General features: G+C 33.0%; 5 protein-coding genes, 1 long non-coding RNA gene and 1 pseudogene across 12 annotated transcripts; 1 reads left to right on the top strand and 6 right to left on the bottom strand.

The window, feature by feature from the left end:
- Window positions 1-13,544: 13,544 nt before the first annotated feature.
- Window positions 13,545-17,918, bottom strand: LOC148596928 (neuronal acetylcholine receptor subunit alpha-2-like). The gene is made up of 4 exons (XM_088563934.1): window positions 17,760-17,918; window positions 16,832-16,968; window positions 14,752-14,894; window positions 13,545-14,100 (listed from the first exon to the last, which is right to left on the bottom strand). Exons 1-4 carry the CDS (start codon window positions 17,821-17,823, stop codon window positions 13,740-13,742), a joined length of 705 nt encoding a protein of 234 aa, XP_088420060.1. The 5' UTR covers window positions 17,824-17,918; the 3' UTR covers window positions 13,545-13,739.
- Window positions 17,919-34,469: 16,551 nt separating this feature from the next.
- LOC148596927 (uncharacterized) lies at window positions 34,470-47,829 on the bottom strand. 2 transcript variants are annotated; one of them, XM_088563555.1, is made up of 8 exons: window positions 47,702-47,829; window positions 43,522-44,058; window positions 43,145-43,251; window positions 41,143-42,348; window positions 40,914-40,944; window positions 37,151-37,422; window positions 36,840-36,861; window positions 34,470-36,455 (listed from the first exon to the last, which is right to left on the bottom strand). In XM_088563555.1, exons 2-8 carry the CDS (start codon window positions 44,045-44,047, stop codon window positions 36,166-36,168), a joined length of 2,454 nt encoding a protein of 817 aa, XP_088419681.1. In that variant the 5' UTR covers window positions 44,048-44,058; window positions 47,702-47,829; the 3' UTR covers window positions 34,470-36,165. The 2 variants fall into 2 exon arrangements, with proteins under 2 accessions (XP_088419681.1, XP_088419682.1); XM_088563556.1 differs by lacking the exon at window positions 47,702-47,829 and adding an exon at window positions 45,456-45,747.
- Window positions 47,830-69,746: 21,917 nt separating this feature from the next.
- LOC148596926 (uncharacterized) lies at window positions 69,747-189,215 on the bottom strand (annotated as a pseudogene). Its single transcript, XR_015919036.1, has 17 exons — window positions 189,076-189,215; window positions 188,059-188,078; window positions 181,360-181,476; window positions 180,721-181,044; window positions 169,947-170,267; window positions 169,758-169,800; window positions 164,228-164,328; window positions 136,122-136,139; window positions 130,405-130,503; window positions 98,942-98,959; window positions 77,589-78,125; window positions 76,538-76,644; window positions 74,338-75,538; window positions 74,010-74,040; window positions 72,847-73,118; window positions 72,520-72,541; window positions 69,747-71,889 (listed from the first exon to the last, which is right to left on the bottom strand). The product of XR_015919036.1 is annotated as an uncharacterized LOC148596926 (transcript).
- A 349-nt stretch (window positions 189,216-189,564) lies between these two features.
- LOC148596925 (uncharacterized) lies at window positions 189,565-214,862 on the top strand. Of its 4 annotated transcripts, none has more exons than XR_015919038.1 (9): window positions 189,565-191,421; window positions 192,639-193,198; window positions 194,569-194,699; window positions 195,597-195,666; window positions 196,416-196,634; window positions 197,093-197,223; window positions 200,934-201,139; window positions 213,237-213,349; window positions 214,333-214,862. It is a non-coding gene; the product is annotated as an uncharacterized LOC148596925 (long non-coding RNA). The 4 variants fall into 4 exon arrangements; XR_015919039.1 differs by lacking the exon at window positions 214,333-214,862 and adding an exon at window positions 213,987-214,234; XR_015919037.1 differs by lacking the exons at window positions 213,237-213,349; window positions 214,333-214,862 and adding an exon at window positions 204,130-205,494.
- Window positions 211,801-228,959, bottom strand: LOC148596924 (uncharacterized). Its single transcript, XM_088563374.1, has 6 exons — window positions 228,601-228,959; window positions 223,084-223,171; window positions 217,706-217,876; window positions 215,635-215,748; window positions 214,828-215,028; window positions 211,801-212,563 (listed from the first exon to the last, which is right to left on the bottom strand). The coding sequence occupies exons 1-6, from the start codon at window positions 228,934-228,936 to the stop codon at window positions 212,352-212,354; spliced, it is 1,122 nt and encodes a 373-aa protein (XP_088419500.1). The 5' UTR covers window positions 228,937-228,959; the 3' UTR covers window positions 211,801-212,351.
- Window positions 228,960-232,446: 3,487 nt separating this feature from the next.
- On the bottom strand, window positions 232,447-253,092 carry LOC148596923 (uncharacterized). The gene is made up of 6 exons (XM_088563646.1): window positions 252,748-253,092; window positions 246,291-246,383; window positions 245,163-245,261; window positions 243,878-243,935; window positions 242,711-242,811; window positions 232,447-242,395 (listed from the first exon to the last, which is right to left on the bottom strand). Exons 1-6 carry the CDS (start codon window positions 252,806-252,808, stop codon window positions 242,367-242,369), a joined length of 441 nt encoding a protein of 146 aa, XP_088419772.1. The 5' UTR covers window positions 252,809-253,092; the 3' UTR covers window positions 232,447-242,366.
- Window positions 253,093-264,165: 11,073 nt separating this feature from the next.
- LOC148596922 (uncharacterized) lies at window positions 264,166-287,993 on the bottom strand. Of its 2 annotated transcripts, XM_088563157.1 has the most exons (5): window positions 287,520-287,993; window positions 284,700-284,900; window positions 279,574-280,240; window positions 275,118-275,164; window positions 264,166-264,692 (listed from the first exon to the last, which is right to left on the bottom strand). In XM_088563157.1, the coding sequence occupies exons 1-5, from the start codon at window positions 287,950-287,952 to the stop codon at window positions 264,667-264,669; spliced, it is 1,374 nt and encodes a 457-aa protein (XP_088419283.1). In that variant the 5' UTR covers window positions 287,953-287,993; the 3' UTR covers window positions 264,166-264,666. The 2 variants fall into 2 exon arrangements, with proteins under 2 accessions (XP_088419283.1, XP_088419282.1); XM_088563156.1 differs by lacking the exon at window positions 275,118-275,164.
- Window positions 287,994-288,358: the final 365 nt, after the last annotated feature.

The following is a 288,358-nucleotide window of genomic DNA, read 5'->3' as shown; positions in this document are numbered from 1 at the left end:
TTCAGCTATATTCAGATGATAAACATGAAATGGATGACAAAATGAACATGAAATGATGAAATTATGAAATGATGATGAAAAGAAAAAAAAAGGATGGGACATAGGATAATAGGGTCGACAAATTTTGATTACCACTAGAAAAAAGGGGAATGGGTAAGGTGGGGCAATTTAGTTTTCTGTATTAAAGCCTGACAATCCCAACATGTAACATGCCAGGGGTACCCCATTCCAGGCACACATCCCAGTTGCTCTGTGGGCAGAGCGCCTAGCCCCCGACTAGGTAAAACTAGTTAGAATAAACGGTTTTTACATTTAATTAGTTTGCTTTTGTCCTGAGCATACATTATTTCACAGGATTGCACATTCACTGTTTACAGATTTATCTAATTAACACAATTTTCACCTATAAGTTTTTCAAATTACCAGATAAAGATCAGCACCCGCTATTTTTGATCGGTATTTAATTTGTGAACACCGCAAAAATTACCAGTAATTTTCATAACACTTTATTTTCCCCCAACATGTACAATTTTAGAGTAAATAAAAATATGTATTGCAAGGTTGATTTACCGGTTTTTTTTAAATAAGCACGCAAATACTTTTTTTATACTTCTATTATATCACAAATACTGAATGAGTCTTTTTCATATTGGAATGTATGAATTTTTTTCTATCATCTCCTTTCTTAAAATGTTTACCTTAAGTCACCCACTAATTTGGAGCTGTTTAAACTGTATACATACTGTCAGACATTATTACAACATTTATAAAAAGTCTAAAGTAACGCCTTGCCTCAAAATGACATCGACTGCTGAATATTTTGTGACTCCAACTATAGTGAGAAATGTGTATACTAATAAAAGACATCAGTATGTTTTGCCGATACATTTAGAGATAAACTTGTAACGTGATAATAGAGGAATAATTACAATCGAATTAGGTATAAAGACAGCATATATTATATGATATAATGCTTCTCAAAATCGACATAAACAAATTTACTTCAAACCGATTGATTCTCATTTTGTTAATTCTCAACACCAGAAACAGGGAAAGACGTAAAATCAACGACCAATGCCATCCTTTGTTAATCAGAAAGTTTCACTTTCGCTTTTAAAATCAAAAGTATTTTGATTGTTTTGTCCATATAATGCAATATTGTTAACATGTAATATCATTATCAAGTATGGAGGTTGTCTGTTGGTTTAGAGTACCGGTCTTTGGACAACTCATCCGCTTATGCAATAGTTTTGATGGTTTTGACAAATGTTTTATTAGTGTATTAGTGTACTTGATTGGAAGATGTTGGGTGTTGACACGTGTGATGAAATTATTCGCTTATACTTCCTCATGCTCTAAAATTTCGATAGAAGTTTTTTTTTTTTCTAAATCGTCTTTTAATCACACAGCAAAAAAAAATAGAACCATTTTCGAAATAAGAATTATATAGTTTGTACTTGTACTTTGCACTTTACAGATTTATCGTTTTTGATTTTTGAACGCTTGGCGTTCACAAAATTATGCAAAAAAAGAGAAAAACAAACAGATGTATATGCAGAGGGGACTACCTTTAATAAGAATGAAGAAACAATATCGTTTGTTTGGTTGTATATCTCCATCACAAATCACCTCGTTCATAGAGGGGGGGGGTGTCTGAAATTTACATGGTTGGTACGTATAGGATATATTAGTGTTTGTCATCAGTCATTATTTATTCGAAATACTTTAATGTAACTCCGTCTGACCTGTTAGATTGCACAAGTAAATTGAAAGTGTAAAATTATGTATCATTTAGGAAATTACTTTAACATCATAAACACATAAAAGCTTTCAATGATGTTGGTTTGAAAGATAAGGTAAATGAAACAAAATACCAAAGTTCTCTCAAGTGGATAAATTTTCTCACAAAAATAATACACAAACAACTCAAAATGCACAAACAACAATCTTAAATAATATTTTCAATTTCAGTATTTTGAACATGTATTTCTATGCTTAATGAGAGAAGTGGACAAAACACCAAATCAAACGGCTCTGAACACGGACCATGTACATCGGTAGGGTAAAACGTTTAATGTAATCGACATGTATGCACTACAGCTAATACATGTTAATTGACCTGATATATATATGATATATTCGACGTTGAAAGGTAAATAAAAAAAAATACTCAAGTGTCAGTCTCTGTAACAATCAGGCAGTTAGTGAAACATTGTATGAAAAAAACCCACCATGTTGAAAGTTAAATTTGACTGTTTGTACCATCAGAATCCAGGAAAATAAGATGTATTTCATCTACGTCTCTGCAAATCCATAAAACGATTTCTTAGAGCTGCAAGGTCGAATATATTTGTGATATGAGGTATAAATGTAGTATTCTGTACTTCCTAAATTTGTCTTTGAAACAATCTTTTTTCTATGGAAAACGCGAATTTTTGTAGACCGTCATTGGTCCGTGTGTTATAATACGCTTTCCGTACTGTCCCGATTATGTGTACAGCTAGAACGGTACTATTTATTTCCTATAGGCAACAATAATAAAACTTTTGAAAATTTCACCCTTTTAAAACTAACTTTTTTCCAGTCATATATTCATTTTCCTAACTAAGTTCCTTTCTCTATCAAACATGTTCTTCTAGATTGTGTGGATTTTGCCAACACCAGGCAAAATTATTTTGACTGCGCCAATATGTTTGATTTGCTCAAGACCGTTTCATCTAAAAACATCATCGATTTCTTGCGGGACATCGGTTTATTTAATAAAATCTAAATTGGATACCTTCCTTGATTTTTCAATATTTTAAATGTTTTATCGAAGTTATGTTTCTATATGTATTTTATGTCTTAGGTTCACCTTTTATGTACCTTTTATATGTAAATAGCTGTTTGTTTTAATATCATTATTTTATGAAGAGACTTTGATCTTGCTTTTAATATTTCCATTTCATTCAATGTCCTTGTCGTGATATGGCCCTAGTCGCCGAAACGACATTACAAGATAACAATCAATCAATCAATCATTCAGGCAATGGATCGTATTCTTCTATTGATATAAGCATTTGTGATCCTCTCGTACTTTCCGAGATTACATGGCGAGTTTATGATGACTTGTGCGGGAGTGATCATTTTCCAATTATTTTGGAGCATTTATCCACCAAAACGGAGGAACGTCAACCTCGTTTTTAACTTGAGAAAGCAGATTGGGCTTCATTTGAAGCCCACTGTCTTGAAGAATTACGATTAGAAACGATGAAGGATGTTGAAGATCCCATTTTATTATTTAATGAAAGGCCCCGTGCAGGTCCGGGTGTTAAAAGAATAGGCCTGCAGCAGCGCTAAGCTTGTCGTATAAGGCGACTAAATAGTGCTCAGAAACCTAGCCGGGGGCTAGGCGCTCTGCCCACAGAGCAACTGGGATGTGTGCCCCAGGTGGTGGAATGGGGTACCCCTGGCGTGTTACATGCTGGGGTTGTCAGGCTATAATACGGAAAACCTGACCGCAAACCATAGTGGTGCGCCGTGTTGGGAAAGATGCCACGTTCCTCGCACGTTAAAGAACCCTGATGTGGTATTCGATAGGAGTAGGAACCTTTGCGCTCCGCCACAGGATGCTAAATTGCCCGACCTTACCCATCCCCCTTTTTCCAGTGGCAATCAAAATTTGTCGACCCTATTATCCTTGTGACCCATCCTTTTTTTCATTTCATGTTCATTTTATCATCCATTTCATGTTCATTGTCTGAATATAGCTGAAATATTGCTGCTCGGACGTTAAACCCCAAGAAACAAACAAACAAACATTTAATGAAAGACTGACATCAATTGCTAATAAAACAATACCTAAAACCTCGACAAATCCAAAAAGGCCTAGTAAACCATGGCTTACTGATGAGTGCGACAAAGCGATCGAAGAACGCAACAAGGCCCATCGCCGGTTTGACAAAAATCCTACACCAACAAATCTGTCAAACTTCCGAATATTTCGAGCAAAAGCTCGACGTACATGTAAACAAGCCAGACGAACCTCTTGGAAAAATTTTGTTTCTAGTATTAAATCTCACACTCCTTTCAATAAACTATTGAATTTTATTAGAAAAGTAAAAGGAAAAAATTCGAATTCTTCAATGAAACACCTTAAAGTTGGTAATACCACTCTAACCAACGAAAAAGATATCGCCAATAAGCTAGCTGAAACGTTCGCTAAACATTCATCTTCAACTAACTACAAACCGGATTTTCAAAAAATTAAATCATCTGCAGAAAAGACAAAATTAAACTTCAAGTCAAATAATGCTGAATCCTACAACTCTCAATTTTCTATAGAGGAACTAAAATCGTCACTGGCTAAAGCCCACGATACAGCTAGTGGGCTAGATAATATTCACTATCAACTTTTGAAACATCTTCCTGATCCATCTCTACATACACTTCTTGCGTTAATGAACGAGATATGGACTTCTGGTAACGTTCCGTCCATCTGGAAAACGGCTTCAGTAGTCCCTATTCCGAAACCAGGAAAAGATCATACGGATCCTTCAAATTATCGCTCGACCGCATTGACAAGCTGCGTCTGCAAGACAATGGAACGAATGGTCAATGATCGCCTTGTGTGGTTCCTTGAGAAGCACAACTTGCTAATATTCAGTGTGGTTTTAGGCAAGGCAGAAGTAGTCTTGACCATTTAGTCCGGTTTGAAACGCTCATCAGAAATGCATTTGCTAAAAATGAACATGTTGTGTCGGTCTTTTTCGATTTAGAAAAAGCCTATGACACGACGTGGAAATATGGTATTTTAAAAGATATATTTGATATGGGGTTGAAAGGAAGACTTCCTCTGTTCTTGTCTAATTTTTTGTCAGATCGTCATTTTAATGTGAGAGTAAAGTCGACATTTTCTGAGGAGAAGGAACAGGAAATGGGAGTTCCTCAGGAAAGTACTCTTTCAGTCACTCTCTTCAGTATTAAAATTAATAGTTTAGCCCAAGTTTTGAAGGACAATATTGACGGTTCCTTGTATGTAGACGACTTTTTGATCTGCTACAGGGGACAAAATATGAGTAATATTGAAAGGCAGTTACAACTTTGCCTCAAAGGAATTGAGAAATGGGCTTTGGAGAATGGGTTTAAGTTTTCTACATCTAAAACTGTTGGTATGCACTTTTGTCGAAAAGCCCCGTGCAGGTGCGGGTGTTAAAAGAATAGGCCTGCAGCTTGCTGCTCGGACGTTAAACCCCAACAAACAAACAAACAAACTTTTGTCGAAAGCGAAAGCTGCATCCGGACCCAGATCTCTTTATGCCGAGGCAAAACCCCTCCTTTTGGAATTCGAATAAAACCTCATTTGGAAGCAATTCATCTGGAGACCAATGCAGTGACACATGTTGTTACTTCGAAATGCCCTCCATGGGAGCTTCCACACCCTTCTTTCATTTTTGATCTGCGTAAATATAAAAAGTCCGATACCAAACCTTTATTTTTACAACAAAAATTTTCTGAAATTAAAGCAAATTATCCAGATTTTTCGACGGTGTATACAGATGGCTCAAAAGATGGCGATAGCGTTGCATGTGAGCTGTCCATGGTGACCGAACTGTAACTGAACGGTTGCCATCAAGCGCTTCCATATTCACAGCCCCCCTGTGAATTGCTATCCTTGTCGTGGTAGGGGGGCTTGCGTGCCTTATTGATCCTAAGAGCTTTGCCAGCTGGAGTTTTTTCTCCTGGTAGAGTTACCCATGCTGGAAAGGTCAAAGGTTAGAGGCCAGACTAAAGCGATCCGAACATCGACCGTGGGCCCGGTGTTTAAAATAAAAAGTGGGTTCACCTACTTGTTTGCCGTGAGTTGCAACCCGTGAGTTATTGGTGGGCGAGGAGGTCCTAGTGGATGAAGGTCTTATCTACACTCCAGTCGTGACGTAACCCCCATGTCATCGATGGCTGGATGATCGAGGATACGGCTGTATATGCCACTCGGCTCTTAGGTCATCTAAACGGGAGATCGGATGGACCCGGTTCGATCAAATCAATCGGCTGGTCACGCCATGCCCTTCATTTGTCCATTGGACATTCTAGATTTACACATGGCCATTTGCTTGTTGGTGATCCTCCACCTGCGTGTATCCAATGTGATTGCCCTTTCTCTATCAAACATGTTCTTCTAGATTGTGTGGATTTTGCCAACATCAGGCAAAATTATTTTGACTGCGCCGATATGTTTGATTTGTTCAAGACCGTTTCATCTAAAAACATTATCAATTTCTTACGGGACATCGGTTTATTTAATAAAATCTAAATTGGATACCTTCCTTGATTTATCAATATTTTAAATGTTTTATCGAAGTTATGTTTCTATATGTATTTTATGTCTTAGGTTCACCTTTTATGTACCTTCTTATATGTAAATAGCTGCTTGTTTTAATTTCATTATTTTATGAAGAGACTTTGATCTTGCTTTTAATGTTTTCCTTGCATTAAATGTTCTTGCCGTGATATTGCCCTGGTTGCCGAAACGGCAATAAATAACAACAACAATCAATCAATCAATCCATATTCACAGCTGAAGCTCGAGCCATATTCTTAGCCTTTAAATTGATTACTCAATCTAATCTGTCACAGGTTATTATTTGTTCTGACTCTTTGAGCTGTCTTTTGGCAATTAAGAATCACAAACTGAAAAACACTCTTATCTTACAAATTTTATATTTTATTCATCGACTTCGGGAATTCGATATAGAGATTGTTTTTCTCTGGGTACCCAGTTATGTTGGTATTCAGGGGAATTCAGTTGTAGACAGGGTTGCCAGGAAGGCATTAAATGAAATAATAAAGGACGTTAGTTCAATATTTTAAATGTTTTATCGAAGTTATGTTTCTATATGTATTTTATGTCTTAGTTTCACCTTTTATGTACCTTTTTATATGTAAATAGCTGCTTGTTTTAATTTCATTATTTTATGAAGAGACTTTGATCTTGCTTTTAATATTTCCATTTCATTCAATGTTCTTGCCGTGATATAGCCCTAGTCGCCGAAACGGCATTAAAAGATAACAATCAATCAATCAACCAATCATCAATCCGGGTCGGGCAATCGCCTATTCTTTTAAACACCCGGACCTGCACGGGGAGAATGACATAGTGTCAAGCCGGGCAAATATCATGCTTGAAACAAAATATGGTACGAACTACTTATCAACTATAAATATACTTTGAAAGATGTTTCCATAATCAATAAAATATGATCCGCCATTACATAAAAACACCAAGGTAAGAGGAAACCTGTAATTAAATCGAAACTGACATGGAGACAAAAAAGTGTATAGTTTCGTGTCAAATATATAAACACTTACTTGGAAGAGTAATCAAGAGAACCAAGGTTATAGCGGTAATCAAAAGAATGTAATCCAGGGACAAAGACCAGACATGGAAAACAGACATACACAACAATGAACATAAAGTAACTAAAATCATACATACAAGTAACAAAAGTAAATGAGCAACTTGGACTCCACTAAAAACTTCCCCGTGGAGGTCCGGGTGTTTAAAAGAAGAGGCCTGCAGCAGCGCTAAGCTTGTCGTAAAAGGCGACTAAATAGTGCTCAGAAACCTAGCCGGGGGTTAGGCGCTCTGCCCACAGAGCAACTGGGATGTGTGCCCCAGGCGGTTGAATGGGGTACCCCTGGCATGTTACATTCTGGGGTTGTCAGGCTATAATACGGAACACCTGACCGCAAACCATAGTGGTGCACCGTGTTGGGAAAGATGTCACGTTCCTCGCACGTTAAAGAACCCTACTGTGGTGTTCTCCTGGAGTAGGAACCATAGGGCTCCGCCACAGGAGGCTAAATTGCCCGACCCTACCCACCTCTCCCTATTAACGGTGGCAATCAAAATTTGTCGACCCCATTGTCCTTGTGTCCCATCCACCTTTTTTCATTTCATCATCATTTCATGTTCATTTTGTCATCCATTTGTTCATCGTCTGAACATGTAACACGCCTGGCGTACCCCATTCCACCACCTGGGGAACACATTTTGTGGACAGAGCGCCCTAGCTCCCGGCTAGGGTTCTGAGCACTATTTAGTCGCCTTTTACGGCAAGCTTAGCGCTGCTGCAGGTCTATTCTTCTGCAGTAGGAACCATAGGGCTCCGCCATAGGATGCTAAATTGTACCCACCTCTCCCTATTTCCAGTGGCAATCAAAAGTTGTCGACCTTATTATCCTTGTGTCCATTCCTCTTTCATTTCATCATCATTTCATGTTCATTTTATCATCAATTTCATGTTCATCGTCTGAATATAGCTGAAATATTCCTGCTCGGACGTTAAGCCCCAACAAACGAAACAAACTTTAAATGCATCATATATGATCAAAAATAAAGTCCAATACCTATTGCATTTATTAAAATAGGAAACATGTTTTGTTGCAAACTAGATTACAAAATAATAAAGGAATGTGTGAACATCAAACCACGCATACTTGATTTTGTTAATTTCATCATTTACATTATATGACATCTGGTTTGTTTAAGTAAGAAAGATAATACACATATACTAGAACGATTAATCTCTCTAGTGTAAAAAATCAAACTTTTTATATGATGATTTATAGCTGTACTTCCTTCCTCTCTCTTTATTTTGAAAACCTGACCGCAAACCATAGTGGCGCACAGTGTTGGGAAAGATGCCACGTTCCTCGTACGTTAAAGAACCTACTGTGGTTTTCAATAGGAGTAGGAATTTTTGCGCTCCGCAACAGGAGACTGAATTGCCCGACCCTACCCATTACTCCCTTTTGTTGTGGTATTCAAAGTTTTTCGATCCTATTGTCCTTGTATCCCATCCCCTTTTTCATTTCATCATCATCATTGTATGTTCATTTCCTCATTCCATTTCATGTTCATCTCCTGAATATAGCTGAAATATTGCTGCTCTGGTGTTGAACCCCAACAATTAATCAATCAATCTTTTTTCCATATGATCAAGATCAAAATCCCGACCAGATACATGTACAGTATGGATCCTTAATGGTGACTGAAAGTCTTTTTATTATTACAGGTAATATATTTGGGTGATTTGAAGAACAATAACTCAAAATTTCAATAAATTTGCTATCTACAATAACATGTTGAATTTTGTTTGCCTTAGTCTGACGCCCCGTAGAGGTCCGGTAGTCAAAAGAATAGGCCTGCAGCAGCGCTAAGCTTGTCGTAAAAGGCGACTGAATAGTGCTCAGAACCCTAGCCGGGGGCTAGGACGCTTTGCACACAGAGGAACTGGGGTGTGTGCCGCAGGTGGTGGAATGGGGTACCCGTTAGTCTGACCGTTGTTCTGCTTGGTTTATTAAACTGAGACATCAATCCAAAGTATATCGGAAGCTATAACCAGTATTTTCACACACATTGCGACAAGTGTACATTCACCACTTGGGTTTTTAGCACGATTACCATGACTATAGTGCGGTTCGTTGTTTTAATACTTTTTATGCAAGATGCTCTTTCGCAATCATTACATTTCTCTTTCATTGTATATTCTTTCTTACCTCGTTTTCCCACTTCATTTGGACAATGGATATTTTTACAATGGTGGTATATTAAATAACTACATGTACTGTATGTCACTGTATATTTTTTGTGTTCGTATGTTTACAAAAAGTCATGCTATGACTACATATTGGGATGTTGTGCATTATAGTTGATAAAGTTATGAAAAAAATATCATGATAAATGCAGTAATATTGATTAATTCATAAGACACGATTTTTTCTTTTACGTTTTAATGGTTTATTTTATTGTGTAAACCGAACACCTTACCTGAAATAGAAATAAAAGTATTATTAATTCATATTTAAAATGGAAATGATGCCTTATTCCGATTTTTCATTTAAGATTGCAGACGTGGAGTACATGTACCCTCAAAATTTTCCAAAGATTTAATTTTCTTATGATTTGTGTACAGTATTGTACTCACTATAGTACATCTATTGACAAATACTGTGAACAACTTATATTTGTGGGTATCAATGTTTAAAGGGAATAGGATAAGTTCATGGATTCTTGAATTCCTATGATCCTTTAATACATGTACCATTTAAAGAAAATAATGATTTATATTATAATCAGATAACGCATAGTTGAAAGTAGTTGACGTGACGCATCAAATATTACAACTCTATCACATTAACAGATCGAGATGACTGATGGTAAGAGTTTCGCTTATTTTTAATACATTTTTTTCTTCTATTTACACGGTTAAATTTATCTGGAATATACAATCTGGTCATTTGATTAAAAAAATGTCTCCATATAAAAACAAAATAACTATTTATGTAACCTGTATTCAGTCCAAATGAATAGATAGTGAGAGGTTTCTTTGTTTAAAAATATAGGCATCTTTCATCTGTCCAAGTCTACTAAACGTTTCGTTGATGTATGTTTTCATTCCGCGGGTATATTAAGGTGTTTTATTTTACACCTGATTGACGTCTGATCATTCACACAATGCTTGGCATTTTCAGTTGGAAGATTTTTTTCTGGAGTTAACCAAAATTCTTGTAAATAATAAAATGTATTCCTTAGTTATTTTAATCTTTAAAATATACCATTGAATAAACCTTCATCTTTATGAAGAAATTCAAAACAGGAAAACAAGTGGCATTTTTTGTATCGATTTTGACGTCACAGAGAAGCTTGAAAAGTCAGTTCATCTGTAGTAAACACATAAGACAACATGTTTGCATTTTCCGAGACATTACATTTTAATCACCCACGAATTTTGAAGTCATACATGTTATCAGTAAAACAATTCTCCAAGTTTGGGTAAGTTGTATTTTACATTTCCTTTTTATTTTTGAATCAATATTCCCTGGAACTTATATGCTTGATTCAATTTTGATTTCAAGAGCTATTTGCAAAGTTAATAAAAGGAAGCATTTACTTTCCATTATTCATTTGTACAATATATGTACATTGAAATTGGATGTAAATGTATTAGTAAAATACAGGTAGTTATGTGTTCAATGGAAAGTGCATTTGAAAAAAAAAAACAACTTTTGTATCAAATTGTGTTTTAATGCATTCCAATGACTGGATGGAGGTTTCAATGGAATTATATCCTATAGGACAAGTACAGTGTGATTAAAATGACTTTCTATAATTGCGCTAACACTTTATATTGTTGTGTATTTATACTTATTTTGAAAATAAAATGCAAAAATGAAACATAATTTATATCATAGATATTTTGCAAGGAATTCTGTTTTCAGTTCATGTTAAAAAAAGTCATAAACATAGATAATGCCTTTCCTTTAGCAAACTTAATCTAAATAAAAGTTGAAAACTCGGAAAATTTGAAGAAGCATGATCATTTCTGTTGATCATACATGTGTTAATTATAAACTATTTTTATTTTTTAATTTGTTTGTTTTGTTTGTTTGTTGGGGTTTAACGTCCGAGCAGCAATATTTCAACTATATTCAGACAATGAACATGAAATGGATCATAGAATGAACATGAAACAAAAAAAAGGATGGGTCACAAGGATAATAGGGTTGACAAATTTTGATTGCCACTGGAAAAAGGGGGGATGTGTAAGGTAGGACAATTTAGCCTCCTGTGGCGGAGCGCAAAGGTTCCTACTCCTATCGAATACCACAGCAGGGTATTTAACGTGTGAGGAACGTGGCATCTTTCCCAACACGGTGCACCACTATGGTTAGCGGTCAGGTTTTCCGTATTATAGCCTGACAACCCCAGCATGTAACACGCCAGAGGTACCCCATTCAACCACCTGGGGCACGCATCCCAGTTACTCTTTGGGCAGAGCTCCCTAGCCCCCGGCTAGGGTTCTGAGCACTGTTTAGTCGCCTTTTACGACAAGCTTAGCGCTGCTGCAGGCCTATTCTTTTAACACCCGGACATGCACGGGTCGCCTTTCCTTCAGCAATCTTAATCTAAATAAAATTTGAAAACTCGGAAAATTTGAAGGAGGATGATCATTTCTGTTGATCATACATGTGTTAATTATAAACTATAAAACAGACCTTGAAGAATGTTCAAAGTCATATATAAGAGACAATCACTGAATAATTGCATAAATATACATGTTTATGTATAAACACTTAGCCCTAGCATTCATGTAGTGATATACACTACCGACATATATAAAGCTAAATAAAGCTAACTATGTACCCCATTAAAGAAACTGTTATATATACATGTATTCCTTGAATGATGATACTTTGGTACTATGGAGAAATGTATTTTTGCATTTTTAGGCGCCCCGTGCAGGTCCGGGTGTCAAAAGAATAGTCCTGCAGCAGCCCTAAGATTGTCATGAAATAGTGCTAAGAAATCTATCCGGGAGCTAGGCGCTCTGCCCACAAAGCAACTGGGTTGTGTGTCTTAGGTGATGGAATGGGGTACCCCTGGCGTGTTACATGCTGGGTTGTCAAACTATAATACGGAAAACCTGACCACAAACTATAGTGATGCACCGTGTTGGGAAAGATGTCAGGTTCCTCGCACGTTATAGAACCTTGCTGTGGTATTCGATAGGATTAATAAAATTTGCTTCGCCACAGGAGGCTAAATTGCCCGACCCTACTCATCCCTCCCTTTCATCTTGTGGCATTCACAATTCGTCGACCCTATTGTCCTTATGTCCCATCCCTTTTTTTCATTTCATGATCATCATTTCATGTTCATTTTATCATCCCATTTCATGTTCATCGCCTGAATATAGCTGAAATATTGTTGCAATGGCGTTAAACCTCAATAATAAATCTTTTTAGACAACACTTGATGTACTATTATACGTTTTGATGAATTCATACATAATATAATATTTATAATAGAACATTTGTGATCAATACAGTGTAGGTGTATTTTCCACTATTTTAATTACTTTTGGTTATGCACATTGGATAATTATCCATTTAAAACTAGAAAAAGAGATACTGTTGAAAGTACTTTAATTCGTGGATCTGGGAAGAAACACAATCTCTTGGATTCTTGAATTCGTGGTTTTGAAGTGAATTAGCAATAAGAATCTACTATTCTTTAAGGATCAAATTTCGTGGTTTGACCTACCCACAAAAAACACCAAAATCGGTACCCCACGAACAATACTACTTTCACAGTATGGGAGATGGTGAACTTGATGGAAATGGATAGAAAAAGAAAAAAGAAAACCAAACAAAACAAAACAAAGCTAATAATAATAAGAAGAAAAACAGCAGAGCAACAACTCAGAAAAATGCAAACAACATGATTTGTTGTTTTTGCTATTTAAAGGAAACATTCCTAAAACGACCGAAATGTTGACATTTTACCAACAATATTATGAACACTTTATGTAAATATATAACAGAAAGGAATGACTACTGTATTTTCTGCACTAATATATGCTCTGAAATGATCAAATTTTCAGCCATTTGCTCATTTCTAGATTTTTAATGTATGTGACATGATTTGATTTGTGTTCATTTGTGACAGATTAGTTATAAACTACACACGGTTTTTCGTGGGAGAACCAAGAACTCGTCTCTGATAATTGCATGTGTTTATTATGAGAAAATAGACATAAAAATTATAATTCATGCTAATATTAGTATTACACGTATTCAAGAAAAATAGTCATGACACGCAGAAGACTTATCTTGTTAAATGTATTAAAACGTTTATTGCTCTCCTTTGTTTTGATACAACGACAATTGTTTACATAGCCTATTTTGTCTGTGTGTTAGATTCCAAACCATGATCCTAGTTGACCACGTTTCTTCGTAAGATGAACAGTATAGGTAATGTCTACAAAAGGTTCAAAACAACAAGTATAATACATTTCGTTTCTCGTTTGTGTAGCGTTTTCAAACAGAAAATCGTCACTTTCTTCGAAATCATTCAGATCGACAAATGCATGATTCTTTGTCAAATTGAGCTGCAGACCATTGTAGACCCATGAACCAAACTTGAACGAGCAGATGATTGAGTTATCTCCCTTTGATTCACAACTCCTTGTTTCTAAAATGGTTGGAGTAATGAACATGATTGAGCCATCTCTTACTATGTTTGCTTTTTGTTGAGGCATGAAGTCTTCCATTTTGCTTAAATAAATAAAAGCAGGTTTTCAATCATCAGCAATATGCGTTCTGTTTACATTTAAATTTGTCTGACCTAACTTCTATAGCATTACAAAAAAAATACGTGGTAATGTTGTTAAAATATTATTATGAAATCTACAAAAAATAACAAACAAACAAAGAAAACAAAACAAAACAAAAAAAAGACAAAAACAAAAACAATACAAAAAAAAAAAAAAAAAAAACAATACAATACAAGTCCCCACAATGAAAAAAATATTGATTATTCAAACTCTTGTTTGATTCTACTATTGATGAATAATAAACAGCATTGACATGGAAGCAAAATTATATATGTTTTAAATGTATGATGAGCGAATTTAATTCACAATTGTGATTATATATATATATCTATATATTTGTTTTTATCTTTCTGTATTTGAATGTGTATTTACTACTTCCAGTGTGGGGGTAAAATGCGACGTTTCGACGAGAATTCCTCACATCTTGCACCAAGTACTATTACATTTATTTTTTTTTACGACAATGCCCTTATCTTGTCTTTATCCTTCATTAAAAAAAAAACTATTAAATTGATTAAAAACATACATTGAATATTTTTTTAATAATTCAATTTGATTTGAAACAAGCTTTCTGGTTTCTTTGTCATCTTACCCATTATACAAGGTAATATCCGGCGTCCATATATCTGTTATAGGAACATTCACGTGGTCTGGTTTGTCTGTCCAGTTCAGACGAGGGTCTGTCCAGTAATTGTGAAGCCAAACGTTCAGAACAAGTTTGTTTTGGTCTGCATTCTGCAATTTCTTAAGTTGCTATAGTTTTTATGATTGAACATCAAATTAAGTTTTAATGTAATGTGGTAAGTAATTTAATTTGATACATTTCAAGTTTTCTGATTGGTTGGTTTTCATCGAGCAATCAGGTTATTATGCATAACATGGCTTGGTAATATGACGTCATTAACGTCGATTGGTCCTCACGTCAATAACGTATTGTTTATGAATCAATTAGTACTACTTGGTCTGTTACTCTTTGCAAATTAGATTATAATGAATGTTTCTAATTTATGAACAGGTTCTCTTCAATTACATGGTTTTTGCCAATTTATAAAGCGCTGTTTTTTATTAACGCAAACCAGGTTACTTCATATGACCAGTTCAAAAATTAGAAGCATTCCTTAAAAAATATTAAAAAGATTTGACCAACATTTATTATACTGACAGATTTATCAATAAGTATAATGGCCCCTTGTGGGTCCGGAAGTATAACAAAATAGGACCGCAGCAGCGCTAAATTTGATGTAGAAGGCGAATAAATAGTGTTCATAACCCTGGCCAGGACGCTCTGCCCAGAGAGCAACCGGATTGTTTGCCAAGGTGGTTGAATGCTACTTGCTGGGCTCGTCATGCCGTAATATGGAAACCATACTGGAAACAATAGTGGTGCAACGTGCTGTAAAATGTGCCACTTTCCTAGCAAGCTAAGGAACCCTGCATTAATATTCGAAAGGAGTAAAAATTTTGACGCTCCGCAACAGATGATATACTGTAAAATTACTTTTATTCGTGGATACCAATTTTCACAGTTTTCAGAGGGAAAATTTTTACTCGGTGTTATAATATGCAATACATGTATAAGACTATGTACTATATATTGATATAAGCAATATTGCAATATGACTTATCGTTTGTAAGGGTTTATTTTCAATATGTATGTTGACAATTTGTTTAACATAAACATGGTCAATTGACTTCCTTTTTAACCTAGTCGTGTAAACTATCACATGATTCGACTTTTTTGTCAATGCTTTGGCTTGGACATTTATAGAAAATTAAAATTATAATTGTCCGAGTTTTTAATGTTCCATGTCAGCCTCCTTGCACATTATGCTTAAAGTGTTTACCGTTGATTACTCTTAGTGCTGATCTACAAAACCTTTACCGTTTGCCCTTGTCAGCTGTTTAGTTTAGTTCTTTTTCTCTTTTCCAATGGTTCGACTAATTTTCCTCTGCTCAAAAGAAAGGCGATGTACCTTTCTGCCATTTTATTATGTTAAAATGACGTCGGGTGTGCAATATGAAAATCGACATTTGTGATGACCGGAATTTATAATCAGAGGAAGACACGGAGTAAAAAAAGAATATTTCTGCATGATGCGTCGAAATGAGTTAAACAGGAGAAATGACATTATTATATACATTAGTCATATTAAAAACTCAACCATAAACAAAAAAAAAACCAAGCTCCGATCTTAGTGTACGAATAATCCCATCTCGGCGTTTGTCGTTTTGTATACTCATCCATGCATTGTATATATATATACATGTATACATATCAATATTTATTAACGTTATCTTCTATACCTGAAATGGAGAGTGCGCTTATTCCAGCGGTGCACCTGGCTTAAGCTCTCAGTTTTAGTAGAGTGTGGATTGCTTCTTTACCGGTGTTTACTATGCGTGTTATATAAGCTTTATATGTTATGTATGTTTATATATATTGATTAATCAATGTACCTGGATTATTGTTTTTCTACTATCGTCCAAATCCTGCTTCCATTGATTTGCAATACCGTACCTTACTCTTTTATTTAACATTCAACACCACATATATAATGTACTCAATGCACGACATTTAGTATATTAACACACTCACCAAAATGTATAACATATAACATGAATCATAAATGACTGACACAAATATATATCAGTCGGACCCTAAATCTACTTACATAGTCATCTATACGTATAATAGATAATCCATGCCGGACATTTACAGTTGGGTTTGTCTCAGTCCCAGGATAGGCTCTCTTCTCATATGAGTTGAAAATTGTATTAAACACATCATCTTCAATGACCTTTACTGCTCCTGTTTAAGTTTATAAAAAAATAATTCTGTAGGCATTTTAGATTTATATTAAACTATTTAAAATAAAGATTATACCCAAAAAAAAAAGAAAATTTAAAAAAATGGAAAAGGGAAGTATTTCAAACTCAAAATCTATGCAGACTGTAACTATAAGAGTATCAATTCAAAGAAAACTTTTGTGACGACTAGTTATGAATTAACTCCCTACAATACTGCCATGTAAACGCTCTTTAAACCAAACGTTAATTCAATATCATATTTGCATTTGATTTTGAATTAAAAATCTTTTTCTTTAATATTGTTTTTGTAAATGCTCCATAAAATACACACAATAGATGTGAAAGATTAATTGAGGCATGCCCAGGCATTTTATATCATATTTTACAAACGATACAACTTTGGACATCCATTGCGCTGGCAGTTAGATGATGTAATGTTACTCACGACTTTGCGTTAAGATTTATTTTCATCACCTTACTAGAAAGATGATATGTTTTGGAAACGCTTCTTTAAATCTGTTATTGCTTATTTCTATGTAACCAGCATATATGACATTATTTTAAAATAAAAAAAAAACAAAACAAAACAAAACAAAAACAAAAAAAACAAAAACAAAAAAACAAAAACAAAAACAAAACAAAAACAAACATTTCTATTAAAATTGGACGATTGAACATATAGGTAAGCAGTAGTAATGAAAACATGCTGATATTTTCATTCCGGCTGGGGAGTTGTCCATAAGACATATTCACCATACCTATTCCTGATATAACAGTAGAATCAATTCTTACCTCCTCTGTAAATCCATAAAACGAACAACATCTTTCCCAGGAAAAGTTTCATAACAAGACACATATTTCAAGCTGACTTTAAGCAAACGTAAACTCATTTGACAGCTTAGTTCGTGTTTTACATAATATACAGTATTCATGTTATAACACAATTAGGTAAAAGTACTAGTCCACCTAATAATGATGCAAGGGATGTTCGGAGATATTAAGATCTAATCATGTTTAACATAAATGTACATGTATAAAGGAAGAAATTTGCCTTAAACTAGGAGATTGACACAATTGTATACTCTTAATCAAGTAGAATGTTGACAGCTGTTTTTAGCAGCGGTATAAGTGGATGTATGTTGGTTTAGAATGCCGATCTTCAGACTTAACATCAAATATAATGTTGACATTATCAGAATGAGTGATGGCCTGAAATATGTTTTATTAGTGTATTTGAATGAAAGATATTAGTTATTGACACTTATTTTGAAATTATACGGTTATACTTCTCATGGGTCCTCTTTTTCGATAGAAGTTTTTCTTTTAAATTGTCTTCAAGTCACAAAACGATGGATTAGCTTTAATTAAAAATGAAGAAATAAAATAATTTGTTTAGTTGACGTTCTGCATCACTCCTTTAAAAGATTTTATCTGAATGTATATGGACTGATACATATAGGACATACATAAGTTTGTTTCATCAGTCATAATTTGTTCTGGATATTACACGGTTTAACCTGCTAGGTTGCATCAGTAAAATGAAATTATAATATTATGTATAATTAAGGAAAATTATCTTCCATCATAAATATATAAAAGTTTTAAATGATGTTAATTTGAAAGGTCGAGTAAGTAAAACGAAATTACAATGGTTTCACAAGTGGATAGATTTCTCACGAATAAAATATACACAAACAACCCAAAATCTACAAATCGTTAAAATTTACAAAATACAGTTTAAATAATTTTGTCAATTTCGGTATATTGAACACCTGATTCAAGAAATTAATGTCATCATCAGCATAAGAACTATGTACTAAGAAAAAAATGAAATTTAAGAAACGTATACAGAGGCAATAACAATTAAATAATAATAATGATGATGATGGTGACAGTAATGATTTCATCATACATAAAACCCGAAAAATAAACCTGGAATTTAAATGTACAGAGTCATACCTTTGTTATTGATAGCATGAGAGACATACATTGCAACTCAGGATTTTTTTTTCAATAAGACGGCTCATTTATCATACTAACCTTGGATTTGACATTTACTTTTGAGGGTTCTTCACATGGACGAACTTGGACATTAGAAGATGTTGGGACAATAAGTAAAATACAATACAATTCTGTTATGTAAGCCTCAAGTTAACAATCAGAAAAATTTAAGTAATGATGGTCTAATTAACAGTTGTATTATACGATAAATGCACTTTATACTAAAAAAAAATAGCCTATTCTATTAAAACTAGTTAGATTGTTTGTTTGTTTGTTGGGGTTTAGCGTCCGAGCAGCAATATTTCAGCTATATTCAGATGATAAACATGAAATGGATGACAAAATGAACATGAAATGATGAAATTATGAAATGATGATGAAAAGAAAAAAAAAAGGATGGGACATAGGATAATAGGGTCGACAAATTTTGATTACCACTAGAAAAAAGGGGAATGGGTAAGGTGGGGCAATTTAGTTTTCTGTATTAAAGCCTGACAATCCCAACATGTAACATGCCAGGGGTACCCCATTCCAGGCACACATCCCAGTTGCTCTGTGGGCAGAGCGCCTAGCCCCCGACTAGGTAAAACTAGTTAGAATAAACGGTTTTTACATTTAATTAGTTTGCTTTTGTCCTGAGCATACATTATTTCACAGGATTGCACATTCACTGTTTACAGATTTATCTAATTAACACAATTTTCACCTATAAGTTTTTCAAATTACCAGATAAAGATCAGCACCCGCTATTTTTGATCGGTATTTAATTTGTGAACACCGCAAAAATTACCAGTAATTTTCATAACACTTTATTTTCCCCCAACATGTACAATTTTAGAGTAAATAAAAATATGTATTGCAAGGTTGATTTACCGGTTTTTTTCTAATTAAATTTTTAATAAAAAATTAAAACTTTTTTTATACTTCTATTATATCACAAATACTGAATGAGTCTTTTTCATATTGGAATGTATGAATTTTTTTCTATCATCTCCTTTCTTAAAATGTTTACCTTAAGTCACCCACTAATTTGGAGCTGTTTAAACTGTATACATACTGTCAGACATTATTACAACATTTATAAAAAGTCTAAAGTAACGCCTTGCCTCAAAATGACATCGACTGCTGAATATTTTGTGACTCCAACTATAGTGAGAAATGTGTATACTAATAAAAGACATCAGTATGTTTTGCCGATACATTTAGAGATAAACTTGTAACGTGATAATAGAGGAATAATTACAATCGAATTAGGTATAAAGACAGCATATATTATATGATATAATGCTTCTCAAAATCGACATAAACAAATTTACTTCAAACCGACTGATTCTCATTTTGTTAATTCTCAACACCAGAAACAGGGAAAGACGTAAAATCAACGACCAATGCCATCCTTTGTTAATCAGAAAGTTTCACTTTCGCTTTTAAAATCAAAAGTATTTTGATTGTTTTGTCCATATAATGCAATATTGTTAACATGTAATATCATTATCAAGTATGGAGGTTGTCTGTTGGTTTAGAGTACCGGTCTTTGGACAACTCATCCGCTTATGCAATAGTTTTGATGGTTTTGACAAATGTTTTATTAGTGTATTAGTGTACTTGATTGGAAGATGTTGGGTGTTGACACGTGTGATGAAATTATTCGCTTATACTTCCTCATGCTCTAAAATTTCGATAGAAGTTTTTTTTTTTCTAAATCGTCTTTTAATCACACAGCAAAAAAAATAGAACCATTTTCGAAATAAGAATTATATAGTTTGTACTTGTACTTTGCACTTTACAGATTTATCGTTTTTGATTTTTGAACGCTTGGCGTTCACAAAATTATGCAAAAAAAGAGAAAAACAAACAGATGTATATGCAGAGGGGACTACCTTTAATAAGAATGAAGAAACAATACCGTTTGTTTGGTTGTATATCTCCATCACAAATCACCTCGTTCATAGAGGGGGGGGGGGGTGTCTGAAATTTACATGGTTGGTACGTATAGGATATATTAGTGTTTGTCATCAGTCATTATTTATTCGAAATACTTTAATGTAACTCCGTCTGACCTGTTAGATTGCACAAGTAAATTGAAAGTGTAAAATTATGTATCATTTAGGAAATTACTTTAACATCATAAACACATAAAAGCTTTCAATGATGTTGGTTTGAAAGATAAGGTAAATGAAACAAAATACCAAAGTTCTCTCAAGTGGATAAATTTTCTCACAAAAATAATACACAAACAACTCAAAATGCACAAACAACAATCTTAAATAATATTTTCAATTTCAGTATTTTGAACATGTATTTCTATGCTTAATGAGAGAAGTGGACAAAACACCAAATCAAACGGCTCTGAACACGGACCATGTACATCGGTAGGGTAAAACGTTTAATGTAATCGACATGTATGCACTACAGCTAATACATGTTAATTGACCTGATATATATATGATATATTCGACGTTGAAAGGTAAATAAAAAAAAATACTCAAGTGTCAGTCTCTGTAACAATCAGGCAGTTGGTGAAACATTGTATGAAAAAAACCCACCATGTTGAAAGTTAAATTTGACTGTTTGTACCATCAGAATCCAGGAAAATAAGATGTATTTCATCTACGTCTCTGCAAATCCATAAAACGATTTCTTAGAGCTGCAAGGTCGAATATATTTGTGATATGAGGTATAAATGTAGTATTCTGTACTTCCTAAATTTGTCTTTGAAACAATCTTTTTTCTATGGAAAACGCGAATTTTTGTAGACCGTCATTGGTCCGTGTGTTATAATACGCTTTCCGTACTGTCCCGATTATGTGTACAGCTAGAACGGTACTATTTATTTCCTATAGGCAACAATAATAAAACTTTTGAAAATTTCACCCTTTTAAAACTAACTTTTTTCCAGTCATATATTCATTTTCCTAACTAAAATTGTGATCAAACTCATATCATAACCGTCTCGAATCTTTGGTATTTTAAGCAGATGAAGTTTGGGGTCTTATTCCCCTTTTGTCCTGAGCAAATTGCACATCAATTTAAAAAAATCATCATTATTTATATAGAATGGTTTTCAAAAGATATAATGCAATCCTTTTAAAGTATAATAATGTTAGAGCCTGGAAATAATGAAACATCTTGGGTATCAGCACAATTTGTCCAATCACTTCGTCAGGAAGTATTAACTTAAGTAGGGTACACACAAAGCCCAACTAATGAGAAATTGTACCGTTCTACCTACTGGGTCATTGATAACAAATAATCAAATTAATGATGCATGTCACAACAAATCAATATTATACAACGTCTCAGAATGTGACGACTCTATCCGCTACACTGCTCCATCGGATCAAATTTGATCCTCTTTCCTACATATTAGGATACTACACTTTTTGTATCGCGCTAGAACTCTAACAAATAGGCTTCTGGAACAGAGTTATGTTGCTACAAGATTAAAGTCATCACTACAGAAGTTTTATGGTCGTCATCATGAACTCGTGGATCGTTATGGTGTATCCATCAGCACCATGAAAACTGATTTATTCAATGGGTCATAGTTTTCCTTTCCACGTTTGTCTAACCCGGACTTGACTTTTTATGAGCAACTCGGCGGGTGTTTCTAGAAAAGCAGAGGACGCTTACCCTACCGGTGCACCTGGTCCATGCTCCCAGTTTTTAGTGGAGTCTGAGTTGCTCATTTACTTTTGTTACTTTGTATGTATGATTTTAGTTACTTTATGTTCTTTGTTGTGTATGTCTGTTTTCCATGTCTGGTCTTTGTCCCTGGATTACATATTTTTGATTACCGCTATAACCTTGGTTCCCTTGATTACTCATTAACATCTAAATGAACTGTCTCGTACCACCATACATCGTGTTCTAAGTTACAGCCATAGATTTATCCTACGAGGAGGAATGACCCGGCCAGCGAAAGCTATATTTTTATATAGCCTAGCTGGCTGAGTGGTCTAGGACGCTGGACTTTGTGCAAGATCAAACCAATGTTGAGCAAGGCTGAGCTTCTTTTTTTTTTTAGAAATTTAATTGTTCAATATTTGGCTTTTGGTGGAGAACTGTCTCATTGGCTAAAACATATCTTCCATTTTTATTTTTTATTTCTTCTTATAAATTTTTTAAATTAAATTAAAATTAATATAAAAAGACCCGCCATATGACATATTGACATATTATTTATAAACTTGTTTACGTACATGTACCTCGAACTGAAAAAAGAACAAACTTCTCCTGTAAAAAGTAAATCAGAACTATTATTGCATTTACATGAAATACGATTGATTTGTGCCATTGCCATCTAAAACAAATCGAATATTATCAAATTATATATATATGATGTTTTACAGTTCTCAATGTAAAGATAACATTATTGTCTCGAACATGTTGACAAGTGGATACTATCACGGGCGGGGTAATCAAAAGCCATCAAGTAAATACATGTACAAGTTTATCTACTCTTTGTGTTTTTCTTTCATCTCCATGAACATGAAAATATTGAATACGAAACTGTGGCTTAGGATAGTATGTCTGATCGTCCGCTTTGAATTAAGAAAATGGTGGATCTTATCACCAAAGATTTTAATTGGTAGTCACTTACAAAAAATATTTAGGGGTAGAGTGACGACTGGTTGATTCAGAATAATATCGATGTTTCCGAGTGTTGTAGCATGCATATATGTGGACTATTGTTACCATGAGCTAGCACATGTTGTAGCATGCCTATCTGTGGGCTATTGTTACCATGAGTTAGCTCATGTTGTAGCATGCCTATCTGTGGGCTATTATTACCATGAGCTAGCACATCAAAGATTCTGCATAACGTGCCGAACTAGTAAAAAACCAAGGTCTATTTGATTGGTCCAGCCCTCTCTATCCGAAATGTGGGAAATATATGTTATAGGAAGAGAAAACCACATTTAATCACTCATATAATATTTTGTGAAACACTTCCATAGTACGTTTCGTAACATAATGTTAATTCCATTTGCATCCTATATATACAGAATGCTCTGCAATCTTATCTTAATCTTCTTCAAAATACAAGTAAAATACCGCAGGCCTAATCGGAAAAAGCGAAAGAAACAAATACAAATTCCGAAAAAAAAATTGATAATACATGAAAAACAAAGTGAAATATATACTGTTTAAAAAAGAAAAAAATATTTAACTTCATTTATACCTAAAGTTCTTCAGTCGTGCGTCAATGTGAAGTTTGTTTGTTTGTTTGTTTGTTTGTTGGGGTTTAACGTCCGAGCAGCAATATTTCAGCTATATTCAGACAATGAACATGAAATGGATGATAAAATGAACATGAAATGAAAAAAAAAAAGAAAAAAAAGGATGGGTCACAAGGATAATAGGGTCGACAAATTTTGATTGCCACTGGAAAAAGGGGGATGGGTAAGTTCGGGCAATTTAGCCTCCTGTGGCGGAGCGCAAAGGTTCCTACTCCTATCAAATACCACAGCAGGGTTCCTTAACGTACGAGGAACGTGGCATCTTTCCCAACACGGCGCACCACTATGGTTTGCGGTCAGGTTTTCCGTATTATAGCCTGACAACCCCAGCATGTAACACGCCAGGGGTACCCCATTCCACCACCTGGGGCACACATCCCAGTTGCTCTGTGGGCAGAGCGCCTAGCCCCCGGCTAGGTTTCTGAGCACTATGTAGTCGCCTTTTACGACAAGCTTAGCGCTGCTGTAGGCCTATTCTTTTAACACCCGGACCTGCACGGGGCCAATGTGAAGTAAAAAATAAAATTACACGTACATGTGTATCAAATATTTTTTCCCTTTGATTTAAATAGGTTTTTTGCGATATGAAAAATATTCAAATAAAATGACCCAGACAAAAGAAAAATGTAAAATTGAATACGTATTTTGTTACCAGTCAATAATAATTATTGTGTTTCCGCTAATATGCTTTTAAATTAGGGTCAACTGTTTTCCTCAAATGTTTTTAACTAGTTTGTTGGGACACATTCCGTCTTTAATTATGCTAATCAAACAATGGCAAAAAACCTTAAAAATTGGCAAAAAAAGTAAAGATCGGTAGGATTATCGACCCTATTTTGTATGCCTAAGAATTCTCTTGACTATTTCTAATTTTACTTTAAACTTAAATTAAACTTTGCTAAAACCTTACACACTTTATGATTTTTATGTTATAGCCTTTGGTTCGAACGTGCTCATATCGATCATGTGTGCGTGCGTGTAATAATCTCTCATTACCAAACATATGTTACAGGGACCTGTTTAGTCGAACTACTATGTAACTAAAGTTTTTGAGTCACTTTTTCACATCAAACGGAGGACACCAAAGAGTCTCGCCATTGCAATAGATTATACAAGTTCTATCAGCGATGATATAGATGCTGTAAAGGAGAGAGTAATTAAACTACTTACGTCGACAGTTGGTTCAGACAATGAACCTGCCGATTATATACTGTCCATGTTTCACGATCCAAGTATAACTTTTTAATAGTAAATTATACGGTTCGAGTTAAATGGCCATCGCACACATTTATACTACATTAACTTTTCCCCTGTATTAAGCATGTTTGTATGGACCAAAATACAAATACAGTCGTGCCAAAAACGACAGCCTATTTACCGTTGTTATTCCATTAACTCAAGTATAATACACTATACATGTATTGGATACTTAGTTCGATATTTAAAGCTCGAACCTAATCCATGACGAAAATTAAAGCAATCAATAGTTTTGATGAAACTGTCTTAATTTTCATGACATGATGCCTTTGTGCAGTCCCTTTTCTGTTTCTATCTAATTGACCTTTTGCGATATTCTATATAATTTCTAGAGAAAGACCTGTGGGTATCACCCAGTGAGTTTTCCTTAGTTTTTTTTCTACGTTTAATTAAAACATACATTAAAAGATTAACGTGTAATCTTATAAACTGAATGTAAAATAAGAAAGAAAATTGTATTTTAGAAACCTTCAACTATGCTAAACAATTATATTGATGGCTACAATATGACTGCAAAGGTAAAAACATTAAAATTGGAAACTGGTGAAAATCCCGATTGTCCCGAACTATCAGCTTCCGGTATGCTCAACGGAATGTAGAGATAAATTAATGGCTTTACTACGGATTATTTTGTTGCCTTACTTTCTTTGGTACTTCTCCAATCTATCAGTGCACCATGCAAATTCCCTTTTAGTAAAACCTGAAGCTCCTAAAGCTTACGTCAATGATATTTTACCTATGACAGACGGTGTAAGACCGAACAATTTTGTCTCCTTTTTTTCGTTTTATCACATTTGTTTTATATTTATTGGTATTTTGTTCCTTAAATAACTTTCAAATTTGATTTCCTTTCACGTATTTGTTATAGAGAAACTTCTACACTTACTCAAAACAATATAGTATTGCAAAATACTCTTTATTCAAACTAGTTTTCATTCTCAATTTGTTTTAGCAATAGCACTGCAGAAATAATTCTCCTCTTTTGGTGTTTACGGATGCACCAGCAAAAGACGAAGCCAGAATAAATTAAGTTATAACTGCAGCTTATGCTAAAAATATAACAGTGTCGTCATTATTAACAGATCAGTGTAGTAGGACGCGTAGCGTATCAAGGGGTATGTATAGTAAAAATGACTATTATATATAACAAGCTGAATACTTATATTCGTTCTTTTTGCCCAAACGTATGCATCTGAAATTACTATATTTTTATTTAGACATGTAGATAACTTTTTTGGGATGGGCTGGTACTTTCATGTATCGACCTTAACCAAAAGAATACAAGATTTACCTTTCCCTTTTAACACAACAAATATTTTTGTGTTTTATATATTCTTACTGAATTATTGTTTTTCAGATCACAGCATACTAAATATTGTAGTTTTATATGATGTTACATGTACATGTACTAAAGTATGATATACTGACTAGTAAACGAGTTAACATGTAAACCGGTATATTCATTCAGCAATTAAGTAGCTGTCTTTGTAAGAATCATGGGAAAATGTGATACATGTACACCCCCCCCCAAAAAAAAAAGCTACATTTTTTTATTTTAGTAATTAAGTTGTTTTATGGTTTGTACTATTAAATATGTTATTACTTATTTAAATCTGTCTGCCCTTAGGAGATAATTTACATTGAAAATTCTATTGTATTTGAGTGTCATTTACAGTGTCATGTCCCTTAATTTTGAAATATACAATGCACTCTATAATATGTATCTCCTAAAAACACGGGTTATTGGGCTTTATGAAAAACTGAATGCTTATTTCTGATTACTAGATGGTAATTCAAACAAAATATCAAAATTAAAAATAAATCCAAGAATCACATTTTGCATGATTCTTAGCTGGAGTGCTATTTGCTTGTAAAGTTGTCACTAGCAATTAAAGTTAAAGATTCTTGATCTCAGACCGCATTTTTTTTAACATTATTGTGTTATGATTCCTTTTCTGCTATGAACATCTGAATTCATGTAGGTATTTATCACAAACAAGAAAGATTCTCATGAGTTTTCTTGAAACTACAATAATGATGTGTTTTTTTTTACTTATTAAACTAATTTCCACTGAGTTCATTAAAGATGTATATTACTACATGTATATGTAAAATGTAATACATATGCGAATTGACATATATAAAATTTCTTTGTAACAAGTTCCTGTTTGAATTTGGAATTTAGAAAATGATAAAAATAATAATTTGTAAAAAAAAACCTTTACTGAGGCGGTTAGTCATATCGGCATGGCTTACGTGTAAGGTTAGTTGGATAACAAAAATCAAGGACAACTTACTAACTACCAATGAATTGTGTTCACTAGCTTGCAAGTATGATAATTGATAGGGTCAGAAATATATATGCGTGTATTCAAAAACTAAACTGGTCTTCAAGTAAATTTTTATACGGGTCAATCAATCTAGAGATTAGTCATGGAATGAATCAACCAGGGGACAGACTGAAAATGAGGCGGGTCATGTAGGATAATACTGGATAATCCATAAAAACCTGTTACTGAACCTAAAATCTGTATTTGCTATTAAAAATGTCAGCCCTATATTCGATAAGATGAAATCAACTAATATTAATGGTGAAAGAGAATTCTACTTCAAACACGTGTACAACATAGTGAAATTTACCGTATTATATAATTGGTATTTTTTATATTAAATGAATAATTGAAGTAAAGTCTATATTAATAACCTATTTATGGATTTTATTTATTTAACTCACTCTCCGACAATTTGACAAATGGCAACCTGTTTTTTGTTTTGTTTTTTTCTTTGTTTTTTTTTGTTTTTTGACGGAACTTTTTACCAGCATTCTTAAGGTATAAAACAAAGTAATTGAAGTTTATTTTCTGTTTCCTGGAACTAGCAAAAAGGGACCGTTATCATCTGACTAAAGACACAATTTAGATAAACAGTTATTGGCTTCTACTATTTTCCTTTAAGGCTTAAACTGTTAGTCGGATCTTCAAATGTAACTCTTTCTTAAGCGACTATGAAATCATTACATTATTTGCATTTATTTTCTTTAACTTCGTGAATAAAAGATAATTTATATAATTAAATATTTAAATTCAGCGCTTAACGAAGAGTAATCAAAAGTAATGATATTTACCATTATTTATGGAACTACATTCCATTCTTTCTGGACTCTTTTCTGTAAGCATCTCTATTTGTATGTATTTCTTTTTTTATTTGGGTTATGATTTATGTCATTCTTTTTTCTACTATGTAGTGCAAAATATTGTACTACTGTAAAATTCAATCGGACTTGCTCTTAGCGAACAACACAGATGCTGTCTTATATGAGTGGTAATCAAAAGAACCAAAATCTTTACACTGAGATCAAAGGTGCTGGCTTAACAATGTTCCTTCTTCTGTATCAGATCAGCTAAAAAGACAGCCTTGTATGATAAAGGAATTTTTTTCAGCAATCAGAAGACCACAGTTTGATCCCAAAGGCAACACACTCTAACCGAAAGAAAATTACTGCGTTTTCGGTATATCTAAGGTTGAGTTTGAATAAATTGTACACGGTAGGTTGATGATCTTTTTAAAAACTACGCACATTGAACTTGTATCTAGATGTTTTGTGTTTTATTTTTCGGAAAACAACAACGTATAATATTTATGAATCGTAATTTGAACTGAGTATGGGAATGGAAATAATTTAGAGTAAATAGAATAATATGAATGGAATACTGATATATAGAAAATTTACCGATACTTACAGAACTGGAATCAAACTTTACTTCAGAGTCTATACTACATTTCATACTTGCTTGACCATTTAATTTTGCATCTCCATTTACAAAACTCATCTCCTCCTCGGTGCTCTCCCTTTCTTCGTCTTTCTCTTTGTCATTTTCCAATAGATAAAATATGCTTGTGTATTTACCTAGATCCAACGTGACAATAATTTCGAATTTACCTACAAAGTTTAGAGGCACTGAGGTAAGCCACAAAGGCATACATAGCCTATTTATTGCAAAACATCTGCCTTTCTGATTTATGAAGATTAACGGCGTTAATACCAAAAAGAGATTCTTTGTCATATTAGACAAAACAATTCGCAATACCCAATAAGCGCGGTCTAGTTTAAAAATGATGTAGGTTGGGTGCATGTTTTTGTTTTCCTAATTTGAAATAAATCTTCAAACTGTCTATTAAGACAGCGTCACATAAACTATTACATGTAGGTAATATAGGTACTGTTAATGTTAATTTAAGTGTTTTATCTCCTTCATAATTTGGAATTTAATCTATTTAAAGCAAACTTTGCACAAAATGGACATTTGGTAGCAAAGAATCATCTTTAAAAAAGACAAGATGCTACAACGAATATTTTTTTATGGACTGGACTTCTATACAATGTAATGAACACCAATTACAGGTATATTAGTTATTAGAGCAAGCCTTCGGGAAACCTGATCAAAAAACTGTCCATATGCCAAAATATGACTTGTCCTACTGCAAGTAGCAGCTACATGTAAGCTGCTGTTTTGACTTTCAGGCTCATTTTCGTACAAATGTACACCATGCGAGTCTGCGAACATTTTCACACGCTACAATAACACGAATAAGTCAACCGAAGAGTGAAACAAATCTGGATTGGACTCCTATTTAATGTTATATGACCATCCTCCTGATTTTACAATGCTTTAAATAAATAAGGTCATTTACATATGACTGCATTATCAGGTGTACATTTACAACACTTAGAGAACGATCGATCAATATATATAAACAAAACATTCTTTATTATAGTTATGTGATGTTTTTATTGTTTTAATGGTTTAAATGTACCACGTTTTTTTTTTGTTCCAACACTTTTAAATTTAGATTATAGTACGTGAAACATATGAGTGTTTAGAATAAACAAAGCCGATGATATTAAAAACACGATTGATAAATTAATTTGATAACTGAGAGTTTAATAAACATCTCGTCGTGATAGGGCTTGATTGGTGTGGTAGCAAGTGCGGCTTAATTCTTTTATCTTTGCACGGTGTAGGCTAGCGATTTCCACAATCTGCAAAAGTGTTTTTCAGATTGCAATCTTTTAAGTCATGACTTAAAAAAACTACAAAAAAGCAAAACAAAACAAGTATACGACATTATAGAATACGGTCATTGTTAATTGGTGTTTATGGGGCTTTTAATTCTATGGAAAATTTCTTTTGGAATAGATAAAAACTTTTATGGATACATTTCAATCAGATATTTAAAATGCAAGTTAAATAAAAAACAGAACTTTTAGGTAATTCAGCACATAGTTGCGCCAGCAATTTTTTTTTTCTACAATCACCCGATAAATTGACCATATGTTTTCAAAATCATCTGTATAAGAATTGTTTTTATAAGAAGTCGGAGGAATATTGAATACAAGATAACATTTTAACAACAAAGTTCTGACTTTAATATTCCTTTTAAGAAAATCTAAATCATATTAAGTATCAAAACGACACAAGTTATTATTATTATTATTATTATCTTTTTTTTTAAATCCATATAATATTCAGAATCAAAATGAACTATTAAAGACATTTATAAAATAAACTCTAAAAACAGCATATAATTAAAGAATATTGTCAAAGGTGGGACAATTCAAAACAGCTGGTCAAGACTGAACACGTCTTTCATGAGTCGAACTGAAAACAATCTTGTAGTCTTAAACACTCTTAACATTTCGAACTGAAAATGATCTTACTCTCTTACATAGTCGTGACATTGTTTAATTAATTTTTTTCAGTATATTTTAAGACGGTATTAGGTTGTGTTGAGATCGAAATGGCCATTTAAGACTCAAAACTCAGCACTAGTGGGGCTATTATTGAAAGCCAAAAACCAACAACTCGTTTTTAATTTTCCTGTTTTGTAGGACATTATCATTTTTCCCATATAAAATTATGAGTGGGTGTTTAACTAGCATGACAATTTGTAAATGATTCTTCGATGTTTGATTCACACCTACATCATTAGTTGGTGAGAAATATGCATGAATGTCTTAGATATTGAACATTATTATTAACCTGTACATTAATATTCATCTTTATTATGTATAATTGTTTTTTTTTTCTCAATCTTTATGTTTAAGACAATAATTTTACCGAAATTAAACTGCTTTCAGGCCATGTATTAAAGACCTCCGAAAGTATACACCACCTATCAGAATCAATATTAGTTTATAAAAGAATGGTATCTTCCAAACACCAGTATTCAGATAGTAGACATTTCATTTGTGATAAGCTATCACCATATGAAATTAAGTTGTATGGTTTGACTGATGCGATTTCGGTAGAATGTTACTATTCTTTGTTTTCTTAGGCAAGAAAAGGACAATTGTATGCATTAACAAAACTTTGCATGCAATGTCACTCTGCAAAAAATATGTTTCATCATATTCATATGTTGCATCATATCAACTGATTGGAATTATGAAAAGAGCTAGCAGTATTATGTACAATATAACCCATTCACAGTAATGACTCCTATTCACCGTGGCTCTAATGTCAGTAATTGCTACAGAAATGTTAACAACTACACGGGGTTTCAAAATAGAAAATATTCTGTTTAGTACTATCAAAATGTATACTTTTAACATTCTTTTGATGACTTGTGGAAATGTTCAGTCAGAATTTTTTTTTTATTTTCTTAGAAATGTCCAATGTACAACGAAAATGTCTCGAATTTGATATCATTCGATAAATTTATATAATTTCTCTACATATTTTTTTCGTGTATTTTCCTACAGAATTTGAAGTAATATCCCAACCTTTAGAGTAAGGGTCTCAGTATGAAAAAAAAAACCAATGTTTATTTAGAGCATGCCAACACTATAAATCTCATATTTTGGCATTCTTAATTAAACTGTTTCCAACATTTATGCCCAATTCAGGCGCACCAGAACACAAATGCAATGTTTTTTATTTTAAAAATATCTATACGCCCGCAAACGTCTTTTGTGTAAAAGAGTAATCAAGTGAACCAAGATGTTTGTTTGTTTAAAAGATTCTTATACCTCAATACACAAATCTGGAGGGATATAAGAATTCCCCCGTCTTAAATTTTACAAGAAGGTTGAGTATCATATGTAAATGTGCATAGAAGAAACATTTTTGTCGAAATTTCCAACTAAAGAGTTTTACATTTTATAAACTCCTAAGCACAACTCATCCTAAACATCGATGTGTTGTAATATCACCATATATCAGAGTTCTATTAAGCATGAAATAAACAAACCAACTGTGATAATCAGTTTTAGTTTAAATGAAAGTTCCTATAGTCCTGGCAACAATAATGATACTTGTATGGATAAACAACTATTTCTATGGAATACAATGGAGTAAATACATGAACACTAATTACATGCGCTTTGTTTTGTCAATATTTCAACCTACTTTAATTAATCATCCATGTAGACAGAAAGGTGATGAACCAATAAAATACAGTACGCTACAACCAAATAAAATAAAGTTGAATCAGAGTATTTCTAATGTAGTCAGACTGAGTTGATGGGATGATGTCGAAATATACGAAAGTTATATATAGCAAAATCATTCCGACGAAAAGGAATATGATGCTAGACCAAAACATTCAGCTAACAATTTTATACGTACGATTATTTTTTTTTTCAGACATAAACGAATGCTTACCTTTTTTTGCAGTCCCAAATTCATTTTAATCGATCTTACTAAGTACTTCAAATAGTTCATTTGCATTGTATGTAAAATCATTATATAATGTGATTAACTTTTTATAATTTTAAAATATTAAAGTGAAATTTTCTTTTATTATACGGAGCAATACTCATGGTTTTCGAATTCAAAAAAAGACTGACATCTGAAAAATAATTTGGTAAGAGACTTTTTGACACGCATTTCCTCATATCCCTATGAAGAAGTCAATAAGTACGAGGTTTGCTAAAATGTTTTTCATAGAATTTAGTTTAAAAATAATATCAAATTCTCCGATCAATAATATCAAACTTGCCCAACTTAGTTTTACACATTTTGCACGTTATTCACACACGCTACAAACATCATGAAAGGCAACTCATGCATCACTTATGATCGTATCGACTGAAAATAATCTTCACCTTGTTTTGTTCTATTGCGAAATTGACAGTATGAATTACATTTGTTTTAATGTTAAAGGTACATGTACATCAATGGTTTTACATCCATTCCTTTACCCAAACTTTTTACTGTTGCAAAGTCATAAGCATTTTTTGCAATAAATAAAATTTTGGAATATTTTTTTATGAATTTACAAAATTGTGTATGTATTTAATAATGTGTGATAATATGTGTTTTGTTTTATGATTTGAATAAGCAATAGTGCAATTATATGTTTTGTTGTAAATTTTATTTTTCGTTTTTTTTTTTAATTGTATTTGTGAGAATGCGATACAGGGAGTGTCATGACATTATATAATACATGCACTTTATGTTGACCAACAAAACATTTTTAAATGTTTTATGAAAACGGCTTTCACGTCTTTTATAAATGCCTGTAAATCTGAGCTTTTGAAAGATACCATTGCCCTGTATGTTTTGGTGATATAATTCGGCTGCTTTATATTTATATCTTAAAATATAGTTGGCTTAAATTTTATGATTTATCTCAACATTTGTAAAGGTAACATTTATGTCAGTTGCCGTATAAGAACAAATACTAAGCGTTCGTGCTGAAGTGGATATAACATGTACAATGTCAACTCACGCTTACGTTTAAACTGTTTCCTGTTCGTCATGTTTGTCAAGTGTTTAAAATCTGTCGTCGAAATTTCCTTTTGCTTTATATTGTTTTGTGTATCTGATTGAATGGAATTTTACATATTGAGTGCACCTTCTGAATGGTTTCCTTCCAAACCATCGTGTATCGTTCATCGTACAGGTGGTACGATCCGAGTACTGTATATCTGAGTACAAATGTTAAGTATAACCAAATGATCAATTTATTGTATTTGAATATTGTACAGTTTACAAAACACTATACTAAATTTATTTATATGTAAACAATGTGATACAAACAATACAAAATAAATACACATGTTCTGGTATGCAAGAATAATGTTTCATTTGTTCTTTCTTCTCTAAAGAAATGTGTTACAACTATAAAATAATCAATTAAGTGTGAGTCACCAAAAAAGTCAGGCAGTTGGTAATACATGGTATGGAAATACCAACATTTTGAAATATTATTCTGATTTCTTGTACATTCAATAAAAAGTTTTTTTAAATATAATTTTCGTTATAATACTTGTAAGTAATAAGTTCATTGAAATGCACTGATGATGAATATTTCATGGGCAGCTGATTCTGTCAAAAACTCCTTTGTCTAAATGCTACTGAAACATTTTCGAGAAAATTCGTTTATTGAGTGATTAAAGAATAGTCTTTTTAAATTAAGAAAGCATCCATGAGTGAACTAATATTATCAGATCGGAGAATTTTCGCAATTTGCAAAAACGTACATTTAAGTTTCTTGCACCATTCAATATATATAGCATTAAAATAGAAATATTAAAAGAAATGTGAACTCACATGTATGACAATAATAAATAAAAAAAAAGAATGGATAATCCAACTATTGAGCTAAAAGCCATACAAGTTTATGTTTGTTAAGATTGATAAGACAATTGCCTTGGAGTTTTCATTTGACAAGACTTATTTTTTTATCTAAGCTTGTTAAAAATTATTATTTTTGATATACCCATGTAAATTCTAATTATATTTCTGTTAATTTATCGATTAAAATTATGTGAGTGTAATGCAATATCGGCAAGAGAGCAGAATGTACTGAATTTTGATTTTTTCATAATTGTATACGAAGAATACAGATTATTGTTTTTCAAGTTCTTTGTTGGTTTTTTATGGGTAAATGACATTATTTGGAAAAGTAAAAACCAACTTTCGTTTGTTTGATATATATTTCCACTCACAGAAACATAAATATATCATGAACATATGGGCAAACCACTGTATAAAGTAGGGTCAGAAAGGTATATAAACAATTATTGTGTTTGAGCAAATTCAACTTCAAAATCAAACTGGTAAAATTGAACCTATTGTTAGTACCTTGCTAACGACTAGGGGCTTTAGGTTTGCATCATTTCCATGAAATTTCAGATAAAATTAGTACATTGTTTATTTTCTTTATGCTTGGAAATTTTAGGAACACATTATGTGTGTTACTGTTACAGGTCATGGAAACAAGTTCGGATTTTTCACCGGTATTATAAGCTGTCCAACAAACATGCTTTTTAGACTAAACAACACTTACTTTCCTCATTTTTAACACCATACTACAAGATATTCAACATTTTGTTCACATTTTAATCATGTTTAATTTCAGATCATTTCGTTTTATTCAGTATAATTATTGTTTGCTGAGAAATGGATAATTTTAAAACACTAATATATATTTTGTTTTGCATTCTGCATTTGAGGAATTTAAAATATCATTTTTTACCAATGCTTAAACAGTGAAAGACATTCGGTAAAAAACGATTGTGGCCATCGACTGCTCTTTTAATACCAATAAGTTTAGAAAATAGTATGTCTTGAAAAAGGACGTATTTGTTAACACATAAAACAAAATGACAAAAATACTAATACTGGAAAAATGAAATATTTGCAAACACATCTAAAAATAATATGACTAAAGTACGCTAACTTTGCCTCTTAGGCATCTCGCAAAATCTGGGAGATGTTCTTTCCAACATTACACAGAGCCTGGGCTAGGTCTATCATTTTGTCTTTCCCTGTTTTCCCAGGATGTTCTGATCTCCAGGTAGTTAACACTTCTCTATTGATTTTAATTATTTTATCTCCTTCATATTTCTTCCTAAGCCAAAATGCCAGTTTATGACCGAGTTGTACAGACAACAGCAGACTTTCCATAATAACTTCAGCTGATATTGCATCCAATATCTTGTCAGTAGGCTCTTCCATCCACAATTCGTCTGGAACGGCTAAAACATCATCATTATATTCGTATAATTTCGATTTGTTTATTGGGAAAAGTTTTATTTTGGGATCTATTTACATGTTTGATTTCTAAACTCGACTCTAAAATAAGTTAACAGTTAAGTTTGCTACATAAAGTTTATATATACATATATTCATTAGTAAGAATGGTCATTCATTTGCCACTTTCGATGTCTGAGAAATAATAAAAGTAGATGTAATACAGATCAATTTATGTCATTTTCAACATCATTCCGACTGATTATCTTTTTATATGAAAATACACGAAAGGATGGAATTTAGATTGTATTTGCATATAGTTCTACGCAATGGAAAACGTTGAAAATGCTATTTTATATCTAATAATATGCATCGCTAAGTTTACTCACACATTGGCTCATCTCTAATAATCTAAAATGGTATACGTAAAAAAAAAAAAAAAAAAAAAAAAATATCAGAATTTTCGTTATAATTATCATTAACAAAGTCAGCATGAAAATCATTAAGAAACGAAGAGAAAATAAAGTTTTATATAAGAATACGTTCAGACCGTTTACTTATCATTTTATAATAATAACAATGGTAAAATTGATATAGTAATACGTGCATTCGTTTTAATTTAAAACGTAAATGAATAATTACTTTTATTTTGAGATGACAAAATATAAAATAAACAAGAACAAATTAAAACAAAGCTCACTTTGCAAGTTGCGTGAACATCCAGTTTTACGTCCCGAATAGCTTTGACAATGTTGCCGACAGTTCCGTCCTTCTTTGCGTTCCACGTTATTAGACACATGAATATTACATTATTTATATTTGCACCATAGTCATGTTTAATATTTTCTATTTCCTCTTGTTTTAATCCCATTTTCAGAACCAATCTTTCTATATCATTCCAGGAAAACTGGAGGGCTAATTTCGCGAGATGAAGTTCTGTTAGCTTTTCCGTCAAATATGACCCACTTAAACCTAGAGTGGAACATTAAGTAAATAATAATGCAATAACATTTAGTAGAATAATCATCTCTTAAACACGCAGGGTAGTTAAGGTACTTTCGTTTAGGTTTCTACAAGGGGAGATTACTCTGTCATATCGAAACGTCGACGCCATTGCCTTCGCTTAGATCATATCGAGGTGTTTTTTAATATTTCCCGGGGCTTTATTATTCAGATTATACATGTATAAGGAAGAAATAAAATGTTTCACTCAAAATGTTATTGCAAGACTATAGAACACAATATTTAAAAGAGGAAATATACCATTTTGTGAATGTGCATATCATTATTCGTGGGCAGAGCTTTTTTCCTTTATGAGGCATGTACCCTTCTAACAAATATACAAGCACAATCACAATCATCTTGTCTGTCTAGTAATAGTGTTGCTTGCAATTTTCTTAGCTTGACATATTGTTACATATTTGGTCCATAGTTATAATATAATGTGTTTGACATTTTTTTCCTGGTTCTTATTATGATGGACATGGTTTTATGAAGTGAAAATTGTCAATATCTTGATATAAAGATTGAAATGACCTTTAAAGAACCCTGATATTAGGTGTCTTATAAGCTGTATATAAGATGACAATCCAATCATAGCATGTAATCGATTATAGTGAAAGTCTAAGTATAGATGTATAACTATATTATGAATATTTATATATTTCAGGATGCACCAAATTAAATTATTGAGTTAAAGCTGATACCTCCAACCATTTATTATGTCATGCCTTGATGTTGGATAGGTCAATAAAATAATAACTTTCTTATACTGACTCTTGAGAGGTGTCTTGGCCACATGCAATAACATGGTATTAGGAATATGTATGCATATATGTACATATATAAAAGTCAATGTAACAAATGATGCAAGATATTTTTTCAAACTGTTGTTTGTTGATGAACAGGAATTGACATTTTCATGTTCTGAAAAAAGAACAAAATAACGAAGACACTTGCACTTATTTATAGACCACACATGTAGCTCTAATTTACTGTATGTATTTACAAAAAAAAAAAAAAAAAAAAAAAATGAGAAAGTGTTTCTTAAAATTTCTTAAAAATTCTTTAAAAATTAAGTACTTCACTTTGCACTTGTGAAAACAACAGAAATTCCCTATAATAGTACTTTGTACTTCTCCAATAAGTGCAGATGTATATGTATGATTCCTTTATATACATGTATAGCAAAGCTATAATGATGAACTAATTTATTTTAATTTTCTATGTATGACCTTTAATATTTATATACTTGTTCAATCACTATTACCACTACAAAATATAAATCAGTTTTCTTCAAAAATTACATATTTTTCTATCCATATAATTGTTAAATCATCAGTGAAAACATCTAATGGTTACTGGTTTGTTTGATTGTTACATACATGCATGTAAATGTAAAAGGGAACAGTAGTTACAGTAAGTATTCAAACTATAAATGTTACTGGTTAAGCATGTTATCAGTACTAGTGTTCTGCAGAAATGGAATACACAAGTCCATGATACTAAATGAATGTTTCTAATTAATAAAGTATATGGTTCATACAGACTCTGGAGAAATCAAACTTAGTCTTTTCATGTTCATCTTAGATTAAATAAAAAGTTTGTTCTACATGTATGTATTGCATGAGCATGTACTAGCAAATTAATTTGCTGTTTAAAGTATATGATTATATAAAGTATATATGTAGCTCTTAATAGAAATATTTTAACAAATATGTACATATGAATATGAATACATTTGCAATTTTTGTAGATTGAAACTCAAATATTAAAAAAAAACAAACATCCAACCCATGAAACATATCTCTTGGAGTTGCTTTTTATGAATGCAGGTAGTGGTGAGTAGCGGTCAGATCTAGTATCAAACCGTTATCATAATGTTTGATCATAAAAAATATATGCCGTTTTACGACAAAGCTTATCTATAACCATATAGACTGTCGAAGTTTTTTGAGAGAGAAAAAAATCATCAATACACCAGCTTAATGATTATCATTTATTCACAGTTAGATTTTCCTACATGTGTCATATAATTCGGAGCATGTTTAGGCGACACAACCCATATCGTTTTATTAATTCAGATTAAAAATCAGAAATGATTAAGCAGTCGCCAGAACCTGAATATATAAAAAGCATACTAGCACATGAAATTATCTCTTACACCGCTGCAAGAAAATAGATCCATATATCAAAAGACATCAAATTAGATTCCGCATTTTTTACCCAAATAAACAAAAAAAATAACCCAGTAAACCTGTTAAGCCGAATAGCACAGGGGCGGATTCAGGCGGGGGCGTGCCGGGCGTGCGCCCTCTCCTGTAAAATTTGCAAAGCATGGGTTGTCAAGGGTAAATTTTGGCGATTTTAGATTGAAACTTAATATCTCGCTAATGTTACCACAAAATATACTTACATTGGACCCACGCTAAAGAAATATTTCTAAAATTTAACCTGAAGAAATTATAACTGCGCACCTCAATATAAAAACCTGGATCTGCCCTTGGAATACCATATTATTTTGTTTAATTTAATAAAATTTCAATAAAAACACTTGATGTCTAACCTCATATCAATACCACTTATTCATTTCTATTTACATGTATTTACATGACTACACCAGTTGTTTCCTTTCGATATTCAAGTTGTCTACAAATGTTGGACGCATACAAAGCCATTTGGTGTTTAGATAGGCAAACAAGCGACATCAATTGATTTATTACATAAGTACTTTGATTTCAATTAGAAGTTATTTCCCATTTCTGCGTTCGTGTTTTAATGAGCTTGTATTAAAATTTAGTCATTTTAAAAAAGTGAACATTTACTTCAACATATTGAAGAAATACGCCGGATATGCTACTATGTCATATATCGTAGCTATTCCAAATCGAGATCCGATATTAAAAACTGATCACCTGTATAAAGTTTGCAGAGCAAATCGGACAGCGGGAAAGTCAAAATTCTGATGTTTTCAATGGATTTTATCAATTTTGCTAATCGTAGGCATTACACTTTTCTATAACTACTTTTAACGCTGCATTTGTTTAAGGTATTGGCTATATGGATCTGTTAGGACTTTTTTGGTTTTCTGTGAAGTTCGTCCATATGTCTTTAAGTGTCATTTTACATGCTTACTTTCGATTCTAAATGTAGACACAATAAATAAAGTAATTTTTATCTCTTGCTTTCTTATATCATAGCTTTTACAGTAACATATTTATCATCTGGCAGAAATAAGTGCGTTTTAAAGTGGTCCGTAAATTCCATCATATTTTTCCCCGGAAAGTATCTTAACTGCCCTGCGAAGGTCTACCTAAAGGACATCATTTTTGGGAGTTTGAAACACTATACTTCTCCTACTTATTATTTTAATGAAGTGGATATCTTTTTTTTTATCGTATAAGCTATAGTTCAGGAAACCTCTCCCTCCATCAAACTATATCAATTGGTTAACTTATATATACCTTCACATCCTTCTGTACATGGTTCTGAATTCTGCAAATATAATGTGAATCATTTGAAATTAATGAAATATTTATATGATAAAATGTTATGTAGCTTTTTAATCAAAATATGCAGATAAATTCAGTTATTGATTGTTCTTCACAATTATAGAATATACTAACAGTTTTATTTTTATCCTTCATCTTCTATGATTATTGTGATAAAAAAATTTTTTTTTCCTTAAATTACCTTGCATGTTGTCCACACGGCCTTGATTTCCTTTGTAATTGTATGACCATGGTCTTGACATTTCCAGTCGTCCATGCCTTGACCGTAGCAGGGAAATGTAGCATTATAGCAAGGGAACTCTGTTTTAAATTTAAAGCTCTCTTTGATCCCACCTTCCGAAGATGTCACGGTATAGCTTTCTAGAATACTCGCCACGATATTTTTGAGGCATTCATATATACCGGCAGCGGTGTCACTGACAATGTTAAAGCAAGAATTCTCGTGAACCAGAAAGATATCAATTCTATTTGACCTCAGTATGGCAACAAGGTCTAGATTTTTCTTGACTCTAACAACAACCATCCCTGAATATAACATCACCGCGTCATTGTATCTTTTTATTTCATACATATTGATACATGATGCTATGAACCTGTAACCAATAGCTGGTGGCAAAATCTTACCGGGAAATTTAAACGACAAACCTATTGCCCTTCTATTTAAACTTTTGGTAAAGATTTGAGGATTGACCTCACTTTTTACAAGGCAAGGGACGTAAAAGATATCAGACTTCTTTAACCGTCCGGAGTCGTCGTATTGACGCGGAGTTGCAAGGATATCAAGATGATTCATAAGCGAAATCAGGAAATCCTTGTGTTTGAACAAATATTGTTCTTCATTCCAAATGATTTCAATATCTTTTCGCCTCAAAACTCCATTTTCGTTCATAGATTGTACAGTTCTTTGACGATGATCTCTACAAAAACTCGTATCAGTGATTAATGACTGTAAAGCTTTGATCAAGAACTGTGGTGAGATGACAATGCTATCATTGAGTCCTGGTACAGGGAAGTATATAATATCTCCCTGTGCGTGGTGTATCTTTAAGAACAACTGCAAATCTTTTTCTAGCAGAACTTCAACTGGGTTATTTTGATTGATATATCTCAGGGTATCCAATTCCATAATAGCATCGCCACTTTCTACCGATTTGTGTATCATCATTTTGAGACAGATCCATGATTTTGGTAGTTTTTCACCCCACGAAGGCTGGTTACAGAGCAGATCAACTAAAACATCTTTAAGTTTTTCATAACCAGGATCGTTAGGATCCAATGCGTTAAGAAACAATCTGTGTTCTAGCACTAAGTGGTTTAGTGCCGTTGTGCCTTCAAACATCTTCTCTATTTCAGTGAAAATAGTACTGATCTTCTCATCTACTTTGGACTATAGTATATATCAATTAATGAAAGTTTACAGTAGAGATTTAATTAAGAATATTAAATCAAATTGACTGATCCTCAAAAATATTAACTAAGTTCATGTAGAAATGAACACAGAGTGATTCATTTATGTGATATTTTATTTGACTAGCTTAGATATATTTAAAAGACACTTTAAAATTCTTGCAATTAAACTTTTTTTATACGCTGTATAAATATGTTTTTTTTTACTTAGACTGTGAAGTCTTGTACAAATACAGGCGGGAACTTATACCGCATTATCATACCTATTTAAATTCCCTTTATACACAAAACCCTGATAAAAACAATGTTTAATAAATCTATAGCAAAATTTGTTAAAATCACAGTAAATTAAATTCACAAAAATTGAAAATCACCTCCCCTGAACAAAAAAAGGAAAAGAAGAAAAATGCAAAAAAAATGTCAATACAAAATATAATACTTTATACAATGAATATATATATATATATATATATATATATATATATATATATATATATGTATATTGTTTTTTCATGGCTGCACTCCTTCAACATTTGTTTGAAAATATAAATATAGTATTGAAAAAAAAAATCTTTTAAATAGATATGATATTCAATCTATTATGATGGATATCTCAAATTATAATCACTTGCGACAAGATTACTTGTAGACTTAACATATGGACTGGTTGAAACTTCAACACCTGTTATCATATTATGGCAATCTACTTTTTTGAATAACTACACAGTTAGTCAAGTTCAACCCTAAGTCTCATCAGCTCTCTGAATTACTCTCACCTCTGGAACTTTGTCCTTGTGTGTACATACTATCAATATTTTTGGGAACCTTTCTGAACCTCCCCTTGAGTAAGACTCGATCGAGTTCACCCAGAATAACGTGAATTCTGTTAAAAGATTAAAAATGTTAAAAACTAAAATATGTCTAAGAAATATCATTGAACATGAAAATATATATATACATATTCAAAACACCTCTTTATAAAGTCTTGAAATTTCCTCTTAATCGCTATTTTTTTTCTCGCAAAAACAAATCAAAATGTTTCTTCGGACGACCACATCGTCTTACCATTTTACCATCTCCAAAACTATGAACACTAACGAATGCATATGCCGTCCAGAAATGTACAAAAATTAAATTATTTAAAAATACCCACCCCGTGTCGTTGGTTTACCGTAACGCCCTGGAATTAATGGCTCGGTCTCTAAAGCTTCATCAAAACCTTTACTGCCATCTATCACCAGAATATAAATTCCTCTGTATGTCAGGAATGATTGATGCGTTGAATAGAATGGAGTTTGTCCTCCAAAATCCATCATGTTTATCGGTGCCAATGCACGGTCTAAGAGTCCCTTTCTTTCTCTTCTCAAACCTTCTTTTTTTATCTCATTGATATCAAAATGTTTGCACTTTGCGAATGGTACTTTCAGTTTTTGTATTTGTAATTCTTGCTCTTTATTTTCTTTCATTTCAGTAGTCGACTTAGTATTTAGTTTTACGTTTTTTGAATGTTGTGAGTGTTCGCTACTGGTTCCACTCTTCTCTGGCTCCTTACTGATACAGTCGGTTTCCTCTTTCGAATCGTTCGATACATCTTCTTTATTTTTCTCATCTTTCCCGGTGATAACTCTGGAGTGTTCTCCCCGCTGTTTGTTTAAAAGATCTCGATAGGCAACATCCATTATATCTAATTCTTGAAGAAAAAATCATTTTTAATTTATACAGTAATAATTATTAAATACATTTCATCAAAGAAAACTATATCTGTCTATGTACAAAAATCTTAATGAAATTGATTTACATCAGCGTGATTATATATAGCAATGTCATAAATGAGAGAAATATTAATTTCAATTTGAAGAAAAATTAAAAAAAAATGTTTTGCCTGTGGCCAGAAAAAAAAATAAATGAATTTGAACAATGGGGAAAAAATAATGTTGTATTCTATTTTTCATAAAAAAAAGATTAGGTAAAACAAAATTAAAAAAAGAAAAGGAAGAGAGAGGAATCTAATGTACATATTGCAAATGTACAATAAACTGCCATTCAACATTTTGAATTATGTATGAAGAAGTATGTAACAGATGCCTTCAATATTAACGAAAAATTCATGTTATTATGAGCAACTAAATGGATATCAAGATGCAAACTATGTACACAGCTCTGAACTTTTACAGTTTCTAAAACAACTTCTTAAGTGCATTATTCAAGAATGAACTAATTCAGGCGGCTTGAGGATGGCGACCATCAACAATCTCACTGAATCATCATTCATGGAACTCGCTTCATAAGCAGAAAAAGTACATATATTTAAACTGCGTACAACATCTCACGTCAACTGGCAGGTCGAAAGACCAACACATCCAAACCAGACAGAGATGGTTACAAACCTAGATAGACCACTTTTAAATAGAGAAGATATATCAAATGCTCTTGATCTGACTCCTGGAGAAGACCTTGATGTTGATACTGGCCCAATCACAAAGGATGAAATCATAAAAGCCCTACCAATAAGGACTGGGAAAGGCCAGGACCGAACCAATTTTTTACCTAAAGCCTTGAAGATCAACCCGGAAAAAATCTACGATTGATTGATTGTTGCCCGCGCAGCAATATTTCGGCTATATTCAGGGGATGGACACGAAACAGATGATAAAATAAACATGTGATGATAAATTGAATAAGACACACACAAGGATAATGAGGTCAACAAATTTTGATTGCCACTTGAAATTGGGAGAGGTGTGCAGGGTCGGGCAATTTAGCCTTTTCTGGCGGGGCCTTACGGTTCCATCTCCGGTAGAAGGGTAATTTCACAAGCGAGGAACGTGGTATACTTCCCAACATGTTGCTCCACTATGGTTTGCGGTAAGGTTTTCCGTATTAAGGCCTAACAACCCTAGAATGTCAGAGCTACCCTTTACCACCATCTGGGACAGTCCGACACACAACCCAATTGCTCTACAGGTAGAGCGTCCTAGTCCCATTCCTACCAGGGTTCTGAGCACTATTTAGTTGCCTTTTATGACAAGCCTAGCCCTTCTGCGGGCCTATCATTTTGACACCCGGACCTGCCTTACAGCACCTTACGTGAACGCTTTGAAAACAGCAATAAGCTTCCACAGAAGAGCAACCTGGACCATTGCCGAAATCTGGAGAGGAATTCAGCTACTGCGGACGATCATGTATTCGCCAAATTGCCCGGTTACGGGTCATGATCGAGAAGTCCATATATAGAATGTCAATGATCACCCATCTACATTAACTTCGTGGACTCCAAGAAGGCCTCAGCCTAGTTGACAGAAACACACTTTGGAAGGTACTATGAAACTGTGGAATCCCTGTCAAAATAAAGATTATCCAAGGACTCTACAAAAATACAAAATGCCAAGTCTTCCACAATTCAACACTCTCACCCTCCTTCAATGAACTTACAAGGAATACACCAAAGTTGTCTACTGACACCCCTTTTTTCTATATAAATGTGCAAGAATTTTAATTGGATATAATATACAATCATCAATTTACTGAGATTGCTACTTGCCCATTTGATATATTTTGGGGTACTAAAAGACGATGTAAACATCACTCTAGATTGGTCATGCAAATTGATTGTAAGGACTGGATATTTCCATCCCCCTCCTCAGAATAAAAATGGTCGGTATTTCAACACACAAACAAACACAGACAAATAACAATGGAAACTTCAAAATAAAACAATAAATGTATATCACTCGATTTCCTCGTTTACAATACGTCGAACTCAAAAGTAAATCTCTTTAAGGAGTAATCGGAAAAAAATATTATAATTGGTTTCGACGTATTTATATTTTATAATTTCATTCATGAAGATCATTCTTGTGCAAACATCAATATCAATTTGCGAAGGAAACGGCAGTGTAAATTTTTTAAGACTCTGTCAATTTAAGTATTACAAATATAAGGTTAAACATCACAGTTCAAATTCTGTCTAACACTAACCCATTTCATTTTATAATAATTGAATTTGACAAGCCAGGAACGCAGTGACAAAATTAATATTTCCGGTCAATCATATATTTTGATTTTGCATATACAATACTTATCTAGATACAATAAAAAAAAAAAAACAAACAAACAAAACAAAAAAAAAAAAAAAAAACAAAACAAAAACACAAAAACAAAACAAAACAAAACAAAAACGTTGAAATAACACCATTTATTTTTCTGATAATTACTTGCACAATCGCAAAACTGTTGAAGGTCTGATAGTGTTACGCCAATTCTTTAGCCAAATGAAAAGGAATGAACAAAATGTAGTCTTTTAGTTTTTATTTAAATAAAGAGTCATTCATTTTTGTAAAATTATTCCCTCCAAATAGGACATGCATGAGGTAAAGTAGGCAAGTTTAGGTTAACGGAGAACAATAGACAAAGTCATTTGCACACGATTGCTGCATTCTCGAAATACAATATTGTGACACAAAATTGCTGTCAAATCTGAGTATACCACAAATATATATTTAAGAAAATAGAAAAATAGAGAAATAAACTTCACGATATAAGCACTATATGATATCAGAACTTATTTCTCACATAACACAAGGGGAAAGATACACATAACAAATAACACGAATTAACGAAAATGACATGCACAAAGAAAAAAGATATATTGAAAGCCTTGGACTACACTAAAATTTGGAAGCATTGGTAAAGTTAGCGTAATCTTCTTTTCTAGTTATTATATATGACCTTACAAATTATGTTTTATATCATAAGTGATAACGAGTGGTGTTGTTTCTTTTATATTGAAGTATTTAGGGGTAATAATGATCGGACAATGTACAATTCAAAAATATAATGTCAAAAAGGGAATGTTCTGTAATTTCACCCGAGGATACACATTTAAGGACAAACATTGGTGAATAAACAGTTAAGTAGCAATCGTTCTAAAAGTCAGACAGAAAGTGAGCCATGCATGTTAAAAACCTACAAAATGCAATCTTATTTCTTGTAAAGCATATGTAGACTGAAAAAGCTTCGTTTGTCAGGTGGATTTTATTCCACCATGAATCACTTTACCACTAGCATTGTGTGAAATTTATGTGGACCAGACATTTATTGACATATAACATTCGTGTTACTCTAAACGTATCAATTTTTGCGGATTCTGTGAAGTTAACATCTTGGCGGGTATCAATTTTCGCGATTTCCAAACAACAAAAAATGATTTGTGTTGTATAGTGTTGAATTCAATTTCGGGTGTACTATTTTTCGCGTTTTTTTGTCCACCGCTAAAATAGCAAAAATTAGTACACCGCGATAATTAGTACGTTTACAGTATGTTATGTTCCTACCCCTTAAAACCCACTTTTTACTTTCAATATTAACAGCTGCTTTATAGATATGAAGATCAATCCCTTCTGTTGATTGTCTAACTTGCTCGGGTATTTCACCTTTTAGCACAGTTGTTATGGCTGTTTTACCAACAGCTTCGTTCCCCACACTCAATATCTTCCCAATGTATGACAAATAAAATCCTGATCTCAGGTTAGAAGCAAACGTTTGAACATCTTGTGTTGAAAGGTACGATAGTTCTAAAAAAAATATGTAAATAAATTGTTCCCAGTATCGTGCTCTCAAGCTGATTGAAATGAAACAATACTGAACAGTTGTAGCAGCGCTGCAAACATAACCTAACTATTTATTTTTGATTTTCAATGAAAATGTACGAAATTCATGACACAGAAACATCTGCATCCCACGAAAAGTGGGAGTTATATGTCTGGATGTAGTTTTGCTAAACAATTGCTTATTTTTTTCCCGAAAAAAGATGATTTCAAATGTCTTCAAACTTCAGATGCACGTATTTCACACATTCGGCCAGATAACTATTTGTCTACATTTGAAGATCAGAGTAGATCACATTGATTGTATTGGTGATCCCAGCGCACTCATGATAAGCGAATCTGTTGAAAATTGAAATAAAAGACCCAAGTTGTGGGAAACTCTCAAGTTTACATTAGGAGAATAATTTATACTTTTGGAAGACAAATCTATCCAACTAGTAGGGCTACATGATGATACATATATCTGTCAGTTTACTTCGTTTTGAAGAAATAAGAAGTTCGAAGGAGTAATCATGGGAACCAAGGTCATAGAATCTTCAAATGTTAAAAATGGATTTTTGCCTAAACGAGGTTTTAAAAAGTAGCAACAAATACAAAAACAAATACTTTATTTTTTTTTGGTCGACAATTAGATTCGTAAATGGAAGGTATCAGTGTACCTGAAAATCTTATTCTGGATGATGAGTGGGGGGATGTACAGGGGTTATTTCACCCTATGTACTAATCAAGTTCCATCCTTTCTCCAAAAAATATGAGAAAATCAAAATTATATATTTTTCTAGCAAAACATAGTGTAATGTAAAAGTCGGAATTATAGCAACTATTACAAAAATCTGCATAGGAAAAAAACACAAAACATTCAGCCTTATTTAGGCCACAAGTCTTGTTTTGTTCAATTATTCAAACATGTAATTTAAGTGTTCATCAATTTAAATGAAGATATTGATATGTTACAACAACGATTTGTCACTATGTTAATACAAAGTACTATACTATAGACAGAAATCTACATATTTATTAACTGACTTAAGATTGAAAAAGTCGAGAAAATGCCCTTTATTCTGTTTTTGTTTTAATTATCGTATTGTACTTTTTCACTATCTATTGTTCTCCTTCTAATTTGCAATTTGCATGAATAATGTGAATGATGATCCTATGTCCTCCAAGGAGAGGATGATCAAATACTACTGTCGTTTGTTTCAGTCCCCTGTCTTCATTACCCCAAATATTTACAGATCTAAAGCTGAAGAATAATTCATATGTAAATATGAAGTGTCTTTTGAAAGGTAAAGGTAAACTGTACTACGTTTTGTCAAGCTCCGGATCATGGTGCTCGGAATAATTCGACAGACTTCACTGGCAACAGCTTTAGTATATAAACTAATTGCATTTATAGGATTTATCTTTGACATTTGAATAACAAAGGAAAATCTGGGAAGACTTTGTTCTGCCAATTTCATCAGTGCTCGACCTCAAATTTACCACAGCGGTGCTTTGGAGTGGTCTGTAGACAAACGCCCTTAAATGCGCTAAAATAGCGTGCGAGTAAAATATACAACTAACAATGATTAATCATTACATTTCTATCAAACATTCTTTTTTCTTTTTGTTTATTTTCCATTGAAAAAGTGACAAATAAATAACTTAATACCTTAATTCAACATACCGATGTATATTTTTGGTACATTATAAATTCATCTAATGGTCAATCACAAACTTATTTACTGATGGTACTCATTGGAGGTACAAGATCCTGAGACCTCACTTCTTTCTCGTATTGTTTATTTCCGTTAAACGTTACCAAATATGATTGAAAGATATCCGTTTACATTTCTATTTCGAAAATTCAACGTCAATTATATAAACATATAAGATTGAACACGATTTCAAACAAAAATACATGTGAATAAAATGTCTTAACAGCATGTATTTTGATTGAACAAATGTAAAAGAATTTTTTGGAAGAAAGACGATAAACGTTCTCCTCTATACTTGACGTCATTCCCCTTAACCCATACTATCTATTACAGTGTCATTGTATGCATTGAATTAAAATAATAAGTAACAAATTTATTTACATATCATGGTAATTAAACATTGTATTACAAATTTATGTATTAAAGTTTACTATGATTTTTCAATACAATCATTCAGTTTCCCGGTGCTTTTGTGGTTAAATAATAATAGATAAGTAATTATTAAAAACGAGAAATATCATATATTTTGAACATCAACATGTATATAGATCTTTGTCAAAGTGTTTGGCTAATTAGTTATTCAAATTGTATATCAAATCGTATTAGTTTTTTTTTTAAATCTCATAAAATATAATATGTCCAAAAAACTAGTTATATGCAATTATACAGAATAAATTGTTATTGATTTTAAGTTTTTTTCTGTGTTTTTATCATACAGTACTTACCTCATTAAATGTTTAAAAATACATTTTGCCATTTTAACACGATTACTGAAATAGCACATAGCAAAATTCGAATGACCTAGTAATTGTAATAATTCCCTTTTAGTGCTCAATTTTCTATTTTTTTTTAAGTAATAGGTTCTTCTCTCTAGTGTATCTATAGAAAGTTGTACCTCCATCAAATTTGAATAAAAAATAATTCCTAAATACTCTATAACATTAACATTAACTGGTCCCACTGTTTTGGGTTTAGCCATTGGAATATGAAATCGATCAAAAAATGTATACAGTAACTCCATGTTCTGATCCCCACAATGATATGGATAATCGAAAGTAATAAAATCACCCAATAAATGTAAAATATACTTAATTCCATATTTATATTGTGCTATCCAACAAACAGTTTGGGATAAATTGTCGAAATTCCAAGGGCTTGATCGACACCCAAAAACAAGTTTTGTATAATAAAAGTGATTGTCTTTCCATTTTATACAATACATATACCATTGGGAAGGCAAAATGAGTATCAACTTTAACGCATCTGATACATCAGTCTTGCATATATGTATTCCAACACCCAATTTCTGGATAATTTTAATGGCATCATCAATTCGTACGTAAGAAGGTGAACAACTATCTTTATCAATCATTTTATTTACACTTTGATGTTCAGATTTATTATGCGGTGATGATAAGTCCACAATGAGACTAGGTTTTCCGGAATATTTACCGATGGCAACCCCAATTGGATTTACACGTTAGAAGAAAAGGTAATTCTTTAAATGGACCTTCAATTAATTTATCGACATTATTAGGTTGTAATATTGCTGAACGACGATTCTTACATTCAATAGTTGGAACATAAGTGTCAGAAATCAAAGTGACAAAGCCATGGGTCAGACCATGGCACAAATAAACCACAAAATTAGAATCTGGGTGATTTTTCAAATCATGTCGAAGATTATCAACATTTACGGAAATTAAGCCAGCTACTGGGTTCTGTAGTGTACAATTCCCTATCATTATGAATAATCTCTTGCGGCCATATCTATATACCTCTTTATTTGAAGTGACGTCATTTCGCATATTAAGGAACTTATACGGTACCTTATTAATTCCCAGGGCAAAATGAAGATGTGTGCATTGTTGGTGTGCAAAGGGCACATGAATTGACCTTGGCATTTTCTATTACAATGTTTAGCAAAGCAGTGTGCTTGACTGACCATTTAAACTTAATGTTACTGTCTCTAAAGGCTGAAGCTGCCCTTGCTGAGAATTGGCAATGATAATCGTAAATTTAGGCCCGAAAACATTGTAAATATCAACAATACTTGCTTCATTTCTATCAAATTCTACTCGTCTTTCAGGGAATTTCATAAACATAACTCTCTTATATTTCCCAAAAGCTATTATGAATTCTCTAGTTGTCAAGCCTTTAGCTAATCTAGAGTCTTCTTGGTTCGTAAAATTAACAGTACTTCCCCTGGGACTTGGTTCGTGGTGGTTCTTGTCATCAAATTTTGGGATTAATATTGCGGAAAAGTTTGTCTTTCCCTTCCCATATTTTTTTCTTTAACACATCTGACACAATGTTAATATGGGGAATTCATTCTGAAGGAACCCCAAATTCTGAAATGGGAATACGATAACCACTAGTTACTGAAGCCGCCTTTGCCGATGCTGTCGGAGTATGTCCAGCGCTTTCCCGTCTCAATGCGTCATATACTGTTGAAAGCGAATGCCTTTCATTGTTTTCATTATTCCCATCAAAGTTTGCTGCATAGACTGCATCGATTTCACAATACAGGTTATAACGTTCGAGTCAATGGGCGCTGCCATATTGGAACTATTTGTATGTCGTGTATCCATGCCCGGTACTCCATGTATGACCGTATCATGCCTATTACTTCCTTCCGCGATATCACTTGTCTACGTTATTGGTTGAGCCACTGCGATGGTTCCATTGTCTATTGCAGCGCTATATGAACTGCATGCATCTGAATTTTCTTGTTGCCCAGGTAGCAGGATCACCCGAGTCCCTCGGCAATTGTCCTTGCCTTGCACATTCGGCCATGTCACACAAAGAAACACAAAACTTTGTTAATAACAGTTAATTATAGTTCCATATAATATTCAGAGATATGTAAAACAATCCATACTCCAAAATTACACATTATTAAATTGATTTTAAATCCTAAATTATGACAAGTTGGCGATTAATGGAATTTTTTTGCACCTGACTTATCGTTAATCAACTGATGCTGATGCCCGATGATCTTAAAATAGCGTAGATTTCTGATGCTACTGATAAGAAGTTCATTAGATAAGTAAATATTACAGGGAACATATAGTGTGTGATTAATATGTGTAGAGTTTGTTTTATCAACATAAACTTGGCTTATTAATTATAAGCCTCATCAAAACCGTTTTTGCGATACTACATAAACGTTCGGGCACCGGTAGTTCACAGTTATTGTAAATTATGTTAAATTTTTGAAATTTTCTACCTTTTAAGTTTGAATATTTCTTGAAGATATACATTTACGTTCAGAAAATACTGAAGACGCATGGAGTGATATCATTGAGGTTTTTTTTTCAGAAGGCAGTTAGCTGAACTTAGTCTCATTGCAGGCATTTCCCAAACATCTGCAAAAACGCATTCTGTGGCAGATATTTGTTATAATTAGGTCCCATTAAAAAAAAAAAAACAAAAAACAAAAAAACAAAATCATAAGAATAAATTAGTCTGCATGCGGTGTAAAAGAAGAAACACTTCAAACCATTAAAACGAATGGCCATTATAGAGTCATGTAATTCAATGTACATAACAAAATCATGATGACAAAAACAAGAATCAGAAAAAATTTCGGTACATTGCTACGTAGAAAAAGGAAATTTTCATCACACATCCTCTATCTTTTATGTGTAGATAAAAGTCTACTTAAAACATGTGTTTCAGATTTCGCAAAAATTATGTTGTGCTGACATTGTGTTGCCCCCAGTGCTGGCCAACATTTCGCCGCTTTCTGCAAAAAAAAAAAAAAAAAAAAAAACACAAACAAAACTATATATATATATATAATAAAATCCACGGTATTATATCAGAACGATGGCAGCTCATAAAAATAAACTAAAAAATGTTCAAAAGACTTTAACTTTGATGTAATGCATAAACATGAACTGAAACAATAACTTTTAAAATTGTTTGTCGTCTTTTTGTAATGGTTATATGCGCTACTGATCATTAATTTTCCGTGACAGGATACAATTGTAAAATACGGAAATATTCCCTTTTATCAAATTATATGCCTTTTGTCAAACTTAAATTTTCGAAACATTTTAATTAGATGTTGGTTAATACTTTTTAACCTTTCTTATTCATTGGGTTTATGATAAGTTTTCCAGTCATTCTTTAAATCAAAAGGAATCATTCTTACACTGTCAAAACTCTCACAAAATATAGGCGAGTACCTGTTTTTTCCAAAAAAAAAAAAAGAAGCCAAGTCGTTTGTTTTAATACACCAATCATACATTCAGCTGACTTTTTGAAATTGTTATTTGTTGTGAGTTTAGTTTTCCAAACGTTACCGTTCCATTCATGACGTTCTTATGTTACTAGGAGTTATATTGAGTATAACGTAAACTCAAGCCTAAGGAATAATAGAAGCGAAACGGGCGTCCACCTAAAGGTGGACACTTTGTAATCTTTGTGAATAATTTATTTTTATATCTGAATAAGTGGTCTCCTTAGACGACCCTAACATTGATATTCACTGGTACCTGTTGTTTAAGTAAATTATCTTTATATATAGCAACCTGTACTCTTTTCACAACATAACTGACCTTCAATATTTGTTTGGTCGTTATCAGTATCGTTCGGTAACGTTTTTCATTTTTTTTAGCATCAGGAATGTTTTGCATTTCTATTTCATATGTTCTTTAAACTTTAAAGACTCGTCTAGAAAAGCACCTAGATACCTTATACAAGAGTTTAGTTTAATAATATTATCACAAAAATTTTTGTGGTGGAACATTTTGCAAGCTGGGCACGGCTACCAAAAGTTTAAATATTATTCATCCACTTGTTGGTGGTAAAGGTACAGTTTTCGAGTTCATCAATAGCATTGATTTCTTCACTCGGTGATGGTTTGAATCGTCTGTTTGCTAAGTGGTCATCTGCGAAATCGTAAACTGTGATGGTAGGTTCCACAACATCAAAAAAAGTACCAGTATACGTATATGTCAGATATAGCCACGGACCACGACAACTTCCCTGGGGAACACTACAGTTGAGGTCACAAACTGATGAAGCGCTAGAGTTTACTTGGCAACTACACGGTATTAAGTACGAATCTACCCATTTCGAAGCTGAGTCAGACACACCATACTGTGATGCAATGACGTTTAGTAAAATGCTGTGGTCAACAGTGTCAAACGCAGCATTTAAATCTACGACTATCAATGCAGTGATCTCCTGCTTTTCCATGTCGTCAAGAATGTCATTTACGAGCCGAAGAAATGCTGACTCATATGAATGATATTGACGATATGCCGGCTGCTTTTTGTTCATGTTCATCTACTTGCTTGTTTGATCTATATAGAGCGGCCTTTTCTATTAATTTAGATAGGAACGACAGATTGCTAACTGACCTGTAAGTTGGATAATGTTAAGTTCAAGCCCAGATTTTTTAAGCAAAGGTCTTACTATTATTGTTTCCTTTTGGAACGAAAAACTCCTTTTAAAAGCTAGATTCACTCGTGGCGTGATTGTTGGCAAAAGTTCTTTCATGTATGTTTTTTTTTAATTTTAGTTGGTAAGATATCTAATTCACATGATTTGGTTTGTAACTGGTTAATAGTGTTTTTTTTATTTTTTTTCGGAGAGGTTGTCAAATGTTTCCAAAGAATAAACCTCTTTTACAGAAGATTTAAAGTTGTCGTAGTCCTTCAGTGAGTAACATATTTTCTGGATCGTTTCCATCAAATAATCGGCGAATTTGTCAGCAAGGGTGCTTCCATTTTCCACGGTTGGGATTGGATTTACAAAAGTGCACCCGGTTAATTCTATTACGAGCTTGTAAAGTGGTTTAGAGTCACCTTTTTTGTTGAGTGTCAACTGTTGTTCATTGCGGAGACGTAATTATATTTATTGAAAGCTGACTTGTAGTTTTCCTAATCATGTGGCTTTTGGTATTTACGCCAAAGTGTTTCTAAGCGGCACATTATTCGTTTTAGAGGCAAGATAGCATCGCTACATCACGGTTTTGGTGTTCTACATACTTCAGCTTTCTCTATTATAGGTGGGTGTTTATCTAGCACATTCGTAATCGTTGTTTCAAACTCGTCAACAACATTGTCAATGGAACTAGAAGCTATTTATATTTCATTTAGATCGTTAGTGAAGGCATCGTGTTCATTTGTTTGATGTTTCGGAACGAAATTGACTTACTTTCAATGTGCTCTTTTTCTGCTATCATGACCACTTTCACTGCACAATTATCTGACAGGAATGGACCTAGTTCACAAGCGAGTAAATTAACGCCAGCTGTAAGCTCAGTGATAACTAGGTCAGGGTTGTTGCCATGAATGAGTGTTGGAAAGTCAACGTGCTGAAGTTGTCCGACAGCGCAAAAGGAATTATTGAATTCGGAAATAGCATTTCATTCGTCATTAATGTGGAAGTTGAAATATCCCATGATGATTATATTCGAATATTTTAGAACGATTTCCTCTAAAAAACAACTGAGAGAAGTCCAGAATGAATTGATTTGGAGTAGACAAAGATGGAGGTCTATTTATACCAACACAATGAATAGTTATGTTTTTGACACATGAAAGCAGTCTGCGCATGATAACCTCGCTGCGACAGCAAAGGGCAACACCGCCACCAATTCTGCTTTACGTTAGCAAAACTAATTTTAAACCCGTTTTCATTTAGATCTGATGTTTCGAATTGGTGTTCTTTTTCATCAGAGTACCACGTTTTGGTCAAAATCGCAAAGTCTATTTTCTGTTCTTGGAGTAACTGGCCAACAGGTAAATCTTTTCTAACTAATGATCCACAATTTACTGTTAGGCAGGTGACATTTCCTTTAAAATTACAAACTGTGTTCCAACGTTTTGGATATGTTAGGTTTGATTAATTTACACCAGTCTGTTTCCTATGCTTTAAATGAGATTTATATTTGGTAGCCCCCGATCGTTTTCGTAATATACTCAAACCTTTCAATGTTGATAAAGTTTTATGATCAGGTTTAATCAACTGTGGTGGCACAGAGCGATAACTTATCACTTCACTTGCACTGCATATCCGTTTATCAAGGCCTAGTATACTTCTTGCGTTAATGAATAAGGTATGGACTTCTGGTAACGTTCCTTGCAAACGTCTTCAAAACGGCTTCAGTTGTCCCTATCCCAAAACCAGGAAAGGATCATACGGATTCTTCAAATTATCGCCCGATTGACAAGCTGCGTCTGCAAGACAATGGAACGAATGGTCAATGATCGCCTTGTATGGTTCCTTGAGAAGCACAACTTATTCACTAATATTCAGTGTGGTTTTAGGCAAGGCAGAAGTACTCTTGACCATTTAGTACGGTTTGAAACGCTCATCAGAAATGCATTTGATAAAAATGAACACGTTGTATCGGTCTTTTTCGATTTAAAAAAAAAACCTATGACACGACGTGGAAATATGGTATTTTAAACGATATATTTGATATGGGGTTGAAAGAAAGACTTCCTCTGTTCTAGTCTAATTCTTTATCAGATCGTCATTTTAAGGTAAAGTTAAATTCGACTTTTTCTGAGGAGAAGGAACAGAAAATGGGAGTTCTTCCGGGAAGTATTCTTTCTGTCACTCTCTTCAGTATTGAAATTAATAGTTTAGCCAAAGTTTTGAAGGACAATATTGACGGATCCTTGTATGTAGACGACTTTTTGATCTGCTACAGGGGACAAAATTTGAGTAATATTGAAAAACAGTACAACTTTGCCTCAAAAGAATTGAGAAATGGGCTTTAGAGAATGGGTTTAAGTTTTCGACATCTAAAACTGTGTTAGTATGCACTTTTGTCGAAAGCGAAAGCCGCATCCAGACCCAGATTTCTTTCTTTATGGTGATAAAATCAAAATAGTAGAAGAAACAAAATTTCTTGGTTTACTTTTTGAAACTAAACATTCTTCTCTTTTGCAATATCAAATTACTTAAATCTAGGTGCTTAAGGCACTAGATATTTTCAAAATGGTGTCCAGTACCGATTGGGGTGCTGATACCTCAATTTTATTAAATTTATATAGATCTTTGATTAGGTCTAAACTTGACTATGGATCTATTGTTTATGGTTCCGCCAAAAAAAATCTTACCTTAAAATTTTAGACGCTGTTCACCACCAGGGGTTGCGACTTTGCCTTCGTGCCTTCAGAACCTCTCCTATTGAGAGCCTTCATGCCGAGGCAAATGAACCATCCCTTGGAGACAGACGTTTGAAATTATGTCTTCAATATGTAAGTAAACTTATGGCCTACCCAGATAGCCCTGCCTACGACTGTGCCATTAATCATATTTATATTTATCGAAAACAGGAAAGCAAAACCCCTCATTTTGGAATTCGAAAAAAAACCACTTGGAAGCAATTCGTCTGGAGACCAATGCAGTGACAGCTGTTGTTTCGTCGAAATGCCCTCCATTGGAGCTTCCACATCCTTCTTTCATTTATATATTGTGAGTATAAAAAAGTCTGAGACCATAAATTATTTTTACAATAAAAAAATTCTGATATTAAAGCAAATTAAATTACCCGTTGAATGTGCTGCTGTTCAGGTTTGAACGGTTGCCATATAACGCTTCCATATTCACAGCTGAAGCTCGAGCCATCTTGTTAGCACTAAAATTGATCTTATATTTCACAGTTTATCATTTGTTCTGAGTCTTTGAGCTGTCTTTGGAAATTAAGAGTCACAAACTGAAAAGCACTCAATGTTAAAAATTTTATATTTTATTTATCGACTTCGGGAATTCGATGATGATATTGTTTTTATCTGGGTACCCAGTCATGTTGGTATTCAGGGGAATTCAGTTGTAGACAGGGTTGCCAAGAAGGCATTAAATGAAATAATAAAGGACGTCAGTTTGCCTTACACCGATTTTAAACTTTTGATAAGGAAATATATTTTTTAAATGTGGGAGAACCGATGGGACAGTCCTGAACACAACACATTCTTTTATTCCGTAAAACCCGATCTAGGCGTCCTTTAATCCGGATCGGGCACTCACAAAGAGCAAGTGGTCATAACTAGGTGTCGCATTGGACAATGTAGATCTACACATGTGCATTTGCTTGCTGGTGATCCTTGACCTGAGGGTATCCCATGTGATTGCCCTTTCTCTATCAAACATGTTCCTTTAGATTGTGTGGATTTTGCAAACACAAGGCAAAATTATTTTGACTGCGACAATATGCTTGATCTGTTCAAGACCGTTTCATAAAAAAAATAAAATATTATCGATTTATTCCTAACGGGACATCGGTTTATTTAATAAAATCTATAGTGGATATCTCCTTGATTTTTCAAAATTTTAAATGTTTTATCTTAGTAATGTTTCTTAGTGTATTTCATGTCTTAGATTATTTACCTTGTACGTACCTTTTTATATGTAAATAGCATTTTGTTTTAATTTCAACGCAAATTTATTTAAAGACAAATCACACTAACCAGTTCTGACGTTAGAAATTTCGTGAAATGTTGATGGAATGGTTTCAAGTATAAATGCATTGAAATAAGCTTCTAATAAATATAGGTCAACCTGAATTTAACAAAGATATAGCATTTCATAAATTCGTAGGTTTTTCATTTTCCGAATTCAATTAAGACGTCTCTGATCTTGCCAATATTTTTACGAATTGTCTGTAATTCATTCATAAAACATTAAATACAAAAACAAAAACAAAAAACAATGAGTTTTATCCGCTTAAAGAACCTTTTATTGTTTCCCGCCAAAAGAAAAACTAACTTTTAAACCATATTCACAGTAATCTTAAATACTTTTCACGTTAACATTTTTTTTAAACCTGCAGTAAGAAAAAGGTATCCATTAGCCGATGTTTTGAACCCTTCATTTTGTTCACCGATGAAATAAGAAAGTTAATCACATTTGTGTACTATTTCTGCAGAATTTTGTTTGGTTAATGGACGTTTCCTACTCCAAATGCTATGTCCGATGACGTTACGTCAGCGACAGAAAGTCTTTAGGAGAAATAAGATATTACAACGGCAATACAAAACTTGACTGAGAAGAAATAAGCCGAAGACAAAAAGAGTTACGACTGGAGAGAACAGAAAATTTGGCAAAAGGCGATACTTACATAAAACCTTTCTGGTTGAATGACTGTGTCTCTTCGCGTGAACAGCCCCGTGCATGTCCGGGTGTCAAAAGAATAGGCCTGCAGCAGCGCTAAGCTTTTCGGACAAGGCGACTAAATAATGCTCAGAAATCAAGCCCAGGGCCAGGCGCTCTGTCCACAGAGCAACTGGGATGTGTATCCTATGTGGTGAAAAAGGGTACCCCTGGCGTGTTACATGTTGGGGTTGTCAGACTATAATACGGAAAACCTGACTGCAAACCATAGTGGAGCACCGTGTTGGGAAAGTTGCCACGTTCCTTGCACATTAAAGAACCCTGCTGTGGCAGTCGATATGATTATGAACTCTTGCGCTACGCCACAGATAGCTAAATTGCCCGACCCTACCCATTCCTCCCTTTTATTTTGTGGCAGTCATAATATTTCGACCCTATTATTCTTGTGTCCCATCCTTTTTTTATTTCATTATCATCATTTCAGGCTCATTTTATCATGCATTTAATGTTCATCGCCTGAATATAGCTGAAATATTGCTGCTCGGGCATTAAACCCCAAAAATCAATCAATCAATCAATCGCGTGAACATGTTATAATTCGTATTCATATTTTAAGTAACACGTACCACAATGTTTATTTATAATACTTCAATAGCGAATAACTTATCGGGATCTAATGTTCAACATATACAAATGTAGTGTAACATTTCAACAGTTAGTAGTAATATTTGTCCTAAACAATAGGAAGAAAATATCGAAAAAAAAAACGCAGTTGAAGTATTTTTACATGTAAGAGAGTGCATCTCCCATATGTACTTGTACAAGTTCGTGTCTTCTTGTGCCGTACTTTGTGTCAAATTGTAATGAAAAAAAAATCTGGATTGAAATTTTCAAGAAATAAAAAGGCATTATCTATTATTGTCCTAATGTTTTTCGTTTACATTAAATAATATTTCGGCGCTCTATGCTGAAAAAAAAAGCTTTATTAAAAAGAGAGGCAGAACAAAAAAAAAATGATCCTAGAACCAAAGAAAATAAATTAGCAGGCCATACTTGTCGGTACACATACATCCTGATTGTAAGGCTATATCATTTTTCCAGTGTTCCTACTCTAATACAACATGGTTTTTGTTTTGCAAATGAACGACAATCAATCATGATTTCATACAAAAAAATATCCTCAAATTTCAAGGATTAAGTATTCGCCGGATCCGCTCCTCTGAGTCCACGCCCTAATGGGATACTCACTTGAATTTTTGTTCTACATTTTTACCTCAGTAAATGTACTAGCACAAATTATATTTTATTTGCAATAATACGGGTCTATCTTCGACATTCCTCATTTAAACGTCGTGTCGGGATTAGGAAAATTAGCTCACATTCTCCAAGAAAAGAAGTGTTCCACATTCTTTATCCGATCCATGCTAAAATGTTTGATATTCAGATTGGCATAACTCCTTTATAACTATCGGACAATGTTAATTATCCTGTTTTCAAAGTCTAAGATCTTATAATTAGTAACATTTGGTATAAGTTTCCTCGCAATCCGTTGTGAAATTGTAGTCGTGAGTTTGTATAGGGCAGACGGACATACGGACGGCCGCCTGCCATTTACGGAAGCGGCCCTTGAATATCGACGTCATATTGCTTCTACGAACAAAGGGAGATAAATCGCGAATTTCGCACAAAAAGCGACGTCACAAATTGACGACGATATAATAGTTTGCGCCATACAATGCGCATAAACAGTAGTGTGATTTGTCTTTAAGAAATACTTTGGTTAAGACCCTGTCTTCTGAAACTATATAGAATACTTAATAAGTGATTTAAGTACTTCTCCATTTAAGAATCAGGCAAAATGTATATAAGGTGTGGCACATGAAGGATTTCATTGCATTATCCAATGAATTATAAATAGTAACCACCAGAAATAACCATCAAAGTGTTTGCACAATTTGCATTTTTACGATATTGATAAAACAAATTTAGTTGAAATGCGCTACGAAAAAATGGGTGGAAAATAATATTTAAGCATTCAAATAAAAAAAATAGAAGGTGCACAATGGTATCGTGTAATAATGAATGTTCGGAAGTTTTATCAAATTCTATTTAGAATTTCAAAGGAGTTTGGTATTAAAACTGCAGCGAATGAAAGGATGAATGGGGTGGTGAACAGACAGACATCATGATCACTACATACCTCCCGTGTTTCAAGCGGTTGGTATAAATAGGACAACCAACAAATTGGCAACGGTCGAAATAAGATATGAAATTGTGATATTAGTGACTCTCTTATGAGTCCGTAAACTGTTTTAATAATTGTTCGTTGCTACTTTTTTGTATAATTTACTTATAAATTGGTTTTTCATAATACATAACCGGCAATATGAAAGTATAAACAATACGAATGACCGAGGCATTTAAAGATTGATAGCAGTATTTTGTGTAACCTATACTCATTAAATTGTCAATTTTAATAACAAGAACAGCAAATAATTCTAAACCTGAATGGAGAAGACTAATAAACAAGACAACCGTTGAAACTCTTAGATATATTGTTAAAAGAAGAGCTAAAATGGCGAGGAATTCAACACAATATCCGTTCAATCATTTTGACCTTTGACCCCGAATATAACAATATCTTTCCAATTTGTTTACCACCGACATATTTGTCAGCTTTTGATTGATATATGATCCAATGTTATGTTAAATGGGTGCAAAGAAAGTGATCATTTACCTTGAAAGTCATTCGTCTTAGATCGTTGAAAACTATAAATATTTTCTTTCCTCTGTTGGTTTATCCACTTTACATGAAAAGAGGATTTTTCTTCGATGAATACATTCTTAAACAACCCTTCTTAACTGCATCTGAAAAATGTTCACCAAACCTCCTCTAATACTATTAACGTCCATACTAAAAAAATTCAAAGAGGGTCTTCACTCTTAACAGAACACATGTTACTCCATTAGTGGTATCATATCCTGATGTTTTCTAGGCGTATACTTTTTCAACACTTTAAACTTATATTACCCATACTCAGTTAAAGTCCAGACTAAAATGCATCATGCATCATTGTAGTCTAAATGAACACCTAGGTATAGCACGTAGTACTTGAATGAGATTCTCCATACTTTGTAAAAAAATATTCTTATTCATCTTCTAAATTTACCGACGAAGAAATTATCAGAATGCTTTCTAAGCAGATAGCTAATAGTTTGACATATTTTTTTTCTGTATTCAAAATTGAGCAGTCAACAGTGTTCGTTTTGGGGAAATTAAAACGAAGAACAGGATATCCAGTGTCAAGACAAAGCACCAAAAATACAAAATTAATCACAAAAATAACACAAATAAATTTAAATAATTAATTAGCAAGCCAGGCTTGATTTTAAAAAAAAATGAGAGATTAGAACCAGGCTCATTGGAGGAATATTATTTTAAATGCCTTTTCTCTGTTTTTTTTTCTTAAGCGCCTATCCATCTGTTCTTATATAAATGATGTCATTCCGGATTTGAACTAAGCTAAAGAGGGAAACTCTGGCATTGCTTAAATGTCATCTAGTTTGTGACGATGAACAAGAGAACGTTACAAAGATTTTTTTTAATAAACGGATTATTTTAAATAAACTCGGCCTTTACTATCATATAGACTGATGTAAAGTTTCCAAGTTGTGAGTAGCTTATTTCCTATTCCTTTTTTTACAGCATCTTCGCTAGGCAATAGTTACTGTCCTGCCCCTCCCATTGCCTGAAGGAAGGGGACAAGACCGCAACCTTGGCTTGCGAAGATGCTTTTACAGTAATAAATTTCAGATTCAGTTTAATTTTTATTGGTATTTAGATAATAATCAGAATTCGAGAACTGAATCATACATTGGCTCATTTATTCATTCTCTATGTGAAGCAGACTAGCGTGATTGGCTGCCCGACATTCAATTTATGACTTTGTAAATGTTCGAAATAACCTTTCAACCGTGTCAAGATATGACAGAAGTTACGCACATTTCAATGCACGATTAAACATCATGAGACATAAATATTGTGCCAATATGCATATAAATGTATGCACATGCTTCCATGGTAAGTTCACAGTAATCTCTTCACAACACGCGTGTAAGGTTTGTTTTCATTTACAGGCTTTCATTTACATAAAATTATTTGAATTAAAAGTGTCCAGTGATATAATTCCGTGTTTTTGTTCTAACGTAAATAAATAAAAGCAATAAAAATAAATAAGTTTTTTTTTCTTTATCCTTTTATCTTTACTTGCATCTATCGTTCTATGTTTTTCTAGCAACATGTGTAGCATAAGGAAAACCAGTAAAACAGTCTTTAACTCTTGAAAATCGTTCTGTCTCGCGTGTTATTGATGGTAGTGCTATAACTTGGGCCAAAGACGGACAACAATATTTGTGTTCTCAAACAGACAACACTGACGAAACTTGATGGACAGTTGATCTTGGAGGCACATATCAAATAATCAATGTTGTAGTGTACGGTCGTGCAGACGGTAGGAAACAATTTCGTATATTTGAATTGAATTATTCGAAGAAATCAATCCGTCATAACGTTTATTTTTAAAATGTTTTCAGCAGGTATCGCAATACCTAACACAAGTAAGACCACTTAATAAAAAAACGTATAAACAAAAACAAACGTCTCTTGTTTGACATTTTATTTGTTTGTATGTTTGCACTGTTTTCATAAATGTTCTATACGGAACTGGTAATTTCTGGCGTTTGTCCTCTGGACTGCAAGTCCATGTATGTTATCATAAAATGTATTAATAAAATTAATATAATGGATCTCTTTGCTCCATTTGAATGTATAATGATATGGTTTTGGCGATTTAAGTCAATTCCATATCTATGCGTTTTATATTACACATGTATAGCTTATATTTCGATATACTTTTGTAAGTTAAGTTTCTGAATAATGGTATTTTGTTTGTTTATTGTAAAGTGTGTATTCAAATAGTCTAAGGTAAACCATTTCCCCATTAACAGGAAGATGGGAATCAATCATTTTATCAATACATTCATATTTAACCAGATTTTTAACCACTTTATATTTTTAATTTAATTCAAATACATTAATATATTTTAATTGAACAGACATTGTGAAGTCAGCCTCGTATTTTGATCAACACTTAGGGATCGATGGGGAAGGAAATCTATTGACCACACTATACGACAAACGCGATGACCTTTCATTCCGTATTCTCAACTTTCTTTTAATCTCTGGCAATACTCCCTCAGCATCTACGTATGGAGTTTTCATATCACAATGTACACGTTATGCCAGGGCTTGCCATAACTACGCAGACTTAATACAATAAGGCTTCTGAAACAGGGTTATGTTGCTACAAGATTGAAATCATCACTACAGAAGATGTATGGTCGTTATCATGAACATGTGGATTATTACGGTTAACCCATCTGCACCATTACAACTGATTTGTTTAACGTGTCATAAATTTCCCCTTCCTGTTTCGTCTACCCCGGATTTGTCTCTTATTAGCAACCCGGCCGGTGTTTCTAGAAAAAACAGAGGACGTTTACCTTACCGGTACACCTAGTCTATGCTCCCATTTAAGTGGAGTTCGAGTTCCTGATTTGGGTTATTTATTTTCTGTGTTGTGTTTGTCTGTTTTCCACGTCTGGTTTTTGTCCTGGATTATATTATTTTGATTTCCGCTAGAACCTTGACTCTCTTCATTACTCTTTGATTCGGTACACTTAAGTATTTTTGAATGGATAACCGATTACCTATCTTTCCCCTTTCAGTTATTGCACCTTTTTCAATGACTTAACAAATGTATGAAAATGACGTGTGTAGGATGTGCCTTACTCATATATAAATCCCAACATAAATAATCGATCAAATGCTTATTGTTTGTTCATATGTTTTTTGGGGAAGTTCATAAGTACACTGTTTTCCCCAATTGTCAGGTTCCCTTTTCAATTTGTCCATTTCTTTTTTGTCCTGTTTCCTTTACCCATTGCATATGCAAGGGATGTGTTGTTACCTTAGAACAGGATCTGTTAATTTCATTTCCTTTGTACCATGAACTGGCTAAATCACTTGGCCATTTTCTTCCGATTAGCCCTATTTCATCACTTTTTGCACATGCGCGTCGTCCGTTATCATAAATAACATAAAGTGCCCCAAAAGGAGTACAAAAAACCCAACATTGTCTGCTTTTAAAACACAGTTGAAGACTAAGGACATGGGCTTGTTATAATTACTACGTTATTTGTCAGTAATAAATAGTATACTGAGTTGAATGACAAATGTTTTTTTTAATATAAAATGGGTATGTTATGTCATGATACTTGGAACCAGAGCTTTACCGTTGAACTACTCTAGATGTTTTTTGCCACGCTACCAATGCAGTTATAGTATAACGAAAATATTCTATAAAGGTAAGACCACAACCGTAACATAATGACACAGTCTTCAATAACAAGCCCCAAACAGTATAATAGCGTCCCTTTTAAACACCATTCTGTGTGAGAAGCAGGCCATTGATGGCACATTACTTGTTTGTATAGTCTTAGCTTTATGTCTCAACTGCATTCAATACATCCATCTAGAAAGCTATTTAAACGTATCCTGAATCATATACATGTATGACATTGATTCTTTTTACTACTTATATAGTGAAAGAGTACCGAAACAAAAGTTTCTGTCATTTTTTTCATAATATATTTCAATTCAATTTTGACCTATCAATATCTGAGAAAGACACCTTCATGGTTTTTCCGGAGATCACGAGGTAAAAATACTCGAACAATACCATAAAATCTACCTGTTTTTAGTCCGTCATGTGCTACACCTGATACATATTTTACCTGCTCCCTATCCAGAGATTAGCAACTACGACGTGGAAAGATTGAGCATAGCGAGAAATCTTTCACCAATTAGTCTTGAAATATGCGTGGTATACTTATAATTGGTTTCATCGTGCACTTATGTTAAATTAACTAAATGTCCTGTATAGTCCCTCCGTCTAAGTGAATAAAACCGATTGAAATTCTTTGATAAACATGAAAATACGTTAAACTTTAGAGAAATAAACTAGTATTCATATCTCGACTATGCTACTGTAGCTCAAAGAGACATTTTAAAAACAGACCAATGAAACACAGGGATGTGTCTCTAAATTCAATCTTAATAAGTACACGGTACATTAAAATAATAAATCATAGAAACTCCAATTTATCATTGCTTTACCTCGGGTTGACAATTTACGTCGTATAAGTCTACTCCGATATAGTGCGTAGGGTTAAATAACGACATTTATTTAAGCAGCTTAGTTGTGCTTATTGTTTTGTTTGTACTTGGTGAAGACATCAAGTGCATTGCGCTGTTCCAGGATCAGTTTTCCTATAAAAAAAAAAAAAGTACACCGTAGTTTACACATTTGTTGATTAATTGGTTTGTGACTTTTGTACTAACATATTTACACCCAGAACTATCCGGTTCTATAAGAAATATCACTGAGCCTTTATAGCTTCTCAGTTACTAGACTTTAAGACTAATCAAGGGAAACCATTATTCTAGCTGAAATAAATAAAAAAAAACAAAAAAGCAATAAAGGAACAAAATTCAGAAAGGCAAAGCAGAAACAAAGAACAAAGAACATAACATAACAAAAATAATACGTACAAAGAAACAAAAGTAAATGAGCAACTGGGACTCCACTAAAAACTTGCACCGGTAGGATGAGCGTCCTCTGCTTTTTCTAGAAACACGAACCAAGTCGATGATCAAAAGTCACATCCGGGGTAGTCGAAATGATAAGGAAAAATTATGACTTGTTGAACACATAGAAGTTCATGGTGCAAATGGATACACCGTAATGATCTACGATTATCACAAACATATTTCTGTAGCAAGATAATCATGTTCTAGAAGCTTATTTGTAAGAAATTGCGGTACAAAAAGTATGCGTAATTACGGTCAGCTCTGGCATAACGTATAAAATATGATATGAAAACACCGTACGCAGCTGCTAAAGGAATGATACCTTCTGATGTAGGAAAATTGACTATAAGAATAAAAATCAGTGCGTTTGTCGTAAAGTTTGGTTTTCCTTTTCCATCGATCTCTTAGTGTAGGTCGACATATGAAACTGACTTTACAGTGTCTTTAACATCTTTATCTCAAATTCTTTTGTGGTATTTTTTTTCACTTTATTTGAAGTTTGAAGTAAGCAACCCTATATAATATCATAATTTTCATAGTTTTGTAACAACCGAGAACAAGCATGTTAACAGGCAGTTCATGTCATTCATTATCTTGTTTCAAAACAGCATTATAGCCTTCTGATAATGTTTTGTTATACCACAGTACAGATCATAGAGTCCATAAAATTGGTCCAAAACCCATTTACCACTTAAAAAGGTGGAAAGATTGAGCATAGCGAGAAATCTTTCACCAATTAGTCTTGAAATATGCGTGGTATACTTATAATTGGTTTCATCGTGCACTTATGTTAAATTAACTAAATGTCCTGTATAGTCCCTCCGTCTAAGTGAATAAAACCGATTGAAATTCTTTGATAAACATGAAAATACGTTAAACTTTAGAGAAATAAACTAGTATTCATATCTCGACTATGCTACTGTAGCTCAAAGAGACATTTTAAAAACAGACCAATGAAACACAGGGATGTGTCTCTAAATTCAATCTTAATACGTACACGGTACATTAAAATAATAAATCATAGAAACTCCAATTTATCATTGCTTTACCTCGGGTTGACAATTTACGTCGTATTAGTCTACTCCGATAAAGTGCGTAAGGTTAAATAACGACATTTATTTAAGCAGCTTAGTTGTGCTTATTGTTTTGTTTGTACTTGGTGAAGACATCAAGTGCATTGCGCTGTTCCAGGATCAGTTTTCCTATCAAAAAAAAAGTACACCGTAGTTTACACATTTGTTGATTAATTGGTTTGTGACTTTTGTACTAACATATTTACACCCAGAACTATCCGGTTCTATAAGAAGTATCATTGAGCCTTTATAGCTTCTCAGTTACTAGACTTTAAGACTAATCAAGGGAAACCAATATTCTAGCTGAAATAAATAAAAAAAACCAAAAACGCAATAAAGGAACAAAATTCAGAAAGGCAAAGCAGAAACAAAGAACAAAGAACATAACATAACAAAAATAATACGTACAAAGAAACAAAAGTAAATGAGCAACTTGGACTCCACTAAAAACTTGCACCGGTAGGGTGAGCGTCCTCTGCTTTTTCTAGAAACACGAACCAAGTCGATGATCAAAAGTCACATCCGGGGTAGTCGAAATGGTAAGGAAAAATTATGACTTGTTGAACACATAGAAGTTCATGGTGCAAATGGATACACCGTAATGATCTCCGATTATCACAAACATATTTCTGTAGCAAGATAATCATGTTCTAGAAGCCTATTTGTAAGAAATTGCGGTACAAAAAGTATACGTAATTACGGTCAGCTCTGGCATAACGTATAACATATGATATGAAAACACCGTACGCAGCTGCTAAAGGAATGATACCTTCTGATGTAGGAAAATTGACTATAAGAATAAAAATCAGTGCGTTTGTCGTAAAGTTTGGTTTTCCTTTTCCATCGATCTCTAAGTGTAGGTCGACATATGAAACTGACTTTACAGTGTCTTTAACATCTTTATCTCAAATTCTTTTGTGGTATTTTTTCACTTTATTTGAAGTTTGAAGTAAGCAACCCTATATAATATCATAATTTTCATAGTTTTGTAACAACCGAGAACAAGCATGTTAACAGGCAGTTCCTGTCATTCATTATCTTGTTTCAAAACAGCATTATAGCCTTCTGATAATGTTTTGTTATACCACAGTACAGATCATAGAGTCCATAAAATTGGTCCACAACCCATTTACCACTTAAAAAGGTCGTCCTGTCAAAATTTTGGATTTATCTCTAAACAGTTTAAAATGCCAAAAACAAACAACAAAACATTTTTACTCTTCTTTAGAAATCATTACAAAATTTTAATGCAATTAAATAAAACAAAAGTCATAGCAAAAAATGTACCGGAAAATGTCCGTCCTGTGTTTATACCAACCCCTCGATCTTTCGGTGAAAAATCACCAATGCGTAACATGTTTATTCTTCATTTGTCAAATGTTAGTGCGTTCTGTGTAATCGTGTCGATTTTTAAAGAAACGTGTTTTAATTTATATACATGTATAACCTGTATAAATCACTGATAAAGATATTGGAAAACTACGTCTTCCGGGGTTAGAAGAAGTATTTTACAAATTGATAATCGTAGAAACGTAAAAGAAATATGTTACAGAAAAAAAGACATTAGAAAGATACTACAAACTGCAAGTTACAGTGCTAAAAAATGTATTTCACGAATTAACTTTAACAATCTTCGATTAACCAAGAAGGAGAATACAGAGAAAAAAAATGAGCAAGTGACAAAATAAAAAAAAACGCGTTAACATATTTATGGCGGATATCCCTTTCCATAGCAATATTGTTAGGTTAGATATATTTCTTTATGTCCGTTGTTGTATAAAAACAAATACCATGCATGTTGTTTAGCGAATATGATATGTACAATGTCAACTCCTACTTTACATTTCAATTGTTTCCAGTTTGTCATGTGTTCAAAATCTGGAGAAAGACATTTCTTTTGTTTGATAATGTGTTGTGTGTCTTATTGAATAGAGTTTTACTTTTACATTATGAATGCACATTCTTTATGTCGAAAGGTCAAGGCTTTCCATGTTAAAACTATCGTGTATCATACATCGTACAGGTGGCAAGTTTAAACGATTGGAGTACTGTATATTTGAGTATTTGTTATACACATGACAAAACTCTGTACTATATTAATTTACATGATACAGACAGCATACATATAAAAAATACATGTCTATGTTTGGTATGATTCTTTTATATTTGTTTTCCATTGAGTGATGTGTTACATGTACAGCTTACAAATAAGTGTAAATCTTTTTAAGAATCAGACCGTTGGTGAAACATGGTAAGAAAAAAAAAACACCTTTTGGAAATTTAATTTGACCATAATTGTTTTTTCTTTTTTTCATACTATTTTTCGTAAATTTATTTATTATTTCATTTAATCGCACTGCAAATGAACATTTCATTGGCAAATAACTCTATAAAAAAAAACCCCTTTTCTGAACATTCTATTGAGAAATTTCTTAGGAAGTCCAATAATGTGATGATAAAATATTTGTCTTTCTAAATATGGAAAGCATCATTGAGGGAAATTTTATTGTCAGATTGCTTGATTTTTGACATGTATGTTTCTCAATTTTCTCGTTTAGCCCAATTCTTACAAAAATGTACACATAAATAATATATATACCTCAATATAAGTATGCAATTGCATATATATTACATGTACATATAAAAAATAAAACAAGATTGAATAATCCCACTCCTAAGTAAAATGTCAAACAAGTCAAAGTTTGTAAAGTTTGATTAGACCAATTACATGAAGTTTGTTTACCTGAATTATTGAAAGTCTTTCTTGTTTAAGGTGATTTTTAGCAGATTAGTAGATATGGTATTCATACCACAAATACATCCTGCATTGTGTATTCAAAGATGATAATGAATTACAAAAAAATATAGAAAATAAAAAAAGTTAAAAATTACAACTATAAAATAGTGATATAATTCATTTTTGTCAGACGATTCACTTAAAAAAAAGAATTGTAGTGATTGATCTTTCAAATAGTAAATATTTTCAGAAAAAAAAACTATTTGAAATCGTTAATTATTTTTCAAAACAAACTCATTTTACATTTTCACTTTTCATAGTTGCTTCTCAAGCATCTCGTAAAATCTTAGAAATGTTCTTTCCAATATTACACAGAGCCTGTGCAAGGTCTGTCATTTTATCTTTCCCGGTTTTTCCAGGATGTTCTGATCTCCAAGTAGTTAGCATTACTCTGTTGATATTGACCATTCTCTCGTTCTCACAAATCTTCTCACGCCAAAATGACACTTTATGACCGAGGTGAACAGATAACAAAAGACTTTCTGTTATAACCTCAGCTGATATTGCATCCAGTATTTTGTCTGTAGGTTCTGTCATTAGTAATTCACCTTTAACGTCTAAAATAATCATTTTAATATTTTATAAAGAACGAAATATGCTGATTTGTATTCACTTTCTGGGCGAAACAACATATTTTTATTTCAAGACGTAACCATAGGAAATGTAGATTACATTACACAATTAGAATTACCCCCCCTTTTTAACAAAAAAAACCCAAAAAAACAAAAAAAACAAAAAAAAACAAAAAAAAATCACACAAGTTTGTGATCATCACTGTGCACGCACCATTTAATTGCTATACTCCATTATTCACATCTATAAATAATGCAAAATCTTTCTTCACAGTTTAGGACGACTTGCTCTTACGATGTTTTAACGTATAAATCCTTACTTTTAGATTATGTACCGTTGCAGCTATCGAGACATAACCATACATTATCATGCAAAGCTGTATATTATGCTAAACCCTTCATTGATGCACGGAAAGAAAGACAAAATTGTCTTTTATTTTTTTGTTTGTTTGGGAAGAATATCATCATGATTATGTTAGTTTTCTTCTGAGATGTCTCAAAAATAAATTAATGGATTAACACCATTTGCACAGGTACAAGATTAATTTAGATATATGAAATAACTGTATACCTATACTATACAACTGTGACATATAAAAAATACATTCAACTTACCCAACGGTTTGTTCCTGACCATCTGAAAATTGAGTCATTTGCTTATCAAGCATTTTTTTATCAAGTCAAATAGCCACTTAAATGAAAGTGTCATATAAGAATGTGTGTCATTGCGAAAGAACGTATGTCTTTACGAACCATATCCCAAACACATATGATAAAGACAGACCGTCGGGGTCATTACTGTAAGCTATCTTTTTATTCAACCTTGGTGAAACGCATCTTATTTTTGTTGTCGAATGAGATATTCACCATTTAACGATATTAGTTCTAATATAGGAGCTCTGGCTTAAAGGTGCTCTCGATGTAAGAAATACAAATACATACTTTGCAAGCCGCATGTTCATCGAGATTTAATTCTTGTATGGCATCAATCAAGTTCCCTACAGTCCCGTCCTCCTTCTCGTTCCATTTTATCAGACTCATAAACTTCACGTTGATGTTGTATTTCCCATAATCATGTTGGATTTCATCAATTTCAGTGTCCTTTAGTCCTAATTTTTTGGCCAGATTTTGGAGATCATTCGAAGAAAACTGAAGTGCTAGTTTTGCAAGATGAAGTTCTGTTAACGATTCTGTTCGATCTGTCCCAATCAAGCCTACAGTAGCAATTTCAATTACTTTTTGTTACAAACTTTTAAGAAATTCATCGTGATTTTATGAGTTACATAATGCTTGGGTATACATATACACTTTTCTCTTCTAAAGCAGGAGGCGTATCATGATATTTAATACAAATCCTAACTAACATATTGAGTATGTTATGTTTTAAGAAAAGACTGTCTCTGCTTCACGTCTTTTCTACAATTCCTTTACAATTGTAACGAAGGGCATAATTTAAGGTCAATTGCCGCAAACATGTGCGAAAAAAAATCCTATATCGCAGTTTACACATTTATTAATGAAACTCGATAGATCATACTTGAATAGGTAAACTTGTATTAATATTAAGTCTGTTGTAAATGCTTACATCTTAAATACCTACTAGACAAAATAATGATTGATATGAATGTTTACTGTCATTTTATGACTGATATAGACACAAAATATCTCAACCAATGCTTTATCTACCTTTGCGAAACACATTTGGCATTCAAAACGTGGAAAAGGTGTCATTTGTTTAGAAAAGATTATTTGTATTGTCTTTTTTTGTTGAGATTGAAAAAATGTTATTTGTCATCGCTTTTCGCTTTCAGGTAGACACAACATGTCCGCCTTAACACACATAGAGAAAAAAAAAGAAAAACGTTGGTTGTTTATCATTCAGTGTCAAGATCAAAACTAAATTTGCTAAGAAAAATATACCGAGACTAATTTTTGTGTTTAGTGTGACAAACTATTTTATCATGGAAATTTAAAGTGTAGATATGGCCAAAAAATTGACTTAGTGAAACAAAATGAGCCTTAAGTAGACATTTTTCCTCAGTTATATTTGGATGTATATGATCATTACAGTCATTTTATTAGAAGGCAGTACATATCGAATTCACCTTGACATCCTGTTGCGCATGACTCTAACATCTGTAAAAGATAGTAAATCATTCCAAATAAATCAGAAACGTTTAACAAATCTTGCTAATACAAATATCAAAAATACTTACTTTATGTTTATTTTTAATGTGCAAATAATATGTATGTTAGATTCCTTAAACATATAATTAATATATAATTTTTTTTTGATCACCCGATTTTATTTTAATCAACAGATTCAGATAAAGTCATAAAAATATATAATGATTTAATAAGAATTTATTAATAAGTAGGGAAATTATGACATACTACATGATATGAGCAATCGTGACAGTTAAAAATATCTACCCGGTCCTTGGTCCACTTGGCCTTGATTTCTTTCTTAATTGTATAACCATGCTCTTTACATGTCCAGTCGTCCAGGCCTTTATCGTAACAGGGGGATGAAACATCATAGCAGGTAAATTCTGTTTGGAGTTGAACTCTCTCTTTGATGCCACCTTCGGAAGATGTCACTGTAAAGCTGTCTAGAATACTCCCCAGGATATCTTTGAGGCATTCACAAATATTAGCTGCAGTATCTCTGACAATGTTAAAATTTGAATCCTTATGTACCAATAAGATATCAATTCTATCGGACCTTAGTATGACAACAAGGTCAAGGTTCTTCTTGACTCTAACAACAACCTGAATATAACATCACCGTGTCGTTATATCTCTTTATTTCAAACATATTGATACAAGATGCAATAACCCTGTAGCCAATAGCTGGTGGCAATATACGACTCGTAAATTTAAACGATAAACTCATTGCCCTTTTATTCAACTTATCTTCAAAGAATTTAGGATCGACAGCTGTTTTCACAAGGCTGGGAACGTAAAAGATATCGGTTGCCTCTGAATCTCCGAAGTCACTGTATTGACGCGGGGTTGCAAGAATATCTAGCTGTTTCATAAGCGAAATTAGGAAATGTTTGTGTTTCAAAAAATACTTTTCTTTAATCCAAATGTTTTCGATATCTTCCAGCTTCAGAACTCCATTTTCGTTTATGGATTGAACAGTTCTTAGACGCTGATCTTCACAAAAACTCTTATCAGTGATTAATGATTGTAATGTTTTAATCAAGAACTGAGGTGAGATAACAATGTTATCCTTAAGTCCTGGTACAGGGAAATAAATAATGTCGCCCTGTGCGTGGTGCATTTTTAGGAACAGCTGCAAGTCGTTTTCCTGCAGGACCTTAACTGGGTTATTTTTATTGATATATCTCAGGGTATCCAATGCCATAATAGCATCGCCACTTTCTACCGCGATGTGTATCATCATTTTGAGATAGATCCATGATTTTGGTAGTTTTTCACCCCACGAAGGCTGGTTAAAGAGCAAATCAACTAATACATCTTTAAGTTTTTCATAACCAGGATCTTTAGGATCCAATGCGTTAAGAAACAATCTGTGCTCTAGCACTAAGTGGTTTAATGCCGTTGTGCCTTCAAACATCTTCTCTATTTCGGTGAAAATAGTACTGATCTTCTCATCTACTTCGGACTATAATAAATATCAATTCGTGAACATTTACAGTAGAGATTTAATTTAGGAAATTAAGTCAAATTGACTGATTGTCAGAAATATTGTATTGAACTAAGTTCATTTAGAATGAACACAGAATGATTCATTTATTTGATATTTTATTTAACTTAAATATATTTAAAAAAAACACTTTAAAGTTCCTGCAATTGAACTCTTTTATACACTGTCGAAATCTGTGTGAAGTTTTGAACTTATACCGCATTACCCTACCTATTTACATTTTCTTCAAAGCACAAAACCCTGATAAAAAATTTTGAATAAAAATTGTAAAAATCACAATATATTAAATTCACAAAAATTGAAATTAAAAAAGAGAAGGAAAAAAGAAAAATGCAAAAAATATCTCAATACAAAATATGATACTTTATGTGTTTCAATACAATGAATAAATATATAGTTATATGCTATAGTTCTATGAGTTTTATGCTGAGGAAGGATATCAGTAATCCAAAATATTCAATGTAAATTTTACCATCTTCTGGTAATGTTCAACATATTTAGACGTTTATGTAATTTATTGTTATGTTTCGCATCGTTTTTTACGATCCATCACCATTGTTGACTATTATTTAGACGATTATGTATATATATATCTATCTATCTATCTATATATATATATATATATATATATATATATATATATATATATATATATATATATATATATATATACTACAGTTTCATCAGTTTAATAGGTGTCGATATGGCTTTTCATGGCTCCACTCCTTAAAAATTTGTTTCGAAAAAAAATTCGTTTAAATATATATGATATTCAATCTATTATTATGGATATTACAAATTATAATCACTTGCGAAAATATTACTTGTAGACTTAACATACGCACTGGTTAAAACTTCAACACCTGCTATCATATTATGGCTATCCACTTTTTTAAGTAAGTATACGGTTAGTCAAGTTCAACACTAAGTATCATCAGCTCCCTAAATTACTCTCACCTTTGGAACTTTGTCCTTATGTGTACATACTACCAATATCTTTGGAAACATTTCTGAACCTCCTCTTGAGTAAGACTCGATCGAGCTTACCCAGAATAACGTGAATTCTGTTAAAAGATTAAAAAAGTTAGAAACTAAACTATGATTTCATTGAGCATGAAATATATATACGTCTCAGAATGTGCCGACTCTATGCCCTACACTGCTCCATCGGATCAAATTGATACAAGGAAGATATATAAACGTATAGAAGGGTCTGAAAAATACCTTACGATGTTACAACTGTCACATTTATGGCAACACCGACTGCACAAAGTCCAGCGCCTAGACCACTCGGCCAGCTAGGCTATATACCCGGTAGTTTATGCCATAGATATCACAGCGGTACGAGTTCGAGTCCTGCGGAGGGAACGACCCAAAATTTGCATCGCAAATTTGACAGTTCTAACATCGTTGGGAATTTTGCAGACCTTTATATATACATACATACATACATACATACATACATATATATATATTTATATATATATATAATATCTAAATCAACTGTCCCGTACTACCATGCATCGTGTTGTAAGTTACAGCCCTAGATTAATCCTACGAGGAGGAATGTCCCGGTCAGCGAAAGCTGTATTTTTATAAAGCCTTGCTTGCCGAGTGGTCTAGGGCGCTGGACTGTGTGCATGCGGTGTTGCCATAGATGTCACAGCGGTACGAGTTCGAGTCCTGCGGAGAGAACGACCAAAATATTACATCGCAAGTTTGAGTTCTAACATCGTTGTGTATTTTCCAGACCTTTCTATACGTTTACATATCTTCCCTGTATCAATTTGATCCGATGGTGCAGTGTAGCGAATAGAAGCGTCACATTCGGAGACATATATATATATATATATATATATATATATATATATATATATATATATATATATATATATATATATATATATATGTGTGTGTGTGTGTGTGTATACATGTATATACACATATTTAAAACACATCTACATTAAGTCTTGAAATTTTCAAAATTAAAGTGTTTAAAAATACCCACCCCGTGTCGTTGGTTTACCGTAGCGCCCTGGAATTAATGGCTCTGTCTCTAAAGCTTCATCAAAATTTTTACTGCCATCTATCACCAGAATATAAATTCCTCTGTATGTCAGAAATGATTGATGCGTTGAATAGAATGGAGTTTGTCCTCCAAAATCCATCATGTTGATCGGTGCCAATGCACGGTCTAAAAGTCCCTTTCTTTCTCGTCTGAAACATTCTTTTCTTATCTCATTAATATCAAAATATTTGCTCATTTCGGAAGCTGCTTCCAGTGTTTGCATCTGTAATTCTCGTTCTTTATTTTCTTTCATTTTAGTAGTAGACTTAGTATTTCGTTTTACTTTTTTTAAATGTTGTGAGTGCTTGCTACTGGTTCCACTCTTCTCTGGTTCCTTACTGATACATTCGTTTTCCTCTCTGGAATCGTCCGATACATCTTCTTTATTTTTCTCATCTTTCCCGGTGATAACTCTGGAGTGTTCTCCCCGCTGTTTGTTCAAAAGATCACGATATGCAACATCCATTATATCTAATTCTTGAAGAAAAAATAATTAATTAATTTGTACAGTAATAATTATTAAATACCTTTCATTAAACAACACTATATTTGTCTATGTAAAAAAATCTTATTAAAATTGATTTATATCAGCTACATTATATGTGGCAATGTCACAAAAGAGATAAATATTAATTTCAATTTGAATAGAATTTAAAAAAAAATATTTTGCCGGTGGCCAGAATAAAAACAATAAATGAATTTCCGCACTGGTGAAAAAAAAAAATAATGTTGTGTTCTAGTTTTCATACAAGAAAAACAGCTTAGGTAAAAAAGAAATAAAAAAAGAAAAGAAAAGGAGAGGAATCTCATGTACATATTGTAATTGTACAATAAACTGTCATTCAACATGTTAAATCATGTATGAAGAAGTATGTAACAAATTTCTTTAATATTAACGAAAAATTCATGATATTATCAGCAACTTAATGGATATCAAGATGAAAAAAAAAAAAAAAAATACACGAACTACCATTAAACATTGTAACCAATTTAGATTTTATCTCCGTCCTGTTATTTCCCATTGTGAACCTGAACTACTCGAATTCACTTATACGTTATCTTATTCATCAGTTAATTTCTTTGAGAAAGTGCAACAAAATCAAAATGGAATAGGGTGAAACCCTACGACATTAAGACATATTTAGTAATCCAATATGCCTTAATGCATAATCTCAAGAGTTGCTAATTTGCTTTTGTTACTTTGTATGTATGATTTTAGTTACTTTATGTTCTTTGTTGTGTATGTCTGTTTTCCATGTCTGGTCTTTGTCCCTGGATTACATTCTTTTGATTACCCTATAACCTTGGTTCCCTTGATTACTCTTTTTAATTCATTAAAATTAACTTGACTGCAAATTTACAGCTTGTTCTGCCTAGTAGCAGAGCGTGTGTTTTTGGACTTAAAGTCAGTAAAGAAAATAATAAAAAAACTATTAACAGTTGTAGCAAAATACTATCCAACATTACACACAATTTTGTATTTGTAACGAAAGCACTGGTCTTATATAATTAATGACCCCGAATGCTCTTAACAATTTGATCGACCATTAACGCAGACTATGAACAAATCTTAATAATGCATGTCTTTTATGAACAATTAAACTATAAATTTTACTCCATAGCACATTTTATCTGTTGAAAGTTAAATCATCACTTGTATATACCGTCCTTGAAATATGCATCTTTTATATAATACATATTATTATGAAACTAATTAATACTTTCACTATAAGATCGGAAGCCAATGCCTGAAATATACTTGTGAAACGTGTATATGTATTACAAAGTTTATTCGATTTTTCTACTACTAATATATTTTTTTCATCCGCTGTTAAAATTATTCTCCCTTGATACTGCCTTAATTATTGCAAGCTGGAGAGTGCAGACGTTATATCAAACCGGAAAGCTGCCAAGGCTGCAATATAAAGAGAGCACCTTCATATTTTGGAAGTTAGATGGACATCACCTATAGTGGTCATACTATCTTTACAGAAAACTCTACTGTAATCTGGACCACCAAACGAGGATGGCAACTATCAACATGGAGTAGAAGTCTCACTTAATCAATAATCATCGAATGGGATCCTGTGAGTGAAAGCATTATGGTTACAATATTTATGTCAAAGATACAACAAGTAACAGTCATTCAATGCTACGTCTATAACAACGTAGCAGAGGAGGAAGACAAGATTGAACAACACAGGGGACATCTTGATTGTAGTGGGTGACAAAAGTACCAAAGTTTGAAAAGATAACACAGGGAGAGAACGATCTGGTCATAGGAAGTACAACGTTCCCAAATCCCTTACAAGGATATATACAAAACTTGGGTGTCTCCAGAATTGAAAACTGGAAACCAGATAGACCACATTACAGTCACCAGGAGTTGGAGAAAGCGAATGATAGACGTTTGTGCTTATCATAGTGCTAAATTTAAGACCAAGATAGCCAGGGCAAGTAGCCAAAAGGAGGCGAAAGTATAACATAAGGAAGAGGCACAGTAGACAAAACATAGGAAAAGTAAAATCCACATACAACACCACATGCCAAGAGGAACTTGGATTTTAAAAGGAAGAATAAAAGCCATACTTATCTGACGATACAATTGAGACAACTAAGAAACGTAGGTCTGTTAAAGTTACAACTTGACCAAGTCAAGACAAAATTGCAGAAAGAATCGTTGACGAACAAACATATTAGAATTAAGAATGAAGTAAACAGAAAGGACCAGACAGGATAAAAAACCTACATCAACGAACTCGGTTCATATGCAGAAAAGGTACATACATGTGAACTGCGTACAACATCACACGTCAACTGGCAGGTCGAAAGACCGACACATCCAAACCAGTGATAGACAAAGATGGTAACAAACCTAGATAGAGCACTTTTATATGGAGAAGATATATCAGATGCTCTTGATCTGACTTCTGGAGAAGAGCTTGATGTTGATACTGGCCCAATCACAAATGAGGAAATCATAAAAGCCCTACCAATAAGGGCTGGAAAAGGCAAAGACCGAATAAAATTTTCACCTAAAGACTAAAGATCAACCCGGAAAAAACCTACGATTGATTGATTGTTGCCCGAGCATCAATATTTCGGTCATATGCAGCCAATGAACATGAAACAGATGATAAAATGAACATGTAATGAAAAATGGGATGAGACAAACACAAGGATAATGAGGTCAACAAATTTTGATTGCCACTGGACATTGGGGAGATGTGGGTACGGTCGGGCAATTTAACCTTTTGTGGCGGAACCCAGCGGTCCCATCTACGGTAGAATACCACAGAAGGTTAATTTAAAAAGCTTGGAACGTGGTATGTTTCCCAACATGTTGCTCCACTATGGTTTGCAGTTAGGTTTTCTGTATTAAAGCCTAACAACCCTAGAATGTCAGGGCTACCCCTTACCACCATCTTGGACAGTCCAACACATAACCCAATTGCTCTATAGGTAGAGCGCCCTAGTCCCACCCCTATCATGGTTCTGAGCACTATTTAGTTGCCTTTTACGACAAGGTTAGCACTTCTGCGGGCCTATAATTTTGTCACCCGGACCTGCCTTACAGCACCTTGCGTGAGCTGTTTGAAAACATAATTAAGCTTCCAAAGAAGGGCGACCTGAGCCACTGCCGAAATCTGGAGAGGAATTCAGCTACTGTCCAGATTCCGATGCGGTCGATCATATATTGACCAAATTGCTACGTTACGGGTGATCATCGAGCAGTCCGTATATAGAATGGCAATGATCACCCCTCTACATTAACTTTGTGGACTCCAAGAAGGCCTTAGCCTAATTGACAGAAACACACTTTGGAAGGTACTATGAAACTGTGGAATCCCTGACAAATTAAGATTTTCCAAGGACTCTACAAAAACACAAATTGCCAAGTCTTCCACAATTGAACACTCTCACCCTCCTTCAATGAACACACAAGAAATACGCCAAAGTTGTCTACTGTCACCCTTTATTTTCTATATGAATGCACACGAATTTTAATTAGATATAATATACCATCATTAATTTATTCAGATTGCTACTTGCCCAATTGATATATTTTGGTTACTAAAGGACGATGTATACAAGGTGATCACTCTAGATTGGTCATCCATAATTGATTGTTTTCGTAAATTTGACTGGTCAAAAAGAAACATTCTGCCATATTCCTGAATATTCCCACCGCACCCCCCCCCAGAATAAAAATGGTCGGTGCTTAAACACACAAACAAACACAAACAAATATTAATATAAACTTCAAAATAAAACAATTAATGTATATCACTCGATGTCCTCGTTTGCGCGACGTCGAATTGTTCTCCGCAACTCATTCACAAGTAAATCTCTATAAGGAGTAATTGGAAAGAATTATTTATAATTGCTTTCGACGTGTTGATATTTTTTAATTTCTTTCATAAAGATCATTCTTGTGCAAACATCAATATCAATTTGCGAAGGAAACGGCAGGGTTAAATTTTTAAGACTCTGTCAATGTAAGTATTACCAATATAAGGTTAAACATCACAGTTCAAATTCTGTCTAACACTAACCCATTTCTATTCATATTACTTGCATTTGGTAAGCCAGGAACATATACGCAATGATAAATTTCATATTTCGGGTCTATCATTTATTTTGATTTTACATATACTATCTACTTTATGATGATTAGTTGGATTACTTATCTAGATACAATAGTTTTGTACTGAACACACATTACAGAAATAGTAGTCATTTGCACACACTTATTGCTTTATCGAAATAAAATATTGTGATACAAAATTGCAATCAAATCTGAGTATTTCAAAAATATATATTAGGAAAAAAGAGAAATAGAGAAATAAACTTTACGATATGAGCACTGTATGATATAAAAACTTATTTCTCCGTATTACGATGGATATAAATTGTATTTGCAAATGTGGACCAAAATTGTACAGAAAAGGAAATGGAAATCAGGAAATCCAGGATTAAAAAGGTTTCAAAACATAACACAATACGAGAATAATGACTTGACAAGAAGAAATACACACATAATAAATAGCACGAACTAACGAAAATGACATGTACACAGAGCAAGGATATATTGAAAGCCTTGGACTACACTAAAATTTGGAAGCATGCACAAGGTACATCGGTATAGTTAGCGTAATCATCTTTTCTAGTTATTATAAATGACCTTACAAATTATGATTTATATCAAAAGTGATAAAGAGTGGTGCAGTTTCTTTTTAATTGAAGTATTTAAGGATAACAATGATTGGAGAATGTACAATTCAAAAATATAATATCAGAAAGGAAATGTTCTGGAATTTCACCCGAGGATACAAATTTAAGGACAAACAATGGTGAATAAACATTTAAGTACAGTCTTTCTAAAAATCAGACAGAAGGTGATTCAAGCATGTTAAAAAACCACCAAATGCAGTCTTATTTCTTGTTCTTGTTTATTATTTGATCTGACTCTTTAAGCTGTCTTTTGGCAATTAAGAGTCACAAATTGAAAACACTCTTATTTTACTAATTTCATATTTTATTCATAGACTTCGGGAATTAGATGAAGAGATTGTTTTCCCCCTGGTTCCCAGTCATGTTGGTATTCAGGGGAATTCAGTTGTAGACAAGTTTGCCAAGAAGGCATTAAATGAAATAATTAAGAACGTTAGTTTGCCATACATCGATTTTAAACCTTTAATAAGGAAATATATTTTTAAGATGTAGCAGGACCGATGGGAAGGTCTTGAACACAAAAAAATCCATTCCATAATACCCGATCTAGGCATTCATCAGTCCGGATCGGGCAATAGCAAAGAGCAAGTGGTCATGACTAGATCTACAATTGGGCATTTGCATGTTGGTGATCCTCGACCTGAGTGTATCCCATGTGATTGCCCTTTCTCTATCAAACATGTTCTTTTAGATTGTGTGGATATTACCAACACCAGACAAAATTATTTTGACTGCGCCAATATGTTGGATTTGTTCAAGACCGTTTCATTTAAAAACATTATTGATCTCTTACGGGAAATCGGTGTTTTATCGAAGTTATGTGTCTATAAGTATTTTATGTCTTAGGTTTACCTTTTATGTACCTTTTTACATGTAAATTTCATTTTGTTTTAATTTCATGACTTTGAGAGACTTTGATCTTGCTTTTAATATTTTCATTTCATTCAATGTTCTTGCCATGATATTGCCCTCGTCGCAGAAACGACATTAAAAAACAACACTCAGTCAATCAATCAAACTGTTCTGAAACAGTTACCGATCACATAACCAGTCTTACTTGTTCGATAGGTTGTTGCTCTTTGGAGATAAATCATATAGATTGTACATGAAATTGGCAGTGTCTAGATTTTATGTGGACTTGTACTTAAGTATCAGACATTCATTGACATATAATATTCGTGTTACTCTAAAAGTATCAATTTTTGCGGTTGATAATTTTAGCGTACTCTGTCAAATTAACATATTCGAGGGTATCAATTTTCGCGATTTAAAAAAAAATTATTTGTGTTGCGAAGTGTTAAAATTAGTACACCGCGATAATTAGTACGTTTACAGTATATTATGTTCCTACCTCTTAAAACCCACTCTCTACTTTTAATATTAACAGCTGCTTTATGGATATGAAGATCAATCCCTTCTGTTGATTTTCTAACTTGCTCGGGAGTACCACCTTTTAGCACAGTTGTTATGGCTGTTTTACCAACAGCTTCGTTCCCCACACTCATTATCTTCCCAACGTATGACGGATAAAATCCTGATCTCAGGTTAGAAGCAAACGTTTGAACATCTTGTGTTGAAAGGTACAATAGTTCCACAAAAATTATACATATGTATAGAAAAACGCAGTATCGTGCTCTCAAGCTGTTTGAAAGTTTGAAATGAAACAATACTGAACACTAGTAGCAGCGCTGCAAACATAACCTAACTATTTATTTTCGATTTTCAATGAAAATGTAGGAAATTCATGACACAGAAACATCTGAATCCCCCGAAAAGTGGGAGTCATATGTCAGGATGTAGTTTTGCCGAGCAATTGCTTATTTTTTTCCGAAAACAGATGATTTCAAATGTCTTCAAACTTCAGATGCACGTATTTCACCCGTTCTGCCAGATAACTATTTGTCTACATATGAAGATCAGAGCAGATCACATTGATTGTGATTGTCCCAGCGCACTCATGATAAGCGAATCTGTTGAAAATTGAAATAAAAGACCCAAGTTGTGGGAAACTCTCAAGTTTTCATGAGGAGAATAATATTTACTTTTGGAAGACAAATCTATCCAACTGGCAGGGCTACATGATGATACATATATCGGTCAGTTTACTTCGTTTTGAAGAAATAAGAAGTTCGAAAGAGTAATCATGGAAACTAAGGTCATAGCATCTTAAAACGTTAAAAATGGATTTTTGCCTCAACGAGGTTTTAAAAAGTAGCAACAAATACAAAAACAAATGCTTTATTTTTTTTTGGTCAACATTTAGATTCGTAAATGGGAGGTATCAGTGTACCTGAAAATCTTATTCTGGATGATAAATGGGGGATGTACAGGGGTTATTTCACGCTATGTACTAATCAAGTTCCATCCTTTCTCCACAAAATATGAGAAAATCAAAATTATATATTTTTCTAGCAAAAAATAGTGTAATGTAAAAGTCGTAATTATAGCAACTATTACAAAAATCTGCATAGGAAAAAACACAAAACATTCAGCTTTATTTAGGCCACAAGTCTTGTTTTGTTCAATTATTCAAACATGTAATTTAAGTGTTAATCAATTTAAATGAAGATATTGATATGTTACAACAACGATTTGTCATTATGTTAATACAAAGTACTATACTATAGACAGAAATCTACATATTTATTAACTGACTTAAGATTGAAAAAGTCGAGAAAATGCCCTTTATTCTGCTTTTTTTTACTTATCATATCGTACTTTTTCACTATCTATTGTTCTCCTTCTAATTTGCAATTTGCATGAATAATGTGAATGATGATCCTATGTCCTCCAAGGAGAGGATGATCAAATAATACTGTCGTTTGTTTCAGTCCCCTGTCTTCCTTGCCGAAGAATGATTCATATGTAAATATGAAGTGTCTTTTGAAAGGTAAAGGTAAACTGTACTACGTTTTGTCAAGCTCCGGATCATGGTGCTCGGAATAATTCGGCAGACTTCACTGGCAACAGCTTTAGTATATAAACTAATTGCATTTATAGGATTTATCTTTGACATTTGAATAACAAAGGAAAATCTGGGAAGACTTTGTTCTGCAAATTTCATCAGTGCTCGACCTCAAATTTACCACAGCGGTGATTTGGAGTGGTCTGTAGAAAAACGCCCTTAAATGCGCTAAAATAGCGTGCGAGTAAAATATACAACTAACAATGATTAATCATTACATTTCTATCAAACATTCTTTTTCTTTTTGTTTATTTTCCATTGAAAAAGTGACAAATAAATAACTTAATACCTTAATTCAACATACCGATGTATATTATTGGTACATTATAAATTCATCTAATGGTAAATCACTAACTTATTTACTGATGGTACTCATTGGAGGTACAAGATCCTGAGACCTCACTTCTTTCTCGTATTGTTTATTTCCGTTAGACGTTACCAAATATGATTGAAGAATATCCGTTTACATTTCTATTTCGAAAATTCAACGTCAATTATATAAATATATAAGATTGAACACGATTTCAAACAAAAATACATGTGAATAAAATGTCTTAACAGCATGTATTTTGATTGAACAAATGTAAAATAATTTTTGGAAGAAAGACGATAAACGTTCTCCTCTATACTTGACGTCATTCCCCTTAACCCATACTATCTATTACAGTGTCATTGTATGCATTGAATTAAAACAATAAGTAACAAATTTATTTACAGATCATGGTAATTAAACATTGTATTACAAATTTATGTATTAAAGTTTACTATGATTTTTCAATACAATCATTCAGTTTCCCAGTGCTTTTGTGGTTAAATAATGATAGATAACTAATTATTAAAAACGAGAAATATCATATATTTTGAACATCAACATGTATATAGATCTTTAATAAAGTGTTTGGCTAATTAGTTATTCAAATTGCATATCAAATCGTATTAGTTTTTTTTAAATCTCATAAAATATAATATTTCCAAAAAACTAGTTATATGCAATTATACAGAATAAGTTGTTTTGGATTTTAAGTTTTTTCTATGTTTTTATCATACAGTACTTACCTCTTAAGTCTGCAAGCCACGAAAAAGAAAAAGAATAATCTATTAGTATGTATACCTTCCATTTTATCTTTATAAATATCAGACAAGAGGTGATTCGTTATGTCAAAAACCCACTGAACTCACATTTATGTCTCGTTCAGAAACAGTTACTATACTAATCACATTCCCTGTCTTAGGTTTTGTTAAGTTGTTGCCCTTTTAAGATAAAGTATAAATATTACATGAAATATTACATGAGACACTTTTGAAATACTAGGAAATTTTGGCTATTTTTATACCAGAGGTGAAACGTATCAAATAGTTTTTGTCGGGTCTTATACATCACCCTTAACGCAATGAAGCGTATTTTATATAAAACAGCAAAAGCAAAATTCTACCATTTTTGTTCTCAACTTAAACTAACATTATGAATTGTTAACTCATTTTTCTAAATAGTTATTGGAATGTAATATTTGACAAAGCGTACTAGTTACTTTTTATTCGTCAAAATATGCGATAGATTACACAGGGGTACGTGAAATTTCACATTAACAAGGTACATGTATCTTAACCACTGCTATTAACCTTTTGGTCCACAAATACATGTTTGTAAAATACTACATCGTAGTGTAATATCAAATAGTAAACATGTCGTGCCCTCTAACGGACAAACTATCTGATTACTTTAAGTGGATTTTGTACCCTGCGGTACACCCGGACAAAAAACAGGCCAATATTGCGGAAATGTGGCTTCCAAAATTATGCTTAAAAAATTATTTGAACTTATCAATGAATACCATAGTTAAAGAGGATATTCTGTATCTGACATTACACTGGTAGATGTTGCATTTGCATTTGCATTTTTTGAGATCATATTTTACTGAAATGCATATCTCCTTATCAAAATGTCCCAGGATTACATTCTTTTGAGCCCCGTGCAGGTCCGGGTGTTAAAAGAATAGGCCTGCAGCAGCGCTAAGCTTGTCGTAAAAGGCTTCTAAATAGTGCTCAGAAACCTAGCCGGGGGCTAGGCGCTCTGCCCACAGAGCAACTGGGATGTGTACCCCAGGTGGTGGAATGGGGTACCCCTGGCGTGTTACATGCTGGGGTTGTCAGGCTATAATACGGAAAACCTGACCGCAAACCATAGTGGTGCACCGTGTTGGGAAAGATGCCACGTTCCTCTCACGTTAAAGAACCCTGCTTTGGTATTCGATAGGAGTAGGAACCTTTGCGCTCCGCCATAGGAGGCTAAATTGCCCGACCTTACCCATCCCTCCTTTTTCCAGTGGCGGTCAAGATTTGTCGACCCTATTATCCTTGTGACCCATCCTTTTTTTTCATTTCATGTTGATTTTGTCGTCCATTACATGTTCATTGTCTGCATATAGCTGAAATATTGCTGCTCGGACGTTAAACCCCAACAAACAAACAAACAAACCTTTGAAAGAAAAGAATTGTTTCAGGAACTATAACTCCTATATTAGTATACGAATCAATTAAAAAATTTCGAAATTGGTCTTTCTCATGATGCTGAACAATACAACCCCGTATAAATTTAAATAAGTTATTTTCAAAAACTGCACCCTGACGACTATGTTCTATTTTTAGTAACGGAGGCCACGTTTTTTTCACGGATTAAAAATAACAACAGTCATATTGTTTGGACACCTTAATGAACAAATACGCCGACTTTCATTGAATTATATACAATGTTAAAAACTTGCAAAAACTTTTTCAAGGGCTTTAACTCCTGAATCAAATGATAAATTGTTTTGAAAATTCCGGCATTGGCCTGTCTCATGAAGCTAAACTATATTACTCTGCAAGAATGTTGCTAAAGACAACATCCTTTGAGTTGTTTGCAAAAAAAAAAATTATTCTGACCACTATGTTCTATTTTTAGTATCAGGGGTTATGTTTTTTCATGGATGCCAACGGTCATTTTGTGAACAATTCTATAGAATTATACATTTCATCTTGTCTTGAAATTGAAGAATCCATTGTATGATTAGAAAATGCGCACTACTTTTATTCAATATAGTCAAAATGTTTCTATTTATTATTGTCCATGCTTGAGATCAGAAGTAAACTTTAACACAGTTAAGGAATTGTAAAATATAGGTTGCAGATAGTACCCTTCGTTTGGAGGCTGGTTCGCTATCCTGAATGCATCATTATATAACTTCAGTTATATGATCCTGCCTTTTATATTGATTGAGATACATGTATGATACCAGAAGTACTAAATCATGATGAAACGATGAAAACAATTCGTAAAAGTTTTTGAATCGGTACCCCTTGGTGCTAAAGCTTTTTCTGTTAGGAATCTGTTGTGTTAAATAAAATCTGTATTTTATTACAAATACGAGCAAAACAGACCAGTTTTAAATGTTAATACCGAGGGTGCTTTGGGAATATCACAGTCAGGAATGAAACATAAACAATAGGAGAATTGATATTGTCTTTTCTTTTTGTAAACATAAGACCTTAGGGTAATAATTGTACCTAATCATATTGAAATATATTTGAATAGCATTCAAAAACCTTTTTATATGTTAATATTTATTTCACATTGAAGGATACAAGCACAAGAACTTGCTACAATTGATACCTGGTCAGTCAATAGATCTTAGGAATCATAACCAGGTTCACTATGAGTTTGACTATCTTTGGATTCGGAAGTTGATGAAGAACTATTGGAAAATTTACGTGTATGTTTATGTTTGTGTTCCAACCTAGTTGAATAGGTAAAATATACAGAGGAATATATCAAAAAAGACAAAAGTATAATTTTCTTGTAATTGTAGATTTCTCCTAGAATCTTGATTCCTTTGATTACTCTTTCCTATGTTTGGTTTATTTATAGTTTCTGAAATGCTAAACACCAAAATATAAAACCTTACGCATTCCTATGTTGGATACTTAAGTGATTTTTTTCCTAAGCGAAATACATCTAGAAGGACCTTGATAAAAAAGGAATTAGACTGTAAAATCAGGAAATAGGAAATATTGCAACAAAACACAACTTAAACATTTTTGAAAATGATTTTTAAGGCATTAGAAAAGATAGTGACAAAATATAATTTAAATAAAAAACTTTTTTTTTAAATTAGAGAAAATTGCAACAAATTAAATTTAAAAAATCAAATTTGAAAAATGTTTACAATAAAAACAGATGGCTACAACAGACACAAAATGATGGCAATAGGTCACACTGACCTTCGCGTCAGAATGGTAGTTTCAAACTCAAGACTTTAATTTCAAGTTTTAATGAATCTAAAGTAAAAATCATCGGAGTGGAACGAAACGTAAACTTGACTTGTAACTAATCATGGAAAACCAAATATTCATGTCAAATATGCAACTGCTTAAAAAAAGTCTGGAAAACTGAAGACGGACTGATAGACAGACGGACGGGTCACAAACAATATACCCTGTGCAAGTTCGTTGCGTGGGGTATAATTACTGAAGCTCATCAGAGTTCTACTCCTTTAAAATTTAGAGAACACCCTGTCCATAACATAATGATATTCAAGTGATTATTACCCTGCTACTTGGTGTTAAGCACAATCAGGTGATAAAGGGCAGGGAATTCTTTACATTTATGACATACTACGAGGTGAAATATTGCATAAAATGTGTAATTAACTTGTGTATGTTGGTACAAAGGTCAAAGGTCAAGTTCAAACGTCACACATCTTGATACAAGATGCTCCGCCTAAGCGTAAAATAGCCACACACCTAATGTCAGATATCTAAGTAAAAAGTCAAAAACGTTATGGCAAAGACAAAACTTTTGGTGATATTCTGCCGAAATTTGTATGTTGTTTGACTTGGAAGTTACTGGTTGAAGTCAAATGACACCAACTCTGGTACGTTACACTCCACTTTGATAGCAACTATTAGAAGTCTACGTCAAAAGACAAAAAAGTAATGGTCTGGACAAATTCTGTATAAAAAGCGTGTCCAAATTTGGAATGTTATTTGACCATGAGGTCAAAGTTAAAATTTAAATGACAACCACTCTAGTTCGTGACGCCTAGACTTATAGGATATATAACCCCATACCAAATTTCAGTAAAATTTCAGTATGATATCATGCCAAAATTTTATATGTCTTTTGATCTTGGAATCAAAGGTCAAGATAAAAATATCCTATCTAAAACATTATACCTTAATGTGGTTTACTTAAATACTAAATATCAGGTATCTGACAAAAAGACAAAAAAAAAAAAAAAAACATTATGGCCGGGGGATAGTCTTGTAAGGTAGTTTTCCAAATTATTTATTTAATTTGACCTTTGGGTCAGAGGTCAAGGTTAAATGCCAAAGATCAGATATCAAAGTAAAAAGACTAAAATTATTGGCACAGAAAAAATTATGTATCGTATAATGCCAACATGTTTTTATGATTTGACATTGAGGTTAAATGTCAAGGTCAACATACATCCAATCTGGTACGCAACACTCTGCCCTGAGAAGATATACCAAACATACCAAATATTAGAAGTCTAGGTTAAGGAGACAAAAAAGTTATGGTCTGTACAATGTTAGTATGAAAAGCGTTAAGAAGAAGGAAAGTTATTATGGGTGGTGATTACAGGTCCAGATGAGCAAAAAAAAAAAAAAAAAAAAAGATAAGTTACATATTATAATTTTTGATATGTGTCAGTGATGATGTCTTGCCACACATCCATGCATACATTTGGATAATATTTTCTTTCTATTGCTTGCAAAACGGGTCTGAATATAGCCTTTTTTCGTATATTTCAAAATGTCAAAAATTAAGAATTTTGGTTGCTATGGTAACCAGATTTAAACCAATCAGATTGCTTTGTACTTTATTGTAAATTATTTTCTTTAAGTCACATTTCAGTAATATAATTATGTAGTTTGACAAATTTCCACCATTAGATATATAAAATTACATTCAAATTGTGATGTTTTTGTGGTGGTCGTTTCTATGGTAACGGTGAAAATATTTTTCATTTTGTCATTTTATTTATTGTTTACCAATATATCCAACTGATTTAAAGTCTATTCGGATAACATATTCGACATCAATAAATCTCTTATAGTGAAAATTGCATGATTATTAGGCGGAATGCTACTTAAAAGTTCCATTATACACTGTTTGAAAAAAGCAGGAGTATTTGCCATAATTCTAGTCCTGCCAAAATGAAGTCTTATCTCAAACACGTAAGTTTGAAATGGTAAATGTTATACTAGTATACAAACTTGCTCTTGTTTATATAAGTGAAATTCAAAATACAAAATCTATGAAGGTATGCGTAAAACAAAAAGGATCAAATAAGCATTTCAACAAAACAAAACCTTCGACAATAGTTAATGTTAAGAAAGGGTTCAAAAGCTCAGTTATCCTTGGTCATTTACTGTGCAGATTTTGTACAGATTTTTCAGATAATATTTATTACATGTACATAATCACATTCCAGGGTACTTGTATGGGAAACATTCTATTGGACAATTGGGAATTAGGAATAGGAATGGAAAATATTGGAATGGATAATATAAGTTCGGCGTTTCGGATAGTGTATGGAGAGTATGGGGTATGAACAATGTATATGATTTCATTAGTATAACAGTTTAAATGTTTAGAGATTCCAAAATATAAAATTACATTTGATTATGTAAATATTTGATAAGGAAAATTAAATTGGGAATTCTTTGGGGGTTCATGTTTTTTTTTGTTTTTGTTTTTTTTTTAATGTGAAATGGGGAATGGTACATATAAATATTTTATTAATACGAAGTTTAATCAATTCCAGAGCTGTACAATATGATAGCATCCAAATCCTAACGTGAAATATTAAAGAACCAGAGGATTTATTGTTCCTGTTCACTGAAGTGTTAAAAATTTGTGTTTTTTTTTTCAAATATGATTATTAATGTCAATTGCAACTGCTTCGTGGTCTTAACGATAGACGGGCCTCCTATTCGTCATTTTATCATTTATAAATTTGATTCGTTTTTAGTGTTGTACCTTTTTTCACTTTAAACGGTTTATTAATGCACTTGTAGTCATTCCCCTAAATTTAGACTTTCGTTTTCTTTTCATTTGTTCGCTTATATATCGGGAAATAATAATAAAATGATATATTTATAAACTATGTATAGTGTTATAATATGGCACAACTATGGTCATTAATTGTCATTATTTATTTGAAAACTAACCAAGAAATAGATGACATGTGGTTTATCTATGTGTCCGTATTTGCTATTTTTTAACTAAGTTGAAAGTACTTTTAACCTAGATGAATATATATGTCCTGTCGTTAATATTCGGAAGTAATGGCAAAAAATAATTTGATTACAGCTAGAGCTATCTTAAATGATACAAAACGCTGTTTTCAGAATATTCTATAGGTATTATCGACATTTACCGCTCCAATTGCATTAGTACAAACTCATTTCAATGAATTAACAAAACTCAGTGGAATCAAAACTGAACAAATCAGGCAGCTAAAGCCACTTAAACGCAGACTCTCATTTTGCATGAATTATAGCGATGCTTTAAAAACCTTGGGAGAACACAGAACACAATTGTTTTTTTTAATATTGTGATTTATGTATCTGAAGGATATACCATAATAGTGTGATGATAAATGTTGGACAATCACAGAAACTCTAATGCCAGTTATCATGGATTCAATAAAGACAGGTAAGACAAATGTACGGATATAATAAAAAAGAAATAAAAAAACACACAGCATTTCGATTACTTTGTAAGTGTACGTGTACAACAATTTACAATGTATGGTACAATGTATTGAATAGGCATGGGATAGTCTTTTATCATATTCCTGCCTTTGTTTTTTTTTAATTTTCAGGAAATGGAAGTAACTTTTTTCACAAATTTGTCATCTGACAGAATGGTTTTGTCAAATTGGAGCAATGGACAGCAGTAGACTTCAAATTCAAGTATTCAAAAGCCGCGGTAAGTACTTGGTTTTTCTAATAACTTAATATAAACCTTTCAGATATGTACCGAAGTGAACATAGTTTAAGTTTCCAATAAAATTACTGTTTCCCTTTTCTCCCTTTCCCTTTTCAATGAGACTGCCAACCAGGTTGTCGGGTGTGGTGGGTTACGTACCTTTAAAAAACACTTGCCAAAATGGATTGCATTTTATAAATATGAAAAACGACTACAAGCCTGGTTCTCAATGTGTTGAATACGTTTTGTATTGGCTGTATACAGTACAACATAATCCCCTTTGGTATAATCTGAGTATCCGGGGCTGTTTTCTGATTTGGCCGCCAAATGGCCTGAAGAAATTAAGTACAACCTGCAGGAATAGCGACCATATATCATCATTTGTAACTGTAATTTTAACATTGATTCATACAAGATATTTTCCTGTTAGGGGTCCAATAGAATTTTCAATCGATTGGTTCTGGGCCCTTGCAAAGCTTGTTCCCTGCTTAATGGTATATTGAAAAATAAGACAAAAAGTAACGAAACATATAATTACTAAAATTACTGTCTCTAAAAAGCTGAATAACTATGATATGTATATACGGATTGCTTATGAAATGAAACATTGCATGTACAATTTGTTCTGTGTACAGTGTACCAGTATCCACATTCTAATGTTTTTTTTGTTGTTGTTGTTGTTGTTTTTTTATTTCACTTTTAGTGTTGAAGATACAAATTTACAAGGACATCCAATGATCCAATGGACATATAACTGTCCAAAGTATTTTTTTTTGTTTTTGGTTGGAATGAATAAAATCCTTAATGAATTTTAGTATCTAAAACTTGTCATTCGCCAGAGAATGAGTTTGAATAACAAGTGTGAAAGAATGCAAGAAGATGATTGAAGTATTGCAGTTTCTTGTCTATCAATTCCTTTATCAAATAATAAATGTCCATGAGGTTTCCTATTTATTATACTTGTACATGTACATACATTTAAAGGGGATTCCTAGCGCTCATTGAAATTCTGAGCAATACAATTTGTTCATTAAACGGTATTGTTTGAAAATTATTAAAATATGTTAATAAAGAGAGAAATTTGATTTTTTAAACCGTCGTATAAAGAGCTTGCCCATTCCTTTTGCAGGCAAATGAGTCTTCTAGGAGACTGTGAGGGTGCAGAAAGTGTTGAAAGTGTAATCAAGGGAACCAAGGTTATAGCGGTAATCAAAAGAACGTAATCCAGGGTTGAAATGCTAAGAGCCTCCGATTGAAAAAGATTCGGATGGATAAATCAAGATTTTGAATTCTGGAGCTTATGATTGGAATTGGAAACAAACTAGACAAAACATTACCAACCTTATTTTTAACCAACCTTATATTAAATAATACATATGTGCATTATGATTTTTGTTTGAAATTCATATATTGCGTATATACACATACAGGTATAAGTTACATTTACATATATATGTGCATGTATGTCTGCAAGTAAGACTGTCCAATGGTATTACATAAATGTACATGTACATGTATGTCACGTTATGAATATTAAAAATGAATTTCCTTTCTCAGAGAGATATTGGCATGATATTTTTATTCTAAATAAGTTAAGTTGGTTGTCAGTGAAGATACACGTTGTACAGCATATACATTAAATCCAAAACTGCTATACTTCAATAATCCATTTGTAAGAAATTGTCTTCCATTTAAAGGATACAAATGCTATTGTTAAAGTTTCATTGTCAGTTTTACGGGTGTACTATGTATTATATTAGTGCTTATATTTGGAAAATATTCTCAATGAAGATGAATGTTTTTGAGCTTGTGGTAGATAAATACATTTATGAATGATTACTTTTTTTTCTGGTGAACACGCCGGCAGAATAATTGGGTATTCAGTGTTTGACCCCCTCCCCAGCGTAAGTTTTACTAATATATGTCAGTACATAGGAGTTAAGGGAAAAATATTTTGCATTTTTTGTTTAATATGGGGTCCTACCCAATGCACTATAAAATATTAGAAATTGCTGAAATCACTTTTGGACGATTTTGCATGATTTTCTCAGAGACAGTCTCTTAATGCCTATCACAAACTGTAAGGAAAAAATAATCTTATGTTGATTTCTTATACAGTATGTGGCTATAAACTTATTTTATTTTTCTTGTGACAGAATTGAAAATTAAACCAATAACAACACATTGCTTGCAAATAAATCAATCCAATAGTAGTGAACACTTTACTTGGCTATGTAATTCCTTGATAAAATAATTTATAGTTGATATGCATTAAGTGTTGAAAAATAAAGTTTGTCTTTTTTTTTATCACGACTACTGAATTATCATATGATTTGATTTCCTTGTAAGTCTTACATAAACCAATTAATGGATGTATTTTAAGCTTAAGAACAGAACAAAATAGAGCAATCATGATGTATGTGGTTAGCTTTTATCAAAGTTTTTGGGACATATAAAATAAATTAAAGATTAGTTCAAAAATACTTTCACAATGTATAAATACTTTCTTAGCATTGTATATATTCCCGCTTAACATTATGGTTACTCCTTTTTTCATGATTTTTTGTCAGTAGGAAAGTGAGTAATTTCACTCATCCTCAATATTAGAAAAAAATATGTTTTTTTGCGACTATTAAAACGGATTATCGACTGATCATATTTTTGTTATAACTGGGAAGATGATCACATATAAAGAGTAATCAAGAGAACCAAGGTTATTGCGGTTATCAAAAAAATGTAATCCAGGGACAAAGACCAGACATGGAAAAAAGACATACACAACAAAGAACAAAAAATAACTAAAATCAAACATACAAAATAACAAAAGCAAATGAGCAACTCTGACTTTACTAAAAACTGGGAGCATGGACGAGGTGCACCGGTAAGGTAAGCGTCCTCTGCTTTTCTAGAAACACCCGCCGAGTTGCTAATAAAAAGTCCAGTCCGAGATAGACAAACGAGGAAAGGAAAACTATGACCCGTTGAATAAATCAGTTTTCATGGTGCAGATGGATACACCATAACGATCCACGAGTTCATGATGACGACTATAAAATTTCTGTAGGAATGACTTCAATCTTATAGCAACATAACCCAGTTCCAGAAGTCTATTTTTTAGAGTTCTAGCGGGACACAAAAAGTATGTGTAGTTTCGGCAAGCTCTGACATCACGTTTTAAGTAAAGTTTAGTCAATAGTTTTCCTTTACCATCGATTTCTAATTGTAGGTCAAGATATGAGGCTGATTTCACAGTGTTTGTCGTATCCTTTTTCTAGAGTTATTTGGGATAGATGCGACGTATCAAATTCCGGAAATTATGAGAATTTAAAGACGATACGTCATCTATATAGCGGAAACTGAGATTAAAGGATCTAGTCAAACGGTATTCCTTTTTTCGGATCAGATAAGCTATAAAGTTAGCCTCATAAAATTGAAGGAGTAGGTCAGCATATACAGGAGCACAATTTTTTCCCACTGGAATGCCGACCGTTTGTTGAAAAACACGTCCACCACAGATGACAAATATGTTGTCGATTAAAACTTCCAGCATTTTGGAAACATTTTCCTCTGTTTATTTGAAAGATAATTTGGAATTATTTCTTACAAAGTATGAGAAATCTGTACCAACAACTTTATATTTGTATTTTGGTGTACCAACTTTTTTTTGGAAAAACTAAGATGTGCAATATTTTTAAGTCGGGATTTTAACTGAGCATGGGAAATAGAAGTATACAGTTTTGAAAAATCATAGGCTTTACTACTACTCTGTGGGCAGAGCGCCTAGCCCCCGGCTAGGTTTCTGAGCACTATTTAGTCGCCTTTTACGACAAGCTTAGCGCTGCTGCAGGCCTATTCTTTTAACACCCGGACCTGCACGGGGCAGTGTTGAAAAGTCATACGCTTTACTACTATTATATTCAGATAATGGTTTTGAACTGATTGTCTCCAAAAGATCTTTCGAATTTGTCAGGATCCACATTGAATTAATACCACTACGGGAGTAACAAGTGTTGTGGTAGGACTGCAGACCCTCTTTGACAGTTGTGATTATAGAAGTTAAAAGTTTTGAAAGTGGTTAGGTGGTACATTTTGCAGATCCAGCTATGAAACCTTGTTTGTGTTTGTAAAACACATTTTATCGGTAACTAAGTATACGAGAAACTCAAGGTACCCTATGGTAACGTAACGCTAAAGATTTGTGAAAAAGCACATGTCGTTTTGAAAATTTATTTGTATTTTTTGGTATTCATTGTCCTTAGTCTGTATGCATGGAATGTAATTATAATCAAATAGGAAATTTGAATACGAATTTATCTGATGGAAACAATAGAGCTCTTGATTATCATTAAATTTATATCCACAAAAGTACATCAGCTGACTGTTAATTGGTTATATGGTTTAATTAATGGAAAGATGGGGGCTCCTGTTCATTAATTATTTGATTTGTACTTCGTAGATTTTTTTTAATTATTATTCTTTCATTTTTTTAACTTACTAATTTTCACATTTGACGGTTGACTAGTTCATGTTAAAACATATATTATTTAAAAACAACGTCTCCTTTTTCTCAAAAAAACCCTTATCTCGCTACAAATTAATGAAATTTCTTAACACAATCTATTTTGATTGAACAAATAAAACAGAAAAAGGTTTTTTTTTATTTTTAAAAAGAGGATATACATGTAGTCATTCACCTTAACTTAGGCTATCATTTTCTACGTTTTGTATAACAAATATATTTACAGATCATGGTTATTTAACATGATATTACAAATTCATATTGAATTGAAGTTTTCTACGATTTTCCAATACAGTCATTTTGCTTTCTGGTGCTTTGTTTTTTAAAAACAATACTAAAGTACAAGTTATGATCATAAAGTAGGAATATCATTTATTTATTTTTCGAATACCCATATTGATTTTTGTCAAAGTGTTTGGCTAATTCAATATCAATATTGTATATTGAATCGTATAGATCTTTGATTTTTTGAAAAGTCATAATATATAATAGGTAAAAAAATAGTAATATGTCATTGTACGAAATATATTACTTTGACGTTAAATCCTTTCTATACGTTTTTATCATACAGTACTTACGCTCCATCTCTGTAAACACTGAAAAAGAAGAGAAGAATGTATTGGTATTTAAGTAGGAGATTTTGTCTTTTAAGTAACAGTAAAAAATCAGACAGGAGGTCATTTATTCAGGTCAAAAACCCACGAACTCACTTCTATGTCTTCTTTAGAAACAGTTACTGTACTAATCACATACCCGTCTCAGTTATTGTTGAATTATTGCCCTTTTTGAGATAAAATATCGATATTGTACATAAAATCGACATTTTGCTAGAAGTATCGTTCGTGATTTGGATTATTTTAATGGGCGATTAATGCACGAATTTCGCATGACAATACGTGTCTAAATGCAGAAATGATTATTGTTATTTAAGAATTAATCACGTCTAGACCGAAACAGCATCGTTTGTTCGGTGGGTTTTCTTGAATCAGCTTTGGCAGTCACTGAATTTAATATAAACTGATACATAATGCCTATCACAAAATGAGAAAAAAATGTTAGGTTGACTTGTATACAGTATGTTACTATATACCTATATAAGGTGTCTTGTGATAAAATTAAAAAAAATAAAAACAAAAAACAGCACAACATTTGCAAACAAACTAATTCAACAGAAGAAAACAAATTGATTTGCGTCGTTATTCCTTGTTAATATAATTTACATTTGATCTGCATTAAATGTTTAAAAATACATTTTTCCTTTTGATCACTTAATCGTAGTGTAGCTTCAAATAATAAACATTACGTGCCCTCTAAGACAAACTTTTTGATTACAAAAACGGATTTTGTACCCTGCGATCCTCGCAAAAAAACAAAAAATAAACAAGAAAATACTTCGCGAATGTTACAACAAAAATATACCTAAACATTATCTCCAAATACCATTGTTAAGGAGGATCTTTCGTGTCTGACATTATACTGATATATGTTGATATAAAGCAATCTTTTTATTTAAATAGGGGCACAGAATTCCACAATTGTACAAGATAGTCTGTAGTTGCACTGTTTCATAAAATTTGTTAGTGTTATATGTTTTTTGTAGGACTTTACCTCTGTTAAAAGAGGGGTATTTTCCATGAGTCAAGTCATGCCGTTTTTGTATGGATATTTATATGCGTAAATAGATTATTTAAAAAGTATGAAATAATCATTTAAACAAAACGGAACCATGGACTTTAGCACACACTTATGCTGGGAATGGTTGTTTTATTTTAGATATTCAAAAGCTTAATTACATGTACCTATGGTCATTAATTTTGTAGAAATTTAAAAAGATTTTTCTTCTTTACCAGACGCTTATCTTTATTTGTTTATGCCACACTGATTTGTTACAACCACCATTGCAGTCATTTTTCGGAGGACAAATGTCGTCGGAAATTCTTTTAAAGATTGGGATATACTATTTTTTTTCTGTTGTTTTCATTGTTTTAACAAAAGAAATCCTCACCGACATTCCTCTTTTTTAACATGGTATTCGTAGATACTTGACTTATGACACTACTCCGACTAATCTCAAATCATCGACTATTCTTAGTTAAAGAGGTCAACACTTTTGAAATACTAGGACAATTTGAGTATGTTTATTCCAGAAGTGAAATGTATCAAACAGTTTTTGTCGGGTCTTATAAACCACCATTTACACAATGAAGCGTTTTTTTTTTAAATAAAACATCAAAAACAAAGTTCTATCAAATATAGTTTTGAACATAATGAATTATAGACACATTAAATGATTATAAGAATGTAATATTTGACAAAGCGTACTAGTTATTTTTGATTGGTCACAATATGGAATAGAATATATAGGATTACGTGAAATTTCACATTTACACCGAACATGTATCTTAACCACTGCTATTAACCTTTTTGTTAACAAATTAAAAATCTTTCTTAGTTTATTTATGACAATAAATTAAGAGTTTATTCAAGGGGCACCTGATTACACAAGAATAAATTTGTAATATTAAATAATTAGTACCTAAAATGTTTGTTACCGACAAACATTCACAAGTTAAATACAACTAATTAGAACAGTTGGCTCAAGGAGATTCGCAAAGGAAAGGGATGCCATTGTAAAGCGTATGTCTATAGCTCCTAAAATGTTGTGACACCATTAAAAATTATTCTATAGCTAAAACTTCTGTCTTATTTTTTTTTATTGCACACTGATCTATTGACAAAGATTTGTTTCAATAACCATAGCGATCATCTTTCCGAGGACCACTGATAGTCAAATCGTCAACGACATTTCTCCTTTTTATCAATATTTCATTCGAAGATACTAGACATATGACATACCTACGCAAACTAATCACAAATCTACTATTCTTAGTATAAAAGGTCGTCAATTTTGAAATACTCTGATGATTGCTATAATATTTTGAGGTGTGACGTTCCAAACATATTTTGCCGGGTCTTATAAACCACCCTTAACACAATAAAACGTATAATAAAATAAAATTTCAAAATACAAATTATATCAAATACTTTTTTTAAAAACTTGCAAACTAAGCAAAACAAACCAAACATAAGAAATAGTACATACAGTTTTATCAGTTATGAGAGTGTAATATTTTACACTGGTACTAGTTATTATTTTTACTGGTCACACAATATGGGAAAGATTAAAAAGAAGTACCTGAAATTTCGCATTTGTAAGATAACCATATTTTGAAATATTGCTTTTGACCTTTGTGTTTACTAATAAAACATATTTATTGATTATTTGTGACTGTATTTATAAGTTCATATAAGAGGCATCTAATCACACAATGTATTTAATTTTCAACATTAAATGATTGGTACTTTCGTACTTAAATCTTGTGTTGCAGATAAACATTAACCAGTTTATTAATACAACTAATGAAAGAGTTATAACTAGCAATAAAATATCATCAAAAAAATCTCATTTTTTTCTTTCCGTTTTACATTTATCAACTGAGAGTAGTAGCTTTATGTAACCCATAATTCTTATTTTGAAAAACACAAATACCATAGACTTAAAATTTCCTGCTTTCGTATTTTTATAATACAATGGAAATGAGAAGGAAAACAGCAACCTACTATCATGAAACAGTGAAAGCACAAAACAAATCGAACTGTTTTGAAAATTTCACCTTCAAACCATCTGTACAACAGTTTTAAATCTGAAAATAAAACGACTTTCTGAAATTGATTTTAAAAAAGCTGTATCATATTTTGGTGCATTTAACTTCGTTATTTCAGGGTTTTTGAAGGATAATTTTTAAAAAAATCACTTGATATATATGTGTCAGACCCAGAAGTGCAATGGGAACGCCGACGAGCAATGGTCGCGGTGGTCTACGATAGTCAACGTTGAAGTACACTCTGGCATAACGTATGAGTTTTGATATGAACAGTCCATATGCAAGTGCTGAACTGATGTTACACAAAGTTTATTTTCTCAACTCGCAAAAGTCATTTCAAAGCAGTGTATAGTTGAGGGGTAATACCTGTATATAGTGTTAATGGAAAGTCTACTGTACAATATGATTGCAATGATTGCATGCAAATATCTGTTTAAAAGCACATGCCGTTTTGAAAATAATTTTTTTCATATTTTTTGAGATTTATTTTCCTTTGTATGTTATTATAATGAAATAGAAAATTTGAATACGAATTTATCTGATGAAAAGAATAAAGCTCCAAATTATCGTTAAATTTATACCAAGAAAAAGTACATCTGCTTACTGTTAATTGGTTGTTAGGTCGTATAGAAGGGGGGGGGCTCCTGTTCTTGAATTATTTTGATAAACCAATTTTGACTGAACAAATATAACATTTTCGTTGCAAAGATGATATACATGTAGTTTTTCTTCTTTACTTAGACTTTTGTATTCTATGTTTGGTCAATTCACACATCGAACGATAATAAAAAATAACAAATACATTTACAGACCATTGTTTTTTACATGGTATTACGAATGTTTGTTGAATTGAAGAGTCCTACGATTTTCCAATACAATCGCTTAGTTTTCAGCTGCTTTGTTGTATAAGAAAAATACTAAAATACAAATAATTATCAGAAAGGAGGAATAGCATTTATTTATTTTTCGAATACCCATATTGATTTTTGTCAAAATATTTCGCTAAAGATTTGTAAAGAAGGACATGCCGTTTTGAACTTTTATTTTTTAATTTATGTTAATCATTGTCATTTTTTTGTAGTTACCAAGAAAAAGTACAACAACTTACTCTTAATTTGTCAAATACTTCACGAATGGCTTAAATCAGTAGAGACAATATTGGAAGTTTTAATATTTTTAACAATTATTTTAGGCTATTTTTTAAACTAAAATTGTTCGCACCCATACAATCTGCAGAAATATGTATTTTTTGGGCAATTTGACTAAAATTGATGTGTCAAATCATCACACATGCTACTTTTTTTGACGTATTTAACATTTTAAACAATAATATTAAGGATATTTTAAAGGTTTTTACTCATTCAATTTGCAAAAAAAAAAATCTCATTTGCAATAATTTGGTCTAAAATATATGTATTACAACCATCAATATAATAATAATATAGACAATTTCAACATTATTTGCAATAACTTTAAACTAATAGTTATATTAAAAGTTAGTCCGAAATTCCACTGACCCTGCAATATCCTCTTTTTTTATTTAGATATTTATATGTCGGGTTGGGGTCAGAACAATATGTGTACAAAAAGTTGGAGATCCTGCGGTACCGCGGAGTGTCGCCCTTCACACGCTTCTAATGAATTTCAGGTTGAAATAGTGTTGGTGATGCATACCTAGTTCGATTTGGGATTCATTTTTCTTTATGCTGATGTAATTTTTATCGGCTTTGTGTTATCAAATCTCGGCAAAAAAGTTTGAAAGCCTTAACCAAGGGTCAGCAGCCATTTACTTTCGATTTCCAACTTTGTGTGACGGAAGCGAGATTTGGTCGTATGCAAATGAGATTCCGTCATGCACATATGGTCGCGTGAGATTAACAAACACTGCCTACTATTTGTGTACTGGAATAGCATATTATGAAAACACCCGGTTGGATTTACTTTACAATAGCTTCGTGATCCTGCTACAATACTTTCGGTTGAAATGTTTATTATTTAGATGTGTAAAATATTACATGCGGCACCCCAGCCTTATAATGCCATATGTAATATTTTACACCTTATAATGCCATATGGCCCCGGATGTTAGAATAATAGGCCTGCAGCAGCGCTAAGTTTATCGTAAAAGGCGACTAAATAGTGCTCAGAAACCTTGCCAGGTGATTCTGACAATTGAATACTAGTGTGAATCTGTTTACTACATGTTAGTCCCAACAAGTTACTATAGATGAGGGCATACATTCCAAATTATACTCTTTGGTCACAATAAAAGATGTCTACATGTATTCATTGGTCTGGGTCTAAATTATCGCAAATATTTATACGGCCCCATATATTGTTCACTCGGATTTGTTGTCTGGAGACGCCCCGTGCAAGTCCGGGTGTTGCAAGAATAGGCCTGCAGCAGCGCTAAGCTTGTCGTAAAAGGCGACTAAATAGTGCTCAGAACCTTAGCCGGTGGCTAGGGCGCTCTGCCCACAGAGCAACTGGAATGTGTGCCCCAGGTGGTGGAATGGAGTACCCCTGGCGTGTTACATGCTGGGGTTGTCAGGCTATAATACGGAAAACCTGACCGCCAACCATAGTGGTGCATCGTGTTGGGAAAAATGCCACGTTCCTCGCACGTTAAAGAACCCTACTGTGGTATTCTCCCGGAGTAGGACCATAGGGCTCCGCCATAGGAGGCTTAATTGCCTACCCCACCCACTTCTCCCCATTTCCAGTGGCAATCAAAATTTGTCGACCCTATTGTCCTTGTGTCCTATCCCTTTTTCATTTCACCATCGTTTCATGTTCATTTTATCATCAATTTCATGTTCATCGTCTGAATATAGCTGAAATATTGCTGGTCGGACGTTAAACCCCAACAAACAAACAAAGAAACACCTTTTATGTACCTTTTTATATGTAAATAGCTGTTTGTTTTTATTTAATTATTTTATGAAGAGACTTTGATCTTGCTTTTAATATTTTCATTTCATTAAATGTTCTTCCCGTGATATGGCCCTGGTCGCCGAAACGGCATTAAAACATAACAATCAATCAATCATTGTCTGGAGACACTTGTTTTTTTTTTGGGGAAATTTGAATATATTGGTTTATCTTTTTAAATTTTAAAACAAGGTTGCAAACTACAACAGTATTATTGGTATAAATTTTGGGGGTTAGAATTAGGGGCATAAATGGGTCCTTAAACAAGAAATTCATTGAATTTAACAATACAACTGTAATAAATGTATAGCAATGCATATGGTATTGTTTCTCAATATTCTATACCTCAATAATCTGACTCGGATTATTATTTATTTATTTATTTTTTTTTATTTTTATTTTTTTTTTTTTTTGGGGGGGGGGGGGTTGTGACTTAAGCCAAGTAGGAATAACGGGCCAAAAACAAGTATTTTCCCTTTGATTTCTTGAGGGCAGCTTGTTTATTTCTGGTTCGACATCGGCCGTAAAGTACAATAATAGCTGTGTTTCCTGGAAAATATGGACATATTGGAGTTGCGAAAGAGAGCTTAGGCGAAACTATTTTGGTTCGGCAATTATTTAAGGCATGTCGATTAAAATTTTTCGATTAGTTAATATGGACTAGAGAGACTAAATGTTTAACAGACAATATAAAAAAGATTTTCCAAATTTTGTTGCTTTTCGTATTATGAATTTATCTGAATTCATATTTGCATTATTTGTATTGCGATTGGTAGACTCAATCAAGAAGGGGAGAAATGGTATGAAGAGAAAAAAAAATTCTGGAAAGGTAAAACATGAATCTGTTGAGTCATCTCGTGAATGGATTATTCAAGAAGCAGAATTCCAAACTATATCCGCAAAAGTCATTCATGAATTGGAAAGCTGTGATTTTCGGAAAACAATAACTAGCGCAACAAGAACATTTGTTGGTACTGCTGAATCAGACCGAATAAGCTGACCTTTCAAAAGCGAAAATGAAAAGTCCGTATTAAAAACAATGGTCTTCGGAACAGTAGCGTGTTTATTAAAAATGGATGTATGAGAAAAATGGTCAATTTTTGTCAATTTTAAAAGTGGAAAGACTGTGCCTGGGCGATGATCGTTGAGAAGTGCTCAAGGGGTAGAAAGATAGGAATCAAAGGATGTACAGAATTACACAGGCGGAGAATTAGCAGCTTAGAGATCACAGTGATCATGTTATAAATTCAAAAAATAATAGTTGGAATGGAAAAATGTTATCCAAGAGACATTAAGAAATGTAACCGTAATATTGAAAAAAAAAACAAAAAAAACACGACAATCGACGACAAAAAATAAACTCTTAACATGATGAGGCAAGTACAAAAAATGTACATTAATTTGGACTTAGCAGCGCAGTTAGGATTCAAGGCCGTGAACAAAATTTGACAGTAAATGTTTTAAGTAGCTGTCTTTTAGCTGTTTTTTTTAGCTCATTTACATAGTTAGCTCCCTTCATTTTGAAATTTACAGCGCGTTCTATATATTTTTTCCCTAAGAACACAAGTTATATGAAAAAAAAAACTGAATGTTAATTCCTGTTTGTTATGGCATTTCAAACTAACATCTGCAAAAAGAAAATAATACTGTCTTTATTGTTCTGTGGGGAATTCTGCTATTTACTTTTTAATGCATAATACTAAAATATGTTTATGTGAATTTTAATTACATGTTTTTGAATGACATGTATCTTGGAATATAAACAAGTGTCAAGGATTTTAAATACCCAAAAGAAGTAAACATACCTTATATTTGGTATAAATGTGTGAATATTAAGAGTATAGTGTTATTTCATCATGTCCACTGATTACTCATATAATTTTCTTCGCGCACTCATATTAAACATAAGCGATATATTTTTTCAGCCAACAAGAAAACAAGATCGACAGGCAACGATACAGGGGTATTTGGTTTGGTTGTTAAGAAAATTTTGTTCACGTTTATTAGACAGATTTTAGATATTTAAGATTTGCTCCAAAGTTCTATCACAAGATAAGAGAAGATCTTTTAAATTGTTTTGTTTACCACCTTGAAACCTTCTTGTTTCTCAAAGTATATATTCAGTCAACCTGGAAGTCAATACTTTCATTTCACCTCAATATTAATATAAAAAAAAAAAAAACGGTGGTATCTCTTAAAGCTTTAATAGCAGAATATCTACTGAACTTTTCTTGTAATTATTGACGACGACGCAGGACATATAAAGTCATCTTTAAAGAATAGCAATTACTGTTATATTTTTTTTTATTAAACAGGTTTTGAAAAATGCAATTTTCTACTCTTAATTTTTTTTAGGTTTTGCATGGTGAATTACTTGATCATTTTGTAAAATGTATCAACTCAATTATAAAATGCTTTCGCATAACCTGTTAATCGTACCCAAATTTGGAAGAAATGAATCGACTGATCTGCCAGTAAATTACTGTTAGTATTTTGTTGTTTAGTGAAATTTGGTAAATTGGTCAAAGTTGGCTGTTTAATTTGAGTCTTTTGTTGTTTGATCTGCCTCGTGTTATGAAACCGTATCGGGTAATCAATTGTGAAAGTTTTTATATTTTATGTTATGTTTATATTGGCTTAAAAGGTTTTCTAGTGTTGTCATTGCACCCAAACGGTATTGAAGCATCCTAGTATCCAGTGTCCCACTTGTATCCTGTGATTACTCATTCCCTGCTATAGATTTTACTTAGGACAGGACTGTTCGCTGGAAAGTAATAGCGTTTGGTTTCTTTTAAACTTTTTTTTAGTTCGGAGATATTAATGGCTGGCCAGTTTAAAAATTATTAATAATCTGTTTTGCCTGTAGTGTCATTTTTTTTTTGCTGATAACACTTGCAGCTGTCTGAAGTATCAAATGTTTATTCATTCTATTAATTTCACTGTCCAGTGCTTAACACAAATAATTTTGTTACTATTGAAGCGGCATAATTAGTGTATAGCAATGGTCGGTTCAATGTGTATTTGGTGGAGTTGTTAAATTGTAATCGAGGTATCTAGACACTAAATTGTCGGTCAAGTCCATTTCGGCACATCGTTTCCTAATCGTATTCAAAATCGTAATTATATTAAGGTTTAAATGTGGATGTTAAAACCGATTGAGAAACATCTTGGAGCGACGAAAGGGTCTTTATGACAGAAGAATAAATCAAAAGTAAATTGACTTCCCAAAAAGTAAAGACAGACTTATGCAAGTGTTAGTGAAGTAGCTTATCGAACAAAAAATGAAAAATTGCGGGATAAATTACGTGACACTAAATAAATGCAATGTAATGGTAAACGCGGCATGAAGTTGCAAATGTTCGTAAAATCATATGAAATAGAGCGAATCGAAAGTAAACTTTCAGAGACAGAAAATGAATGCCAGGGCCATTTGTTAAGAAACATGAAGTGGTAAATCAAGATCATCAAATGAATCCAATCGATCATTAAGGGAAGGCATGAGTCAATTGATGTAATGAGTTGAGATATTAGTTAAGGAATGAGGTCTCAACTTTTTCGCATGTCTATACAAGTATTTTCCATTGATAAATAAACTTACGAGCCTTGGAAAGCACCATTAATCTTATGTGCGGATTAGGCACTAGCGATATCAGCTGTATTTTTCGGGCGATGCGTTGAAAGTAAAAAGTATTACGAACTACAACAGAAATTACCAGATGTAAACTTAAACGAAATGACAAAGGTTGAAATTCGGCAAAGGTAAAACATGAATCTGTTGAGTCATCTCGTGAATGAATTCTTCATGAAGCAGAATTCCAAACTATTTCCGCAAAAGTGATTCGTGGATTGGAAAGCTTCGATATCAGAAAAAAATATAACTAGCACAAAGGGAACATTCGTTGGTACTGCAGAATCGGACAGAAATAAGCTGACTTTTCAAAAGCGAAAATAAAAAGTCCGTATTGAAAACCATGGTGTTAGAAACAGTAGCTTGTTTATCAAATATGTATGGATGAAAAAGGTAGTCAATTCTAAAAGTGTCTCTGGGCGATGATCGTTTCGGAGAGAAGGGCTCAGGGAGTAGATATTGAGGAATTAGAGGATGTAAAGAATTACACAAGCGGAGAATTAGCAGCTTAGATCACAGTGTTCATGTTATACATTAAAAAAGAAAACAAAAAAAAAAACAAAACAAAAAATAACAGTTGGAATAGAAAAAAGTTAGCCAAGGGACATTAAGACATGTAACAGTAATAATGGAAAAAAAAAAACGACAATGGACGACCAAAAAGTGAACTCTAAACATGATGACGTCAAAACTAAGAATCAAGAAACATCTGAAAAATGTGATACACCCCGGAAATGCTACATGTTTTATTTTTTGTAATTAAGTTGGGCCTACACAATGAAATGTACTTCCTCATTCACAACTGCCTGCTCTTAGAAGATAATCAACATTAAAATCCAGTAAATTCTTTTGTATTTGAGTGTCATCAACAGAGTTAGCTCCATTAAGTTTAAAATATACATCACATTCTTTATACTTTTTATCTCTCAAGAACACAAGTTATATGAAAAAAAATGAATTTTAATTCCTGTTTATTATAGCAATTCAAACTAAATATAAAGAATAAAAAATATGCAGGCTTTTTATCCATGCATCACCTTTTGCATGATCCGTAGCTGGAGTGATACTTACATGATGAGGTTAAAACTTAAGGAAACAAATAGTAAATAATTGTAAGGAAAGGATGCCTGTTGAATGCGAACTTGTTGTTTAAATGGTAAAACGAAATCACGTATTGCTGTGTTTAAAATTAGAAGGTTGATCTGAAATATGCAGTTGATTGATTGGGCAAAAGAAATGAAGTTTTCAAAAGTTGATATGATTATTGGATTAGACTACTCTAATAACATTATTCATATTTGGCTATTTTTATACCAGAGGTGAAACGTATCAAAAAGTTTTTGTTGGGTGTTATACACCACCCTTAACGCAATGAAGCGTATTTTATATGAAACAGCAAAAGCAAAATTCTGTCATTTTTTTTTCTCAACCTTAACTAACATTATGAATTGTTAACACAGCTTTTAAATAGTTATAGGAATGTTATATCTGTGCTATCTGTAATATAATGTGTTCTAGTTACTTTTGATTGGTCACAATATGCGATATATTACACAGGGGTACGTAAAATTTCACATTTATAAGGTACATGTATCTTAACCTCTTCTATTAACCTTTACGTCCACAAATTGAAAAAAAATAAGTCATACTTTCTTCATGACATTATATTATATTTGACATTTTACTAAAGGCAAGTCTGACAAGACTTTGTACTGCAAATTTCATCAGTCATAATTCTGAAATTGCCCTTTTAAGATAAAATATAAATATTACATGCAATCGACACATTCCAAGCGTTATCGTTTGTGATTTTGATAATTTTAGTGAGAGATAAATGCATGAATTTTGCATGAGAATGCAAAAAGGATTATTATGTAAAAATAAAGCTTATCTAAACCGAAACATCATCGTTTGTTCGATGGATTTTCTTTACACCATGAACCACTTATTGGCAGTGTCTGAATTTTATATAAACTGATACTTAATGCCTATCACAAACTGTGAAGAATGTTATGCTGACTTTTTATACATTGTGTGAATATGTAATTACTTGAGGTGTCTTGTGATAAAATTGAAAAATAGAAACAAACGAACAAAAAAATAAACAAAAAAACAAAAACAAAAACACTGGGTTTGCAAACAAATCAATTCAACAGTAGAAAACACGTTGCGAGGCTTCGTAATTCTCTGAATTATCATATGTTTCTAATTAACTCAACGGAAAAAAAAGAGCAATCATGAGGTATGGTCTAGGGCGCTGGACTTTCTGTACGTTTACATATCTTCCTTGTATCAATTGGTCCAATGGAGCAGTGTAGTGAATAGAGTCGTCACATTCTGAGACGTTGATATATATATATATATATATAGCCTAGCTGGCCGAGTGGTCTAGGGCGCTGGACTTTGTGCAGGCTGTGTTGCCATAGATGTCACAGAAGTACGAGTTTGACCTTGAAGTTACAGGTTGTGGTCAACTGACTCCTGCTATTGTACATGACACTTCACTCTGAGAGGATACCAACATTCCAAATATTTGAAGTCTAGGTCAAAAGACAAAAAAGCACTCTAATACGTGACGCCTCGACTTACGAAAATATAACCTCATACCAAATATCAGGTGTCTAAGTAAAAAGACAGACAAATTATGACCCACACAAAATGTTTTTATGGTATTTGGACGAAATTTTATATGCCATTTGACCTTGCAATCAATGGTCAAGGTAAACAATTATCCTATCTAGAACATTATACCTTACTTACGTGCTAAATATCAGATGTCTGGGTAAAAAGGCAAAAAAAAAAAAAGACATTATTGCCGAGACAAAGTTTTGTATGGTATTTTGCAAATTATTTATGCAATTTCATCTTGGGGTCAGATATCAAGGTCATCTACATAAAACATTTCTCTGCCTTGGTGTGATTACCGCATTATGCCAAAATGTGTATGAGATTTGAGGTTAAAGGTCAAGGTCATAGGTCATCTACTCTGGTCTGCGACACCCTGCTCTGAGAAGATATACCAACATACCAAATATTAGAAATCTAAGTCAAAAGACTTAAATGTCCATGAGGTTTCCTATTTATTATACTTGTACATGTACATACATTTAAAGGGGATTCTTAGTGCTCATTGAAATTCTGAGTAATATAATTTATTCATTAAACGGCATTGTTTAAAAATTATTAAAATATGTTAATAAAGAAAGAAATTTGATTTTTTAAACCGTCGTATAAAGAGCTTGCCCATTCCTTTTGCAGGCAAATGAGTCTTCTAGGGGAGTGTGAGGGTGCAGAAAGTTTTGAAAGTGTAATCAAGGGAAGCAAGGTTATAGCGGTAATCAAAAGAATGTAATCCAGGGTTGAAATGCTAAGAGCCTCCAATTGAAAAAAGAACGAATGGATCAATCCAGACTTTGACTTCTGGAGCTTATGATTGGAATTGGAAACAAACTGAACAAAACATTACCAACCTTATTTTTAACCAATCTTATATTAAATAATACAAATGTGCATTATGGTTTTTGTTTGAAATTTATATATTGCGTATATACACATCCATGTATAAGGTACAGTTATATATATATGTGCAAGTATGTCTGTAAAACTGTCCAATGGTATTACAGAAATGTACATGTATGTCATGTTATGGAAATTAAAAATGAATCACCTTTCTTGGCGAGATATTGGAATAATATTTTAATTCTAAATAAGTTAAGTTGGTTGTCAGTGAAGATACACTTTGTGCAAGATATACATGTATATCCAAAACTGCTATATTTCTATAATCCATTCTTAAGAAATTATCTTCCATTTGAAGGATACAAATGCTATTGTAAAAATTTCATTGTCAGTGTTATTGGTGTGCCATATATTATATTAGTGTTTTTATCTGGAAAATATTCTTAATGATGATGAATGCTTTTGAGCTTGTGGTAGATAAATACATTTATGAATGATTACTTGTTTATGCCGGCAGAATAATTGGATATTCAGTGTGTGACCCCCTCCCCAGCGTAGGTTTTACTAATATATGTCAGTACATAGGAATTAAGGGAAAACTATTTTGTATTTTTTTGTTTAATATGGGGTCCTACCCAATGCACTATAAAATATTAGAAATTGCTGAAATCGTTTTTGGACGATTTTGCATGATTTTCTCAGAGACAGTCTCTTAATGCCTATCACAAACTGTAAGGAAAAAATAGTCTTACGTTGATTTCTTATACAGTATGTGGCTATAAACTTATTTTATTTTTCTTGTGACAGAATTGAAAATTAAAGCAATAACAACACATTGCTTGCAAATAAATCAATCCAATAGTAATGAACACTTTACTTGGCTATGTAATTCGTTGATAAAATAATTTATAGTTGATATGCATTAAATGTTGAAAAATAAAGTTTGTCTTCATTTTTATCACGACTACTGAATTATCATATGATTTGATTTCCTTGTAAGTCTTACATAAACCAATTACTGGATGTATTTTAAGCTTAAGAACAGAACAAAATAGAGCAATCATGATGTATGTGGTTAGCTTTTATCAAAGTTTTTGGGACATATAAAAGAAATTTAAGATTAGTTCAAAAATACTTTCACAATATATAGATACTTTCTTAGCATTGTATATACTCCCGCTTAACATTATGGTTACTCCTTTTTTTCATGATTTTTGTCAGTAGGAAAATGAGTAATTTCACTCATCCTTAATATTAGAAAAAAATATGTTTTTTTTTGCGACTATTAAAACGGATTATCGACTGATCATATTTTTGTTATACCTGGGAAGATGATCACATATAAAAAGTAATCAAGAGAACCAAGGTTCTTGCGGTAATCAAAAGAATGTAATCCAGGGACAAAGACCAGACATGGACAAAATACAAACACAACAAAGAACAAAAATTAACTAAAATCATACATACAAAGTAACTGGATTTAATATAAACTGATACATATCTATCTATCATAAACTGAGAAAAAAATGTTAGGTTGACTTGTATACAGTATGTTACTATATACCTATATAAGGTGTTTTGTGATAAAATTTAAAAAAAATAAAAAGAAAAACAGCACAACATTTGCAAACAAATTAATTCAACAGAAGAAAACAAATTGATTTGCGTCGTTATTCCTTGTTAATATAATTTACATTTGATCTGCATTAAATGTTTAAAAATACATTTTCCCTTATTATCACGATTACTGAAATAACATATTTTTTAATTCCTTACAAACCTAACATACACAAATAAAAAAGAACAATTATGAGGTATGTGGTTTGGTGTTTTCGACATTTTGGAGACAGGTTTTATAAATTAAACATTAGTTCAAAATTACTTTAAGTATTTAAACAAGATATAGATACTACTTTTTGCATTTTGGTGTGTTGCACCTTCTTTGTTTTTTTTCTCTTTTAAGTAAATACATGTTAATGAAATTGTAGCTTCAAATAATAAACATTACGTGCGCTCTAAGAGATAAACTTTTTAATTACAAAAGCGGATTTTGTACCCTGCGATCCTTGCGGAATAAAAAAAAAACAAAAAAAAAAAAAAAAAAAAACACGCAAATACTTTGTGAATGTTGCAACAAAAATATACATACAAATTATCTCCAAATACCATTGCTAAGGAGGATCTTTTGTGTCTGACATTATACTGATATATATTGATATAAAGCAATCTTTTTATTTAAATAGGGGCACAGAATTCTACAATTGTAAAAGATAGTATTTAGTTGCACTGTTCAATAAAATTTGTTAGTGTTATATGTTTTGTTTGTAGGACTTTACCTCTTTGTTTAAAAGGGGGTATTTTCCATGAGTCAAGTCATGCCATGTTCAAACCTGATGATATCCTCTAATTTAATCAAATTATTGACACCACCATCTTACACATGTCAGTAGTAAATAGTTAATGTCTTACAAATATGTGTAATAATACTTGTTTATATTAATTCAGTTTAAAATGCAGATTGTGTGGATATTTATTTGTGTAAATGGTTTATTTAAAAAGTATGAAATAATCATTTAAACAAAACGAAACCATGTACATTAGCGCACACTTATGCTAAAATGGTTGTATTATTTTAGATATTCAAAAGCTTAATTACATGTACCTATGGTCATTAATTATGTAGAAATTTTAAGACATTTTTCAGATAATGTTTACTACAAATTCACCTTTTACAGTATGATTGCAATGATTACATGTCATCCATCACGGTAAGGAGTAAGGCACCAGATGTCCACAATCAGAAGATTTATAAGCTTCTATGAAAGTTTGTTTGTTTTGTTTGTTGGGGTGTAACGTCCGAGCAGCAATATTTCAGCTATATTCAGACGATGAAAATGAATTTAGTGATAAAATGAACATAAAATGATGATGAAATGAAAAAGGGATAGGACACAAGGACAATGGGGTCGACAAACTTTGATTGCCACTGGAAAAAGGGAGAGGTGGGTAGGGTCGGGCAATTTAGCCTCCTGTGGCGGAGCCCTATGGTTTCTACTCCGGGAGAATACCACAGTAGGGTTCTTTAACGTGCGAGGAACTTGGCATCTTTCCCAACACGATGCACCACTATGGATTGCGGTCAGGTTTTCCGTATTATAGCCTGACAACCCCAGCATGTGACACGCCATTCCACCACCTGGGGCACACATCCCAGTTGTCTGTGGGCAGAGCGCCCTAGCCCCCGGCTTGGGTTCTGAACACTATTTAGTCCCCTTTTACGACAAGCTGAGCGCTGCAGCAGGCCTATTCTTTTGACACCCGAACCTGCACGGGGCCTTCTATGAAAGAGTCAGAAATATGTTACATACTATTTAAACTGTACTTTGGAGAACATGTATAAAACTTTTAACATTTATATGGAGTAATTATCCTTGACATAGCATTAGCGAAAGGAGATTCTTCCCAAAGGAAAGAGATACATGTCATTATGGAAATAGAATCAACTCATCTTGTCTTTGACCAAAAATCAATCGACCGTAGCGGTCAGATGTTCTGAATCAATTGCAACTGTAACAAAAAACCTGACAGACATTTTGTGATGTCTTCAATCAGGGTTAGTGCCCTGCAAATTATATTTACTTTAAATTGTGAATAATAAATAATCGTGATCCAATAGAGGTTCAATGCTAATTGCAGTCTTTTAGTATGCCTAATAATACAACAAAGAAACAAAATCGGTCATTTGAATAGCTTATGTCTGCACTTCTACAAATGGTCTGAAAACATTAAAATTTCTTCTTTACCAGACGCTTATTTTTATTTGTTTTTGCCACACTGATTTCTACAACCACCATTGCGGTCATTTTTTTCTGAGGACCAATGTCGTCGGATATTGTCTTGAAGATTGGGATATACCATTGTTCTGTTGTTTTCATTGTTTTAACAAAAGAAATCCTCACCGATATTTTTCAACATGTCATTCGTAGATACTTGACTTATGCCACTACTCCGACTAATCTTAAGTCATCTACTTTTCTTAGTTAAAGAGGTCAACACTTTTGAAATACTAGGACAATTTGAGAATTTTTATTCCAGAAGTGAAACGTATCAAGCAGTTTTTGTCGGGTCTTATTAACCACCCTTTACACAATGAAGCGTATTTTTAAACAAAACAGCAAAAACAAAGTTCTATCAAATATAGTTTTTCAACATAATGAATTATAAACACATTTTTAAATGATTATACGAATGTAATATTTGACAAAGCGTACTAGTTATTTTTGATTGGACACAATATGGGATAGATTATATAGGATTACGTGAAATTTCACATTTACAAGGAACATGCATCTTAACCACTGCTATTAACCTTTTTGTTAACAAATTAAAAATGTTTCTTAGTTTATTTATGACAATGAATTAAGTGTTCATTCAAGGGGCACCTGATTACAAAAGAATACATTTGTAATATTAAGTAATTGGTATCTAAACTTTTTTTTACCGACAAACATGCACAAGTTAAATACAACTAATTAGAACAGTTGGCTTATACTGGAGTACATGCATAACCATATTTTCGTTTGTATGGGGTAACCGTGTAAAGCAAGGTGTTAGCTCAAGGAGATTCACAAAGGAAAGGGATTCCATTGTAGAGCGTATGTCTGTAGCCCCTCAAAAGTTGTGACACCATTAAAAGTTATTCTATAGCTAAAACTTCTGTCTTATTTTTTATTGCACACTGATCTATTGATCCAAAGATTTGTTTCAAAAACCATAGCGATCATCTTTCTGAGGACCACTGATGGTCAAATCGTCAACGACATTTCTCCTTTTTATCAATATTTTATTCAAAGATACTAGACATATGACATATTAACGCAAACTAATCACAAATCTACTATTCTTAGTATTAAAGGTCGTCAATTTTGAAATACTCTGATGATTGCTTAATATTTTGAGGTGTGACGTTCCAAACATATTTTGCCGGGTCTTATAATCACCCTTAACACAATAAAATAAATTTTCAAAATACAAATTTATGAAATACTTTTTTACAAACTTGCAACCTGAGCAAAACAAACCAAACAGCAGAAATAGTACATACAGTTTTTATCAGTTATGAGAGTGTTATATTTTACACTGCGAACTAGTTATTATTTTTACTGGTCACACAATATGGGAAAGATTAAAAAGAAGTACCTGAAATTTCGCATTTGTAAGATAAACATATTTTGAAATATTGCTTTTGACCTTTTTGTTTACTAATAAAAAATATTTATTGATTATTTGTGACTCTATTTATGAGTTCATATAAGAGGCATCTGATCACACAATTTATACAATTTTCAACATTAAATGATTGGTACTATCGTACTTAAATCTTGTGTTGCAGATCAACATTAACCAGTTTATTAATACAACTAATGAAAGAGTTATAACTAGCAATAAAATATCATCAGAAAAATCTCATTTTTTCTTTCCGTTTTACAATTATCAACAGCAACATACTGTCATGAAACAGTGAAAGCACAAAACAAATTGAACTATTTTGAAAATTTCATCCTCAAAACATGTGTACAACAGTTTCAAATCTGAAAATAGAACGACTTTCTGAAATTGATTTTTAAAAAGCTGTATCATATTTTGGTGCAGTTAACTTCGTTATTTCAAGGTTTTTGAAGGATAATTTAAAAAAAAAAAAACATTGATATATATGTGTAAGACCCAGAAGTGCAATAGGAAAGCCGACGAGCAATGGTAGCGGTGGTCTACGATAGTCAACGTTGAAGAACGCCCTGGCATAACGTATGAGTTTGATATGAACACTCCATATGCAAGTGCTGAACGGATGTTACACAAAGTTTTTTTTATCTCAACTCGCAAAAGTCATTTCAAAGGAGTGTGCAGTTGAGGGTAATACTTGTATGTAGTGTTAATGGAAAGTCTACTGTACAATATGATTGCAATGATTGCATGCAAAAATCTGTTTAAAAGCACATACCGTTTTGATAATTTTTTTTTTATATTTTTTTGGGTATTTTTTTTTTCCTTTGTATGTTATTATAATAAAATAGAAAATGTGAATGCAAATTTATCTGATGAAAAGAATAAAGCTCCAGATTATTGTTAAATTTATACCAAGAAAAAGTACATTATCTTACTGTTAATTGGTTTTTAGGTCATATAGAGGGGGGGGCTCCTGGTCTTGAAATATTTTGATAAACTAATTTTGATTGAACAAATATAACATTTTCGTTCAAAAGATGATATACATGTAGTCTTTCTTCTTGACTAAGACTTTGTATTCTACGTTTGGTCAATTTATACATCGAACGATAATAAAAAGTAACAAATACATTTACAGACCATGGTTTTTTAACATGTTATTAAAAATGTATGTTGAATTGCGTTCTACAATTTCCAATACAATCGCTTAGTTTTCTGCTGCTTTGTTGTATAACAATAATACTAAAATAGAAATAATTATCAGAAAGAAGGAATAGCATTTATTTATTTTTCGAATACCCATATTGATTTTTGTCAAAATATTTCGCTAAAGATTTATAGAGAAGGACATGTCGTTTTGAACTTTTATTTTTTAATTTATGTTAATCATTGTCATTTTTTGTATCAATGAAATGTAATTACCAAGAAAAAGGACACCAAATTACTGTTAATTTGTCAAATACTTCACGCATGGCTTAAATCAATACAGACAATATATCATGCCCAACTCGATAATAATATTGCAAGTTTTAATATTTTTAACAATTATTTTAGGCTATTTGTTTAACTAAAATTTTTCCCACCCATACAATCTGCAGAAATATCTAATTCTTGGGAAATTTGACTAAAATTGATGTGTCAAATCATCACACATGCTACCATTTTTGACACATTTAACATTTTAAAGAATGATAATAGACAATTAAGGATATTCTAAAGGTTTTTACTCATTCAATTTGCAAAAACAAATCTCATTTTCAATACTTTGGTCTAAAATATATGTATTACAACCATCAATATAATAATGATAATGACAATTTCAACATGTTTACAATAATTTTAGACTAATAGGTATATTAAAAGTTAGTCCGCAATTCTTCTGACCCTGCAACATCCTCTTTTTTATTTGGATATTTATATGTCGGGTTGGGGTCAGAACAATGTGCGTAAAAAAGTTGAAGACCCTGCGGTACCGCGGAATGTCGCCCTTCACGCGCTTCTAACGAATTTCAGGTTGAAATAGTGTTGGTAATGCATACCTAGTTCGATTCGGGATTCATTTTTCTTTATGCTGATGTAATTTTTATCGGCTTTGTGTTATCAAATCTCGGGAAAAAAGTTTGAAACAACCTTAAACAAGGGTCAGCAGCCATTTACTTTCGATTTCCAACTTTGTGTGACGCGAGCGAGATTTGGTCGTATGCAAATGAGATTCCGTCATGCACATATGGTCACGTGAGATTAACAAACACCGCCTACTATGTGTGTACTGGAACAGCATATTATGAAAACAACCGGTTGGATTTAATTTACAATAGCTTCTTGATCCTGCTACAATACTTTCGGTTGAAATGTTGATTATTTAGATGTGTAAAATATTACATGTGGCACCCCAGCCTTATAATGCCATATGTAATATTTTACACCTTATAATGCCATATGGCCCTGGATGTTCCAATAATAGGCTGCAGCAGCGCTAAGTTTGTCGTAAAAGGCGACTAAATAGTGTTCAGAAACCTAGGCAGGTGATTTTGACAATTGAATACTAGTGTGGTTCTTTTTACTACATGTTAGTCCCAACAAGTTACTATAGATGAGGGCATACATTCCAAATTATACTCTTTGGTCACAATAAAAGATGTCTGCATGTATTCATAGGTCTGGGTCTAAATTATTATATTTATACGACCCCATATATTGTTCACTCGGATTTGTTTTCTGGAGACACTTGTGTGACGCGAGCGAGATTTGGTCGTATGCAAATGAGATTCCGTCATGCACATATGGTCACTTGAGATTAACAAACACCGCCTACTATGTGTGTACTGGAACAGCATATTATGAAAACAACCGGTTGGATTTAATTTACAATAGCTTCTTGATCCTGCTACAATACTTTCGGTTGAAATGTTGATTATTTAGATGTGTAAAATATTACATGTGGCACCCCAGCCTTATAATGCCATATGTAATATTTTACACCTTATAATGCCATATGGCCCTGGATGTTCCAATAATAGGCTGCAGCAGCGCTAAGTTTGTCGTAAAAGGCGACTAAATAGTGTTCAGAAACCTAGGCAGGTGATTTTGACAATTGAATACTAGTGTGGTTCTTTTTACTACATGTTAGTCCCAACAAGTTACTATAGATGAGGGCATACATTCCAAATTATACTCTTTGGTCACAATAAAAGATGTCTGCATGTATTCATAGGTCTGGGTCTAAATTATTATATTTATACGACCCCATATATTGTTCACTCGGATTTGTTTTCTGGAGACACTTGTGTGACGCGAGCGAGATTTGGTCGTATGCAAATGAGATTCCGTCATGCACATATGGTCACGTGAGATTAACAAACACCGCCTACTATGTGTGTACTGGAACAGCATATTATGAAAACAACCGGTTGGATTTAATTTACAATAGCTTCTTGATCCTGCTACAATACTCTCGGTTGAAATGTTGATTATTTAGATGTGTAAAATATTACATGTGGCACCCCAGCCTTATAATGCCATATGTAATATTTTACACCTTATAATGCCATATGGCCCCGGATGTTCGAATAATAGGCTGCAGCAGCGCTAAGTTTGTCGTAAAAGGCGATTAAATAGTGTTCAGAAACCTAGGCAGATGATTTTGACAATTGAATACTAGTGTGGTTCTTTTTACTACATGTTAGTCCCAACAAGTTACTATAGATGAGGGCATACATTCCAAATTATACTCTTTGGTCACAATAAAAGATGTTTGCATGTATTCATAGGTCTGGGTCTAAATTATTATATTTATACGACCCCATATATTGTTCACTCGGATTTGTTTTCTGGAGACACTTGTTTTTTTGTGAAAATTTGAATATAAATTGGTTTATTTTTTAAATTTTAAAACAAGGTTGCAAACTACAACAGTATTATTGGTATAGATTTTGGGGGTTAGAATTAGGGGCATAAATGGGTCCTTAAACAAGAAATTCATTGAATTTAACAATACAACTCTAATAAATGTATAGCAATGCATATGATTTTTTTGTAGAGGTCCATGCCTACATGTTTCAATCAGATTTTAGATTTTTCCAATGGTTTTTGAGGTACAATTTTGAAACTTTTTTCTAATAAATGCCATATGAAATTCAAGCCTAAATACAACAGTTTTAAAAAGTATGCCTACCAAATTAACCCTATTTTTTGAGATAATGAAGTACAAAGTGACCTCTGAATGCACTCTTAAGCATACTTTCATACTTATATTGAATTTCAAGATATTGTGCAATATTGTGTCCAAAGGATTTGTTGTGTCCATAATGAGCTGTAGGTCTCTATGTTAAGTGTGTCAATAGCTAATATTGTGTCCACACTTGCAGAGTTTAATTGTCTGTGGTCGTATCATGCTGCATTTTGCAATGCCTTTATTTTAAATTGGACACCTTCTTGTATTGCTCTTTCAATTCGTTAATTGCTGAGGAGTTTTCTTCACTTTATTATGTTAGCGCGAAAGTGATAACATTCACATTAGTTAATTAAAAGTTTATTTAGGATTTTCTTCAGTACCTATATGTTTCGACAAAATGTTGCACTTGTCTCTATTACTATGTGCATGCATGATAAATAAAACAAGTTTATAAACTAATAAATTTAATTCCATATTCCAGTGATAGTATTCTAGTAGGATTTCAGACAAGAGAGTTTTGTTTCACAAGCACAATTTTTTAGTTTTAATTCAGAAGCAACCAAATTCAATATTTCATTTTGAAACAAGAGGCTCACAGGAGCCTGAATCGCTCACCTGGTTGAATTTTGCCTTTCAAAGGCAATAAATTTTGTTCAAGAAATTTTCCAACAATTTTGAATCAAGAAGTCTTTGGTAGGGCTTATCATTAGGATCATTTCAACAATTGAAAGTCTATTTTAAACTATCATAGTGTTCTATTTTTAGTAACGGCGGCCATGTCTTTCGAAGAATCCAAAATCCCCACACCAGTTTTATGCAAGATACCCCAAGGAATATTGATACCAAGTTTATATCTAATCAAGTTTGATTCTAATCAGTCAAGTAGATTCAGAGGAGAAGAGTTTGTGTAATTGCTAACGACGATGACAACGGACGCCAAGTGATGGCAATAGCTCACCTGGCCTCTGGCTAGGTGAGCTAAAAACTGCCTTTTTTAGTAATTGAGAAAATATAGAATCATTATTATTCTACTTTTCAATGGAGAAGTGAAAAATTATTTTCATGTATTTGGATCATTTTAAAAGATCCCTTTCCCCTTGCTTTAAAATGGTCAATGTTTCAGAGATTGAACAAAGACAGAGTGATAAAACAAAAGACATGGTCCATTTCAAACTGAGAACAAAAATATCAAGATTATTGTTTAACTAAATGACAAAAACATATTCCAACCAATTCATCTTGGATTATGCCTTCAACAATTTCATAGAAGAAATCATATGGCTCCTTAGTTTCTGCACCTGTTCCCTGATAAGATAACATGTATGTCAGTTGGGGAATAAAAAGGATGGTGTGTTAGGTACTAGGATTGCGCTTATGGAACCAAAAAATATAAAGACCTCAGCCACCATTTTGATGGTGTCGCTTTTTTCGCAAAAAATGCATGATGTCGCATAATTTGGTTCAATTTTCGAGAAAAATTTCGGGAACTGAATAGAACAAGGGGTATGAATAATGAAAAATCAAGTCTAACTTACTAAAACTTCTATTAAAAGTCACATTGAAATATGGGTCATCAAATTCACGACGATCTCTTTCGTTTTCCACTTCGATTCCAAATCTATCAAGTGTCCCAATTCAGAATCATCGACTCCATGTTGTTACAGTACACAAGCTTTTTTTAGACACACAAAGTAGGCGGTGTTTTTTTATCTCACGTGACCATCTGTGCAGGAAGGAATCTCATTTGAATAGGACCGAAAAGTTGGAAATTGAATGTAAATGGCTGCAGACCCTGGGTTAAAGCTTTCAATCGTCTTTTTACCGAAATATGATGACAAAAAACCGATAAACCGTACATCACCATGAAGAAAAATGAATCCCGAAACGAACTAGGTATGCATCAGCTACACGATTTCAACCTGAAAGTCGTTGAAAGCGTGTGAAGGGCGATACTCCGTGGTACCAACTTTTTGTATGGCACATCGTTCTGATCCCAACCCGACAAGTCAATATCCAAATAAAAAGAGGAGGGTTGCAGGGTCAGAGGAAATCTAATTATAAGTGTTCGTACACATACGCTGTCCAAACATATGTCATTTTGAAGATTTTGTACTGAAATATGAGTGCCGCAACCACAAACCCGATAATAATATTACCAGTTTTAATATGTTTAACAATAATTTTGGACCATTTTTTAAATTTAAATTGTTCCCACCCATATAATTTGTAGAAATATGTCATTTTTGAGAAATTTAATTGAAATTAATGTGTCAATGCCACACACATAATTTTTTTGGACAAATTTAACATTTTAAACAATAGAGTAAGACCATTAAGGATATTTTAAATGTAAGCACTCATTCAATTTGCAAAAAAGCAAAAAAAAATAATATCTCAATTACAAGAACTTGATCTGAAAAACATGTATTACAACCATCAACACAATAATGATATAGACATATTCAACATTAGTTTTAGTGTCATTTTGAAGATTTTTGACTAAAATTATAATTGCTCCCACCCTTATAACACGCAGAAATATGTCAGTTTTGAGCAAATTGATTGAAATAATTGTATCACAGCCATACATATAATGCTTATTTTGACAATTTTAACGTTTTTAACAATTATAAAAGACCATTGAGGTAATCTTAATTGTTCGCGCTCATATAATCTGCAAAAAATGTGTCATTTTGAAAAATTTGGTCTGAAATATATATTTGACAGCCATTCACATAATAATGATATAGACAATTTTAACATTTTTTACAATCGTTTTAAACTAATAGGTATATTTAAAGTGTTTGCACACTTACACTTTGCAACAAATATATCATTTTGAAGATTTTTGACTGAAATATGAGGGCCGCAACCACCAACCGGATAATAATATTGCCAGTTTTAATATTTTTTACAATAACTCATGACTATTTTTTGAATTAAAGTTGTTCGCACACCACTTACAATCTGTACAAATATGCCATTCTTGAGATATTTGACAGACAAATAATACTTTTTATGATCATTTTAATATTTTAAACAGTGATATAAGAAATTTATTGATATTTTAAGCACTCATTCAATTTGCCAAAAGAAATATCCCATTTTCAAAAATTTTGTCTGAAATATATATATCAAAGCCATCAACTTAATAATGGTATAGACAATTTTAACATTGTTTACCATAATTTTAGACTAATAGCTACATTAAAAGTGCAAAAATATGTCATTTTGAAGATTTTTGACTGACATAAGAGTGTCACAACCACTAACCGAATAATGATATAGCCAGTTTTAATATTTTAACAATAATTTGGAACCATTATTTCAGTTACAATTTTTCGCACCCTGACAATCTGCATAAATTTGATTGAAATTAATGTGTCACAGTCACACATATGATTTTTATTTTGACAATATTAACATTTTAAACAATTTTTTAAGACCATAAAGTGTTGGCACTGATTTAATTCGAAAAAAAAATAACTCATTTTCAAGAATTTGGTTCGAAATATATGTATAATTACAATCAACAAAAACCTTATCTGGACAATTTTTAACATTCTTAAGAATAATTTTAGAAATCATATTCATTCACTATTTATACATATATCAATAGTTTTTAGAATATTTAGCATGATTATTTCTCATGCAACTCCAAGTGGCGATATTACATGTAAACTATGCAAATATCGCGTGATTTCGTTACTTCTCGAAATCGCCGGCGAAATTCTAAAATCAATATTGATTGCACATAGCTTTTTGGTTCCTAATGCATGATATGTGTTTGATAAAACAATCACATAACATTTTTTTTTCTTTTCGGAATGGGGAAAGGCATTTGACAACATGAAATAAGTCGATGCAATGGACAAATGAGCAATGCGGAATTTGGCTTTAGGGAATAGAGTATGGGGCAATGGGGGATAGGGCAATGGGGGATAGGGCAATGGGGGATAGGGCAATGGGAATGGGGCTATGGGGTATGGAATATGGGGCAATGGGGGATTGGGCAATGGGGTTTGGGGCAAGTGGGAAGTTTATCCCATACAGGGATTGTATGATGACTTTAATTTCAATCTATAACAAAGTTGGTCATGTGTTAGGTAGATGAATTAAAAACCTTAACGGGAGACAAATTAGCCCTTACCAATAGGAATATAACATAATCGGTATTAATGTGTCTTTGTCGGGTGAATTTTCTTGGTAAATTTTTTTGAGATAGAGGATGTTATCCAAATAAATTTCATCTATACCTTTTTCATGACACGACAAAGGAAGAAATGATTGTTTTTCTTCACCTTGACCTTTTGGACAAACTGGTTTAATGAGTCTGTGTGAAATAAATATCCAAAATGATGGCCAAGCGTATGTATAATGATGAAGTATGTTCGGAAACAGGAGTGCCCATACTTGTTTTGTGTAGAGTGAGAGGTAAAGAACAGATATTAGTTTGAATAAGATGGTACAAGACGTTTATGTATGAAAGAAAGAAGACCTTCTTGCATCTTAGGTGATGTATTATGGCGATGGCCATAACTCGTTATCCGTCTTGAATTTTGGTCATATAGATACATCACATTTATGTTATTGTTATATTGGCTTGAAAGGTTTCCTTTACGTTTGATGTTGTCATTGTACCCGAAAAGGTATGACAGTATCTTGTCACCGTATCCAGTATTCCACTTTATTCACGAGCGTCGTTAAGAACAAATACATTTATTACATAATTTCTCTTGCAAACAGTACTTTTAATTACGAAAAACTTTTGATATGGTTATGTCTTCTTCCTTCGATTTCTACATTATGTACTTTTGTAATACATTTTGTTAACACGTCTATATCAGATGTTCTTGCAGACATTTAATCTAATGAATTAACTGATGGGATACGCATTAAATATCTTAAGTTAGGCTTTTCTTAAATGAAAAAAAACATATATTTTTCTCATTTTCTTGTTAGAAGGTATATTATTCACTCATTCATTTGTTCAAGGACACTGCATACTGAAGTTGGTCAAATTTTCTTAAATTGTACAATTTGATTGCAATAATTGCATGGCAACCATCAATGTTTAGATCCAAAACCAATATATCTTTTCTAGGGCGTCATTATTAGAGATAACGTTAGTATATTTGTAAGACATGGAAGTGCAACGGGGTGCGATGAGCGCGCTGCTCTGCGATGGTCGACTCTGAAGTGCGTTGGATATTTAACGCAAATGCACGGAAGTTGGTTGGTATACTTCATTCAACGTCGCCACTACATTTGACGTTCATAAGCGCGTACAATGTTATAGAGAAAACTATTGAACTGAAAGGAAAGTCGTGGAAGTAGCTAGTATATTGGTTTGTGTATAAACAAACGTAACATGCATCATTACTAATGTTTTTTTATTAAACAGGTTTTGAAATATGCAATTTTCTACTCTTAATTACTCTGCACATTTTATTGATTTATATATTGCACTAAAGTGCGTTGTAAAGGAGATGCATGTTATTGCATCCATTGCTTATGCTCGCAATTTCAAAGATATTTTTAATGTACTAAATGTATTATGTAAATGACTACTATGAGTCTGTGGGTACTTTTCACATAATAATGAAATACTGAGTAAATAATTATACCAAAAGCGGAAAAAATCACGTTAGATGCTCATGCTGGTACACAACGCCGTTTTCCATATATGGAAGAAAAGTCGCCCCTACGATAATCGTCAAAATGTGAAATAAGCACACTTCTCAGGAAGTTTAAGCTGAAAACTCCCATGAAACTTGAAAGTGTTTATATATTTTCTTTCTACTTCTAAAGTGGAATTCCCCAAAAAGTGTGTGTTTAATATAAAATTAAAATCGCCAGAAGACATCGATGTAGACATTAGTAAGATAATTATAGCAATTTATGATTCAGGTCTTTTACGTAAAAGAAAAATTCACTTGAAGCACCTTTACTATCCTGCTGATTTGAATTTGATTTGAATTTATTTTATTGCATATTTTAACAGCAAAAGGATCGCAAAAATTATATCAACTTAATAAATCATCTTCAGAACATATTTATGTACACTGGTCACACATTCGATTATTTAGATTACATGGAATTTCCATGGGATCGAAACAATGGAGATTTATATATACAAGCAATTATTTTGATGTCATGTATATAGTAACGATGTTCGTACGAAAAATATTTTTTGGGTGGTGCAGGGTGGTGCCTTTGATGACCGAAGTGGACTTAGATAAGGGGACCATTGAGTAATGAAGGGCACTTTTGGACCCTTTGACCGCGGAAGGATGCTCTTAAAATTTGGGGACGGAGACAAGCCCTAAGAAACCCCATTTTAAGTGTCCATATTAGTGTCATTTCAAAGTATGGTGTTTATTCATACTTTTTTTTTCGTGGTTTGTTTTCTAACCCTCCTCAGCCCCCTTTAGTTTAAATTTGAGCCAGCCAAGTAGGACTGTTTATTATTTGTCTTTTTTTGCATGCCACTTACATTTAATTGTCTGCCTCGTGTTATGAAACAATATCGGGTTATCCACTGTCAAAGTTTTTTGCTTTATATTTGATGTTATTTTTTTGTATTGGCATGAAAGGTCTCCTAGTGTTGTCGTTGCACCTAAGGGATAATGTAGCATCCTAGTCCGCGTATTCAGTTTTCCACTTGTATCCCGTATTTATTCATTCCCTGCCATAGATTGTACTAAGGACAGCACTGTTCGCTGGATGGCATTTAAGCGATTTAATACTAATTACATGCATAAGTCTTTTTTACCCACGAATGCTCCGACTTATTGAAGTGTGATATATATTGTATATCTAGAAACCGCATGTTTCCTATTCATATCGCCTGTAGATATCAATGATATTGCAGTGTTTGCATTATTTTCCCCTTTATTCATTAGCGTCGTTAAGAAAAGAACGAATAATTTATTTTAGAATCTCTCTTTTGGGATTATTCTTGCAAACAGTACCATTCATCACGAAAAATTTTAAATCTGTTTAAATTTTCTGTCATCGATTTCTGCCTTATGTACTGTTGTAATACATTTTAGTAACATTCGTAAAAAATTATATATGTGTATTTGTTTCGTCAATTAAGAACTTTTTTGACACTCATTATACATATTAAATATTAGTTCTAAATACTCTAATAAAATGAAGATACCATCTTTAATATTTACCCTCTGACTTCGTTTTATTCCTTAGTCTTTGAATTTCATATTGGAAAGAAGGTAATGTCATTTCTTTTCAATATTAATGTTAAAATATGGTGTTTTATTTAGCAACTGTTATTGCAGAATATCAATCGATATATTCTTTTTTTTTGTAATTAATAAAGACGATCGCAGGACAGTTAAAGTTGTTTCATGCTATTTTACCAAAAAAAAAAACATATATTTTTATTGAAATTGACTAAAAGTGTTAGCATACGTTTTTCATAATTTTTTTTATTTAACAGGTTTCAAAATCAGCGGTATTTCTAAGTTCGATTTTTCCTTGTGAATCATTTCACAGAACTTGTAAATCGCAACCAAATGTGTTAAAAATTTGACTAGAATATTTGTATTAATGTATTTGTCCTGAATTGTAATTAAAAAAGGAATGAAGTTTTGCCAAGAAATTCCTATAAAAATTTTGCTGTGTGGTAAAATTTATTTAGTCTCTCAAAGTTGGCGTCAGATTGATTTATGTTGATATGTCTCATGATGTTTTCCCAGATAGATAGATTTCTTATTCTATTTCTATTCTAATTATCGGATATTGATATGTATAGATTCAGAATCTCAGTGTGAAGATTTGAAATATACCAATATATTTTTTTCTTAGAAAAAATACATGTTCATTGATCCGTTGGGATCTATTTCGCAAACAGAACCGGAGAAAAAATGAAATGATCGTATCCTTTGAAGTTGCGATATGTTCAAACAAACTTAAGTTCGACTAATTCTTCTTCTACTATAAGAACAGTATTGGCCATTAAATTGTGAAAATAAAGAATAAACGTGTGATACAGAAGTTAATAGAACTGCAAAATCATCAAACATTGGACATTGTACTAGTAAATCATTATCTCTTACTCCTATTATACATGAAATGAATAAGATATTTCATTTAAATCCAGCTAAATATTCGAACTTGATAATACTTTGACGCTAACTTTTTTTTGTTCAGAGATATTAATGGCTGGCCAGTTTAAAAATTATTAATAATCTGTTTTGCCTGTAGTTTCAATTTTTTTTGCTGATATAATTGCAGGTGTCTGAAGTATCAAATGTTTATTCATTCTATTAATTTCACTGTCCAGTGCTTAACGTAATTAATTTTGTTACTATTGAAGCCGGGTAATTAGTGAATAGCAATGGTGAGTTCAATGTGTATTGGGTGGAGTTATTCAATTGTAATCGAGGTATCTAGACACTAAATTGTCGGTTAAGTCCATATCGGCACATCTTTTCCTAATCGTATTTGAAATATTAATTATATTAAGGTTTAAATGTGGACGTTAAAACAGATTGAGAAACATCTGGGAGCGACGAAAGGGTTTTTAAAATTTATGACAAAAAGGAGAATATATCCAAAAAAAATCGACTTCACAAAGACTAGACATACAAGTATTAGGGAACTAGCTAATCGATACGAAAATGAAAAATTGCGGGATAAATTACGTGTCATTAAATAAATGGAAGTAATTGTTTTAATGAATATAAAACGCGGCATGAAGTTGCAAATGTTCGTAAAATCATATGAAATAGAGCGAATCGAAAGTAAACTTTCAGAGACAGAAAATGAATGCCAGGGCCATTTGTTAAGAAACATGAAGTGGTAAATCAAGATCATCAAATGAATCCAATCGATCATTAAGGGAAGGCATGAGTCAATTGATGTAATGAGTTGAGATATTAGTCAAGGAATGAAGTCTCAACTGTAGTATTTTCCATTGATAAATAAACTTACGAGCCTTGGAAAGCGCCATTAACTTTATGTGCGGATTAGGCACTAGCGAGATCAGCAGTATTTTTCGGGCGATGCGTTGAAAGTAAAAAGTATTACGAACTACAAAAGAAATAACAAAGGTTGAAATTCGGCAAAGGTAAAACATGAATCCTTTGAGTCATCTCGTGAATGAATTCTTCATGAAGCAGAATTCCAAACTATTTCCGCAAAAGAGATTCGTGGATTGGAAAGGTTTGATATCATGGAAAATATAACTAGCGCAAAGGGAACATTCGTTGGTACTGCAGAATCGGACAGAAATAAGCTGACTTTTCAAAAGCAAAAATAAAAAGTCCGTATTGAAAACCATGGTGTTATAAACAGTAGCTTGTCTGATGAAAAAGGTAGTCAATTCTAAAAGTGAAAAGACTGTGTCTGGGCGATGATCGGTTCGGAGAGAAGTACTCAAGGGGTAGAAATTGAAGAATCAGAGGATGTAAAGAATTATACAAGCGGAGAAGTAGCAGCTTAGATCACAGTGTTCATGTTATAAATTCAAAAAACAAATAATAAAAAAATAAAAAAATAAAATAACAGTTGGAATAGAAAAAAGTTAACCAAGGGACATTAAGAAATGTAACAGTAATATTGGAAAAAAAACGACAATCGACGACCAAATAGTGAACTCTAAACGTGATGACGTCGAAACTAAACATGATTTATTTGATGTCAAAATTATTTATGTTCATTAATTTGAACGTAGCAGCGGAGTTAGCATTCAAGGCCGTTTACAAACTTTGACAGTAAATATTTTAAGTAGCTGTCTTTGTAAGAATCAAGAAACATCTGAAAAATGTGATACACCCCAGAAATGCTAATATCATAAAATATAATATTTAAAAAAAATAGTAATATCCGATTAGTAACATTCCAATCGCTATCGTTTGTGATTTTGATAATTTTAGTGAGAGATAAATGCTTCGTAATTCTCTGAATTATCATATGATTGTAATTAACTCAACAGAAAAAAAAGAGCAATCATGAGGTATTGTCTAGGGCGCTGGACTTTCTGTACGTTTACATATATTCCTTGTATCAATTGGTCCAATGGAGCAGTGTAGAGAATAGAGTCGTCACATTCTGAGACGTTGATATATATATATAGCCTAGCTGGCCGAGTGGTCTAGGGCGCTGGACTTTGTGCAGGCGGTGTTGCCTTAGATGTCACAGAAGTACGAGTTTGACTTTGAAGTTAAAGGTTGTGGTCAACTGACTCCTGCTATTGTACATGACACTTCTCTCTGAGGGGATACCAACATTCCAAATATTTGAAGTCTAGGTCAAAAGACAAAAAAAGTAATGGTCGGTACAAATTTTGTATGAAAAGCGTGTCCAAATTTGGTATGTTATTTGACCATAAAGTCAAATTCAAATATCAAACACTCTAATATGTGACGACTCGACTTACGAAAATATAACCTCATACCAAATATCAGGTGTCTAAGTAAAGAGACAGACAAATTATGACCCACACAAAATTTTGTATGATATTTGGCCGAAATTTTATATGCCATTTGACCTTGGAATCAAATGTCAAGGTAAAAAATTATCCTATCTAGAACATTATACCTTAATGTGATTTACTTACATGCTAAATATCAGATGTCTTGGTAAAAAGACAAAAAAAACATTATTGCCGAGACAAAGTTTAGTATAGTATTTTGCCAAATTATGTAATTTGATCTTGGGGTCAGATGTCAAGGTCATCTACATAAAACATTTCTCTGCCTTGGTGTGATTACCGCATTATGCCAAAATGTGTATGAGATTTGAGGTTAAAGGTCAAGGTTATATGAACCCCAACTCTGGTCTGCGACACCCTGCTCTGAGAGGATATACCAACATACCAAATATTAGAAGTCTATGTCAATAGACTTAAATGTCCATGAGGTTTCCCATTTATTATAATTTTATATGTACATACATTTAAAGAGGATTCCTAGTGCTCATTGAAATTCTGCGTAATACAATTTGTTCATTAAACTGCATTGTTTGAAAATTATTAAAATATGTTAATAAAGACAGAAATTTGATTTTGTAAACCGTCGTATAAAGAGCTTGCCCATTCCTTTTGCAGGCAAATGAGTCTTCTAGGAGAGTGTGAGGGTGCAAAAAGTTTTGAAAGTGTAATCAAGGGAACCAAGGTTATAGCGGTAATCAAAAGAATGTAATTCAGGATTGAAATGCTAAGAGCCTCCAATTGAAAAAAGAACGAATGGATAAATCCATACTTTGAATTCTGGAGCTTATGATTGGAATTGGAAACAAACTGAACAAAACTTTACCAACCTCATTTTTAACCAATCTTATATTCAATAATACAAATGTGCATTATGGTTTTTTGTTTGAAATTTATATATTGCGTATATACACATACATGTATAAGGTACAGTTACATATATATGTGCATGTATGTCTGCAAGTAAAACTGTCCAATGGTATTGCATAAATGTACATGTATGTCATGTTAACGAAATAAAAAATGAATCTCCTTTCCCGGTGAGATATTGGAATGATATTTTAATTCTAAATAAGTTAAGTTGGTTGTCAGTTAAGATACACGTTGTACAACATATACATGTAAATCCAAAACTGCTATATTTCTATAATCCATTCTTAAGAAATTATCTTCCATTTGAAGGATACAAATGCTATTGTTAAAATTTCATTGTCAGTTTTATGGGTGTGTCATATATTATTATAGTGCTTTTATTTGGAAAATATTCTTAATGATGATGAATGCTTTTGAGCTTGTGTTAGATAAATACATTAATGAATGATTACTTTTTTATGCCGGCAGAATAATTGGGTATTCAATGTTTGACCCCCTCCCCAGCGTATGTTTTCCTAATATATGTCAGTACATAGGAGTCAAGGGAAAAATAGTTTGCATTTTTTGTTTAATATGGGGTCCTACGCAATGCTCTATAAAATAAAGTTTGTCTTTTTTTTTTATCACAGAATTGAAAACTAAATTTATAGTTGATATGCATTAAATGTTGAAAAATAAAGTTTGTCTTTTTTTTTAATCACGACTACTGAATTATCATATGATTTGATTTCCTTGTAAGTCTTACATAAACCAATTAATGGATGTATTTTAAGCTTAAGAACAGAACAAAATAGAGCAATCATGATGTATGTGGTTAGCTTTTATCAAAGTTTTTGGGACATATAAAAGAAATTAAAGATTAGTTCAAAAATACTTTCACAATGTATAAATACTTTCTTAGCATTGTATATATTCCCGCTTAACATTATGGTTACTCCTTTTTTCATGATTTTTGTCAGTAGGAAAGTGAGTAATTTCACTCATCCTCAATATTAGAAAAAAATATGTTTTTTTTGCGACTATTAAAACGGATTATCGACTGATCATATTTTTGTTATAACTGGGAAGATGATCACATATAAAGAGTAATCAAGAGAACCAAGGTTATTGCGGTTATCAAAAAAATGTAATCTAGGGACAAAGACCAGACATGGAAAAAAGACATACACAACAAAGAACAAAAAATAACTAAAATCAAACATACAAAATAACAAAAGCAAATGAGCAACTCTGACTTTACTAAAAACTGGGAGCATGGACGAGGTGCACCGGTAAGGTAAGCGTCCTCTGCTTTTCTAGAAACACCCGCCGAGTTGCTAATAAAAAGTCCAGTCCGAGATAGACAAACGAGGAAAGGAAAACTATGACCCGTTGAATAAATCAGTTTTCATGGTGCAGATGGATACACCATAACGATCCACGAGTTCATGATGACGACCATAAAATTTCTGTAGGAATGACTTCAATCTTATAGCAACATAACCCAGTTCCAGAAGTCTATTTTTTAGAGTTCTAGCGGGACACAAAAAGTATGTGTAGTTTCGGCAAGCTCTGACATCACGTTTTAAGTAAAGTTTAGTCAATAGTTTTCCTTTACCATCGATTTCTAATTGTAGGTCAAGATATGAGGCTGATTTCACAGTGTTTGTAGTATCCTTTTTCTCGAGTTATTTGGGATAGATGCGACGTATCAAATTCCGGAAATTATGAGAATTTAAAGACGATACGTCATCTATATAGCGGAAACTGAGATTAAAGGATCTAGTCAAACGGTATTCCTTTTTTCGGATCAGATAAGCTATAAAGTTAGCCTCATAAAATTGAAGGAATAGGTCAGTATATACAGGATCACAATTTTTTCCCACTGGAATGCCGACCGTTTGTTGAAAAACACCTCCACCACAGATGACAAATATGTTGTCGATTAAAACTTCCAGCATTTTGGAAACATTTTCCTCTGTTTATTTGAAAGATGATTTGGAATTATTTCTTACAAAGTATGAGGAATCTGTACCAACAACTTTATATTTGTATCTAGGTGTACCAACTTTTTTTGGAAAAACTAAGATGTGTAATATTTTTAAGTCGGGATTTTAACTGAGCATGCGAAATAGAAGTATACAGTTTTGAAAAATCATAGGCTTTACTACTATTATATTCAGATAATAGTCTTGAACTGATTGTCTCCAAAAGATCTTTCGAATTTGTCAGGATCCACATTGAATTAATACCACTACGGGAGTAACAAGTGTTGTGGTAGGACTGCAGACCCTCTTTGACAGTTGTGAGTATAGAAGTTAAAAGTTTTGAAAGTGGTTAGGTGGTACATTTTGCAGATCCAGCTATGAAACCTTGTTTGTGTTTGTAAAACACATTTTATCGGTAACTAAGTATACGAGAAACTCAAGGTATCCTATGGTAACGTAACGCTAAAGATTTGTGAAAAAGCACATGTCGTTTTGAAAATTTATTTGTATTTTTTGGTAGTCATTGTCCTTAGTCTGTATGCATGGAATGTAATTATAATCAAATAGAAAATTTGAATACGAATTTATCTGATGGAAACAATAAAGCTCTTGATTATCATCAAATTTATATCCACAAAAGTACATCAGCTAATTGTTAATTGGTTATATGGTTTAATTAATGGAAAAATGATGGGGGCTCCTGTTCAATAATTATTTGATTTGTACTTCGTAGATTTTTTTAATTATTATTCTTTCACTTTTTTAACGTTACTAATTTTCACATTTGACGGTTGACTAGTTCATGTTAAAACTTATATTATTTAAAAACAACGTCTCCTTTTTCTCAAAGTAACCCTTATCTCTCTACAAATTAATGAAATTTCTTAACACAATCTATTTTGATTGAACAAATAAAACAGAAAAAGGTTTTTTCTTATTATTAAAAAGAGGATATACATGTAATCATTCACCATAACTTAGGCTATCATTTTCTACGTTTTGTATAACAAATATATTTACAGATCATGGTTATTTAACATGATATTACAAATTCATATTGAATTGAAGTTTTCTACGATTTTCGAATACAGTCATTTTGCTTCCTGGTGCTTTGTTTTTTAAGAACAATACTAAAGTACAAGTTATGATCATAAAGTAGGAATATCATTTATTTATTTTTCGAATACCCATATTGATATTTGTCAAAGTGTTTGGCTAATTTAATATCAATATTGTATATTGAATCGTATAGATCTTTGATTTTTTGAAAAGTCATAATATATAATAGGTAACAAAATAGTAATATGTCATTGTACGAAATATATTACTTTGACGTTAAATCCTTTCTATACGTTTTTTATCATACAGTAAAACTGTACCATCTGGCTCTAGAAACACTGAAAAAGAAAAGAAGAATGTATTGGTATTTAAGTAGGAGATTTTGTCTTTTAAGTAACAGTAACAAATCAGACAGGAGGTCATTTATGCAGGTCAAAAACTCATCGAACTCACTTCTATGTCTTCTTTAGAAACAGTTACTGTACTAATCACATACCCGTCTCAGTTATTGTTGAATTATTGCCCTTTTTGAGATAAAATATCGATATTGTACATAAAATCGACATTTTGCTAGAATTATCTTTCGTGATTTGATTTATTTTAATGGGCGATTAATGCACGAATTTCGCATGACAATACATGTCTAAATGCAGACATGATTATTGTTATTTAAGAATTAATCACGTCTGGACCGAAACAGCATCGTTTGTTCGGTGGGTTTTCTTGAATCACCTTTGGCAGTCAGTGAATTTAATATAAACTGATACATAATGCCTATCACAAACTGAGAAAAAAATGTTAGGTTGACTTGTATACAGTATGATACTATACACATATTTAAGGTGTCTTGTGATAAAATTAAAAAAAAATAAAAACAAAAACAGCACAACATTTGCAAACAAATTAATTCAACAGAAGAAAACAAATTGATTTGCGTCGTTATTCCTTGTTAATATAATTTACATTTTATCTACATTAAATGTTTAAAAATACATTTTTCCTTTTTATCACTTAATCGTAGTGTAGCTTCAAATAATAAACATTACGTGCCCTCTAAGATAAACTGTTTGATTACAAAAACGGATTTTGTACCCTGCGATCCTCAAAAAAAAAAAAAAAAAAAAAAAAAAAAAAAAAACAGGAAAATACTTCGCGAATGTTACAACAAAAATATACCTAAAAATTATCTCAAAATACCATTGTTAAGGATGATCTTTTGTGTCTGACATTATACTGATATATGTTGATATAAAGCAATCCTATTTTATTTAAATAGGGGCACAGAATTCCACAATTGTACAAGATTGTCTGTAGTTGCACTGTTCAATAAAATTTGTTAGTGTTATATGTTTTTTTTTGTAGGACTTTACCTCTTTGTTAAAAGAGGTGTATTTTCCATGGGTCAAGTCATGCCGTTTTTGTGTGGATATTTATATGCGTAAATAGATTATTTAAAAGGTATGAAATAATCATTTAAACAAAACGGAACCATGGACATTAGCACACACTTATGCTGAGAAAGGTTGTTTTATTTTAGATATTCAAAAGCTTAATTACATGTACCTATGGTCATTAATTTTGTAGAAATTTTAAGAGATTTTTCTTCTTTACCAGACGCTTAACTTTACTTGTTTATGCCACACTGATTTGTTACAACCACCATTGCGGTCATTTTTCTGAGGACAAATGTCGTCGGATATTCTCGTGAAGATTGGGATATACTATTTTTGTGTCTGTTGTTTTCATTGTTTTAACAAAAGAAATCCTCACCGACATTCCTCTTTTTTCAACATGGTATTCGTAGATACTTGACTTATGACACTACTCCGACTAATCTCAAATCATCGACTATTCCTAGTTAAAGAGGTCAACACTTTTGAAATACTAGGACAATTTGAGTATTTTTATTCCAGAAGTGAAATGTATCAAACAGTTTTTGTCGGGTCTTATAAACCACCATTTACACAATGAAGCGTTTTTTTTTAAATAAACCATCAAAAACAAAGTTCTATCAAATATAGTTTTGAACATAATGAGTTATAAACACATTATTTTTGATTGATCACAATATAGGATAGAATATATAGGATTACGTGAAATTTCACATTTACACCGAACATGTATCTTAACCACTGCTATTAACCTTTTTGTTAACAAATTAAAAATCTTTCTTAGTTTATTTATGACAATAAATTAAGAGTTCATTCAAGGGGCACCTGATTACACAAGAATAAATTTGTAATATTAAATAATTAGTACCTAAAATTTTTGTTACCGACAAACATTCACAAGTTAAATACAACTAATTAGAACAGTTGGCTTATACTGGAGTACGTGCATAACAATTTTTTTCGTTTATATGGGGTAACTGTGTAAAGCAAAGTGTTAGCTCAAGGAGATTCGCAAAGGAAAGGGATGCCATTGTAAAGCGTATGTCTATAGCTCCTCAAATGTTATGACACCATTAAAAATTATTCTATAGCTAAAGTTTCTGTCTTATTTTTTTTATTGCACACTGATCTATTGACAAAGATTTGTTTCAATAACCATAGCGATCATCTTTCCGAGGACCACTGATAGTCAAATCGTCAACGACATTTATTCTTTTTATCAATATTTTATTCGAAGATACTAGACATATGACATACCTACGCAAACTAATCACAAATCTACTATTCTTAGTATAAAAGGCCGTCAATTTTGAAATACTCTGATGATTGCTATAATATTTTGAGGTGTGACGTTCCAAACATATTTTGCCGGGTCTTATAAACCACCCTTAACACAATAAAACGTATAATAAAATAAAATTTCAAAATACAAATTATATCAAATATTTTATTTTACAAACTTGCAAACTAAGCAAAACAAACCAAACATAAGAAATAGTACATACAGTTTTATCAGTTATGAGAGTGTAATATTTTACACTGCGTACTAGTTATTATTTTTACTGGTCACACAATATCGGATATTCTCGTGAAGAATGGGTTATACTATTTTTGTTTCTGTTGTTTCCATTGTTTTAATAAAAGAAATCCTCACCGACATTCCTCTTTTTTTAACACGGTATTCGTAGATACTTGACTTATGACACTACTCCGACTAATCTCAAATCATCGACTATTCTTAGTTAAAGAGGTCAACACTTTTGAAATACTAGGACAATTTGAATATTTTTATTCCAGAAGTGAAATGTTTCAAACAGTTTCTGTCGGGTCTTATAAACCACCATTTACACAATGAAGCGTTTTTTTTTTAAATAAACCATCAAAAACAAAGTTCTATCAAATATAGTTTTGAACATAATGAATTATAAACACACTAAATGATTGTAAGAATGTAATATTTGACAAAGCGTACTAGTTATTTTTGATTGGTCACAATATGGGATAGAATATATAGGATTACGTGAAATTTCACATTTACACCGAACATGTATCTTAACCACTGCTATTAACCTTTTTGTTAACAAATTAAAAATCTTTCTTAGTTTATTTATGGCAATAAATTAAGAGTTCATTCAAGGGGCACCTGATTACACAAGAATAAATTTGTAATATTAAATAATTGGCACCTAAACATGTTGTTACCGATAAACATTCACGAGTTTAATATAACTAATGAGAACAGTTGGCTTATACTGGAGTACGTGCATAACCATATTTTCGTTTATATGGGATAACTGTGTAAAGCAAGGTGTTAGCTCAAGGAGATTCACAAAGGAAAGAGATTCCACTGTAAAGCATATGTCTATAGCTTCTCAAATGTTGTGACACCATTAAAATTATTCTATAGCTAAAACTTCTGTCTTATTTTTTTTTATTGCACACTGATCTATTGACAAAGATTTGTTTCAATAACCATAGCGATCATCTTTCTGAGGACCATTGATGGTCAAATCGTCAGCGACATTTCTCCTTTTTATCAATATTTTATTCGAAGATACTAGACATACCTAGGCAAACTAATCTCAAATCTACTATTCTTAGTATAAAAGGTCGTCAATTTTGAAATACTCTGATGATTGCTATAATATTTTAAGTGTGACGTTCCAAACATATTTTGCCGGGTCTTATAAACCACCCTTAACACAATAAAACGTATAATAAAATAAAATTTCAAAATACAAATTCTATCAAATGCTTTTTTACAAACTTGCAAACTAAGCAAAACATACCAAACATAAGAAATAGTACATAAAGTTTTATCAGTTATGAGAGTGTAATATTTTACACTGCGTACTAGTTATTATTTTTACTGGTCACACAATATGGGAAAGATTAAAAAGAAGTACGTGAAATTTCGCATTTATAAGATAAACATATTTTGAAACATTGCTTTTGACCTTTATGTTTACTAATAAAAATATTTATTGATTATTTGTGACTCTATTTATGAGTTCATATAAGAGGCATCTGATCACACAATTTATTCAATTTTCAACATAAAATGATTAGTACTTTCGTACTTAAATCTTGTGTTGCAGATCAACATTAACCAGTTTATTAATACAACTAATGAAAGAGTTATAACTAGCAATAAAATATCATCAGAAAAAATGTTTTTCTTTCCGTTTTACAATTATCAACTGAGAGTAGCAGCTTTATGTAACCCATAATTCTTATTTTGAAAAACACAAATACCATAGACTTAAAATTTCCCGCATTCGTATTTTTATAATAGGATGGAAATGAGAAAGAAAACAGCAACATACTATCATGAAACAGTGAAAGTACAAAATTCATCCTCAAAACATCTGTACAACAGTTTCAAATCTGAAAATAGAACGACTTTCTGAAATTGATTTTCAAAAAGCTGTATCATATTTTGGCGCTGTTAACTTCGTTATTTGAAGGTTTTTGAAGGATAATTTAAAAAAAAAACCACTTGATATATATGTGTAAGACCCAGAAGTGCAATGGGAAAGCCGACGAGCAATGGTTGCGGTGGTCTAAGATAGTCAACGTTGCAGAACGCTATGGCATAACGTCTGAGTTGGATGTGAACACTCCATATGCAAGTGCTGAACGGATGTTACACAAAGTTTTTATCTCAACTCGCAAAAGTCATTTCAAAGGAGTGTGTAGTTGAGGGGTAATACTTGTATGTAGTGTTAATGGAAAGTCTACTGTACAATATGATTGCAATGACTGCATGCAAATATCTGTTAAAAGCACATGCCGTTTTGATAATTATTTTTTTATATTTTTTTGGTATTTATTTTTCTTTGTGTGTTATTATAATAAAATGGAAGATTTGAATGCGAATTTATCTGATGAAAAGAATAAAGCTCCAGATTATTGTTAAATGTATACCAAGAAAAAGTACATTATCTTACAGTTAATTGGTTGTAAGGTCATATAGAGGGGCGGGGCTCCTGTTCTTGAATTATTTTGATAAACCAATTTTGATTGAACAAATATAACATTTTCGTTCAAGAGATGATACACATATAGTCTTTCTTCTTTACTTAAACTTTTGTATTCTACGTTTGGTCAATTTATACATCGAACGATAATAAAAAGTAACAAATACATTTACAGACCGTGGTTTTTTAACATGGTATTACAAATGTATGTTGAATTGAGTTCTACGATTTTCCAATACAATCGCTTAGTTTTCTGCCGCTTTGTTGTATAACAATAATACTAAAATACAAATAATTATCAGAAAGAAAGAATAGCATTATTTATTTTTCGAATACCTATATTGATTTTTGTCAAAATATTTCGCTAAAGATTTATAGAGTAGGACATGTCGTTTTGAACTTTTATTTTTAATTTATGTTAATCATTGTCATTGTTTGTATCAATGAAATGTAATTACCAAGAAAAAGTACACCAACTTACTGTTAATTTGTCAAATACTTCATGCATGGCTTAAATCAGTACAGACAATATATCATGCCCAACTCGATAATAAAATTGCAAGTTTTAATATTTTTAACAATTATTTTAGGCTATTTTTTCTAACTAAAATTTTTCGCACCCATACAATCTGCATAAATATGTAATTCTTGGGAAATTTGACTAAAATTGATGTTTCAAATCATCACACATGCTACTTTTTTTTGACACATTTAACATTTTAAACAATAATATAAGACCATTAAGGATATTCTAAAGGTTTTTACTCATTCAATTTGCAAAAACAAATCTCATTTTCACGCGGAGTGTCGCCCTTCACACGCTTCTAACGAATTTCAGGTTAGTGATGCATACCTAGTTTGATTCGGGATTCATTTTTTTTATGCTGCTGTAATTTTTATCGGCTTTGTGTTATCAAATCTCGGCAAAAAAAGTTTGAAAGCCTTAATCAAGGGTCAGCAGCCATTTACTTTCGATTTCCAACTTTGCGTGACGCAAGCGAGATTTGGTCGTATGCAAATGAGATTCCGTCATGCACAAATGGTCACGTGAGATTAACAAACACCGCCTACTATATGTGTACTGGAACAGCATATTATGAAAACACCCGGTTGGATTTAATTTACAATAGCTTCTTGATCCTGCTACAATACTTTCGGTTGAAATGTTAATTATTTAGATGTGTAAAATATTACATGTGGCACCCCAGCCTTAGAATGTAATATTTTACACCTTATAATGCCATATGGCCCCGGATGTTAGAATAATAGGCCTGCAGCAGCGCTAAGTTTGTCGTAAAAGGCGACTAAATAGTGCTCAGAAACCTAGGTAGGTGGTTTTGACAATTGAATACTAGTGTGGTTCTGTTTACTACATGTTAGTCCCAACAAGTTACTATAGATGAGGGCATACATTCCAAATTATACTCTTTGGTCACAATAAAAGATGTCTACATGTATTCATAGGTCTGGGTCTAAATTATCGCGAATATTTATACGACCCCATATATTGTTCACTCGGATTTGTTTTCTGGAGACACTTGTTTTTTTGTGAAAATTTGAATATAAATTGGATTATCTTTTTTAAATTTTAAAACATGGTTGCAAACTACAACAGTATTATTGGTATTGATTTTGGGGATTAGAATTAAGGGCATCAATGGGTCCTTAAGCAAGAAATTCATTCAATTTAACAATACAACTCTAATAAATGTATAGCAATGCATATGATATTGTTTCTCAATATTCTATACCTCTAACTTGGACAAATTTTTTTGGGGGGTTGTGACTTAAGCCAAGTTGGAATAACGGGTCATAAACAAGTATTTTTCCCGTTGATTTCTTGAGGGCAGCTTGTTTATTTCTGGTTTGATTTTGAATTTTTTTGTAGATGTCACATAAAAATCCTTGCCTGCATTTTTCAATTAGATTTCAAATATCTTTAACAGTTTTCAAATTATAAAGGAAGCTACGCCCTAAAAATCATCTCTTTTTTTTAGGGGGGGGGTGTGCGTTGTCAAGTTTTTTTTTATAACATTCCTTATAAAAGTCCATGCCTACATGTTTCAATCAGATTTCAGATTTTTTCAATGGTTTTTGAAGTACAATTTTGAAATTTTTTTTCTAATAAATGCCATATAAAATTCAAGCCTAAATACAACAGTTTTTAAAAGTATGCCTACCAAATTAACCATATTTTTTGAGATAATGAAGTACAAAGTGACCTCTGAATGCACTCTTAATCATACCTTTATACTTATATTGAATTTCCAAATATTGTGCAATATTGTGTCCAAAGGATATGTTGGGTCCATAATGAACTGTAGGTCTCTATGTTAAGTGTGTCAATAGCTAATATTGTGTCCACACTTGCAGGGTTTAATTGTCCGTGGTCGTACCATGCTGCATTTGGCAATGCCTTTATTTTAAGTTGGACACCCTCTTGTATTGCTCTTTCAATTCGTTAATTGCTGAGGAGTTTTCTTCACTTTATTATGTTAGCGCGAAAGTTTATGTAGAATTTTCTTGAGTACCTATATGTTTCGACAAAATGTTGCACTTGTCTCTATTACCATGTGCATTCATGATAAATAAACAAGTTTATACACTAATAAATTTAATTACATCTTCCAGTGACAGTATTCTAGTAGGATTTAGGGGGTAGGGATTTGATTTCAGATAAGAGAGTTTTGTTTCACAAGCACAAAGTTTTAGTTTTAATTCAGAAGCAACCAAATTCAATATGTAATTTTGAAACTAGAGGCTCACAGGAACCTGAATCGCTCACCTGGTTGAATTTTGCCTTTCAAAGGCAATAAATTTTGTTAAAGAAATTTTCCAACAATTTTGACTCAAGAAGTCTTTGGTAGGGCTTATCATTAGGATCATTTCAATAATTGAAAGTCTATTTTAAACTATCATAGTGTTCTATTTTTAGTAAAGGCGGCCATGTCTTTCGAAGAATCAAAAATCCTCCACACCAGTTTTATGCAAGATACCCCAAGAAACATTTATACCAAGTTTATATCTAATCAAGTTTTATTCTAATCAGTCAAGTAGATTCAGAGGAGAAGGGTTTGTATAATTGCTAACGACGATGACAACGGACGCCAAGTGATGGCAATAGCTCACCTGGCCTCCGACTAGGTGAGCTAAAAACTGCCTTGTTTAGTAATTGAGAAAATATAGAATCATTATTATTCTACTTTTCAATTGAGAAGTGAACAATTATTTTCATGTATTTGGATCATTTTAAAAGATCCCTTTCCCCTTGCTCAGAGATTGAACAAAGACAGAGTGATAAAACAAAAGACATGGTCCATTTCAAACTGAGAACAAAAATATCAAGGTTATTGTTTAACTAAATGACAAAAACATATTCCATCCAATTCATCTTGGATTATGCCTTCAACAATTTCATAGAAGAAATCATATCAGTTGGGGAATAAAAAGGATAGTGTGTTAGGTACTAGGATTGTACTTATGGAACCAAAAATATAAAGACCTCAGCCACCATTTTAATGGTGTCGCTTTTTTCGCAAAGAATGCATGCTGTCGCATAATTTGGTTCAATTTTCGGGAAAAATTTCGAGAACTGAATAGAACAAGGGGTATGAATAATGAAAAATCAAGTCAAACTTACTAAAACTTCTATTAAAAGTCACATTGAAATATGCGTCCATCAAATTTACGACGATCTCTTTCGTTATCCACATCGATTCCAAATCTATCAAGTGTCCCAATTCAGAATTACCGAGTCCATGTTGTTACAGTACGCACGCTTTTTTAGACACCCAAAGTAGGCGGTGTTTTTTTATCTCACGTGAACATCTGTGCATGAAGGAATTTCATTTGAATAGGACCGAAAAGTTGGAAATTGAATGTAAATGGCTGCAGACCCTGTGTCATGGCTATCAATCTTCTTTTTACCGAAATATGATGACAAAAAACCGATAAACCGTACATCAGCATAAAGAAAAATGAATCCCGAAACGAACTAGGTATGCATCAGCTACACGATTTTAACCTGAAAGTCGTTGAAAGCGTGTGAAGGGCGATACTCCGTGGTACCGCTAAATCTCCAACTTTTTGTATGGCACATCGTTCTGATCCCAAACCGACAAATCAATATCCAAAGAAAAAGAGGATGGTTGCAGGGTCAGGGGAAATCTAATTAAAAGTGTTCGCACACATAGGCTGTGCAAAAATATGCCATTTTGAGGTTTTTGTACTGAAATATGAGCGCCACAACCACAAACCCGATAATAATATTACCAGTTTAACAATAATTTGGACCATTGTTTTTAATTTAAATTGTTCCCACCCATACAATCTGTAGAAATATGTCATTTTTGAGAAATTTAATTGAAATTAATGTCAATGCCACACACATGATGTTTAACAATTTTAACAATAGAGTAAGACCATTAAGGATAGTTTAAGTGTAAGCACTCATTCAATTTGCCAAAAAAAAATATCTCATTTACAAGAATTTGATCTGAAAAACATGTATTAAAACCATCAAAATAATAATGATATAGACTTATTTAACATTAGTTTTAGACTTTGCAAAAATATGTCATTTTGAAGATTTTGGACTAAAATTATAATTGCTCCCACCCTTATAACATGCAAATATCTCAGTTTTGAGCAATTTGATTGAAATAATTGTATCACAGCCATACATATAATGCTTATTTTGACAATTTTAACGTTTTTAACAATTATAAAAGACCATGAAGTTAATCTTAAATGTTCGTGCTCATATAATATATACATAATAATGATATAGACAATTTTAACATTTTTTACAGTCATTTGAAACTAATAGGTGTATTTAAAGTGTTCGCACACTTACACTTTGCAACAAATATATCATTTTTGACTGAAATATGAGGGCCGCAACCAGCAACCGGATAATAATATTGCCAGTTTTAATATTTTTTACAATAACTCATGACTATTTTTTGAATTAAAGTTGTTCGCACACCACTTACAATCTGTACAAATATGCCATTTTTGAGAAATTTGATTAAAATTAATGTGTCAAAGCCAGACAAATAATACTTTTTATGATCATTTTAACATTTTAAACAGTGATATAAGAAATTTAATGATATTTTAAGTGTTAGCACTCATTCAATTTGCCAAAAAAAAATATCCCATTTTCAAAAATGTTGTCTGAAATATATGTATCACAGTCATCAGCATAATAAAGGTATAGACAATTTTAACATTGTTTACAATAATTTTAGACTTATGGGTACATTAAAAGTTCCCCGTGCAGGTCCGGGTGTTTAAAAAAATAAGCCTGTTGTAAAAGGGGACTAAATAGTGCTCAGAAACCTAGCCGGGGGTTAGGCGCTCTACCCACAGAGCAACTGGGATGTGTGCCCCAGGTGGTGGAATGGGGTACCCCTGGCATGTTACATGCTGGGGTTGTTAGGCTATAATACGGAAAACCTGACCGCAAACCATAGTGGTGCACCGTGTTGGGAAAGATGCCACGTTCCTCGCACGTTAAAGAACCCTGCTGTGGTATTCGATAGGAGTAGGAACCTTTGCGCTCCGCCACAGGAGGCTAAATTGCCCGACCTTACCCACCCCCCTTTTTCTAGTGGCAATCAAAATTTGTCGACCCTGTTGTCCTTGTGACCCATCCCTTTTTTATCATTTCATGTTCATTTTATCATCGATTTCATGTTCATTGTCTGAATATAGCTGAAATACTGCTGCCCGGACGTTAACCCCAACAAACAAACAAAAACAAAATACATTGAAAGTGTTTGTATACAGACACTTTGCAAAAATATGTCATTTTTGATAATTTTTGACTGACACAAGAGTGTCACAACCACTAACCGAATAATAATATTGCCAATTTTAATATTTTAACAATAATTTGGAACCATTATTTCAGTTACAATTTTTCGCACCCTGACAATCTGCATAAATTTGATTGAAATTAATGTGTCACAGCCACACATATGATTTTTATTTAGACAATATTAACATTTTAAGCAATTTTTTTAAGACCACAAAGTGTTCGCACTGATTTAATTAAAAAAAAAATAACTCATTTTTAAGAATTTGGTTCGAAATATATGTATAATTACAATCAACAAAAACCTTATCTGGACAATTTTTAACATTCTTAAGAATAATTCTAGAAATCATATTCATTCACTATTTATACATATATCAATAGTCTTTAGAATTATTATTATTTGATTATTTCTCATGCAACTCCAAGTGGCGATATTACATGTAAACAATGCAAATATCGCGTGATTTCGTGACTTCTCGAAATCGCCGGCGAAATTCTAAAATCAATATTGATTGCACAAAGCTTTTTGGTTCCTAATGCATGATATGTGTTTGATAAAACATTTACATAACTTTTTTTTTCTTTTTAGGAATGGGGAAAGGCATTTGACAACAGGAAATAAATCGATGCAATGGACAAATGAGCAATGCGGAATTTGGCTTTAGGGAATAGGGTATGGGGCAATGGGGGAAAGGGCAATGGGGGATGGAGCTATGGGGAATGGGGCATGGGGATTGGAATATAGGGCAATTGGGAAGTTTATCCCATACAGGGATTGTATGATGACTTTAATTTCAATCTATAACAAAGTTGGTCATGTGATAGGTAGATGAATTAAAAACCTTAACGGGAGACAAATTAGCCCAATAGGAATATAGCATAATCGGTATTAATGTGTCTTTTGGGGTAAATTTTCTTCGTAACTTTTTTTGAGATAGAGGATATTATCCAAATAAATTTCATCTATACCTTTTTCGTTACACGACAAAAGAAGAAATGATTGTTTTTCTTCATCTTGACCTTTTGTACAAACTGGTTTAATGAGTCTGTGTAAATAAATATCCAAAATGATGGCCAAGCATATGTATGATAATGAAGTATGTTCGGAAATAGGAGTGCCCATACTTGTTTTGTGTAGAGTGAGAGGTAAAGTTATTAGTTTGAATAAAATGGTACAAGACGTTTATGTATGAAAGAAAGAAGACCTTCTTGCATCTTAGGTGATGTATTATGGCGATGGCCATAACTCGTTATCCGTCTTGAATTTTGGTCATATAGATTCATCACATTTATGTTATTGTTATATTGGCTTGAAAGGTTTCCTTTACGTTTGATGTTGTCATTGCACTAAAAAAGGTATGACAGTATCTAGTCAGCGTATCCAGTATTCCACTTTATTCACAAGCGTCGTTAAGAACGAATACATTTTTTTAGAGAATTTCTCTTCTGGGATTATACTTGCAAACAGTACTTTTAATTACGAAAAACTTTTGATATGGTTATGTCTTCTTTCATCGATTTCTACATTATGCACTTTTGTAATATATTTTGTTAACACTTTTATATCAGAAGTTAGGCTTTTCTTAAATAAAAAAAAAATATCTTTTTCTCATTTTCTTGTTAGAAGGTATATTATTCACTCATTTATTTGTTCAAGGACACTGCATATTGAAGTTTGTCAAATTTTCTTAAATTGTACAATTTGATTGCAAAAATTGCATGGCAACCATCAATGTTTAAATCCAAAACCAATATATCTTTTCTAGGGCGTCATTATTAGAGATAACCTTAGTATATTTGTAAGACATGGAAGTGCGATTGGGTCGCCGAAGTGCGATGAGCGCGAGGAAATGCGATGGTCAACGCTGAAGTGCGTTGGATGTCTAACGAAAATGCACGGAAGTTGGTTGGTATACCTCATTCAACGTTGCCACGACATTTGACGTTCATAAGTGCGTTCAATGTTATAGAGAAAACTATTGAACTGAAAGGAAAGTTATGGAAGTAGGTAGTATATTTTTTTGTGCATAAACAAACGTAACATGCATCATTACTAATGTTTTTTTATTGAACAGGTTTTGAAATATGCAATTTTCTACTCTTCATTTTCTAAGGTTGTGAATCACTTGATCAATTTGAAATATGTATCAACTCAATTATAAAATGCTTTCGCATAACTTGTTAATGGCAACAAAAGCAATAAATCGACTAATCTGCCAGTAAATTCCTATTAATATTTCAGTAGTAGTTCAGTGAAATTTGGTAAATTTTTTAAAGTCGGCGTAAATGTGTTTTTTTTTTTACTTTTTTCAGATACAGATAGATTCATCATTGTTCTCCTTTCTCATTTATGAATAACGCAAGAAAATCGGTCAAGTTGAACAGATCGGGCGAGATAAGAAATCGACATAGGACGTTGCCAACTTTCGTTTTTCTTTTGTTTACAAAACCACAGTGTTAAGTAGCGGGTTAAACAATTAATATATGCGTTGTTCTTCGTTTGTCTGCAATATCATAACAGTGTTCATTTGGACTTTTTTCCATTGTATAAACATTCAAAAATACTTTTAATTTGTTATGCATGTGTGCATAATGCTGCACATTTTATTAATCTATATATAGCACTAAAGTGCGTTGTAAAGGAGATGCATGTTATTGCATCCACTGCTTATGCTCGGAATTTCAAGGATATTTTTAATGTACTAAATGTATTATGTAAATGACTACTATGAGTCTGTTGGTACTTTTCACATAATAATGAAATACTGAGTAAATAATTATACCAAAAGCGGAAGAAATCACGTTAGATGCTCATGCTGGTACACAACGCCGTTTTCCATATATGAAAGAAAAGTCGCGCCTACGATAATCGTCAAAATGTGAAATAAGCACACTTCTCATGAAGATAAACTGAAAACTCCCATGATACTTGAAAGTGTTTATATATTTTCTTTCTACTTCTAAAGTGGAATTCCCCAAAAAGTGTGTGTTTAATATAAAATTAAAATCGCCAGAAGACATCGATGTAGACATTAGTAAGATAATTATAGTAATTTATGATTCAGGTCTTTTACATAAAAGAAAAATTCACTTGAAGCACCTTTACTATCCTGCTGATTTGAATTTGATTTGAATTTATTTTACTGCATGTTTTAACATCAAAAGGATCGCAAAAAATATATCAACTTAATAAATCATCTTCAGAACAAATTTTTATGTACACTGGTCACACATTCGATAAATTAGATTACATGGAATTTCCTTGAGATCGAAACAATGGAGATTTATATATACAAGCAATTATTTTGATGTTATGTATGTAGTAAAGATGTTCGTACGATAAATATTTTTCGGGTGGTGCAGGGTGGTGCACCCTTAATGCCCATGCGCGTGACTTCACATCCGGTGGCTGTTGACCGGAAATGACAGGTACGTTGAGAAGGGTACCGGACGTTAGCCTTGGTGTACTGAAAGAGGACCTTTGATGACCGAAGTGGACTTAGATAAGGGGACCATTAAGTAATGAAGGGCACTTTTTGACCCTTTGACCGAGGAAGGATGCTCTTAAAAGTTGGGGCCGGAGACAACCCCTAAGAAACCCCATTTTAAGTGTCCATATCTGTGTCATTTCAAAGTATGGTGTTTATTCATACTTTTTTTCGTGGTTTCTTTCCTAGCCCTCCTCAGCCCCCCTTTAGCTTAAATTTGAGCCAGTCAAGTAGGACTGTTTAATATTTTTCTTTTGTTGCATGTCACCTACTTTCAATGATCTGCCTCGTGTTATGAAACAATATGGGTTAATCCACTGTGAAAGTTTTTGTTTTATATTTGATTTATTTTTTATATTGGCATGAAATGTTTCCTAATGTTGTCGTTGCACCTAAGGGATAATGCAGCATCCTATTCCGCGTATCCAGTTTTTCACTTGTATCCCGTATTTAATCATTCCCTGCCATAGGACAGGACTGTTTGCTGGATGGCATTGAAGCGATTTAATATTAATTATATGCATAAAGTTTTTTTACCCACGAATGCTTCGACTTATTGAAGTGTGATATATATTATATATCTAGAAACCGCATGTTCCCTATTCATATCGCCTGTAGATATCAATGATATTGCAGTGTTTGCATTATTTCCCCCTTTCCATTAGCGTCGTTAAGAAAAGAACAAATATATTATTATAGAATCTCTAGAAACATATATTTTTATTGAAATTTACTAAAATTGCTAGCATACGTTTTTTATAAGTTTTTTTTTTATTTAACAGGTTTCAAAATCAGCAGTATTTCTAAGTTCGATTTTTCCTTGTGAATCACTAACTCATTTCAACTTAAAAATGGTTTCCAACAACAAATTTTGCTGTGTGGTAAAATTTATTTAGTCTTTCAAAGTTGGCGTGAGATTGATTTATGTTGATAGGTCTCATGATTTTTTCCCCAGATAGATTTAAGTAACACACACACACACACACACACACACACACATATATATATATATATATATAAATATATATCAGATGTTCCTGCAGACATATAATCTGATTGTTTAACTGATGGGATACACATTTAATATTTTATGTTAGACTTTTTTCTATATAAGAATCATATTTTTTCTCATTTTCTTATTAGAAGCCATATTACTCATTTATTTGTTCAAGCAACTGGCACTGCATCCAGCTGCTGTATATTCCTGACGAAAAAAAGCCCCACCATTCCTCAGTTCATCATGTTTGTGTAATTTTATTTTCATTTTCATTTTACTATTCGAATGTTTTCCTTTCACTTACTTACTGCTAACAAAAGCTAATAGCATTTCAAAAGAAGGAAGCCTCATTTTAAAAAAAGATAGCCTAAAAATATTTACATGTACTTGAAATGTTTAAAAAAAAACTATTTAATACGCCAAAAAGGAATGTTGTCTCAATTCTCTCTCAATTTTGTATCGAACTTACGCTATCTTTCTTCTTCACAAGTAGCGGAAAGAAGGCAGTGTTTTTTTTATATGTATATAAAACATTTCCTTATTTACACTTTATGTAATAAAACTGAAGAAAACATAACACAGCGTTTCCAAGCGCTTTAAAACTTAAAAAGAGAAGACACAACCTATATTTAATTTGCATTGAATGTTTAAACACAAAGATTGTAGAATTTTTTCCTCATGATTACTGAATTCCAAAATAATTTCATTTTTCTTTTTTGCGATGCACTCACATTTAACATAAAGGATATATTTTTCAGCCTTAGAAGGAAATTAAATTCGCCAAAAAATTAGACACTCATTATACATATTAAATATTAGCTCTAAATACTCTCACAAAATGAAGATACCATCTTTGACATTTACCCTCTGAATTTGCTTTATTCCTTAGTCTATGCATTTTATATTGGAAAGTAAGTAATTTCATCTCTTCTCAATATTATTGTTTAAAAATGGTGTTTTATTTAGCAACTGTAATTGCAGAATATCAATCGATATTTTTGTAATTAATGAAGACGATCGCAGGACAGTTAAAGTTTTTTATGCTATTTATAAAAACAAATATTTTTATTGAAATTAACTAAAATTGCTAGCATACGTTTTTTATAAGTTTTTTTTAACAGGTTTCAAAATCAGCGGTATTTCTAAGTTTTTCCAACAACTTGTAAGAAATGTTTTGCCAAGAAATTCCCATTAAAATTTTGCTGTGTGGTAAAATTTATTTAGTCTCTCAAAGTTGACGTGAGATTGATTTATGTTGATATGTCTCATGATGTTTTCCCAGATAGATAGATTTCTTATTCTATTTCTATTCTAATTATCGGATATTGATATGTATAGATTCAGAATCTCAGTGTGAATATTTGAAATATACCAATATATATTTTCTTAGCAAAAAATACATGTTCATTGACGACAGGGTCTTTAAAATTTATGACAAAAAGAAGAATAAATCAAAAGTAAATTGACTTCCCAAAAAACTTAAGACAGACTTATGCAAGTGTGAGTGAAGTAGCTTATCGAACAAAAAATGAAAAAAAGGCGGGATAAATTACGTGACACTAAATAAATGCAATGGAAGTAATGGTTTTAATTAATATAAAACGCGGCATGAAGTTGCAAATGTTCGTAAAATCATATGAAATAGAGCGACAGAGAAAGAAAATGAATGCCAGGGCCATTTGTTAAGAAACATGAAGTGGTAAATCAAGATCATCAAATGAATCCAATCGATCATTAACAGAAGGTATGAGTCAATTGATGTAATGAGTTGAGATATTAGTCAAGGAATGAGGTCTCAACTTTAGCGCATGTCTATACAAGTATTTTCCATTGATAAATAAACTTAAGAGCCTTGGAAAGCGCCATTAATTTTATGTGCGGATTAGGCACTAGCGAGATCAGCAGTATTGTTCGGGCGATGCGTTGAAAGTAAAAAGTATTACGAACTACAACAGAAATTTCCAGATGTAAACTTAAACGAAATGACAAAGGTTGAAATTCGGCAAAGGTAAAACATGAATCTGTTAAGTCATCTCGTGAATGGCTTTTTCATGAAGCAAAATTCCAAACTATTTCCGCAAAAGCCATTCGTGGATTGGAAAGCTTTGATTTAAGGAAAATTATAACTAGCGCAAAAGGAACATTCGTTGGTACTGCAGAATCGGAAAGAAATAAGCTGACTTTTCAAAAGCGAAAATAAAAAGTCTGTATGGAAAACCATGGTGGTAGAAACATTAGCTTGTTTATCAAATACGTATGGATGAAAAAGGTAGTCAATTCTAAAAGTAAAAAAACGATGATCGTTTCGGAGAGAAGGGCTCAAGGAGTAGATATTGAGGAAGCAAAGGGTGTAAAGAATAACACAAGCGGAGAATTAGAAGCTTAGATCACAGTGTTTATGTTATAAATTAAAAAAAAATAACAGTTGGAATAGAAAAAGGTTAACCAAGAGACATTAAGAAATGTAACAGTAATATTGGAAAAAAAACGACAATCGACGACCAAAAGGTGAACTCTTAACATGATGACGTCAAAACTAAACATGATTAATTTGACGTCCAAATTAATTCTGTTCATTAATTTGGACGTAGCAGCGGAGTTAGCATTCAAGACTGTGTAAAAACTTTGACAGTAAATATTTCATGCAACATATGAAAAATGTGATACACCCAAAAAATGCTAGTTATTTTAATTTTTTGTAATGAAGTTGGGCCTACACAATGAAATGTGTACTTCCCCATTCACAACTGCCTGCTCTTAGAAGATAGTCAACATAAACATCCAGTAGATTATTTTGTATTTGAGTGTCATTAACAGAGTTAGCTCTCTTAATTTTGAAATATACAGCTCATTCTTTATACTTTCTATCTCATAAGAACACAAGTTATATGAACAAAAAACTGAAATTTCATTCCTGATTATTATAGCAATTCAAACTAAATATAAAGAATAAAAATATGCAGGCTTTTTACCCATGAATCACATTTTGCATGATCCTTATCTGGAGTGCTACTTAAATGACGACGTTAGAACTTAAGGAAACAAATAGTAAATAATTGTAAGGAAATGAAGCTTGTTGAATGCGAACTTGTTGTTTAAATGGTAAAACGAAATCACGTATTGTTGTGTTTAAAACTACAAAGGTGATCTGATTTATGCAGTGGGATTGAGTGGGCAAAATAAATGAAGGTCCAAACGTTGATATGATGATTGTATTAGACTACCCTAATAGTATTATACGTATCGATATATTCAATGTAGGCAAAGTTGATTCCGCTAGGGTCAAAACATAATTAAGGTGAAACTTGGTGTTATGCATATAAGATTCAAAATTGGTAAAACAGGATCGAGCTCTGTTCTAGATTTGACAGGTCAGTGGAAGTTAAAAACACAATTGTTATTATTTTCTCGACGTAACGGAAAAATCTGCTATAGAATGTCAAATCAACTTTGAGATAAAAACAGAGCACAGTGCATGTATATTGCTGCACTTATTAGGACTACCTTGTATCTAATCAAAACAAAATGTATATGTCACTGAGGACAAAAATAGTGCAAGTCCAATTTTCGTTTTCTCTTATTTGTAGACAAAACCTCAAACAGTATGATTACAGTCAAGATTAAAATACTTAGCGAGTAAACAATTAATATATCCGATGTTCTCTCGTTTATTTTCGATATCATGACTCTGTCCATTCGGAACTTTTTCAAACGTATCAGCGTTCTCGAATGCTTTTAATTTGTAATGCATGTGTGCATGATGCTGTACATTTCATTGATCTATATATATAGTCCTAAAGTACGTTGTAAAGGAAATGCATTTTAATTCATTAACAACGCTTATGTTCGTAATTTAAATATATTTGTAATGTAGTAAATGTATAGCCTATTATTAGTCTGTGCGCAATATTCCCATAATAATGACACACTGAGTTAATAATTATACCAAAAGGGGAAAAGGATCACATGAGATGCACATGCTAGTACACTATGCCTTTTCCATATTTGGAAAAAAAAAGCGGCGTCTCCAATAATACGTAAGAAATGAGTAATATTAATTTTAAGCTGAAACCTCGCATGATACTTGAAACTGTTTATAAATTTTCGTTCTTCTTCTTATGTATCTAAGTGAAATTCCACAAAAAGTTTCTTTGTAAACGAAACTTATAATCGCCAGAAGGCACTGATGTAGACATGACTTAAAACATGATAGCAATTTATTATTTGTTCTTTTACGTAAGAGAAAAATAAACTTGAAACACCTTTACTATCCAGCTGATTTGAATTTGATTTTAACATATTTTATTGCATGATTTAACAGCAAAAGGATCGGGCGAAAGTTATATCAACTTAAAAGCGTCCTCTCCTCTACTATCCTGCAATCGCACGTAAAGAACCCTGCTGTGGTATTCGATAGGATTTGGAACCTTTGGGCTCCGCCACAGGAGGCTAAATTGCCCGACCTTACCCATCCCCCTTTTCCTAGTGGCAATCAAAATTTGTCGACCCTGTTGTCCTTGTGACCCATCCTTTTTTTTATCATTTCATGTTCAATTTATCATCCATTTCATGTTCATTGTCTGAATATAGCTGAAATATTGCTGCTCGGACGTTAAACGCCAACAAACAAACAAACAGAACAATTTTTCGTACATTGATCACACAGTCGATACTAGGTTACATGGTATTTCCACGGGATCGTAACAATTGAGGTTTTTATAATTTTTATATATAGACAAATATTTTGATGTTATGCAAGTAGTAAAGATGTTGCATACGATAAATATTTTTCGGATGGTGCAGGGTGGTGCACTCTCAATGTGCATACGCAAGACGTCACATCCGGAGGCTGTGGACCGGAAATGACATGTACGTTAGGAGGGGTACCGGAAATGAACCTTGAGCAACGAAGGGAACTTTGGGACACTTTAATCAAGGAAGTTTGCCCTTATGGGTTGTCCCGGAAACGACCCCTTTAGAAACCCTATTTTAAGTATTCATTATAGTGTGATTTCATAGTATGATGTATATTCATACACTTTTTTCCATAGTTTGTTTCCTACGCCCCTACCTTACAGTTTAAATTTGAGCCAACCATGTATGAGTGTTTAAAAAGGGAGATTGGACATTTTTGGTACTTCTTTAGTATTTTCGATGGGTGCAAATCACTAACGTTCAACTGATTTGCCTCGTGTAATGAAACCATATCGGGTAATCATTTGAGGAAGTTTTTTTCATATTCATGTTATTGTTTTTATATCGGCTTGCAAGGTTTCGTATGGTTTGACGTTGTCGTTGCTCCATAGTCTCCATGCATTAATTCCCGAACAGTTCCGCACATTCGTTTGTTGAACCGTTCCTGTGTTTCGCAGACATACATTCATATCATGTTTGGTAATATTTGGCCAGTTAGTTTTAAAGGAGAAGATTTTGAAAAAAACAATAAAATAGGGAAAAGACATCGAAAGGTAATAACTCCAACATGACTCAACAGATTACAACAAAAAATTGACCAAATAAACATCACATCAGGCTGAACACTTTCGTTTCCTAAGAAATTGGCTTAATTTAACGGGTTTGAAGATATATGCAAAAACCTTCGGTCTGACCCTTTGTTCTCTTTAAGTAGTATTGGCTATAATTTTCGACGGATCAATAATCCCAACATCATTTTTATGCAAAATGTCATATGGAAAATGTATACCAAGGTCGGTTTTGAATGGTTAAGTTGTTTCTTAGGAGATGAGTTTTGACAAATTGTTAACGACCACGACGGACCACGACCACGACGGACATTTAGTGATGAAATAAGCTTACGTTAACTAAAAAGGGTATGACAAGAAAAACCGACCTCAAATGGTAAAACAAAGCTAAAATGTAAATAAATTGTCATCTATGTACTTCATTTGTTAGATACATTTTTTAAGTGAAATTGTGGATTAAGACTAGTTTTATGGCTAGCCAAACCTCAATCTACTATAGTGACTGTCATATTATATTTTGACGCCGGCAAAATATTGACCTCGGGGTAAAAATATCATATGATATCTTAACAATGAGGTCAGTATATCGTATGAAATATAAATGAAATATTAATATGCACCTCTCATGATGTTTACACCCCCTACAAGGGTGTTAATTATCACAGAAAAGGGGTTAATAGATCGTAGCCGGGGGTTGAATTATCTTAACAAAGGAGTTTTAATGTACATTATTGCAGCAGGGGATTATTTTATAGCAATGTCGGTGGGGGGTGGTGTTAAAATGTCATAACAATGGCGTTAATTCATCGCAGAAGAGGATGAAAATATTACAGCAGGAGGGTTAAATCATCATAACGGGGGGATTTATTTATCGTACCTAGTGGTTGGCTTCAGATATCATACAAGAAGGGTTAAGTTACCAATCATAGGGTTACTTTATCGCATCGGGGGTTAAAATATCGCAGCAGCATGGTTAAATATAAGGAACAAGGTGGGTTAAAATATCCTAATAGGGGGTTTATTTATCGCATCAGGGACTTAGATATCATAAGAGGGGATTTATTTATCGAAACAAGGGGTTTAATCATAATAAAAGAGGGTATTTATCGCATCGGAGGCTAGGGTAAATTATCTCAGCAAAGGGGCTAAAATATCGCAGCAGGGGTAAAACTATTGAAATAGAGGGTTTAATGTCATAACAGGGGGTTCATTTATCGCACCAGGGTGTTAAAAAATAGCATTAGAGGGATTAAGATTTTGCAGCAGGGGTGTTAAGCTATTATAACAGGGGCATTATCTTATTGCAGCAAGAGTGTTAAATAACCCTGTAAATTAATATTATGGTAGTTATTTGGAAAGTTGTAGCTCAGTATCATATAAATCTATAATTGTTTATGCAAGATATTGGGAACACCAGGAAAATCATCATTGCGAGAGCATTTTTGTTTTCTATTTTAAGTGGTTCAAGTCATGAGCCTAGCATCAACCATTGCTGTCCTTTTGTAGTATGAATTATTTTGTACAATTTCATTGGCATCCGCACATGTCTGTGATTTTTTTAACCACACTGCTAAAATGAATAAACCCACCTGTTATGATACTTAAACCCCTGTTCCAATATTTAAATCCCCTCATGAAAAAATAACCCCCGTTTTGATATTTGTAACAACCATCTGCCATATATTAATCCCCTCCTACGATAAATTCACTCCATTTTATGATATTTTAACCATATGCTGCGATTTTTAACTCCTCTATTGTAATATTTTAACAACTTGCTGCGATAAACTACCCCTCTCCCGTTATAATATTTAAACCCGCTGCTGTAATATATTGACCCCTTTGCTATGATGAATTAACCCCCATTATATTTTAATCCTCCTGCTGCAATAATTTAATCATCCGGTTATGATATTTCAACCCCATACACTGCTATTTTAATCCGTCTGATTCATTATATTAATCCCCCTGCAATAAAATACCTTCCCTGTTATGATATTTTAACCCCATTGCTGATGTAAATTAATTTTCCTAAAGCCATATTTTAACCCTAAATGCTGCGATAAATTATCCCCTGTTAAGATACTTTAAAACTCTGCTGCGATATTTTACTCCCCTGTTGCAATATTTGAACCTCCGTCCTGCATTAAATTAACCCCTGCTGTAACAAACTAACCCCCGAGTAATATCTGAACACCCGCTACGATAAGTTCACTCCCACCTACGACATTTTAACCCCCTGCTGCAATATTTTAACTCCCTCCAGTGATAAATTACCCCCTCCCCATAATTATATAAATACCTACAGTGTGAGGGTCAAGTTATGATAAGGGGGAGTCATAATTTCGCTATGATATTTTTACTGCGGGGTCACTCTCTCGTGGGTGTCACAATATCGTATGACAGTGACAATAACAAATATGGCGCAACTTTGTGTTCTGTACAAAATAATCAAATTAGGTAAAACAGTAGTGTGCTCAGTTCCATTTAGGACACGTCAATTTAGGTAAAAAAAACACATCTGAAATTATTTCTTCCAATGTAACGGATTAATCTGTTCTAATATGTTATATCAATCATGATATATAAACAGAACAAGTTGATTCATGTATATTACTACGCATATTTTAGGGAAGTTATTAATATGGACGTTAATATCGTCTCTCTTATCAAACAATCAATTGCTAAGGTGACCACTGGTGTTTCATTCGGGATGTATTTCTTGAAAGAAAGGGACTTTTACAGCTTTCCGATAATTCTTCATTTTTATGCCATGCGTTTTATGTAAATTATTATTTTATACAAATATGTGTATATGTTGTTTAAAATTTAAGTTGACACATACAAGGTAAGAACATATGCATACATACAAAAATTATAAAATGGAATTAATATTTTCAATCCATATCTTTGAATATTTTTTTATAGTTATGTTGCATCTTGTCTTTATATCATACTGTATATACCTGAGTGAAGAAGGAAACTGTCTTTTTCTGCGTGAAGTATTTCTAAGGCATATTCTAAAATATTATATTTTTGTTATCTTTTTTAATTCAATGAATTTCTAAAGCAGGCTTTACTAAAATCAATGTCTTTGTTGTTACTGATCTCAGAAAATTCCATGTTTTGAAAGCACTGCTTAAAAACAGAGGTTCCAAGGAAACCGAATCGCTTAGCTGCATAATTTTTTTGCAATTAAAGAACAATAACTCTAAAAAGGTTTTTTTCGCACAATTTTGACTAAAAGAAGACTTTTGTAGGACTTATCATATGGACGACATCATCAATTAAAAGTTTCCTTGTATCTATCATACTGTTTAGGATATTGACTGAAACTGCCAAACATCGTTTTCCGTTTTTCAAGACAATAACTCCAAGCGGTCCGACAACTTTGACCCCCGTTGACTTTGGAACGTATTATAATGAAGATCATTTCGACAACTGAAAGAGTTCGGCTAAACCTATTGGGTTTTGAGATATTACAGAAAACTTCTGAGTGACTCCTTGTTCTCTTTTTGGGCAGTAGCAGCAATGTTTTTGATAGACCTTCTTGTATGTCTTCTGATTATTGTTATTCTTTTGATTTTGACCATTTGTTGCAATCTGAGATAAGCCTGTGAGACATGATCAGTTATCTGCCCCGTAGCGGAAAAACCAATTTTGTAAAAAATTCGTAAACCGTTTTAGATACACACAAACCGAAAGCTCCATATTGTTCACGAACAGCGGGTAGTACTATTGGACAATGTTTTGGAAAGATTTGAGGTGTCCTTGGTTACGCGATTTTGCGACTTACAATTCATGTGGTCACTTAACTTTAAAACCGAAAGTCGTACAGACTTGGGACCTTCACTGTTGATCTTAGATATGTTGTGTTTTTGAAAATGTCATGGTCAAAGGTCAAAGGTAACAAATTTGACTTTGGTCTTGTTATGGAGTTGAATTGAAAACGGTAACATATAGACACATAAAATGTGTATGTGAATAAGATCTTCATTTCTTATGTAGAACACAAAGCGTTTTAATGTAGCGTTTTGATTTTATAGCTCGAAAACTAGTATTTTTAGTGAGGTTTGCAGTATTTTGCTTATAGGTCACAAACCGTTTTAGATAGAGGTGTACTGTAAATGACAAATATGTGCAGAATAACAAGTTCTACAGGAAAAGTAGATATGTCCATTCAGCATTTTCAAAATTGTAAGTCATGGCCAAAACAAACCGATTTTTAATGTTATTTTAATAGGATCAGTCAATTTGTTTCAAATGATTTCAAAGAAAAGTACCTACAAACTATATATATTTCTTGATCAGGATCATAAATGCTACCTACATATTCTAAGGTCAAGGGTCAAGATCATTTGTTTTAATGGTCAAAAACTGATCCAGATATGTCTTTTTTTCCCATTTTTCCAATATGGTTAAAGATAAACAACTTAATCTGCTTCCAATCAATTTAGAAGCATGGTTCCAAATCCAATGATATGCCGCAATATATAATTTCGGTCAAATTTGACGGGTTTTTGAAATTAGTGAAAATAAACCAATTCGCGACATTTTTAAAAAGTGAGGTTTCTTTGTCGTATTGACTCTAGGATATCATATTTCCATTCGAATAACCAATATAAGCCCTTTTTAACTCGTTTTATTAAGGTCTTTCCCATTTCAATGGGAAGACCTTCTTGTATTTCTTCTGATTTTTATTTTTTTCTGCCGCCCAATGTCCCCGCTTCTGATAAAGTTGATCGCGATAAAATTTTGACCATATCTTGCAATCTGTGATAAGACTTTGGAATGCATCCTGTGTAACGTAATCATTTTGTTAGATATCTGCCCCGTAGCGGCAAAACTAATTTTGTAAAAATGTCTTTGACCGTTATAGGTACACATAAGCAGAAACTTCCATAGTGTTCAGAAACAGACGGCAGTACTATTTGACAACGTTTCGAAAACAAATTGAGGTTTCCCTGGTTACGCGATTTTGCGACTTACAATTCAGTTGGTCGCTTAATTTTAAAACCATCAATTATACTTTTGTACTGAAATGCCACATTGTTTCAACATTGCTGTGTCAACTGACATAGTGGAATCAAATCACTGACACCTGTTTTAACATTATTCATACTCTTATCTCTTATCTTATCTGATTTGAAAGTAATCATCCAGTGATTTATTTTGACTTCTTTTGAATATCGCTCACAGAGATTATCCATTTCCAATGCATAGATCTACTTTCAGTATGTGCTTTTAGCACTACATAAAGGGATGGCCATTTGACATGGAAGCGATAATTGGGATCTTTATTTTGGATACTTTATAATTACCTCCCTTTCATTTCTTCTCTTATATCGAAAAAAAAAACAGAAACAAAAATAACATTTCTAATGTTAATACTACTAAATTACTGTTTATTATTACTGAAACCCGCTACATGAATTAACGGTAAGAGGGATCTTGCTCATTTCCTTTCAAAAGCCTCAAATACATTTTAAATACACATTATTAATGGTGGAATTCTCATGGCAGTTATAAAACAAATTTAATATATAACCATGGTGACGATTGAGATATTTTTTTCAGTGTAACAGGATGTTTTCATGTTGAACTCATGGTGTCTCGATTTAGTGCAGTCAAATTGACCGACAAGTTCAAAATGAGACAACAACAAAAAAACAGAAACTGAAAGCAGAGTAAGGTAGTTCTTTTTCTTCTGTACTTTGGAAAGAGTTAGTGTTGTCCTTAAATATCTTGATTATATGCTTTGGTTTAATGCCCGAGCAGCAATATTTCAGCTATATTCATGTAATACACATAAAATGGGTGATAAAATGAACATAAAATAATGAAATGAATAATAGTATCGGACAAAAGAATAATAGTATCGACAATTTTGATTGCCACTGGAAATAGGGAGAGGTGGGTAGGATCGGGCAATTTAGCCTCCAGTGGCGGAGCCCTATGGTTCCTACTCAAGGAGAATACCACAGAAGGGTTCGTTAACATGCGAGAGGAACGTGACATCTTTCCCAAAATGTTGCACCACTATGGCTTGCGGTTAGGTTTTTCGTAAAATGACCTGACGACCCCAGCATGTAACATACCAAGGTACCCATTCCACCACCAGGGACACACAATGCAGTTGCTCTGTGAGCTGAGCGCCCTAGCCCTAGGTCAGGATTTTGAGCTATATTTAAGTGCCTTCTACGACAAGCTTAGTTCTGTTTCTGGCCTATTCTTTTGATACCCGGATCCACACGGGGCGATTGTCCTTAAACATAATGAATTCAGATTCATTTTTTGTTTCCTATGTGGTTTAACTTATGTGACAACTCGGCCCACAGGCTTGACATCCAAGGTCAACTTGGCTTCTCTAGTTTAAATAGAATTCATCTTCTTACTGGTTATATAAACCTCGTATAAATAGATAAACAGACTTCGAGTGTGGGACATTTACCTTTATTTTTCATAACTGAATTTGGAAACTTTAATTCAAAACTGCATTTTATTTGCCAAAAAAAAACGCTTTATCAAGAATTTAGTTGATATAAGAAACTGTTCATTTTTGGTTAATCTAATGTTTCATTTTTCTTTTCGTCAGTTGTTGAACAAAAACTTACATTTTATGATCTTAAGATCTGTCATAAACTAAATGGGCTAACATCTAACAGAAATAGCACAAAATATATTGAAACAATGGTACATGTAACTTTTTATGCAATTAAAATAATGTGACGAATTAAATGGGTCTCCGTGCCAAATAATAAAAAAAAAAAACAGTCAGTGGGTGGCACATGACATTAGTTTTAAAACAATGTTCCACTATTTCATTATTATGATTAATATCACAAATGTCATTTTTCAAAGAGCTGAATGTTTGTCTTCGATTAAATACAACGGTATAAGAGAAAACAGATTACATAAAAAAAGCATTGCAATCTGTTAACAATTGCAGATAACTCTTTATTTTTGTGCAAAATTTAGTGACTTTTATGAGAACTTTCAAATTATTTTCGAAGCCATCTATAGTCGACTAAAAATCTTTGATATACACACTTTTTGTAAGATATAACCTTTTCATTGGAACCAAAATTTCAGTGAAAAAAATGTGCCATCCATTTTATAGGATTTACCTGATTTTGTATGGACAGCCTTTTATTTGTTTATGAGTTCTTACTCCAAATTAGATATGCAATGAAGGCAACATAGCTATCAAATATGAAACATGTTGAAATTAAGTTGAAACATATGATATTAGCACATTCTTACCTTGTTCAAATCTTCGCCTTCGTTGATAATGGTATCGTCTTATTACAACGGTGATAAGAAAGAACAGAAAAACGACCAAAGTCCCAATTACTATCCCAACTCTGCAAATAGTCAATTAACATCAATTTATTGATATTGTTTTTGTTAGTTTAAAGGATACACATGATCAAGCATCTCAAAATCTTTTGAAAGATGCAAAGTAAAATGATCTTGATTGAAAAAGTAAGTAAAAATAATCATGAGTTAATATTGTTTTAATAACCCTTTATAATAAGTATAAAATCATTATTTCCAGGGAATTGAACATTGCCTGTAAATCATTCATAACTGACAAAAAGTACTTGTTCAAGACATCATAAGTAGACGTAGAGAGAGACAGTTTCAAACGAAAGTACATTCATAAACAACAACAAAACTAAGAACACTAAAATCATGTCACAAAATAAAATGCACATAAGGACAATACAGTACAAAATCATTAACAATTAATTGCGTTATTACATAGGGACATGCAGACCTTGTCATTTTGCAAATCGCTAACTACCTTTGTCCTTTGGAATATTCCAAATATGCACTCAATATTGGTTATTCATTTAAGGGTGACGACCGCTTAAATTTTAGAATAACGACATTTATCTATTTGTAACATAACCTTTTTTATAATATTTTGTTTTGTGAACGCCATCAGGCACTAACCAGTTATGGAAATTATTTCTGGTAACAGGCCTACATAACACAAATTCCAAAGGCTTAAAGAGCTTTTATATTTGGAAAATAGGCAATCAATGCTTCTTAATTTTAAGATTTAAAGTCCAGGTATTTGACAATAAGACAATAAATATTGCAAAACCAATAAACACTACGCAGAGTAGTTAAGTACTTTCGTTGAGGTTTCTACAAGGAGAGATAAGTCTGTCGTGACGACGTGATTTCGTAGCTATAGAAACGTCGACGCCATTACCTTCGCTTCCATCATAGCGAGGTGTTTTCTTCAATATTTCCCGGCTTCTGTTACTCAAATAATGCTTGCATAAGGAAGAAATAAATGTTTTCTCTCAACATTTTATTGCAAGACGATAGAAGACAATATTTTAAAGAGGAAATATGCAATTTTGTGAATGTGCATTTCATTAGTTGTGGCCGGAACTTTTTACCTTATATGGAAAACGACGTTACTGAGAAGCTTGAGATCTTATTTCTGTCAGCTGATCGCACATTCGTTCGACTAGCGAGAAGAAAATGACGTAACAGAACATAATGTTACGGCTTTTTCAATATGCCAACGTATGAAGTGATAGCTACAGGTAATGTTTATTAATTCTATCAATCGATATTCTATCATTTTTTATCATACACATAAAATTTTACCTTTCCATGGTCCAAAAACGATGACCCGACTTTGTACACAATATTGACATCTTTTTAATTTGTAATATCAAAGTTTGCCACTATAGTCGAGATTGATTTTAACCATGCATATCTTTGCCCAAGTTATATCCATCCTCGAAGTTATCACAGAAATATGGTATCAAAGATAACGTGTATGACACACATACAAGTATATCCATGTGTCATGCTACATTCTGATCTATTTTCTGTGACCATTACTTGAGTACATTTCAACACTAGTCTATAATAGTAATATTTTACTTTGGTGTTTGATCTGCTAGTTATCTGATACATACATGGAAACATGCAGACTAAAAACTCTTTAGTATGAAAACCCTTAATCAAAATTACAGGATATTGCCTATGAAATTGAAATTTCTGTACCAACGGTTTTGAAACTTTGGGAAAATTCTAACAATATTTTGCATTTAAAACGAATATAATTTTATTCTACATTGAACAGCAGTTTAGGTTAAATGGGGAATTTAGCAGTACGTGTATGTGTATGAATTCAGGAATAAATGCACTTAGTGATTTCATAACAATATTTCAGCATCAGGAGTGTATTTTCTTTTTAACTGATTTCTTACAATAACAAAGGCATTAAAAATTTTGAAAGAGCAATATGTTTGCATGCTTTTCACCAAAATATAACTGTTGTGAACCCAAAATAATACTATGACAACCCATTTCATACATGTTTGTTATTTGTCAGCAAATTGTGTAATCAGTTCACAAATATAATTTTTTAAAGAAACACATGGGACTCAATTTGCATTATAATTTTAGGACCCTCTCTTCTTACTACCTGCGTAGTTTGAATAAGGATTATATAAGTACACATAAATGTATGTATGTATGTATGTATTATCCAAGTAATGTAGAAGATGACCAAATATGAAAGACATTTGCCAGTACAACCAGGTGAGTTAATATATTTCATACTTCAAAGTGCATATTAATTGTACACTGACGCACACAAGTGCATATGGGTGATGATGAATTGTAGCACTGTCTATTAATATTTGATGATAACATCTTGTTAATACATGTATCTAAGTACCAGTAGTAAATGAGACTACACATAACATGTACAATGTACATATTAATACCTGATGTAGAAATATACAATGATTTTTTTAAATTGTTAGCTGTGCCTTCAATTGTTTCATTTTTAATTTAAGCAAATTTGTAAATAGTGTGATGTACTGACTACCACGTTTATAAGGCATGTACCCTTCTCACAAATATACAAGCACAATCACAATCATTTTGTCTGTCTAGAAATAGTGTTGCTTGCAATTTTCTTAGCTTGACGCACTTCCCTAAAATTTGCAAAGCATGGATTTTCAAGGGTAGATTTAGGCGGTTTTACATTGAAACTTTAATTTCTCGCTAGTTATACAAAGGATATCTATATTGGACCCACTCTGAAAGAATATTTCAGCAATTTCAACTGTGCGCCCCACCTTGTATAAAAACCTGGATCCACACTTTGAATAGCATATTATTTTGTTTGAATTAATAAGATTTCAATTAAAAACACTTGATGTCTAACCTCTTATCAGAACCAGTTGTTCATTTCTATCTACATGTATTTACATTACTACACCAGTCGTTTACTTTCAATATTCAAGTGTCTACAAATGTTGGACGAATACAAAGCCATTTAATGTTTGGCTAGGCAAAGAATCCCTATTAGATTGCAAAATTTCTCTAGTCCTAAAGGGGGGGGGAGGGGGGTAATGGTTACTAAAGAGTGATACTGTACAACAATCGAATGAGCTTTCTTCACATTTCATGCGGAAGTTTATCCAAATGTTGACAAAAAGAAGGCTGTGATCCGACAAAGAAGGGGGTTTCATTTGCTCTTTTTGACAAAAGTCTACACAAGCGTATAAATAGTTAAAAGGGTAACCCAACATCGGAAGCCATCACAGTTTCTTAAATTTTAGAGCAGTGCTCAGTATTGATAAAAATTCGAAGAATATCTTTGTGTTGAACCGTTATGCTGAAATGGTTTGTTCCCTAATATTTAGCCACATAAGCCACTGAAAACATTCTTATATTATACAGGGTCAGGTCCTGACACTGTGAAAAGGAGGGGTGCCAAACGGGGTTCCTCAGAAAAGGGGGGGGGGGTGCTAAGGCAGTACTTACCATTTTTCTCAATTTTATACATTGAAATAAAAATTAAAAACAAACAAACAAAACAAAACAAAACAAAACAAAACAACCCTCCCCCCCATAAAAATAGGAGGGGTCCGCACCACCCGCACCCGATCTGCCACTGCCATACCCCTATATCCCTCAGAACAAAAAAATAAATCAAAACAAAAAAGCAACAACAAAAAAAAAAACACGCCGATTTAATCAAATTAAAAGCTGACGGTTGAAACGGATCTCAATTTTAACCAATTTTGAGGACAGTTATCGATCCATGACATCGGAAAACGGGAGACAAATAACGATAAAGCGAGTAGCTTGGTTATTTTAATAATGCAATTTTCCAACGATTTTTGTAAGTCTGTGGTTCTTTCTTATTGTAATTTGTAACTATTATTCTATTTCGTTATTTGGCCACCCTTTAAGAAACGTTATGTTATTTCAAAACTAGATGTAACTTGGATTATTTGTGATAATAGAGCTGTACACGAGTGTAATAGGACTTAAAATGCATATCTTGTGTTTCCTTCATCTGACCCTGTTGTTGAAATCATATTCTTAAACTTCGGGTTTGTTGTGCCAATTTGTAGTATTTGGGCTGTGTATGTATGTGTTATCAACTGAGAGATGATAGGTAAATATTATGTGGTAAATGTATCTAAGGCTAGGATTGATTTCAAGTTTGATTGCATTAACAGATAATACAGATCAGAACACAGGATTTTTTAAGGGGGGACAAACCTAATCCATCGGAGGTTTTGGGGACTGTGATAGTCACAATTAAATCAAAGTGACGAGTTATATAATATTCATGCTTGTTTGTTGTGTGTCGCTCTCCTCTTTGTACCTGCAGTATCGACTTGTTGTTTGCTACAGTGAATTTCGAATTAAAAAAAAAAGTCGGAGAGTTTTCTGTTCATTGATTGTAAGTGTACCATGTAAACACTCTCGAAATTGAATAAAACACCAACCTGTGCACTGCTTCGATGCCACGTGAACTTTTGTGTACAATTTTAAGGACTTAATTAGTGTCATTTATGCTTAGCATCATGATGAAATTTAATTAGTGGGTTTAATGTTAATAAATTAATACAGCAAATTTGTGTTTTGATGCATTGATCCCGGTTTCTTATGAATATTAAATCTCTTTTTTATTCCAAAGTTAATTTTCAAACAACGACATAAATTGATTCAGTGATTCAGTACACGAGTACTTTGATTTCAGTAAGACCTTAATTATTACCTACTTCTGCCTTTGTGTTTTAATGAGTTTATATTAAAAAATTGGCATTTAAAAAAGTGAACATTTATTTCAACATATTGAAGAAATACGCTGGATATGCTACTATGTCATATATCGTAGTTATTCCATAACGAGTTCCGATATTAGAAACTGATCATTTGTGCGCTTGTCAAAATATGGAAGGACGATTTTTTGCCACATTGATGCATAAAAGTAAAGCGTCCTGGTTAATAAGCCCCACAGATTAACTCCTTCCTCATATTTCAATAATCCTCGATAATATGCCAATTAAAAAACTGCTATGACTATGGATATTAACCAAGTATAAAGTTTGCAGAGCGAATTGAAAAGTCAAATTTTTTGATTTTTTCAATGAATTTTATCAAAAATAAAATCTTAAAATTTGTTAATAAACGTAGGCATTACACTTTTCTAAAACTACTTTTAACGCCGCATTTTTAAGGTATTGTTTATAAGGATCTGTTGGGATTATCACGCTGGAGTTCGTCCATATGTCTTGAAGAGTTGTTTTGTATGCTTACTTTCGATTCTAACTATGGAAACAATAAACAAAGTAATTTTATCGCTTGTTTTCTTATATCATAATTTTTACAGAAACATATCTATCAATTGGAAGAAACGAGAGAGGTTTAAAGTGATCCGTAAATTCCATCATATTTTTTTTTTTTGAAATTTTCCCGAAAGTACCTTAACTACCATGCGTATACTCACATTTCACCACCAGTTAGTCCCTCCTTCATGAAAGTCGTATAATCTGGAAATAAATCGTTCTTATGAGGATAAAAATCGATTAAATCAGTGATAGTTCAGAAACAGTTTATTACGAAAAGAACAACTTTCAATTCAATTGAAAATTTAACAGCTTTAAAATATTTGTAGGGTGTATAGTATAAGACTAACCTTGAAAAATATTGCGCCTTGTAAGCTCCAGTGAGATACTGTTGTTAAACGGTAAATGACATTTATAGTTAAAATCCATGTCTTTACTGGAAAAATTTCTTATTTCCAATGTAAATCCGTTGAAAACTAATTTGACGAAATATTTGCCGATTAATTCTCCATTGTTCACATCAATATATTCAAACATTGACTCATTATTTTGTTTACTCCAGGCATATTTCCATGGACAGCTGTTGAGATTACATGATTTTGTTTCACATAATAGTTTCAACGTATCTCCGTATGATTTAATCTTTTGTAGGAGGACTAAACTCAGATTTCCTACAATTAAAATCATCTGTAATATATCAAAACACTACTTTTTATTACTTTTCCTTTCCACTATTGCCCCCCCCCCCCCGCCCTGGACTTTTATGTGCAACTCGGTCGGTGTTTCTAGAAAAACGGAGGACGCTTACCCTACCGGTGAATTTGGTCTATGTTCCCAGTTTTCAGTGGAGTCCGAGTTGCTCATTTGCTTTTGTTACCTTGTATGTATGATTTTAGTTACTATATGTTCTTTGTTGTGTATGTCTGTGTTCCATGTCTAGTCTTTGTCTCTGGATTACGTTCTTTTGATTACCTTGCTTCCCTTGATTACTCTTTCATTAATTTATTTTCAATTATATTAATATTACGAGTTTAGGTATTTTGAATAGTCAAGGAGACAACAACCCCATCGGGATAAAACTGTCAACCCAGAGCCACCCATTGCCCACAACTCGCACGTTGCTTGGTCCTCGTTGAGCATACAAGGTTAGTTTGTATAATCTGGCTTGGTACTTTGACGTGGATGTTTTTCAATTTTTGAACAGGTTAAACTAAATATACTTTATTATAAGTGTAAATTGCCGCAAACATGGTTATGTTGTATAATCTGATAAAAAATAATAACATTCCTGAAATACATTTTTTAAACAATTATTGAATATGTTGAAAGCAATTAACGTCTAAGAAAATACTTGCTGGTACTATAAATTTCACGATTTCAATCATTTTCCATTCTGTCATGCTAATATGTGAGATATGATTTACAAGACGACTACCTAAGGATGCTAGAGGGTATACTTCAAATTACATTGAAACCGTATAATACATAGATTAGTAGCATAACTAAAAAAAGTTTGTTTGTTTGTTTGTTGGGGTTTAACGTCCGAGCAGCAATATTTCAGCTATATTCAGACGATGAACATGAAATTGATGACCAAATGAACATGAAATGATGATGAAATGAAAAAGGGATGGGACACAAGGACAATGGGATCGACAAATTTTGATTGCCACTGGAAATAAGGAGAGGTGGGTAGGGTCGGGCAATTTAGCCTCCTGTGGCGGAGCCCTATGGTTCCTACTCCGGGAGAATACCACAGTAGGGTTTTTTAACGTGCGAGGAACGTGGCATCTTTCCCAACACGGTGCACCACTATGGTTTGCGGTCAGGTTTTCCGTATTATAGCCTGACAACCCCAGCATGTAGCACACCAGGGGTATCCCATTCCACCACCTGGGGCACACATCCCAGTTGCTCTGTGGGCAGAGCGGCCTAGCCCCCGGCTAGGGTTCTGAGCACTATTTAGTCGCCTTTTACGACAAGCTTAGCGCTGCTGCAGGCCTATTCTTTTAACACCCGGACATGCACGGGGCACTAAAAAAAAGTAAAGGGTCAGCAACCATATCAACTGGCCCTTAAAGGATATTTCGTTTTCCACATAATTCACTTACCTTCACTTACATGTACGATAAAAACAGAAGACATCTTAATTATAGAACTCTACCGAACTCTAAATTTAAATGAATTAATAATGATGATTAGACAAATGACAAATGAGGTACATTTTTGTATAAGTCATCGTGCTTTTAAAAAAGAAAAACGGCAAATATTGTTCCCGTGATAATAAAACGTGAAATGTTCTAGACAAAATCAGTCATGTTCTCTAAGTTTTGCTAAATGATCGAATGAGGCAATATATATCGACACAATTGATTACTACAATATCCTCTTCATGTTGTTCCAACCTCTCATTATCCCGAATTAATTAATAGAAATCACCGAAATTGCTTGTGTGTGTGTGGAGTGGGGGAATCTTAGATTTTTTTGTTAATAAATCACAGGTTTTAGTCATGTTTAAGTGAAACTTAAGTAATTAAGGACTGATTTCAAAAAGTAATAATATTAAGCCTGTTATCCCTATTATCTTGTAGAAGTAGTTGATGAACATACTTTAGTTACGAATTCCTTTTGGAGAAAGCTTTGACTGGGGAATATTTTTTATAGAAAAATCATTTTTTGTTTAGAATCAAATCAAGGTTACCAGGTACTATTGGATAGATTTTGATAACACTTAATTGTTTGTTTGTTTGTTGGGGTTTTACGTCCGAGCAGCAATGTTCAAGCTATATTCAGACGATGAACACGAAATTGATGATAAAATGAAGATGAAATGATGAAATGAAAAATGGATGGGACACAAGGAAAATGGGGTCGACAAAATTTAGATTGCCACTGGAAATAGGGAGAGGTGGGTAGGGTCGGGCAATTTAGCCTCCTGTGGCGGAGCCCTATGGTTCCTACTCCGGGAGAATACCACAGTAGGGTTCTTTAACGTGCGAGGAACGTTGCATCTTTCCCAACACGGTGCACCACTATGGTTTGCAGTCAGGTTTTCCGTATTATAGCCTGACAACCCCAGCATGTAACATGCCATGGGTACCCCATTCCACCACCTAGGCACACATTCCAGTTGCTCTGTGGGCAGAGCGCCTAGCCCCCGGCTAGGTTTCTGAGCACTATTTAGTCGCCTTTTACGACAAGCTTAGCGCTGCTGCCAAACAAACTTTCATAAAAGCTTATAAATCTTCTGATTGTGGACAGATGGCGCCTTACTCCTTACCGTGATGGAGGACATGTTATCATTGCAATCATACTGTAAAATGTGATTTTGTAGTAAACATTATCTGAAAAATGTCTTAAAATTTCTACAGAATTAATGACCATAGGTACATGTAATTAAGCTTTTGAATATCTAAAATAATACAACCAATTTAGCATCAGTGTGTGCTAATGTCCATAGTTTTGTTTTGTTTAAATGATTATTTCATACTTTTTAAATAAACTATTTACGCAAATAAATATCCACACAATCTGCATTTTTAACTGAATTAATATAAACAAGTATTATTACACATATTTGTGAAACATTTACTATTTACTACTGACATGTGTAAGATGGTGGTGTCAATAATTTGATTAAATTTGAGGATATCATCAGGTTTGAAAACGGCATGACTTGACTCATGGAAAATACCCCTCTTTAAACAAAGAGGTAAAGTCCTACAAACAAAACATATGAGACTAACCAATTTTATTGAACAGTGCAACTACAGACTATCTTGTACAATTGTAGAATTCTGTGCCCCTATTTAAATAAAAAGATTGCTTTATATCAACATGTATCAGTATAATGTCAGACACAAAAGATCCTCCTTAACAATGGTATTTGGAGATAATTTTAGGTATATTTTTGTAGTAACATTCACAAAGTATTTGCCTGTTTTTTTTGCGAAGATTGCACGGTACAAAGTCCGCTTTTGTAATCAAAAAGTTTGTCTCTTAGAATGCACGTAATGTTTATTATTTGATGTTACACTACGATTAAGTATTTCGTAAACATGTATTTACTTAAAAGAGAAAAAAAACGAAGAAGGTGCAACACAGCAAAATGCAAAAAGTAGTATCTATATCTTGTTTAAATGCTTAAAGTAATTTTGAACTAATGTTTTATTCATAACATCTGTCTCCAAAACGTCGAAAACACCAAACCACATACCTCATGATTGTTCTTTTTTATTTGTGTATGTTAGGTTTGTAAGGAATTAAAATATATGTTATTTCAGTAATCGTGAATAAAAGGGAAAATGTATTTTTAAACATTTAATGCAGATCAAATGTAAATTATATTAACAAGGAATAACGACGCAAATCAATATGTTTTCTTCTGTTGAATTAATTTGTTTGCAAATGTTGTGCTGTTTTTGTTTTATTAACACACTGTATACAAGTCAACCTAACATTTTTTTTCTCAGTTTGTGAATGGCATTATGTATCAGTTTATATTAAATTCAGTGACTGCCAAAGGTGATTCAAGAAAACCCACTGAACAAACGATGCTGATTCGGTCTAGACGTGATTACTTCTTAAATAACAATAATCATTTCTGCATTTAGACACGTATTGTCATGCGAAATTCGTGCATAAATCGCCCATTAAAATAATCCAAATCACGAACGATACTTCTAGCAAAATGTCGATTTTATGTAAAATATCGATATTTTATCTCAAAAAGGGCAATAATTCAACAATAACTGAGACGGGTATGTGATTAGTACAGTAACTGTTTCTAAAGAAGACATAGAAGTAAGTTCGGTGGGTTTTTGACCTGCATAAATGACCTCCTGTCTGATTTGTTACTGTTACTTAAAAGACAAAATCTCCAACTTAAATACCAATACATTCTTCTTTTCTTTTCCAGTGCGTCAAGATATAAATCGTAAGTACTGTATGATAAAAACGTATAGAACAGATTTAACGTCAAAATAATATATTTCGTATAATGACATGTTACTATTTTTTTACCTATTATATATTATGACTTTTCAAAAAATCAAAGATTAATAAAATTCAATATACAATATTTATATTGAATTAGCCAAACACTTTGACAAAAATCAATATGGGTATTCGAAAAATGAATAAATGATATTCCTACTTTATCATAATTACTTGTACTTTAGTATTGTTGCTAAACAACAAAGCCGCAGAAAGCAAAATGAATGTATTGGAAAATCGTAGAAAACTTCAATTCAATATGAATTTGTAATATCATTTTAAATAACCATGATCTGTAAATATATTTGTTATACAAAACGTAGAAAATGATATTTAAGGTGAATGACTACATCCTCTTTTTAAAAATAAAAAAAAACCTTTTTCTGTTTTATTTGTTCAATCAAAATAGATTGTGTTAAGAAATTTCATTAATTTGTAGAGAGATAAGGGTTACTTTGAGAAAAAGGAGACGTTGTTTTTAAATAATATAAGTTTTAACATGAACTAGTCAACCGTCAAATGTGAAAATTTGTAACGTTAAAAAAATGAAAGAATAATAATTACAAAAAAATAATGAACAGGAGCCCCCATCTTTCCATTAATTAATGTAAATAGGGAGAGGTGGATGGGGTCGTGTAATTTAGCTTCTGTGGCGGAGCCCTATGGTTCCTACTCCGGTAGAATACCACAGTAAGGTTCTTTAACGTGGGAGGAACGTGGCATCTTTCCCAGCACTACTTTGGTTTGGGGTCAGGTTTTCCGTATTATAGCCTGACAACCCCAGCATGTAATACGCAAAGGGTACCCCATTCCACCACCTGGGGCACACATCCCAGTTGCTCTGTGGGCAGAGCGCCCTAGCCCATGATAAAATGTTAAGAATAATTGCATATTACGGTTAAAGAATAGGATGAAATGTAGAATATGTGTGGTTTTGTTGTTTATCGGTAATTTTTGACATATTCCTTTGATGTACACAGATCAATAATGCTTGTCACAGCGTACTGGTCCAGATACAGAAAATAACAGGTCAGTTTTAAACCATGCATGAAAAATCCGATTGTAACAGTGGAGTTGAATTACGTTGTATCATCCCGACAAAGAAAGGTTATTGTAAGTTTTCTTTGGCAAGATCAATATTTTGATTTTAGTATATTTTTTACACATACAAAAACGAATATTAATTGTTATTTACGAATTATTGATAAACAGAATATAAGGCAATTGGTTTTTGATTCTGGATTTTCCTCGAAATCTATGTCTCGCTCTACCATGCTTGACCTTAAATACCCATGACAAAGCCAGTATCGAAATCCAATTACCTACTATTCTGTATATATTAAGAATTATTTATCAAAACGGCTGAAAGAATATGAGTGGAGGGTTTGATTTTGGGCTAACTATAAAAAAGCAGAGCTTCATGATTTTAATTTAGGAATTCTTCATAGAATTTTAATAGAGTTGTCTTGTGTAAAAAAATACTAAGACCTACCATATTGAAAATGCATATAGAGAATCAATTCTAGTGCATGTGCCTGTAAGGTTATCCATTTGGCCTAAGATAAACAACTCAAATGCCTCCATGACGTGACATGTGATACTACGTAATTTATTTGAAAACCTTGATTGTACATGTACTAATAATTTCAATCTCGAGGACTTGTAACCATTGTCCTCTGCATTTATATCTTACTAACACACTTCTTAAAACATGCAGTTGAATGTAGTAACTATCCTTCAAATCACTTCCAAAGTACTCTGACAGTCAATGGTACATCTCCTAAAACGTGTAACGTTCATATTCCAACGCACACGAAACACGATCCGGCGAAACACACACACGAGGCAAAGGATACACGAAAGCCCCACAAAACACGTTGAACGGAGCACGATAAACGAATGATCGTGTCCGCCGGAAGTATTCATCTCAGAAATTGGTATATTTCGAAATCAAACTTGCAAAACGAAACTAATAATAATTTATGATATACAGTGTACATGTTCGTCCTATTTTGTTCATTACTTACATCTAATATGTAATTTTACATTGACGTGTACGTTTGTATTATGCTTTAATAAACATTCGATATACACAATTTTTAAATATCTATAAAAGTTTTGATATTAATCAGGTTCATTTTCGATATATATCGTACATTGTGCAAAGGTTCCTACTCCTATCGTATACCACAGCAGGGTTCTTTAACGTGCGAGGAACGTGACATCTTTCCCAACACTGTGCACCACTATGGTTTGCAGTCAGGTTTTTCGTATTATACCCTGACAACCCCAGCATGTAACACGCCAGGGGTACCCCACCCACCATCTGGGCAACACATCCCAGTTGCTCTGTGGGCAGAGCGCCAAGCACCCGGCTAGGTTTCAGAGTCCTATTTAGTCGCCTTTTACGACAAGGTTAGCGCTGCTGCAGGTCTATTCTTATAACACCCGGACCTGCACTCGGCGTAAATATGAAAAAAAGTAATCTTATGTGAAAATGTCAATTTTTTTTTTGTATACTGATCTTTGGGAAAACATATTCCTTTTTCCAAGAGAATAAAAATACGAATATTTCATAAAATATTGGTGAAAAATACTCCAGTTTGAAATAATTTCATATTTCAAAGACAAATCAATACCAATTATTTCATATTCCTATACTTCACCCATCGCATATAAAATTTTCAATTATAAAAGGCTATTGTAGAACCTCGAGATTGAGGACTTCAGTGCTAAACCATCTGACTGTTCTTGCAAACCCTCTCCATTCAAATATGGTCCTTCTGGTCACGTTGTTACGGGAGATTTAAACATTATCGAAAACGAATCTCTGCGTTATATCCTTTCTAAAGGTCCAAAGTACTGTGAACCACGCTGCATAAAGTGGAATTAAAACTTTAAAGTGGATGCCGTCGAGGACTATGCAAGAAAATGGATTGAACGAGAACAAGAAGACATTGGTTCTCTGTCAGAGTGGTTAAAGGCCGTGGTCTTTTGAAACGAATGAAAGTTTTAAGTAGGTCAATGAGGACCAAGGCTACATCAGATTTCAAAGACCCCGATGTAGCAAAAACATTGTCTACTATACATGACAAATGTGTTATCGTACCAGCAGACAAAGCCCAAAACAACATTGTTTTTGTCTGCAAAACGTTTTATATCTAATGTTTATTATCAGAGGTAGACGTAGAAAATAACAGCAGTGATAAGACCTATACTGCTACCACTCTCTCCAAGGAAGAGATTGTGGAAAATCATAAAACTGTGCTATCCTCTTTTGGTCTCTCTACCAAGGACAATGATTGTGATTTACCGTCTATGTACTGGATTCCTAAACTTCACAAGAATCCATACAAACAACGTTTCATAGCTGGATCTGCAAAATGTACCACCAAACCTCTTTCAAAACTTTTAACTTCTATACTCACAACTGTCAAAGATGGTCTGGAGTCCTACCACAACACTTGTTACTCACGTAGTGGTATTAATTCAATGTGGATCCTGAAAAATTCGAAAGATCTTTTGGATACAATTAGTTCAAGACTATTATCTGAATATAATAGCATTAAAACCTATGACTTTTCATCACTGTATACGTCTATTCCCCATACTCAGTTAAAATGCCGACTTAAAAACATTATACATCGTTGTTTTTTCCAAAAAAGATGGTACACCTAGAAACAAATATATAGTTCTTGGTAGAGATTCCTCATACTTTGTAAGAAATAAATCCAAATCATCTTCCAAATATACAGAGGAAGATGTTTACAAAATGCTGGAATTTTTAATAGACAACATATTTGTCCAGTGTGGTGGACGTGTTTTTCAACAAACGATCGGCATTCCAATGGGAACAAATTGTGCTCCTTTACTTGCTGACTTATTCCTTCACTCTTATGAGGCTGATTTTATAGCTGATATGAAAGACAGAATATTAATTGGCTAGATCCTTCAATCTCAGTTTCCGCTAAATAGATGAAGTATTATCTTTAAACAATCCAAATTTCGGGAATTTGATACATCGCATCTAGCCAAAAGAACATGAGATAAAGGATACTACAGACACCGTGTAGTCAGCCTCATATCTTGACCTACACTTAGAAATCGATGATAAAGGAAAACTATTGACCAAACTTTACGACAAACATGATGACTTTTCATTCAGAATTGTCAACTTTCCTTTCATCTGTGGCAACATCCCTTCGGCTGCTGTGTATGGAGTGTTTATATCAAAACTCATACGCTATGCCAGAGCTTGCCGAAACTACACAGACATTTTGTATCGCGCTAGATCTCTAACAAATAGGCTTCAGGAACAGGGTTATGTTGCTACAAGATTGAAGTCATCACTTCAGAAGTTTATGGTCGTCATGAACTCGTGGATCGTTATGGTGTATTCATCAGCACCATGAAAACTGATTTATTCAACGAGACATAGTTTTCCTTTCCTCGTTTGCCTACCCCGGACTTGACTTTTTATGAGCAACTCGGCGGGTGTTTCTAGAAAAGCAGAGGAAGCTTACCCTACCGGTGTAGCTGGTCCATGCTCCCAGTTTTTAGAGTAGTCCGAGATGCTCATTAACTTTTGTTACTTTGTATCTATGATTTTAGTTACTTTATATTCTTTGTTGTGTATGTCTGTTTTCCATGTCTGGTCTTGAACCCTGGATTACATTCTTTTGATTACCGCTATAACCTTGGTTCCCTTGATTACTCTTAGCTCTTTTAAATAATGTGATACAATCTTATTAGTCTTAAAAAGTAAATATAGCATTGTTGATATGAAAAATGTTCATTTTATAATACATGGTAAATTGCAAAAGCGTTTTCACTTGTCTGAGAGTATGAAACTATTGAAATGTCAAAAATGGTGGTAAAATATACTATTTTTCTATTCTCAAACGACCGAAAGTATGCTCTAGCTTTACACTGATTATATTTACAAATGATATACGAATATTTGAAACCAATAATTTCCTATATTAATTGATTACTGATTTTTTTTCAATGCAAAAGGAACACTGATTTTGGCATAGAAAATGAAATTACAAAGGTATTCCGTAAAATTGATCTAGCATAGGAGCTACTTCTATCATCCAATTAGAATATAGAACCGTTGCACGAAGATCGTTGAACGATAGACGAAGAGCAAATCACAGAGTGTGCAGAGGAAGGGTATACTCACACGAATTTCAGGCTGCACGTTACACTAGCCCACGATACACGCACGCGAAGCACAATACAGGCACACAAAGCACACTTAAATGGGAATGATACACGTTTCAGGAGGTGTAAACTTTAGTCAAGAGCACTCTAGATTAAGTGAACCAGGCAAACATATTTTTTTTAATTGTCAATAGTCTGTCAAACTGTATAAAACTTGGTCATGTTAGTTGTGATTTGTTCAGACTCAGTGAAACAATCTGCGAAGTAGTCATATCAAAAGGACATGATCCTTTTCAGGGTTTAAATTAGAGTTTGTCAGAGGAATTTTGCCAACTTTGAGTTAAACTATGAATAGCTTAGACGGTCAGGAATTTGTTCAGAAAGACATTGATGGGTACTTTTGGGGTAAATTTCAGCATGGACGCCGCCATTACCGGAAGCGAGGTACGGCAATTCGAAAATGTGTTTTTTTAAAAAAAAACATTGATTTATTTATAACATGCTCTAGAATAATTGTATTAACTGTGTTGATCAGGTCATTTGTAGATTACATGAAGCCATAAATTTACGACCACAGGGACGCAATACAAACAACATGTACATGGATGTGAAATTTAAGAGTCCTTAATGAGCATGTTTTTGCAAAACAGAGACGTTACACAATGGTCAAATGAATTGCAAGTTACTAAGAAGAATATGTTTTAATTTTGTCGTCTTGTCAACGATGATTTCCCATGTTGTAAATGTTTTAGATATAAACGTATCGCTGAATGTACATGTGCCTGTCTGATTTATCCAAAGTGAATCGTATTTAATGAACTTATTATTTTTGATTCATTTCAACATTTTTCGTGATGGTACTTTGTTTTAGACTTTATTCTCACCACACACTCCCTTCACATAAAATACCTAAACAGTTTAAACATTACACAGTAACATATGTATTTCTTAAATTATTCTAACCTGTAAAAACATCCTTTTCAGACAATACTTTAGATTTACTTCTGTTTGATAGCGTTGTACACTCATAACTGGAGTTTAAGTCTCCTCTTGATAAATTCTTTATTTCTAGAGTGAAACCTCCTTTTACAAATTCACCGCCATATTTGTGATGACTTGATATATTTTTATTTCTTTTGACAGAAAAGAGTAGACGAGAAAATGGCCTATCTTCATATCTGTCCCAGTATCCAATATCCAATTGGACGTCATCTTCGATTTCACATATGAGTGTAATGGTTTGTCCATAATCAGTTGCTTTTGTCAAAACTTTCCAGTAAAAATTTCCTAAAATTTGAAATATCATACACACAAAATGAAATACGAATAAATTTATAAAATATTTAAAGTTTATTATAAGATTTAATTTAGGAAGAGTCGTTCATCTTGAACGAAAATTGTGTTTTTCTTTCGACTTAATTATTCGGGAGTATTGTAAATTAAGATGACCGTTTAAACAGAATATATTTGATTTTATCTACATGTCTTGAAAACTAATAAATAAAAGGGTTTTTGAAAGTTGGAAGCTTACTATAATGTTGCAAAACTTTAAAAAAAAATTTGAATCGAAGTATAAAAAAACTTCTGATAACAAATTATTACCTTTGACAATGGTCCAGCTTTGGAGTAAAATAAACAAGGTTACAATTCCATTCATCATGCAGTTTTACATATTCAAGACATTCATCACGTCACACACATCATATTGCTCAGCAGTTTCTGCAATAAAAAAACAAACGATTTAATGAGAAACATTGAACTTCAGGCTTATTGTTATCCTACTTTGAACAAATAATTGCATTTATTTCTACATAAATGGATAAACATAATAAATTATGAGCAAATATGCTTAAACGACGTTACTCTCTGCTGTAAACTCAATGTACTAAAATCTAATATGCTGCGTACTAGGTATCTCACCAATTTCAGACAGAAATCTTAAAAGCATTGCATGTTGTAATTAGTGTTAAACTAGACACGCAAAACGTATTCCTTCTTATTTAACTGAAAATTAAGTGAAATTGCCTGACTCCAATCAATAGCTGAACTCATAAATTATTATTGCTAATTAATGCATTTTCATTATGGTTTTGGGAACTGAGCTTTCTTGAAGGAAGGACACTAAGTTTCATTATATAACCGAAGATCAAAAACTTCTATAGTTATTAAAGTTACATACAACTATTTAAACCTTGGTCAAATCATGTTTTTACTGTCTTAAGAAGCACTCTGGCTAAGAATCATGGGCTGCACCAAAATGGAGATACAAGGTGAATCTGATATTTTTTTCAGTTTTTGTCTAACTAAAACAATATTTCAAAAGAGTACCGAATTTAACATATTAGCCGATTTAAGTTGCTTTTATTTCCTTGGGGTGATCTGCTAAAAATCTTTAAAATTGAGCTTATCCTGTACAATCTTGTATATTATTCACACCGTTTTCTTCTGAAATCCGACTTTAAAATTGAAATGAGAATGCATAAATTACAGAGAAACATATATTCTAAACAATATCAAAAAAAAATAAGTAGCATTTCACTCCTTTTGAAAGAATTGGAAATTTGTACATTGCATTTTTAATCATACAATCAAAGAAAGATAACTCCATTTTGTTCACAAACTATTGTCATGAAACTTAATTAAAAGTAACATATAAAGTATTGAACTTTAAGTAAAAAAAATTTCGACATTTGATTGTCTTGATGTTTTACATGAATACTACTCATGTCCATCAACACGAAGATCTAAATAATAAAAGATGAAAGTTTTATTCCATTCAGTTAGGTACTTCATTGTTTGCATATATTCACCCTAATGCATTTCTATGGTTGAAGACTGTGTGTCTGTTAACACCTGTATATTGTGTACTCTTTTACAACTTTTGTTACTTATTCACAATGGTTTTATATCAATTTTTAAGAAAACTGTTCTACATAAAGATTGGTCCTTGTTCAATTCGTGTCTATACAGGACAATGTGATTGGTTGCAGTTTTTTTTTAATCTATTCTTTTGATTTATGCGGACTATATCAAATATTTCCAAATAAACATCAACATATAACTACTCAGTTCCAAGAAAAATTTAATAGCATATACGATATTACTTAATTTAAGTGTGGGTACAATGAAATAGTGTTCAAAATTGGAAAGATGACGTTATGTGTGATCAGCAGTTTCTTCAATTAGAATAATCGATTGAATGACAGATGTATTAGGTTTCATAGACGACTAGTTTTGAAGAAATAATTGCATTAGTTTCTACATTACTGAATAACCGAGACTAAATATAAACAAATAAGCTTAAACGACGTTATTCGCTGCTCTAGCAAAATCTTACATGATACGTCCTAGTTGATATCAATATCAGACAGAAATCTTTAAAGCATTATATGTTATGTAATGTGCTTAACTGAATAAATCAGAACGTACCGCTTAGTTTAACTAAAAAAATAAATAGAGAGGGCGGAGTTCAAACGATTGCTGATTTTATAAATTATTATTACTAACAAATGCATTTTCATTATGGTTCGGAGGGCTAAATTGCTTGAAGTAAGGACACAATGATGCACTATATAACGCAAAAGCACAAGCTTCTCTAAAAAAAAATCAATAAAAATAATTAAAAAATAATTTAGTTTGTAGGGTTACATACAACTTTTCGAAGCTTATTAAAATCATTCATTTACTGTCTTTCGTATTAATGGCATGTGGTACATGATATCATACTGTAAGAGTAATCAAGGGAACCAAGGTTATAGCGGTAATCAAAAGAATGTAATCCAGGGGCAAAGACCAGACATGGAAAACAGACATACACAACAAAGAACATAAAGTAACTAAAATCATACATACAAAGTAACAAGCATATCGTACTCCACTAAAACCTGGGAGCATGGACCAGGTGCACCGGTAGGGTAAGCGTCCTCTGCTTTTATAGAAACACCTGCCGAGTTGCTCATAAAAGTCAAGTCCGGGGTAGACAAACGAGGAAAGGAAAACTATGACCCGTAAACTGTGATTGAAATTTTTGCCTATTGTGTGTATATTGTTTTTTGTTGTTTTATTTTTTCTTTTTTTTTTTTAATAACTCTATTCATATTTACATTAAAGTACAATTTTAAAGATCCTACAAAGGATCAAACATTAAACCGTCATAACACTGTAATGAAATATCAATAATAATTGAATTCGCAATATATAACAATTTCATATATCAAACATTGAAATATTTATCACTTTCCAATCTGACATTTTGGATTTCAAAATTTAAATCCCAAGTATCCTAATGTCACAAGAATAGTGTGCATTTACATTAAATAGGAAACGTTGATTTCATCTATTGAAATCTAGATTTTACTAGCTAATCATTGTCATATTAAAAAAAAACTTTAATTACAATTTCTATTGCGAATTTTAACGGATAACATGTTCTAATTAATTATGGTATTCTGTTTTTGTGTTCGTTATATTATATATCCTTACCAAACTCAATATATTAGACAAAAAAATATAAATAACGATATTGTAATGGGTGCAGACCAAATGCACTATGTTTTTCCTCTTTTTGTGTTTTCTCTGAAAAAAAAAAACTTACTTTTGAATGTAAGTTCACATACGAAACAGATGTTGGTTAATCCTTATTATACAAATACCTGTTAAAGTAGTTATACATTAAAGCGGGAAATAGCATTATTAATATAACAAAAAAATAAGCATCCTTTGCCAGCCTTGCCTGTCATCTATAGTTTTTGATATAATTCTAGTAACATTCCATATCACTAACAACATCGAAATAATTCTTGCTATAACTTGTGATAAATTTGTTACAGTTTTATAAAGATATAAATAAATGACGTCAAAAAAAATCACTAACACGAAGCTGATTTGTATCATTCACGATCACGAGTGCCGAAAATGCAAATATATATCGACTGCGATTGAGTTTAATCTTCAAATAGTTTAGACATAAGTTGTCATATTGTGGCTTATCACGATTATCAATCGATTATCCTATTCATTATATTTATTTCTCTATAGTTTATTTCTATTTTAATCATTAATTGTAAAATTTGTGATCGGCAAATGAATATTTACAACTTACAAAGCGGCCATTTTTGGATTCCCAGTGTTCTAAATATAACGACATTAGTGTGCATTTACATTTTACATAGGGGTTTTTGATTACATCTATTGAAAGCTAGATTTTACTAACTTGTCATATTTAAAAACCTTTCAATAAAATGTCCTTTGTGAATGTTAACGGATCGCCTGTTCGAAATAATTATGATGTTTTGCTCTGCTGCTATATATGAAATAAAATGATGCAATCTATTTATTTAGGACATTCAAATCAATGATGTCATTGTTTTATCCAGCATCGCAGCAAATGTAAACACCCACAATCATTGTAAAAGAACAGTATATAGTAAACAAAGATGATGCTTAACTGCACATTCCGTACACAGTAGAAGGTATCTTCGCTCCTTCCGTATGATGGGACCTTTTATTATTTGTATATTTTTATGTCGAATGTATATGCTTAAAAGTAGTAATCGTCAAAATTTACAGACAAAAAATAATTCAAGACCACATAACTTGGTTTAGATTAACATTTAGATATTTTAGATAAAAGATACATAGATTGCAAATCAATTTGGCATTTTGCAATAGTCATCGTTCTAGACTAAAAAAAAGGATATGAAATACAGATATACAGGCTTCAGTTTCGTAAAACATTAATGTGTATGTAAATCGATATATCGTTGTTTGTATCGTGATTTTTCTGCAAATTGAATCATCTATGGGGGTGTTTGCAACTATATGCATTGGTATACAATTATTTTTGACAAGCTGAAAAAAAGTAAAATTTCAAGACCCTGACTATGATATTTTGATATATCTCCAACAGAAAATCTTACATATTAATGCATCAGTTTACGTGTTCTCTCTAATTTGTCTAGGCTATATTTTACCTATTTAACACACAAAAACATAACATAACATTGTTTGTGCATATGATATTCACTATAATGAAAGCACATGTATTTTTTTATATATAACAATTTCATATATCAAACATTGGTAAAAAGAATTCAGTATTTACAAACTTAACAAACGGCCATGTTTGGATTCCAAAGTTTAAATCCCCAGTGTCCTATATTTCACAACAATAGTGTACATTTATATTTCACACAGGTGTTGATTACATCTACTGAAATATTGATTTTTTTCTAACTAATTACTGTCATATTTAAAAATCTTAAATAAAATGTCCTCTGCTAATTTTAACGGATCGCATGTTCGAAATAATTATTATGTTTTGTTTTGCATTTGTTTTATTGCACCTCCGTAGCAAATTCAATTTATTGGACAATAAAAGGTAAATAACGATATTGTAAATGGTGTTCCAAATAAGCATCCGTTTCCAGTCCTGTCTGTCATGTATAGCTTTTTTTATAATTCTTGTAACATTCCCTGGCACTGGTAACATGGAAATAATTCTTCCTAGAACTTGTGATAAGTTTCTGACAGTTATATAAGGAAAAGAAGAAAGTAAAGAAGAAAGAAGAAAGACTTCAGTAAGGAGCACTAATCCTAAGCTTTCACAATTTCTGTTTTATTTCATTAAGGCTAAAAACCACTAAATCCACTTCCCATAGGCTTCTATGCTAATTTCACAATATTCAATGGCTTCTCTGGACTTTACCTTAACTTTAACCTGCAGAGGACTATATATCAGCATGATTCTACATATGTCAGCTCACAATCCTCAGAATGACATGTGGGGTTAGCAGACTTGCAGTGCAGTACTGGTCACCGGAAGTGAAGGGTCTATAAATAGCATGGGAAATCCCAGTGTTTTCACAAGATAGCGGTATATTTATAAATCAAAATGCACCTATAAAATGTACAGAAATGTTTTTCCTTTCAGAAACTGTTTATTTTTTTTTAAATAAGATGAGAACTTTTTCACAGCACTATGAGGAACAGGGGTAATTTCTGCGTAGGACTATTTTTGCGTACGTTCCAAAAGCTCATTGGTTGAATTGGTGGTATGTAACCTAAATGACCACAAGTGCCGAATATAACGGATGCACTTAAGTTTAATCTTCAAGTAGTGTTGGCACAAGTTTTATATATTTTGCTTTATTACGATTATTAATTCATTGTATTCATTTTTTCTATAGTTTATTTCTATTTTAAACGTTAATTGTAAAGTTTGTGATTGGCGGATTGATATTAGTGATGTTTGACGCTTTGGCGGTAAAAAGTCCGACAGTGAAATTAATATGTATTTATTCGACGTTAATTACACAGAAAACAATCGATGAATCGCTGCTATCTATGTAATAAAAAATGCAACCTATTTATTGAGGTTACTGCATCAATGATATGGGTAAAATATTTTTTTTACATTTGTGTATTCGGTCACCACTTCATTATTTTATATCATATAGTTTGTTAGACGTTCAGAAATTGTGTATATCACTTCAAAAATAGTGATTCCAAAAATTGTGGTTGATTTTGTATTACAATTAAAAACTTGAAAATATGTCACAAAATCCAATTAATGTTGTCATTGCTTTATACAGCATTGCAGGACTTGTATACACCCAAAAGCACTTGTATAGCCCAAGAATTAAAGTTAAAGTAAAGTAAATTATGAACTAAGGTATTGTTGAACTGTACAGTACAATGTTTCCCTGCTCCTTTAATAAAACGTTAATGTTAGTTTTTATGTCGAATGTATCTGTGTAAAAGTAGTATTTGGCAAAAGTATCAGACAAAAAATAAATCATGCATGTCGAAAACTATTCACATTGAATTTCGATTCCGTTACAGTAATATACCATAAACCATGCTTTAAATTATTATTTGGATGTTTTAAATAACAGATATATAGATTGTAAATAAATTTCTCATTTTGCAATAGTCATCGTTCTAGAATAAGGAGATAAATGTAAAATTACAGAATTGTTTACAGACAGGCTTCTGTTACGTAAAACTTATTATAAATCGATATAGAATTGTTTGTACTGCCGTTTTTCTGCACATAGAATAACATATGGGGGTGTTTACAACTATATTCATTGGTATATAATTATGTTCTGAGCAAGTTGACCTAAGAAGGAAAATTTCACGATATTTAGATATATCTCCAATCGGGAATCTTACTATATGAAAGCATCAGTCGACATGTCTTCTCTAATTTGTCCACTTTTATGAAATCATATGTATTTGCAATATAAAACAATTTCATATATTAAGCAATGAAAAAAAAATCAAATATTTATAACTTACCAGCCGGCCATGTTAAGATTCTAAAATTTAAATACCCAGTGTCGTAAATATCACGACAATAGTGTCAAGTTACATTTCATATAGGGGTCGTTGATTAAATCTTTTGAAATCTAGATATCACTGACTAATAAATGTCATATTTAGAAATATTTCAATACAGTTTTCTATGCAAATGTTTATGGATTTTGCATGTTCTAAATAATTATGATATTCTGTGTTGTGTTTTTTTATATTATACCTCCTTAGAAAAATTTAATATATTAGATAAAATAGCTGTAACTAACGATATTGTAAATGGTGTAGAGTAAATCTTGATTATTTCTCATGATTGTGCTTTCTTTGACCAAAAAAGCCTACTTTTGAATGTAAGTGCACATAGGAAACAGATGTTGGTTAATCCTTATTATACAAAATACCTGTTCAGGAAATGTATATGTTATAGCAGGGGATTACATTTTTAATATAACATATAAAAGTTAGTGTCCTCTGCAAGCTCTGTCTGTGATCTATAGTTTTTGTCATAATTCGAGTAAAATTCCCTATCACTGACAACATGAAAATAATTCTTCCTATGATAAATGATAAATCTCTTACAATTGTATAAAGAAATGGACAAATGACTTCCGCAAGAATAACTAACATGTAGCTTTCACAAAAGTTGTTTTGTATCATTCACGATCACGAGTGCCAATTAATGTAAATATATAACGAATGCACTTAAGAATAATCTTCAAATAGTGTTGGCACAAGTTTTTATATTTTGGTTTATCATGATTATTAATCGGTTATCTTATTAATTATGTTTATATTCTCCATAGTTTATTTCTACTTTAAACCTTAATTGTAAAGGTTGTGATCGGTTGATTGATATTCATGTTGTGTGACGCTTTAGCTGTATAATCGAATTCACCTGTTTGCAGTTTTTTTCAATTATCTTTTAAGTTACTTTAACAAAATTGCCATTTTATTTATGTCGTTCTGAACTACAATTCTCATACAATTAGTTCTCGTTCTTACCTCCGAAATTGAAAAAAAATCAAAATTTATTTTTCCTTCGAGAATTTTGCACTGAACGAATTGTTTATCCGCCATCTTGTTTCTATGGATATTTTGAGATGTTCCCTATTACCTCACAATTGAAGAGCTGAACGTTAGACTATGTCAAACCAGAAGAGCGATGAGCGGAATTTCTTAAAATTTCTATCAGATCATGGACTCTATTAACATGTCAACTGTGCTACTCGCGTGCATGGACACACATTAGATGTGCTTTTAGCAAGGGAGCATTGCCCTGTGTTGTCGGAGCTACCGTCGATTCGGGATCCGGGTATCTGTGACAATAAAGGTACGCCTATTGCTGATCACTATGCAGAATCAACACGTCTCAAAATCTCAAAACCACCAAAAAGCAAGAAACTATTTTCTATAAGTAGTATAAAGATATGGATATAGCCGAATTTAACTCCGAGTTAAAAACGATTTTAAATATCCATGCGCCAATCGTTTCGAAAACTATCACGGTAAGAAATAAAAGTGAATGGGGCGGAACGTCAGATGAGAAAAACAGGCTTCACAAAACCGATAAATTGATTTACAAAGATAAATGTTCAGCGTTTACTGTTAAGCTTTTCGAAAAGAACTATTTCTCAGGCAAAATTTCTTAATGTGGAAGTGACCAAAACAACTGGTGAAACTTAGAAACAATCTAATTGGAAATTCCAACGAAGTTTTTCTACCGAAACTTGAGTGTCGTTACGATTTAGGAAACAAGTTCAACACATATCTTCATTAACAAGATTGAAGCGATCCGCAATGATCTCAGTATGACACAGATCGGGAGTGAAAGTATGTCCCCTCCCAGTTTAGACGTTGAATTCAGTGGAAACGTACTTTCCGTTTTAACACCTGCCTCCACTGAAGATTGATTGCTTGTTTGGGTTAAACTCCCGAGCAGCAATGTTTCAGCTATATTCAGGCGGTACCTCCACTGAAGAAGTCATAAAAATAATGATGAAATCAGCGACGAAATCTTGTGAATTAGATCCCATACCAACGTTTCACTTAAGACAAACGCAGGATGAATTACTGACTTTTATTACACGCATTATCAATGCCTCGATCACAGAATCGTGTGTTCCACAGGAATTCAGACAGACAATTGTTCAACCTTTTCTTAAAAGCCGGGGATGGATCCAGAGTTACTAAAGAACTATTGTCCAGTGTCAAATTTGCCCTTCATTTCCAAGGGTCTTGAAAAAATCGTAGCCAACCATCCGGAAGACCATTTACGTACTAATTCTACGATGAATTGCAATCTTCCTACTTTGTCGACCATAACAGAGACTGCATTTTTACGTGTATATCATGACGTTATGGCAGCATTCGAAAGAAATTGCTGTACAGGCATGATTATGCTCGACTTATTCGCAGAGTTTGACACGATAGACCATTCAATTCTAATAAAACGACTCAAATACCCCTTTGGTAAAATTCTGCTCTTTCATGGTTTGGGTCGTATTAGGGACTCAACAAGTATCCGTGGGAGCCATCCAATCCAACTCGATCAAAATGAACTTTGGCGTTCCGCAGGGATCTGTTTTGAGTCCATCGGAGAAATTTGAAGACGACATGGCATGCTTTACCATTGTTAAGCTGATGATTTGCAGATACATTTAGTAATTGAACCAATAGACAACTTGTCTGAAATAATCACACGACTTGAAACTTGCGTTGGCGACATCAGCTCATGGTTGAAGAGCAATCTGTTAAAGCCCAATCAAGATAAGACTGAATTAATTATTTTCGCTCAGAAACATCGACTCAAGATATTTGAGAAGCGTGAACTAGCTCTTGATCGTACGATAGTGTCAAATGCAACTTGTGTAAAGAACCTTGGTGTACACTTAGACAAATCATTAAGCATGGAACCACACATTTCCGCTGTATCCAAGTCATGTTTCCTTCAAATCAGAAAGATTTGCCGAATTCGTTCTTACATCACGGATAGTGCTTGAAAATATCTATTGTGTTCTCTCATAACATCGAGATTGGATTACGGCAACTTCCTTTTACATGGCGTGAAATCTAGTGCCTTGAACAAGCTTTTAAGAGTTCAGAATGCTGCCGCCAGATTGATTTCACGGCGCAGGAAATATGACCAAATAACACTTATGTTAATTCACCTACACTGGTTACCTGTACAATTCTGGTGTCAATACAAAATCATCTTAAACGTTTTTTAAAGCATCCAATGGTATAACTCCAGCATATATCCAAGAGTTTCTGACTCTATACTTGACTTCAACGCTCCCAGAATTATGTGACACTTGAAACACCAAGAGTGAAAACTAAATCGTAGTGACCGTAAGTTTGACAAGGCAGCTGCCACTTTATGGAACAATTTTCCCTGTTAACTACGAGTTTTAGACAATATTAACATTTTTATTAATCCAGACTGAAAACTCAACTTTTTAAGACAGCTTATGGTGATCTTTTATAAATTTTGACGTTAATGTGTTTTTTAACACAGTAATGTCTGGTTTCAGATTTTTTTAAATTTTTGAAATGGTAACAGTTTTTATTGGTTTTTGATTCTCATTTCATTTAAATGATAAAATATTAATATATAATTCATTTTCTAGAATATTTTACTTTTACCATTTTATACTATTTAAATAATGTTTTAATACTAAATTATGTTTTAATTACATAATTTGTAATGTTATATGCTGTAAGGCGCTTAGTGTGAATGTAGTTTAGATTGGGGCTATACAAATATTGTAAATAAAAATAATAATAATTAACCAATAAATTATATCATAGTATTTCCTCAAAACGTCGTTGCGTGGCGCATAATGCAATTAATTGACTTCCTGAGGGATATAAGCTATATTACTTTGAAAATCAGCGTTACCCGCATAAGATTGCATGTTACACTGTTAAATGTTAGGAAGGATAAATGTTCCTTAAAACCGAACAGTACCTTGTATAATTTTATAGGAGTAATCAAGGGAACCAAGCAAAATTCAAACGAATGCAATACAGGGACAAAGATCAGACATGGAAAAAAGACAAGTACAACAAGTAACATTAAGTAACTAAAATAATACATACACAGCAATAGGGACGACAGAAGAGGAAAGGAGATGTTGAACAAATCAGTTATTGTGGTGCAGATGGATACAGCATAACGATCCACGAGTTCATGATGACGACTATACAACGTCTGTAGTGATGAATGAGTATATAATCTTAAACAAGTACAAACATGTACTCAATAAAGATATGATATGTTGTCATTAAGTAGACGATTTTAGGTAGACAGGAAGTGATTCGTGCATGTCGAAAAAACAACAAATTAATCAGCCCACTTAATCACGGTTGTTGCTTCGAGATAACAATTATAAAGATTGTATATAAAATTTACATAGATGAATACACGGTTTTTCAAAAGATACATATCTGCTTACTGAAATGACTGATATAACCGAAAGATATAGTAAGCGTAGACCAGACTAGAAAAATTCATTGAAATTTCCGATTTGTATTATTGTTATCACGATGTAATCTTTATTTTACAGGTAGAAACTAGACTGTATCATTGAGTGTATATAATTTTAAAATCAACAGTACGTGTGAACGCATCGATGTACTGGATACTGATGGGAATAACATCTCTGCTTACAACACCAGCCATTTAACACGTGATCTAGATACTTAAAGTGGAGCTTGTATTCCTCTACCAATTGTCGTACATTTTTCCCACCTTTTAGTTCCGGAAACACTTAATGACAATAGTTATTTAGTAAAAAGAAAATGATTTGAAGCATGTTAGATCGATTTGATGACAATTCCTTAACCTCTAATTTCCATTTCCTCCATTTCATTGAATTAAATTACTAGCGACGAATTTAATATTTTATATTTTATATTTGAAAAAATCGCTGCGTACGTTTCTGATACGCTGAACATCAGACTAAGGTTTATCGCATCTTAACAGGGGTCAAAAGTTCATCAGGAACATCAATGAAATGTTTTGCTTGTTGTTTCGTTTCGTTACAGGACTTTCATATAAGACTTGCTGGAAAAGATGACAAAGGACGTACATTTTTACGACAAATATCATCTACTTTTAAAGCAGGTAACGTAGAACTAAGTATGATGGCGTATACACAGGTATATACATGCAAATATATAAATAAATTTATTTTTAAAATCCATATAAAACACTTCCAATCAGACGTACATATAACGCTGAATATGCTTTTAATTCTATAACTGGCCACATTTTGTTTTTTTATTTGTTTTTGTTTCCTTTTTCAATAATTAGCATTTAACACTTTAAAGAGACATCTGTCGGGAAAAAAAATGTTGTTCCATATGCTTTCGGCAGATATCATTTCATAGCTCTCTTTAAAGCTTTCTCAAATCGACAGGACGATGATCTTAAATATGTCCGGCGGAAAAATTTGAAACATAGCTTCTATACCTCAACGTGTAAAATCTATGATAGTTATATTTCTAATCAGGACTTGTCCAATCCCTTAAAATCTTACATTCACAGGAATTTAGAACTTATCCCAACTATATGGCAATCCACGTACCGCATTGATCGTTTCGAAAGAGTAATCAAGGGAACCAAAGTTATAGCGGTAATCAAAAGAATGTAATCCAGGGACAAAGACCAGACATGTGGAAAACAGACATACATATAAAGTAAATAAAATAATACATACAAAATGACATGAGCAAATGAGCGACTCGGACGCCATTAAAACTGGGAGCATGGACCAGACGCATCGGTAGGGTAAGCGTCCTCTGCTTTTCTAGAAACACCGGCCGAGTTGCTCATAAAAAGTCAAGTCCGGGGTAGACGAAAGAGAAAAGGAAAACAATGACCCGTTGAATAAATCAGTTTTCATGGCACAGATGGATACACCATAACGATCCACGAGTTCATGATGACGATCATAAAACTCATGTAGTGATGACTTCAATGTTAGAGCAACATAACCCTGTTCCAGAAGCCTATTTGTTAGAATTCTAGCGCGATACAAAAAGTCTACGTAGTTTCGGCAAGCTCTGGTATAACGTATGTGTTGTGATATGAACACTTTATACGCAGGTGCCACAAAGGAAAGGAAAGTCGACAATTCTGAATGAAAATTCATCACGTTTGTCGTAAAGTTTGGTCAATAGTTTTCCTTTACCATCGATTCCTAAGTGTAGGTCAAGATATGAGGCTGACTTCACAGTGTCTGTAGTATCCTTTATCTCAAGTTCTTTTGGGTAGATGCGATGTATCAAATCCCCGAAATTAGGATTGTTTAAAGATAATACGTCATATATATAGCGGAAAGTAAAGAAAATTTATATAATATTAATTCGAGAATCCCTTGCACCGCAGACATAGACAACAAATCATGTAAGATCAAAGTATGTGTCACTCTACGATATAAATTTCATAAACACATATTGTCTAACTGTTCTTTACCTAACATTCTTTACCAGATGACCTAGTAGTTGGCAGAGAGAGAGGGATACAATATGTAGTTGCAAATACTTGAAAGAGCTTAGAAACGTACGAAGTACAGATTACAGTATCAAATGGGTATATACACGGACTCACTTCTCACAGACAGGTATATTTTTTTTTCATTTTTTTTTTTGTTCTTTTTGTTTTGTTTTGCTTCTTTTTTTTTGTTTATTTACTTCGTTTCTGTAAACTATTACTTTCCTCTATAATTGTGTAAAATTCTTGTATAACATTTGTTTTATTCAATTATTATCTAAGGAAAGAAAGTAATTCAAAGACACCATGAACAACACTATGACAATACACGATATTCACAAAAGAACTTCAATTATCTGTCTTATGAAAGGTTATGTACTGTTTTCGCGATGCTAATATGAAATTATGTTGTCTTTTTTCTCATTTTATACATGTGTATGATAATTTTGGAAAAAAGTAAAAAAATACAGATTTCAATTGTTTATATCTGGTCACATCAGGTGCAATGTAACATTATACTATTTTTCATTTGTTTCCTTTCTAAGATTTACCTGCCGGTCCATATAACTTTATATGGACCAGAAGGAATTTATATGGACTGCATCGCTTTCCAATAAAAAATGTGACGTCATAATTTCAAATAATGTGTGTATGTCTATTCTCTTTTTCTTCCACGCCGATCATCAAAAGTAATCTATATTTGCAAGGTCTGATGTAGTAAATTTTTTAACGATACATTGGGTCAAAATTGTAATATATTAAACGGGTTGGATGCTCGAAATCAAATGGACCGAAACGTATATCTTTTTTCTTGTTATTGTTTTGTGTGGTTTTTTGTGTTTTGTTTTGAATGGGGGGTTGTGGGTGCGACCATCCGGCCTACATATTGCAATATTATCCTACAAATCATGAAGTATTTTCTTACAATACCTTCAAAAGTATAGTGTATCCGTATTTTCCCCTCTTTCTTCAATAGAAGTCTATTTTGTTTTACATTTATGTACTTCAATTATCTGTCACTACACAGGTCCTACACTGTTTCGGTGACACAAACATCAATTTCTGAAGTACTGCAATCAATGTCGAGAAAGTTATTCGTAAGTACGTCTTTTTTTTTCAATTGGCAACTTTGTTTTGTTTGCGTTTTGTGTTTGTGTTTTTTGTTTTTTTTGTTTTTTGTTTTTGTTTTTTGTTTTTTTGGTTTTTGTTGGTGTTTTTTTTATAAACCTGATTTTTTAGCAAACACTGAATAAAATAATACGTTTTATCCATCGACATTTTTTATACCGGTTAAAACGAAATACCACACTTACAGGATATGTTAATGTATGTATATTCGATACAGTGTATCTGTGCGTTGTTGTTTTGTTCATTTTTAAGCAAGGTGGGGTTAGTAGTGACAGAGGTGTCCGTCTTTACTTCTCTCCTTTACACAACGGAACCCAATTTTTATCCGTTACTCTCACATAATCTTCATTGCATATTCCCTATGTACACCTATTATTTCTATAGTATATGGAGGTAAACCAGGGGAGTGGGGGAATCAGGTTTCTGATCATTGTTCACAGAACCTCCAGTCTATAAACCACTTTTCGAGTTGTTTTATGTTAGATGGTTGTGTATAGCTTCGTACTCTTTACAGAGAATTAGGCCTCGGAATGACATCCAATAATACTTAACTGCTAATTTGGTTTTCTAATTCACATTTTACCCGCATATTTTATCAGTATTGAATTGAATATGTTTTTTTTATAACTTTTAAAACTGACTCTAGTCAACCAATGTAAAGATGAAAATCCGTCTTTTCTGACGTATATTAACGATAAATATTTTAAATTACCGACAGAGAAAGCCAAGATTACACAGTTTTATCAAAAATGAGTGTGTGTAGAGCAGAGTCAACACATACAGCAAATTGTTTGGCGTAGAATAGGTCAGCGGAAGAGGGAGTTACATTTTCCGGAACAATCTTAAAAATTATAACATCGACTGTAGGCCAGGCTGTAAAACTCTCCCTCCTGAACATATCTGGGTTGACAAGCGGCCCTCTTCAAGTTAACATAAGGTAGTATGCTAGTTCTATCTGATTCGCAAGCATATAATGATAATGAACAGTAAAATTCAGGCTAAGAGTGTATATTTTTACGCTCGCTACTAAATACAATGTATCAATGTACACCATTGTGCAAGAAGCAATACAAAAAAGCATGATACGATATAAATGAAATAAGGTTTGAACAATATATATTGTAAGGGAATGTGCATACATGAAGACGTTGAAGAGTACTACCTGTTTCGTAAAATGGAAATAAGAAATACGAATCCACAATAACATGTTTCTTTTAATACTTGCCTAAATTATAGGCTATCGTTCTGTGAATAGAAATTGCCTCGAAGGAGAATTACTCCTCACAATGCTGAATGATAGATGCAAAGACCTTTGTATCCATCTATGAAAGTTTTATATATATACTCTCATACTAGTTATATGGTGCTACTGTTTATAACATCCTTCTTTTTCAGCGGTGAATTCTCCAAATTTACAGATTTGTGTAGTTGATCTAGATGATTTTATTGCCCCGTGTGATCTATCATTTGCAGATGGTGGATCAGTCAAGGCCGTTGAAGTCGTTCCTAAACCGATAGATCAAAAGGTAAGATAATTTAAGTACTTCTCTTTGTAAAAATCGGATAAAAGTGTAAAAGAAGTGGCACATGAAGAAAAGAAAACGCAAAGATTGTATTGCATAATCCAAATATGCATACCTTAAAATCTTCAGATATTCTATGTCAAATTTAGTTGAAATACACGATGGAAAATGGCGGGAAGAAATTCCCGCACATTTTCCAAATATAAGAAGAAACAATATCTACGTCACAGATGCTACAGAATAAATTTAGAAAAGCTTTTCGGCTGTAGATGTAATGAATATATTTGAAGCAAAAAATATCAAATTGAGAAAAAATGATATGCGACATATTTCCTGATTCTTACACAGAATGGTACTTAAATGTTTTTTTCTCCAAATTGAAGGTCTAAGTATAAGAATACTTTATGTAAATATATTTCAGAAATAAATCACGGAAACTGCATTTTTACTTTGTTTTACTTTCAGCCCGTGGTAAACCAATGATACAATGAAGTGTCAGTTATTTATTTCGATACTAATAGGACAATATCGATACTTTGTTAAAAATTTGTGACCAATTATGATAACCTTTGACCCGCCATATCTGTTAAAATTTTGCTGATCATTTTAGGTGTTATGTCAGTTGAAATGGTCGCGAGTATGCTTAGTATGTTTTCATAATAAACGTAGAGTAGAATTAGGTAGAACAATGTTAAACATGATGATAGCTGTTTGCATTACAAGGTCACAATGTTAAAACATGAACAGGTATAATGTTAAAACATGGACAGGAACAATGTTAAACATGGACTGGTACAATGTTAAAACATAAACAGGAACAATGTTAAAAAATGGAATGGTACTATGTTTCATTCATTGGAGATTATTGTTGTTTGTTTTCATACATATTAGTACGTGGCGAGTGCTACCTTTTACGTGTGTAAGTTTTTTATTTTCTCTTTATTATTTTTTTTTTACGAAATATAATATAACTTTTCTAAAAAAAAAAAAAAAAAGTTTGATATTTTTATTAAATATGAATTTGATGTTGATTTGCGCAATTAAAATGAATGAAAACAGTTGATGCACATCGGAATGTTACTTTATTAATCTGGTAAGTAAATTTCACACACGATGGTCACGCCCAGTAGGTCGCATGCTGCTGATTTATTTATCGTTGTGATCCCAAAGCCTTTTATGGCCGTCATATTAGGATAAAGTAATAATGCAAACTTGTAGGGCCTAGTTAATGTGACAAATGGCACACATCCCAGTTGCTCTGTGGGCAGAGCGCCTAACCCCCGGCTAGGTTTCTGAGCACTATTTAGTCGCCTTTTACGACAAGCGTAGCGCTGCTGCAGGCCTATTCTTTTGACACCCGGACCTGCACGGGGTTTAAAAATTTAGAACATGGCTTGAGATACAAGTGCTAGGCAGGGACAAAAATGAGGGGTCATCCATGGGCTTTCTGTCAACGAATGGAATATGGCACACTATATTTTCTTGCTGTGAGTAAATATCAATCATTATAAAGTACTATTCTGTGTAAGAATCAAGCAACGGGTGGCACATCATTTTCCCCAATTAAGTCATTTTTGTCATAATATTTTTAATACATAAAGAAAACAACCAAAAGGCTATTTAAGCATCTATGACTTAGATACTATTTGACTGCATATATATGGGAAGAGTGTGGGAAAATTTTCCCGGCTTTTGTCCGTAATGTAGTTCAACTAAATTTGGCCTATCAATATCTTAAAAAGACAAATTTTACAAACACTTTGATGGTAATTTCTGGTGGTTATAAGGTATAATTATTTGGTTAATGCAATAAAATATCTATTTTATTTTTTGCTGCATGTGCCACACCCTATATACACTTTGACCGATTCTTAGATGGAGAAGTTCTTAAGTCGTTTTGTTAATCTGAATGTGAAATTGAAAGATGAAATATTCTGTCTTGCTCAATTAACTTTCATTGAATAAAACAAATTTGATAAAGATTGTGTCAATTCAGAAATTGACACATACTGCTGTTGATTTTGGAGGCTCAGAGGTCACTGTACTTTGCACGAAAAAAGAAACTTTACAAACCAATCATCAAGTTTATGTTAGACGGGTAGAAATTATTGTTCAAAGGTCAGAGTCACACGTGTATGATGTTCTCCCTGATATTCCTGGTTATTGATGAGATTTGAGATAACTTTTGTAATATAAAAGCTTAAAGTTCTAAATAAAACAAAGTTGTTCATAGGTAGGAAACTTGTTCCTTTTTAGAACTTTTAAATACCGAAAATTCATTATGAACAGAGAAACTACTTGAATAGTTAACCCGCCCCACAATCATGACAACTGACTTCAGCATTTAAAACGGAACAATCCATAAAGCATTCAGAAAGGATAGTAGTCAATATCTTATATGAGATTTAAAGAGGAAGTCCTTTTTTAAACATGAGGTGATTTATCCATGTCAAAAAACAACCACATTTTTATCTAATTCAGAAACTATTACAAACCACATTCCCAGTCTCGGGTTGTTATTCGGTTGCTTTACTGTCGAGATAAAAAAGAAATTAAATAATATTTTCGTCAACCTCTGTTTGCTTTACGATATTACGTCGAAATAAATTTGTTCAAACTTTTTTACGGAAATCTCAGTTTTAGTTCCGTTACTCCATAACTACTTGTTTTATATCAGGGTAGAAGACCTTTGGCAGCATTTTCCTCCATCTGGGCGGACATTTGAAGACCTATATTTAGTTTAATTGTTATATTTTTACACAAGTTTCTTCCCGGTTGCTAAAATATTAATGCAGAGCAAGTTCTGGATTAATTACATAACTAAGAGAGTGAGCACTGGGCGGAGTTCCGTAAAACGTTCATATAAGATAATTATTATTTACCGACATAAACAGATCTTTAAAGGTTCAACAGATTGATACAAACCAATTTCTAGTTACAAAAATTGTTCCATACTCATATGATATAGCGAGAATAGGTATGGAGTATATGCCAAAGAGACAACAACACGAGGATGAAAATGTCAGCCCAAAGCCACGTAATATCATTTATGGATTTTTAACTTCCTGAATACTTTATCTAGTACTCATTGTAAAAAAACGTTTGATTGGAAGCAACTTGTAAGCATGTTAAAATATATTTACAACGGTGACTTTATTTTCAAAGTTCTATGAAATCCAAAATGAAGAAATAATTTAAAGCAAATAAGAATGATCTTCATTTTTGTAAACTGAGTTTGTGCAAGCTAATATTTTAAATGCAATTTGTCAAAAACATTAAACAACGGTGTTTGAGTATATATGTGAAATAAGCCAACTTACGTAAAAAAGTACATTAACTCTATTTTAAAGATTTTTTTTATCCATTCGTGATACTGCCGACACATTAAGACGATCAATTTAACAAATCATATAAAATTTGACGATAGTACAGGTCTGCAAAAATCTCAAAATGACATCGAAAATCGTACTTAACGTCATACAATATTTATTAACGTACACATAGTGTCTAGATTTCGTTTATTATAAAAAAAAAATTGCGTTGGAAAACAGAGGAAAATATAAGTACATGTATTCGTATGACATGTTTTCCACTGCATCTTGTATGACTGCATTGATAAAGTACATTACCAGTGTCACATTCGGATTCCTAATACAGAAGCCGTCCACATATAAATTAACTATCAACTAATGTTTACTCATACTGAATTTAAGGGAGTGTATCAAGTCAAAAGCCAGCATACCAGTCATCTACTTATGACCCCGTCCACAGTGTGATAGAAAAGCATCAAATGGAGTAGATGGTAACATTGATAGTATATTCACCACGCGATTGGAACAAAACCCCTACTGGTGGGTTGATCTCCAACAGATGTATGTCATTAATATGGTTGTTTTATGGAACCGACATGACTGCTGTGGTAAGTCTCTATAGTGATTGTGGTTGGTTTTATGGTATTTGTTGTGTTATACTTAATTGTCGCTACGCCCCGTGCAGGTTCGGGTGTCAAAAGAATAAGCCTGCAGCAGCCCTAATCTTGTATAAGGCGACTAAATAGTGCTCAGAAACCAAGCCGGGTTAGGCGTTCTGCCCACAAAGCAATTGGGTTGTGTGCCTCAGGTGGTGGACTGGGGTACCCTTAGCGTGTTATACGCAGGGATTGTCAGGCTATAATACGGTAAACCTGACCGCAAACCATAGTGGTGCACCGTGTTGGGAAAGATGCCACGTTCCTCGCACGTTAAAGAACCCTGCTGGGGTATTCGATAGGAGTAGTAACCTTTGCGCTCCGCCACAGAAGGCTAAATTTCCAGACCCTACCCATTCCTCACTTTTTTAGTAGTAATCGGAATTTGTCAACATTTTTTTCCTTGTGTCCCATCCCATTTTTCATTTCGCCATCATCATCATTTAATGTTCATTTTATCATCAATTCATTGCCTGAATCTAGCTGAAATATTGCTGTTCGGGCGTTAAACCCCAACAAACAAACAAACACACTTGTCGCTACTTTTGCCATTTTTATATTTGTATAATCCTTTTGAATGTCGCAGTGTAATCCGGAACAATGCACATGTATCTTGATCCGTATCCAGTTATGGTATTGCCACGATTTAACTTCAATACAACTTCTAGAATTTTTTTTAAATATCGTATTATGAAGATGGCATTGGAAGCATGGAAAAAGTAATTTCTGTCATACTAAGACGGTAAGTATAAATGCACATGAAAATTCAACCACCGGGCGATAATTCAATTTCTGCGAGAGTATCGATAACATTTAACATTTTCTGAGACATTTTCAAAGTTCTATTCACAGCTATTGTGGGGAAACTTATTTCTACACTCTCTATGGAAAAATTAAGATTTTAAAATGCTTGCTGTAACTCACATGTAGAAAAAATTAAAACCACTCATTATCTTATGTTGATCGATTGATTGGAATTGAAAGCCCAGGTAGCAGTATATATCCGGGTAGTGGACATGAATTGGATAATAATATGAATATATTAAAATGATGAATGGGATGAAAAACAAGGAACATAGGGTTTCGATTGCTACTTTAAATTATTTTTTTTCTCAATACGGTGCACCAATATTGTTCGCGGTCAGGTTTTGTTGTACCCGACCATCGTTCTGAGCACCTAGTCGGCTTTTACGACAAGCGTAACACTGTTGTAGGCCTGTTCTTTTGGCACCAGGAACTGCACTGGGTTATTACTGAAGCAGAGTCTATGTGTCTATCATGTAATAGATCTATATGTCTTGCATGCTCTGGGTGAAATACTTGTTTTCTTTGTTTTGTTTTTGAACTTTAAGTATGTCTAGTTTACAACGGGTTTCAAGTCGATTTAAAAACTTTTTGTTAATACTCTGTTCTTATTGAATTCTTAGAAAACACGTAACCTGAAAGCCCTATTAATACTTTCGTTCCACAAGTTTTTTCTCAAATATAACCCCGTGTGTCACCAGTTGCGTCTTCTGTCATTTGATTGGCTGTTTAAAATTAATTATCTAAAATACGTTTAAATATATTTTTCTTCAAATCACTTACGTAATCTTCGATACAAATCTACAATAACAAAGTTAATTCAAATACCGTCATCTTTATTTCTTTATATTTCATAAGCGGCAGTTTACTTATATATTGTGCATATCCATTGTTGGTGACCCGAGTCTACATTTAAGCGATCGCAGGGTCGCTAATGATATTGACTAGGGAATAAGATTATAGAAAAACGTATTTTTTTCAATGACTCCTTTAAGTAATTAAGTTAAAGTCCCTGTCTCAGAGATACACATGAATAGTTCATAAGCACTGATAAGAAAAAAATCATGATACACTACATACTTAGTACATCCCATGAATGATATCCACCATATTCACTTATAGCGGCCTTGATATATAGGTAAAAATCATGTCTAAAAAAAAATTCTTGGTTATTGTGAACCACAAATAATACATTAAATTTTCTACTAAAATTTTAAAACATGACAGTCTGAACAACATTTTATTGATAATTTATAACTTACATGATTTCAGAACTAAAATTCATATTCACTTAAAAAAATGTTTAACCTGGCGTTAAACCCTTCCCAAGATAGCATAAATATTAGGGAAATACCTCTGTTTCCGCTAACATGATCTAAAATTATACGGCCGGCAGTTAAACGTTTACTTTTTCAAAAGTTTTTGTTACTTTAAAAGTGTTGTTGACACATTCTTACTTTAATAGATATTGTCAGAAAAATGCCAAAAAACTACAGGGTAGGTTTGAAAAAAGCAGTATCTTCAGTATTATCGAAAACAGAGATCTTAAAAAAAATGCAAATCGAACTGGCGCCAAAACTACCTTTTTTTGTTTATATAGGCAATACATAACAATCAATAGGCAAAAGATTGATTGGTTGATTAATTATTGGGGTTTAACGCCCAAGCAGCAATATTTCACCTATATTCAGGCGATGAACTGATTATAAAATGAACATTAAATGATGATGATGGCGAAATGAAAAATGGGTTGGGACACAAAGGGATGATAAATTGAACATTAAATAGAAAGTCACAATGACCATACTTCCTTGAATAAAGTCATATTTTGTTTTAATAAATTTTTTTGGTAATATTTTTATATGAAAAATATTAAACTTCCAAAAAATTTTGGTATTTGTTGACAAGTGTCTGTTCCTAAAATAAAAATAAAACATGGCTATGAGACGAAGTTTACACATCTTTAATAAAAATATAACATTTATAAAAATGTCTTACCCACTTTCTTACCCCCGACCATTTTTTCAATTTTGCATAGTTTTATTTCCAAAACAGACAGTAAAATAAACCGTGATTGATGTCCTTGTTCGTAGAGAGGAAGCAATTATCTACTTGACACGGTACTGATATTATTCTAGGATATCGCTTAAGGAATCTAACCGTGTACGTATATGATGACGACAATAGAGTAGCGTCGCCTTGTGGAAACCTTTCAGGACCTGGTACATATCAGCAAGTAATTAAAATCCAATGCGAGAGCCAACCAACAGGAAACCATGTGTGGTTAATATTACAGGCTACAGAACATTTCAATCTTGCTGAAGTTGGGGTGTATGAAATTTAATGAATGACTTATATATTTATTTACTTTTAGACAAATATTCAACTCTAATTTCGTATTATCACAATACTTTTAGAAACAGAAATACATTCTTAATTTTCAGCGTTTTGTATCGTTAGGATGTATAACATATATCTCATATTCATTTTAAATTTTGTGGGTTTTTGACATCCACGAATAACCTCCTGTCTAATATTTATAAGATTATAATTTTCTCAGACTTTTGCCAGTCTATATTCCAAGAAATGGCTCCAACTGAATATAACTTTTTACATACTTTGAATTGTCGGCTAAAGATGAAAGCAAAAATGAAGATGAGACCAAAAAAAAAAAAAACAATAGTTTAAACCCTTAGAACGGGGAAAGATTTAACTTAAACGGTCAGAGAACAGGTTCAGACCGGAAGTATTGTTTCATTTTGAACATAGTTATCGGAATATCAGGTTCGTAGCTAGAGTAAGAAATCAGTCCGTTAATTTCAGTCAGTTGAAAGATTTTGTTTGAATGAAAGCAACGAATTTCGTAAATATAATGTTACGGCGTTATATCATGCGCTCACCAAGCGTAATTAGTAATTTGTCTGGTATATATGGGACAACGACTTTCGGATAAACCCTTAAAACGGGAGATGCTTTCCGTTGCATGGTAAGAGAACACGTTGAGGTGGAAGTATTGTTTTATTTGAACAAAATTATCGGAATAAGGTTTGAATGGAGGCGGAAAATTGTAGTTCAGACTGTCAAAAGTACGATGATTGGACGTTATGTCATGAGCTCAAGCAAGTTTTAATACGTTTTCTGTTAAATTGAAAACGGAGAAACAAATAGAAGTTCTTGAAAGTTGTAAAATCGAAATAGCCCCTTCAACATTTCATTGTTCAATGGTCGAACATTAAAACAAAAAGGAAATAAAAAATATGATGTGCTACATTATGTTATGTTCATTAAAACAAATTTCTTTAGAAAGATGCGTTTGGAGATAGAATATTGCGAAACGATAGGTATGTAGAAGTTAAAACTTTAGACTACAATCAAACGAGAGTTTACTCCTTAGAAAAACTTCCGCTTCCTCCACACAGCTTACTTGGCGAAGACAGGAAGTACAATGCAGAAATCCAGATTCAGCTTTTCTCATAGAAAAATAAAAGTTACATTGTAGTATACAGCTTTGTTGATTTCTTTGTTTGCGACTTTTAAACTAAGACCTTAACACACAAATCATCCATTTTTTGTAAAAAAAAATATCATATACACTTTTTAGCTTCTTTCTAAAACATCAGCCAAGTCGTTCATAAAAAGCCGTATCCGGGGTAGACGTAAAAGGAAATCAAACATATGATACGTTTAACACATCGGTCCTCATGGTGCAGATAGATGCACCTTAACGATCCACGAGTTCATGATGAGTACCGTGAAACGTCAGTAGTGATTACTTTTTGTACAATATGACCATGTTTCAGAAGCCGTATTGTAAGAAGTCTAGCGCAGTCCAAAAATGTTTTGGCATAACGTATCAGTTATGATATGAAAACTCCATATGCAGTTGCTGAAGGGATGTAGCCACAGATGAAAATAAAGTTGACAAGAAAAAGTGAAAACTATCGATTTTGTCGTGAAGTTTGGAATAAAGATTTCTTTTTCCTTCGATCTCGAAGTGTTGCTCAAGATTTGAGAATGAATTTACAATGTCTATTATCCTTTATCTCAATTTCTTTACGTAAAAGCGATGCGTCAAATAACCGAAACTGGGATTGTTTAAAGATAATATGCCATCTATATAGCGGAAAATAAGATAAAAGAATAGCAAACAGAGGAGCACAATTTGTTGAAAGAGTAATCATGAACCAAGGTTATAGGTTGAAAATGCGTCCACAACCTAGGACAAATATGTTGTCGATCAAAGATTCCAGCATTTTGAAAGCATTTAGAATTATTTTTTTACAAAGTATGAAGACACTCTACCAAGAATTACATACTTGTGTCTAGGTGTACCGTCTGTTTTGGATAAACAACGATGTATAACATTTTGAGTCGGGATTTTAAGTGAGTATGGGAAATACTAATGTTCTGTTTTCATTATGTTTTTCTCATGTGCTTCTTAGTCCGTGTATGTATCTAAGTAAATTTACACACAATGGTTTCATTAAAACTCTAAAATCAAACATGTAGCTAATGAAAATAATTGTAGTTGCATTGTAATATATGTCAATTAACCATTGTCCAGCGTTATAAAGATAAATTCCTAAATTTTCCCCGCTCGGCAGAAGAGTGGATGTACCGTTTTATCTGTGTTCGTATATCCGTAACACATTTTTACCGTAACATATTTATCAGCCTCTGTTGAAGGAAATGCCTAAATATACAGTAAATTTCTTTTGCATGATGACTTGTGTCGTATTTCCCCTATTCAGGTCTCTCGCTCATCTTCTTCCTGATTACGATAGATTTTTCTTTGGTGTCGATAATAGAAATTTGAATAACGAATGTCTTCGCTTCTATTAATACAAAAGACAATACCAATCAAAACAAATATATATTGTAAATTTCGATATGCAGTAATCGTTTTCAAGAAGTGATCGATAATCGGCAGCATTGGACAGTGAAACTAGATATTACTGAGATTGAATCCTTTTTTATAATGTTCCGCTGTGGTAATATAGTGTATATCAGCCATGCACAACGGTTTATTTTTTCACACATAATTCATTACTGTCCCGACTGTTAAACAAAATAGTTTACCAAAAATCAGTTAATTGGCCTTGAGGTCAAAGGTCATCAAACCACGGTACGTTACACATCGTCTTGAAACTAAAAACAAAGAACATAAAATTAACAAACCGAATGATGAATATGATGATATGGTATTGGTATTTGAAGCATAGGTTATCAGTATATTGCTCTTGTCTGATATACTACACCCTACCTTTTTCAGGTTCCTTGATCATCTACTTCCTGTTTGCCGATCTACTTAATAACATTTAGGTAGTTCCTATGAATTTTTCGCACCAGACTTTTCTGCTTCTGTGAATTTAGAATACAGGCTATTTACATTGTATACAATTCTGAACATTCTGCTGAATCGTGAAAGCCTCGTGCAGGTCCGGGTGTCAAAAGAATAGGCCTGCAGCAGCGCTAAGCTTGTCGTAAAAGGCGACTAAATAGTGCTAAAAATATAGCCGGGGCTAGGCGCTCTGCTCACAGAGTAACTGGGTTGTGTGCCCCAGGAGGTGGAATGGGGTATCCCTGGCGTGTTACATGCCATGGTTGTCAGGCTATAATACGGAAAACCTGACTGCAAACCATAGTGGTGCACCGTGTTGGGAAAAATGCCGTGTTCCTCGCACGTTAAAGCACCCTGCTGTGGTATTCGATAGGAGTAGGAACATTTGCGCTCCGCCACAGGAGGTTTAATTGCCCGACCCTTCCCATCCCTTCCCTTTTTCTAGTGGCAATCAAAATTTTTCGACCCTATTTTCAGTGTGTCCGTTCCGGTTTCTCATTTCATCATCATTTCAAGTTCATTTTATCATCAGTTTCATGTTGTTCATCGTCTAAATACAGCTGAAATAGTGCTGCTTGGACTTTAAACCCAACAATCAATCAATCAATCAATCTGTATCGTGAAATGCCTCTTTGTACTCTATGGCATTCAATACTTGTTTGCCCCCAAAAAAGCGGAAGCATCACTAGTGAGACGTCGCTCACATATTTATAGTTTTTTTTTTTATGCTAAGTCACGATTCATACAACATCTGCTTAAAAGTTTAGCATTTTATAATTTATTTTGATTGAAATGAAAGATAAGATTAGTTACATAGTATTTCGGGTAAAAAGAAGACATATATTGAGAAGTGTGTATTAAAGGCAAGCGTTTCAGAATGTTTCAGTGCATAGTTTATTAGAACAATAATAAAAAATATTCGATATGTATACGTGTGCATCTTAGATATTTACTTTTGAAGAACATTTAGCAATTATCTACAATGAAAAAAAATGAAAGCTAAAAATCAAAGCTTTAAATAGATGTTAGTTGGTTTGAGGCTAAAAGGACGGAACAGTGTTTATTGGACATTTAATTCATTAGTTGTAAGTCCATTGTTAAATAACAATAGAGTGAAATACTTTTTTGACGTATTTGAATTGCACACTTCCTTACTCATATGTATTTCCCACACTTAAAAATATGAAAATTATTCTTCCCCTCCATTGTGAAGAGGAATCCCTAATTTAAGCAGGACTAGGCATCAACAAAATTTGAAAGCAGCTGGTCAAATTATTGGTTTCTAACTCGGACTGGAAGGAATGATGCTTTGTTCTGACTTTTTCACGACATATTATTCTTCTTTTGACCATCTTACGTTAGATGATATCGTAATAATGATAACTATTGCCTTACCATTCTATGAAGCAAAATGTGCATGTTTCTGTCCTTCTATGTTTGAGGGTCTACATCTTCAAAGTGAACGCTTAAATCTTATGATGTTATAAATTTCATGTTGTACTTGGATGATATAAGAGTGTAATCAAGGGAACCGAGGTTATAGCGGTAATCAAAAGAATGTATTCCAGGGACAAAGACAAGACATGGAAAACAGACACACACAACAAAGAACATAAAGTAACTAAAATCATACATACAAAGTAACAAAAGTTAATGAGCAACTCGGACTCCACAAAAAACTGGGAGCATGGACCAGGTGCACCGGTAGGGTAAGTGTCCTCTGTTTTTCTAGAAACACCGGCCGAGTTGCTCATAAAAAGTCAAGTCCGGGGTAGGCAAACCAGGAAAGGCAAACTATGACCCGTTGAATAAATCAATTTTCATGGTGCTGATGGATACATCATAACGATCCACGAGTTCATGATGACGACCATAAAACTTCTGTAGTGATGACTTCAATTTGTAGCGACATAACCCTGTTCCAGAAGCCTATTTGTTAGACTTCTAGCGCGATACAAAAAGTCTGCGTAGTTTTGGCAAGCTCTGGCATAACGTATGAGTTGTAATATGAACACGCAGGAGCCGAAGGGATGTTGCCACAGATGAAAGGAAAGTTGACAATTCTGAATGAAAAGTAATCACGTTTGTCGTAAAGTTTGGTCAATAGTTTTCCTTTAACATCGATTTCTAAGTGTAGGTCAAGATATGAGGCTGACTTCACAGTGTCTGTAGTATCTTTATCTCAAGTTCTTTTGGGTAGATGCCATGTATCAAATTCCCGAAATTAGGATTGTTTTAAGATAATACGTGATCTATATAGCGGAAGCTGAGACTGAGGGATCTCGCCAAACGATATTCTTTCTTTCTGATCAAATCAGCTATAAAGTCAGCCTCATAAGAGTGAATAAATAGGTCAGAATGTAAAGGAGTACAATCTGTTTCCATTAGAATGCCGACCGTTTGTTGAAAAACACGTCCACCACACTAGACAAATATGTTGTCGATTAAAAATTCCAGCATTTTGTAAACATCTTCCTCTGTATATTTGGAAGATGATTTGGAATTATTTCTTACAAAGTAGGAGGAATCTCTACCAAGAACTATATATTTGTATCTAGGTGTACCATCTTTGTTAGGAAAAACAACGATGTATAATGTTTAAGTCGAGATTTTAACTGAGTATGGGGAATAGAAGTATACAGTGTTGAAAAATCATAGGTTTTAATGCTATTATATTCAGATAATAGTCTTGAACTGGTTGTCTCCAGAAGATCTTTCGAATTTGTCAGGATCCACATTGAATTAATACCACTACGGGAGTAACAAGTGTTGTGGTAGGACTGCAGACCCTCTTTGACAGTCGTGAGTATAGAAGTTAAAAGTTTTGAAAGATGTTTAGTGGTACATTTTGCAGATCCAGCTATGAAACGTTGTTTGTATGGATTCTTGTTAAGTTTAGGAATCCAGTAGATAGACTGTAAATCACAATCATCGTCCTTGGTAGAGAGAGACCAAAAGAGGATAGCACAGATTTATGGTTTTCCACAATCACTTCTTTGGAGAGAGTGGTAGCAGTATAGGTCATATCACTGCTTTTATTTTCTACGTCTACCTCTGATAATAAACATTGGATATAAAACGTTTTGCAGACAAAAACAATGTTGTTTGGGCTTTGTCTGCTGGTACGACAACATACTTGTCATGTATAGTAGACAATGTTTTTGCTACATCGGGGTCTTTGAAAACTGATCTAGCCTTGGCACTCATTGACCTACTTAAAACTTTCATTCGTTTCAAAATTAAAGACCTCACGGCCTTTAACCACTCTGACAGAGAATCAATGTCTTCTTGTTCTCGTTTTATCCATTTTCTTACATAGTCCTCGACGGCATCCATAAGAACTTTAGTTATAATTCCAATTCATGGAACGTTGTTCACGGTACTTGGGACCTTTAGAAAGGATATTACGTAGAGATTCGTTTTTGATAATGGTTAAATCTCCCGTAACGACGTGACCAGAAGGACCATATTTGAATGGAGAGCTTTTGCAAGAACAGTCAGGTGGTGTAGCCTTGAAGTCCTCAATCTCGAACTTCTGCAATAGCCTTTTATAATTAGAAAATTTTGGATGCAGTGGGTGAAGTATAGGAATATGAAATAATTGGTATGGATTTGTCTTTGAAATATGGGGGATTTTGTTGGTAACGTTTTAGTGATGGAGGATGTTAGCCAAATTAATTGCATCTATACATTTGTTGACAAACGGTAGTAGAAGAAATCATCGTTTTTCTTCGTCTTGACTTTTCACACAAACTGGTTTAAAGAGTCTGTGGAATCCAATATCCAAAATGATGGCAACAAGTCTGTATAATGACGAGGTGGAGTCAGAAACAGGAGTGTCATGACTTGTTTTGTAAAGGGAGTGTAGTAGAGTGAGAGATATAGAATAAAGTTTGGTTCTAATGTGATGAAGTCCAAGAGATTTTTGTATGAAAGGAAGGAGACCATCTTTGGAGACATCATGTAACTTAGGTGACGTACATTTGCGATGGCCATGACCCCTTTCCCGTCTTGGATTTTTGTCAAATAAATTCATCACAGTCATGCTATTGTTATATTGGCTTGAAAGGTTTCCTATACCTTTGATGATGTCATTTCATCCGTAAGGTATTGCAGTACCTAGTCTGCGTGTCTAGTACTCCTATCTTTCCCTACGATACTTTTTACTTAGAACGAGATTGTTCGTAGGATGGTAATTTTTTTCTAAAATACGAACTATCATGGAGAGGATTGAATGATCTTGTTGCATTCCAATCCATATATTAAGTTTGTTAATTTGCAACTTAAGTCATCGTGACTTCTTGTATGGAAGGTTGTATGGATAGATTTTTTTATTTGTAAAACTAGCACTCATTAAAGTAATTAAACACAGTAGTTTCACCTTTGATTTCATTATCGTATTATTTCATTAAAAAAAGAGTTTTTGATACGTGAAAAGGATACGTTATATACAGGTAGATGACATAAATATATTTTTACGGAAATGAAAGCAAAACATTTTGTGGTGTTGTTGGATTACAGAGTGTCGTATTTAAGGAGGACGACCTAGGGTAAGGAACAAAACTTTTTAAATTAGTGTTTGAATCACATTCATTTTTACCATAGTCTATCAAACTTTCGTTAAAAACCGAATAAAATCAATCAATATTACTTTGATGCTTACATGAGATTGATGTAAAATGCTAATATAAACTTTTCAATATATATGGATTTTTTTTATTTGTAAAACTAGCACTCATTAAAGTAATTAAACACAGTAGTTTCACCTTTGATTTCATTATCGTATCATTTCATTAAAAAAGAGTTTTTGATACGTGAAAAAGATACGTTATATACAGATAGATGACATAAATATTTTTTATTTTTAAAACACACTAATTTAAAAAGTTTTGTTCCTTACCCTAGGTCGTCCTCCTTAAATACAACATTCTGTAATCCAACAACACCACAAAATGTGTAAAAGTAAGAAAGTATTGTGATAAAAAAAAACGGAAAACTGAAAACATAGTATAAATGAGATCATTCAACAGCATACACCTCAACTTCAGCCAGATGGAAATATTCTGTAGCCTGTAATATTAACTTTACAATGTTCCCAGCTGGTTGGCTCTCGCATGGGATTGTAATCACTTGCCCATCTGTACCAGGTCCCGGAAAGTTTCCGCAAAGTGACTTCCCTGCTTCATTTAGGTCATCATAAACATATATATTTAAATTCCTCAATCGATTTCCTGGAATAAATATCAGAACCTTGTCAAGAATATAAATATTAACAAATCATAACATACGAACTAATTATTGTTTTCTTAGAACCAAATGTGTATTTCTCAAACTCTCGTGAATTGCAATATCTGTCAAAACATTGGTAGTGATTGTGACATACCACGGCAATCGTCTTTGAATTGAGTTTTGAATGAAAATGACGACACGCAACAACAGTATGTAATCACACTTCCGGATGTATTGCGCGACGAAAGATGACACAGAATAATAGTTACATGCGATTGTTGGTATTAGAATTCAGGGAGGTAGACCTAAGGTAAGGTACACATCTCTTACAATTCATTGGAACGTTTGTATTCAGCATTTAACATCAATCTCATGTAAGCATCAAAGTAACTTGGACTGATTTCATTCGGTTTCAAATGAAAGCTTGACAGGCTATGGTGAATAATGAATATGATACAAACATATCACTGACTCATGTAAGCATCAAAGGAACTTGGATTTAATTTATTATGTTTCAAATGAAAGCTTGAAAGACTTTTGTGAAATTGAATATGACACATATCACTGATTTTAAGAGCTAGGTCCACTACCCTAGGTCTACATCTTTTAAGTACCGTTATTCGATAAATTTGAAACATAATAATGCATATTATTATCCATATATATCTTATTTAGAAATAGTTTGAAGTAGTTTGAAGTAAAAGAATCAAGGCCGTGGTTAGAACGAATGGGAACCTTTGGGAACGGATCGGAAAGAAGTTGATGTTTGCAAGCTAAAAAAATAAAAGGTAACTAGTCACGATAAGGAAAACTTTGGTTTGAAACAAATCTTCTATGCTTTAAAAGCCATTTTAGAAATGACATGATGTTAACGTATATCTGGACAAAAGACCACAACTCAATATGTTTCTAGGACTTCATTAGTATCAGAAGCTGGGTAAACGGACTATCTCTAATAACAAAAAACACAGCAAATCTATTTTTTATGTCAAAAGTCATTTTGAATTAACTAAAACATAATTTTTTTTTGGGGGGGGGGAGGTACAGAAAATATTTCACAAGATGTACATTATTATTATCAAACACTATTCTGTGTAGTACCAGTCGTTTTTAAGTACTTGCATTATTTATAAATCTGTTTCTCTTATTGTTACTGACCTGATTCAATTTGGTCTTCATTCATAGTTGAAAATGAGGGTTAAAGATGGTTAATTACAATGAATTATGAAGAGGTTTATTCAACGTGTCATTGTTTTCCTTTCATCTTTCGTCAAGGGAACCAAGGTTAAAGCGGTGGTCAAAAGTGTAATTGTTAAAAATCTGCGTAGAAGTATACAGTGTTGAAAAATTATAGGTTTTAATGCTATTACATTCTGATAATAGTCTTGAACTGATTATCTTCAAAATAATTTTCGAATTTTACAGGATCCACATTAAATTAATACGACTGCTGGAGTAACAAGGACGCCGTACCGGATCTTTATTTTGCTACCATACAAAATGAAAGCAATACGTATGTATCAACTAAAGTATTTTAAAATAAGATACTGCTTAAATCTTGCACATTGCCTTATTATAAAAAATATACTATTTTTTAATGTCACCAATTACAATAAACTGTATGGTGTTGCGGAAAAGACTTATTACTCTTTTATTTTTAAATAAATTCAATTTGCATGTATATTGCAAATGTTATGGCAAAATTGCGACCATAGTTTGGTTGCACTGTACTTTATGGCAAAGAAATTTTGTTGCATTTTGTTTGAAATAGGATATAATTTATATACAACTGCTGAAATCACTTTTGGAAGTTTTGGATGGTGGTCCCGGATATAGCATTTTACAAAGGAAAAATAGTATAAAAATAATGTTATAGAGTTACGTTAGCAAGAAAAACCAATAAATGAGCACTAAAATGGAATTAAACACAAATTAAATAACACGTCTGTAGAAATAACGAAAAGTAGGCCAAAATTTAAGGCATTGTGGCCTTCGTCGGGGCAAACTGTATTAAAAGGGAGGACTGACAGAAAACACTACCGACACAGACTGTGGAATCAAAATGTTTTTAAAAAGTAACAAGATGGAATGTGCAAGTGAGGGGAGATCCCTGATGGAGATAACACAGGACACTAAAACAGGAAACACAAGAAGACTATTTTTTATAGTAAAGAAAGAAAAAAAGAAGGTACACTCTTGACAACAAATAGCATGAAACTCAGAAAAAAAACTAGAGGTAAAATTGAAATATATATTTTTGACTCACCACAGCAGTCACGCCGGTTTCGCAAGACAACTATATCAATAACATATTGCTGTTGGAGATCAACCCACCAGTAGGGGGTTACTTCGTTTAGAGTGTGGAATATACTATAGCTGTTACCATCTACTCCACTGGATGGATAATTATTGCACTCCGGACATGCATTAGAGGACTGGTGTGCTGGCTTTTCACTTGATACACTCTCTTTAATCAAAATAATTGTGAACATGCTTAGAAACTAATATGTAGCCGGAATTAAAATGTGACCTTGGTGGTTTATCCTGTTTTTTTTTCAATTTTTTCAAGGTGTTTGAAAAAAGTTTTTAATAAAGTTTACAAAAACACTATATAAATGATAAATGATATTTGGTATTAATTAATACCAATAGTTTCGTAAAATCAGTATATGAAGATGCATCGCTTAATTTGCGTTTAACGCTCGGTGAACAAATACATGTATTTGTCCTCTGACCCCCAAATTTATTTATTTCAAACTGCATAGTAAATTTATATTTTGTAATTCCATATTAATTTTTTTATTTGATATTGTTTCCATTGGTAAGTTACTTAATTGAATTATTTGCTTCTTTCCTGTAAACAAACAAAAATCAATCACTCAGTGCGGAAAAAGAGTATTGTCTAACTAAAAACTTCTTAAAAGACGCAGTCTATACTTAGATCTATATCGATGATATGAACGAGTAACTTTCGACATTTTCTTCTACATCATCAAGCGATCAAGTAATAATAAAATAACATTACGCGTATTTATCATCGATGGAAAAGATCCGATTAAACAATCCATGTTACCTCTTTCACAATTCGCTCCAATGTATCCCAGTTTACAGGTACACACGTAGCCATTAACCCGGTCTTGGCAAGTGCCACCATTTTGACAGGGCGATGAGTCACATTCATCAATGTCTATCATAAACAAAATAATATATGTCAATCTGCCTTGCCTGTTGCATCAACTCAAAAGTTTAGAGCTAGAGAATATATTATGCAGATATTGTTTACGTGACTGAAAAAAAAGTAGAATGGTTCCTCTTCAAATTAGTAAAGATTTATCGGTAGGATATGCGTCTTTCTTTTCATATACACAAAAAAAGAAATTTGTGTCTCTTTCAACGTGCAATTTCTTGGGATGTTTGATCGTTGGGGTTTAACGGCCGAGCAGCAATATTTTAGATATATTCAGACGATGAACATGAAATGGATGATAAAATGAACATGAAATTACGATGAAATGAAAAATTGGATGGGACACAAGGATAATAAGCGTCGACAAATTTTGATTGCCACTGGAAATAGGGAGAGGTGGGCATTTTAACCTCCTGTGGCAGAGCCCTATGGTTCCTACTCCGGTAGAATACCACAGTAAGATTCCTTAACGTGCGAGGAGGGCGGCATCTTTCCCAACACGGTGCACCACTTTGGTTTGCGGACAGGTTTTCCGTAGTATGGCCTTGCAACCCCAGCATGTAACACGCCAGGGGTACCCCATTCCACCACCTGGGCTGACAACCAAGTTACCCTGTGGGCAGTGCGCCATGTCCCCCGGCCAGGGTTCTGAGCACTATTTAGTCACTTTTTTACGACAAGCTTAGCGCTGCTACAGGCCTATTCTTTTGACACCCGCAAATGCACGGGGCTAATACCTTGGGTGATGCGTTTTTGAAATAACACTTGTTTTATTGTAATGGCTAAAATAGTCATTTTAAATTCCTGCAGTTTATGCAATAACTTACATACATTGTACATATATATATATTGGTCGCTGAGGGAACGGCCAAAAATTTGCATGGCAAATTTGACAGTTCTAACATCGTTAGGAATTTTTCAGATCTATCTATACGTTTACATTATCTTCCCTGTATCAATTTGATCCGATGGATCAGTGTACATTCTGAGACGTTTGTATTATATTGATTTGTTTTGACATGCATCAATAATTTGATCTTCCATCCTACATAATAACACCTCAATGAACTGTCCCGTACTACCATACATCGTGTACTAAGTTACAGCCCTAGATTAATCTTACGAGGATGAATGACCCGGCCAGCGAAAGCTATAATTTTATATAGCCTAGCTGGCAAAGTGGTCTAGGGCGCTGGCCTTTGTGATGCCACATATGCCACAGCGGTACGAGTTCGAGTCCCCCGAAGGGAACGACCAAATATTTGCATCGCAAATTTGACAGTTCTAACATCGTTGGAAATTTTTCATGCATCGTTTATTGTGCGTTCACACATTGTTTTGCATTCGTTAAACGCACGATACAAGCGTTTATTTTTGTACATTGAATTTTTCTTCGATTAAATTGTTATTTTTGTATTTTTTGCTATTATTGATTTATATATTTTCATTAATTCTATTGTTTATTTTTGTCATCATTTTTTGATATTATTATTTTTCATTGTTCGTCTATCGTGTTTTTAAACACGCTATGAGCGTTCGTCTATCGTGCGTGTGGTGAGTGTATAGCGTGCTTTTGGGTATGATGTGTGTTTGAAGCCTTAACGTCTCAAGGAGTGTACCACGAGGAATAGAAGCTCAATTGACATATTTCCTTCATATAAGCAACTCCCATTATTCGCTTTTGAAATTGACTTTAACCTCTGATCCCAGCTATGGAATCATAAATCAAACCTCAATAAATATAACTATTATTTATACACGTTAAAATCACTTGCAGAAAGAACCCTTATTAACCACAACACGTCTATTCCTGACACTTAACCTCATGTGTGGTTATTAGTTCCCGTTTTCATACAGACTTTCTTTGTGTAATAGTTTATGATGTGTTGGCGGTTTCGGAAATTCTCAAATAAAGAACTTTTCTCTTTCAAGCTAGTATGAACGTATATTTACTCACAGCACGTAAACAGAGTATGCCATGACCCATTCCGTTGACAGAAAGCCCATGGTTGACCCTTCATTCTGTTTCCTGCTTGACACTTGTATCTCAAACCATGTTCTAAGTTTTTATAACCCCCAAATGCTTCCATCAACTCAGCATTATCTGTATCGGGTTCTCCTACACAATCTTTAACAATATAAGGTACAAACACATATACAACATTAAGTCGATAATACTCAACATACTCGTACGTCTCTCGATTTTTATAATGTTATAAAAGCATTTTCAAAAATCATGAGGGTAGATGTGTACAACTAGTGGAATTATCAACACATACAAACTCAACTCTCCTTTATCCTTTAGGAAGGGAATCACAACTTTAATAGTTTTCTCACTTGTCACTGCTCCTTTCAATTTGTGCAAAACAAAGATGTAGGCGCTAAAAAGAAATTGAGCAAAATACCTGCATTAGGTATGTGTTTAAACTTAGGCTACATTATCTCAATGAGATATTCCTACAATAGTGGACAGAGGAAGTGAGAATAAACGTATGCACAATATCTTACATTATAGGAGTATTTAACAGGTACAATACCTTAACCTTTGGTAGGAACATGGAATTGCAGTCGTTTTTTATGAGACAAGTCAAAAGTACCTTTATGGGATAAACTTCCCATTTTATGGGGTATGGGGTAATGGAGAATGAGGGATGAGGCAACGGGGAATGGGGCATTGGGGGTGGGATATATATGAATAGAGCAATGGGGAATGAGGCGATGGAATAATTCTGATTGGTCAATCAAAAAATGATTGTTTTGCCTTTTTCCGTAAGCAACGTACCTATCATAATTCTATGACAACAATTTAAAGACACTAATATGATATTAATATTGACAAATTATATATATTGAGCAATAATAAGAATATCATTAAAGAAAAATAAATGTAGATTCCCTTTCAGTTGGCAGAAATATGTCATTTGTCGAAGCCTCGAAAAGGATAATAATATTGTAATTTTTATATTTTAAAAAATAATTTTGGACAATTAATGAAATCAAAAGTGTTCACCTCTTACAACCTGCAAACATATGTCATTTTTGAGAAATTTGACTGAAATTAATGTGTCACAGCCACACATCTGATGCTTATTTTGACAATTTTAACATTTCAAACAATATTATAAGACCATAAGGGTAATTTCAAGCGTTTGCACTCATTCAATTCTCTTTTACAAGAATCTGAAACATAATCATGATAATACTGATTTAGACAATATCAACACTTTTTAATAAAATTTTAGACTCATAGTTATTTTAAAAGTGCTCGCACACATACACTTATACACAAATATGTCATTTTGAAGATTATGGTTTGAAATATATGTATTACAACCATCAACATGATACTGATATTGACAATTTTAACATTTGTGACAATGATTTTAGACTAATAAGGACATTAAAAGTGTTTGCATACACTTTGCAAAAATATGTAATTTTGAAGATTTTTGACTGAAATATAAGTGCCAACCGTATATTAATAATGCCATTTTGAATATTTTAAACAAAAATCAAGCTTTGTCCACTCTTAATGCCCACGGTGGACAGACGTCCACGTACCCACCGTGTCAGGTGGACAGTATAGTGTCCACGCCCACGGTATCCGGTGGATGCGTGATAATCTGTTAATTGGATTTATCCATGATCGGCCATTTTATTACAATGTTCAAACAGTTGTCAAATAAAAGAACAATGTGTCAATCATTACCCAGGTGTTTACATAGGAACTAATATATATATATACAATACAAATTGTAAATTAAAATGTTCACGAAAATCGAGTATTTGCGAACTACTCATTTTACTGACTGGTTTCTTACGTAATTATTTCAAAAAAACGAAGTATTTTAAACCAATAACTATAAATATGCTTTAAGTGTGTCATTTCTTATGCAAATTTGATAAACGCCTTTGTAATATCGTCGACCAATCAATGTGTTTCATGTTTCATCAAAAGGTGTGTCCATGTGTTTTGAGCATCGTATGAGGTAAATTTACATTTCGTTGACACGGCAACAATTATCAATCGACAAACAACGTGCCTTATTTGCATACATAATAAGAAGAGTAATAATACATGAAAGTATTTAAAATTCGACACTGTCAATCAAAAAACATTTAACTTTAAGAGACATATAGAAATATAAAATTATGTTTTCTTAAATTTTTCATAACCGTTGATGTTAAATCATAACTTTTCATTTTACGAGTCAGACTTTTTAATCAAAATTAATTTACATGTAAATCTCGAAAATCTTTGCAAATCAAGTTATCAATCAAAATGCACTTCGAAAATGAATTTCTTTTAAAGTGTTTTATTTTGAAATCTCGTAATTTTTTAGAATCTTCTGATACTTTATCACAGAAACATTATTACTTTCATTTTCGAAATATCCATTGTTAGTTTATGAATATACAAGTAGTTGAATGACACAAGGTATTTTTATTTCAATAATTGAATGTTCATTGGTCTTGTAAAATCATGCTCAATACAAGTACTTTTTTTCTTTTTACTAAACGTAATAATCTTTTAAAGTATTTGTGATTTTCATATCATAGCCGCCTAGAAATAAAATTAATCAATATGTTTACAACTCAATACCCGAGCGTGTCACATTCAGCCAATATACAGGAAGTGGTCGATTAACTGCTAATTAACGAGAAGGAATTGTTTGGTAATATATAAATTAAAGAATAAAACGAAACCTAATTTAATGTTTTATGACTACAGAAGCATATTTGGGACATCCAATGTTTTATTTTTAAATCAAAATTTCGACATTTAAAATCCTTATGAAATATAAAATAATGTTTGAATCCCCCAGATATAATCTGATAAAAAAATTAAATTCTCCTAATATGAATTTTACGACTAACTTTATATAGAATAAATTAAACTCATTGGTATCTTACACTGGTGTGCCGACTTAGTAGGTCTTTTTTCGGAAAATCTCCAATATATTTCAATACTAAAACGGGACAAAAATGAGTTTGAAAAGTTAGTATTTTTGCGTTATTTTGCCTGTCACCTGTAGTTGTTGAAATGGATACATATTAAATTAATCATAGTTGAGAGTATTAATCAAATTTTAGCATATTTAAAATTCGTAGCACCAGCCCACAGTCGTTTCGATTTTATTTCCGATTTTCATGAAGGTTGCACTAATCGTATATCTCATCACCTACATGAATACGTCTTCTAAGGTACCGGTAAGTGTCGTTTGCTAATACGCGCAGGTTAACTGTCCAGTTTCAGTTCACAATACTTTAAACCACACCCTCAATATTCCTATAATTTATTACCTGTCAATCAACGTTACTGCATCTGTACTTAAAACCACACCCTTGACATTTTATTTAATTGATTACCTGTCAATCAAAGGTCCAAGCTACAACATTTGCATCTTTAGTCACCGTGAGAAATTCATACCAAAATAATGCAGTGCCGTAAAAGGGGATGCAGTTGTAAATAGTTTCATCTTTCAAAGGGACTACACATCCAAGCTTAGCTGATTTTCTCCAAGAATTTTAAATAGTATAAGCAAAAGGAGGGTGCACTCTTTCCATCACATGGCCGTTAAAGTATTTTTTCTCAGAATTCATCTTACAAGATTAGTACTTGTTTCCAAATTCATATAAACTGTGTTGAACTATTTAGTATCTCGGAATATATTCTAATCCAAAAAGAAACACTTGATTAATGTTAAACCAAAATTTCTTCTATAAGACAATTTATTTCTTGACAAGTGATAGCGATGCACTGTATTAATACCTGCCGCTACCGTTAATTGATTAACTGTCAATTAAAGAGATCAAATGGCACCTATCAAAGGTTACCAAGATTTCCTGTATTTATTCCATATTTGCAAATGCTCACGCTTCTCTGCTTTAATACCGCCCACAGGTAATTGATGACTGTCAATTTTAAAGAAGCTCTATTGATACCTGTGAAATATTGTTACCGATAGTTCATACAATAAGATGCGCTTCTTATAATACAACAGGACTGTAATATTTATTACGTAAAAATGAATTTTAGTTCCGATTCCTGTTAAAACGAAACAGATTTAAAAGTGACCACCATGCGTGGGCAACGTGGACAGAGATCAACCACCTGTCCACCGTGGGCCGGTGGGAACGTGACCAAGGGTGGACATAAATTGTCCACCATTGCCCACGACCACCGTGGGAAAAGGGAATAGTCAAAATAGTGGTTAGCAGTAGTCTATCACAGCACTCAACATAATACTGATATTTACAATTATAACATTCTTTACAATAATTTTAGACTAATATGTAGATTAACAGTGTTGTTCGCAAACATACACTTTGCAAACATATATCATTTTGAAGATTTTTGACTGAAATATGAGTGTTGCCACCACCATCCAGATACTAATATTGCCATTATTAATATTTAAACAATAATTTTGAACCATTATTGAAATTAAAATTTTTCGCATCCTTACAATCTGCAGAAATATGTCATTTTAGAGAAATTGGACTGAAATAATGTGTCGCAATCATACATATGATGCTTATATTGTCAATTGTTACATTTGAAACAATAATATCAGTCCATCATTGACATTGAATTTGTTTGAACCATTACAATTTACAGAAATATGTTATTTTGTGAAACTGGGACTGAATATGTATACATTTGGAAAAGTGTTTCCTATTTTAAATTTGAAATAAAACAAGAATATCCATTTTTAAGAATCATTTTAGAAATTAAATTCATGCACAATTGATTTATATATAGATATAGTTTTAGCATGGTGTGGCGATAATACATATAAACAATGCAAATATCGCGTGATTTCGGCAAACCTCGATCTCGGCGGCGGAATTCTAAAATCAATATTGATTGCACATAACCTTTTGCATACATATTCATTATATGTTTGATAAAACATTTATTGATTTTTTTTTTCGAAATAAGTCGATGCAATGGGAGATGGAGCAATGGGGCAATGGGATATGGAGCAAGTGGAAAGTTTATCACGTACGGGGACTGTTAAACTAAAGCTTGATTTGTCCACCGTGGGCGAGTGGCATTTTCAAAATGGTCGTTAGCTGTAGTGTACAATTTCTTATTTAAGTCACTTAATATATAAATATTTACATTTTGTGAATATAACGTATGAAGGAAAAAACATATGTTAAATGAGTAGGAAAATTTGGATTCTTAATATTGGACTGTGACTTCATAAAAGATCTGTATATTTAATCAAAATACTCTTGAAGTTTGGAAACATGGGAGATGCAAGATTAGGAGTAAGGCGAGAACATACTGATAATAATTGCTTTTAATCTATTTGAATTACTTACATGAGCGTTCACAAGTCGGAACCCCACCTGAAAAAACACATGTATGTCCCTCATCGCAGGTGTGTCCTTCACATTCTCCGGAAAGACTCTGAAAATGTTAAATTATACATTGAAACTATTATATATATATAATATATGTTTGTTTCTATGCCGAAAAAAGTTGTACAATGGAAAGCATAGGTAAAATTATGAACATGAATTATCCCCCTTACATAATATTCATCAAAAATGAACTGTTCTATATCAAAACATATATAGACATTTAAAAAATATGTATTTCGAATGTGTTTATTAATACACATTAATGTAAAATTACATGAAAAATATTAGCTATCAACAAAATACGACAAACACGTACATCTATGGCAACACCGCCTGCACTAAGTCCAGCGCCCTAGACCACTCGGCCAGCTAGGGTATATAAAAATATAGCTTTCGCTGGCCGGATCATTCCTCCTCGTAGGATTAATCTAGGGCTGTAACTTAGTACTGGATGTATGGTAGTACGGGACAGTTCATCTAGGTGTTATTATGTAGGATAGAGGATGATGTATCAATACAAATCAATATTATACAACGTCTCAGAATGTGACGACTCTATTCGCTACACTGCTCCATCGGATCAAATTGATACAGGGAAGATAACGTAAACTTGCCATAGATGTCACAACGGTTCGAGTTCGAGTCCCGCGGAGGGAACGACCAAAAATTTGCTTCGCAAATTTGACAGTTCTAACATCGTTGGTAAACAGACTTTTTGTATCGCGCCAGAATTCTAACAAATAGGGTTATGTCGCTACAAGTCAACACTACAGAACTTTTATGATCGTCATCAAGAACTCGTGGATCGTTACGGTGGTTCCATCTACGCCATGAAAACAGATTTGTCAACGTTTCACATTTTTCCTTTTGTCTACCGCGGACGACTTTTTTATGAGCAATTCGGCGGATGTTTCTGGAAAAGCAGAGGACGCTTAAACTACCGGTGCAACTGGTCCATGCTCCCAGTTTTTTTTAGTGGAGTCCGGGTTGCTCACTGGCTTTTGCTACTTTGTATGTATGATTTTTGTTACTTTATGTTCTTTGTTGTGTATGTCGGTTTTCCATGTCTGGTCTTTGTCCCTGGATTACATTCTTTTGATTACTGCTATAACCTTGGTTCCCTTGATTACTCTTTCAAGGAATGTCTGTTATCCACTATGGCTCTCATACATCTATATGTTATGTGAAACGTTTTCACGGGACAGGTGGAACTATCCGATTATACATGATAATGTGTGCAAAATATTAATTATATAGATAAATGCAAAGCAGTTGAAGTAGTTTGTACATTGTAGGTTTAGGCAGTAACGCAGCAGCAGAAACGGTTGGCATGCCCTATCTGCAATTTCTGTTATATCCTTTCCACCGTTCCAACCGAGGTTTGGCTTCTCAGAAATACCACTGGCTATAGGTATACAATACTCCATCATTCATATTTGTACACACATATATTTACAAGTTATCAAAAACAAGTCACTATAAATTCACATTTTGAAAGGACTTAATGCATTGCATATGCATTTTGTGACACACCATCTAAAACATGGGTGACTCTGAAAGGCTATACTAGTATCTAAAAAGTATCGCAAGGTAACAATATATACTTTAAATGCCTTTATCAACATCAATTACTGTTTTACTGCTTTAAAGATCATTATAAATCATGTTAAATAAGTCTTTCCACATAATTTCTTCTGTGCAACATTTTAAAAGCCTTGGTGCACTATAAAAAAAAACGACCAAGGACGGGCGTGCCGGGTTTGCGCTCCTCCCCTTAAAATTTGAAAAAAGTACTTTGTTAGTGCATTAAAACTTTATTTTTTCTACAAATATTACCTCCAAATATTGGGTTTATACAATCAAGATGTACCAAAATAATCTAATTTGAAAAACGTTAATGTGAAATGAAACTATGGTCATACTGTCCGAAATAATTAAGACTTGATCTAGGCCTTAATGACTTGTTTTTTGTTATTTTTCATCATGGGAAATGGGGTTGTGACATGAACTGTATAGAAATAAGTGGCAACAACGATCGGATAATAAGTAAATTTATGTACATGGATCTTTCTGAAATGAAAAGCATCGTACAATATCGTTTGTTTTGTTTTGTTTTATTTTTGTTTTTTGTTTTTTTTTTTGGCAATAGGTGGGGTTGGGTTTACATGATAAACAAGCTTTTTTTCCTGAAAACTGGACTATAATTAAATGAATAGATCTTTTCTAATAAAAAGGGTATTAAACCCTAAAAGATAGAAATGGATATTTGAAAGTTGTGAGTGAAACCATTCAGAAATTAAGGGCATAAAGGGACAAGTGTGATTCTTTTATTATCATATTTCTGTATCAAATGTTAATCACAATCAATGTTCAGACCCGTGTAAAGCTAGAATAGTTATTATCTAAAGCTGATATAAACGATTAACGTCGATTTCAGACTGACGATGGACAAATATCTCGGGCTAGAGCATTAAGTGAATTAACCATATCTTACATGTTTCAGTAGAAACCAGCTCTATGATTACACTCCAGTGCTTACCTGAAATATATTAAACGAACCACGGAAAATAGTGGCATAACTATTGTTTGAACTCTCGCTATATATATTTAGATTTATGCACGTACACAGAATAAAAGAAACAATATGAAGTGCATGGGGCCGTTCTATGATGGCGTCTATTTAGGGCGTTTATATTTATTTTACAAAACCGTATACATGGAACATTGTGCATTTGCTTGACACCCAAAATCAAATAACTGTTTTTCAATTAAACATATAATTTTCAAAGTAACGTTTTTGACAAAAAAAATGGAAATAACAAAAGAATGACTATTATGAGATCAGAGAATATTAAATGATTAGAGACTTTGAAGGCTGCGGTCTTTGATATTTGTTATGTTTATCGGAAGATCTTGAGAAATAGTTGAATTATTATAAATTTTGTCAGATAGATCTCCAATACGGCTTATTTCCATTTCGCCTTAGCAGTCAAATTTGGTACATCAAATTATTCCCATTTCTTCTAACGGATGCTCCAATTTAAAGAATAATCAATGGAACCAAGGTTATAGCGGTAATCAAAAGAATGTTATACAGAGACAAGACGATACCCGGCGAATGCGTAATATATACTTTCAATTGATACTGTGCAATTTTTTATTATTGCACGATTTGAATGTACATGTGGAGCTGTTGCTAGACAATCCGAATGAACCAACTTGTTATGCGTGGAAAACAATTATTTATTGAAAACAGAAATGTTTTACGCAGCAATTTATGCAGCTTGACGAAACGTTTATTTACGTATTATCAACACTTTAACATTATTTATTTAATTCTACTATTATTATTTTATTTATTTTTAAAAGGAAAGATTAAGGTAGCGTACATTGACCGCTAATTAGGAGATAAACTTTGTAGAAAAGAGTTTTTTAATAACATATTTAGTTAAGAACAGGGACTTAACCAAACTAATACGGCCTGACACCGTCTTAAAATCATTTTTGGTGCCATTGTGAAATAGTCTGAACATCGCTAAACCGGTACTGACCATGAACGCGAAATAATTAGACTGAACAAGACCTAAATGTTTACGGCCGATGTCAGTCTTAACAGATAATGAGCGACTGAATTTGCATTTTTTTATTTTTTTATTTTTTTTGGTCGGACATTTCAGACTTATTCAGACCGAAATGACCGTTTCAGACTTAAAATAAAAGTACTAGTGAAATGAAACTACGAGCTAAAATTTCTATTTTATTTCCTACTTACAATATTTTTGGTTCGGTATGTAGGTTTTACAGTGTTTCAAATATGGCCACATCAAGTTAGTATGTAGATTCTCATCCACCAGAAATTTAAAAAGTGGTGCGAGTGGTAGAGTTTTATTTCTTATTTTTCATTTTTCGAAGATTTGTAAAAATCTTAATCCCGTTGACGATTTTGTTTAAGGAATTCAATTCTAGAAATGTGTACTTTCGGTTATGTTTGTGCCATACCAAGCTTTATTCATTAATTTCCCTTATAATGCGGCTAACAAGTTACAACGAAAACCATCCTGTGAACAGCCGAAAAATATTAAAGTAGAGTCTTGACGCGTATGGACATAAAAAAATCCTGAAATTTGAACCATCGTAAAAAATCAACAATAAAAAAGAATAGGGGTAGGTCCTTTTGAGTAGGGGCGGGCGGGTGAAATCTACAAATTAACATAATGTGGCCTATTGCCAGATTTGTTAAAAGTAGTCTGAACAAAAATTGTAGTCATAATATTAGTATTCAATTTCATTCAATAATATGACGTTAATTGATATGGTTAATATGACAAAGAAACAACAACCGGACAGGAATGAGAAATGTAAGCGCAAGGCCACCCATAGTCTTCAAAGAACAATGAGTTAACCCTAACACTACTGGACAGGCTGCACATGCTCCCACCCCCCAAAAAAAACAAACAAACAAAACAAAACAAAACAAAACAAAAAACAAAAAACACAACAATAAAAACAAAACAAAACAAAAACAAAACAAAACCTTTTTTCACAGATGTATGGCGAAAATGTGGCCTCTATATACTCCAGTAACATAAAGGCCAGAAACTCCTGTCAGATGCAAACAATGTGGCGGGGTTAAAGTGTGTTGGGATGATCACAACACTCCCCTTTCACATCGGACCACTGTGGAAAAGTGGAAAATATTTCACAAAACTAAGCGTACCTAATATCATTTAACATACAAACCTAAGTACTTATATACAAACCCCACCAATACAAATGCAAATCTGTACTTCAGAAATTGCAAAACAGTACCGATGAAAATATGTTTAAATAAAGATAATTTATATTTTTTCGATGTTATACGGCCTACTTTAGTGGTTCGAAATACATGTTATGTTCTTCGAACCATTTTATTACGTACAGGCATTGCTTGGCATTGAATGTATAGTTAATCGTTACAAGTACTGGCATGACAGTGTGTGTGTGTGTAAACAAGCTTAATAACGATGGTCACAATAATTATCATATTTAGATGAATATTTTAAAGAATTTTATCTGAATTGAATTGAATTTTACATGCACTCACATCTTTGTAAGCAATGACTTTCTTTTACAGGGACCTAATAATTAGTTAGATTCACAGGATGGAGAATTATAACAAAAATAAACAGAGAACCCAGGTGATCGTTTAAATTGATGAATCGTTTGCTCACCCTAGGAAATTAGGTAGATTTATAACAGGATGAAAAATTATAAGAAAACAATAAAAAGGGATCCTGATGATCATTTATATTGTTAAATAGTTCATCTCTACATATTATGAAATATTTTTTTATTATTTCATTTATTTGGATCTTTATCTTTTTGTATAATTTTATGTTAAAATTTTGTACACTGTTTTCCAGTTTTCACGGCAGTAAGATATATTTTATTATTATTATTTTTTTTGTAAAATATAAAAAAAATAAATTTACTTACCCTTGGCCAAGTTGATATAAGGGTGAATGTACACTCTTTTTCGTTTAATAGTTCATCTTCACTGTCATCCTTGTGTAAGTCACATATTTTCCATACGCGACGATAGCTTATTGAGTTGCAGTTAGATGTCACTTTGCATTCAAGAACACACTTCAAGAAATCAACATTTAACAAACGCCGTAAAGCTGGAAAATTCCCGCATTTGCCGTGAGTGATATTGCCAATAAGTTGTATATTTGGATTTTGACACCACTTGTCATTTTCATTACAGACAGTACCCAAGTCAAAAGAAAAGACTAAAAATTGCAAAGAAAAAGTTATCTTAAAAAGGCTCATGATGCTAAATGACTGGAATTTGTTTAATAAACATCAAGTGGTATTAAGTCATGAAAAGCTTTCATTAAAAAAACATATGCATGATTTAGTTTTATGCTCTTATTGTCTTTAACAAAAGTAAATATTGATTTGCGATTCTAAATGAATTATGTGTGAAACCTTCATCTAGTTGATGAAATATTTATATTCAGTCACAATTTATTTCAGAATAAGATTGGCGTCTATCATTGAACTTGATCTGTTGATTTACAAATATGTTTAAATGAACTCTTTTTTTAAACAAAGATTCATAAAACCCAAAGTAACAAAAATACCAAAATGAATAACCTCCTCACGTTTGCATTTACAACTATAACAAAATACAAAGGTATAACATCTTTACGTTTGTAGTTGGTGATTGAAATTAACTAAACATAGCATTCTTTCAAATTACTGTATATGATGTTAAATTGTAGGTCTTTGGATTTACGCAGATAACTATTAAGTAAATTCGGTAATGGTTTCCATGTAAACACAACCTTTGAAAATGACATAAAATGGGGATTGGGGTTGTGACATGAATTGTATTTAAAAAAGGACAAGAATATCGGAGAGTAAATGAATTCATGTAAATGAATCTTTTTGAAATGAAAAAAAATATATCATACAATACACATAAGAGTTGAGACAGATCTTTTTTTGGGGGGATAGGTGAGGAGTGAATAGATCTCCTCTAATAAACATGGTATTAAAACCCAAAAGAAAGAAAGGGATATTTGAAAGCTGTGAGTGAAACCATTCGGGGGTTAAGGGCAAAAAGGGCTAGTGTGATTCTGGTATTATCATAATCCTGTGTCAAATGTTAATCACAATCCATTTTCAGACCCGGGTAAAGCTGGAATAGTTATTATTGTTCTGCGTGCGGTTCTTCCGTGTACGAGAACGGGAAAATTACATGACTGATTGTTGATTGATTGTTAGGGTTTAACGTCCGTCCGAGCATCATTATTTCAGCTATATTCAGACGATGAACATGAAATGGATGATAAAATGAACATGTAATGATGATGAAATGAAAAAAAAAGGATGTGACACAAGAATAATAGGGTCGACAAATTTTGATTGACATCTGACAACGCCAGCATGTAACACGCCTGGGGTACCCCATTCCAGCACCTAGGCACATATCCCAGTTGCTCTGTGGGCAGAGCGCCTAGCCCCCGGCTAGGTTTCTGAGTACTATTTAATCGCATTTTACGACAAGCTTAGCGCTGCTGCAGGCATATTCTTTTGATACCCAGACCTGCACGTGGCGGTCAATTACATGGAATTATCGGTTAGCATTGAACATGAAATTATCGGTTAGCATTGAACAATATCCAATTTCCGATTCAGGCACTGGACACGCAACAATACTTTATGGGTCATATATATATATTTCTTTATTAAAATAACCTCTGAACTTACTGAAATATGTTCAAATGAGTTGTTAGAGTATCATAAACTTTCTGTTTTATTCTTTGTTGTTCCCTATATTTATGATTTTAATTTGGGTCATTAGTTGTACCAAAATTAGAATGAATAAAAAAACGGCTGTATCAAAACAATACACAGACTGTCAAGAATTTGATTACTTGCTACTATAAAAACAACTATGGCTTTGAATTATTTATCTAAATATCTATTGAAGTTATCAAAACAAACAGGTAAACTCATTGTAATTAAGGAATGTTAGCAATGCAGCTGTCAGAAATCAGTCAGAAGCGTGTCAAGGCTAAGTTAAGGGATCGACTTATACTCGAGATTATACGGTAAAGTTTTTATAACTGTTCTTCATCAAAGAAAGACAGACTGAGGAACATATATATTAGCAGGGCTCCGATATCCATAAGAATTCATTGAAAGTTGTTTAATCTGGTTGTTTCCTGATCTTGATTCCTGGTCAATATCATAAGCGACCCAAAGATCGCTAAAATGTATCTCTTTTAGAAATATCATACAATTGTCTATGTGTGATGTATGAACCAAGATTCTAGCGGATGTCACCCGAGCATATCACATTCGTGCCATATTGAAGGTAAGCCAAAGTCAGTGGCACAGAATATTAGACGATTAGCGACTTTGAAGGCTTCAATCTTTAATTTTTGTTATTGTAATATCCGAACATCTTATGAAGTAGTTTCATTATTATTAATATCGTCAGATGATATCTAATACGGCTTATTCCCTTTTCGCCTTAGTTGTCAAATTTGGAACATAAAATTATTCCGATATCGCTTAAGTAAGGTTTGGAGTGAACTTAGGCGAAACAGGAATTTGTGTAAACATAAAATTAAGTGCTACTTGTGTATTTATAGCAATAAAACCTTATATACACATGTATGTATGATTTTCATATTGTCTTTGTTTGGTATTTTCAATGCAATTTGACCCTAAGAAGCACATCATGACATCAGTCGTTTACATTTGTGGCTGCACAGTTAACTTGTTCCTTGGTTGACACCTTGAAATTTATGGTGTTCGAAAATTAAACTGGCGAATTTGGTTAAACAATTTTCCTCATTAATAAAGATGACACATCGATGGTGGATAGAGATAAGCTCCAGCTAACTCACTGCGTTTTTTTAGGAAACATGATATGTTGATTTGAATATTTGAAGGAGTAATCAAGGGAACCAAGGTTAAAATGGTAATCAAAGAATAATCAAGGGAACCAAGGTTAAAATTGTAATCAAAGAATAATCAAGGGAAACAAGGTTAAAATGGTAATCAAAGAGTAATCAAGGGAACCAAGGTTAAAATGGTAATCAGAGAATGATCAAGGGAACCAAGGTTATAGCGGTTATCAAAGAGTAATCAAGGGAACCAAGGTTATAGCGGTTATCAAAGAGTAATCAAGGAAACCAAAGTGATAGCGGTAATCAAAGAGTAATCAAGGGAACCAAGGTTAAAATGGTAATCAAAGAGTAATCAAAGAAACCAAGGTTAAAATGGTAATCAAAGAGTAATCAAGGAAACCAAGGTTATAGCGGTAATCAAAGGATAATCAAGGGACAAAGACCAGACATGGAAAACAGACATACACAACAAAGTACACAAAGTAACTAAAATCAACAAAGAACACAAAGTAACTAAAATCATACACACAAAATAACAAAAGCAAATAAGCAACTCGGACTCCACTAAAAACTGGGAGAATGGACCAGATGCACCGGTAGGGTAAGGGTCCTCTGCTTTTTTCTAGAAATACCTGCCTGCAAAGTCCAGTTTAGAAGGAAAACTATGACACGTTGAACAAATCAATTTTGATGGCGCAGATGAATGCACCGTAACGATTATTGAATTATCTATACTCCCAATAAAATAGTGTCAATTTATTGATATTAACTTTGCAAATAAAAAAGAATACGGAAATTTCATGTTTATTATAAGTAATTTGATAATACTTTCATTACTATAATTCAATCCTAAGCATTTACATTTATTTATTATTATTATTTGAAATCATATTTCATTTTATTATTAGTCCTTTAATAACGTGCTCACTAATACATGTACAAAAATATATATTTTATTTAATAAATCAGAAAAAGCATCACTTGAAAAGTATACAAATGATATTGATTTGTGGCCTAAAGTAGATAGTACACGGATAATTCCTTTTTGTCATCTTGAAAATCATATATATCTATTTTCAATACTAGATACTTTGTCTTTCAGATGTACATAATTGTGTGTTGACAGTTTCCGGACCTACCAACATTAATTAATAGAAATCTAAGCGTGTACATACACTTGACGTTTGATGTATGGCATAAAAGACTCGTCTAATTTTCCCTTTTATTGTAACAGTGAAATTTGTCCTTAGGAAAAAAGATTAGAAATGTATTATATATTATTCGCTTGATAATATATGTTCAATGTATGTATTGACCACAGAATAATGACCTCAAGTATTAAAATGTTATTATATACGGTCCGAAAAGATGAAAAGGAATTGCGGTACCTGAGGTTGCATGTGTACAAAATGATTTTTATAATTAAAAATGTAATATCTGCTTAAGAATATACTTTGTAAACTTCATGTCAGAAGTTAAATTGCAATATGAGATCTCCAAGATTTCTGAACTTTCCGTAGCTCAGTATGACCGTTTAGTTGAATAATAATTTTCTTTTGATAAGAACGTAAAACCATAGATGTGTAACTACTTTGGCTACGTAATTACGTAAACTTCAATAACAAGGCTAAACCGTAATGGACTTTTGATTGTGAGTATTATGGTTTATACTATTTTAGACCTCTGAACAACTTAAGTTATGTAGCCATCGTGCTGTTTTCCCGGTGGCGCATCTTTTGAATTCATCTAGATATTCCGTGTAAACCCACATTCAATCTGAGTATTACGCAAACTGTTACGATGCATCAGGAATTTTGTTTTTTTTAATGTCCTTTGAAATGGTGAATTTCAAAAAAGAAACAGATAATTCAATATATATTATTACAGGAATGGTGTTAGTTTGTGTTCTGTTACTGCGTTTTGTAAAAATCATTCTATTTTGCACCACACCAGCTATAATTGTTGAAATTATATTCTAAGATGTTTGCGATTATATTAAAGTACGTGTCACTAAAACTAAGTGGCAAAAAGTTAAGCGCTTTTATGTAACACATAGGTTTGTAGGCAGTAGCCTGTAGACCAATTTTTAGGCAATTTTAGGTCGATAAATTAAATGTAAAAACTGGGAAAGTCCAAGTAGACGTTTGTAGTTTAATTATGTAATAACTTGTAGAGTTTTGTGTTCATTCATCATCTAAACAATCATTGAACCTGAATAATATGCAAACTGGCACAATGCCTCACGAAATTTTATGTCCTTCGAAATCAGAATCAGAATGGTGAATTTAAAAATAAATCAATTAGTTCAATATTAACAATTTACAACAATAAGCTTGTGTTGAGATACGTTATAATTCGATCTTCGTATTTTCCTTTTATTCCGCCTCTTGCAGGTCCGGGTGTTACAAAAATAGGCCCGTAGCAGCGCTAAGCTTGGCGTAAAAGGCGACTTAATAGTGATCAGAATCTAAGGTCGGGCAATTTATCCTCCTGTGGCGGAGTGCAAATGTTACTACTCCTATCCAATACCACAGCAAAGTTTTTTTCACGTGCGAGGAACGTGGCATCTTTTCCAACACGGTGCATCACTATGGTTTGCGGTCAGGTTTTCCGTATTATAACCTCATCATCCCAGCATGTAACACGCCAGGTCTGCCCATTTCACCACCCACCTGGGGCACATATCTCAGTTTCTCTGTGGGCAAACGCCTAGCCTCCGGCTAATTTTCTGAGCACTATTTAATTACCAAGCATAGCGCTGCTGCATGCCTTTTCTTTTGACACCCGGACGGAGCGTACCTAAGTCAAAAGAAAAGACTTAATGTAAAAGTTGAAAAGAAAAAGTTACCCCCAAAATGCTCATGATGCTTAATGACCGGCTTTTGTTTACTAAACACCACTCGGTATTGAATCACGAAAGGCTTTCATTAAAAAAATATGAATGATTTAGTTTTATGCATGTATTGTCGTTAACAGTTTCTTTCTTTCTTTGTTGGCGTTTAACGTCCGAGCAGCAATATTTCAGCTATATTCAGACGATGAACATGAAATGGATGACAAAATGAACATGAAATGATGATGAAATGAAAAAAAGGACGGGACACAAGGATAATGGGGTTGTCAAATTTTGATTGCCACTGGAAATAGGGAATAGGGAGAGGTGGGTAGGGTCGGGCAATATAGCCTCCTGTGGCCGAGCCCTATGGTTCCTACTCCGGGAAAAAATCACAGTAGTGTTCTGTAACGTGCGAGGAACGTGGCATCTTTCCCAACACGGTGCACCACTATGGTTTGCGGTCAGGTTTTCCGTATTATAGCCTGACAACTCCAGCATGTAATACACCAGGGTTACCCCATTCCACCACCTGGGGCACACAACCCAGTTGCTCTATGGGCAGAGCGCCCTAGCCCCCGGCTAAGGTTCTGAGCACTATTTAGTCGCTTAGCGCTGCTACAGGCCTATTCTTTTGACACCTGCACGGGGCATTTTTGTTAACAGAATTAATTTTCGGTTCTAAATGAATTATGTGTGAAACCTTCACTTAGTTAATGAAATATTTATATTCAGCATGATTTATTTTACAATTTTGATCCGTTGATCTGCAGATATGCTTAAAGTAAACTCAGTTAAAGAATCATAAATGGTTAAAATCAATAGTAACACATATACAAAAATAAATATTTCGAATAAACATATGCAGAAAACAAAATTGTAGACTTCGTATTTAAACAACAAAAAAATCCAAAAAAAAAAACACCAAATTACCTACAGACAACAATAACACCAATCATATTAACATTGTTATTAGATGGATTAATACAATATTTGTAAGTAGTCACATCCATATTACATGGTTCTACAATGGTTTGCAAAAATACTCGCTTATTTCATTTTTAAAATTCTGTGTTGTGTAATATTCAATACCAAACAGTACAAAATTGCACATGTACATATGTGTATACTTTAGAAGTGATAGAACTGCCCTTGCTAAAAAAAAATATAGGAAATTAGAGATGTGCTAGAGAGATTTAAATAAAAACTTGGTAAAAATAATTTGTTTACTCTAAATAAAACAAATGTAAATGCACCATTTTCTGAATTCACATAAACTTTTTACTGTTGATAATACATGCACATATATAATTGTAAATATGCTAATTATATGTTGTTTAAACATATATACTATCTTTAATTGCCGATTTAAAATACTGTTGTGCTTTTGATCGTTTTTTTTTTTTTTTTTTTTTTTTTTGTCTAATACTCATAAGTGCGTAATGTACTGTTTTCTTACATTTTGGATGAGTGAATTTATGGTTCAAGACTTCAAGTAGATAGAGTTACGATTTATTATAATCAACACTTCAAAATTATCACATTGTCATTAAAATAATGTGCATCCTTTGTGCATGGACATTCTATTAATATGATTTTCTTCCTTTTATCATTCATATACCAGTTTCGGTTTATCACACCCACCTGAAACACTGACCACCATCAGTTATGCCCGATTCGGAGTTATATCGTGCTTTGCCCAACAATTTTAAAATAAATAAACCAATTCACTAGCTCTCCAGGTAACAATCATGCAAAATGTGATTCATAGTTAGAAAGGCTACATATTTGTATTTTATGATAGTATGTTTAAAATGCTATACATGTGGTAAACAGAAATATGAATGTGGTTTTTCATATAATTCTTGTTCTTAGGAGATGGAAATTATACGGAATGCACTGTAGAATACACAATTAACCTAGATGACTCTGTAAATGACACTAAAATATAAACTGTTGGATTTTCCATGTGGATTATCTCCTAAGAGCAGTCAGATTAGCATGAATGATTATACATTTTATCATAAAGACCTATAAAGCAACTTAATAACGAAAATAAAAAGGTGTAGCCTTTTTTTTTAGCTGCGTCACATATAACATAATTTGTAAACTGTATCGTAAGTTTGATACCAGATGTATTGACAAACAACGTATCATACATCGTGCATCGTACATGCTGTACATCCCACCTCATGTCAGACTTCGGCTAATACTGGGGACACTTAACAAGCTGCCCTGGTGACAACAAATGTTTAACTCCCGATCCATCTTATAATGCGAAGAGCAGTAGACATTATGTAACATAGCATTGACATATGTAAAGATTGATTGATTGATTGTTGGGGTTTAACATCCGAACAGCAATATGTCAGCTATATTCAGATGATGAACATGAAATGGATGATAAGATGAACATGAAATGATGATGAAATGAAAAATGGGATGGGACACAATGATAATAGGGTTGAGAAATTTTGATTGCCACTAGAAAAAGGGGAGGGATTGGTAAGGTCAGGCAATTTAGCCTCCTGTGGCGGAGCGCAAAGGTTCCTACTCCTATCCAATACCACAGCAGAGTTCTTTAACGTGCGAGGAACGTGGCATCTTTCCCAACACGATGCACCACTATGGTTTGCGGTCAGGTTTACCGTATTATAGCCTGACAACCCCAGTATGTAACACGCCAGGGGTACCCCATTCCACCACTTGGGGCACACATCCAAGTTGCTCTGTGGGCATAGCGCCTAACCCCCGGTTAGGTTTCTGAGCACTATTTAGTCGCCACAAGCTTAGCGCTGCTGCAGGCCTATTCTTTTGACATCCGGACCTGCACGGGGACGAAAGAAAGGGAGATAATTTTGCAAAAAAACACTAAAATCCATCATAATCTATTAAATTTTTTAGGTCAATTGTCTCTTGAGAACAGCCAAAATGGAATGAAGGATTATACATATCTTCATATAGACCTATAAATTAACTTAATAGCGAAAATTAAAAAAAAACATTGTGTATCCCATTTGGTTGGGGTATCAGATATATCAGAATTAGCATGATTCTTACAAAGAATGTTTCTTAAATAATGACCTTCATGTAAACTTGTATTCTATGTATAGCTTTTTTCAAACTTCATAAAATCATTTGAATAAAATAAATAATGTACTAGTAGCACGTGAAGCGTAACATTAGATATAAATCATTCAATAAAAGTCTTTGATAATAGTTTTATTGGGAGTTGCATGTAAAAATAATTGCCCCATACCATAATTAGTAGTATCATGTATTTAGTATTTTATGAATGCAAAGGGTTGAAAACCTTTCATGTATATCTAACTATGTCTATTTAAATGGCTTAAAAATAAAAAAAAATCAGTACATGGAACAGTTCAGCATGGTATGTCATACATTCACACTAGACTAGATTAATTCAGTTTAACAAACATCTTTTCACTGAAAGTGTCTGAAAAGCTTTTTATAGGTTAAAAAGGTTTATACGTATTGTGATACATTCAATTCATAAACTGAATAGATTTCAAAAATATATAATAGCCGATTGATTTATTGCATGCTGTGGAAGGTGTTTTATCTGTTCTATAACATTACATCGTTTATAGAAATTACATACGTAAAAAAAACTTTCATATTTATATTTTTTTTTTCAATTTCTACCGATTATATATCAAGATAAAATGCGTCTAATAATCATAAAAATACAAATATACAATTAGTATTTTTTTCTAACTTTTTTTTAAGTCAATTTTTTAAACAACTGAATATCTTTCATGAAGTCAAACTTCTGAATAAATACAAAGTGCACCTCTAAGATTACAATAACATTCATTACAGTTTATTTGGAATTTACGGAAATCTTTTCAGCACAAATCATTCAATAACTAGTTTTGTACTTAATATTCAAACCTATTTTTTTCTGTCTACATGTATATTGATTTACTTATTGGATGTCTTACGACAGTTAAAAATTGTAAGATGAAATAAATGACCTAACATTTGTATGACCCTAATTGTACGTTGAAGATATATTACTTTTTTTTCATTTATGTGTACACAGATTTTATTGTTACATATTACATAATGTTTCAATTGAATAATCATACCATATAATAGACTGCTCGTTTCTGTGTGATGTTGTCAGGCCCATATTATGAATTGGATGTGCCTAGTTTATTTTGCAGTTGCCTTTTATGTCATAAGAATTTGATTAGATTTTGTTCTATTTTTACACTTGTGTGTTTTTTATAACTTCATTAGCTTACTTCGTTGATATGGTAACGGTGAAGATCATTTTCCTTAAGTAATTTCTTTGTAGTTTAACTCATTATTCGTTTTCATCTTTACTCAACGATAAAAAGACTACATTAACCTAATACAAATTTCCAATATTATTTTTAATATGGTGCATTATCATAAAAAAAAGAACAATTGTTACATGTCTTCATGTCTTTAAAGGCGATAGATTGTTCACTATTCCTTAGACTTAATTTTGACTTTCAACTTTAAAAATCTGTGACCCTTTTCACAAAAATACGTAAGAGTAAAATTAGTCGTATGACGTCACAATAATTTTATTTACTATGACGTCATAACAATAATATCATAGAGCAGAAAAAGAGTAATTTATTTGAAGTGAAACTAATTTTTGTATTTATTTATATTTAACGATTCAAAGACTCGTCTAACAAAAATCTAAATTTCCAATTTCAAACTGCATACTTGTATTTGTTTTTATATGGTAAAAAAACAACTCAAAAACAATTGTTACATGTCGATTGGTAACTGTTACTTAGGTTTAATTTCAACCTTAAAAATCTCAAAATCATGTGCAATGTTGACTATAACATAAGGTAAATTTAAAGTAAAATATTGGTTCTAATATGACGTCCCTAACAGGGTTTGAGACCACACCTGTAGTCGATTTTCGATTGCCTTATGAATGGCACGCAACTTATTTGGCATGACATTGGGCGTGGCTTGTGTGTGTGTGCGTGTAAATTACCTCCCAACTTAATCATGTAAACAAACACACGTAACATTCTACTGTTTTCATTCATTTCAGTAGCGTGAATAAACATCAAATTCATATTTAATAAAGATATTAAACGTTATGTTTCAGAAAAGTTATATTATATTCCGTAAAAATCACTTACATACATACTCGGTAGGCTTCGCCATGTGCCACGTGAGCAATCAGGTATGAAATCAAACAATAAAAATCGCGAATGATTGAAAAAAAATCTATCTGTCCATGTGTGAACACAGTGACCTTATAATGCAAACGACTATTGCCATATCTAACGTCGATGTACTTAATTCGCACTTTCCTTCATTATAAAAAAAGCAAAGTTTCATAGCGACCATTTCCACTGACATAGCTAGGGTAAAGTGTAAAGCCTAAAATGGACAAATATGGCAGGTCTAGTTTTTCCGTAATATGTGACGAAAATTTAAACAAAGTACCGTTATTGTCCAATTAGAATTGCTCGAAGGTAAGATAATAAATGGTCAGCCCACGGTAAAACAAGGATAAAATTGAGTTTTTATGATTTATTTTTTTTTAATTTTCTTTTAAGAACAAAAATATCATACAGCAAATCAAACTGGAATGCCACTACAGAACCTGAATGGTTAGGATCAACAAGAATGTTTTTTACAATTATAATCAAGGTACATCCAAACTGTAGAATCGATGCGAGGCTGCTAATTCTTGATACAGATTTGATTTCAACCTCAGCGGGGTTCGAATCTCTTCTTTCCTCTGACATCGCATGCACTAAGCGAAACGCTCAGGATCACTCGACCAATATGTCTACAAAAATATAGCTTTCACAAACTAAGCGATACTTCTTCGAAAATCAAAAACGTGAAGATAAGCCCAGGAAGTAATAGCGTTTTAGTGCAGGCAATGATGCCGTAGATGCCAGACCAGAGAAAAAATATACAAACATATATAATACGAGTTCCGCTGAGGAAACGATTTGCAAATTTTACAGTTCTAACATATTGGAAACTCTTTAGACCCTTGTATCTTTACGTTATGTTCCCTGTATTGATCATTATCCGACGAAGCAGTGAGACAAATAGTCGTCTCATTCTTAGACGTAAATATTAGGTATGATCTACCTTAATAGATTCGGCAATATTTAAGAAGTACGTGCATTTACATAATATGTACTTTGTGATCAAGATCCCCACATATCAAAGTTTCTTCAATGTCATGTTAACTACGTACGACTTTCGAAGACGAAAAAAAAACCTGCACTGTCAAAAGGTGTTAGTTTTTTTCTTCAGAAAATATGACAGGATGTGATTCGTGCATGTTAAAATTCCACTGAATTCATACTTATTTGGGGAAGGTAGATCTAGGGTGAGGGACACATCTTTTTTAAATCATTGGAACGTTTGTATTCAGTATATTTCATCAATCTCATGTAAACATCAATGTAACTTGGACTGATATCATTCTGTTTCAAATGAAAGCTTGAAATACTTTAGTGAAATTTAATATGATACAAACATATCACTGATTTCCTGAGTTATGTCCCTTACCCCAGGTCTACCTCCTTGAACAGAAAAAGTTGAAGACCATATTATCAGTCTCTATTTGTCATTTGGTTGTTGCACTTGTATAGATTGTGTATGAAATTTGCTCTTCACAAAAGTGATCATTTTTTGATATGGTTTGATTTCGTTGTTTTAATTGGGAGATGAAAGTACAGATCTAAACACAGAAAGGAGTAACATAAAAATATTGCATATTTAAACTGGAAAAGCATAGTTTGTTCTGTCGTTTTTTCTACAACATGTTATATGGACTGGTACTTAAAAAAATAAAACCTAATTCGACAAGTCAAATAATACTTGTACGAATCAAACTGCTGTTGGATCTGCAGTTTGACATATAAACACACGATCAATTTAATGGCAAAATATGTATAATAATTAATGGTAAAAACGAGCCTTTTTGCCATAGAAAAACAAGAATTAACATAAAAAACCAAATACCAAAAATGATTACATGATTAATTGGTCGTAAACGTGATGATAAATCTTTAAAAAAAACAGATTGACAAATCAAATAATTCATAACTTCACATTAAAATTAAATTACACCACAACGTCAATATGCTTTTATCAATTTAGTACACATGTAGTACTTACAATTGTCGAAGTAGTCTAAAGTCTATCTTACATAATATATTTATTCGGGTTATTTGAGCTTTTACATTCAGATAAGTTTGTAATATTAATTACTATACCAAACAACATAGGCCTGGAAGAAAGATGAGCCTTGTAGGAAACTGGGGCGAGGGTGCGCCTGAGTCTGGTAAATAACACAAAGGACAAACAGAGAACGCGTGGACCTCGTAGGGAACACACGTGCATGACAAAGAACGAAAACAAATGTGTCTGGTAGATAAGACATGGGCTGACAGAAAATGTGCTTGCCTCGTAGAGAATACATATAGGGCTGACAGAGAACACGTGGCTATGGTAGGTATTCAAACGAGCTGACTGATAACGCTTGGGTCTGGTAAAAACTCTTTGATAAACATTTGACGGTTTTTCTCTTGATTTTTTTTTATCTACCTAAATATATAATTTTCAAGAATATGTTTTTCTAACAGCCTTTTCTAGAAAAGGAAAACTGTAATATGGGTAAGAATAACATTATTAGTTGAAGAAGGTGATCCATACAGTACACATTTTGTATCATGTGAATACATTTTTTTTTAAATGAACATCAACAAAGCAACATATGTTTCCCTTCAAAAATGAGTATAAATACAACAAAGTGACAATTAAACGCAAAAGTTCACTTTACATCAAGCATTCACTTCTTCCTTAATAGCTTCGGCGACGGGTGTTTTTTAACAGCAATCATGTTATGTAAGGACTGGTTATTATAAATGTCAAATGAAATTATCATATGAAATAGATCTTCGATGTCAGTGATACACTCTGTCTTTGATGTGGACAAAACTGCGTTACTTGGATGAATCAAATGGGGCTTCAACTAAGTAAAACATATTTGTTATTAAGTAACATGCAGCTAAGAATCATGCAAAATGTTAAATATGGTTGGGAAATCTACACATTATTTTTTTTCTATATTTGTTTAAAATGATTAAGTAAACAGAAAATAGCATGTGAATTCTCATAGAACCTTTGTTCATAAGAAATATAAATTATTTTTAATGTACCGTAGAATTCAAAATTAAGGAAGACAACTCTGTAAATGACGTTTTAATACAGCAATTTACAACATTATCATTTTAAACGTTTAAATAAAGTTAACTATAATTCTGCATTTTGTATTATTAATTTCTACCTTTATTTCCTTTCTTGCAACAGAAGGTAATGCTCAGCATTATCACTATACCAACAAGCAACAAAAAGGCGATTGATCCTACAGCTATGCCTGCAATCTCTCTACAAAGTAGCATATGTGATAAATGAAAATGATTTCATCAAACACAAACACAAACACAAGCTAATCCAGGAAAGGTTTTCTTGTGATAAGTTATACAAAATAACCTTATTTGCGATCATTCACGAAATCTATATTACATTACGCAATTTAAAAAGTTTGTTTGTTTGCTGGGGTTTAACGTCCGAGCAGCAATATTTCAGCTATATTCAGACGATGAACATGAAATGGACGATAAAATGAACATGAAATGATGATGAAATGAAAAAGGGAAGGGACGCAAAGACAATGGGGTCGACAAATTTTGATTGCCACTGGAAATATGGAGAGGTGGGTAGGGTCGGGCAATTTAGCCTCCTGTGGCGGAGCCCTATAGTTCCTACTCCGGGAGAATACCACAGTATGGTTCTTTAACGTGCGAGGAACGTGGCATCTTTCACAACACGGTGCACCACTATGGTTTGCGGTCAGGTTTTCCTTATCATAGCCTGACAACCCCAGCATGTAACACGCGAGGGGTACCCCATTCCACCACCTGGGCCACACAACCCAGTTGCTCTGTGGGCAGAGCGCCCTAGCCCCGGCTAAGGTTCTGAGCACTATTTAGTCGCCTTTTACGACAAGCTTAGCGCTGCTGCAGGCCTATTCTTTTAACACCCGGACCTGCACGGGGCCAATTTAAAAATTTGTAATGGATTCCAGTCCAAACATCAAGAATTGAATCGTTATACAGAAGTTATTTTGCTTTATATTATTTCAACTGTGCACTGCAGACCGATCTGCATTAATGATGTCACAGAACCTTACCAGGTTATACAAAATAACATGTTTCCTAAAAGAGAACCAACCAACCAGGAAACTTGTGATGAAAACTACCTTCAAATTAAAAAAATATATTTTCAAAATAAAATTTAAAAATACAGTAAACAGGTGTACTTTAGTATGCTATGCAACAACTCACTTTTTCAAGGAACAAACTAACATCCAATTTCAAACGAACAAAGTATTGCAGTTCTATTGGTTGAAATCAAGTAATGTAAATTTAGTTAAAAAGTATGGTATACAAACCCTCTTGTTAAAGTAAAAGACTCTTCCGTTAACCTGTCTTCTTCTTGTTTGCATATTTCTAAGAAAACAGAAATGAAATATAAATATGAACCTTACAAAATATTATTTAAACAAATTTTATGCAGCAATGAGTAGAGGTTCGATAAACTAAATATTTGTTATAACAATTAAAAACTAAAGACGTGCATTTTGTTCTTTTTTTATTCTGTATCAAATAAGATTAAGGCCAGTATTTTGGTGAAAATAAATTGGAAGTAATATTGCAGATAGCGTTGAAATAAGTTATGTGTTGTAAATATTAACATTAATGTGCATGATTCCAGTATTTTGATGAAAATAAATTGGAATTGTTCATGGTATAAACTTCCTATTTTCACTATCTACCAAACTCCAAACACTTCCCTAACTCCTGAAACTAAAATTCAAACAAACACTTTTCTAACTACTGAAACTAAAATTCCCAATCCCCAATGGAATCTCTATTGCATTGTTCTTTATTAAATTATTTCACTACCAGTATATATATAAATCAATTCTTCAATATCTGATATTGTTTTCAGTGCATTTGTGCATCTCCCTGTAAGACAGTGAGTGAATAATGATAAAAAAAAAACCACAAGATTTTTCATTAGTTCTCATAAAAATGTTTTTATCATGAAAGGGAGATTATTGCCTATTCCCGGCCATTGTATTGTAACTTTAAACTCGTATTTATGCATCTTGTAAGACGAGGAAACCGTCAATTTGCCATCACTGGACCATAAACTATATGCCAACATTATCGAATTCATGTGGGTTTTTCGTCAAGTGTGATTCATTATATTTTAACTTTGCCTGACTTTTCAGATTAAAGCACTTTATCAGAATAAATATGATTTTAAGCGAAATATTCAAAAGATGTTTTCAGAGGACGTCCATGTAAAAACCAGGCAGTTAGTGGCACATGAAATGTGTTGTTTACAAATAATTTTCAAGCATCACAAATGCATTCTTTTTAAAATTCAATGTTGTTTTAACGAGATATAAATTACATGAAAAACAATGAAATTCATTTGAAAAAGACAGATAACTTGTTACTTTGTAAGGGAACTTTCAAATAATTTTCGGAATTTGTGGATTTAAATATGTTATATACTTCTTGACATGGAAATTAAATAAACATTACATTGAAGCAGAAAATTCAGTGGGAAAAATATGCTGTGCCCGCCATATCATAGGATTTGAATGATTTGTATATGGACAATCTCTTAAAACTAAAATAATTCTAAATTGATGATGTACCTACCACATTTATCACCTGTACATCCAGGTATACAATTACATATGACTTCATTAGAAGTATCATCACAGGTACCATTATTTTCACAAGAATCACGCAGACAGACTAAAATATATTGTTAAGGTTAGAGGGAACAATTTTGCAATATCTGAATATCAAAACGCAAATTAATACACAAATAAAAATAAGTAACATATTTGATGGCTATCTCTTTTTGCATAGTTTGTATGATTCTTACAAAGACTGACACTTGACAACACAACAACGTTAAAATACATTAATATTGATAAGTACCAGTCCATATAAAATCTAGACAATCTCTATGGTAAACGTAATTAATGGTGTAGAAAAAGGAAAATGCTTTTCGGTCTTGTAGAAAAAAGAATCGGGTTTCTATGTCAACAAAGGATGGAGCACATGTTTTCTAGTTTAGACGTTCACAACAAATTATAAACTCTTACCTTTTCCATATGGTAAGAAATAGAATATATAATTGAAATGATGTTAAAGTAAATGCGTATAATTTGCATTTATTAATATTTACGATGAATTATTTTCATTCCTTTGCACCATGAAAACTGATTTATTCAACGGGTCATAGTTTTCCTTTCCTGGTTTGTCTACCCCGGACTTGACTTTTTATGAGCAACTCGGCGGGTGCTTCTAGAAAAGCAGAGGACGCTTACCCTACCGGTGCACCTAGTCCATGCTCCCAGTTTTTAGTGGAGTCCGAGTTGCTCATTTTCTTTTGTTACTTTGTATGTATGATTTTAGTTACTTTATGTTCTTTGTTGTGTATGTCTGTTTTCCATGTCTGGTCTTTGTCCCTGGATTACATTCTTTTGATAACCGCTATAACTTTGGTTCCCTTGATTATTCTTTGCTTTGAGAGCAAAGGTGAAAAAAAAGAAATAGTTTTAATGAAAATAATATTTAACTAAACTTACATGATACAACTAATGATTAACAACACTGGCCGCACAAAGTCCAGCGCCCTAGAACAATCGAAAGCTATATATTTATATAGCAAGCTGGAGGGAACGACCAATATTTGTATCACACATTTAATAGTTATAACATTGTTATATATATATATATATATATATATATATGAGGCAGCTTCGTGATACTTACGACATCTTGAACCGCGGTATGGGTACATACACATGCAGTACTTTTGGCCATTGTCTCTTGTCGAACAAGACCCACTATTATAACACGGACATCCTAAAAAATCAAAAATATTAAAGTTAAAATGACATTTTTGTCAAACAACCAGACCATCTATTCCAGTACAAAATGTGGTATTAAAACTTGCAAAACATGAGGCATTCTTATAATCGACTCTTACTTCTCCAGTTCCCTTACAAACAAAACCTGCCATACAAGAAGCCACGATGACTTCAGTTGCAAATCAACAAACTTAATATATGGATTAGAATGCAACTTATGTGGTTTTGTACATGTCGGAGAAACACAAGAACAATTAAACAAAAGAGAATGCGGTCATCGTTCGGGAATTAACACCACCAAATTTCTCACAGTTTTTCAACACTTTAATCAACAAGATCATTCAATCCTCTCTATGAAAGTTCGTATTTTAGAATAAAAAACAATACTATCGTAGGGAAAGAGAGGAGTACTGGAAACGCAGACTAGGTACTTCAATACCTAACGGATGCAATGACAACATCAAAAGTATAGGAAACCTTCCAAGCCAGTAAAACAATAGCATCAGTGTGATAAATTTATTTGACAAAAATCCAAGACGGGAAAGGAATCATGGCCATCGCCACTATATCTAAGTTACATGATGTCTCCATAGATGGTCTTCTTCCTTTCATACAAAAACCTCTTGAACTTAATCACATTAGAACAAAACGTTATTCTATACCTCTCACTCTACTACACTCCCTTTTCAAAACAAGTCTTGACACTCCTGTTTCGGACCCCACCTCATCATTATACGGACTTGTTGCCATCATTTTGGATATTGGTTTCCACAGACTCTTGGAACCAGTTTGTGTGAAAAGCCAAGATGAAGAAAAACGATCATTTCTTCCACCACCGTTTGTCAACAAAGGTATAGATGCAATTAATTTGGATAACATCCTCCATCACAAAACCTTTACCAACAAAATTCCCCCATATTTCAAAGACAAATCCATACCAATCATTTCATCTACCTATACTTCACACATTGCCTCCAATTTTTTTCAATTATAAAAGCGATTGCAGAACCTCGAGATTGAAGACTTCGAGACTAAACCACCTGTGTTTTCTTGCAAAAACTCTTCATTCAAATATGGTTCTTCTGGTCACGTCGTTACGGGAGATATAACCATCATCGAAAACGAATCTCTGTGTAATATCCTTTCTTAAGGTCCAAATACCGTGAACCACACTCCATAAATTCGAATTATAACTTTAAAGTTCTTACGGATGCCATGAAGGACTATTTAAGAAAATGGATAAAACGAAATCGAGAAGACATTGATTCTCTGTCAGAGTGGTTAAAGTCCGCGAGGTCTCTAGTTTTGAAACGAATGAAAGTTTTATGTAGGTCAATGAGTGCCAAGGTTACACGAGTTTTCAAAGACCCCGATGTTGTCTACTATACATGACAAATATGTTATCGTACCAGCAGTCAAAGCCCAAAACAACATTGTTTTTGTCTACAAAACGTTATACATCCAATATTTTTTATCAGAGGTAAACGTAGTAAATAATAGCAGTGATATGACCTATAGTGCTACTACACTCTCCAAAGAAGAGATTGTGGAAAACCATAAATCTGTACTATCCTCTTTTTGTCTCCCTACCAAGAACGATTATAGTGATTTACCGTCTATGTACTGTATTCCTAAACTCCACAAGAATCCATACAAACAACGTTTCATAGCTGGATTTCCAAAATGTATCACCAAACCTCTTTCAAAACTTTTAACTTCTATACTCACAACTGTCAAAGAGGGTCTGCAGATCTACCACAACACTTGTTACACCCGTAGTGGTATTAATTCAATGTGGATCCCGAAACATTCGAAACATCTTTTGGAGATAATCAAATCAAGACTATTATCTGAATACAATAACATTAAAACCTATGATCTTTCAACACAGTATACTTCTATTCCCCTTACTGAGTTAAAATCCCGACTTAAAAACATTATTAATCTTTGTTTTTCCAAAAAAAGATGTTACACCTAGATACAAATATAGTTCTTGGTAGAGATTCCTCATACTTAATCCAAATTTCAAATCATCTTCCAAATATACAGAAGAAGATGTTTACATAGTGCTGGAATTTTTAATCGACAACATATGTCCAGGGTGGTGGGCGTGTTTTTTTCAACAAACGAACGGCATTCCAATGGGAACAAATTGTGCTCCTTAACTTGCTGACGTATTCCTTCATTCTCATTTGGCTGACTTTATAGCTGATCTGACCCGAAAGAAAGAAAATCGTTTGGCTAGATCCTTTAATCTCAATTTCCGCTATATAAATGACGTATTATCTTTAAACAATCCTAATTTCGGGGATTTGATACGTCGCATCTACCCCAAAGAACTTGAGATAAAGGATACCACTGACACTGTGAAGTCAGCCTTAAATCTTGACATACACTTAGAAATCGATGGTAAAGGAAAACTACTGACCAAACTTTACGACAAACGTGCTGATTTTTCATTCAGAATTGTCAACTATCCTTTCATTTGTGGCAGCATCCGTTTAGTGCTTGCGTATGACGTATTCATATCACAACTCATACGTTATGCCAGAGCTTGCAAAAACTACGCAGACTTTTTGTATCGCGCTAGAACTCTAACAAATAGGCTTCTGAAACAGGGTTATATTGCTACAAGATTGAAGTCATCACTACAGAAGTTTTATGGTCGTCATCATGAACTGAACTCGTGGATCGTAATTCTGTATCCATCTGCACCATGAAAGCTGATTTATTCAACGAGTCATAGTTTTTCTCTCCTTATTTGTTTACCCCGGACTTGTTTTTTTATGAGCAACTCGGCGGGTGTTTCTAGAAAAACAGAGGACGCTAACCCAACCCATGCACCTGGTCCATGCTCCCAGTTTTTAGTGGAGTCCGAGTTGCTCATTTACTTTTGTTACTTTGTATGTATGATTTTAGTTACGTTATGTTCTTTGTTGTGTATGTCTGTTTGTCATGTCTGGTCTTTGTCTCCGGATTACATTCTTTTGATAACCGCTATAACCTTGGTTCCCTTGATTACTCTGGTTCATTATCATGCAACTATATATGCTGACGATACATATCAAGATGTTGCTGATAAATGTATTGATGTGATTGAAAAAAAAGTTTAACGCGCGATATAAGCGTTCGTTAATTTTTGTACTTGTATTATTTCCTTGATTTAACTGTTATTGTTAAATGTTTTGCTATTATTAATTTATATAATTTCATTAATTTCATTTTCTATTTTTTCTGTCTTCAGTATATGTCAATATAATTATTTTTTGTCGTTCGTCTATCCTGCGTTTAAACGCACGATATGAGCGTTCGTCTATCTTGCGTTTAAACACACGCTGGGAGCGGCCGTTTATCATGCGTTTTGTGAGCGTTTACTGTCCAATTGGGTATCGTGCGTGCGGGGAACCTAAACGTCTCAAGGAGTATATATATATCGAATGTGATTATTGCAGCATAGTACACATTAATGTAAAACTACATGTAAGATGTTAGTAAACATTAAAATACAACGAACAGAAGTACACTACATGTATATATAATAATCAGATTCCGAAATATACCAATAACTGGGACGAATACTTCCGGCCGACACGATCATTTTTGTATCGTGCTTCGTGCAACGTATTTCGTGTGGTTTTTGTGTATCTTGTGCTTTGTATGCTTCGTATGCGTGGGATTGGGAACGTTACACGTTACAGGAGGTATATTATCAACAACTTGTTGATGTATGTACATACTAACTTTTTGTATGCCCTAGATCTGAATATAATTTTTAGTTAGTAAGATTATTCAGGAAAATTATCTAGAAACTACCTACAAGTAGCAGAAAAAAACTTAATCATAGAAAAATAATTGAACTTGATTGTTTATGCTACTGTGACGTTAATGGTGTCATTGGTCCGCAGTCTGCACTTCAATTAATTTCAGACTGCAGACCCATCGAAATTTGTTTAAGCACATCTGACATTCGGTCAGACACAAGGTGATGACTTGTCTGACCGAATGACAATTTGTCTGACCGAAAAAACTCTGAACAATTTATCGACACGCTAACATTTTTGATGGGGGTGGGAATCTCCAAGTACATTTTATTATCAAGCTGATTTTAAAACTACTGGGTATGGGCTCTTGAATTTGTTAATTTGTCACCATTATTCATTTTGGCTAGAGTGTATCTGATGAGTCTTCATAAACGAAACATGTGTACTTTGTTTTGAGTTCTTTGTATTATATATTGTTGATTTTTTAAATTTGAAATAAAGTATTGTTATTAAATTATAAAATCTATTCTCAATCTCTGGCATAAAACATAATCATTTCAAAATTCAACATTTCATCTTGATAGTCAAAACATTCACTGTCTTCATAATCATCATCACTGTCTTTGTCACAAGGCTCTCCACAATGTTTCACATGTAAACGAGTAGCGAGACAACGGAAGGGACGATATATCAAAGGACGAAATGACGTGTAGCCAATGAACCGGAAGTTACATATTATTGTTTACAATCAAATTGATTGACTATCTCGCTAGACTGTAGACTAATTCACGTAATTATTAAAACGTTCTAGTTTTATTATTCACAAAAACCACTTCAGTTTTGAGAAAATCTTCTTTAACGTAAGAAAAAAACATCGGACACCCGGGCCGACAAGCAACGTGTATTTACCGGACCCGGGACAATTTTACCGGACAGGTCCGACGGTCCGGCAGGTTTCGATGGGTCTGGACTGTATAATGTTTTGATGACGGGACAAGTCCTGATGTTGTCTGAAATCGATTAGAAGTTAAATTATAAGGATTATCGTTTATCAATTTTGATCAAGTTTAGCTTGCATAAATATCGGGACAGTGTATGCTTGTTCATAAACCGCAAATAGAAATGGTCATTTTTGAGAGGTATACACCATCTTAGTCTCCCTGGTAAAGATGACAACGTTATACTGATAACTTGTTGATTAGACAACAATCGACCACAATACCCTTTATTGGTCTCCCAAGTAAAGATGACAAATGTGTATAAATGGATGTGGTGTGTTGATTGGACAATATTACCCTTTATCGGTGTACCAGGTAAATATTACTGATACATGTACATGTAATGTGTTGAATAGAAAACACTCCTATCTTACAGAGAAAACTAAATCGGCCATGGACAGCATATTGGCCTTCAGTGAGAAAATTTCAACACTCCGATTCTGTATACGACTATCCCCATAAAGTATATTTATTCTGTGTAATGGGCATCACAAATTAAAATACATATTTAAAATCACAAACTAAAAGTAGATGTTCCTGATTTTGATAAGCACAACCCGATTTGTTTGCAGTCATCACAATACCCAAACAACATGATCAAAATATATTCCAAAGGTGTCCGATTTCTATGTAAAAATGGGTATACATGTAATAACAAATCAAGCACCAAACAAAAAACAAACTAGAGGGTATGAAGAGCCCGATTCGATCACCTGAAAAGAATTAAATTATGCACCTAAATTATATGTTCAGCAGCAAACATTTTATATTCATTGACCGAGTTATGTCCTAACACCACTGGATCAACTAAAAAGAATTCATACTATCATTGTGTATAATCATTTTAACGTTTTGAATTTCTTGTACAAGCGTGCTTGTTTTGATTATGGAAGGTCGAATCTCACCAAAAATCATATAGTTGTAGCCACTACTCATCAACTAAGTACGCGACAATTAGGTTGAGTTATAAGAAACGAGTAGAAATAATGAGTCCGAGTGGGGTTTATATATCCAGCTGATGGCTTTCTCTTCTGCAAAGCAGTGTCATTGAATCAATTACAATAAAACGTAATATCATATTTATCAATCAATGAAAAGTTAAACAACAAAGATATGTAATAATTGAGAGTGTCTATCGAATTAAGACTGCACTCTTGAACGTCAATGATTAAATGAATATATATAAGTCTAAAGGATTGTACAACGATACCGATAAAGATTGCTGGTTGGCAGATACCTTTAGACTTTATATATATATATATATATATATATATATATATATATATATATATTTATTTATATATACAACGTCTCAGAATGTGACGACTATATTCGCTACACTGCTCCATCGGATCAAATTGATACAGGGAAGATATGTAAACGTATAGAAAGGTCTGAAAAATTCCCAACGATGTTAGAACTGTCAAATTTGCGATGCAAATTTTTGGTCGTTCCCTCCGCGGGACTCGAACTCGTACCGCTGTGACATCTATGGCAACACCGCCTGCACTAAGTCCAGCGCCCTAGACCACTCGGCCAGCTAGGCTATATAACATATATATATATAATTAGACAACTATTAAAATGAGAACATACGTACCTTTACTAACATAAAAAAATATCATTGTGAAAAACAAAACTTCTAATATTTTCAAGCACATTTTATATCCCTATATTGTAGCTCTTCGGTTAAAAAACTGGAAGACTCCGTATTTATCAGAAAATTTGTATTCCTTTTACTATTTAAATGGCGCACGCATGACGACAACTGATGCATCGCTTTCAAATGTTTACAATTTCGTTGATCAGTCTTTGTAATTAAAATAATGAAATGACCAACATTCCTTGATTTGTTGATAAAATAATCTGTCGTCGTCTGTAGATACTTGGTGTTTTGTTTTCGTTCTTCAACTTGACTATGAGTTGATGGATTTTGATGAAAACTTTACAACAAGGTTTTAAAGAGTAATCAAGGAAACCAAGGTTATGGCGGTAATCAAAAGAATGTTATCTAGAAACACCCGCTGAGTTGCTACAAAAAGTCAAGTCCGGGGTAGCTGAAAGAGGAAAGGAAAACTATGACACGTTAAACGAGTTTACATGGCGCAGATACATACACCGTAACGATCCACGAGTTCATGATGACGACCATAAAACTTCTTCTGTAGTGATGACTTCAGTCTTGTAACAACATAAAGGCTATTTGTTAGAATTCTAGCGCATTTGATTTGAATTCAAAGTTTATTGCCCAAACTATTTTGAAATTACAGACCGATAAGGTACTAGAAGCATATTATAAAATCCAACCACACAGCTTAAGTATAAAAATATGCATCTCTTTGGAATTATAGCACTTAGTGCAAAATCAAAAAAGTAAACTGGGTTTGATTTAGGAGGTGTAACTTTTACCGCGCAGTAAAACGGGACACTAAGAAGACAGAAAGAACCATTTTCTTTATGTGCAGACAATAACTTGAGTAAAAAACGAACTTAGCCATTACTGTTAAGAATTAAGGATCACATGGAGACAAAAAAACATAAAACGGTAAATCTGAATGACTGCAAACAAATGTGTGCAACGTTTTGTGAAAGACGCCACGTTGCTCGCACGTTAAAGAACCTTGCTGTGGTATGCAATAGTAGGAACCTTTGCACCCGACACAGGAGGCTAAATTAGCCGTCCTTACCCCCACTCTCTATTTGCAGTGACAATAAAAATTCGTTGACCCTATTATCCTTGTTTTCCATCCAGGTATTTCAAGGAGTAATCTCTCATCAGCAGCATAAAATCAAATATGTAATCAAAATATTAGGTGTGTACAAGAAGTACTCATGACAAAATCTATCGGAGGAGGAAGCCAAATCTATCACCGAGAGGTTCTACCATATACAATGTAAGGAATGAAGCCTCGGTGTTCTGCGTATTTTTAAATTTGGGATACTGCAAGATTTCATAAATTGGGTAGATAAAATGTGATATTATTCGGGGTCAGACAAGTCTGACTACTGGGTTGGTGAATACCCTAGGGAACCCCAGGTCAACCAGCAGTGATATCGACCCAGTGGTTCTCAAATACAAAAAATACAAAAAATACCAGTTTTATATATTGTAAATTTCGATATGCTGTACACGTGTACAAACTCTTCTCCTCTGAAACTGCTTAACTAATTAGAACCAAACTTAATATGAATGTATCCTCCATAGAACTGATATAGGAATTTTTATTCATCAAAAAACATGGCCACCGTTACTTAAAATAGAACATAGGGGTCAGACAGTTGTTTTTTGCATATATTTCCTTAAGTCCTTCTGACTGGGTAAAAGTGTTCACCATGATGAAACTTTGGTTTTAATCCGTTAAGCCATGTTGGAGTTATTGCTTTTTTTTCAACAGTTTTTGCTATTTTAAATGTTATTTCTTTCCAAATCTCCTCTGACACTACTTGACCAATTGAAACCAAACTTGGTATGAAAATATCTTGGGGTATCCTGCATAGAACTGATGTGGGAGTTTTGATTACTAAAATAGAACATAGGTGTCAGACAGGAGATTTTTGCATATATCTCCAAAACCGTTAGATTTAGGTAAATTCTGACAGGGATAAAAGTGTTGAGCATGATGAAATCTATCTCTTGTCAAATTTTGGTTTTACACTGATGAGTCATGTTGGAGATTTGGCCCTTTTTTAACGATTTTTGCTATTTTAAATGTTATTTCTTTCAAAAATATCCTCCAACATTATTCGAACAAGTGAAACCAAACTTGGTACGAATGTTCCTTGGTGTATCCTGCATAGAACTGATGGGGAGAATTTTGATCTGTCGAAAGACATGGCAGCCGTTACTAAAATAGAACATTGCGGTCTGACAGTAGTATATGGTTTAGCTAAATTCTTTCAATGGCTGAAATGATACATATTATTTGGACTACAAAAGTCTTCAGGGATAAAATTTGTATGATTTTAGTTACTTTATGTTCTTTGTTGTGTATGTCTGTTTTCCATGTCTGGTCTTTGTCCCGGGATTACATTCTTTTGATTACCGCTATAACCTTGGTTCCCTTATTTACTCTTTCAATTGTTGAAAATATCTTATGATAAGTCCTACCAAAGACTTCTTGAGTAAAAATTGTTGAACAACTATAATTTATTGCCTTTGAAAGGCAAAATTCAACCAGGTGAGCGATCCAGGCTCCTGGGAGCCTCTTATCCATTTTATCATCATTTCATGTTCATTTTATCATCCATTTCTTGTTCATTGCCAGGATATAACTGGAATATTACTGCTTGGCCGTTTAACACCAATCAATCAATCAATCTGATAAAATCCTATGTTGCAAATATCAAAAAATTTCTACAAAAATTCGTTTAGTCAAAATGGTGGTAGTATGTAAGTGACTGTCTATTAACAGTTCAGTGTCCTTGTCTATTTTTAATCAACTTTCAAATTTATATTTGTATACTTGTTTACCGATTTCTTGTAAAAAAAGAAGTCATAAGTGCGTCTGAAATGTAAATGAGCGTGTTTAATGTTGCTTTAAATCTTATCGTCTGAAACCTCAAAAACATTCCTGACAAAAACGTATGCAAAAGTTTCGCTAAAATAATTTTTGTTTCTTTCTGATCGATTACCCATTCTAATAACATCAACCTTTCAATATAAATTTAAAGTACAATTTTACAAAACCATTTTAAAAATAAGTAGAGATACTGTTGACAAGCTAGAAAATATCCCCGTATAGTATGGATTTAAATGTTGAATGTTATACCTGTAACTTCCAGTATCTTTAGGAGTCCTCCGACAGGAAAATAAAATTGGTGAATATATCAAAGAGACAACAACCCCACCGGGATGAACGAAAATATCAGCTTTATTTTATCATTAAAATTTCCAAATCCCTTGATTGGTTTCTGGAAAGTTGTGCCCTTAACATATGAAACATTTAAGTTTGATCATTTCCCAATTACTCCGACAGAAATGGTGATTCCTATATACTTTATTTTAGATTGATAAAAATATTTGTCGTGTTTTTTTTAGCATTTTAAACCAAGTACATTTATTGAGAAAGTCACATTTAAGACTATACTACTTCAAAATTGCATCTAAGTTTTTATTTTATAGGTTTTTTTGCTCATCTAGCCGAAGGCCATGTGAGCTATTGCCATCACTTGGCTTCTGTCGTCGTCGTCGTAAAGATTTTTTTTCAAAAATCCTCTCCTCTGAAACTACTTATCCATTTGGAACCAAACTTTGTATGAATGTTCTTGCGGGTCTCATGCATAGAATGATGTCGTCGAAAACATGGCCGCCGTTACTAAAATAGAAATGGCTGCTGCTACTTAAAAATAGAGCATAGGGGGTCAGACAGTAGTCTTTCGCATATTTTATCTTCAAAACCGTTTAGCAAAATTTTTTCCATTGCTGAAATGATCCTTATTGTAAGACCTAAAAAGTCTCGAGGGATAAAAATTGTCAGACGACTCCTTGTATGAGATATTGCCCTCGAATGGTGGAAAAATTACCAGGTGAGCGATTCCGACTTCTGAGAGCCTCTTGTTTATATTTATTTATCGCTGTTTCTCCGAAACATACATATTCATAAATACACGGCTCCGAATGTGAACACAATTCGCTACTCTACTACATGTATATCGGTTCATTATGAAAAAAAAATGAACATTCCTAATGATATTAAAAGTATCGATGCACATTTTTGATCGTTCCATCCGCGAGAGGCAACATCGTTCCGGAGTAACATCTATGGCAACACAACTTTCACGAATTCCTGCCCTAGGCCATTCTTTAACGTATTAATACTATCAAGACAGTTGAACAAAAAGAATATTTATCTTCTCCGTAATTTATCAAAACCTGTAAGTGATATCACAATATACTCAAACATAAAAACTTTCAGACGTTACAATCTTACAGCGTGGTTCCTTAAAGATGTTTAAAGTATAACAACTCGTACATGTAAATCAATATCCTAAAATTATGCCAATATTTGCTAAAACAAAGGAGAATTAATGGGCATTTAACCCGAGTAAAACAATTTTATACCGCTCCAATCATTTTATAGTGGTCAATTGTTTCCTTGTTCATTGATGTGACGACTTCAGCTGAATTATGTATTTGTTGTAGCGACAAAAAAAAACCCTACATATTTCGTTTAAATTTATTGTGTCAACTTAATGAATAAAAGTGCACAAAGTTTGGCCAATACCACTAGTCTTGATATATATGACGGTTTTTTAATTAAATGACAATAAAATATTTGAAAAGAAGTTCCAGCCAATCTTTCGATTTGAATCTGTTCCTGGATTCTGTGCTGTTTTTCCATTACATTTTGATTTTTCCGGAAAGACATGCTTGACAGACGCTTGGACAGAGGTTGCTTGCGTGATGTCGTTTAAATGATACGGGGACAAGAGATACTTTCCTGGTGCCGTTTGATCTGCCTCTGGGACAATAGTTGCACGCTTGAGATCACCTTAGACAAGTATCTCCTTCTTCTGCTTCTGTTTGTATTTTTCATCAGCATAAAAGCAGTGGACTAAAAGCGTTTTCGGGCATTCTTTACAATTGTGACCGGACACACAGATAATTTAATGTCTTTGCGAATGTATTGCATGAAATTAAATGTACGCTTTCCCCTCCCATATGTCTCAATATAACAAGCTTCAGAATCATCTTTCATTATTTACACTTTATACATCAAATTTGATTAAATTATAACTAAGTTTTTATGTGTCTGCCTTGGTCACCAATCTCTAACATGAAAAGAAAAATCCGGGTCGTTCTAAGCAATATCTTTTCTGTAAGAGAGGGATACAATTATGCTTACCTAGCAAGGTCAACAATATCGTAGTCAAGTTAGGACAGATGTTCTAATTGACTTATGTTTGTTTTGTTTGTTTGTTGGGGTTTACCGTCCGAGCAGCAATATTTCAGCTATATTCAGACGATGAACATGAAGTAGATGATAAAATTAACATGAAATAATGATGAAATAAAAAATGGGATGGGACACAAGGATAAAGGGGTCGACAAATTTTAATTACCACTGTAAATAAGGAGAAATGGGTAGGGTCGGGCAATTTCGCCTCCTGTGGTGGAGCCCTATGGTTCCTACTCCGGGCGAATACCACAGTAGGGTTCTTTAACGTGCGAGGAACGTGGCATCTTTCCCAACACGGTGCACCACTATGGTTTGCGGTCAGGTTTTCCGTATCATAGCCTGACAACTCCAGCATGTAACACGCCAGGGGTACCCCATTCCACCACCTGGGTCACACATCCCAGTTGTTCTGTGGGCAGAGCGCCCTAGCCCCGGCTAGGGTTCTGAGCACTATTTAGTCGCCTTTTACGACAAGCCTGGCGCTGCTGCAGGCCTATTCGTTTGACACCCGAACCTGCACGGGGCAATTGACTTATGAATATCTTTTGTATCAATATGTGCACTGTTCTTGGCCGATCTGTTTCCTTATTCGTATTACTAAGATTTTGTTTTATAAGAGTTATACAAAAAATGAAGCTACCTCAACGGAACTTGTGTCTTGTCCCTTTAGTATGTTTATATTTACGTATTATAAGAGGACAACGTTATCACAACGGCAGAGTACATGTAATCAAGAGAACTACGGTTCGAGCGGAAAACAAAAGAAAATAGACAAACAACAAAGAACATGAAATAAACCAATATAGCACCTATAAAGAAAGAAATGTAAATGAACAACTCTGCTGACTATATTAAAAGTTGGAAGCATGGAGCAGTTGCACCGATAGAATGGACGTCCTCTTATAATTGTACAACTTAAGATTTCTCAATAATTCCCCTCCAGTTTTCAATTTCGTCCTTTTACAGGTTGCATCTCCTTTTATATAATTATATTGCATTAGCTTTTCACATTCTTAAATTTTCTGTCAAAATGTGTGTAAGATAATTTTTTTCGGGAGTTAAGGCTTTCTTCAATTTCTTTTATTTTCTTAAAATGATGTAGTGTCTTTGTATATATTTTTTGTGTACAGCATTTTACAGATGCGTATAAAACCAATGCACTATGTATAACAAAGTACATGCATATTTTGCCTTATAAACGATTAGGTAAAACAAATAAAAGAAACGTGACAGACAATATCGATAGAAATTGTCAATTCAATAAATATATGCCAATATCAATTTAAGTCGCATGGGGAGTCGTGTGCATAAAAAGGACACAAACAAATAATATGGGTATATAGTTGGTGACAAAGAAAATCACAAACTTTACTGCGAACGGAAATGAGAGTAATAGGTATAATTTATAATTTACAAAAGCCTACATTGACAAAAATCTACAGACAGGGTCTTCCTTCTTGGACGAGGTCCGGCTCTCATTGCGGATCATAATCTCATTGTAATCTGCAATATTTTTTTCTGGTCAAATAACCTACGAAGCAAGAACTACCGCATTACTCTGGCTTTCAACCTCTGAAAGTTTACAGTGGTATCTGAGTAAATGCTATTAGATAAGCAGGTATTCGTGGTTTGTTTAACAAAAAATAAGTACATTTTATTGTTTATTCATCATTAGGGTAATATAGGTTATTTTCTATAAATATAACTTGGTACGGTGCTGTCATTACGTTGAACGGTCCGAAGTCTGCAATTTAAATGATTCAAACTTAAATGAGGCTTTGATACAAGGACAAATCTTAATTTTGACCTGATTGTAATTTATTTTTTTAGTTGGACATCATTAACTGCCCATAATTGGTTATGCGAGCATAACCTGGTCAAAAATTTAAAACAATCCTTAAAAAACAATCTTTAATTACACCTGCCCTTTTAAATGTAACTTTAGGAGACAATGCAGAAGCACAAAAATACAACTCAAAACAGTTATCGGCATAATTGCAACGCGTTTTGTTTATTTTACTTATAAGTGCATTAATTTGTATTCCATACAAGCAATAAAGTAAACATTATCATTCAATACACCAACTATTAGATCATAAAAAGTTTGGTTTTTTTTGTAAAACTACGCTTGCTAGTAATTATCGTAACCATGAAGTATGGCAACTGAATATTTAATGTTATAGATAAATACTATACAAACGGACCCCAGAAGCGTAAAAATAAGATACACACCAATGATTATGTTATTGAAAAGAAACCATCCAAACTTTCTTTTATGATTAATACTTTAGTCTGAAAAAGTTCCAAACAAACATTTCACTCTTAGTGATCTGTGGTAGGTGAAAACATTGTAGGTTAACTACCCGAAATAAAACCTATTAACTCGTGTAGATTACATAATTGTCTGACTGTCTGTTACATGGTAAGTACACGTGCAATTCTTGTTTCAGGGATGGCTGTATTATTGTCTGATGCATGTCATATGTTATATTTTGACTTTATATTAAGTCATAATCATAGAAAGTCACACTGCACGGTTACTTCGATTTCTACCTAAACATGCATCTCAGAAGGAATTGAAGAACTAAAAAGGCGATTTGATCTTGTTAAAAGATAAGATGCCAAATTATTTTTACGGGGTACGCTCAATGTGCTACTCTACGGAATATTTCTAGCAAATGTTTTACCAGCTTTTCGAAAGATTGTTGCGATTTTGAATTACTTCTTGAAAAATTGCTTGCGTATAAGGTCAAATGTCAAGAAAACAAAATATTTGATAATGTCATCAAACGTGCATACATGTATTTTGTTAAATTTAACAACTGTGCTCTGAATTAAAGTAAAATATATTTGCTGGTATTTTTCTCACACTTTCCGATTTCTGAAGATCAAAGTCCTTTTCACAAAAAAAAAATTGTAAGAGTAAAATCAGTCTCACGGAAAAAAAACTGACCCTCTTTAAATTGATTATGGAATACATTAGTTTAAACTGTCAAACATTTCAACTTTGATTCGCCGTTTGTAAATGTACAAAGAAATACACGAATTACCAAAATTGCTAACTAATGCAAATATCAGGATTATTGATTTTCTTTAAATCTAGCTGAAAAATAAACCTTTAAAGTAATACATTTAGTTTGCTTGTTTGCTTCTTGGGGTTTAACGCCCGCAGCAATATTTCAGTTATATTCAGACGATGAACATGAAGTAGATGATAAAATTAACATGAAATAATGATGAAATAAAAAATGGGATGGGACACAAGGATAAAGGGGTCGACAAATTTTAATTACCACTGTAAATAAGGAGAAATGGGTAGGGTCGGGCAATTTAGCCTGTGGCGGAGCCCTATGGTTCCTACTCCGGGAGAATACCACAGTATGGTTCTTTAACGTGTGAGGAACGTGGCATCTTTCCCAACACGATGCACCACTATGGTTTGCGGTCAGGTTTTCCGTATTATAGCTTGACAACCCCAGCACGTTACACGCTAGGGGTATCCCACCTGGGGCACACAACCAAGTTGCTCTGTGGGCAGAGCGCCCTAGCCCCCGGCTAGGGTTCTGAGCACTATTTAGTCGCCTTTTACGTTAAGCTTAGCGCTGCTGCAGGCCTATTCTTTTGACACATGGAGCAGAAAAGCTATTTGAATTCATCCTGAACATTTCGTAGCATAGATTGACTGCTTATATATAGAAAATGGGAGGATTCTTCCGCTCCTTTTCCTTTGTGCATTTTAACTAAATTCAAAATATATCTTAAAAAAGACAACTTAACAAAAACTTTGATGGGTATTTCTGGAGGTAATGGGATATAAATACCTGGGTAAAGCAAAACATTCTCTATGTTTGTTTTCTCCATGTACCACAACTTATTCATATTTTGTCTGATTCTTAGTCAGAAAAGTAATTTTGTTGTCCCAGAGTTCTCGTTAAATGATTTCTTCTCGATTGTACCCTTCATATTTTAAAATTATTTCAATAAATTAAACCATGTTAAATTTATATCAACTTCAGCTCCATGGTTGGCTAATGCGTGTCATTTGCATATAAAATAATTCGAAATTTATGTTTTCTTTTGTCATTTTTATTGAAAGTGTAAACTGTATCTTAGTTTGATACCAGATGTATTGACTAACAACTTCATCATACATCGTGCATCATACATGCTGTACATCCCACCTCATGTCAGACTTCGGCTAATACTACAGACACTTAACAGGCTAGCCTGGTAATGACAAATGTTTAACTCCCGAACCGTCTCATAATGCGAAGAGCAGTAGACATTTTGTAACAAAGCATTGACAAAACCTAAACATTGATTGAAGTGTCAAAGTATTACATGAAAATAGAATAGAAAAGAAGACATGAAAAAAGCCTTTTAGACAGGGTACAAAGGAACGTTGAAAAATATGCAGTAGTATTGAAAGAAAAAAATAATAGGAGTTAGTTACGAGTGGTCATATTTTATTATAACGAAAACCAATTCATTATCATATTTATCATACAAATGTTCTTTATAATGAATAATAAGTAAGCATTTTCAAAATGAATTTCGACTTCTTGGATTGGCCAATTGATATCAAAGTTGTGACGTTTCGGTGGGAGAAAATCGGAGAGTGAAATTACCAAATTTATTGCACAGTGTGAATTATCGAAATCTATAAAATAAAGCTATTCAACCATAACCTAAAGATGTTTTAATGAATAATTATTATTTATAACCTACGTTGCACCTTTTATTAGCAACTCGGCGGGTGTTTCTAGAAAAGCAGAAAAGCGGAGAACGCTTACCTTACCGGTGCACGTGGTCCATGCTCCAAGTTTTTAGTGGAGTGCAATTAGCTCTTTTGCTTTTGTTACTTTGTATATATCATTTTATTTACTTTATGTTCTTTGTTGAGTATGTCTGTTGCAATGTCTGGTCTTTGTCCCTGGATAACATTCTTTTGAATACCGCTAGAACCTTAGTTCCCTTGATTACTCTTGTTTATGTTTGTTCAAAGAAGTAAACCATGATTGTCTTTCGTATACCACATGTTAAGACACATTCTATAAATAAACCAGGCATTTCATATGATAATGAATGACACATTAAAGCTACTTGAACAGTGCCTTCATGCAAATACAAAGTGCGAGTTGGATAGTGAATGTTAGCCATATTGTCCTTAAGAAAATCATCACCTAATATCAAAGGGTATTGTAAATTTTCAACAATTGTAAATGTGTATTCAATAATCAGATCTTTAAAATTTATGGGATTGTTACTTTACCCTTAACTCTATGTTTTTCACCTCCTACTCCATAAATATTAAAGATTTCTGCATTTTTCATCCGCAATGGCTGATTTTTTAACCTTTTAATTAAATCATATGAAATGAATGAAATGCTAGCATCAGAGTCTACAAATCCTAATGTTTTAATGTTTTACCTCAATAAATTTCTGTCCATGGGTGTTATTAAATTAATATTTTTCCTAATTTGCCAATTTTGTCCAAATTTTCTGCCACTATGCCCATTTCCAGGCGATTGTCTAAAAATGGGCTCGCGTCCCTAACGCCTAATTCTTTCGCCTTTAGTATTGTAAATACTCCTACATACTGGAGCAAAATGTCCAATTTTGTGACATTTAGCACATTCTGTACCATTGGCAAAACAACAGTCAGGATTTCCTGAACATCGATAATTCCCCCAAGACAGGAGGTTTTCCTAGGATTGCTGAAATTTTGGGGTCTAGATTTATTTTGTCTTCTGCTATCCTCATGATTATGCCCAAAATTTTGTACTTTGCTAAATTTGTTAGCACAACTTGAACTTCTGTTCTGTTGTTGTTTGTGTTCAGTGCCAAAATTTTCAACCTTTTTTGTCAAGACATTAATTGTATCTTGAAGTGTTAATAAATGTTCATTTGAAAGTGCCTGAACAGAGGCCGATTCTCTGCTTTCTTTTTCTGCAATTACTGCAGCAGTTCTCAGTTGCTCAAAATTTTGGGGTTTCTTTGAATAATTGTACTCCTCAAAGAGGACTTAAAACCTTTCTTTGCTATTCTCAAATGCAAATGTTCGGGTATATTCTGATGAGTTGCCTTGACTTGAAGTCTATCTAGATATTCAACGGCTGACTCATTTGGCCCTTGCTCTATGGATATATCGTCATCATCCAAGGTATTCTTGAATCGAGCATTTAAAGGATCTGTTAAATTTTTGAAGTTATTCTGGGTTTCATCAGTTAACCCTTCGTACCATAATTTGGCAGACCCTTCTTAATAAAAGGGTGGTGCATTACATGCAAGTTCGTCTGATAGTTCGTTGAGATTTTTCCATCTAGTAAATTGATTGGACCAATTCTCGCCTTTACTTTTGCTAGAAAATTTGGGGGCTGAATTAATGTTGTCGATAAATTTACCTCGGCCATTACTTGATTGTGTTGGATTGGTATTTGTAATACTGGTAACTCGTTATCGCTTAGATAGATGTCTTCTATTTCTTCTTCAGCTTCTGAACTTCAGCTGTTCTCTTCGTCGTTAGCGTTGGTTGGTGCTGACCTCAGGTTGTAGTTATTTGGTTTGTTTGGCATTGAGGTACTTTACAGAATATATCCTCTCATCACTCCACCATAATGTTATGCTGATTGTATAGGCTTTTTTTCTAAAATATACAAGAAGTTCTGTAAAAATGATGTGTATTACTTACAAATCATGATCGAATGATATTATAATACAAAGTAAACATTCAATAAAATGCAATATATCTGAAAAAACAAATCATTATAAACATATAATTCTAAACAGGGGAACTAATCCACAACGGGATTCAAAATAATCATTGAAGTGGGGAATTCTAATTCTGGGCAAACTCGCTTTAATAAAATTCAATTAATTAAAATAAAAATTCTAAGAGTATAATAATATAAGATTAAATGAAGTTAAACACTTTGAATAAATTAACTTAAAATAAAGAAATAGTAAATTTAAAAGTGTCAATTATTTAACCTGAGGTCTTTTCTGAAGTTCATTTTATATTTCCTTGAACGATTTACATATTAATAAAATAATTCTTAATGTCCTTTCCTAAACGAAGAATATTTCTATATTTATTGTCTTGAAACGGTGCTATCAAAGTAAATTATAATATCCTGCTTTCTAAACTTGCATATTACTTAAATACTATTATTACATGTAAATACATATCTGTGACTAAAATACTATTACATTCTAGTGCATAATATTTATAAACGTTCATGTTTTTAACTCTAAAACTTTAATAAATTTTCCATGAAATGGAGTTGTCTCCCATATAAACTTTAACGTACTTATCAAATTAGTTCCTACTCGGATAATATCTCCTTTCAAGACTTTAACGTGATAAAAACTTTTCTCTTTTATCAAAATTAAATTAAATATCAAAAATATAAAAGTAATGAATCATTCTTTAACAAATCAAAACATATTATATTTACAACTATTTACACAACAAAAACTTTCTGTAATTAATAATTTTTCAAATAAGAACTTTACTATGAATAATGAAAATATTTAGCAGCCTATTTTCAATTTTAAATATAAAAACTAAATCTAAAACTAGAGATATTATGTTAAATAAAATAAATATTTAACTCACCTAAAATGTACAAGAAGTTCTGTAAAAATGATGTTTATTACGTAGAAATCAAAGATCGAATGACGCCGAAAATATTTTCAAAAACGACGCTTTTCACCACGTGATCCTTGATGTCCAGAACTTCTGTAATTTTTACCAATCAAAAACCAAATATTTTCAATGTTTCCACCTATAAATAATTTCATTGGTTAATCTATAAATAATTTACTGGATTTATCAAAGTAATTTTGCAATTATCCCTCAGCTCGTCGTCAGCGTTTTAATTTTTAGTAAGTCTTAATTTGACACCTGCGATATCCGAAAGAACAAGAAAACAAATAAGACTCACTCAATGTTTGATAAAAAGATATGTAAAAATATAAGCTGCTAATTAAGTTCACTGAAAGCCTTTGTACCTATGTCAACTTATGTAACATTATTTATTAAATGAATGACACACTATTTACAAATTCCTTATTCCTATAAAATTTATTTAACTTCTTATATCTTAATCTTTGCTCTTTTTCTTGTATCAATTTTCAAGTCTATATTTGTTCTTTTTAATTACTAAATTGAACTTTATGTGAAATATATTTTTCAGTGACTTTCTTAAAAAAATGTGAATTTCGATACTTTAAAAATTTTCTTTCAAAATTTAAATATTTTTCATTAATAAAACTTTTTCATGTACTTTAATCTCATAATTCATGTACTTTAATCTCATAATATTTGTCCCCCGTGCAGGTCCGGGTGTTGAAAGAATAGCCCTCAGCAGCGCTAAGCTTGTCGTAAAAGGCGACTAAATAGTGCCCACAGAGCAACTGGGATGTGTGCCCCAGGTGGTGGAATGGGGTACCCCTGGCGTGTTACATGCCGGGGTTGTCAGGCTATAATACGGAAAACCTGACCGCAAACCATAGTGGTGCACCGTGTTGGGAAAGATGCCACGTTCCTCGCACGTTAAAGAACCCTGCTGTGGTATTCACCCTACCCACCTCTCCCTATTTCCAGTTGCAATCCAAATTTGTCGACCCCCCCCCCCCCACCCACTGTCCTTGTGTCCCATCCCTTTTTCATTTCATCATCATCATTTCATGTTCATTTTATCATCAATTTCATGTTCATCGTCTGAATATAGCTGAAATATTGCTGCTCGGACGTTAAACCCCAACAAACAACCAACAATATTCTTGTAGCAAGTTGAAAAGTACTACGTGGCATGTTCTTATGAATGGCACCTTGGCCATCAAAGGGAGTATAGGCAAAATACCATGGCACTCTAGGGGTTAAGTGGTTCTGTTATCTTGAATATGAATGATATATTTAAACATATTGAAGAAACGCTACACCATCCCCGTCACACTGCCAACAAAGAGAAATGATCGGAAACAGATTGATCGATGATATATATTACGTATTGCAGCTTGTGTGATTGTTAATGGAGCAAGTTTAGGATCGTATTGTATTACATTTTCGACAATTTCAGCAAAACTGCAACATTCACATAAAATCAAAGATGTCTGTCAAAATGATAACATTTGCAAAGAATATGTAGCTAAAGGTATATCATTTTGATGACCCATTTTCCAGAAATATGAAGAGCAACGTTTCAACGTACATGTATATGTTGCAGCAAGTTAGTACACAATAACATGTATGTCAATAATGAAAAATACAACACATCCAATCTTAAACAGGATAATTTAAACCAGATAACAATAATTAACCAGTTTTATGATGACTTAACATTGATAAACGTATATTTACAAAATACTGATTTCTTTACATTTGTACTTATTGCTACAAGTTGTTGACACTTGGAATTACACATCACTTTCCTTTTTCTGCACTTACACTTTTAACTCTTTTACGATCTTTCCTACACTTACAATACAGGTGTCTCTGTCGTCCACTTAATGCTAACTTACTAACAATCTCTCTCACACTATATTCATTCATAGGATCATCAAATACTTCAGTAGTTGTTGATCTGACAATGCTCTTCTCCTAGCTCTCTTTAAAGCAGGATTCGAAATAGAAGGAAACGTATTGTCACTCTCAGAAACGGCACTTTTTACGGTGTTAGACTGATTGTCACAATGCCTCGAGAATGTTGACAACTGTTTACCAGGAAATGCGCTATTGACCAGGGAACCAAATTTAACAACTTGCAAAAGATATATGTTTATAGATATTGGGGCCCTGATAATGTATATGACCTACATAGTCAATTGTAACGAGACCTGTGTCTGAATCAGAAACTGGGTAATTAATGTTCAATGCTAACCAATCATTTCATTAAAAGATTTGTTTTTTAACGTGTCAGTTTTCCTTTCCTCTTTCGTGTACCCCGGACTTAATTGACTTTTATAAGCAACTCGGCGAGTGTTTCCGGAAAAGCAGAGGACACTTACCCTACCGGTGCACCTGGTCCATGCTCCCAGTTCTTAGTGAAGTCCGAGTTGTTCTTTTACTTTTGTTACTTTGTATGTATTATTTTAATTACTTTATGTTCTTTTTGGTGTTTTTTTTTGTTTTTGTTTTCCATGTCTGGTCTCTGTCTCTTTTGATTTTCGATAGAATCTTGATTTTCTTGATTACTAATAATGTAAACTTTCCATCCTCATACAAGTAAATAAACACACGTAAAACACATGTGTATGATATTTAAGTACATTTTAAATCTTATATATAGCTATAACTATGAAACTATGACAGTAGACACGGTGCAGACCTGCAGCTTAATGTGGAGTAGTAATATAAAATTGTGCGAATCGTATGGAAAGTTTTTCTACATGATACGACATCTACAGGCAAAATTTGTACGTGTTATAACTTGTAGTTTTGGTTTATACAAGTTGTAGCATATACGGAATTTGGTACAACTTGTACACAGCAGATATACTGTTTAAATGTAGCTTAGCATTTATACATAGACAGATGTGATATATATGTAATAGTAAAAAAGTGTAATTTAAATGAAGAAAGGCATTTCTGGAACATTTCAGTCCCCTGTTGTTTTCTCCACATCATCAGCTTATTGTCAAAATACGGCCTTATTTTGCCTGAACTTTAGAATTAAACTAAAATTGCGAGAAAATGAACCGAAAATGGTCATATTTCATATTTGGCTTAGTGTTGGTATTGGAAAGGCAACTTCTTATTTGTACTTAAACGCTATATTTTTTTCAGTATGTTTACAAATTAATTGAACCTCTGTGTACACACAAAGGCTTAGAAGACAAATATTTGCTGTTTTATGAATACACACTTGAAATTTCAGCGCAGCGGACTGCCTCAAAACAGCTTTATTTCAACAAAATGAAACATTTTCTTTTAAAGTTGACCTAACTGTATAGTACTACAACAGCTAGTCTTGTCATTTTGAGTACCTATTTTCGACTTAGGGTAAAATGCACTCCTCTGTCAATCAGTTCAGCAAACCAGTTTTCCGCATTTTTATTGTTCACAAATTATACTTGAAGTTTGCATTTAATCTGTTCTCTTCAACAGATTTTTACGAATACATTTATGACACAACTGCATGTTGGTCAGATCCCAGATTGTCAAATGTTTAAATCTGGCAACTGTTGGAAAAAAAGTTATCATTTTCACGCTTGCTATACCCATGCTATAATCTGGTTCAGGATTCGAAATTATAACCTTTTTTTAGAGGGAGGAATCTTGTAATCTCAACGAACAAACATGTCCCTAAAAAATTTTAAAAATTGAACAAAGAACAAACTGAAATAGGAAGATAGTAAGAAGGCATGTCTATTGATCCCTATATGCACCTCAAACTGCAAAGTGGGTACTTTTGTAAACATGTTATTAGTAAAACACCAAACGATGTACTTTTTGTACTTTTATACGAAAAGTGACTGAATGACGTACACATCATATCTGCAATTACCTTTAAATTCGTGGACCGTGTGTACAACATTTGGCATATAAATATCAACGGATATCTAATGATATGCAAAAGAAAAAGATATATACTTTTCTTTTCCCGATGTTTTAAAGCTACTACGTTTTCCTCTTCATAACAATATAATGTTTATTGATTTTTCATTTTGATACAGTTAGTAAAACAATCTCAGCAGGGTCCTGTTTCACGAAAAAAAAATCTATTTTCTTTCCTGAACTCTTGCTTTTCATCAACACCATGAAAACTGATTTATTCAACGGGTCATAGTTTTCCTTTCCTCGTTTGTCTACCCCAGACTTGACTTTTTTTGATGAGCAGATCGGCGGGTGTTTCTAGAAAAGCACAGGACGCTTACCCTACCGGTGCACCTGGTCCATGCTCCCAGTTTTTAGTGGAGTCCGAGTTGCTCATTTGCTTTTGTTACTTTGTATGATTTTAGTTACTTTATATTCTTTGTTGTGTATGTCTGTTTTCCATGTCTGGTCTTTGTCCCTGGATTACATTCTTTTGATTACCGCTATAACCTTGATTCCCTTAATTACTCTTTCATGATTTACGTCAAGCAGTTGGTGAGGTTACAAACATTGTGATGTCACATTTTAAAAACAACTTAGTCAAATATGTATTTCTCAAAATGTCTGTGATCTTCAAACACACTATTTCAGTGTTTGATAGGTCTGAGATAAATATACAGTGTTTAGGTACACCTACATCTTATTGAAATGTATTACCGTACTTGTACTAAAAATGTAACTTACTGAAACGATACTGTTACACACACAGTAATGAAAAAGAACTGTAAAACTCAGTAATGAATCAGTACTGTAAAATTCAGTAAAGGAACAGTACTGTAAAATTCAGTAATGAAAAAGTACTATAAATGACAGTAATGGAACAGTTCTGTAAAATTCAGTAATGAATCAGTACTGTAAGTAACAGTACTGTAACATTACTGTAAATAACAGTACTGTAACATTACTGTAAGACAGTACTTTAACATAACTGTAAATGACAATACTGTAACGTCACTGTAAAAGACAGTACTGTTTCAGTAGTCATTACAACAGTACAGTTTCAGTACAGAATAGAAATGTGTTAGTTTAACGTTGGTAAATTATTGGTAGTGTATAGTATTATATTTCGGTGCATTGAACTTCCATTATTTGAAGACTTAAATAACATCAGCTTTCCTACAATAACGGCGACCATGGATTTCAATGAATCAAAAATCTCCACATTAGTTCTATGCAAAATACCCTAGGGAACATTCATACCAAATTTTGTTCTAATTGGTCCAGTAGTTTCAGGGAAGAGCTCTGAAAGAAAAATGTTGATTACAAGGAGGACAACGACGGACGCCAAGTAATGGCAATAGCTCTCACCATTTTGTTCGAAATGCATGCCATTGTCAGAACCATTGGGATACCAGCTGCTCTGGTGGTGTAATATCTATTTTGCCAGATTTATTTAGGACTTGACTTGATTATAGATCGATTAGTGTTCTGTAATTTTGTTGTTACCATTATTCACATGGTCTTCGGCCAGGTGAGCTAAAAACTACAGACGGACAGACATGGTGAAACCTAAATATCCCCCAAACTTCGTTTGCTGTTTGGTTGTTTTTTTTATGTAGATTCATACTTATATGTAAGTTATATTTATTCATTTATTACATGTTTGTTTGTTTGTTTGTTGGGGTTTAACGTCCGAGCAGCAATATTTCAGCTATATTCAGACAAACAATAAATATACTAAATTTCATACATGTACACATAAAAATCTATAACAATTGTAACATCCTATCAAATATGATGCATGTAACAAATTATCATAACAGATTAAACAAGAAATAAATGAAATAAGTAATGATTGGTCCTGAACAATAAACAATATTCATTTGAATTAATACATTTACGAGAAATGGGTATGTCATGAATACAAATATACAATATTAAATAATAAAATAGCAGAACAAAAAACATAATATGAACATACATTTAATGTGGCATTGTTATTTATACACCGCATAACAAATTATTTTGGCGGGTGTAAAACTTGGCGATTTTGAGGTACATGTAAAAAGGTATACGAAAACATTTTGACGTTTCTAATTTTTGGTACCCTAGTATTACCTAGTATTTAGGCCAAGGAGTTAAATTGCTAAATATAAATCCTTGCTTAAGCCCAGAGTAAAATTTCGCAGAATTTGTTTCGGGCATTTTTAGAAAGACCGCTAAATTACCCCTAAATTAGCAAGCCGCCAAAGTTACCTGCTATACAATATTTCAAATATATTTGAGATTCCAGCATTTATTCAGGAATAAAGTGTTGATTTCATTAATATCAATATAAAATTACTATTTAGTATGGGGTAAGTCTTTTATAATGAAGTGGTGTTTTCATAAAGAAAACCAGCACTTTACTTTTATTTTCTCTGAATAAATACTTCTCTACGATGCATAGTGAGTGCACACCAAAAATAAATGATATTCATCTTCAATGTCACCACTATTAACATGACAGCCAAATGCAATTATCTCTGTCAATATTCTGGTATCTGCCCCTTTCTATAGCTAAAGCATGTGCACTTACTCAAATGCTAGATCTTTCCACCTTAAAGACATGAAAAATGACACTGACCTAATATTTATAAAAAGCATGCTTAAGATGGTAATAAACAGAACAAAAGGTCTGTGAACTACTGCTCCAATCTGGGTATTGAATACTATTCAAACATGAACACGGGGAACATTTTGATTTTTGAGTGTTGTAATAGGTCAATTTCGATTTTTTTTAACACAAAAAGCACAGGTGAAAAATAACCATTATTGTGTCCAAGAATTTCAAAAGAATTCAAGCATTCAGATAGGGAAAAAAATAAGAGGTGCACAATGGAATCATGAAAAAAATCTGCAAGTTTCATCAAATTCCATTCAGTGGTTTCAGAGGTGTTACAGATTAGAACAGGGTCCCCTCCTCTGGTCAGCGTAGCCGGGGGCTAGGGCGCTCTGTGGGCAGAGCAACTGGGATGTGTGCCCCAGGTGGTGGAATGGGGTACCCATGGTGTGTTACATGCCAGGGTTGTCAGGCTATAATACGGAAAACCTGACCGCAAACCATAGTGGTGCACCGTGTTGGGAAAGATGCCATGTTCCTCGCACGTTAAAGAACCCTACTGTGGTATTCTCCCGGAGTAGGAACCATAGGGCTACGCCACAGGCTAAATTGCCCGACCCTACCCACCTCTCCCTATTTCCAGTGGCAATCAAAATTTGTCGACTCCATTGTCCTTGGGTCCCATCCCTCTTTCATTTCATCACCATTTCATGTTCATTTATCAATTTCATGTTCAACGTCTGAATATAGCTGAAATATTGCTGCTCGGACGTTAAACCCCAACAAACAAACAAACTCCCCTGGTCAGCAAATGACAAAGTCCTTTCCAAAAGGCCCCATGCAGGTCCGGGTGTTAAAAGAATAGGCCTGCAGCAGCGCTAAGCTTGTCGTAAAAGGCGACTAAATAGTGCTCAGAAACCTAGCTGGGGGCTAGGCGCTCTGCCCACAGAGCAACTGGGATGTGTGCCCCAGGTGGTGGAATGGGGTACCCCTGGCGTGTTACATGCTGGGGTTGTCAGGCTATAATACGGAAAACCTGACCGCAAACCATAGTGGTGTGCCGTGTTGGGAAAGATGCCACGTTCCTCGCACGTTAAAGAACCCTGCTGTGGTATTCGATAGGAGTAGGAACCTTTGCGCTCCGCCACAGGAGGCTAAATTGCCCGACCTTACCCATCCCCCTTTTTCCAGTGGCAATCAAAATTTGTCGACCCTATTATCCTTGTGACCCATCCTTTTTTTTCTTTTCATGTTCATTTTATCATCCATTTCATGTTCATTGTCTGAATATAGCTGAAATATTGCTGCTCGGACGTTAAACCCCAACAAACAAACAAACCAACCTTTCCAAAAGTCATTCTGATAAAAAAAGAAAAAAATAGGAGGTGCACAATGACATCATGTAATAAATATCTGAAAGCTTCATCAAAGGGCAGCAAATAATGTTCTATATTTGTATCAGGAAACCGCAAAAATCATTCAGATGAAAAAACAAAATAGGAAGTGCACAATGGCATCATGTAATAAAGAATCTGTGACAATTTCATCAAATTACATTAAGCGGTTACAGTGGAGTTGCGGATTAGAACAGACGGACGGACATCATGATCACTATATGCATCTTTTTAAGCAAGCTACATAATAATGGGTCAATTATCTAGAAATCAAGCTTGGTGACCTGTTTTTTTTTACATTAAAATCCTTTGTTTACTGGAAATATCAGGTTGATCTCTCTGCAGTTCTTTAAAATATTTGAACAAGAAATTATTCAACTTACAGTGGCGGATCCAGGGATGGTGCAGGGGTTGGTGAAGAAGGTTAGCACCCCGTTTTTTATTCGAAAATTTATCATTTTCATGTGTAAAATTTACAAAAAATAAGAAACAGTGTCCTAGCACCCCTATATTCTAAGGAACCCGGCCGGCATCACTCCTTTTCAAAGTGTCTGGATCTGCCACTGAACCAATATTGTTTCAAAGCGGTTTGACATTTTCTGTCACATTTATGATTTATAATCAGTCTTTGAACCTTTCAGAGATTGAGAGCTATACATATGACTTGGAACTACATGTATATGTAATGGTACACTCCTTGAGACATTTAGATTTCCTGCGCACACGACACCCAAATGCACGTTAAATGCTCACGAAACACACGTTAAACAAACGCTTCTATCATGCGTTTAAACACACAATAAACAAATGCGTCCAGCTTGCGTTTAAATGCACGAAAAACGAACGCTCCTAATGTGCGTTTATACGCACGATAGACAAACTCTCATTTCATACGTTTAAACGCACCATAGACGAACTACGAAAAATAATAGCAAAAAATATAAAAATAACAGCTAAATCAAGGACATAAACAAAGGCAAACAATGTATAAACACACGATAAACAATGCACGAACGCATAAATGGGAAACATGAATGTCTGATAGAGTGTATATCTCTGAAGGTGGGGCTGGTGTGGGTGTACACTTCAATAATTGCCACTGTGATTCTGTAACCCCACTCTTTTCATATACTTAGCTTTAAAAATAGTTTTCATACATTTTGCCACAAAAAAAGAGACCTAATCCAACACAAAGTACATACGGTGTTTTCCCTTTAATGATACACTAGGACATATAACAATTTCATCATGCATTTCTTCTACAAATATGAAGAAAAAGGATGTTTTTTGACTATCCTTATAATGTGTAATGTAAACTTTGTTGACTTAATATATCATTTTGTTTGTTTCACCTATTCACAAATTTGCAAGCTGGAAAATGGTGAATTCCGGTGACATATTCTATCACCTTATATACAGGAAGTGCCCCCCCAAACCACCAGTACATACATGTACATGTACAAGTTCAGCATTATTAACAACATGAACCATCAAACATTTGCGTTGAACCATAGTTAACTCAGTCAGTTTCTGTACCTTCTTTTTTATGCTCTTTATTTATGTACTTTGAAGGTCTTTTCCATCTGTAAAATATAATAATGAAATGATAAATTTGACCTTCTGACCCTTTTATCAATGGAGTTTATTAATCATTGTCAAATTACTCAAAAGCACAGGAGATCTACATCATATGAGAAATTAAACACGCATAAATATGGCAGTTGTTGCAGTCTCATGGTAGTGTGTTCAAGTAAAATATATGTATCTAGCTAATTTAAGGAGGAAGACCTAGGGTAAGGGACACATCTCTTTAGAATCATTGGAACATTTGTATGCAGGCCCTTTATATCAACCTCATGTAAGCATCAAGGTAGCTTGGTCTGATTTCATTCTGTCTCAAATGAAAGCTTGAAAGACTTTAGTGAAATTTGATGTGATACAAACATCACTGACTTCATTAGTTATGTCCCTTACTCTAGGTCTATCATTTAATTCAATGATAGTAAACAATACACTACTGTCAACATAAATTTAAATTTCTCCACTCGCCTTAAGAGGAGAAAAGAAGAGTGGAGAAATCAAAGTTTATTTCTCCTTAGAGGAGCTTGTTTGAGTGGAGTCACAATGTTACATACTGGACTCACCATTTCAAAATAAGTCTATAATTTACTTCTTAAATGCCTACATGCTAAGATACATTTAAGGTTTACTATCATTTTCAGTTACATGTAATTAGAGTAAAAACTAGAAATACTGTGACTAAGCTCACTATGAACATACCCCAGAGCCTTGCTTCAAATAGACTAAAAATAAGGTAAAACCCTTGATTTGTCATCATTTCATGTTCAATGCCCAGATATAGCTGAAATACTGCTGCTTGGGCGTTAAACACCAACAATCAAGGAAATCAATAAATCACATTGAGTATGTTTTGTTATTACATTGGTTATTTGTGAATTATTATGCCCTAACTAAATAATGTACATGTAATTGTTATAGAAAACAAAAAATGAGAAAAAATAAAAGACTTCAAGGAGCCTGAATTGCTCACCTGCTTTAATTTTTGCCTTTCAAGTGCTATACATTTGTAACTCTAACAAAGAGTTGTTCTACAATTATGACTGAAAAGGACTCTGGTATGATTTACATCTATCATAAGGATCTTTTCATCCATTGAAAGTTTCTATCTATTATAGTTTTCAAGATATTGGCTGAAAACTAGTAAAAACATTATTTATTGCCTTTCAAGGGCAATTATTCTAACAAGAAGTTGTCTGCAGACTTTTGTTATCCATATCACAAGGATCATTTCCGCAATTAAAGTTTCCATCCATCTATAATAGTTTTCAAGATACTTGCTTAAATCTGTAAAAAAAAACCTGTCACTTTTCACATTTCCAGAGCAATAACTTAAAAGAAGTCATCTGACAACTGTGGTCCAATGCAGACTTTTGTAGGCCTTATAATAATGATTATTTCGGCAACCAAAAGAAATTTTGGCTAAACTTAACTGTTTTGGAGATATAAGAAAAACTTGACTCTTATGTTCTATTTTTAATAATGACAGCAATGTTGTTCAAGGGATCAAAAATCTCCACATCAGTTCTATGTAAAAAAAAAACCTAAAGAACATTCAGGCCAAGGCTGGTTCAAATTGGTCAAGTAGTTTCAGAGAAGAAGGATTTTGAATTATTAAATATAAAAAACAGCAGAATAAAACCATAAAAAAGGGCAATAACTCCAACATCACTTTCAATTTACACAAAATTTGACCACAGATAGATCTTATCATGCTGAAAACTTTCATTCATATCAGAATTTGGCTATATCTAATGGTTTTTTGAGATATTTTAGGAAAAACTTGTCTGACCCCTATGTACTATTTTTAGTAACAGAAGCCATATTATCAAGGATAAAAAAATCCCCACATTCGTTCTACATGTATGCAGAATACTCTAAGGCACTTTCATTCAAAGTTTAGTTCTAATTGGTGAAGTAATTGTTAAGGATGGACAAGAACAACCACAATGGACGCCAAGAGATGCCAATACCTCACATGGCATTTGGCCAAGTGAGCTAAATAGGTACATGTATATACATTGTATATTCAAAGGACAATATCTTCAACATCTGTAGGTGGATTGACACAAACATTTGCATATAAGTATTTCGTTGTAATTAACACATTTTGTAATTACATTGGTTACTTACTTCTTATTATTTCTAAGCTTTTAGCTTAACAGAATGTAAAAATAATCATATTTAAAGAGCAATAACTCTTAACAACATTTGATAGATCCACACAAAAGTTTTCACCTCAGTGAATCTCATCATACTGAACATATTATTATTATTTATTTGAAGTCCAAGATATTACATGCAGTTACAAAAAAAAAAAGAAAATTTAACAGATGACATACATGTACATGCATCAAGGGCAATAACATCAACACTGGAAGATGGATTGTCATGAAAATTTACCGAAAAAAAAAAATTGGAATTTTTCAAGGATGACAACAGACACAAATATATCACATGCAAGGATTCCTAAAAATACGGCAAATGTTACTGCCTCATGGTAGACCTAATTATGAATTTTACATGTATTACCAGCCAAATATAGTAAAAAAAAACATGTCCACTAGACCTCTATTTGTGAATTTTTCGCGTAAAATATTTGGCTGATTTATTTAGTGGGTTTGAAATGTGCGGACATCGGACACAATTAAGAAAACATGCCTTTTCATCTGTTTTTCGAACAAGGATACAGTGAAGGATATATTTAACATTACTTGGCAGGTAATTATACATAACAGAAATTTTCATCAGACCAAGCTACCTGTCACATTTTCACAATGTCAACAACACACATTTTTAAATTGTGTAATCCTTTCACAAACAGTTAACTTTGTGGTAATTATGAAGATACACTTTCAGATATTGTGTAAAAATAATTAAAATATCGACAAATTCTGGTGTTTGGTTCAGGTAACATTAGCAAGAATGAAATCTGCCATGTACATGAATAAACTGAATGTAAATCAATACTACTGAAGTACATGTACATACTGTACAAGTATGTACATGTACATATACAAAATGTACATTGTATAAACTGTAATTGACATATTGTACATGTACATGTAGATACAATGTAATCTAGTCAGTATCCATCTTCATATAGTTACTAATCTTATTCATTGCACCTTTTTCCTGAATTTTAAACTTGTCCAAAGGCTAACTAGCATTTACTTTCAAAAGCTATTTTAAAAGAGTGTTATCCTACACAGTAGTTATAAGAAAATAAAACCAATTTCAGCTTAAAAAAATACAACATTTTTTATGAGCATAAAAAATTCTATAAGTAAACACTCATTACATGTACCTCAAATGTAATTTTCATGCCAATTCACAATTTTTTTTTTTTTCTGATTTTAATTACTCTATTTTTTGTTGTGTTCCTTATTTAATTATGGTAAAGCAAATGTACACTACTGTCAACACAAATTTTAATTTCTCCACTCTCCACAGTGGAGTCACCATTTCAAAAATTGTCTGTAATTAACTTCTCCTGTCTTTACGCCAAGATATATTTAATGGTTCTTATGTAGTTTAATAACATTTCTGTAACGGACAGAGAAAAATATTGAAAACTATTAAAATTGAGCAATTTTATCCTGGTTTGTATTTTGGTGGAGTCACAGTGGAGGACATGAGTGACTCCACTGTGAAGAGTGGAGAAATTAAAATTTTGATTGACAGTAGTGTATCAAGCAGATTTTATGTGTTTAGGACCATTTTCAAGTTATAGGGGGTCAAAGTGTGGCAACGCTAAAAAAATCAACTTTTTTTTTTCAGCCAAATTTCGAATTTTTTATTCAATTCCTTAGAAAAATTGTGAGCAATATATAGTGTCCAAACCCTTTGATTTGTCAATAATAGGTTGTTAGTCCTTATGCTTAACAACAACAAAAAAGAGTAATGAAAATCAGAAAAAAAAAAAAAAAAATCTACATAAAAAAACCCTATTTTTTACCCTTTTTGGCCCTTTTTCTAAAACAGTACAGGCCACTACATCTAAGTTAATGAGGAATTGTTTTTTTAGTGGTCAGTCAACTCATATGAAAATTTCAGAACAATAGGTCAACCACAGCTTAAGTTTTTGCATGGACACAAAGTGTCCCCAGACCACGACGACTGCGCCATCACATTATATGTCAGAAATTTTTTGCGTTCGTATATATATATATATATAGAAAGGTCTGAAAAATTCCCAAGGATGTTAGAACTGTCAAATTTGCGGAACGTTTGTATATGTAAAATATACCTAACCTATTTTTTCAAGGGTGTAAAAGGAAACGCTTGTGAATTTTGCCAAACACAGATTCCCACCCATTACAAAGTCATAAAAGCTTGTGTTGCCTTTTTTGGCCAGGTGCATGAGCTATAATTAAGCTGATCTGAACTTTTATTTGATTACATCTGTACTAACCTAGTGGCAGGCTGGGAAACCATCATGTCAGGTTCAATATCTTTTCCAACTGGATGAACATCATAGTTAAATTTGGATGTTTTCATTACAGTTATCAAATTTTCAGATCCAAGGCGTGGGATAAGCCCGCATGTTCCTTTCAAATTTTTGATTGCTTCAATGTGTGGTTGTGTGCAAAATAGATTGTGATGAATAAGTAGCCATAAATTTATTATAGCAGTGAACTGTAATTTGCCATGTTTAATAATCGATAAAAAATCTGTTTTCCTCATTCTTAATAGATAATCATGTTCAGCATTGTACATCACAACCACAAATTTGTTCTTGTTAAATAGACAAACCGGTACCATTGGTGCACTGTCATTCAGTTGACTAAAACAATTTTTATATTTCCATAATGAGACTGAAATCCCTTGTTTACATATTTGATTTATATTTGCTTCACTAAATTCCTTCTCGTTGTTTTCCATAGTACATATGTCATCATGCTCCCCTTCACTCACATCGTCCTCTGAATTCCACATATCAGGATCCAACATTTGAATTTCTGGTCTCTCTGGATCCTCTACATTGAAGACAGCAGGTTCTGTTTCCATATTAAAAAATATGTCCTTATTTGTTGGGAATAATATGACATCTGCACTTCCATAAAACAGGTGGGGACTTCCTGAAAAGGAAAACACTTTTTAAATCATAATGTCCTAAGAATGTTCACTGATCCTGTTCAGCCATTTTTGTTAGATTTTCTGACTTAGGTTTAATCCTTTTCATAGCATTAATGTTTTTGCCTTGTTAACCCCACTTTTCCATGAATTCATAATTTCATTAAACCCAAAAATGTTATTTGGGAAGTTTGGTTTTTTTTATGAAGTTCTTGTTTTTTCTTCAGGGCGTTTAATGGATAAAACCTACTAAGACAAAACCTATGGAAAAAAATCAAGAGAAATTCTTTTCCCACCAAAATTTCAAGTGCTCATATTGCAAAAACTAGCACACTAACCCATCAATTTTTCTACTTGTGTTGTTTAGCATGTAAAAGATCTTAAAGATTTCACAACCCTATGAAATCCTTGTTTATTTTAAACAAAGCATCAAACAGCCTTACGTAACTGCCAGGATAAACATGTATTCTAACATTTTTTTTAATACAGTACCTGAACCAATCCATGCAAGAACAACTGCAATCGACCATCGATCACCAATCAGTTTCCGATCAGTCATCGATCCATCTAACCGATCCATTAAGCCTATGATCGCATCATGTGACCACAGAGCGGTCAACATATTTCACAGACTCCATTGTTTTTTTTGTCAATTTTACACATATTTACATAATGCAATAGATTTAAACATCAATTTATACTTTTGTTTTACATTTGTTTTATTTTTAACAGATCATTTGTCATTTTACATAACAAAACTGCTATCAGATCAGTCACCAGTCATCGGTTATCGATCTGGCAGCCATCAATCAGTCAACAGGCATCGACCCATCAAATCGTTGATTGGATTGGTTCTGGGACTGTACAATCACATGTAATATATATATTGTTTTCATTGTATATTTCAATCAAGTGCATCATGAGTAGAAACATGTAATAATATTTTTTTTTCTACATAATAAAGATACATCAGTGTCAATTAATAGGTTCTTATACAAAATATACATGGTGTTTTACAAATGTACTAAGTTTTGCTAAATTCTGCTCCACAGTTTTTGAGATATACTATAAGTGATGAAGTGTAAGTATTTGTAAGAATAAGATACATGTACATGCATGTCAAAACCCCACCAATCTGACAATGTAATTTCACTCAAGGATACTTTCTCTATTTGAATAGACTATCATTTGATTTCTACGTCACTGACTTTGCTCAGAAATTTTTCAATAGAATCTTACAAATATGAGGTTTTTGACAGAGTTATCTGCCCTTTAAATTACACACAATCTATTTTAGCAATAAAAATAAGTAATATTTAATATTCAGACGAGATTCAACACAGCTAATTGAATAATAAAAATTCCTGAAACACATTTTTTTTGCTAACACAATTTGAACCAGCCAGTTAGTAAATTGAGGCGGTCAAATTGGATGGCGGCCGGTTTTTAACTAAAAACACTGTAAATGTTCATTTTCAGTGCATTTCAATATAATTGTAACTCAATGGTTCAGCATGATATGGAAAATCTTGTCTGTTTTCAATGATTCTGATGGTACAAATAGTCAAATTACACTATCAAAATGATGGGTTTTTTATACCATGTTTCACCCACTGCCTGATTCTTACAGAGACTGACACTTTAAAATTCAAAGGGGGAGGGAGTGTCAGTGTACAACTCTTCGATCAGCAACCATTTTGACAAATCTAACAAAAATCCTGGCCTTTCTATTTGTCAGCCTGACATAACCCCAAGTGTTGCATTAATACATCCAAATGTTCTCTCAGAGTAAAATTTTCGCGTACAGAAAGAACAAATCATTCTGCACATGCAAAGTAAAGCACAAATATCCCCTCACTTCACTTACATTGCAAATATACCTTTAGAATCAAGTTTTAAGCATTTATTAGTTTTAAAGGTTTTCTTTGTTTTTTTTTCTAAAAAATCCCCCCTTTTAGTACCCCTGTAACCCATATGGGGAACCATTTTTTGAACACTTGTACAATGTATATAAAACTCTACATACAAAGTTTCATTTAATTCTGTTCAGAAATATTTGATATATATTATCGTTTAAGTGTTTATCCCCATTTTTGCAAATTTTTCATAATGGCCACCAAAGGCTTCCATTTTCCATTAAACTTTTACACAAATCAAGCTCTACAAAGGTTTCAACATTGTATCGATTCCTCAAACTCATTCTGACAAGTTCATGGCATTTTCAAGAACTGGAAGAAGAACAAAAACAACAAAAACAAAACCTAGCAAAAACAAAATGCCTGTTCTGGGTTATAGTAATAAAGCCATAAAAAATAATATACCTGTTTGTGGTTACATTCTATAAAAAAAATAATATGCCTGTTTATGGTTACATTCTGTACTAAAAATAAGACTGGTAATTTAGCATTTACATTTACATTTTATTTTTTGTCAGCACAGTCACTACAGACCTTTACTTTAAACAAATTCATTAGTCTTGGAGTAAAATGTTGCAGTTCACTTTTCCAAGCTTATCATTACCGGTAGTTTATAGGGAAACATTGTAATGACAGACCTGTTGTCCACATGACAACATTGATGTAATTTCAGCACTGGTCAACATCCACCATTTTGTTTACAAGTTAGTGGTTGAAACACCTCGTAAAACTATGAAATGCTTGGTTAACTCAAACAATGGAATGACATAGCTAATTTGTACTTTCCTTTTAAACAGAAATTACTGATTTTTCTTTTTTACTGTCAATTTGCTGATAAAATGGCTCAGGGTTTGGGAATAACAGGGACAGTCTGGTAGCAGTAAGACATATATATATTTTTTATGGCTAAATTGCAGTGAAAGTGGCTCTTTTTGGACTTATTTCTACATGGTTCCAGTCAAAACCTGCAATTTCAATCCCCAACTTCCTGTGCCTTTGCAATTAGGAATATGGTACCTTGTCATACAATTTCAAAGCGATCCATTCCTGGCCAGGGACCAGGTGAGCTACCTAGAGGCTCCTAGAAGCCTGCATTACTAACCTGGTTACTTGTTTGTTTGTTGGGGTTTAACGTCCGAGCAGCAATATTTCAGCTATATTCAGACGATGAACATGAAATTGATGATAAAATGAACATGAAATGATGATGAAATGAAAAAGGGATGGGACATAAGGATAATGGGGTCGACAAATTTTAATTGCCACTGGAAATAGGGTGAGATGGGTAGGGTCGGGCAATTTAGCCTCCTGTGGCGGAGCTCTATGGTTCCTACTCCGGGAGAATACCACAGTAGGGTTCTTAAACGTGTGAGGAACGTGGCATCTTTCCCAACACGGTGCACCACTATGGTTTGCGATCAGGTTTTCCGTATTATAGCCTGTCAACCCCAGCATGTAACACGCCAGGGGTACCTCATTCTACCACCTGGGGCACACATCCCAGTTGCTCTGTGGGAAGAGCGTCCTAACCCCCGGCTAGGGTTCTGAGCACTATTTAGTCACCTTTTATGACAAGCTTAGCGCTGCTGCAGGCCTATTCTTTTAACACCCAGACCTGCACGGGGACTAACCTGGTTACAAGTTGACATACATTTTTCGTATTGTCAGCAAAATTTGTTCAGATTATTTACCAGATTTTTGCTAATTGTTTTCGAGTTAATTGCTACAATCCACAACTTAACCCCTATAAAATATTTACAGTACAACAGCAATGTTTTTCAGCAGATAAAAAACCAAAACAACTATTTTGTAGAAATTACCCTAAAAAACTAAATGGGTACCAATTGATATACATTTTTTGTGTTGTCAGCAAAATTTGTTCATGAATATTTGCCAGATTTTTGCATAATTGTTTTCAAGTTATTTACTACAATCTGCAATTTAACCCCTATAGAATATTTAAAATACAACAGCCATGTTTTTTCAGCAGATAAAAACCAAAACATCTATTTTGTAGAAATTACCAAAAGGAACATTTAACTTCAAATCAAGATTCAATATTTTCAAAATTGCAATTTAAGTATAAAATCCATTTCAGGTCCGTAACTCAAACTTCTGTCAAAAGATCTTTCTAAAAATCTGACATACATATTTTTGTAGGTCCATCTTATCACAATGAACAATTCTGTACCTTGCCAAATCCAAACCTTTTTCATGTTACATGCAAAAATCTACCATTTGACTCCAACACATATGGTCTACTTTTAGTTATGGCCGCCACATTTTTCAACGATCCCAAAATAAAAAATGTCAGTTTTGTAGAAAATACCCTAACAAGCATTCATGCAAAGTTTGGTTACAATCTGCCCGAAAGTTTCTAGGATGAACATTTTCAAAGTTGCAATTTATGCTTGTTTGACACATGCTTAGAAGAAAAATAACTCCAACATTGGTTGATCTCATTATGATAAAAAAATCTTCACCCCATCTGTGAAGATATGTAGAATTATTGAGATTCCTGCAATAGTTTATCATATCATTATCTTACCAAATTTTGTTGATCCATATTGTATACTTGCACCACAACCACAAGGACAGTCATACAATGTTTTGTTTGTTGAGACAGAGTCCAAAAAGTAATTTCCAGGAATGAACAGTAGCTGTGACAGCAGATGAGTACACAAAAGAGCTGCAGCTGATGTCCCTGACTTCAAAGATCTGAGTTGATTTAAACTGACTTCATGTTTCTCTGAAAAAGATATTTAAACCTTCATGAAGCAGTATTTAGTACATGTACATGTACATGTAACATGTATACAAATTACATGTACACAACAGGCATAGAACCACAAGGGGAAAATGGCTGTACTATACCAAATCTTTACTCATAGATTTGCAAAGCAATCATTATAGAATATTTTTTTGAAAGATTTGATTAATTAATTGTTTGTTGGGGTTTAACGCCCGAGCAGCAATATTTCAGATATAGTCAGGTGATGAACATGAAATGGGATGATAAAATGACCATGAAATGACAATGAAATGAAAAGTGGGATGGGACACAAGGACGAAAGGGTGACGAATTTTGATTGCCACAAGAAAAAGGGAGGGACGGTAGGGACGGGTAGGGTCGGCCAATTCAGTCTCTTGTAGCAGACTGCAAAGGTTCCTACTCTTATCGATCAAAGATTTGAAACTCAATATTTTACAAGTGTATACTTGTACATTGAGAGTACATGTATTTTGTGTTAAATACATTTGATAAAAATGTATTTATAGGTCCAATGAAACCTAAAATACTATCATTTTTACATGCATCAGTAGGCATTCTCTTTCAAGGGGAGACAAATCAGCTTGTATAGTACTTTAATACCTTAATTATCAGCTGATTTTTTTTACATTGATAATAACATCACGTGATTAATCCAATGCCAACCAGACAAAGAACACATGGTGCTAATTATAACTTTCTGAGGACAAATGTAACTCAGTTGGCACCACTTTTCTGATCACTTTTTACAGCTGATAAAATCCTTTTAAGTAGCAGCTTTAGTTAGAATCATGCAAATTTTGTAATACATGTATGCGATACTGTACACCCAAAAAAGGCTACACACTTTTATTTTTGTTATTAAGCTGCTTTACACAAAAAAATGTAGGTCTACATGATGAAATGTATGAATCATTTCCAATTTGTATGCTCTAAGGGGATCACATTGAATATCAAGTGCTTTCTTCATTATTTTAGTGTCATTTACAGAGTTATATATCTCCCTAAATTTTGAATTCTACTGTACATTCTTTATATTTTTTTTCTCCTAAGAGCAAGGGTAATATGAAATGCCCTATGTTAATTTTTGTTAACTACCTGTATAACATTATAAACAAAATATCAAAAATAAAAATATGTAGGCTTTCTAACCATGAATTACATTTTGCCTGATTCTTAGCAGGAGTGCTTCTTAAGAGATCTGATGATGGTTAAAATGTAAATTAACATACATGTATATGTATTTCAATCATTTTCATGAAATACATTTGATTATTTATTCTCAATATGTCACTGATGGCACATTATTCCAGTGACGTCACTAAGTATAAGATTTCTGAATTAAATAAATAGATGTGTTTTTGTTAAAGTGTACATTGTCCGCAAGTTCAATTATTTTTATTGAATGGCATGTCAATGGCTCTGAAGCCAAAGATCATCAAGAGTACGAAATCGTAAATATGTCAAACGTAGGCAGCCATGTGTGAAATAAGCGGGAAATTTGTTCGACGAATTGGTCATAATTACGAGCGGTAATTAGTAAACAATGTCATCTGGTATTAAGAAATACAATAAAAAATAATTGTTACCTGCAAATTTGGTTGCAATTATCAATTTAAATAATACCTTAATTGAATTATAGTTTGAGCCACGTGCGAATGTGTTACGACATACCATAAATGGGTGTAAATTCGCATATTGAAAGACCAATAACTCCAAAACACTCGATAATGTTTTCCAAGTAAAAAGAGTCTTGTTAACGTGTTTGCTGGAGTTTATTTATATATTTTAACGATTTCAAAGTCCCAGAGTTTTTATTAACATCACAATAGCGGCAATGATCAATAATGTTCAAATTCATTCGGCTTTCATTGATTGCAGTTTACCAAAAATTTGAATTAAAGCAATAACTAAACAAATCTAAAGAAAAGCATTGTCGATGAACATTTTTCTTGAAAAATTTTTAGGTAAGTCAGAGTGGACGATACATGTAAGTCGAGGATGACACTCTGAAAAAAAATATTGACTTATAGTCTGGAAAATATGGTAAAGTAAATATAATAAAGCCACGTGTAGCTATTGAGCTTGTGTTAGAGTTGGTGGTGGTACGAAGACACTTAAGGTGGGGAAATGTGGCAGGACGGCCTACCTGCATTGTAGTTACTCAGGTAGTGAGATTTAAATAGCCAGTTAATTGACTTGGCTAAGAGATTAATTCTTTAGCCAAATCAGTTTGTTGCTGGCTTGTCACCGAGTAGTCTAGGGTTTGATCCTCGGTGGCGGAGTATAATTTTAGGAGTCAAATCATGCTCTCCCGTTACACTATTTTTGATTTTTACTTTCGTCATTAATATTTGTTAATATAATTATTCTTCACTGTTCACTTATCCTGCATTTAAACGCATGCTAAGAGCTTTGTTAATCATGCGTTTGGTGAGCGTTTAGGTTTTGTGTGTGCTGGAAACCTAAATGTCTCAAGAAGTGTACAACCCTTGGCTGAATTGGAGTAAGATAATTGGGTGAGAAAAAAAATCATGGAAAACCATGTTTGCTTCCTTTTCAAATAATTTGGACAGCATGGCAGGTGTACAATTTTACCTTTGTCATCAAAAAATCTTTCTAAAGCTGTAAATGCTGGTGAAATCCGACTATCCTTAAATATATTATTTCCATGGACATAGTCTTCAAGGGCATCATATCCCTTGGCAAATATATTTTCAGAATTTTCATAAAAGGTGTGTTTATTCCAAGGGAACTGCCATATACTACTATTGCTTGTAAAAGATTCGCCAAGATTTTTTGCTTTTTCTTTTTCGTTAAATTTCTGATCACAAGCTTCTGCTGTTGTTGAGTACAAAACAAAACTGTGACTGTCAATAAACGTCCGAATTTCACCCTGTAGTTGTTTTCTCTTGCCTGCACTCAATGTTGAGTTTTCTGATTGAAAATAACATCTTGAAATAAAAAAATTAACAATCTTTTCGTTATATATTGCCTTGGGTTTTGTGCTCCTCAATATAAACAACGCCATTTTATCGTTACGGTATCTGGATTATTCGATCCAACTCCAAGTCGTACCAAGATTCTAGCGGAAGTCAAAAGAATGTAAGACCAGATATGGAAACAGATATACACAACAAAGAACATAAAACAACCGAAATAATACATACATCGTAACAAAACGGAATTAGCAACTCGCGATCGGACTCCACTAAAATCAGGGAGCAAGGACCAGGTGCACCGGTAGGGTAAGCGTCGTCTGCTTTTCTAAAAACACCCGCCTACTTGCTCATAAAAATGTCAAATCCCCGAATTCAAACTAGGATTGTATGACGATAATACATATACGATATCTGTATAACGGAAACTGAGATTAAAGGATCTAGCTAAACGATATTCATTCCTTTGGATTAGATCAGCTATAAAGTCAGCCTCAT

The sequence above is a fragment of the Perna viridis genome, chromosome 15 (genome assembly GCF_037379345.1).
Source record: "Perna viridis isolate PV_CMFRI_1.1 ecotype Kerala chromosome 15, ASM3737934v1, whole genome shotgun sequence".
In the NCBI taxonomy this organism is placed as follows: domain Eukaryota; kingdom Metazoa; phylum Mollusca; class Bivalvia; order Mytilida; family Mytilidae; genus Perna; species Perna viridis.
The sequence above is the reverse complement of the archived record's forward strand: the minus strand, read 5'-3'. Positions and strand labels throughout refer to the sequence as shown.

What these genes read in the sequence shown, in the direction of transcription:
- LOC148596923 (XM_088563646.1), bottom strand. Translation starts at nt 252,808, where the DNA reads ATGTGCTTGAAAATATTAGAAGTTTTGTTTTTCACAATGATATTTTTT. An exon ending in ATGTACAGGTGATAAATGTG is followed by an intron (nt 243,936 to 245,162) that starts GTAGGTACATCA and finishes CTGTTTTCTTAG; the next exon opens with AAATATGCAAACAAGAAGAA. An exon ending in TTGCAAGAAAGGAAATAAAG is followed by an intron (nt 242,396 to 242,710) that starts GTAGAAATTAAT and finishes TGTTTTACTTAG; the next exon opens with TTGAAGCCCCATTTGATTCA.
- LOC148596927 (XM_088563555.1), bottom strand. Translation starts at nt 44,047, where the DNA reads ATGGATGTTGCCTATCGAGATCTTTTAAACAAACAGCGGGGAGAACAC. An exon ending in ACAAGGACAAAGTTCCAGAG is followed by an intron (nt 42,349 to 43,144) that starts GTGAGAGTAATT and finishes TATATACTATAG; the next exon opens with TCCAAAGTAGATGAGAAGAT. An exon ending in ATGTTCACGCAACTTGCAAA is followed by an intron (nt 36,862 to 37,150) that starts GTGAGCTTTGTT and finishes ATACCATTTTAG; the next exon opens with ATTATTAGAGATGAGCCAAT.
- LOC148596924 (XM_088563374.1), bottom strand. Translation starts at nt 228,936, where the DNA reads ATGAGCCTTTTTAAGATAACTTTTTCTTTGCAATTTTTAGTCTTTTCT. An exon ending in TTATATCAACTTGGCCAAGG is followed by an intron (nt 223,172 to 228,600) that starts GTAAGTAAATTT and finishes TAACATTTTCAG; the next exon opens with AGTCTTTCCGGAGAATGTGA. An exon ending in TGGAGCGAATTGTGAAAGAG is followed by an intron (nt 215,029 to 215,634) that starts GTAACATGGATT and finishes TTTTGATTAAAG; the next exon opens with AGAGTGTATCAAGTGAAAAG.
- LOC148596922 (XM_088563156.1), bottom strand. Translation starts at nt 287,952, where the DNA reads ATGGCGTTGTTTATATTGAGGAGCACAAAACCCAAGGCAATATATAAC. An exon ending in ATATGGATCAACAAAATTTG is followed by an intron (nt 280,241 to 284,699) that starts GTAAGATAATGA and finishes TTTCCTTTTCAG; the next exon opens with GAAGTCCCCACCTGTTTTAT. An exon ending in GTTTCCCAGCCTGCCACTAG is followed by an intron (nt 264,693 to 279,573) that starts GTTAGTACAGAT and finishes TGTATATTTTAG; the next exon opens with AAAAAAAGCCTATACAATCA.
- LOC148596928 (XM_088563934.1), bottom strand. Translation starts at nt 17,823, where the DNA reads ATGTGTCTTGTTATGAAACTTTTCCTGGGAAAGATGTTGTTCGTTTTA. An exon ending in TTATACGTATAGATGACTAT is followed by an intron (nt 14,895 to 16,831) that starts GTAAGTAGATTT and finishes AAGAAATTGCAG; the next exon opens with AATGCAGACCAAAACAAACT. An exon ending in GATATTACCTTGTATAATGG is followed by an intron (nt 14,101 to 14,751) that starts GTAAGATGACAA and finishes TATTTATTTAAG; the next exon opens with CAAAATGGAAGACTTCATGC.